We start from the raw sequence: 288,358 nt of genomic DNA, 5'->3' as shown, positions 1-288,358 counted from the left end.
TTGATAAATCTCTGCCTCTTCCACTCAAGTTTGCTCTGAACCTAGAAACTGCTCTAAAATACAAAGTTTATTTAAAAATATGATGGTCTGAAGATATGTGATATCATGACAAAATATTTAGAATGCATTGAGGCACTTGGGTGGCTCAGTCAGTTGAGTGTCTGACTTCAGCTCAGGTCATGATCTCATAGTTTGTGAGTTCAAGTCCCACGTCCGGCTCTGTGCTGACAGCTCAGAGCCTGGAGCCTGCTTTGGATTCTGTGTCTCTCTCTGTCTGCCCCTTCCCCACTTGTGTTCTCTCTCTCATTCTCAAAAATGAACATTAAAAAAATATTTAGAATGTATTGCCAAGTGAGGGGAAAGGTAGTTTATAAAACATTATACCCAATATAATCCCTTTGGAAACATATTTATTCATACTGATTCATATAGAAAGGCTAAAAGAAAACAATAAAAGTGTCAATGATGATTAAATTTGGATGGTGGGATCATACTTGATTTTTGTTATTTGTTTTGTTGCTTATCTGCAGTTTTCAATACTTTTTCACAATGGGCCTGATGGCTCCCGTAATTAGGAAAAAAACAGTGTTGTTTAAAAAGTAAACTAAAGCTAAAATGACTTAGCTAGGAAAAGGCAATCTTTCTTCTTGATTCATGCAACACTTGCCATGCTTGCTTGGATACAGTTCCCTGGGGAAAGAGCCAAAGAGTAAGCCAAGAAGGCTTGACAGAAGTTCAGCGAAAACATCTGTAGGGAAGGAGGCTGGGGGCGGAAGGAAGGAGAGGCCAAGAAATCAGTCAGCATCCACTCTCCTCTCATTCTTTCTACCTCCTTTTGTTCAGATAGTTTATTCTGGTGAGGCCACAGGCAGTTTTGAAATTCTGCAAGGTGGGGAGGTGCCAGGGGCACCCTTGCCATTCTTTTATGTTTGAGCATACGTGACTGTTTTTCAGGGAATACATGCAAGGGGATGTTTCATTCTCTAGCTGGGCTTTAGTCCAAGATATAGATTTACAGAGCTGTGTACATAGCCACTGAAATAACACTTATATTTCCCAGCATGGGATGGGGTGGCAGCTTTTATCTCAGCAGGCTCTGTTAGAAGTGACTTTTTGCAATGATAAACCTTCAAACAATAAATGGAAGACCCAAACCATGCTGAAGAATCTTGACCACATCTGAAAGCCTGTCATGGAACACTTTCCTGTCCAGCCAGCTCCTGGAAGAGATACCCTCAGGCCAGGGATCTCGTATTGTGTCATAGATGTGCTCAGCTCCAGTCTGGTTGAAAACTTGGGGCCAATATCCTTTAACATTGGGATGGAAGCTTAAAATATTCGTGGAGACTCCAGAAAGAATGGGCTGTAGACTCTCATGTTCTGAGATTGCTGACACCAGGCAGAAATCCAGACTCATAGACTTTATCGGACATGTTTTATAACCATGGGCCTAGGAAAGAAACTTCAGTTCCTAGAGTATGTGATTCCTTATATGATATGGTATCAGAAATGTGCCTTCCTTATCTTCATTTCCTCTAATATCTACTCGGCACTCTGCAACCCTTCTATTAAAGTTTCATTCTATATGATCAAGGAACAAATAGATTTTACAAAATGATTGTCATCTCTGGAACAGGTATTATATTAGCTATGACTGCCTAAATGTGACTGCATTTATTGCATCTAACTCGTGCTAGCTGACAAGTGTTCCCTGCAGAGAGTGACAGTTACCAGGTGACTCTCTGTAGAGAGGGAAAAGCTCCAGTTAAGGACTTTGCTTCAGGAAAGCAGGCCCAGTAGTGTTTCAGAAGAGAAGACCAAGAACGAAGATACTTAGGGGAGAGGTGGCCAGGGACCAAGAATATATAGTCTGTTTTCATTATTGACAATTTCTATATTTGTGAATTGACTTACTAAAATTTGTTTGTAAACCCCCAAATCAATACTCTTGGTGTTTTTGTGGTCATTAGTGGATTTTCACAGAACAGTGAAAACTTTGAGTCACCTGACATATTCAAAGCTGAGGATGGACAGGGTGGTACCCTGCCTTCTTGTTTTAACTCTCATGCTATAAACGAGTGTTCTTTTTGTGGACTTGAGTGGACTTTATTGTGTGTGTATTGAGTGGACTTTTTTTGCATTTTTGTGCTTTTTATTGGTGATCTTATGGTTTAAAATGGCCTCAAGTGTAGTGCTAAAGTGTGGTCTGGTGTTCCTTTGCACAAGGAGGCTGTGATGTGCTTTACAGAGAAAGCACATGGAAGTTTCATTCTAGCATGAGTTATAGTGCCTTTGGCTGGTGGTTCAATATTAATGAATGAACAAAATACATTAAATATGGTATCTTTAAATAGAAACACATAACACAAAACACATAACACATAAAACAAAGTTATGTATTGAGTGGTTGATGAAAATGTTGTGACCCGAGGCTCACAGGAACCTAACCCTATTATTCCCCTAGGAAAACCGTTCAGTAATTGCTAATTTGCAGTGTTCTCAAAGACTTTATAGAACATAACTACCACAAATAATGGGAATCAAATGTGATCTTAAATACTGGAAGAAGAAGAAAGAGCAGATGGTAAATAGCTATCTTTAGTAATAAATGACATGTATTTGTATCTTCCAATTATTCACATGAGAAGAGATTATTGAGAGCCTCAATTTGGCAATTCATAAAGCTTATAAAAATCTAGAATTCCTTGGAAAATACCAGTGTCTCACAACAGTTCTAAAATTTCTCTTTTAATTCCCCCAAGGAATCATTCAGGACAGCACTTCTTTCTCTGTGAAGATAACCTCCTTCACTGATACACCACTGGGGTACTCACTCTCTAAAGCCAGCATAACAAAAACACCAAGAAACCTCTACCTAGAAAGATTTAGCCCATTTAACCTTAATATTTGCTTATAATTTTCATTATTTTATTTTATAAAGCAGTCTAATTTGCCTGAAATGCCATTTTTAAACAACTACAGAAATCATCCTTCACCAATAAACATTATTTCTGATATCTCCTCAGGAACTAAGGAATTCTCTGTTCCAGTCTTAGATAAAGATTCGGTGCTGTTCTCTCTGTGACGGCTCTGGATAAGAGCCTGAGTATGCTAATTTATAAGCATGGATAAATATGGATTCCCAAGGGGTTGGGGGTGATGTGGGGAGTATAGATTAAGGTGAATTGACACACATATCCATCAGGCAATTTCTGTTGAAGTACCAGTGCTAGACTGTGTAGTGTTAGATTCTAACAAACTTATTTAGGTAAGAAGTATCAGCTAATTGACAACATCCATTTATGATGAGTATACAAGTACTTCAGTGAAAACTGGGCTTCGGAGGAAACAGAAGTCAGGTCCAGTGGTGCTAGTCAGACAAGCCAGCCCAGTCTGCAGGAGCAGGGATGTCGGGTGGAGTGCGTCAGCCCACACTGAAGATATAGACTACTTCTCATACTCGAGGAAGTGATAAGGCCTGAATCAGGACTAGAGAGAGGTTCATGAGCCTAAGTGACCCTTGGGACAGCACCTGCTGAGGCTGCCAGGGGGAATTGACCTCCACAGACTTCTCTGCTAAAAGGAACAGAACTGAACCTTGGATGAACACTATGTTCCTGCACGAGGTCCACAGAAATCATTCCTCACTGCCTTTGATAAGATTGCCTCAAGAGACTGTTTTAGTTGGTCTATAGGGGCTAGGAGCCAAAACTGACAGATAAAGGGAAAGACAGAGGTGAGAGAGAGAAGTGGGCAGCAAAGCATGAAGCCAGATGTGCTGGTCTGAAAAATCCTGTAGAAGTGGCTTACCTGGAGATGTGAGATCCAGGTAGTCAGACATGTAAGCCAACTGCATCATTCCTTTCTTTTAGTTTAGGGAAAATACTGATTTTTAAGAGCCTGTGGTTCTACTATAGGGTAATAGAGGTACTTAGCCAGAGAAATGGAGTTTACAATGTGCACAGAGGAGAGTGAGACAGATTTGTGTTACTAGTGGATTACTTGATGGATTTATATCAGGGATTTTAACACCCCTCCTTCCCCTGCCTTTGAGGTACAAGATGAGAACAAAGTCTGCATAAATCCTCTCTAGAGTTATGCTTAACTCAATCAAGGCACAATACATTTTAAATAAAATTTCTTCTATGCATAAAAAGTTTCCAGAAAGGCAGAGCAGGGAGAGGAGCCTCATTATTCCCTTCTGTCATTCTTTTAATCCAGTCTTGACAAGAAGTTTCCTGTTGTATAAGTCAGGGATCTTCAGAACAACAGAAGCCATAGGATATATATACCTTATCCTACGTAAACTGAATTACACCACTGGCTTCCTTGGGTCTCCAGCTTGTAGATTGCAGACATGGGTCTTCTCATCCTCCATAATCACATGAGCCAATTCCTCATAATAAATCTTCGGATGTGAAGATCCTAGATCTGCCATCTGCTGGAGACCCAGAAAAGCCTGTCTGAGTGCAAAAACCCGAGCACCAGAAGGAACTAATGGTGTAAATCCAAGTCCATGGGTAGAAGATGAGATGAAATGTCTAGCTCAAACAGTGATGCAGAAAAAAGGGGCAAGTTCCTCCTTCCTCCGTTTTTTGTTCTTTTCAGGTCTTCAATGGATTGGTTCATGCCCACATGCATTGGAGAAGGCAATCTATTGAGTACATGAATCCAAATCCTAATTTTGTCCAGAAATGCTTCATAGAGACACTCAGAAATGTTTAGCTAAGGGCACCCCATAGCTAGCCAAGATGACACCTAAAATTAACCATTACGCTGTATTATTTACAATTAATTTCAATAATTTACTTTTTGCAGAGAAGCTTTTCCAGTTAAGAAAGCTTGTCAAGTTGTTTCTACCCATTAATTTTTCAAAAGTATGCAGCGGATGATGGATTACTTTGTCCCTCACACACATAAAGATAACTAAAGCATAAAAAATGTTTGTGTATCCAAATGTTGTTTATGCAAAGACCAGAGCAAAATATTTGGTTCGTATGTAGTAGGTGAAAGAAACATCTTTCAGACATTTGTGGTACATGTAGTCACTCTAGCTTTTATATTCTGCTCTTGTGGAAGTGGAGGGTGATCTATAACAAAAACCATCCTCAGGTTAGCCAGTCTAGCATAACACTTCAGGAGAATGTGACTTCAGGTCAAGAAATAGTTTTCTGACCCAAATAAAACCTGTAGAATAGCCAAGATCTGGGGTGACTTTACGGCCAACATATTGTCAAATCTCCAGTCAACAGAAAGGTCCCCCTGCTTGCCTTCCCTTTCTCCTCTTTCAAACTCCCTCTGTTCTTTTAACCCTTTGATTCTGGTGTTGATAATTTCACTCCTCTGTCCTTGTTAGTTCAACTATTAGAAGAAGCTTGGGAGCCAGAAGCTGAGGGGATTGGAGTCATGTGGTTGGTTGGAGAATGAGGATGGAGGATGTGAGAGTGGCCTCAGGGTGAATCATCAAAAAGACTATAACACTTGGGGCACCTGGGTAGCTCAGTGGTTAAATGCTTGACTCTTAGTTTCAGCTCAGGTCATGATCTCACGGTTCATGGCTTCTAGCCCTACGTAGGGCTCCATGCTGATGGTGCAGAGCCTGCAGACAGAGCCTCTCTGTCTCTCCCCTGCTTGCTCTCTCTCTCTTAAAATAAATTTTAAAAAAGACTGTAAGACTTTTCTCAGTGCAAATTTTAGTTAGTATATCGAAAGCAGATCATTCTGCTAAAGGTCATTTGTTTGCTGCCCCACCTCTAATCACATTATAAAAAGTTTCTTTATTTACTTTTCTTTAGGATATTGGGGGATAGAGATGGGGAGACAGGGCTAAACAATTAATCCCAGGGTCCCATAGCCTGGCTGGGATCCCTTTTGTAGGTCCTTAATGACCAGCATGTCTGGTGGCCCAAATTTGAGTTTTGTCTTCCTGACACAAAGCAGAGAAAAACATTGATTCCAGGTCAATTCTCACTTTTATTGATTTGTTTCTGCTTTTTTGCAGTGGGGGGAAAAACAGGAAGAAAAATGGCATTACATTCAAGTACAGCCAGTTTTTCCATGCCAACAATTAGGATTCTACTAAACTCAGTAAAGTCTAGCCACTTGGGAGAACTAAGGGAGAAAAGCACTCCTACATCTTGTGCAATTCTGACGTGGCAGGCATTGTTTCTGGGTTTACATCCACTATATTGTTAATCCTGACAAAACTTTGTGGGACAGTCGGTGTTACTCTCATTTAACCAGGGGCTAACAAGTTCTGAGAGGTGAGTCACTTGTCCAAATTCTATACCTAGTGAGCAGCAAAGCAGGAATTTAAGTCCTAATCTCTTTAAACTCGAAAGCTGATTTACTCTCTACTTGTTTACAAAAGCATTTAATCAGCAACTATTTTTGAGCATCTGTTATGTGCCAGGTCTTGTGCTAGCGTAGAGAATACAAAGATAAATAAACATCCAGTCCTGCCCCCCCAGAGTTCAAGGGCCAGTGGAAGGTGGTGCACACAGGTGCAGTGTGTTAGGCGCTAGTGAAGGCTACTGTGCAAGCGCAGAGAGAGGCACCTGCCTGAGTCATTGGGGATCAGAAACATCAGTCCAGAGAAAATATGACTAGAGGAGCTTAAAAAACAGGGCTTCTCAAATTTTAAGGTAAATATGAATCACTCTGGGATCTTGTTAAAATGTAGGTTCTGATTCAGTAGGTCTGGAGTGAGGCCCGTGGTTCTGCGTTTCTAACAAGTGCCCAGGAGAGGCGGATGCTGCTGGTCCATGGATGACACTTCTTAATTGCAAAGCCCTAAAGAGAAAGTAAAGATTAATTAGCCAGGTGCAGAGGTGTGGTGGTGAGAACTTCCCCAGAACATGCAAAGACCCATGGAGAAAAAGAACAAGATCAACTTAGGGAACTGTTATCAGTCCAGTAAACCTGGATTGTAGAGCATGAAATGGTGAGCTAGCACGACATGGGACTAGAGGCAACAGCAAACAAGCTAGCTGGAAGCACATTATGCAGGCTCTGTGAGACTTGGTGAGGAGCTATGTCTAATCCTGAGGGCAAGTGAGATGCCATTCAAAGTTTTCAGCTGATGAGTTCCTTTTTCAGATTTGGGCTTTCCAAAAAGCATACTGGCTGTAGTCCGGAAAATGCATTAGAACAGTGTTCTCAATCAATCCTGTTGCTTGTTAGAATCACCTGAGAGCTTTGAAAAATACCAATGCTCAGTCCCCACATCAGGTAATTAAAGAGGATCTCTAAGGCAGAGCTTTTCAAAGTGTGGTCCTTGGTATCACCTGGGACCTTGTTAGAAATGCAAATTCCCCAGCTCTGTCCCACATTTACTGAATCAGGAACTATGAGGATGGGCACAGCAGTTTGGGTTTTAACAAGCCCTCCTAGGTGACTCTGATGGATCACCTTTGAGTGGTAATGTTTGAGATCAGTTAGATTAGAGGGAGAAAAGTAGGAAAAGGGATAGAGGCTACCATTAGGAAGCAGAAAGGTGATGGTGTGGTTTTAGCTCCACATCAGATTTTATTAACCTTGTTGAGCAAAGGAGTATACCATCTTAATGGAATCCAAGTAGTGTCTCAAAGCAGGCAGGTGAGCATGCTGGTTAGCCATAGGGTAGTTTCTGGATGAAAGTTGGTAAGTGACATTGGGTCAGGGATAGGCCAATTTATAAACTAGGTAAGCTCTGCCTTGTGAGCTGAATTGGGTCCCCCTAAATTCATACGTTGGAGCCCTAAGCCTCATTGCGATGGTATTTGGAGGGAGGGCCTTTAGGAGGTAATTAGGTTCAGATGAGGTCATGAAGGTGGGGCCTTGTGATGAAATTAGCGCCCTTATAAGAAGAGTCACCAGAGGGCTTGCAAGATTTCTTTTCTCACTACATGTGAGAACTTAGGGAGAAGGCAGACTTCTATAAGTCAGAAGAGAGCTCTCACCAGAAACCAAAAATGCCAGCACCTTCATCTCGGACTTTCCAACCTCTAGGATGGTGAGTAAATAAGTTCCTATTATTTAAGCTACCTGGTCTATGGTATTTTGTTATGGAAGCCTTTGCAAGACACTTTTGGAATAGCAGGCAGTCTTATTGTGACACATGGGTCCCTGCGGAGTTACTGTTAAAATACTTATCTTGGAACTTGTGTGTGTGAACTAGTTTTTTTTTTTTTTTAATATGTGAAATTTATTGTCACATTGGTTTCCATACAACACCCAGTGCTCATCCCAGTGCCCTCTTCAATGCCCATCACGTACCCTCTCCTCCCTCCCTCCCACCCCCATCAACCCTCAGTTTGTTCTCAGTTTTTAAGAGTCTCTTATGCTTTGGCTCTCTCCCACTCTAAACTCTTTTTTTTTTTTCCTTCCCCTCCCCCATGGGTTTCTGTTAAGTTTCTCAGGATGCTAAGTGAAATAAGCCATACAGAGAAAGACAGATACCATATGTTTTCACTCTTATGTGGATCCTGAGGAACTAGTTTTAATTATAATAAATTGAGCCTAGATAGCTTGTGTCGCAACTTATCAGTTTTGCAATTATGGCTTTTGATTTTTTTTTTTTTTTTGGTATCCTAAACCAATGCATAATTGGAATTGAAAACCTACAATAACATTGCCAGATAAAATGTAGGATGCCCAGTTACATTTGAATTTCATATTAACAGGAAATAATTTTTTAGTAACAGTGTGTCAAAAATAGTGTGTGGATTATAATTACTCTACAAAATTATTCATTGTTTGTCTGAAATTAAAATTTTATTAGATGTCCTGTATTTTTATTTACTAAATAGGAAATTCCAAACTCTAACAAATTAATACACATCAAGGAATATTTATCAAATGAATGATGTGGTTGATTGGATGTATAGAGTTAGGGGAGTGATGAATCAGTGATATCTTATAGGTTTCTGGCTTGGACACTGGGTAAATCTTGATACTCTGCAGGAAAGTAGGGACACTGGAGGGAGAGCTGGTTGGGGAGGAAGGGCAAAATGATGAATCACATTTTGGAAATGTAGAGACTAAGGTCTCTCTGGAATATATAGGTATATTTTGATTATTAGGCTGTTGAACATAAAGTTCTGGATATAAGGAGAAAGATCAGGATTGGGACGCCTGGGTGGCTCAGTCAGTTAAGCTGCGGACTTCATCTCAGGTCATGATCTTGCAGTTTGTGAGTTCAAGCCCCGCATCAGGCTCTGTGCTGACAGCTCAGAACCTGGAGCCTGCTACAGATTCTGTGTCTCCCTCTCTCTCTCCCTCTCTCTCTCTCTGTCCCTCCCCAGCTTGCTCTCTCTCTCTCTCTCTCTCTCTCTCTCAAAAATAAATAAACGTTAAAAAAAAATAAATATCAGGATGGAATCACGGGTTTAAGAATCATTCACAATTAAGTGGTAGGGAAGCTCTAGGAGTGGATGAGATCCCAGAAAATAGGTAGAAGAGAAGGAGATGTTGAAAATAGGATATAGGCAGAAGTACCTGAGGTGTTGGGAGAACAGATGCAGGACCCAGGAGAAGGACTATGTTCAAGGAGAGGAGTCCCCTTCCGTTCTGACAGGAAGGAGGGTGGAAGGGATGGCTATGCATGCAGGAGAGCTGGTAGGCTTGATGGAAGGAAGTGGTATTGTGGCAAGAGCCCCGCGTAGATTCTCTTGCCTATGGAATACTTTTCTCCCCCTTTTGTGACCTGTTCATTCTGGTTGTACTCATTGTATTGAGTAATGTAAAATGATGGAATAAGAGTTTAAAATAAAGTGCTTTTATGAAAACTAAGCTTTGGAAAAAATCTTAAAATGGTGAATTGCACTTTTTAAAAAAGTTTATTTAGTTTAGAGAGAGACTGAGACAACAGAAGGGGACAGGCAGAGAGAGCATCCCAAGCAGGCTCCGAGCCCATTAGCACAGAGCCCGATGCAAGACTCAAACTCATTAAGCCATAAAATCATGACCTGAGCTGAAACCAAGAGTTGGACATGCAACTGACTGAGCCACCCAGGCACCTTGCACTTTTCATTGTTAAAGTAGGTGTGGGTAATACAACTGTAAACATTTGGATTAAAAAAGCCTAGTAGGATTTTGCACTCCTATTGCTTCACCTGCAGAAATTCAAATTGGACAACACAAATGATAAATTGTTGGTGTGATTTCTGCAGAACTCCAATTAATGGACCCCCTCAAAAATGCTGTGGTCCTAACTCCAAGCACTAAGAAGTGGAGGCATACTTTTTAGGTTAAAATAAAATGTAAATTACACATGTTATCATTGCTCAACTGATTCAGTGTTTGGTTTGTTTTTGTTTTTAGTATATTCACATTTATTTTATTTCTAGTTTAGTTGATTGACAAAATTTCGTATATTTAAGGTGTATAGTGTTTTGATATATATGTATACATTGTGAAGTGATTATCATAACCAGGCTAAATAATAGATCAATCATCTGCATTGTTACCGGTGTGTGTGTGTGTGTGTGTGTGTGTGTGTGTGTGTGTGATGAGAACTTGAGATCTACTATCTCAGCAAATTTCAAGCATACAGTACATTATGAACTATAATTACCAAATTGTACATTGGTTCTCCAGAACTTATTCTTAACGGACAGTTTATACCTTTTGAAGAACATTTCCCTTTTACCCCCACCGCTCAGCCCCTAGTAATGACCATTCTACTCTGTTATTATGGGTTTCACTTTTTTAAAAAATTTAAATTCAAGTTAGTTAACATATAGCATAATAATGATTTCAGGAATAGAATTTAGTGATTCATCACTCACATGTAACACCCAGTGCTCATCCCAACGAGCGCCCTCCTTAATGTCTATTACCCATTTAGCCCATCTCCCCACCTAACACCCCTCCATCAACCCTCAGTGTGTTCTCTGTATTGAAAAATCTTTTCTGGTTTGCCTGCCTCTCTGTTTCTATCATATTATTGCTTCCCATCCCCTATGTTCATCTGGCTTGTTTCTTAAATTTCACATGAGTGAAATCATATGATATTTGTCTTTCTCTGGCTGACTTATTTCACCTAACATAATACACTCTAGTTCCATCCACGTTATTGCAAGTGGCAAGATTTCATTCTTTTTGATCGCTGAGTAAAATTCCATTGTATCTATATACCACATCTTCTTTATCCATTCACCAGTTGATGAACATTTGGGCTCTTTCCATAATTTGGCTATTGTTGAAAGCACTGCTATAAACATTGGGGTACATATGCCCCTTCAAATCAGCATTTTTGTATCCTTTGGGTAAATACCTAGTAGTGCAGTTGCTGGGTCATAGGGTAGTTCTATTTTTAATTTTTTGAGGAAACTCCATACTGTTTTCCAGAGTGACTGCACCAGTTTGCATTCCCACCAGCAGTGCAAAAGGGCTCCCCTTTCTCCGTGTCCTAGATATCATCTATTGTTTCCTGAGTTGTTCATGTTAGCCATTTGACAGGTGTGAGATGGTATCTCATTGTGGTTTTCTGTTTCCCTAATGATGAGTGATGTTGAGCATCTTTTCATGTGTCTTTTTGCCATCTGGAGGTCTCTTTTGGAAAAGCATCTATTTATGTCTTCTGCCCATTTCTTCACTGGATTACTTGTTTTTTGGGTGTTCAGTTTAATAAGTTCTTTATAGATTTTGGATACTAACCCTTTATCTGATAGGTCATTGCAAATATCTTTTCCCATTTTGTCAGTTGCCCGTCAGTTTTGTTGATTGTTTCCTTCACTGTGCAAAATCTATTAATCTTGATGAAGTCCCAATAGTTCATTTTTGCTTGTTTCCCTTGCCTCCAGAGACCTGTCTAGTAAGACATTGCTCCAGCCAAGGTCAAAGAGGTTGCTGCCTGTTTTCTCCTGTAGGACTTTGATGGTTTCCTGTCTCACATTGAGGTCTTTCATCCATTTTGAATTTATTTTTATGTATGGTATAAGAAAGTGGTCCAAGTTCGTTCTTCTGTATGTGACCATCCAGTTTTCCCAAAACCAATGTTGAAGAGACTTTCTTCCATTGGATATTTTTCCTGCTTTGTCAAACATTGGTTGGCCATACATTTGTGGGTCCATTTCTGGGTTCTCAATTCTGTTCCATTGATCTATGTGTCTGTTTTTGTGCAGACAATATGTCTTGATGATTACAGCTTTGTAATACAGCTTAAAGTCCAGAATTGTGATGCCTCCAGCTTTGGTTTTCTTTTTCAACATTACTTTGGCTGTTTGGGGTCTTTTATGATTCCAAACAAATTTTAGAATTGTCTGTTCCAGTGCTGTGAAGAACTGGTGGTTTTTGTTTGTTTGTTTTTTGTTTTTTGTTTTTTATAGGAATTGCATTGAATGTGTAGAGTGCTTTGGGTAGTATCAACATTTTAACAATACTTGTTTTTCCAATCCATGAGCATGAAATGTTTTTCTATTTCTTTGTGTCCTCTTCAATTTCTTGCATAAGCATTTCATAGTTTTCAGTGCACAGATCTTTTGCCTCTTGGGTTAGGTTTATTCCTATGTATCTTATGGGTTTTTGTGCAATTGCAGATGGGATAGATTCCTTGATTTCTCCTTCTGCTACTTCATTATTGGTGTATAGAAATGCAACCAATTTCTGTACATTGATTTTATGTCCTACAACTTCGATGAATTCATGTATCAGTTCTAGCAGTTTTTTTGTGGAGTTTTCTTTGGAGGGGTTTTCTACATAGAGTATCATGTGTCTGTGAAGAGTGAAAGTTTGACTTCTTCCTTGCCAATTTGGAGGGCTTTTATTTCTTTTGTTGTCTTTTGCTGAGGCAGGACTTCCAGTACTATGTTGAACAACAATGGTAACAGTGGACATCCTGATCCTGTTCCTGACCTTAGGGGGAAAGCTTAGTTTTTCCCCTGTTGCGATGATATTTGTGAGTCATTCATATATGACCTTTATGATGTTAAGGTATTTTCCTTCTAGCCATACTTTCTTGAGGATTTTTATCAAAAAAAGGATGCTGTATTATGTCAAATGCTTTTTCTGCATCTATTGACAGAATCATGTGGTTCTTATCCTTTTGTTAATGTGGTGTGTCATGTTGATTGATTTGTGGATATTGAACCAGCCCTGAAGTGCAGTGATAAATCCCACTTCACCATGGTGAATATTTCTTTTAATGTATTGTTGGATTTCACTTACTAGTATCTTCTTGAGAATTCTTGCATCCATATTCATTGGGGAAATTGGTCTATAATTCTCCTTTTTAGTGGGGTCTTTGTCTGGTTTTGAAATTAGGGTAATGCTGGCTTCATAGAATGAGCTTGGAAATTTTCCTTCAAATTCTATGTTTTGAAATGGTTAGAGAAGAATAGGTATTAACTCTTCCTTAAATGACTGGTAGAATTCCCCTGGCAAGCTATCTGGCACAGGACTCTTGTTTGTTGGGAGATTTTTTTACTTACTCAATCTCTTTACTGGTTATGGGTCTGCTCAAATTTTGTATTTCTTCCTGTTTCAGTTTTGGTAGTTTATATATTTCTAGGAATTTATCCATTTCTTCCAGACTGCCCAACTTGTTGGCATATAATTGCTCATAATATTCTCTTATAATTGTATTTCTGCGGTGTTGGTTGTGATCACTCCTCTTTCTTTTGTGATTTTATTTATTTGGGTCCTCTCCTTTGTCTTTTTGATAAGTCTGGCTAGAAGTTTATCAATTTTTATAATCCTTTCAAAGAACCAGCTCCATTTTGTCTATCTGTTCTACTTTTTTCAAATTTCAATATCATCGATTTCTGCTCTAATCTTTATTATTTCCTATTTCCCTTCTGTTTTTGCTCTTTATTTGCTGTTATTTTTCCAGATTTTTTAGGTATAAGGGTAGGTTGTGTATTTAAGATCTTTCTTCCTTCTTTTGGAGGGCCTGGATTGTTATATACTTCCCTCTTATGACTGTCTTTGCTGTCTTTTCTTTTTTTAATTTACTTCCAAGTTAGCTAGCATATAGTGCAAAAACGATTTCAGGAGTAGATTCCTTAATGCCCATTACCCATTTAGCCCATCTCCTCTTCCACAACCCCTCCAGTAACCCTCTGTTTGTTCTCCATATTGAAGAGTCTTATGTTTTTGTCCATCTCCTGTTTTTATATTATTTTTGCTTCCCTTCCCTGTGTTCATCTCTTCTGTGTCTTAAAGTCCTCATATGAGTGAAGTCATATGATATTTCTTTCTCTGACTAATTTCACTTAGCATAATACCCTCTAGTTCCATCCATGTAGTTGCAAATGGCAAGATTTCATTGTTTTTGACTGCCAAGTAATACTCCATTTTGTGTGTGTGTGTGTGTATGTGTGTGTGTGTGTGTGTGTGTGTGTGTGTGTATACACACATACCACATCTCCTTTATCCATTCACTCATCGATGGACATTTGGGCTCTTTCCATTCTTTGGCTGTTGTTGATAGTGCTGCTATAAACATAGGGGTGCATGTGTCCCTTTGAAGCAACATACCTGTATCCCTTGGATAAATACCTAGTAGTGCAATTGCTGGGTCATAGGGTAGTTCTATTTTTAACTTTTTGAGGAACCTCCATACTGTGGAGTGACTGCACCAGTTTCCATTCCCCCCAGCAATGCAAAAGAGATGCTCTTTCTCTGCATCCTTGCCTCCACATCTGTTGTTGCCTGAGTTGTTCATGTTAGCCATTCTGACAGGTGTGAGGTGGTATCTCATTGTGGGTTTGACTTGTATTTTCCTGATGATGAGTGATGTTGAGCATTTTTTCATGTATCAGTTGGCCATCTGGATGTCTTCTTTGGAGAAGTGTCTATTCATGTCTTTTGCCCATTTCTTCACTGGATTATTTGTTTTTTGGGTGTTGAGTTTGATAAGTTCTTTATAGATTTTGGATACTAACCCTTTATCTGATATATCGTTTGCAAATATCTTCTCCCATTCCATTGGTTGCCTTTTAGTTTTTCTGATTGTTTCCTTCACTGTGCAGAAGCTTTTTATTTTGATGAGGTCCCAATAGTTCATTTTTGCTTTTGTTTTCCTTGCCTCCAGAGACGTGTTGAGTAAGAAGTTGCTGTGGTCAAGGTCAAAGAGGTTTTTTCCTGCTTTCTCCTCTAGGATTTTGATGGTTTTCTGTCTTACATTGAGGTCTTTCATCCATTTTGAGTTTATTTTTGTGTATGGTGTAAGAAAGTGGTCCAGGTTCATTCTTCTGCATGTTGCTGTCCAGTTTTCCCAGCACCACTTGCTGAAGAGACCGTCCCTATTCCATTGGCTATTTTTTCCTGCTTTGTTGAACATTGGTTGGCCATACATTTGTGGGTCCATTTCTGGGTTCTCAATTCTGTTCCATTGATCCATGTGTCTGTTTTTGTGCAGACAATATGTCTTGATGATTACAGCTTTGTAATACAGTTTGAAGTCTGCCATGTATTTTTTAATTTCCTTTTTAATTTCTTGGTTAACCCATTTCATCTTTAATAGGATGTTCTTTAACCTCCATGTATTGCGGTCTTTCCAAACTTTTTCTTTTGGTTGATTTCAAGTTCCATAGCGTTGTGGTCTGAAAATATGCATGGTATCATCTCAATCTTTTTGTATTTGTTGAGAGCTGATTTGTGACCCAGTATGTGATCTACTCTGCAGAATGTTCCCTGTGCACTTGAGAAGAATGTGTATTCTGCTGCTTTATAATGAAATGTTCTGAATATATCTGTTAAGTCCATCTGGTCCAGTATGTCATTCAAAGCCATTGTTTTCTTGTTGATTTTCTGCTTAGAGTATCTGTCCATTGCTGTGAGTGGGGTGTTAAAGTCCCCTACTATTGTATCATTATCAATGAGTTTCTTTATGTTTGTTATTAATTGGTTTATATGTTTGGGTACTCCCAAGTTGGCATAAATATTTATAATTGTTAGATTTTCTTGGTGGACAGACCCGTTAATGAAGATATCTTCTTCATCTCTATTTACAGTCTTTGTTTTAAAATCTAGTTTGTTATAAGTATGGCTACTCTGGTTTTCTTTTGACATCCATTAGCATGATAGTTCTCCAAAGGGATTGTTTTCTTAATTTTTTTCTCTACTACTTTATTATTGGCATATAGAAATGCAACAGAATTATGTATATTGATTTTGTATCATGGAATTTTACTAAATTTGTTAATCATTTCTAGAATTGTTTTATTGGAGTCTTTCAGGTTTTCTATACATAGTATCATGTCATCTACAAACAATGAAAGTTTTACCTCTTCCTTACCAATTTGGGTGCCTCTCTTTCCTTCTCTTCTCTGATTTCTGTGGCCAGTACTATGTCAAATAAAATGGTGAGCGTGGACATCCTTGTCTTGTTTCTGACCTTAGAGAGAAAGTTGAGTTTTTCCACATTAAAGATGATATTAGCTGTGGACTAAAAAGCAACCGACAGAATGGGAGAAGATATTTGCAAATGACCTATCAGATAAAGGGTTAGTATCCAAAATCTATAAAGAACTTATCAAACTCAACACCCAAACAACAAATAATCCAGTGAAGAAATGGGCAGAAGACATAAATAGATGCTTTTCCAAAAGAGACCTCCAGATGGCAAAAAGACACATGAAAAGATGCTCAACATCACTCATCATTGGGGGAACACAAATCAAAACCACAATGAGATACCACCTCATACCTGTCAGAATGGCTAACATGAACAACTCAGGCAACAGCAGACGTGGAGGCAAGGATGCAGAGAAAGAGGATCTCTTTTGCATTGTTGGTAGCAATGCAAGCTGGTGCAGCCACTCTGGAAAACAGTATGGAGTTTCCTCAAAAAATTAAAAATAGAACTACCCTATGACCCAGCAATTGCACTACTAGGTATTTACCCAAAGGATACAAAAATGCTGATTTGAATGGGTACATGTACCCCAACATTTCAGCACTATCAACAAATTATGGAAAGAGCCCAAATGTTCATCAACTGAGGAATGGATAAAGAAGGTGTGCTGTGTGTGTGTGTGTGTGTGTGTGTGTGTGTGTGTGTGTAGAATATCTATATATTATAGATATATATAGATATAGATATTATAGACATATATGTGTGTATATATACATTCTATACACACAATGAAATATTACTCAGCAATCAAAAAGAATGAAATCTTGCAATTTGCAGCAATGTGTATGGAACTAAAGTGTATTATGGTAATGAAATAAGTCAGAGAAAGATAGATTTCTATTTTCTATATCTTTTGTGAGAGTCTCCTTAAGATGCTCCATTTCTTCTCCAGTCCAGTGAATATCTTTATGAACATTACTTTAAATCCTCTACGAGGCATATTACTTACCTACATTTTGTTTCATTCTCTTTTTTTTTTAATTTTTTTTTTAACATTTATTTATTTTTGAGACAGAGAGAGACAGAGCATGAACGGGGGAGGGTCAGAGAGAGGGAGACACAGAATCTGAAACAGGCTCCAGGCTCTGAGCTGTCTGCACAGAGCCCGACGAGGGGCTCGAACTCACGGACCGTGAGATCATGACCTGAGCCGAAGTTGGCCGCTTAACCGACTGAGCCACCCAGGCGCCCCTGTTTCATTCTCTTGCTGTGATTTTTGCCCTCTTCTTTCATTTGAGACACAATCCTCTGTCTCTTTATTTTGCCTAACTCTGTGTCTGTTTCTGTGTGTTAGGAAAGTCAGCTGTGTCTCCTGTTATTGAAAGTAGAGGCTTTATGAAGAAGAGGTCTGGTAGTGCCGTGCCATGCATCGTGCCCAGTTTACCAGAATCTGGCCCTTCAGGGGTGTCTGCTGTGTGTCTTATGTGTGTCCTACTATTGTGGCTGAACCATATTTGCCTTATGGTCAGTTGTCTACAATGGCTCTGTTTGCCTGTTGCAGGCAGGGTTTGATCCCTGTGTTGTTAGTGGGCCAGTCTGAGGCCCCTGTGAGCTTGAGTTGAGTCAGACCAGGTGTTTGCTAGAGACGCAGCAGCACCAAACTGCAGGGCATTTTCCCTGTGTTGTCCCTTGAGAATCTTTTATTGATGGGCAGGGCCTGCTAACACTTGATGTTTGCCCCCAGCTCACTGCTGGAGTCACATTGAGACTGGTGTGTGTGGTTATCTTTCCCTGTCCCTGGGTCAGGAGTCTCTTTGGAGTGGTACTGTCTCCTGATGGGGCTGCTTGAATGCTGTTAGGCTTGTGGTACTACTTTGGATGGATTCCTGCCAAGTGTGTATTGGAAGGGGCAGATCTGCAAGAGAACATAGGGGTGAGGCTCACAGTGCCAGCGAGGTCCCCGATGGTCTGATGCAAGAAGGGAATTATAGCCACCTGGGAGAACTCCTGCCCAGGCTAGGATGGATGAGATGAGTCCACAGAAAGGCGTGGAGGCAGGGCATGCTGTCAGCAAGTTAGGTGAAGAGTGTTTGTGATACACTGGTTCCTGCAGGTATCTGTGTATCTAATCTGGGGAGTGAGGAGGGAATGGTGCTGGCTGGCTTTTGGAGAAGTCTCCTAATATCCCTGGCCCTCCAGCATACTTCTGAGATTAGTAAACAAATCTTCTTCCCATATCCCTCAGGCATTTTTTTTTAATTGCTGTTTTTATGCTGTATCTCAGCAGGGCTCTTTATTGTGCTGGCCCTTTGAGGGTGGGACTCTGTTTCCTATGGCTCCCCCTGCTTCCCAGAGCTAGTCCCACTGATTTTTCAAGTTGTCAGTCTCTCTTGTCTTCAAAGCCAAATATTATGGAGATTGGTCTTCCCAGTGTGAGTCCCCATACCTAAGGGTCTGGGGTGGGGTGTCCTCTCTTCTCTTTTCCATGCTTTCTTGGTGCCCCTCCCTCCGGGGGACAGTCTCATGTGTTTATTTGGTTTCCTATTGTGTCCCTACAGTCTTAACCATTTTCAGTGTGGCCTCTTCTCTACTATTAGCTGTGGAGAGTCTGTTCTGCCAATCTTTGGATCATTTTCTGAATTCGTGACAGTGCTGGGGGTGTTTTCTAGGTGTATCCATGGGAGGAGGTGATCAGCCTACTCTGTTATCTTCTGTGTTTATTTCAAAGTGTACTTTGTCTGATATAACTATTGCTACTCCACCTTTCTGATGTTTTGTTTGTGTCTTTGCTTCCATTGGCATCATCCATTCCAAGGCATTTCCATCCTTTCACTTTGAATCTGTTTGTCTTTAAGTCTGAAGGGAGTCAGTCTCTTAGAGCAGTGTATAGATGGGTTTTGTTTTTTATACATTCAGTCAGCCTATGTCTTTTGATTGGAGCATTTTGTACACTTATTAAAGTGATTATTTAAAGATATTTTTAATGTTTATTATTTTGAGAGAGAGACAGAGAGAGAGACAGAGAGAGAGACAGAGAGAGAGACAGAAGATGAGTGGGGGAGGGGCAGAGAGAGAGGGAGAGAAAGAGAATCCCAAGCAGGTCTGCACTGTCAACATTGAGTCCAATGCAGGGCTCGAACCCATGAACTGTGAGATCATGACCTGAGCCAAAATCAAGAGTTGGACACAAACAACTGAGCCACCCAGGTGTCCCCCCCCCCCATGGGGGTTTGAACCCACAAACCGTGAGATCATGACCTGAGCAAAGATCAAGAGTTAGATGCTGAAACGATTGAGCCACCCAGATGCCCCATTTTCCATCTTTTTGTGTGAAAAAGTTTATTTTGAGAGACAGAGAATGCATGGGACAGAGAGAATCCCAAGCCGGCTCTGCACAGCCCTGATGCGGGGCTCACATTCACAAATCATGAGATCATGACCTGAACTGAAGAGTCAGACACTTAACCAACTGAGCCACCCAGATGCCCCATATTTTAATCTTACTATTTTGTGTATCCCTGGACTAATTTTTGTGGATATAGTTGGTTTTTACTACTCTTAAGTTTTAACCTCCATACTGGCTTCATAAGTGGTTAATCTTCCACTTTGACTATGTTTGCTTTTACTTCTAAAATGTTTTCCTTTAGTAATTTGTTCTAGTTATGACCTTTTTTCATTTAGAGAATTCTTTAATTTTTCTTTTAAGACTGATTTAGTGGTGATGAACTCCTTTAACTTTTGTCCAAGAAATTTCTTATCTCTCCTTCAATTCTGAATGATAACTTTCCCAGATAGTGTTCTTGGTTGTAGGCTTTTTTTCCCTTTAAACACTTTGAATACATCATGCCACTTCCTTCTATTCTGCAAACTTTCTTTTGAGAAATCAGCTGATAGATTTATGGGGTTTCTCTTGTATGTAACTGTTGCCTTTTACCTTGCCTCTTTAAAGAGTTTCTCTTAACCACTACTTTTTGCCATTTTAATTATGTGTCATGGGGTGGACCTCCTTGGGTTCATCTTGTTTGGGGCTCTCTGTGGTTTCTGGACCTGTATGTCTGTTTCCTTCCTCAGATAAAGAAAGTTTTCAGCTATTTCTTCAAATGAGTTTTATCCCCTCTTTTTTTTTTTTTTTTGCCACCTTTTGGGATGCCTATTATGCAATGCTATTAGGCTTGATGATGTTGCAGAGTTCCTTTAACCTTTTCTCACTTATAATAAAATCATTATTTATTATTATTATTATTATTATTATTATTACTGTTTTGCTTGGTTGCTTTCCATTACCCTGTCTCCCTGATCACTGATCTATTCTTCTGCATCCTCTAATCTGCTGTTGATTCCCTCTAGTGTATTATTCTTTACAGTTACTGAATTCATTAGTTCAGTGTTTTAAATATTTTATTTGTTTTAGCTCCGAATTCACTCTTAAGTCCAGTGAGTATATTTATAGCCATTACTTTGAACTCTTAATCGGCTCTATTTCCTATTTCCATTTAATTTAGCTCTTTTACTGTGATTTTTGTCTTGTTCCTTCATTTGGGATATATTTCTGTCTCATTTTGTCTAACTCTCTGTGTTCATTTGTATATATTAGGTGGGTCAGTTACATCACCTGGTCTTGAATGTAATGGTTTTGTGTTTAAGACGTCTTGTGGTACCCTGTAGAACAATATCCCCTGGTCAGCAGAATCAGGTGCACCAGGGGTCTCCCCTATGTGAGATTTATGTGCCCTCCTATTGTGGCTGAATTGTGAATGCCTTTAGCCCAGGTGGCCTCAGTGAGTGACCTGGCTTACCTGCTGTGAATACATGGGGTAGAGTTTGCTCCCTGTGCTATTGAGAGATCTGGCTGTGGCTGCCATTAGCTCATTGTTGGGTTGTGTAGGCAGTCAACTTATCTGTCTGCAGTTAGCCTCTCTGACACAGCTGCCGGCACACCAAAATGAGAGCAGGCAGACCTCTTAGTTACAGGAATTGGAGGCATGCTGCTGTGGGGGGTTATCTCCCACACCCACCCCCTCACCCAGGGCAGCAATCACTTTGGAGTGGCATTTGTCCAGGCCATGACTGCCTTCCAGATGTGGTGGGACAGGAGCCACTTTGAAGGGATGTTTGCAGAGGTGGGCAGTTCTGCACGGGAATATCAGGGTGTTGCATGTGGTGCTAGCACAGTAGATGGAGAGTGTTAGCACTGGTTCCCCAAAACATCCAGCCTCTAGTCTAGAGGAGGGGAAAGAAATGGTGCCCTCCATCACTTTTGTTCCTGGAGAAATCTGCAGATCCCTGTCCCTTCAGCACACATACTAAGATCAGCCAATAAATCTGCTTCACATATACCTCAGATGCTATTCAAATGCTGCTTTATGCTATCTCCTGGGCTGAGTTATTTAGTATGTTGGCTCTTTAAGGGCACGAACTGGGTTTCTTATTGTCCTCTGGCTCTCCTAGAGTTGAGCCCCTAATTTTCAAAGCCCTCCGAATTAAGCCTCATTGATTTTCAAGGCCAGGTATTATGGGGACTCATCTTCCCTGAGTGTATCCTCAGTGCCAAGGGTACCGATGTGGGTTCTGATCCTTTTTTCTCTGCTGGTGATGTCCATTCTGTTTGTGGTTGGTTGTGCTGAAGGATTGGTTCCCAACTGTGACTCTACCCGTCCTCTCCTTTTCCATCTGGCCTTCTCTCTACAAGTAGCTGTGAAAGATCTGTCTGCCAGGGTTCATATCCATCTTTTGATTAGTTGTATAGATGCAGTTATCAGTCTCATTGTGTCTGTGGAAGAAAGTGAGCTCAGGATCCTCTTACTTTACCACCTTCCTGACATCTATTATGTTTTAAATTTTTCAATAGAGAGTGAACTCACAAAACCCTAGGGAGCTTATCCTTGACATCATCACCATTTTTTTTTCTTATCTACCTCTCTCCTCTCCTGAAAAATCTATCCTCAATGTGCCCCTCATGGTCAGGGCTGGGGAAGGAGCTCATCACAGCAGGGTAAACATAGATCTGCTTGGTCACTCCTTACAGTTCTCCATAAAAACTCCCCCTCCACTCACACATTTTCCCATTCTTCAAAGTGCAGTATTAATAAAAGAAACCCTGAACCAAATCAAATAAAAACTTTTTGTTAACATTGAACCCCTTTCCAATTGTGTATTAAGAGTCCCTACTCAAAGTGGGGATGGAAAAGTTTGAAGTACGTGAAGAGAAACAAGAACCTTGTGTTGCCTCACTGAGGCTCATTGGTGGACGACTATGAATTTATACAGACCTACAGTTTTCTCAAGCAATATCTGGTCGCCCTGGTGTAGGACTAGTGTGGTAGAGTGCCTCCCTAAGAAATGTGGTGGAGACCTCCTCAGAACAAAGAAGGCAACGTGACCCAATCAACTCTGACACACGTATGTGTAACTGACACGACTCTATAACTTGAACTGTGTCCAGTCAGACTATGTGTCACCATATGTGGGAGACAAAGAAGTAGAAGTTGCATAAAAGGCTACACCCCACTGTGCTTGGGGCTCAGTTTTTTGGGAATGAGCCCACTGAGCCTGTGTTGGCATGATGAATAAAGTTGCTTCTTAGACAGAAAAGCCTTGGTGTCCCATCTCTCTGTGCGAGAATCTTCTTACCCTAGGGTTGTCAGAGAACTGAACTAATCCGGAACTGGGATTTTCTGAAATTAAGTGAGATCAAAAGGCAGTAGGGCCAGGGAGTTGAGAACATTGGCAAAGTGTAAGTGAAGGATAGCCTTAAAAGACCAGACTATGTATGGAAGGGAGTAAGGATTCTGTGTGTGGGAAGGAAAGGGTAAAGGAAGCATTAGGAGAGGGGATAAATAGGGAAAAACTGGGTAGGGGAGATCAGAGGAGTGGTCATTTTAATGAAGATTAAAAAATAGAATAAAGGTGCTTGGGTGGCTCAGTCAGTTAAGCATCCAACTTCGGCTCAGGTCATGATCTCCTGGTTTGTGGGTTTGAGCCTCACACTGGACTCTGCTGACAGCTCAGAGCCTGGAGCCTGCTCCAGATTCTGTCTCACTCTCTCTATCTGCTCCCACTCTCTCTCTCTCACACACACACAAACACACACATACTCTCTCTACTCTCTCAAAAATAAACATTAAATGTTTTTAAAATTTAATTTAAAAAGGGAGGGTTTTTTTTTTCCTACCCCCTTTAGCAAAAAGAATATAGCTTTCAGCAGAAGCGGTTCTCAACTTGGGATGTGGAAGAGATTATGCATCCTCCCCCTCAGGACATTTGGCAATGTCTGGAGACATTTTTGCCAAAATAGAATCGCTACTGACAGCTAGTGGGTATGGGCCAGGGATTCTGCTAAACATCCCACAGTGTATGTGATAGACTCCCACATAAAAAAATTACCCGGCACAAAATGTCAATACTGACAAGGTAGAGAAACCCTGCTCTAGAGAATGTCATTGTAATCTGGGAACTGTGAAATGTCCCTCAAAGTGGAAACATTTCCAAGGATTTTAAAGACCTGACTGGCTAGGGAACCCACTTTTTTTTTTTAATTTTTTTTTTCAACATTTATTTATTTTTGGGACAGAGAGAGACAGAGAATGAATGGGGGGGGGGCAGCGAGAGAGAGGGAGACACAGAATCAGAAACAGGCTCCAGGGGCGCCTGGGTGGTACAGTCGGTTAAGCGTCCAACTTCAGCCAGGTCACGATCTCATGGTCCATGAGTTCGAGCCCCGCGTCAGGCTCTGGGCTGGTGGCTCAGAGCCTGGAGCCTGTTTCTGATTCTGTGTCTCCCTCTCTCTCTGCCCCTCCTCCGTTCATGCTCTGTCTCTCTCTGTCCCCCAAAAAATAAATAAACGTAGAAACAGGGTCCAGGCTCTGAGCCAGCAGCCCAGAGCCTGACGCAGGGCTCGAACTCATGGACCGCGAGATCGTGACCTGGCTGAAGTCGGACGCTTAACCGACTGCGCCACCCAGGCGCCCCATGAACCCACTTTTTTCAGCACAATGATACTGCTATGAAGGTGAATGTGAAGGTCTATAAAAGGGTGGGTAGATTTCAGGAACCACTTGGAATGTGGCGGTTGTGACTACAGACTTCAAGCCACCAGATCCCCGGTACCAGGTGACACTACCACATAGCAAGACAGCCTCCTACAGAAGCTCAGCCACTGAGTCTTGCCCGTGGTGTGGGATGTCCCTCTAATCCCCAGAGCAAAGATGCCCTTTTATTTACCAGGGAGGCAGCCCCACTGCCTAAAATGTCCTCTTTCTATTTATATGAGTTGGGATTGTTTTCATAGCTTGGGAATGGCTCCATTATTTTCTCAAAGTGCCGCAGATATTAGTCAACTTCATAGATACACTGTTATCCTGTTATTTTTTAATTTGTTATTTATAGACCAATCGTCTAGATCTAGTGACAAAGAATAACGAATCTTTTGTAGTTGGTTTGTTTTCCTGAAAATGCTAGCAAATTCTTTTGGGGTTCTAAAAATACATAGACAACTTCTGTACTCTATTTTGCTACAGAGGGAGGGTCATTTCTGATTGCTCATTAGAGGTTATATTTGGAAAATGGTCTCTGTGTTCTCCTCAAATGTGGGGAAATTCCATTATTACCAAGATCACACAGAATGAGAAGCCTCAATGAGTCTAGGTAAGAGACCAAACTCCTAGCAGACAAAAATGAGAGCAACAGGGGCGCCTGGGTGGCTCAGTCGGTTAAGCGGCCGACTTCAGCTCAGGTCACGATCTCCCGGTCCGTGAGTTCGAGCCCCGCGTCGGGCTCTGTGCTGACGGCTCAGAGTCTGGAGCCTGCTTCAGATTCTGTGTCTCCCTCTCTCTCTGCCCCTCCCCCGTTCATGCTCTGTCTCTCTCTGTCTCAAAAATAAAATAAAAAATGTTTAAAAAAAAATGAGAGCAACAGTTCTCAAACCTGTGTGTATCAGAATCACCTGGAGGATTTGTTAAGACACAGCTTACAGGGATCCATTCCCAGAGTTTCTGTTTTTTGTTTTTTTTAATTTTTTAATTTTTTTTTTCCAACGTTTATTTATTTTTGGGACAGAGAGAGACAGAGCATGAACGGGGGAGGGGCAGAGAGAGAGGGAGACACAGAATTGGAAACAGGCTCCGAGCCATCAGCCCAGAACCTGACGTGGGGCTCGAACTCACGGACCGCGAGATCGTGACCTGGCTGAAGTCGAACGCTTAACCGACTGCGCCACCCAGGCGCCCCATTTCCAGAGTTTCTGAATCAGACCTAGGGTGAGGTCCAAAATGCAAATATTTAATGTTTGTTTACTTACTTATTTTGAGAGAGAGAGCAGAAGGGGGGTAGGGAGAGGGAGACAGAGAATCCCAAGCAGGCTCCACACTGTCAGTGCTGAGTTCGACAGCAGGGCTAGAACTCACAAACCATGAGATCATGAAGTGAGCAAAATCAAGAGTGGGACACTTAACCGACTGAACCAGCCAGCTGCCCCCAAGAATTTGCATTTCTGACAAGCTTCCAGGTGATGCTGCTGTTACTTATCTGGGACCACATTTGGAGAACCACCGTGGATGTATACATTAATTTGCATAAATTCTTCTGTCTCAAAGTTAGGTCATATTTAAGAAACAATCTCTTAGGTTTCAGTCCCATGTAGTATGTTACTGTTTGAAAAAAGCTACACTAAATTACTTTGTCAGGTAGTCCTGTGAACACATATATCTGAGAATGAAAAACATTAAGCCTTAAGATGTTTTTCAAACTCGCATGTTCACAGCAACCGTGGCTATGATTTTTAATGACTTATTTCCTATAATCTTTTGAAAAGGGCCAATTTAATAAAGGCTCACCAAAGCTGTATCTATGTAAACACCTAAGTATCTAAGCTAAACACCTAAGCATCTAAGCTAAAATGAGAGCTAGGTTCCAGGTAGTAGGCCTGAGTGGCCATGTTCCTGATTTGTATAAAATTCTAGGTAGATATCCTATTAATAATGACATTTGTTTAATTATTCCAGTTCTCTCATCTTTTGGTTTAAAATAATCACTCAAAATTGAATAGTGTCTTAGAATTTATTTTCTCATGCTATGGAAAATTTCACTCTGAGTTTGAAGATAAGGTAGTATTCTTGTATTTTTTTTAAAAAAATGTTTTTAACCTTTAAAAACTAAACCTTTCTCTGGGAACCAAATTCCACAAGATAAGAGGCAAGATAAGCTAAAGTTAACATTTTTCAGAGAACTGACAGCAATATTATAAATGGTCATTGTCTGGGAAATATCGGAGACCTGTTTCAATATTTCAAATAGCCATTTCATAAACATGTCATGGTATTATAGTAGGAATAATAGGAGGAAAAGGCCTGTGGTCATATCAGTTTAGGAAATGCTAGATTAATCAGATAAGTAACTTCTTTCTGGGGGGATTTCTCCATGAGTTTAAGATGCTTGTAATCATTATGAATCAGCAGCTATGACTTTCTCAGTGTGGCATATCTGAGGAATTTTGCTTTACCTGATGTGTTTTTGTAAATATTTTCAAGGACAGGATAACAAATAGATGTCATCTAATATGTTGTCAGTTGTAAGTGGTTGCTTGGAGCTCTGTGTTGAGAAGGGCTGTTAAGACCCAGTTGGGTTCAGCAAAAAAAAGGTGGGATATTTCTTTCTTTCTTTTTTTTTAAATTTTTTAATGTTTATTTATTTTTGAGACAGAGAGAGACAGAGCATGAACGGGGGAGGGTCAGAGAGAGGGAGACACAGAATCCGAAACAGGCTCCAGGCTCTGAGCTGTCAGCACAGAGCCTGATGTGGGGCTCGAACTCACAGACCGCGAGATCATGACCTGAGCTGAAGTCAGCCGCTTAACCGACTGAGCCACCCAGGGGCCCCATAAGGTAGGATATTTCTTAAGCCATGTCTGGCAGGCATGTAAAGAAAGTGGTGGCACAAATGCTATGTACTTGTTACATTTCCTCTAGATATTTAGAGGGATGGTTTTTCTTACAATTCTTATGTAATGGTATAAATTCAGTAAAGTAATGATTTGTAAATTAAATTTCCTTACTTGTTTCAAGAAATTCTCTAAGGTTTACAGAATTCATTTCAATAGGAGTCCTAGAAACAGCAATCAGATAAGAAAAAATAAATAAAAGCAGCCAAATTTGTAAGAAAGAGGTGAAACTGTCACAATTTAAAAAAAGAAAAGTCGCTATTTGCAGATGACATGATACTACACATAGAAATCCCTAAGTACTGCACCCCCCAAAAAAAACTATTGGAAGTAATAAATACAGTAAACTTGCAAGGTAAAAAATCAATACACATAAATCCATTGTGTTTCTACACACTACTATCAAAGTTACCAGAAAGAGAAATCAAGAAAGCAATCCCATTTATAACTGTACCAAGAAGAATGAAATACCTAGGAATAAATTTAACCAAGAAGGTAAAAGACCTTTACTCAAGAAGACTATAAAACAGTGGTAATAGAAATTAAAGTTGACCCAAACAATGGAATGGTATTCCATGCTTAAGGATTGGAATAATTACTATTATTAAAATATGCATACTACCAAAGTGGTCTATAGATTAAATGCAATCCCTATCAAAATACAAACAACATTTTTCACAGATTTTGAACAAATAATCCTAAAATGTGTATGGAACAACAAAAGACACTGAAGGGTCAAAGCAATCTTGAGAAAGAAGAACAAAACTGTGGAGGCATCACAAACCCCAGATTGAAAGATCTATTACAAAGCTGAAGTAATCAAAACAGTATGGTACTTGTACAAAAATAGACACTTAGATCAATAGAATAGAACTAGAGAGCCCAGAAATAAACCCATGATTATATGGTCATTAATCTACAATAAAGGAAGCAAGAATATGTGATGGGAAAAAATCTCTTCAACAAATGGTGTTGGGAAAATTAGGTATCTACGTGCAAAAGAATGAAATTGGACCACTTTCTTACAACATATACCCCCCAAAACCTCAGATTGGATTAAATACCTCAGTGTTAGACCTGAAACAATAAAAATCCTAGAAGAATGCATAGTCATTTCTATGACCTTGGCTGTAGCAACGTTTTTCTACATGTGTCTCCTGAGGCGAAGGAAACAAAAGCAAAAACAAACTATTGAGTCTACATCAAAATAAAAAGTTTGCTCAGTGAAGGAAGCAATCAACAAAACTGAAAGAGTGCCTACTGAGTGGGAGAAGATACTTGTAAATGATATATCCAATAAAGTTAATATCCAAAATATATAAAGAACATATGTAACTCAACACCAAAACAATCCAATCAAAAAATGGGCAGAAGACGTGCCCACTTTTCCAAAGAAGACATACAGATGGCCAACAGACACATGAAAAGATGTTCAACATCATTCATCAGAGAAATGCAAATTAAAAGCACAATGAGATATCACCTCACACTTGTCAGAGTGGCTAGAATCAAAAAAAAAGAAACAACTAGTATGGTGAGGATGTGAAGAAAAAAGGAATTCTTGTGCACTGTAGGGAAAGCAAATGAGGGCAGCGACTATGGAAAACAATATGGAGTTTCCTAAAAAAAAAAAAAATTAAAAATAGAATTATTATATGATCTAGTAATTTCACTACTGGGTATTTACCCAGAGAATGTGAAAACACTAATTTGAAAAAAAATATGTACACTCCTATGTTTATTGCAGCATTATTTACAATAGTCAAATTATTGAAGCAACCCGAGTGTCTATCCACAGACAAATAGATAAGTAAGATATGGTGTATATATACAGTGGAATATTACTCAGCCATAAAAAGAACGAAATCTTGCCATTTACAACACAGAAGGACCTGGAGAGTATAATGCTGAATGAAATCAGTCAGAAAAACAAACGCCCTATGATTTCACTCCTATGGAATTTAAGAAATAAAACAAATGAACAAAGAAAAAGACAAGCTAAAAACAGACAAATACAGAGAACAAACTGGTGGTTATCAAAGGGGAAGTGGCAGGGTGGGGGGATGGGTGAAATAGGTGATGAGGATTAAGAGTACACTTATCATGATGAGCACTGAGTAATGATAGAGTTGTTGAATCACTAAATTGTACACCTGAAACTAACACTGTATATTAATTATACTGGAATGCATAAATGGCAACAAACTTGAATAGACGTTTCTCCAAAAAAAGATACACAGGTGGCCAACAAGCATATGAAAATATGTTTAACATCACTAATCAGAAATACAAATCAAAACCACAAGATGCCACCTCACACCCATTAGGATGTCCACTATTAAAAACAACAACAACAACAAAACCCAGGAAATAACAAGTGTTGATAAGAAGGTGGAGAAATCAGAATCTTTCTGTATTGTTGATAGCAGCGTAAAACGGTGCAGCCACTATGGAAAATAGTATGATGTTTTTCTAAGATTTAAAAACAGAGGGGCACCTGAGTAGCCCAGTTGGTTGAGTGTTTGTCTCTTGATTCTGGCTCAGGTCATGATCCAAGGGTCGTGGAATTGAGCCCTGTGTTGGGCCTGCACAAGATTCTCTTTCTCTCTCTCCTTCTGCCCCTCCTCCTTGCTGTCTCTCTCTCTCTCTCTCTCTCTCAAAAAAAAAAAAATTAAAAATAGAATTACCATATGATGCAATAGTCCTACTTCTGCGTATATATCAAAAAGAATTGAAAGCAGGATCTTAAGTTAGAGATGGAGGGAAGCAAACCATAAGAAACTGTTAAAAACTGAGAATAAACTGAGGGTTGGTGGGGGTAGGAGGGAGGGGAAAGTGGGTGATGGGCATTGAGGAGGCCCCTGTTGGGATGAGCATTGGGTGTTGTATGGAAACCAACTTGACAATAAATTTCATATTTTAAAAAACGAAAGAAAGCAAGCAAGCAGGATCTTGATGACATATTTGCATACCCATGTTCATAGCAGCATTATTTTCAATAGCCAAGAATGAATAAAGATGAGATATACACATTAAACAGAATATTATTTAGCTTTAAATGGAAGGAAATCCTGTCGTATGGTACAACATGGATGAAACTTGAGGACATTTTGCTAAGTGAAATAAGCCACTCACAAAAAAAGTGTATGATTCCACTTAAATGAGATATCATCTAAAGCAGTCAAACTTAAAGAAATAAAGTAGACTTTTGGTTGCCAGGGGCTAGGAAGAAAGGAAACAGGGAATTGTGGTTCAGTGGGTACAGAGTTTCAATTTTGCAAAATCAAAAAGTTCTAGAGATCTGTTACGCAACAATGAGAATGCAGTTAACATGACAATTACATTAGTATAACATTATATAACATAGATACTATAACATGTAACCTATATACATGTATATAACAATACTAATGTATTACATGTGGTATAACATTACTACATACCTAACAAAAAAAATGGTTAAGACAGTGATTTTGTTTTAACAATTAAAAAATACTTAAACAGGGGTGCCTGGGTGGCTCAGTCAGTTGAGAGTCTGACTCTTGTTTTCAGCTCAGGTCATGATCTCTTGAGTTCATGAATTCAAACCCTCTATCCGGCTCTGTGCTAACAGTGTGGAGCCTGCTTGGGATTCGCTCTCTCTCTCTCTCTCTCTCTCTATCTCTCTCTCTCTCTGCCACTTGCCCACTTGTTATCTCTTTCTTTCTCTCTCTTAAAAACAAATTTTAGGGGCGCCTGGGTGGCGCAGTCGGTTAAGCGTCCGACTTCAGCCAGGTCACGATCTCGAGGTCCGTGAGTTCGAGCCCTGCGTCAGGCTCTGGGCTGATGGCTCGGAGCCTGGCGCCTGTTTCCGATTCTGTGTCTCCCTCTCTCTCTGCCCCTCCCCCGTTCATGCTCTGTCTCTCTCTGTCCCAAAAATAAATAAAAACGTGGAAAAAAAATTAAAAAAAAAAATTTTAAAAAGAGAGAAATACTTAGAGATTTTTGTACATTGAATTAAGGAGGGTGGGGGAAAAGCAGACCCTGAAAATGCCACAATAAATCAAAGGGTTTATCATAACACAGGATTAAGAGCACCAGGCTGGGCTGTAGTGGGTCTGGATTCTGACTCCACCATGCATAAACTGGGTAACGTTGTCAAATTACGTAACTCTCCGAGACTGTTTCCTCATGTGTAAAATGGGATAATACCAACATTATCTTCACAGTTGTTAGGCACCTTAAATTAATACACATCAATACAGGTTTAGGAACTTGCCTGCCATAGTAAGTATTTAATAAAGGTTAGATGTTATTCTTAGAACACCAACAGCTCAAGAGAATACAGACTGTAGTATTAGATAGGCCGTTCCAAGAATAAATGTATTCTATATATAATGAAAGTATAGAAGAATGCTAAATCCATCAACATCATTTCTGAAATGTAACCCATTGACTTTCAGTGATCCAAATGCAGCCTGATAAATTAAAAATTTAGAGGAAATGTTAAAGTGAGAAGAAACCACTATTTTCAGTATCTTATAAATATAAGTATATAGATATTTTCTATTTCAAAAGTTTTCAGGAAAAAAAAGTGTAGGGAAGGTAAAACTACCTTTTACCCTTATAAGTTCTGTGACTGGGCCTAAGAATTGAATGGACATAAGACAGATTAGCAGGAGAAAGGCATACAACTGTAATATTTTAATGTGTACATGGGAATCTTCAGAAGGAAAATGAAGACCCAAGGAAGGCTTTAGGCCCCACACTTACATACCTTTCTACACAAAGAACAATACATTGTGGGGGTGTGACAAGATACGATAAATTGAGCTAGGGGCAATAAATTTTGGGACGGGGTGCCTGGATGGCTCAGTTGCTTAAGCATCCGACTGGTTCACGTCATGATCTCAGGGTTCTGAGTTCGAGCCGGGCGTGGGGCTCTGTGCTGGCAGCTTCGAACCTGGAGCCTGCATCAGATTCTGTGTCTTCCTCTCTCTCTGCTCTGCCCCTCCCCCACTAGCACTCTGCCTCTCTCTGTCTGTCAAAAATAAATGAATGTTAAAAAAAAAAATGTTGGGACAGTGACTAGTAAATATATGGGGAAACTAATGGAAAATTAGGGTTATTTTAGTAGGGTGTTTTTTGTTGTTGTTTGTTTTGTTTTGTGCAAGTCCATTTCACCGGCAACTCCCAGTCTCTGCTAAGAATGTTGTTTTCTTTCTTACGCAGGGAGGGCACCTTTCTCATGGGAAAACCTTGTGTCCCACTTTCAGGCAGAAAGCGGGAGGGCAGAGACCTTTCCACATGTGCTGTTTCTCAAGTGCTTTCAGCTCAAAAGAATCTATGTGCCAAAGTGGCAAATTTTTGGAGTGGCATGGTCTGAAACCCTTCAGAAGAAACAGTGATACACTTGCAAATAACAGAAAGATCATTATCGAGCTCTGTTATTTAATTAATTTAAGCAGTTTGTTACAGATGAAAGGATAGCCAGATTAATAGAAGCTCCTCCTCACCCAAACAGCATCCCTACCACTTCCGTCTCCTTTCCAAACAGGAACTAGAATATGCAAGAACTTAACGGTCTGTAAAAGTAACAATTCCAATCAGTAGGGAAAGGAAGGACAAGTCACTGAACGTTTCTGGGGCAAGAGGCTCATATTTGAGAATGAAAAACTAGACTTCTGTATCTCCTTACAGACTAAAACTTCAGCTAGATCAAAGACTTTAGTGTAGAAGTATGAAACCACAGGACACTTAGAAGGAAATGTTGGTATGTTTTCATCTGATTTGGGGGTGAAGTTTTTCTTTCTGAGTATAAAAGCAGAATTATAGACTGACCTATTTAACCACATAAAAGTAACTCTGGAAAGAACACTAGATACAAAATTTCTGTATTGTAGTTGGACAATTTGGATCTGTAGTTACACTTCAAGAAATCCATCCTAATAAAATAGCAAACATTTGTGTCAGAGGATGTTAACTGACATGTTACCCATAATAGTAAAACTTTCCAAATACCCTAAATATTCTATCATTAGGGGAATATTTAAATTGTGGACTCCCTGTTCTACACCCATTCTGGGCAAATCAAGAAGTGGTAATCAAAGCATATTTAGAAATATAACTATCAGTATTAAAATAGGTTAAAAGAAAGTCATAAATGGTTGCTCTAGACAAGAATTACAAGTTAGATAACAAGAATTAATGTAAATTAGAGACGTTTTTATAATATGCTTTTAAATACTAGATGACTTTTGGGGCGCCTGGGTGGCGCAGTCGGTTAAGCGTCCGACTTCAGCCAGGTCACGATCTCGCGGTCCATGAGTTCGAGCCCCGCGTCGGGCTCTGGGCTGATGGCTCAGAGCCTGGAGCCTGTTTCTGATTCTGTGTTTCCCTCTCTCTCTGCCCCTCCCCCGTTCATGCTCGTCTCTCTCTGTCCCAAAAATAAATAAACGCTGAAAAAAAAAATTTATAAATACTAGATGACTTTTAACCAATATACATGTGTTAATTTCATACAAAAATATAGGAATAATAGAATCCTATTATTTATAAAATTTTAATTTAAAAAATAATCAATTTATAGATTACCAAAGTGTTCATTGTGGTTTTTCACTGGTGAAAATTATGGTGAAATTATAAGTGATTTTATTTTATTCTTAGCACTTTCCTGTATCCCTGAATTTTCAACAGAGAATATAAAATTCTTTTGTCATCTTAAAAAAATAATTAAAATAAGCTAATATTACTACAAAGAAATAGAACAGTGTTTTACTGTGAATAATATGAATTTGATTATTTTACATGTAACCTGGTATGTTTCCATTTCCCCTTATCCAAGAATGACTATTTCAGGCACTATAACTTTTTTCTTGACTTTTGTTTACTCAAATAGAATATGGTGGGCTTCCAAATAATGTTAACAATCAGCTAATTATGTGCTATTAGTCTAGATGTCCATTCTGGTAGATGGAAAACCTTTTGGGTTATTGCTCTCTCAACCAAGTATAAAATAACTTCTTTTCATTGAGACAATGGACTTAACATTACGTTAGTTTCAGGTGTAAAATATGATTTGCTATATTCATATATTGTGAAATGATCACATCAGTCTATTCAACATTCATTACAATGCACAGTTACAATTTTTTTTCTTATGAGAACTTTCAAAGTCTACCCTTAGCAACTTTCAAACATACAATACAGTAATATTAACTATAATCACCATGCTGCACATTACATCCCTCAGGACATTTTTATTCCATAGCTGGAAGTTTGTACCTTTTAACCACCTTTACCATTTTACCTACTCCCCAACCCTGCCTCTGGCAAACACCAATCTCTTCTCTGAGTTTGATTTTGTTGTGTTTTGTTTGATTTCACATATTGGTGAGATCATACGGTATTTGTCTTTCTCTGATTTGTTTCACTTAGCATAATGCCCTCAAGATACATCTAAGTTGTCACAAATGGCAAGATTTTCTTCTTTTGTGACTGAATAATCATTGGAATGTATGTATACAAATATAACACATTTTCTCTATCCGTTTATCCATTGATGAACCCTTGGGTTATTTCCATGTCTTGGTTATTGTAAATAATGCTGCAGTGAGCATGGGGGTGCGGATACCTTATCCAGTTAGTATTTTCATTTTCTTATGCTAATACTTGGAAGTGGAATTGTTGAATCATATATTCTGTATTTAATTTTAAATTTTATTGAAATATACTTGACATACAATATTAGTGTCAGGTGTACAAAATAGTGATTTGACAGTTGTACACATTATGCAATGCTCAGCATGATAAGTGTAGTTGTGACTTGTCATCATACAAAGTTACCACACTATTAATGATATTTCCCATGCTGTACTTTTTATCCTTGTGACGTATTTTTTCTTCCTTGTGACTTTTCTTTTATGTAGATTTTAGTTAGTTAATATATAGTGCAATATTTTTTCAGGAGTGAAATTCTGTGATTCATCCCTTACATACAACACCCAGTGCTCATCAGAACAAGTGCTCTCCTTGGGGCACCTGGGTGGCTCAGTCAGTTAAGCATCTAGTTCTTGATATCAGCTCAGGTTGTGATCTCTCAGTCGTGAGATCGAGCCCCACATTGGGTTCTGTGTTGAGCATGAAGCCTGCTTAGGATTTTCTCTCTCTCTCTCTCTCTCTCTCTGCCCCTCCCCCACTTGTGCTTTCTCTAAAAATAAATATTAAAGAAAAAAAGAACAAGTGCCCTCCTTAGTACCTATCACCCATCTAGCCCATCTCCCACCCACCTCCCTCCATCAACCCTCAGTTTGTTCACTATCCTTAAGAGTCTTTTGTGGTTTCTTTCCCTCTGTTCTTTTTCCTCCCCTATCCATATGCTTATCTGTTTTGTTTATTAAATTCCACATATGAGGGGCATCTGGGTAGCTCAGTTGGTTAAGTGTCCAACTTCATTTAGCTCAGCTCATGATCTCTCAGTTCATGAGTTCGAGCCCCTTGTGGAGTTCTGCATGGACAGTGTGGAGCCTGCTTGAGATTCTCTGCTCCTCCCCCACCTGCATGCTCTCTCAAAATAAATAAACTTAAAAAAATCCACATATGAGTAAAATCATATGGTATTTGTTTTTCTATGATTGACTTATTTTGCTTAGCAGAATACATTCTAGCTTCATCCATATCATGGTAAATGCAAGATTTCATGTTTTCAATGGATGAGTAATATTCCATTGTGTATGTATACCACATCTTCTTTATCCATTCATCATTTGATGAGCATCTGGGCTCTCCATATTTTGGCTATTGTTGATAATGCTGCTATAAACATTGGGATACGTGTACTCCTTTGAATCTGTATTTTTGCATCCTTTGGAAAAATACCTTATAGTGCAATTGCTGGATGGTAAGGTAATTCTATTTTTAGGTACTTGAGGAACCTCTATACTGTTCTCCAGAGTGGCTGCACCCAGTTTTCATTCCCACCAACAGTTCAAGAGGGTTTCTCTTTCTCCACATCCTTACCAACACCTGCTGTTTCTTGTGTTGTTAATTTTAGCTGTTTTGACAGGTGTGAGGTGGTGTCTCATTGTGGTTTTGATGATGAGTGATATTGAGCATCTTTTCATGTGTCTGTTAGCCAAGTGAATTTCTTCTTTGGACAATTTTCTATTTATGTCTTCTGCCCATTTCTTCACTGGGTTATTTGTTTTTTGGGTGTTGAGTTTGATAAATTCTTCCTAGATTTTGGATACTACCCCCTTATCGAATATGTTGTTTGCAAACATCTCCCATTCCATAGGCTGACTTTTAATTTGTTGATTGTTTCCTTCACTGTGCAGGAGCTTTTTATCTTGATGAAATGTCAATAGGTCATGTTTGCTTTTGTTTCCATTCCCTTCAACAACGTATCTGGTAAGAAGTTGCTCCGGCCAAGGTCAAAGAGGTTGCTGCCTATGTTCTCCTCTAGGATTTTGGTGGTTTCCTGTCTCACATTTAGGTGAGAAGTCTTTCATCCATTTTGAATTTATTTTTGTGTATGAAAGTGGTCCAGTTTCATTCTTCTGCCTGTTGCTGTCCAGTTCTCTCAACACCATTTGTTGAGGAGACTGTCTTTTTTTTCCATTGGATATTCTTTCTTGCATTGTTGAAGATTAGCTGGCCATATAGTTGTGGGTCCATTTCTGAGTTCTCTATTCTGTTCCATTGATCTATGTGTCTGTTTTTGTGCCAGTAGCATCCTGTCTTGATGATTATAGCTTTGTAATATAGCTTGAAGTCCAGAATTGTGATGCTTCCAGTTTTGTTTTTCTTTTTCAGGATTGTTTTGGCTATTTGGGGTCTTTTGTGCTTCCATAAAAATTTTAGGTTTGTTTGTTCTAGCTCTGTAAAAATTGCTGGCGGTATTTTGTTAGGGATTGCATTAAACGTGTAGATTGCTTTGAGTAGAATAGACACTTTAACACTGTTTGCTCTTCCAATCTGTGAACATGGAATGCTTTTCTATTTCTTTGTGTCCTCTTCAATTTCTTGCATAAGCATTTCATAGTTTTCAGAGTACAGATCTTTTACCTCTTTGGTTATGTTTATTCCTAGGTAACTTATTGTTTTTGATGCAATGGCAAATGGGATTGATTCCTTGATTTCTTTTTCTCCTGCTTTGTTATTGGTGTATAGAAATGCAACAGATTTCTGCATGTTGATTTTATATCTTACAACTTTACTGAATTCATGTATTAGTTCTAGCAGTTTGTGGAGACTTTTGGGTTTTCTATGGAGTATCATGTGTCTGTGAAGAGTGAAAGTTTGACTTCTTCCTTGCCAATTTGGAGGCCTTTTATTTCTTTTGTTGTCTATTGCTGAGCCTAGGACTTCCAGTATTATGTTGAACAACAGTGGTAAGAGTGGACATCCTGGTCCTGTTCCTGACCTTAGGGAGGAAGCTCTCAGTTTTTCCCCATTGAGGATGATATTAGTTGTGGGTCATTAATATATGGCCTTTATGCTGTTAAGGTATTTTCCTTCTACACATTTTTTCTTGAGGGGTCTTTTTTTTTTTATCAAAAAAGAATGTTGTATTTTGTCAAATGTTTTTTCTGCATCTATTGGCAGGATCATGTGGTTCTTACCCTTTTATTAATGTGGTGTGTCATGTTGATTGATTTGTGGATATTGAACCAGCCCTGCAGCCCAGGAATAAACTCCACTTGATCATGGTGAATAATTCTTTCAACATATTGTTGGATTTCATTTACTAGTATCTTGTTGAGAATTCCGCATGCACGTTCATCAGGGAATTTGGTCTGCAATTCTCCTTTTTAGTGTGGGGTCTTTTTCTGGTTTCAGAATCAAGGTAATCGAGGCCTCAGAATGAGCTTGGAAGTTTTCCTTCCATTTCTAGTTTTTGGAACAGTTTGTGAAGAATAGGTATTAACTCTTCCTTAAATGTCTGGTAGAATTCCCCTAGGAAGCCATCTGGCCCAGGTCTCTTGTTTGTTGGAAGATTTTTGATTACTGATTTAATTTCTCTGCTGGCTATACATCTGTTGAGATTTTCTATTTCTTCCTATTTCAGTTTTGTTAGTTTGTCCATTTCTTCCAAATTGCCCTGTTGGTTGGCATATAATTTTTCATAGTATTCTATTGTAATTGTTTGTATTTCTGCAGTGTTAGTTGTGATCTCTCCTCTTTAACTCATGATTTTATCAATTTTGGTCCTTTCTCTTTTCTTTTTGATAAGTCTGGCTAGGGGCCTATCAATTTTGTTAATTCATGCAAATAATCAGCTCTTCGTTTTATCGATTTATCCTACTGGATTTTTTGTTTTGTTTTTATGTCATCTATTTCTGCTTTAATCTTCTCTTTTTCTGCTGGCTTTGGGCTTTATTTTCTGTTCCTTTTCTAGCTCCATTTGGTGTAAGGTTAGGTTGTGTATTGGGAAACTTTCTTGCATCTTTAAATAGGCCTGAATTGCATTATACTTCCCTCTTAAGACTGCCTTTGCTGCAAATGGCTTGGATTGTCATGTTTTCATTTTCATTGACTTCCATGTATTTTTTAATTTCTTCTTTAATTTACTGGGTAACCTTTCATTCTTTAGTAGGATGATCTTTAATTTCCATGCATTTGAGGGCTTTCCAAATTTTTTCTTGTGGTTGATTTCAAGTTTCATAGCATTGTGATCTGAAAATATGCATGGTATGATCTTGATCTTTTTATACTTGTTGAGGGCTGACTTGTAACCCAGTATGTATGTGATCTATTCTGGAGAATATTCCACGTGTACTTGAGAAGAATGTGTATTCTGTTGCTTTAGGATTTAGGATGAAATTTTCTGAATATAGCTGTTAAGTTATAGATGGATCTTGTTTTGTGGGTTTTAAAAAATACATTCTGATATGCTATGTCTTTTGATTGGTGTATTTAGTCCATTTACATGCATATAGTGATTATCGAAACGATATGAATTTAGTGCCATTGTGTTACCTGTAGAGTTGGTGTTTCTGATGATGTTCTTTGGTCCTCTCAAGTCTTTTCTTGCTTTGTTGCTTTGGTCTTTTTTTCCCCCTCCACTCAGAATCCCCCTTAAAATTTCTTGTAGGGCTGGTTTAGTCGTCATGAACTCCTTTTTGTTTGTCTGGAAAACTTTTTATCTTTCATTCTATTAGAATGATAGCCTTGATGGCTAAGGAATTCCTGGCTGCATATTTTTCCCATTCAGCACGTTGAATATGTCCTGCCACTCCCTTCTGGCCTGCCAAGTTTCCATGGACAGGTCTGCTGCTAACCTTATATGTCTACCTTTGTAGGTTAAGCATATTTTGTCCCTAGCTGCTTTCAGAATTCTCTCTTTATCTTTGTATTTTGCAAGTTTCACTTTGATATGTCACGGTGCTGACCTGTTTTTGCTGATTTTGAGGGGAGTTTTCTGTGCCTCTTGGACTTGAGTGCCTGTTCCCTACCCATATTATAGTAGTTCTCAGCTATAATTAGTTCAAATAAACCTTCTGCCCCCTTTTCCTGCTCTTCTTCTGAGACTCCTATGATACCAATATTGCTTCACTTTATGGAATCACTAATTTCCCTTGCTCTACCCTGTAATCTAATAGTTTTCTTTCCCTCTTCTTTTCAACTTTATTACTTTCCATAATTGTATCCTCTATATCACCTCTTTTTTCCTCTGCTTCTTTAGTCCTTGTTTTGACTATATCCACTCAGTTTTGCATCTCAGTTATAGGCTAACTAGTTTTTATTTCAGCCTGACTAGTTTTGGGGACTTTTATCTCTGCAGCAAGTGTGTCTCTTATGTCTGCTATGCTTTTTTCAAGCCCAGCTAGTAGCCTTAGGACCATTATTCTAAATTCTTGTTTGGATATATTGCATATATCTGTTTTGAGCAAATCCTTAGCTGTTATTTCTTCTTGACCTTTCTTATGGGACGAATTCCTCCATCCTGTCATTTTGGCTAAGTTTCTGTCTTTTGCATGTTTTGAAATCTTGTTGTGTTTCCTGCAACTGAGAGTACTATTATATTAAAAAGGGATCATACACTGCCAAGGGCCCGGCACTTCAGGAAGTGTCTCTGGTGTGTGCTGCGTGCACTCTGCTGTTGTGTTTTGGCTGCTCTTTCTCACTGGTCAGTCCTCTGCAGAGCTCCTCCTCGCTTGCAGTGGGGAGTTTTTGGAACTTTAACTAGGTATGCTTTGATTTGTTTGTTGAAAGAAGCCTAGAAAAAAAAAGGGAAAAAAACCTGACCCCCCCCCCAAAAAAAAGAAAACAACAACAACGAAACAAGAAGGCAATCAAAAAACTCTAAGTCTGATTCCAAGGAAAAAGAAGAAAAAGGAAAGAAAAAGAAGCCTGATTCCCCCTTTCCACCCCCCAGTCTAAAAGAGAGAGAGAGAGAGAGAGAGAGAGAGAGAGAGAGAGAGAGAGAGAAGAAAATGAAAAAAACAAGCAAAAGCTATAGGCCTGGTTTCCAAAGGAAAAGGAAGAAGAAACTAAGTCTGTTCCTATTTCCACCAGAACTGCAGGCGACACTTTGAAGCACTCTATGATCAGTACATTTTGTCCATGTGGGGTGCTGTGCTCATCTTCTGGAGGAGGGGCCCACTGGGCTGGCTCAGAGTCAGTTCTGCCTCAGTAAATGAGCAGTTGCCAGGCACAGGGTGGAAGAGTTTGGTGTAAGTGCGTCCCAGCTCCTCTGGGGGCCACTGTGTTGCTCTCTCAAATCCCACCGTGTTGATGTTAAGGGAGAAATAGTGCCACCTCACTGTCTCATCCCTGGACAGGGGATCTCACAACCCTGCTGTTCAGTAAGCTCTCACAGAATGATGGGGACAGTCAGCATGCCCTGCAGCACAGCTCTCCTGCATTTTATCTTTAGTGCGTGGCTGGGTTTCAAAACTCGAAATCTTAAAGCACCCAGCACCACAGACCTACCCCCTCCTCCAAAGTAGAGGCTCTCCATGCTGTGTCTGGTGTCCTTTGTCCCAGAAAAAGAGTCCTACACCTGTGCGGCACATGGAATCTATAATGTGGTACCACAAAAAGTAGCAACCAGGTTATCTGCCCTCTGTGCACCATGATGAAAGGTATTTTGCTGGTACCTGCAGGGTCTTTTGTCCTTGGAGAGGACAAATGTACTGCAGGAAGGGGAATATTCTCTCTCAGTGTGACCCTGAGATTCCTACACCATGCTATGCACTCTGTGGCCAGTGCCCTCCTTCTCTCCAAGGGTGTGTACCATAGCTTCTCTCCAGAGAAAGTCACGCACTTCCAAAACCTCAGAGTTTGAGCTCCACACACTGCAAAAAACCTGTGGCACTCAATACCTCTTGCTTCCCAGTTCGTGGTCCAGAGAGGTTTTTCTCTCATGTGAACTTGGTGCCACACTCTCTCAACCCCACTCTCTTTCTCTCCCTTTTGTCTCTCTATTGAAAGGGTTCCTTCCTCCCTCCATGGCACCACCTTTTTTTTCTTTCCCCCAATTCACTTCCATGCAACTCACCACACTGTCTTCCTCCAACAGTGGAGATCCTTCTGTCAGTCTTCAGACCAATTTCCTGGGTGTTCCAAGTGATCCGACCTCAATACCAGCTGTGTTTGAGGGACAAGGGACGCCCAGGGTCCCCTTACTTCTGCACCATCTTAACTCCTGCCCCCAATTTGTGACTTCTTTAAAACTGGAAATTTGTGCCTCCTTATCCCTTTCACCTATTTCACCCATCCTTAATCCCTGTCCCCTTTGACAGCCACCAATTTGTTCTCTGTATATGTGAGTCTATTTCTGTTTGTTTGGTTCTGTTTTTTTTTTTTTTAATTCCACATATAAGTTAAATCATATGGTATATGTCTTTCTCTGACTTATTTCACTTAGCATCTTGCCTTCTAGGTCCATCCATGTTGCATGAATGGCAAGACTTCATTCTTTCTCATAGCTGAATAATATTCTATCATGTTTATATACCACACCATCTTTATCCATTCTTCTATGGATGGACACCATGGTTGCTTCCACATCTTGTCTATTGTAAATAATGCTGCAATAAACATAGAGGTGCCTATATATTTTTGAATTAGTGTTTTCATTTCTGTTGGGTTAATACCTAGCAGTGGAATTACTGTATCTTTTTTGTTAATAAATGGACTCATATCACATTTGTTATTCTTGCTTTTTATTTTTATTTTTAAAAAATGTTTTATTTATTTTTAAGAGAGCAGAAGCAGAGGAGGGGCGGAGAGATAAGGTTGAAGAGAGAGAAGGCAGAGAGAGACATCTGAAGCAGGCTCCGGACTCTGAGCTGTCAGCACAGAGCCCGACGTGGGGCTTAAACCCATGAACCTTGAGATCATGACCTGAGCCAAAGTCAGGTGCTTAACTGACTGAGCCACTCATGTGCCCCTACTGTATCTATTTTTAAGGAACCTCCATGCTGTTTTCCATAGAGGCTGTATCAATTTACATTCTGACCAACAGTTACACAAGGGTTCCCTTTTCTCCACACCCTTGCTATTTGTCATTCTGACTAGTGTGAGGTGGTATCTTATTGTGGTTTTGATTTATATTTCCTGATTATTAGTGACGTTGAGTACCTTTTCATGTAGGTGTTAGCCACCTGTATGTCTTTGGAAAAATGTCTATTCAGATACTCTGCCCATTTTTTTTTATTGGATTGTTTGTGATTTTGTTGTTTGCTATTGTCTGTGTTCTTCATATACTTTGGATATTAATCCCTTATCAGATATGTAATTTGCAAATATTTTCTCCCATTTAATAGTTTTTGTTGGTGGTTTCCTTGCTGTGCACAAGCTTTTCAGAGTGAGGTTGATTAGATTCAAATTTGTAATCTATTTTAAATTGAGTTTTGTGAGTAGTGTAAGATGGGCTCCAATATCACTCTTTTGCATGTGGCTGTCCAGTTTTTCTAATACCATATATTGAAGAGACTGCCCTTTCCTCATTGTATATTTTTGGCTCCTTTGTTGTGATTTAATTGACCATATATCCATGGATTTATGGCTGGGTTTTCTGTTCTGTTGATCTATGTGTCTCTTGTTATGCCAATACCTTAATATTTGATTATGTAGTTTTATAATACAATTTGAAATTGGGAAGCATGATGCCCCTAGCTTTGCTCTTCTTACTCAAGATTGCTCTGGCTATTAATTTCTTTTGTAGTTCCATATAAATTTTAGTATTGCTTCCTCTATTTCTGTGAAAAATGCCATTGGAATTCTGTTAAGGATTGCATTTTTTTTAAAGGTTTTTAAATGTTTATTTATTTATTTTCAGAAAGAGAGAGAAGGCATGAGAGGGGGTTGGGCAGAGAGAGAGAGGGAGAGAGAGAGAGAATCTCAAGCAGGCCCCATGTTGTCAGCGCAGAGCCTAATGTGGGTCTCAAATTCACAAACCATGAGATCCTGACCTGAGCTGAAATCAAGTCGGATGCTCAACTGACTGAGCCACCCAGGCACCCCCAAAGATTTCATTAAATATGCACATTACTTGTGGTAGTATAAACATTTTTAAAATATTTGTTCTCCCAACCTATGAGCATGGAATATCTTTCCGTTTGTTTGTGTCATCTTTAACTTCATTCATCAGTGTTTTATAGTTTTCAGAGTACAGGTGTTTCTCCTCCTTGGTTAGGTTTCTTCCTGGGTATTCTATTTTTGGTGCAATTGTAATTGAGATTGTTTCCTTAATTTCTCTTTCTGCTACTTTATTATTAGTGTACAGAAATGCAACAGATATCTGTATGTTGATTTTGTGTCCTGTGACTTGACTGAATTCATTTATCTGTTCTACTAGTTTCTTAATGGAATCTTTAGGATTCTTTCTATACAGTATCATATTATCTGCAAATAGTGACAGTTGTACTTTTTCCTTATCAATTTGGATGACTTTTATTCCTTTATATTGCGTGATTGCTGTGACTAGGACTTCCAGTACTATGTTGAATAAAAATGGTGAGAAGTGGACATCCTTGTCTTGTTCTCATTCTTAAGGGAAAAAGTTCTCAGTTTTTCACTATTATGATGTTAGCTATAGGTTTTTCACATATGGCTTTTATCATGTTGAGATATGTTCCCTCTAAACCTTTGTCTGAGGGTTTTATCCTAAATGGATGTTGCACTTTGTCAAATGCTTTTTTTGCATCTATTAAAATGATATGGTTTTTATTCTTTCTCTTATTGATGTGATGTATCACGTTGATTGATTTGCGAATATTGAATCACATTTTCATTCCAGGAATAAATCCTACCTTATCATGGTAAATGATTTTTTAAAATGTATTATTGGATTTGTTTTGCTAACATTTTGTTGAAGATTTTTTTTAAGTTTTTTATTTATTTTGAGAGAGAGTGAGAGAGAGCGAGAGAAAGCAGACGTGTGAGCATGACCGGGGGAAGAGAGAATTCCAAGCAGGTTCTATGTGCTGAAAACCTGATGTGCAACTCACACCCACGAACTGTGAGATCATGACCCTAGCCAAAATCAAGAATCAGTCACTTAACCAACTGAGCCACCCAGGCACCGCTTTGTTGAAGATTTTTACATTTGTTTATCAGAGACATTGGCCTGGAGTCCACGCTTGCTTGCTTGCTTGCTTGCTTTCTTCCTTTATTGTAGTGTCTTTATCTGGCTTTTAATGCTGGCCTCATAGAATGAATTTGGAGACTTTCCTTCCTCTTCTATGTTTTGGAATAGTTGGAGAAGAATAGGTATTAACTCTTCTTTAAATGTTTGGTAGAATTCACTTGTGAAGCCATCTGGTTCTGAACTTTTCTTTAATGGGAGTTTTTTGATTACTGGTTAAATTTCTTTGCTGGTAATTGGTCTGTTCAAATTTTCTGTTTCTTCCTGATTTGGTTTCTTGAGCTATGTTTCTAGGAATTTACCTATTTCTTAGGTTATCCATTTTTTTGGCATGCAATTTTTATAATATTCTCTTATAATCCTTTGTATTTCTGTGGTATATTTTTTTCATTTCTGATTTTGTTTATTAGAGTCTCTCTTTCTCTCTCTGTCTCTCTCTTTGTCTCTCTCTTTGAATCTGGCTAATTTTGTTGATCTTTTCAAATAACCAGCTCCTGGTATCATTGATCTGTTCTATTAGGTCTGAAATGAGTCTCTTGGAGGCATCAGATAGATGGGTTTTGCTCTTTTTTTTTTTTTAACCATTTTGTAATCCACCGTTTTTTGATTAGTGTATTCAGTCCATTTACATTCAAAGTAATTATTATAGGTATGTACTTCTTGCCATTTGGTACTTGTTTTATGGTTATTTTTGTAGTTCTTTATTCTTCTCTTGCTCTCTGTTGTGGTTTGTTGGCTTTCTTTAGTGATTTGCTTGGGTTCCCTTCTCATTATTTTTTGCATATCTATTACCTGCTTTAGATTTGTGGTTGCCATTGGGTTTATGTATAATATCTTATGCATATAACAGTCTATATTAAGTTGATGGCTGTTTAAGTTTGAACCCATTCTAAAAGCATTCTAAATTTTTACCACCTCCTGCCATGTTTTATGTACATGATGCCATACTTTACATCATTCTATTTTGGGAAACTTGTGACTAATTTTTATTTATTGTTTATTTAAAAAAATTTTCCTTTTATTTAAATTTTGGTTAGTTAACATACAGTGCAATATTGGTTTTGGGAGTAGAATTCAGTGATTCATCATTTACCTACAACACCCAGTGCTCATCATAACAAGTGCTCTCCTTAGTACCCATCACCCATCTAGCCCATCTTCCACCCACCTCCCTCCATCAACCCTCAGTTTGTGCTCTGTTGTTAAGAGTCTCTTGTGGTTTGTTTCCCTCTCTTCTCATCCTACTCCCTTCCCATATGCTCATCTGTTTTATTTCTTAAATTCCACATATGAGTGAAATCATATGGTATTTGTGTTTCTATTATTGACTTTTTTTGCTTAGCATTATACATTCTAGCTCCATCCATGCCATGACAATGCAAGATTTCATTCTTTTTGATGGCTGAGTAATATTCCATTCTATGTATATATCATATTTTCTTTATTCACCAGTCAATGGATATTTGGGCTCTCCATAGTTTGGCTATTGTTGATAATGCTGCTATAAACATTGGGGCACATGTACCCCTTTGAATCTGTATTTTTGTATCCTTTGGGTAAATACCTAATAGTGTGATTGCTGGATAATAGAGTAGTTCTATTTTTAGTTTCTTGAGGAACCTCTATACTGTTCTCCAGAGTGGCTGCACCAGTTTGCATTCCCACCAACAGTGCAAGAGTTTTCTCCACATCCTTGCCAACCTGTTGTTTCTTATGTTGTTAATTTTAGCTGTTTTGACAGGTGTGAGGTGGTATCTCATTGTGGTTTCAATTTGTATTTCCCTGATGATGAGTGATGTTCAGTATCTTTTCATCCTTGACTGACTTTATTAGCTGGATTTAATTTTACTGCTTTGGTCCTTCCTACAGTTCTTCCTTTTGCTGGTGGTCTTTCCTTTCCACTCAGAGTCCCCTTGAACATTTCTTCTAAGCCTGGTTTAGTGTGATGAATTCCTTCAACTTTTGTTTGGGACACTATTGATCTCTCCTCTATTCTGAATGGTACACTTCCTGGATAGAGTATTCTTGATTGGCAGAATTCTTTTTCTCTCAGCATTTTGAATACATTGTGCCGTTCCCTTCTGGCCTGCAAAGTTTCTGGTGAAAAATCTGGTGACAGTCTTATGTCTTATTGGGGTTTCCTCGTATGTAAAAAGTTGTTTTTCTTACTGCTTTTAAGATTCTCCCGTTTAACTTTTCACATTTGCATTATAATTCTGTTTGTTGTTGTTAAGTAGAACACAAATAATTTAAGGATCTGTATTCAGACCACAAAAAAGGGAAAGAGAAAAAAGAGCAGAAAACAGAAAATAGAGGTAATAACAATTACCATGTGATTTATGTGGTAAATAACAGATTATCATGTTCAACCATGCAATTTTCCTTTGCTAGTCCAGCAATGCAAGTCTTACCATGAAGCTCACCGATGCCCTTGCATTCCAGGATGTAGTTGCATGCTTGCAGGGAGTTAGAGTTCCTGCCAGATGTCTGACTCTGAGAGGAGTTACTATGGCTAGAATCACTTTTACTCTAAGATGACAGAACTTCATATCCCAGTGCTTAACTTTTTTTTTTTTTTTTTTGCCAAGATGATCTTTCCATTTCTCAGCAATATAACTTTTCACCAAGACTAATCTTGGAGCATCACTCACCATAATAAGCCATAATGATTTACTGCCTATTAATAGCAATGAGGACATAGGCAGCCAGAAATTGGTGTGAAGGTCAATGGTGTGCTTGTAATGATTACTAGAGAAGTCTTTAAAATCTTCTTCACCTCAACTACTGTAGTCACACCACGGCGTTTGGTCTTTATCTCTTAACTTTAGCTTCCATGACATAGTTATAATTGTTTTGAAACTAGATGTTCTGTGTAGCCTAATAGGTTTACATTTTCAGCATCCACTGCTTGCCCCTCTACAGTTTCCATTACTAGGATCCATAGGAAAATTCACTCCGTCCACAGCGATGATGGCCTTATGAAAGATGCACACACCCTGGTCATAAACGGCAGCTCCTTGTAGGCTTGGCTCTCAGACCACAGGTGGCAGTACTTGCTGAAGATGGGCTTGCAGCCCTCTGGACCTACCTGCAAGTAAACTTGCAGAACGTAATGTGCTCTTGTTGGAAGTAATGGTGCAGATAGATGCATACGTGGCATAGGAAGAGAAGATCAGGGCTCTTGGGAGTGCCTAGCAGATCTTCAAACTGCTCATTGGCCAGGATGGCATTAGTCTGGTACTGTGATGCAAGTAGTTGGACATCTTGGTCACGCTCTAGGGCAGGGGCTTGCACAGAGGGATGGAGACAGGCTCATAGGCTGCAGGCCGGCCTCAGGGATCCACAGCAGGAAGAGCACAGTTGGGGCCAGCAGCCCAGCTGAGCCCACAGTAGCATCCATCCTGGGCCAAGGCAGACTATGATTGTGGCAGGATGGGGCAGGATGCAACACTGTCAAGGACTCTGAGAGGCCTGCTTCACTGTCTCCTCTCCTGCACTGTAGGTTTGGTCTGTCCATGAGAGGAGGTGAATTCAGGATCTTCTTATATTTTGAGCTGGAGTAAATGAGATGTTTTAAGAGTTCTATTAAGTTATGTCTCCATAATCTAGGTTTCTCATTTTAGCATTGTCTTTTGAAAAAAACCAAAAACCAAAAGCAAAAAACACCATAATGTATTTACTCCCAAGGTAAATGGGACTGATTTCCTCCTGGACAGGAATAAATATGGAAAACACTACCTAAATGTGAGCTTAAGAACCAGGACTGCCTAAGAAAATACATCCTAAGCCAGAGACACACAGCTGGACAAGAACTTAAGACAACTCTTATGGATCCCTAACCACACACTTAAGCAACAGACAGGGTCTTCCAAAGCAACTAATGGCTGGGTATTAAACAAAAAAGGTGACCAATGTGGAAAACACATCACACAACTTGCTACTCCTCACTACCCTCTCATTCCCCCAAAAAACAATAAAAAATAAGACTCCACACTCAAGATAGCTAAACCTACAATTCTCAGAAATCATCAACTATTATAAATTACAAGTTTTCCATTGCCCTTTCTGCATATGTCTCTGTTCTTTCCATTGGCCCTAGACCATTAGGCAGCTGGCTGTTTTTGACATCATTTCCCTTTCAAGGGTGCCTTTAAATCCAAGTTTGGTCATGTAACTAAAACCTGGCCAATCTGTATACTCCAGCCTGGTGGCCACAGGAAAATCTATGTGAACCAAGTTGATCCAAAGGCCCAAGCAATGGACATTTTTGTGTGAATTACTAGGAAATAGAGAAGCTCTCTTTCCATTGAAATTGCAAGGTAGAAGAACAATATGTGCTGGGAACTTCTGAGTGTCTTATGGGGAAGAAGGTGGTTACAGCAGTTAGCATATCTTCATAAACATGCACAAATATATACAGAGAGTAATGTAGTTCAATCTATCTCTCTGCCCAGTGGTTTGAGAAGAGTGGATTTTCTTGTCTGTATTTCCATTTTATTTATTTTTTAATTTGAAAGAGAGAGAGAAAACACAAGCAGGGGAGAGGGGCAAAGGGAGAGCTAGAGGAGAATCCCAAGAAGGCTCCATGCTCAGCGCAGAGCCCGACATGGCGCTCGATCCCACAACTATGGAATCATGACCTAAGCCAAAATCAAGAGTCAGATGCTCAACTAACTGAGCCACCCAAGACACCCCTATGTTTCCACTTTAGAAAGTAGTTAAGGATATACCTTTTTTGGAAGAGGTCTAAATATTAAGTTAAAAAAACTTCAAACTAGTAATTATTACAAAATATATTTAATTTCACTCTTTTCATTACCACAAAATTTTAAAAATACTAATATACAGACAAGAGCAAGTGAACTGGAAAAGAGGTAAAAATTGTATAAAAGACGAAGCTAAGCATAGGAATGTAGGAGCAGTGACACATATACACACTCAAATGAATTCAGAAAGCATATTCCATCCATGTTAAAGTCTAAAGTCACCTTTTACTGGAGCCACATCTGGAAAGCTCCTTAAACCAAAGTTCTTACATGGGAAGCATCTTCCCAGACTTCTTTTTTTTTTTTTTTTAATTTTTTTTTCAACGTTTATTTTTGGGACAGAGAGAGACAGAGCATGAACGGGGGAGGGGCAGAGAGAGAGGGAGACACAGAATCGGAAACTGGCTCCAGGCTCCGAGCCATCAGCCCAGAGCCTGACGTGGGGCTCGAACTCCCGGACCGCGAGATCGTGATCTGGCTGAAGTCGGACGCTTAACCGACTGCGCCACCCAGGCGCCCCCCCAGACTTCTCTTAAAAAGCATTTCTCATAAAACAGCCCACACCAGAGACACAGTCCTAATCTAAACACAAGTCATAAATGCCTCCCCTAGGCCCCATAGAACTTGGAAAAATTAATGAAAACTATGCACTATAGAAACGGAAAAGTGACACCTAGTGGCCACATGGCAGTTTTCCATTATGGCTTCCCTGCCTTGCCGGTAACTTCTTGGCAAATCTGAATTTCCAATTCCTGAGCCAAACAATGACCTACCTGAGTGGTAGATATCTCTTTAGAGCAGGATCTGAAATGACACTACTAAACATGGTCCAATAACTAGGTAGTGGTTATTTCATTTACTGTGCCCAGACTCTACAGAAATTCCTCAAAAAATATGACTAATAAATATAGCCTTTCCCATTAAGAAACTGTAATGAAATACCTTAATCCCACTTACTTACCAAAAGCCTCTATGCTCTATTTTTCGTTCAATTTTTCAACAGATTTCCAAATTTAGTGGCTACAATAGAGTGTCAACATACACCCCAAGTTTGATTTCAGGCTATCATCATCTAATAAAATATCTGATAGCATCTTCAGGTTCACTAGTTTCAAAAAAGTTTTACATTTGACACATAGAGGTTCAGTTATTTGACTGTACTAAATCAAGGATCAATAAACAATTGTTCCTTAAGCCATAGCAGTTAGAGGTAAATATTATAGTTACGGTATAACCTTTGGTCTACTTCAATAATATCCATCTAATAAAATGTTTTAGAGCAGCACTGTCCAATAGAAATATAATGTATGCCATACGTGTAATTTAAAATTTTCTAGTAGCTACATTAAAAAAGTAAAAGTAAAAAGTAAAATGTTGCCGTTTTATATAATTCAGTATATCCAAAATACTTGTCTAAGTGATCAGTATAAAACTGGTTTTTAAAATGTATTTTTTATATTTTATTTTTTGGGGGGGGGGGAGCCCATGCAGGGGAGGGGTAGAGAGGGGAAAAAGAGGATCCCAAGCAGGCTCCATGCTGTCAGTGTAGAGCCCTACATGGGGCTCGAACTCATGAACTATAAGGTGATGACCTGAGCAAAAATTAAGAGTCAGATGCTTAACTGACTGAGTCACCCAGGTGCCCCTTTATATATTATTTTTAAATTTTATTTTTTAGGAAGCTCTACGCCCAACATGGGGCTTGAACCCAACCCCAAGATCAAGAGTCACATGCTCCACTGGCTGAGCCAGACAGGCATTACATTATAAAATTGTTAACGTGATATTTTGCATTCCCTTTTTTATACTAAGTGTATGAAATCTGGTATGCATTTTACATTTAAAGCCTATCTCAATTTGCATTAGTGACATTTCCAGTGCTCAACAGCCACACATGGCCTGTGTCTATCATACCGGACTGCACAGTTCTAGAGTCTGACCCTAATACTCAATTCCTGTAGATTAGAATCACAGAATCAGAACTGGAAGTAAACCTAGAGGTCAAGCCTCTGGTACAGACAAGGAGCCTGAGGTACAGAGTATTTAAATGGCTTATGTGAGGTCACACAGCTTAATTTAGGCTGAGTAGGCTCTTCAGCTTCTAGGCTCTTGTCCCACTCCACTCCATTATTGTAGGTAATTCTTAGAAAAAAAATTACTCTTTTTATGATTTCATTCAATGTACAGATGTTTGAAATTGCAGGAAATGCAGGAAATTAATGAATAGGAGAAAAATTAGTTATAGGGCAAACCATAAAAATATCACTCCTAACAACAATTCAACATAAATGCAACACACTTTGGAGAAAACACTAATCTCAGGAGAGCTACAGGTATCATACGCTGCATGTACTGGATTCTGGATCCAGGACAAGATCTACAGAAAAATACTAGAGTGGATTATTAAAGGATCAAAGCATTCAATTGGCTATCTGTCCACTGTTCTATGGAATAACCCTTCCTCTTGCAAAGAGGAAAAACTGTTACTATGCCAGGCAGCAATGGCCTGCTTCTAGAAATTCTGCCTCCCAGATCCTTGCATCATAAAGCCCCTCCACTTTCAAGGCCATCCAGCACAGTGACCCATCTTGCTACCACTGGCTGAGTTCAACTCCAGAGGCCACGCCCAACCTGCAATGGTTTAGCCCCACAAAAATGTTATGTTGGTAAGGCCTCTGACTTAAAGAACAGCAACTCATTCCTGCTTCTTCAGATGGAACAGTCATGCTTAGGCTGTTGCAAACCAAGGTCCTTCATCTCATAGGGTTTCTTTGGCTTATTCTAAACCTGAGTGTGTCTCAAGTTCCAGAACCAGGAGTGGGGCTGACCTTCTAACATTGCTGGAACACTGTAAGTGCTGCAGGACACGGTGATACACCGTTGCCCACATGGCCACTGCAGCTGTCCCGCTTGAAGGGAACATGTGCTTTTGGCCTATTGCCTGTTGGTATGTTTGCCATTAACATGTCTGACAAAAGTTCTAACTTATTACGTACAGCCTAAAGAAATATGCAGAGTCAAAATAATGCTTTGTTTTGGTGAGAGGCTCTGAGGGAGATCTGTTGGGAGGTAGAGCACCACCTAGAGGAAGAAAACGGCATTGGCTCCCCTACTGAGGCTCAGGCTTCTCCATTAGTTTCCTAGCCTATCTTACTTTCCATTCGTGGGGCACCAAAAAAAAAATATATACATGGAAACACACTGGGTAAACTAGAAAGAGCAATTAAAACATAAGGTATAATGAAATTATGATCTTCAAAAAGGTAGATATACATGTATTATCTTAAATATTCTTCTTGTACTCAGTTTAAGCTACCTCTCAGTTACTAGTTAAAAAATGATCTCCAAATTTGTAATTATAGCTAGAAAATTGGTTTTTATATTCTTTCTCATTGCCTCATAGTTTCAAAATTATACTTAGCCTTTACATAACTACCTTTGGCTACAGGCAACAGTAACCATAATTGCCTAATCTAGAAGGCCACAGCTATTTCCTGGGTCAGTCAATTCATCATTTAACCAGCGAAACCAGTGCTTCCCCAAATGTGTATAAAGAAACTGGTTTATACACATTAAACATTTCAAAAATACGAATTTAATTGTGACTTTACACAAGACATTTATCCTGCCTGGGCTTGTTTTTTTCCTCCATGGCTAATCCTTCACTAAGCACCTTTACTGCATCAAAAACTGGTTTTAGATATAATGAAAATCTTGATTGGTTATGTTAACAGTAATTCTTACATGCAAAGGTTAATTACCAAGAACTAGGACTAAGGTCTTCTGTAAGCAAAGTTGAAACTCTCCCAGCTTTTCTTTTCTTCTTTTTTTTCCTGAGTTTTAAATAAATCATCTCACTTAAAGTCTATCTCAAGTGCTTCTAAGCATAAATACCCTGTATCCAAGTCTACAACGACTGAATACTGTATTCATTACAATTATGAGCACCGATTATATCATTTCTTACATGTTCAAGTACTCGGTTTTCTTAAAATATTTAAGCCCTATTCTCAACTAAGGAAATACACAGGAAATGGTGATGTTCCAATTTACATAAATCTGCTATTATAAATCAATTATAAATGAATCTTAGACACAATATATTAAATTCCCCAAACTTAAAAATTGCATCAGAAAATAAAAACAAAACCAAAACAAGGTGTATGTGATATTCTTGGTTAGAAATATTTTAGCAAAAATACAGCAACTAGTGGGTTTTAAGCCATTTCACTGAGCCAAGGGGTCTGTAGGAAACGCTGAGCCATTCTTTGTGAAGGGAAACCTCACATTTCCCCCATACTGCTGTGAAAGGTGCAAATCTATAAAAATTGGTAGACCATTAATAGGAATAAAAGATAAGAACAGTATCAATACAGAGCAGAAGATTGTACAGTTTGTTTTTTTTTTTTTTTGTAAATGAAATGCTTTATCACATTCCTAATTTTTAGAGTTAGAAAATCAAATGCTAGAGTGTCCAGTGGATATCGCTGATGTCCCCAGGGTCTCCCAGGCCCCCTTCTGCTTCAAAGTAATTCATGAAGGCAGCCATGGCTGTGTCGTCATTGTCACACAGGGCATCAAAATCCAGCTGGGCACCTTGGCCTATCAAATTAAAATACAGACTCATGTGAGTACATTTGGAGGTTAAAAGATGAGTATCGTTAAAAATGGCAAAGCAAGCAAAAAAAGAGATATAAATCAAGAAACAGAGTCTTAATTATAGAGAACAAATTAATGGTTACCTGAGGGGAAGTAGGCAAGGGGACTGGTGAAATAGGTGATGGGGATTAAGGAGGGCACTTGCCATCATGAGCACAGGGTGATGTATGGAAGTGCTGAATCACTATATTGTACACCTGAAACTAATGTAACACTGTATGTTAACTAACTTGAATTAAAAACTTGAAGAAAACTAAAAAGAAAGGCAAGAACACTATACAATGTAATTTTGAAGGCAAAACCTCTGTCTTAAATTTCAGAAGGCTGATATATTTTTAAATGGGTCACCTCTTTTTTAAATTTTTTTTTTTCAATGTTTATTCATTTTTGGACAGAGAGAGACAGAGCATGAACGGGGGAGGGGCAGAGAGAGAGGGAGACACAGAATCGGAAACAGGCTCCAGGCTCTGAGCCATCAGCCCAGAGCCTGACGCGGGGCTCGAACTCACGGACCGCGAGATCGTGACCTGGCTGAAGTCGGACGCTAAACCGACTGCGCCACCCAGGCGCCCCTGGGTCACCTCTTTTTATAACAAGGTGCTGTCACGGAAATTGCACATAACTCACTTGATACACATAAGTGAGCTAGTCTATGAATTTTCTAATAGAAAATGACAGTGGTAAAAGACAGTTGGAAGCTAGGGGCCAGAATTCATGCATGTGTATGTATAGAGCCTGGAAGGATAGATTTAACTTTAATCTGATGCCTTGTGAAAATGCCAAGGAAAAAATGCCTTGTATTTGTTTAATCTGAATGAGAAGATGGATACAAAAGCATCCTCTTCCAAAAATCTGAAAATGTTATAAAAGGGGAAATGCCCAGATTTTTATTGAAAAAGGAAATAAGAAACCATAGAAATGAGTTATAAGTTAGATACAAGGAAAAGGTTCTAGAGATTATAGGTTAACACACAGCTACAGATTAGCCAAAGTTTTCTAGAAATTTTTCAAAGTACAATGCAATTTGAGATGATGAATATGTGGCTCTGCATGAAGCTGATCTTCGTTTTCTTTCAACCTCTTTGATTCTCTTTAACATACGTTTCTAGTAGATCAATGTTAGTTATGTATAAAACTGTATACTTGATTTGTCTGCATAAACATAGTTAAAATGAATAATTACATCTTAAACACTTTGTGATTGGTATCATTCAAAAGTTCTTATTCTTGGGAATGGACATTTTTTCCCTAGATATAAGTACCTTAGTTTTATCTAAATGGCATGTATTAACGATACCCATAACTGATTCAGTTAATAACTGAACTTACAATGACAGGTGCATTAGGTAGCATACACCTTAAAGTCGAGTGATTTATTGCATTTAGGATTTTGAAAAAAATCTTAGTTTTAACTATTTGCTTCTCTAGAAGTCTCCTAAGTCTGAAAATATAATGATTAAGAAAGTGTTAGGTAAACTAAGACGGTGGGTAGTTGCCAAAGAAAACCTACCAAGGAGTGGCTCGTGACTATGGGAAGGAACAGCACTGTGGTTTTGCCTTGGAGCCTCTGGCTCCCCTATTTCAGAAGGATTTCGTGGAATCGGCTCCTTATTTGACATCTGAAAAGACAGGATAATAAATAGTAAGGCTCCTACTTGAGTGAAATAATGACCTCTTAGCAATGGTCGGATGTGGGCCTGATGGCAGTGCCACCACTGCCATCATCAGTATGACAGCCTGCATCTGCCCAGTACTATGTGCCAGGGCCCCACAAGCAGCCTCTCCTTTCGTGTCTCAAAGGTTGTAAGGTCAGAAATCTGAGGGCTAAAGCTTGCCCAGAGTGTTGGGGCCATTATTCTAACCCATCCACCTGATGCCAGGGTCCACATTCTTTATAACAATAACTGAATGTACATGCTATAAGGACAAGTTTTGGATTAAGGAGGAAAAGCTATTTTTTTTTTTTTAAGAAAATGATCATAAAACTATCGCACATGAAACTACAATGGGAAATAGTGCTTTGGAGTGGGAAATGGATTAAACTAGAGGCTTTTACCAACAAGTTTTCATATTGTTGCAGAGTTACAAGCCAAACAAATTGAATGTATTTAAATTTTTTTTTAATGTTTGTTTATTTTTGAGAGAGCAAGCAGGGGAGGGGCAGAGAGAGAGGGAGACACAGAATCTGAAGCAGGCTCCAGGCTCTGAGCTATCAGCAAAGAGCCCAACACAGGGTTCGAACTCAGGAACCATGAGATCATGACCTGACCTGAGCCAAAGTCAGAGGCTTAAACTGACTAAGCCACCCAGGCGCCACACAATTCAATATTTAATGTAGCTTATCAATATACATCATTTACCAATATAATATTACTGACACTTTAATAGCCTGGCAATTGCCCTCTGATCACATCTCCTTTTCTCTTCTGCTGAAGTCACCACAGTCTTGAGTTTTATGTTGATTTTCTTGTTACTTTTATAATTTTAGCACCTATATAAATACCCTTAAGCAATGTATGGTTTCTTAAACCTTATTTTGAACACTCAATAAATGCAGTAATGCTCGGTGAAAAAAAATACTTCATTTACCTACACTTTCTTATTAAGTTGGTGAATTTGATCTATGAAATGTCTATAGAATGCACACTACTTGGAGATTATGTTGGAATGCCGTAACTCCCTGCTTCTAGCTTATTGTCTGGCAAAAAAGGGGTACTTAATAAACATTTGCTAAATGTAGGAGTAAAACTTAAATACTAGACCGAAAGACTTAGGACATGTGTATAAAAACATTTTTTCAATTTCCGGTCAGATTTCTCTTATATTTTTATACCACTTAGTTTATAGTCCCACTTTAGATCTTTTTGTTGTCTGGGATACATTAGAATTATATTGTAGATGGCTCCTCCAGATATTTAGGACTACATTTAATCAATTTTGTAAATGTAACCATGCATTTCAAATAGCTAGTATATGTTAAATTGAATTAAATAGTAGCTTATAGTAATTTTTCCCCACACCATAAGGAGTACATTTAATCCACTGAATTAGAACCCATTAAAATAACATTAATAGCTACCATTTATTGGTCACAGGTTGTGTACCAGTCACTGTTGTTGTTGTTTGTTTTTGCATAAAATCACTTCATTTGCACACCACTCCAAGAGTTCGGTGCTATTATTATCCCTACTTAACAGATGAGGAAATTGAGGCACAGAGTTTAAATAGCAAGCCTGTGGTTGCCCAGCAATAAATGTCTGAGTCACAACTCAGATCCAGATAGTATGCTGTCAGCCACAATTCTATGTTGCCTCTTAAAATCCATGGAAAGAGTTTATTTTTACAGGACGGCATCTTTTCTCAAAAGAAATAATATTTCATGAATATTAACACTTACCGTACTTACTTTCCTGCAGTTTATAGTGTGAGAATCTTTCATTAAATCTGCTGGCCTTGAGTCCTCAAGGGAGGAAGAAGCCTGTAACCTTTAAAAAGTGACACATAAAATTTTTCTCTATGTATAAGGTAATTTTCTCCTCCAAATGCATAATCTACTGATAAAAATACAGTGAAAAACAGGAGACTGAATGTCATGACAGTTTTCACAATTAGACTGATTTGTTCAGTGCCGTACTTACTTTTTACTATGGGCCGCTGAAAAGTAGCCTGTGGTAAATAGAAACCTAAAACTCTGAGGGTAAGAGCTCTTAGGTAAGTCATGTTGTCTTAGTATAGCATGTGGCAAAGTTTGAATAGTAATACAGTTCAAGATAGGCATTCACATAAAGAATCTGTTCCTTATCAGTTCCTTATAGACAACAGAGCTGAGAGTAAAGAAAGATTTCCTAACATCCCACAACCTTTATTTTAAGTGAAAAATGGTCACATTTTTACTACAATAGGTCATCCCCAGGTGCAAAATCAATGAAACATAAAACAACACAAACAAAATCATATGCTTTAGTCATAAATCTCTTCAAGACAATATGACAATATTAGTCTCTTCAAAACTTGGACAGTATCGTATAAAGTTAAGTGCTCGATTATGTGAAATTCATAATGGCATTAGCATAACTTTGTCTTTATTGTCAAAAAACTAGTTGACAAGAAATTATAGAGGAAGAAATTAAAATGCAGGAATGAAACGAATTAGGTATAAAACACAAGTGAAAAAAAATCAGTGACCTGTCTTGGGGATTTTTCATAGGACAGCCCATGTAAATAGCTTTGCTGGTTTCTCATTCTATAGTTCATTATTTAAAACTACCACCTGTTTGGGGCGCCTGGGTGGCGCAGTCGGTTGGGCGTCCGACTTCAGCCAGGTCACGATCTCGCGGTCCGTGAGTTCGAGACCCGCGTCGGGCTCTGGGCTGATGGCTCAGAGCCTGGAGCCTGTTTCCGATTCTGTGTCTCCTTCTCTCTCTGCCCCTCCCCCGTTCATGCTCTGTCTCTCTCTGTCCCAAAAATAAATAAAACGTTGAAAAAAAAAAAAGTTTAAAACTACCACCTGTTCAATTAGCCTTAGGTTAAAGATGCAACCCCGTCCCTGGACTTCATTTCCACATTAATCTAAAATACAGCTTCATATTAGTCACCTGGGCAGAAACCTGCTATTTAAGTCCCTTCACCATGTGACCTCTCCTTGGTTAAAACTCGGCACTGCTCAGCAACCCAACTTCTCTCACAAACTCCTTGTTATGCTGAAACCATCATGCTTTCTCCTACCTATCTCTATACATTGGCTGTGGTGCCTCCATGGATTAACACCCTCCCCACTGCTTCCTAGACATTCTAATGGTATTCAGTTGTCAATGTGTGGCTCAAGTTCCACTTTTCTTCACGTGCCCTTCCAGCATCTATGGTCAAATGATTTTCAGCAGGGCTCTAAAGACCATTCAATGGAGGAAAGGATAATCTTCAACTGATGACATGGGAAAACTGGATAGCTACATGAAGAAGAAAGTTGGACCCTACCCTGTACCGTACACAAAATTAACTCAAAATGGACCAACACCTAAACATAAGACCTAAAATTATAAAACTCTTAGCAGAAAACAGGGGAAAAGCCTTATGACATTGAATTTGGTGATCATTTTTTAGATGGTGTCAAAACACCAAAACAAAACTGGGTCACATCAAAATTTAAAAATTTTGTATATCAAAGGAAACTATGAACAGAGTGAAAAGGCAACCCACGGAGAGGGGAAAAAATATTTACCAACCCTATATCTGATAAGGGGTTAATATCCAGGATACGTAAAGAACTACAACTCAACAACCAACAGCCCGGTGAAAAACTGGGCAAAGGACCTGAGTAAATAATTCTCCAAAGAAGAACTACAAGTGGCCAATAAGCACATGAAAAGATGTTCAAAATCACTAATCATCAGGGAAATACAAATCAAAACCAAAACGAGCTACCACCTCGCACCCATCAAGAGAACTATCAATGTACAGAAAATAACAAGTGTTGGCAAGGATGTGGAGAAACTAGAAAACTTGTGCACTGCTGGTAAGAACGTACAATGGTACAACTGCTATGGAAAACAGAATGGTGGTTCCTCAGAAAATTTAAAATACAATCACCATATGATTCAGCAGTTCTACTTCTGGGTGCATATGCAAAAGAATTGAAAGCAGGAACTAGAACAGATACTTGTATACCCACATTCATAATAGCCACAAGGTGGAAGCAAGACAGGGATCCACAGATTAATGCATAAAGAAAATGTGGCATATATATATAGTGAAATATTATTCAGCCTTACAAGGAAGTTCTGACACATGCTGCAACCTGCTTAAACCTTGAAGGCATTATGCTAAGTGAAAGAAATCATTCAAAAAAGGACAAATAATTATGATTCATTCATAAGAGCTACTTAGAGCAGTCAAATTCATGGAGACAGAAAGTAGAATGGTGGTTGCCAGGGGCTCAGGGAAGAGGGAAATGGGAAGTTGTTGTTTAATGGGAGTTTCAGTTTTGCAAGGTGAAAGTTCTAGAGATGGATAGTGGTGGTGATTGCGTGACGATGTAAATGTACTTAATGCTACTCAACTATAAACTTAGGAATGTTAAGCTTTTTATGTTTTGCCACAATTAAAAAAGAAAATGCTTTTTGCTGATACAATTGTTTTCAGTACTTAAGCTATTTAGTTGTAAAATCTTACATCTAGAAGGAAACCTGGATCCTATAGTGAAACTCCGTATAGGATTAAATGCCAAGAATGTACAAATTACACACTCAAGCATTTAATTATATACTATATAGTACTTTCAGTTTTACATATTAAGTGTTAAGAGATTTATGATCAAAGTGTATGATGGGTCATATGCATATTCTTGTGCATATGTTTCATAATACTTTCAATTCTTAAAAGTATATAGCACATTGCAAGTATTCAATATTCAATAAAATTGGGCAGACAGTAGTCACATGACAAATGTTTGAGTTTTTTTCAATGTAAACTTTTTAATATGAAAATTTAAACTGTATAAACAGGTAGAAAATAAAAAGCAAAAATTTCTTCTCCCTTGTATGTCTCCTACCCCCGCCCCCCCAATGCCTAGTTGCAAATAGGAGAAGTAACTAGTCTGAACAAATTTCCGTATTGTTCTATATTGTGAGGTGTTAGGACCCTTCTCTACAATTCCAAAATCAAAAAGGCTTTGAACACTGAAAGATTTCCCATAATTTATTTGGCAGCAAAATTAGAACTGATCTGAACTTGGCCAAGTCTGACCTGATATGAAGCTAATATTTTATCCTACTCTGCCCTCCTAATATTTGTAACAATTCACTCCAGAAATAGATCTTTGAACTTTCATTATGGAAAACTTCCAAAAGATATAAAAGTAGATAATACAATGAAAGATCAATAATTCTTTTCCAAATCTTATTTAATGTATACACCCCAACCTCCTCTCCTCTCCTCCCAGACGTTTTACCATTTAATCTGTAAATACTTCTCAAAGCATAAATACTAATGTAATTGATTATGGGGTGCTGCCCATGATGTAACTAATTGTTCTAAACAAATTGAATTTCAAAACACTATATTGAAATGTTTGGTAGAATTCATCTGGGAACCCATCTGGTCCTGGGCTTTTGTTTGTTGGGATTTTGTTGATCACTGATTCCATTTTATTACCGGTAATGGCTCTGTTCAGGTTTTCTGTTTCTTCCTGATTCAGTTTGTAAGACTGTATATTTCTAGGCATTTCTCTATTCCAGATTATTCAATTTGTTGGCAATTTTTCATGGTAGTTTCTTATATTCCTTTGTAGTGTAGGTTGCAACTTCTCTTTCATTTCTGATTTTGAGTCCTCTCTTTTTTCTTGAGGAGTCTGGCTAAAGGTTTATCAATTTTGTTTATCTTTCTAAAGAACCAACTTTTAGCTTTGCTGATCTTTTTGTGTTTTTTGTTTTTGTTTTTTTTTTTTTAGTCTCTATTTCATTTATTTCCACTCTAGTCTTTATTATTTCCTTCCTTCTACCAACTTTGGATTTTGCCTTCTTTTTTCTAGTTCCTTTACAGATAAAGCCACATTGTTTGAGATTTTTCTTGGTTCTTGAGGTAGGCCTGTATCACTATAAACTTCCTTCTTAAAACTGCTTTTGTTGTATCCCAAAGATTTTGAACTATTGTGTTTCCATTTGCTATTGTTTCTAGTTATTTTTTAATTTCCTCTTTCATTTCTTCGTTGATCCACTTGTTGTTGAGCACGTTGTTTAGCCTCCATGAGTTTGTGTTTTCTCCAGGGTTTTGTTATTGTAATTGATTTCTACTTTCATATTGTAGTAGTTAGAAATGATGCTTGATATAATTTTAGTTTCTTTAAGTTTATTGAGAATTCTTTTGTGCACCAGCATGTAATCTATACTTGAGAAGGCTCCATGTGCATCTAATGTGTATTCTGGGGTACCTAGCTGGCTCAGTAGGTTAAACCTCCAACTTTGGCTCAGGTAATGATTTCATGGTTTGTGAGTTTGAGCCCAGTGTCGGGCTCTGTGCTGACAGCTCAGAGCCTGGAGCCTGCTTCAGATTCTGTGTCTCCCTCTCTCTCTCTCTTCCCCTCCCTTCTGTCTGCTCACATGTCTGTCTGTCTGTGTCTCTCTCCCAAAAATAAATAAACATTAAAAAATAAAGAAAGAAGGGGTGCCTGGGTTCCTCAGTCAGTTGAGCGTCGGACTTTGGCTCAGGTCATGATCTCACAGCTAGTGAGTTCAAGCCCTGCATCAGGCACTGTGCTGATAGCTCGGAGCCTGGAGCCTGCTTTAGCTTCTGTATCTCCCTTTCTCTTTGCCCCTAACCCACTTGCAGTCTGTCTTTTTCTCTCTCAAAAATAAATAAACATTAAAAAACTTTTTTTAAATAAATAAATGTGTATTCTGCTATTTGGGGATGAGACATTCTGTATATATATTTTTTATGTCCATCTGGTCTAATGTGTCATTTAGAGTCACTGTTTTCTCATTCACTGATGTCAGTGAAGTGTTAATGTTCCCTATTATTGTATTACTGTCAATTTCCCCCTTTATGCCTGCTAATATTTTCTTTATATATTTAGGTGCTTCCATGTGGGGTTTAATAGATATTTAAAATCGTTATATCCTCTTATTGGATTGGTTCCTTTATTATTATGTAACACACTTCTTTGTTATTGCTATGGTCTTTGTTTTAAAGTCTATTTTGTCTAGGGGCGCCTGGGTGGCGCAGTCGGTTAAGCGTCCGACTTCAGCCAGGTCACGATCTCGCGGTCCGTGAGTTCGAGCCCCGCGTCAGGCTCTGGGCTGATGGCTCAGAGCCTGGAGCCTGTTTCCGATTCTGTGTCTCCCTCTCTCTCTGCCCCACCCCCGTTCATGCTTTGTCTCTCTCTGTCCCAAAAATAAAATAAAACGTTGAAAAAAAAAAATTAAAAAAAAAAAAAAAATAAAGTCTATTTTGTCTAATAGAAGTATTACTACCCCAGCGCCTTTTTTTTTTCTACCTCCATTTGAATGGAATCTCTTTCTCCATCCCTTCACTTTCAGTTTGTATGTTTTTAGCTCTGAAGTGAGTTTCTTGTATGCAGCACATAGTTCTAATTTTTTATCTATTGAATCACCTTATGTCTTTTGATTGGAACATCTACATTTAAAGAAATTATTATTTTTTTAATGATCATTTTTGAGAGAAAAAGAGTGAGCAGGGGAGGGGTAGAGAGAGGGGTCAGTGGATCCAAAGCGGGCTCCATCCTGACAGCAGACAGTCCGATGCAGGGCTCAAACTCATGAACTATGAGATCATGCCCTGAGCCAAAGTCAGATGCTTAACCCACCCAGGTGCCCCTACATTTAAAGTAATTATTGATAAGCATGTACTTATTGCCATTTTGTATCTTCCTTTCTGGTTGTTGTAGTTCTTTGTTCCTTTCTTCTTGCTCTTTTCCTGGTGATTTGATGACTTTCTTTAGTGTTATGCTGGGATTCCTTTCTCTTAATTTTTTTGCATATCTTTTATACATTTTTGGCTGCGGTTACTATGAGTTTCACATATAACATCCAATGTATACTATATGAAGTTGATGGTCTCTTAAGTTTGACATTCTAATTTTTTTTAATATTTATTTTTGAGAGAGAGGGGGAGAGCAAGTAGGGGAGGGGTACAGAGAATGGGAGACAGAGAATCCGAAGTAGGCTCTGCACTGTTAGCACAGAGCCTAACATGGGGCTTGAACTCATAAACCACGAGATCATGACCTGAGTCCAAGTTGGACACCTAAATAACTGAGCCACCCAGGCACCCCTTAAGCTTGACATCCTAAAAGCACTACATTTTTACTCCCACCTTTCATATTTTATGTGTAGGATATCATATTTTATACCTTTTAATTTTTGTATCCCTTAACCAATTTGTTGATATTATTAATTTTATTAATTTTGTTCTTTACCCATCATAGTAGCTTTATATGTAATTGACCTACTACCTTTACGGTGTGTATTTTTTAACCAGTGAAATTTTTTCCTTTCACAATTTTCTTCTATTTATGGCCTTTTCAGATTAAAAATTTCTCTTCAACATTGCACATAAGGCCAGTTTAGTGGTGGTGAAATCCTTTAATTATGTTTGGGAAACTCTTTATGTCTCCTCAATTCTTATTTTTTTTAAAATTTTTTGTTTGTTTTATTTTTGAGAGAGATCATGAGTAGAGGAGGGGCAGAGAGAGAAGGAGACACAGAATCTGAAACAGACTTCAGGCTCTGAGTGTCAGCATAGAGCCCAACACGGGGCCTGAACTCGTGAATCATGATATCATGACCTGAGCCCAAAGTTGTACGTGCAACTGACTGAGCCACCCAGGTATCCCTCTCCTCAATTCTTAATGATAATCTTGCTGAAAGAATATCCCTCCCCCCCCCCCTCTTAAATGTTTCTTTATTTGTTTTGAGAGAGAAAGAGAGACTAGGGGTAGGGCAGAGAGAGAGAATCCCAAGCAGACTGTACGGTCAGTGCAGAGCCTGATGAGGAGCTTGAATCACGAATCATGAGATCATGACCTGAGCCAAAATCAAGAGTCAGACGGTTAACCAGCTGAGCCACTCAAGCATCCCTGGGTAGAATATTCTTAGTTGTAGTTTTTTCCTTTCAGCACTTTGAATATATCATACCACTCCCTCTTGACCTGCAAATTTTCTGCTGAAAAATCAGCTGATAACCTTATGGAGTTTTCTTTATATGTTTCTAGTTGCTTCTCTCTTGCTGCTTTTAAAATCCTCTCTTAACAATTTAAGATGTCAAAAACTAAAGATAAGTGTCATGGTGTGGATTTCTTGGGTTTATCTTATTTGGGGATTTCTTTGCCTTCTTAACCTAGATGTCTGTTTCCTTCCCCAGGTTAGGGAAGTTTTCAGTTACGATTTCTTCAAATAAGTTTTCTGCCTGTTTCTCTCTCTTGTTCTTCTTCTTGGATCCTTATGATGCAAATGTCTGTTCACTTGATATTGTCCAAGAGATCCCTTAACCTGTCCTCATTCTATTTTTATTTTTGTTGTTTAGCTTGGATGCTCTCCACTACCTTGTCCTCAAAATTAGTGATCCATTCTTCTGCATCTGCTAATTTACTGCTGATTACCTCTATTATACTTTTCATTTAAGTCATTGTATCCTTTAATTCTGATTATTTTAATATTTTCTGTCAACTTGTTGAAGTTCTCACTAAGTTCATCCACTCTTCTCTCTTGTCCAGTAAGCATCTTGGTGCCCATTACTTTGAACTCTTTATCAGGTAGACTGGTTATCTCCATTTAGTTTTTTGCCTAGGGTTTTGTCTTGTTGTTTTGTTTGGTACACATTTCTGTCTTCTCATTTTTAACTTTTTGTTTTTTTCCTCTATGAATTAGGTGTAACAGTTACTTTTCCCAAACTTGAAGGAATGGGCTTGTGTATGGTTGTCCTCTGTGTAGACTATGTGCCTGGTGACTTTCGCTGACTGGCTAGAGCTGTGGCTAGCATGGGTGCAGATTCCAGGGCACTCTGAGCTAGGGCGGCCCTGGTGGGATAGCTGGAGCTGATGTGGGCATGGGCCAGTGTAGTCTCAGGGCTCTCTGCACAGAGGGTGCCCTGGCAGGACAGCAGAGAAGAGGCAGTGTAAGCTGGGGGTGCCTGGGGCTCTCCACAGAGAGGGCAGCCTGGCAGCTAAACATAAGGCAGCTAAACATAAGGCAGGGCTAAGTCTGAGGGTCCTGGGGCACATTGTGAAGACAGCATTCTGATAGGGTGTCTGAAGCTAATGCAGGCACGATCCAAGTGGCCCCAGAGTGCTATGGACCAGAGGTGCCCTAGTAAGTCATATGGAACTGAAGTGGTTCAGGTCTAGAGTATTCTGGGCTGCTTTGTACCCATGTCAGCTTTGCAAGACAGCTGCAGCTGTAGTGAGCACTGACCAGGTGTGTTCTGGCATGTGTTACACTGGGACAACCTTGGTGGTACAGCAGGGCTGGTGTGGGCTCGGGGCATGGGGCTCACTGAAGCATTAGGCCACCTAGAATGCCGAACCCTGCTTCCATCCACACTCTCAAGGTGGAGGGGAAATATAAACTGTGGCCACCATCCCCTCTGACCTGGACAAAGTTCCAGCAGTTCCCCTGCTATTTGACAGAGTTCTCGGCTGGTTCCTGTATATTCTAGTTGACCTTTTAATTCATGACTTTTTTTATGTGCCCCACAGCAGATGATCTGCTCACAGTATCCCTTCTCACTGCTGTTTGCAGTGTCAAGGGTGAGGATTCCCTTTGTTACTGAGTCTCTATTTCTCTCGCTATTCTTTATGTGGTCTCTGTATCTTCAATTGTGCAGAAGCTGTTTAGTCAGCCCTCTGCTCTTCTTCAGGAGAAACTTCTCTATAAATAGGTGTAGATTTGGTGTGTCTGTGGAGGAGGTGAGTTCAGGGTCTTCTAACATCACTCCCTTGGAACAAAATCTCTTCTTTATGATTTTTCTGAATATTTTCTCTTCTCTAGCATATGTTATTGTAAGAATACAGTATACAATACATCTAACATACAAAATATGTGTTAATTGACCATTTATGTTATTGGTAAGGCTTCTAGTGAACAGTAGGCTATTAGCAGTTAGGCTTTGGAGGAGTCAGAAGTTATACGTGGATGTTTGACTGTGAGGGGTGATATCCCCAACTGCCATACTGTTCAAGGGCCAGCTGTATATATTTTTAACTGTGTGGGGAGGGGTGAGCAATTGTTGAAGGTTCTTGGCCATTTATAATTTTTCTAGTCTACTCTCCAACTTCTTTACTACTTATTTTATTCCCCAAGCTCTTTTTAAAAATTGGTTATGGCTAGTATCCAAAATCTATAAAGAGCTCACCAAACTCCACACCCGAAAAACAAATAATCCAGTGAAGAAATGGGCAGAAAACATGAATAGACACTTCTCTAAAGAAGACATCCAGATGGCCAATAGGCACATGAAAAGATGCTCAACGTCGCTCCTCATCAGGGAAATACAAATCAAAACCACATTCAGATATCACCTCACACCAGTCAGAGTGGCTAAAATGAACAAATCAGGAGACTATAGATGCTGGAGAGGATGTGGAGAAACGGGAACCCTCTTGCACTATTGGTGGGAATGCAAATTGGTGCAGCCGCTCTGGAAAACAGTGTGGAGGTTCCTCAGAAAATTAAAAATAGACCTACCCTATGGCCCAGCAGTAGCACTGCTAGGAATTTACCCAAGGGATACAGGAGTGCTGATGCATAGGGGCACTTGTACCCCAATGTTTATAGCAGCACTCTCAACAATAGCCAAATTATGGAAAAAGCCTAAATGTCCATCAACTGATGAATGGATACAGAAATTGTGGTTTATATACACAATGGAGTACTACGTGGCAATGAGAAAGAATGAAATATGGCCTTTTGTAGCAACGTGGATGGAACTGGAGAGTGTGATGCTAAGTGAAATAAGCCATACAGAGAAAGACAGATACCATATGTTTTCACTCTTATGTGGATCCTGAGAAACTTAACAGAAACCCATGGGGGAGGGGAAGGAAAAAAAAAAAAGGTTAGAGTGGGAGAGAGCCAAAGCATAAGAGATTCTTAAAAACTGAGAACAAACTGAGGGTTGATAGGGGGTGAGAGGGAGGGGAGGATGGGTGATGGGTACTGAGGAGGACACCTTTTGGGATGAGCACTGGGTGTTGTATTGAAGCCAATTTGACAATAAATTTCATATATTGAAAAAAAAATTATACTTCAGTTAAAAAAAATAAATAACATTTAAAAAATTCTTTAATAACTTTATTATTTATACCCTATATAAACTTTAATATAAATAAAGGTTAATAAAGTTATAAAGTTTATTTATAAGGTTTAAATGAAGTTAATAATGTTATACTATCAAACTTCTATAGTAAGATATATTCATTTTATCACCTGAAACACACATTTTCTGCAACTTATTATTTACCTTTTTCAGAATGGTTATTATGCTTAAGTTTTGAGTTTTTATATAATTAACTTTTTTCTTCATGAATTATAGATTTTTTGTGATGTTTAGAAAGGAGTTTCTAAACTAAGATTATAAAAATCCATACCTGTGTTCTTGATACACTTCTTATAGCTTTTATTTTTTTAAGTTTATTTCTTTATTTTGAGGGGGGGAAGGGGCAGAGAGAGAGGAGGGAGAGAGAGAATCCCAAGCAGGCTCCAACAGCAGAGCTCTGACATGGGGCTGGAACCCACGAACCACGAGATCATGACCTGAGCTGAAATTGGCCTGCTTAACCGACTGAGCCACCCAGGTGCCCCATATAATACTTAACCTTTTTTCGTTGCTACTATGAAAATGATCTTCTCTTCCATTATGTTATTGAACTGGTTATTGTTTGAATATAGGAAACTTACTGATTTTTGACTACTGGTTTTATAAGTATAATAATTTCACTTGTGAAGGTATTTGCAGCAATAAAATATTACCTTTGTAAGTCCAGGACTTCATTTACAAGATCTGTTCCAATACTACCAGGGCCAAGTACTATTCCAGTAGACATTCCAGGTACATTAATATAAGATGGTTTTGAGGATTCTAAATAATAACAAAAGGGAAAATCCAATTGAAGACTTCTAAAAAGTTATGTATAACTTTGGTTAATATTTTTATCTCAATTCAAATACATTTCCCATTTTCCTTTTTAAAAGAAACAGACTAGCTACATCCTAAAATATTAGAAATATTTATGCTTGCATTACAAACATAACTCATGATGGCTTAAGACGTGTATGAAGAATGACAGGAGTCAAATGTGTAGAACATCATTGAGGGTATAATTATGACCTGTAACCCTTGAGCACAGACAGTTCCTTCCCATTTTAATCTCCACACTGAAGCCAGAGTAATACTGCTTTATTTTTAATATTCCTTCATATTTCTGTTTTTATTTATACGAGTAATGGAGTAAAATATTCCTGTGGTGAAAAACCAAGATAAGCAAAAACTCCCCATTAATACTTTTCATTAATTTGCTCAACAGATATGTATTGAGTGCCACAAACTACAAGGAACTATGCTAGCCACTAGATAGATAATGGATAAAATACCATTCCTACTCTCGAAGAACTCGATCTAGGGGCAGACCAGATGAACAAACAACTAGTTGCAATACAGTGTAAGAGTATAATGGAAGGGTAATCAAAGAATTGTAGAAATTCTACAGAGGATAACTTTAGCCCTACAAGTCTTTGCAATATTACCTTGAAATCTTTCCCTCTCCAAGACAGAAAAAGATGGTAACAATAAAAACACTCCTAGTAATAAATTCCCATCATTTAAAACCAAGCTTACCTTCTGATAATTGAGAGCTGCAAGGAAGTAACGATGCTTCTCTAACCTCACTATGTCCCCTAGAATGAAGAAACACCATAGGTGATTTTTTTTTTTTAGGTGAAGGAAATTGTTAAATAAGCAGAGCTTTAATGTAGTGGCTTTATCAGTTCTTGACCTTTTTGCTTTATATATACTTATTGTTAATGTCACCACTAGAGATCAAAGTATTTATGTGCTAAGTACCAGGACATTTGCTAAATGTCTTATTACCCTATAAGGTACATTTTCTCAGTCACAAACTCTCGGTTTGTGTACTAATGATAAGAAGGCAAGGATTATTGGAATGATAAACAGGGGATAGTGCTGGAATGCCAAGCTTTGGGGGCCTTTTAAAAACCTAAATATAGTAGATCAGGAAACAGAATTGGGTTAATGTTACAGCAATTACAATGAAAAACTTACAGAAAAATAATCATACTTAAAATGGGCTATGCTATCCTATTAAGCAAAGCAGGGAAAGTTGTTCTTCCTTTAAGTTAGCTGACACAGACATAGCCAGGGTTTGGCAAGCAGTGCTTAGGCTGGATTTGTGCTTATCCCTCGGCTAAATATTCCTACACAATCACATGTAGTACCTCAGGCTTAGAAGATGTCTATAAAAATGATCCGTGGGACAAAACAATTTCTTACGATGATATATAGTTTAAAGCTACAACCACATCATTTATTGGAAGGTCATGACAAGCCATGAAAGGTAGGAAGAAAGTACTTAAATGCATTTATGATCACATTTTATACTAAGCAAAAAGAAATGTATTCCAAAAGGGAAAACTTTCAGCCTAATTCTGAGAAGTAATGCCAGTCAACAGTGAATGAATTACAAAATGTACTGAAGTTATAAAGCCAGATGATCATGCAACTTTAATGGTTTAGCAAGACAAGAAAAGACATGACACTTATTTGAAATCAACATAAAGGTCTTAACATAAAAGTTACTTACAAAACTAAATTGTTGACAGACACAATATATTCCAGTTCTTTGGTCCAAGGATTTGTGAAACTAAACCACTGGCTTTTTAAAGTTACAAAAGAGCCATCTTTCTTTCTGAACTTGTATGAATCTGTAAAGATTTTCTCTTTACTCTGTAGAACTTAACAAGAAAGGGTAATAATCAGTACAACGGTCTACTACATAAATCAATCCCTTGAGGGTTAATTCAAGTTTCAGATTTCACAGGAATGAAAAATGAGTTGAAGCTGTAATTAAAAAGTACCAAAAAATTACCCTACTCAATGCCTACCTGCTTTGTGCTTGTCAGTCAAATTACTATGGTCATCCTGATGAAAATATTCATAACAAGAAGTTCCCAAAAGTTCCTGAGGCAGGTATCCTAAAATTGCTGTTGCCCTGGTTTTAAAATAAAAAATAAACTTCAGATTGGTAAATTCATTCCCTTCCAGAGTACTGTAGGTCCACATACAGTCACAATAGTGGGAAAGTGACAGAGGATGAGTAAGCCATATGCATCACCGGGCTCCCCCTTTGGCTGCCCTAGACCCAGGCTAGAATGGACATCCCCCCCAGCCCAGGGTAGACTCTTTTTACCATTCACCAATAAAATTGTGGCCACAGACCATGCTCAGTTTCTGCACCACTGGCTCAGAAATATTCCAAGTTTATTTTTTGACTTGAACAAAATTATGCACATATCCACATTCTTTTTTCATTTAAACTTATTTCCTGTTCTGAAGCCTTAAGTATCCCATTGAATGCTAATCATTATGGCAATAAATAAATGTTCACCTTTGGTCCACATAGACAAACTTCCCATTCATTGCAAACCGGGTTATAAATTCAGTTGGTTTCACTTTAATCTCTCCACTGTTCTGTGGTACAATATATGGATGTAACCTTCCAATGGCAACAAGGCAGGTAAAATTACTACTGTCTTCCTTACTGTCCTTTTCTTCTTCCATTCCAACAATATTTGGAGGCCAGCTTCTCAAGTAACCAGTGCAATGGATAGTACAGAATTTTCTATGATCTAATTCAAAAGTTAAAAAAAAAAAAACATTTGTGTTATTATGAATAAACTCTTAAATTTCTTTGACATTTATAATAGTTATAATTGTGCTATAAAGTATTCTTGATGCTAAAATATGAAAGGGGAAAGGTATTACATTGAAAAGAAATCATCAATTACATTTAATAACCTTATTCTTAATGGGTTATTTTTCTCATCAACATAAATTACATACTACAATAAAAAGTTAAAAGACTAATTTAGGTCTAAATAGGCCTGTAGCTAAGTATATTTCCAAGTCAGTTTTTAAAAAAAATTTTTTTAATGTTTATTTCTGAGACAGAGAGAGAGCATGAGTGGGGGAGGGGCAGAGAGAGAGGGAGACACAGAATCCGAAACAGGCTCCAGGCTCTGAGCTGTCAGCACAGAGCCCAACGTCGGGCTTGAACTCACAAACCGTAAGATCATGACCTGAGCTGAAGTTGGTCACTCAACTGACTGAGCCACCCAGGCGCCCCTCCAAGTCAGTTTTTTAAATAACAGCAATTCACATCTGTTACAAAAACTTAAACTTCAAGCTCCCTTGCTCTTAACCACAAAGGTACTATTTTTAGCTTACTAACTTTTTGGTATAATTCATATTCAAAAATTTATACAAGACAGCATACATTCTTAAATTTCTTATGTTAGCACTTATACTGATTAATAGATATCTATGGTTATAATAGATTATAAAAAATAGAGAACATTTGGAGAAATTCATAAAAGGTATAAAAATAATATTTGATTTGATTTCACTTTTCAGAAAATTCTCAATTAACTCATAGGAAAAGACTTAACAGGCCCAATCAAAATAGCAAAGAATTGGAGCTGTCAGCACAGAGCCTGACATTGGGCTCGAACCCATGAACCACGAGATCATGACCTGAGCCCAAAGTTGGACGCCTAACCAACTGAGCCAGCCAGGTGACCCTTAAATATTTATTTTTGAGAGACAGAGAGTGAGCACATGCATTTGTGCAGGGGAGGGGCAGAGAAAGAGAGGATGACAGATATTCTGAAGCAGCCTCTAAGCTGTCAGCACAGAGCCTGACGCAGGGCTCAAACTCATGGAACCATGAGATGATGAACTAAGCTGAAGCCGGAGGCTTAACCAACTGAGCTACCCAGGTGCCCTTCAAATATCAGGAAATTCTTAAAACAATGAGATACAACACAGGCATAAAAGATAAGCAGTATACAGATTATGGCAACTCACACACAAAAAACCAACTTACAGGTTAAAAGGGATGGGAGGGGAAAGCCTGGTAAAAATTATTTAAAACAGTTGTTTGTGATAAGAGTTAGAAAAGACCAGAACACTCATTGTTTTAAATCAGCACTATTTGGTAAGACTGTTATTGCAACAAATCTTAAAAAAGAATTTTTTTTAACAGAAGATGATGTGGGCTCTCTTGTAAGACAGCACCTAACAGTAAGAGCAAAGACTTGGAGAACACTTCTTGTGCCATGCTGTTTTACGTGCTTTAGATGTATAATTAATTTTATTTATTTATTTTTTTATATCAGTGAATTTTTATTTATTTTTTTTTATTTTTTATTTTTTATTTTTTTCAATATATGAAATTTATTGTCAAATTGGTTTCCATACAACACCCAGTGCTCATCCCAAAAGGTGCCCTCCTCAATACCCATCCTCCACCCTCCCCTCCCTCCCACCCCCCATCAACCCTCAGTTTGTTCTCAGTTTTTTTTTTTTAACTTTTTTTTTTTTCAACGTTTTTTATTTATTTTTGGGACAGAGAGAGACAGAGCATGAACCAGGGAGGGGCAGAGAGAGAGGGAGACACAGAATCGGAAACAGGCTCCAGGCTCTGAGCCATCAGCCCAGAGCCTGACGCAGGGCTCGAACTCATGGACCGCGAGATCATGACCTGGCTGAAGTCGGACGCTTAACCGACTGCACCACCCAGGCGCCCCTGTTCTCAGTTTTTAACAGTCTCTTATGCTTTGGCTCTTTCCCACTCTAACCTCTTTTTTTTTTTTTCCTTCCCCTCCCCCATGGGTTTCTGTTAAGTTTCTCAGGATCCACATAAGAGTGAAACCATATGGTATCTGTCTTTCTCTGTATGGCTTATTTCACTTAGCATCACACTCTCCAGTTCCATCCACGTTGCTTCAAAAGGCCATATTTCATTCTTTCTCATTGCCACGTAGTATTCCATTTTGTATATAAACCACAATTTCTTGTATAATTAATTTTAATAGCCCAGTGAGGTGTTCCTATATTAGCACCACTGTCTCAGGAAACTGAGTTAATGCCAAAGTCACAGCAGAAAAGGGTGGAGCTGTGAGTGCTCTGTCTTAGAAGGTGTTCAAACATGAGTTGTCTGGGTGACGGAGGGGGAGGAATACAAAAAGGTGTTTCAGTCAGAGGGAACAGACAGTGTAAACCCAGAGCAGAGAGTGTCAGATGTGGGTGAAGGCATGGTCTGTGATGGGGGCATGGCTTGACAATAAAGCAGGGAACAGATAGATTTAGCTCTTGTAAACCATGTATAGGACATTGTACTCATCACCTATCAGACATCACCTCCTCCATGGTCCACAGATGCCTTAAATTATAAGTTGTCTCTTCTATTCTCAATCCAGATATTTCCTTTAATTTTTTTTTTGTTTCAGGTGTACAACACAGTGATTCCACAATTTTAAACATTATGCTATACTCACAAGTAGCTACCATCTGTCACCATACAATGCTCTTACAATATCATTGACTGTGTTCCTTATACTGTGCCTTTTATTCCCATGACTTATTTGTTCCATGACTGGAAGCCTGTATTTTCCACTCCCTTTCATTCCTTTTGTCTGATAACCTCAACCCAACTTAAAAATGGGCAAAGGACCTAAATAGACGTTTTTCCAAAGAAGACCTAAAGATGGCCAACAGACACGTGAAAAGATGCTCAGCATCACTAATCATCAGGGAAATGCAAATCCAAAGCACAATGAGATGCCACCTCACATCTGTCAGAATAGTTAGAATCAAAAACATAAGAAATAACAGTGTTGGTGAGGATGTGGAGAAAAAGGAACCTTCATACACTGTTGGTGGGAATGCAAATTGGTACAGCCACTGTAGAAAACAGTATGTTTTTCAAAACCTTAAAAACAGAAGCACCATATGATCTAGTTAATTTCACTGCTTACCCAATGGAAAAAAAAAAAAACTTATTTGAAAGGATATATGTGCCCCATGTTCACCGCAGCATTATTTACAATAGCCAAGATATGGAAGCAACCTAAGTGTCCATCAATAGATGAATGGATAAGGAAGATGTGAGATACACACACACACACACACACACACACACACACAATGGAATATTATGCAGTCAAACCACATCTTTATCACTTACTCCCTATTCTGCTTATTGGCACCATAATCAACCCAAGTAGTTAAATGACGAACCTGGGAATCCTACCAAGTTCTTTCTTTATAACATCCAAGATACCATAAAGGAATTATGGTAAGTGGGGAAAACAAGGTTTTTATTAATATTAAAACTAGATAGCAGTCAAAAGTAAAAAAGCTTATATACACTGAGTCTGGCATTTCTGATGACACTAGCTTGCAAATTTACAAATGATACCGACTAAAAATATTCTATTCAACTAAAAATGTAGGTTTAAAGTGTCACATTCATATGGAATTTCATTACACAGAACCTCGCATTTTGCTTTGATTCTTCTCTAACAACAGGGTTGCCAACCAAATTTCCAACTTAATCTGTCTCACAATCCTCACTGTGAATATTTATTCACTGACACATTTTTAGTTGGGATTATGTAATTCCATCCACTGTAATCCATTCAATCAATTATCTAAGGTATTGTTTTAATCCCATAAAAAACCTCTTATTTCAAGAATTCTTTAGATTTTTACCTAAATATTGGGGTCATCGGCCCCAATCCTCATCAAACTATTTACATCAATCAGCTCCAAAGGGTAGATTCAAGTATAGCCTACTCCATGATTTTTGAAGAGGGAGGAAATTTTATATTAACCCAAACACTGTCTTCGTTTACAGGACATCTTTTCAAAATCCTTTGTGAAAATTTTCTTCAGATTGAGGGCTAGGTCTCTCAGCTTGATATCTTGCTGTCTTGGGTTAAATTCTCACAGAAGCAGAGCCTGAGACAAGGATTCTGGTACAAGAAGCATATTTGAGAGGTGATCCCAGGAACACTGGTAGGGAAGTAGGATGAGACAGGGAAGAGGAGGAAGCTAATAAAGGACATGTTCTCTAGCAAGTTGCCACTTTGGAAAACCAACGTTATATCTGGGAGGGGGGTATTTGGGAAATAAAAATGTAGAACAAGAGCCTCAGAACTAAGTAATCTGAAGGAGAAGAGAGCTAGGAAGTTTATCCATCAGCTCCCTTTAGGCATTGGATGAGGGATGCTCACAGGCAGCATTCATTCCCTAGCACTTGAGGTCTGCCCCTAGCTAGTATAGGCAGAACTGTCTCTAAATAAGGGAGAAGGTCTAGTAGAGTCTAACAGAGGTTCGACATTGGAAACAAGGTGCCATGCCCTTGAAGTGGTAGGTGCTAAGAGGACAGGTCATGGTGTACTGACAGCATCTGCCACACTTGCACAAGGAGCCAATGGGATTCTGGGTGTACTCCTGCATGGTTATCTTATTAGGTTCAAGAAACACCCAAGATATTTGGTAGTAGCCATCCGTTCTGCATCAGCCCTTGACTTCACGAGCAGAGACACATGAATATTCCTATCTTACAAGCTTTTTCAAAGTATGAATCTGTAACATTTATGTTAGAATCAGGCAGAAATGTTTTTAATGTCAATCTGGCTTATTTTTTAAAAAGTTTTTATTATGGAAAATCTCAAACACACAAAATCAGAGAGAACATTACAATGAAACCTCACTAGAGTGTGTCATAGCCAATCATGAGAAATGGCTTTTCCATAAATCTTAAGTTCAGTTTCAAAAATTAGCATAAAAAGGCTACTTCCTAGTGACTCTTAAATTAAATTTAAGTATAACTAGGGGCACCTGTGTGGCTCAGTTGGTTAAGCTTCTGACTCTTGATTTTGGTTCAGGTCATGATCTCATGGTTCATGGGGCTGCATCGGGCTCTGCACTAATAGCAAGAAGCCTGCTTGGGATTCTCTCCCCCCCCCCCCCGCCCCTCCCCTACTTGTGCTCTCTCTCTCTCAAAATAAATAAACATTTTTTTTAAAATTTAAGTGTAACTAAAACATGGAGGCAAGAGATCAGTGGTTGCCAGGAGTGGTGGCAGGGGGTAAGAGGAGATGAATAGGGCAGAACACAGTGGATTTCAGTGCAGTGAGACTACTCTGTATATATTTTTTAAACCGTTTTTTAATGTTTATTTATTTTGAGGGAAAGAGAGAGTGAGCGGGGGAGAGGTAGAGAGAGAAGAAGAGAGAATCTTAAGCAGGCTCCACACTGTCAGTGCAGAGCCTGGCATGGGGCTCAAACTCACAAACCTGAGATCATGACCTGAGCCTAAATCAAAAGTCAGATGCTTAACCAACTGAGCCACCCAAACGTCCCTACTCTGTATGATATTATAATGATGGATACATGTCATTATATATTCGTCTAAACTCACAGAATATACAATACCAAGAGTGAACCCCAAGGTAACTGTGGACTTTGGGTGATTATGATGATGATGTGTCAGTGTAGGTTAATCCTTGGTAACAAATGTACTATTTTGGTGGGAAAGGTTGGTAATGGGGGAGGTGTGTGCATGTGTGGGGGTAGGACTACAAGGAAAATCTCTGTCCCTCCTTTTCTTTTTTTTTTAATATGAAATTTATTGTCAAATTGGTTTCCATACAACACCCAGTGCTCATCCCAACAGGTGCCCTCCTCAATGCCCATCACCCACTCTTCCCTCCCTCCCACCCCCCATGAACCCTCAGTTTATTCTCAGTTTTTAAGAGTTTCTTACGGTTTGGCTCTCTCCCTAACTTTTTTTTTCCTTCTCCTCCCCCAAGGTCTTCTGTTAAGTTTCTCAGGATCCACATAAGAGTGAAAACATATGGTATCTGTCTTTGTATGACTTATTTCACTGGAACCCTCCAGTTCCATTCACATTGCTACAAAAGGCCATATTTCATTCTTTCTCATTGCCACGTAGTATTCCATTGTGTATATAAACCACAATTTCTTTATCCATTCATCAGTTGATGGACATTTAGGCTCTTTCCATAATTTGGCTATTGTTGAAAGTGCTGCTATAAACATTAGGGTACAAGTGTCCCTATGCATCAGGACTCCTGTATCCCTTGGGTAAATTCCTAGCAGTGCTATTGCTGGGTCATAGGGTAGGTCTATTTTTAATTTTTGGGGGAACCTCCACACTGTTTTACAGAGCAGCTGCACCAGTTTGCATTCCCACCAATAGTGCAAGAGGGTTCCGTTTCTCCACATCCTCTCTAGCATCTATAGTCTCCTGATCTGTTCATTTTAGCCACTCTGACTGGCATGAGGTGATATCTGAATGTGGTTTTGATTTGTATTTCCCTGACAAGCGACGTTGAGCATCTTTTCATGTGCCTGTCGGCCATCCGGATGTCTTCTTTAGAGAAGTATCTATTCACGTTTTCTGCCCATTTCTTCACTGGATTATTTGTTTTTCGGGTGTGGAGTTTGGTGAGCTCTTTATAGGTTTTGGATACTAGCCCTTTGTCCAATATGTCATTTGCAAATATCTTTTCCCATTCGGTTGGTTGCCTTTTAGTTTTGTTGATTGTTTCCTTTGCTGTGCAGAAACTTTTTATCTTTGTGAGGTCCCAATAGTTCATTTTTGCTTTTAATTCCCTTGCCTTTGGGGATGTGTCAAGTAAGAAATTGCTGCGGCTGAGGTCGGAGAGGTTTTTCCCTGCTTTCTCCTCTAGGGTTTTGATGGTTTCCTGTCTCACATTCAGGTCCTTATCCATTTTGAGTTTGTTTTTGAGAATGGTGTAAGAAAGTGGTCTAGTTTCATCCTTCTGCATGTTGCTGTCTAGTTCTCCCAGCACCATTTGTTAAAGAGACTGTCTTTTTTCCATTGGATATTCTTTCCTGCTTTGTCAAAGATTAGTTGGCCATACTTGGTCTCTATTCTATTACATTAGTCTGTGTCTATTTTTGTGCCAATACTATGCTGTCTTGATGACAAAGCAAACCTCCTGCTTTGGTCTTCTTCTTCAATATTACTTTGGCTATTCAAGGTCTTTTGTGGTTCCATACAAATTTTAGGATTGCTTGTTCTAGCTTCGAAAAGAATGCTGGTGCAATTTTGATTTGGATTGCATTGACTGTGTAGATTGCTTTGGGTAGTATTGACATTTTAACAATATTTATTCTTCCAATCCATGAGCACAGAATTTTTTTCCATTTCTTTGTATCTTCTTCGATTTCCTTCATAAGCTTTGCATAGTTTTCAGCATACAGTTTTATATCTTTAGTTAGGTTTATTCCTAGGTATTTTATGATTCAGGTGAAATTGTGAATGGGATCAGTTTCTTTATTGTCTTTCTGTTGCTTCATTATTAGTGTGTAAGAATGCAACTGATTTCTGTACATTAATTTTGTATCCTGCGACTTGCTGAATTCATGTATCAGTTCTAGAGGACTTCTGTCCCTCCTTTTCAATTTCACTGTAAACCTAAAACTCTAAAAATAGTCTTAATAATTTAAAAGCTTAAATGTAAGTGATGTGTCATGGTAAACACGAAGAAAAACACCTTTAGTATGAGCTTTCCTCATTAATAGGAAGTGATCTTAAAACATAATCTCATGGGCTAATTATTACTGGAAAGAACATTTAGAAGCAACTATAAAATATAAAAATATATTTTTTAATATTTTTATAAAATAAAATTGTATTTTTATTCGATTTTGTGTGTTTGTAAAATATAATTATTTCATTTGATACTCTCCTTGGCTAAGGTAGAATACAGGTGTGGGAACCCACCCACACATGTGGCCAATCAAGGTTCAATTTTGCAGTTACCTTATCCTGACCCAGTTATCTGTCTACATGTCTGTCTACATTCAGCTGTCCTCAAACCAGGCACTGCAAGGAAAGGCCATACAATTGTTAACACATGGCCTTACTATTCCTTAGGCCAAATTAGCCGTATGCCTTTGGCACAGAGTTCTGGAATATTAAGTGAATATTTGGTTCAAGTGCTTGAGCAGATTAAAAAGTCTCTTTTGAAAAGGTATTTGATTCTGACTGCAGGCATCCGTGTGTGGGCAGGAATACATTCCCACAACAAAAGCCAACCCCTTGCTGTGTGTCTGCTGCACACATCTAGAATGCATCTCTTTCATTAGTAACCTTTTGGCATCTAGGAAGCTGCTTTTGTAGGTAGCATGGCATGGTGGGAAGAATACAGATTTTAAAGCCATGTCATGATTCTGCCACTTTCTATGTGACTTTAGACAAATTACATAGCCTTTGAAGGCTTCAGTTTCCTCGTGTGCAAGATGAAGACAGTTTGCACAGGATTATTATTCAGATTAAATTAGGCATTTACTCAAAGTGACAGAGTTTTTTTTTTTTAATTTTAAAAAAAAATTTTTTTAACGTTTTATTTATTTTTGAGACAGGGAGGGACAGAGCATGAACAGGGGAGGGTCAGAGAGAGGGAGACACAGAATCTGAAACAGGCTCCAGGCTCTGAGCTGTCAGCACAGAGCCCGACGCGGGGCTCGAACTCACGGACCGAGAGATCATGACCTGAGCCGAAGTTGGCCGCTTAACCGACTGAGCCACCCAGGCACCCCATCAAAGTGGCATAGAGATTTTAAATAATTACTGATTTTCTTGCTGAAGAAGAGAATTTTATTTTGTCCTTCTTTCGGAGCCACAAATAATGGCTTCCATTTATCAAGCATCTACTAGGAGCCAAGTGCATCATCAGCCACATGTAATCCTAACTCCTGTGAGGTGGTATTCTTACGCCCACTGGATCAGTCTGCGAGGGCTGCGATAACAGAATACATAGACTGGGTAGCTTAAACAACAGAAATTTATTTTCTCACAGTTCTGGAGGCTAGAAGTCCAATACAAAAGTATTGGCAGGTTTGATTTCCCTGAGGCCTCTCTCTCTGGCTTGTAGATGGCTCACTTCTCACTGTCTCCATAGGGCCCCTTCTCTGTGTGTGTGCATCCCTGGTGTCTCTGCCTCTTCTTATGTGGAAACTGGCCAAACTGGATTAGGGGTCCACTCCATAACCTCATTTGACCTTAATTACCTCTTTAAAATCTCTCTCTCTAAATATATTCTTCAAATATTGAGGAATTTGCTTCCAGTTGCACAGGTGTTAAACAGCCCCTACTGAATTCAGACTTCAGGCCCCTTCTGCTCTGTCTGAAAGCCTGTCTACCAATATGGTTGTTGCCAGGCAGAGCCACTTCCTTTGACTCATCACAAAATTCAAATGTGAATTAGTTCTAATTTAGCAATTGAAATAGATACAGTTTTCCAGGAAGATTACCCAAATTTATTTAAAAAGAAAAAAAAATCTTCCCTGTCTTTTCTATATGTTTCTAACTTATAATAAAATAATTCCATTTAGAAATCATGTAGGAAGATTAAAGTTTGATTATGACATTCTTTAAAAATGCTGCTTGGATTTTTTTTTTTAACCTATGGCTATATGTAGGTCTTTTTGCTTAAGATTTAGTATTTTCTTTTTTTTTCAATATATGAAATTTATTGTCAGATTGGTTTCCATACAACACCAAGTGCTCATCCCAAAAGGTGCCCTCCTCCGTACCCATCACCCACCCTTCCCTCCCTCCCACCCCCCATCAACCCTCAGTTTGTTCTCAGTTTTTAAGAATCTCTTATGCTTTGGCTCTCTCCCACTCTAACCTCTTTTTTTTTAATTTTCCTTCCCCTCCCCCATGGGTTTCTGTTAAGTTTCTCAGGATCCACATAAGAGTGAAAACATACGGTATCTGTCTTTCTCTGTATGGCTTATTTCACTTAGCATCACACTCTCCAGTTCCATCTACATTGCTACAAAGGGCCATATTTCATCCTTTCTCATTGCCACGTAGTACTTCATTGTGTATATAAACCACAATTTCTTTATCCATTCATCAGTTGATGGACATTTAGGCTCTTTCCATAATTTGGCTATTGTTGAGAGTGCTGCTATAAACATTAGGGTACAAGTGTCCCTATGCATCAGCACTCCTGTATCCCTTGGGTAAATTCCTAGCAGTGCTACTGCTGGGTCATAGGGTAGGTCTATTTTTAATTTTTTGAGGAACCTCCACACTGTTTTCCAGAGCGGCTGCACCAATTTGCATTCCCACCAATAGTGCAAGAGGGTTCCGTTTCTCCACATCCTCTCCAGCATCTATAGTCTCCTGATTTGTTCATTTTGGCCACTCTGACTGGCGTGAGGTGATATCTGAGTGTGGTTTTGATTTGTATTTCCCTGACGAGCGACGTTGAGCATCTTTTCATGTGCCTGTAGGCCATCTGGATGTCTTCTTTAGAGAAGTGTCTATTCATGTTTTCTGCCCATTTCTTCACTGGATTATTTGTTTTTCGGGTGTGGAGTTTGGTGAGCTCTTTATAGATTTTGGATACTAGCCCTTTGTCCGATATGCCATTTGCAAATATCTTTTCCCATTCCGTTGGTTGCCTTTTAGTTTTGTTTGTTGTTTCCTTTTCTGTGCAGAAGCTTTTTATCTTCATAAGGTCCCAGTAATTCACTTTTGCTTTTAATTCCCTTGACTTTGGGGATGTGTCAAGAAATTGCTACGGCTGAGGTCAGAGAGGTCTTTTCCTGCTTTTCCTCTAGGGTTTTGATGGTTTCCTGTTTCACATTCAGGTCCTTTATCCATTTTGAGTTTATTTTTGTGAATGGTGTGAGAAAGTGGTCTAGTTTCAACCTTCTGCATGTTGCTGTCCAGTTCTCCCAGCACCATTTGTTAAAGAGACTTTTTTCCATTGGATGTTCTTTCCTGCTTTGTCAAAGATGAGTTGGCCATACGTTTGTGGGTCTAGTTCTGGGGTTTCTATTCTATTCCATTGGTCTATGTGTCTGTTTTTGTGCCAATACCATGCTGTCTTGATGATGACACCTTTGTAGTAGAGGCTAAAGTCTGGGATTGTGATGCCTCCTGCTTTGGTCTTCTTCTTCAAAATTCCTTTGGCTATTCGGGGCCTTTTGTGGTTCCATATGAATTTTAGGATTGCTTGTTCTAGTTTTGAGAAGAATGCTGGTGCAATTTCGATTGGGATTGCACTGAATGTGTAGATAGCTTTGGGTAGTATTGACATTTTGACAATATTTATTCTTCTAATCCATGAGCAGGGAATGTCTTTCCATTTCTTTATATCTTCTTCAATTACCTTCATAAGCTTTCTATAGTTTTCAGCATACAGATCTTTTACATCTTTGGTTAGATTTATCCCTAGGTATTTTATGCTTCTTGGTGCAATTGTGAATGGGATCAGTTTCTTTGTCTTTCTGTTGCTTCATTGTTAGTGTATAAGAATGCAACCGATTTCTGTACCTTGATTTTGTATCCTGCAACTTTGCTGAATTCATGTTTCAGTTCTAGCAGACTTCTGGTGGAGTCTATCGGATTTTCCATGTACAGTATCATGTCATCTGCAAAAAGTGAAAGCTTGACTTCATCTTTGCCAATTTTGATGCCTTTGATTTTCTTTTGTTGTCTGATTGCTGATGCTAGAACTTCCAACACTATGTTAAACAACAGCGGTGAGAGTGGGCATCCCTGTCATGTTCCTGATCTCAGGGAAAAAGCTCTCAGTTTTTCCCCATTGAGGATGATATTAGCTGTGGGCTTTTCATAAATGGCTTTTATGATGTTTAAGTATGTTCCTTCTATCCCGACTTTCTCAAGGGTTTTTATTAAGAAAGGGTGCTGAATTTTGTCAAAGGCCTTTTCTGCATCGATTGACAGGATCATATAGTTCTTATCTTTTCTTTTATTAATATGATGTATCGCACGGATTGATTTGCAAATGTTGAACCAGCCCTACAGCCCAGGAATGAATCCCACTTGATCATGGTGAATAATTCTTTTTATATGCTGTTGAATTCGATTTGCTAGTATCTTATTGAGAATTTTTGCATCCATATTCATCAGGGAAGATTTAGTATTTTCAAATACTGTAATGGAACCATGCTTCACAATACTGTAACATACTATGCAGTCCATGGAGAGCATCTTATTTCCTTTTTGTGTGTTTGCAAAGGGTTAAGAGACTAGACACAGAAAGTGCCCTTTCTCTTGGCACTTACTTAGGTGCCCTTATCTAAGAAAAATCCTTCAAGAATGTATATATCCAGTTCTAGGAATACCACAAAGGCTAAAACAAAAAATCTAAGGTGGCATAGAATTTAGACAAGGTAGAGTCCTACCACCAACTTACGACTTGTAGTTCCATATTTCCAGCCAAATTTTAAAATGCCTATTCAATAAACACAGGTTTTTTCAACCAGACCCAGATTCCTTTGGTTCCCACTGCAGAGCCTTTCCAGAATGACTTCTCATGAGAATTATGTTCAAATTCAAGTTGTTTCCTATCTTACTTAGCCAGAGCTCCCATAACATAGCATCACAGACTGGGTGGCTTGAACAACAGACGTACTTCCTCACAACTCTGGAGGCTGGAATTTTGAGATCAGGATGACTGCATAGCTGAGTTCTGGTCGAGGGTTCTTGTTCTGGCTTGTAGACTCCTACTACCTCACTCTGTGAGACAGTAAACTCTCAGCTGTCTCTTCTTACATGGGCACTAATTACATCATGGTGGCCCCACTCTCATGACTGAAACTTCTTGGGGTCAAATCTTTTAAAATGTTTAGATTGCTTTTTGGATGAAACAAAAACATTATAATGTAGATTAATTCACTGGATTCTTCATTGTTGTGGATTTGACAGCAATTATGTGGTCAATCAGGGAAAACAAAACAAAACCCAAGAAGATGGTCATTTAAGCTTTCAGTAGATGAGTGTCTACAATGTGTCAGACGTCATAGAAACATATGAAACTCTCATTCTAGTGTGAGATGCAAATACAAAAAATTATTGTGATACAGTGCAGCAAAGAGCTTAGGATTAATGGGTTACCTATCAAAAGTAGATACCTGGGACTTAACCCAACCAGAAAGGGAAGATTTCCTGGAAAGAAGTGTTGCCTGTGTTTTAATGGTTCTGGATCTACCACTAGGCTTGCATTCTCCATTCCTTCCAGTAGGGTGGCCTCATGTTGCTGCTGGTATTCTGTTTCAGAGATCGAAGGCTGCTAAACCTTCAGGGCCATCTGGGTAGGTGCCTGAGTTATAGGCTTAACAGGCTCAATCTTCTCTTCCATACTGGCACCTTCTCAATTCAGGAATAAACTTTTGCTATGGTGAAGCATGTTATCAAACTGCCCTCTTAAATCTTTCATGTTGCCACTGATCATGCTGTGGGGTTTGCCTTGTTAGGGGACGGATCCTTTGAAATGCTTCTTAAGGCTCTCCCAGCTGGTCTACATGTCTTGGCTCTCGTGTGGTGTTCACAAGAGATCCTAAGGCGGAGAGTATACTCAGGGTGTCTAATTTGGTACTTCATAATCTATTGCATAATGGCCACTTAGCTCCCACTGGACCTAATACAATACAGAAATGTTCTTCCTTACTAGTAGGTTAGGGGCCTATTAAAAATGCAGAGATGTTCCTAGGGGCGCCCCCGAGGCTCGTCTGTTACTTATCTAATTGCTAAAGCAGTTGCCTTCAAACATTTTTTATTGTGCATGCTATGAAAAAAATTTTAAGCCCTTTCATGTGCATACACTTTATATATCTACTCTTATACCAATATATTATGTGTATTATAAAACACAAAAACTAAAATTAAAAATAGAGAAAAAAGATGAAAAACATTGTTTTAAGAAAATTTTATTCATGGTAAAACTTTTGTTCTTGAAAAATTAGAACACATCTTAGTTAATGAAGCTACATAATTATGGCTTATTTTTTAAGACAATGTTTTAACACATTGTGAAAGAGTGATGTGAAGGTCTGGTTCTAAATCTAACTTCTTATTCTATTTTCTTTTTCTTCATAACACTTATTACCATCAAAAAAGTTTTTGTTTTGTTCATTACTTTGGCCCCAGCAAATGGAATAGTGTTTGGCTCATACTGTGTACTTAGTAAGTATTTCTTGAAAAACAATTCTTTTTTTAACACAATACCATATAATGGCGTGTTACTTTGCATCCCTTCCCGGTCCCACATTCAGTGGCCTCATGTAGGTAAAAGAGTGACTACTTACACCACAGATATTGGCACAGCTACAGATCAGGGCTTTAGTTGTTTTCCCCTGATTGTCTAGACCTATGAAAATGGTGGAGAAATTAATAATGAAGATTAAACGTTAAAGCATGTTGTGCCTTTAGTTGTTATGTAGTAAATAGCACAAAAATTGAGTAAATAATCCTCTAATATTAAAAAACTATCATTTCAGCAAAGTCACTAATAATTTAAAAAATGAGTGATGTCCTGACAACATTTCTTTATGATTTCACTTTCACCTTATTACTGTAAAGGAAAGTATGTCAACCAACATTCATATCAGAACTGTGTGCAGAGAGCTGGTTGTTGAACAATGACCAGCACACCTGGTCCCTAGCCCATATGGGTCTCCAAAGTTGGCCTCAACTGCCTCCGTTCCTATCACTATCTCCTGCATCTAGGGCGTAGTCACACTGTTCTTTGCCAAGTGCCCCCAAATGCCAAGTGTCTCCTTTCTGTTAGGAATTTCTTCCCAGAGATTTTTGCATAGCTGGCTCCTTCTCATTATCCAGGTCTCAGATATCAAATGTCACCTAAGGAGACATTCTCTGAGTATTCTGAAGTAACTACCTCTTTCTAGTCCCTGTCCTCATTATTCCATATTATTGATCTCATTGTACTTTCCCCTACCTAAAATATTCGTTAATTTGCAGTTGACTGGCTGCCTCCTGTGTCTATAATACAACGTTCACTAGAGCAATGACTTGTCTGTTTTTAGTGTATCCTTTGCATTTGGTATGGTGCCTGGCACATAGTAGGTACTCAGTAATTATTGACTGACCAAAATCTATTTAATTAGATACTACTATGTTTGGCAATGGTATCATACTTCTACTTTTTTTTTTTTAGAGCGAGCATCAGTGGAGGTGAGGAATGTGGGGAGGGGAGAGAGACAGAGACAGAGACAGAGAGAGAGAGAGAGAGAGAGAAAATCTTAAGCAGGCTCCATGCTCAGCACAGAGCCTGATATGTGGCTCCATCCCACAACACTGGGATCATGGCCTGAGCTGAAATCAAGAGTTGGATGTTCAACTGAATGAGCTACCCAGAAGCCTCTCTACCACTTTTACTTAAGCATAGCACATTTGCAGGGTTTTTTTTTTTAAACTAAGATTATGACAGAAGCTATGAGAAAATGCAAGTGAGGAAGAATCTCCACCAACAAAATTTCAGCACCAATCTTGGACACTGCTGCCCAGGGCATCTGTTTTCCTCTACTTTCCTTGCTCTCTCCTCCTCTTCTGCTCCTAGATAATCTCTTACTTGAGACAGGAGTCTAAAACAGTGGTTATCAGAAAGAATAGAGAAGTTGAGAATCAAACCTGTGAGGCTGCAAAGTTTAGAAGCACTGAGGGTGAAATCAAGTTTTACAGAAGTAAAGTATGGTTACATTGGGCACTAGCCATGCACCAATGCAAAGACATGACTGAAATACAAGTACTAAATTAGACCATTTGGAAATTCTTCTATTCCCAGAAGACAAATTTTTCTGAAAATCTTTTTTAATTGAAATATAGTTGACACATAATGTTACATTAGTTTTAGGTGTACAACATAGGGATTTGACAAGTCTATACGTTATGCTCTCAAGTGCAATTAGCATACAGCACTATAACAATATTATTGACTGTATTCCCTATGCTGTACCTTGTATCCCCATGACTTACTCATTCCTTAGCTGGAAGCCTGTTTCTCCCACTTCACTTCTCTTTGTCCATCCCTCCCCAACATCCATCTCTCCTCTGGCAACTATCAGCTTGTTCTTTGTATTTATGGGTCTGTTCTGGTTTTTGATTCCACATATAAGTGAATTCCTATGGTATTTGCCTTTAATCTGACTTATTTTACTTAGCATAAAACCCTCTATATCCATGCATATTGTTGCAATCTCAAGATCTCATCCTTTATGGCTGAATTAATATTCCATATTGTGTGTATGTGTGTGTGTACACTATTTCTTCTTTATCCCTTCATCTATTGATGGACACTTAGGTTGCTTCCATATCTTGGCTATTGTAAATAATGCTGCAATAAACATAGGGGTCATATATTTTTTCAAATTGGCATTTTCATTTCCTGGGAGGGGGTGTTAAATATTCAGAAGTAGAATTACTGGATCACGGTATTTCTATTCTTAATTTTTTGAGAAACCTCCATAGTGTTTTCCATGTAATTTACATTCCCACCAAAAGTACACAAGTGTTCCTTTCTCTCACATCCTCACCAACAGTTGTCTTTTTGACTGCAGCCATTCTGACAGGTATAAGGTTATATCTCATTGTGTTTTTGATTTGCATGTCCCTGATGATTAGAAATGTTTATTTTGGGGGGAGACAGAGCATGAACGGGGGAGGGGCAGAGGGAGAGAGGGAGACACAGAGTCCAAAACAGGCTCCAGGCTCCAAGCTGTCAGCACAGAACCTGACGTGAGACTTGAATCCACCAACTGTAAGATCATGACCTGAGCTGAAGTTGGACGCTTAACCGACTGAGCTACCCAGGTGCCCCTGTTGAGCATCTTTGAATATACCTATTGGCCATCTGTATGGCTTTGGGAAAATGTCTATTCATTTGCCCATTTTAAATTGATTATTTCTTTGATGTTGAGTTGTATAAGTTATTTGTATGATTTAATATTAATTCCTTATTGGATATATCATTTGCAAGTACCTTCTCTCATTCAGTAGGCTGCCTTTTCATTCTGTTGATGATTTCTCTCAAACTTATTTTGCTGTAGTCCCAATAGTTCATTTTTGTCTTTGTTTCCCTTGCCTGAGGAAACATATCTGGCCAGACAAATGTTGCTAAGGCCAATGCCCAAAGCATTACTGCCTATGTTTTCCTCTAGGATTTTTATGGTTTCAGGTCTCACATTTAGGTCTTTAATCGATTTTATTTTTGTAAATGGTGTAAGAAAGTGGTCCAGGTTTGTTCTTTTACACGTAGCTGTCCAGATTTCTCAGCACCATAAATTCAATAGATTGTCTTTTCCCCATAGTGTATTATTGTTTTTGTTGTTGTAGATTAATTGACCATATAAGTGGTGGGTTTATTTCTGGGCTCTGTGTACTGTTCTAGTGATCTACATCTATTTTTGTGCCAGAACCATACTGTTTGTATAACTATAGCTTTGTAGTATATCTTGAAATTTGGGATTGTAATATCTCCAGCTTTTTTTTCCCCTCAAGATAGCTTTGGCTATTGTGGTCTTTTATGGTTCCATATAAATTTTAGAATTATTCTAGTTCTGTGAAAATGCTGTTGGTATTTTCATAGGGATTTCACTAAATCTGTAGATTGCTTTGTGTAGTATAGACATTTTAACAATATTAATTCTTCAAATCCATGAGCATGGTATGTTTTTCCACTTGTTTGTGTCATCTTCAATTTTTCACCAATATTTTGTAGTTTTCAAAGAATAGGTCTCTCTTCTTGGTTAAGTTTATTCCTAGGTATTTTAGTGTTTTGCATGCAATTATAAATGGAATTGTTTGCTTAATTCTTCTCTCTGCTACTTATTAGGGTATAGAAACACAACAAATTTCTATATACAAATTTCATATCCTGCAACTTTACTGAATTCATTTATCAGTTCTAGTAGTTTTTTTGAGTGTCTTTAGAGTTTTCTTAGTATCATGTCATCTGCAAAGGTGACCATTTTACTTCTTCCTGACCAATTCAGATACCTTTTATTTCTTATCTGATAGCTGTAGTTAAAACTCTCAGTACTATATTGAATAAACGTGGCAAAAGTAGAACATCCTTGTTCCTGATCTTAGAGGAAAAGCTCTGTTTTTCATGATTGAGTATGATATCAGCTCTGGGTTTGCCATATATGGCCTTTATTGAGATATGTACCCTTAAAACTCATTTTGATGAGAGTTTTTCCCATGAATGGGTGTTGAATTTTGTCAAATGCTTTTTCTGTATCGATTGAGATGATCATGATTTTTATCTTGATTAATGTGATGTATCAAGTTCATTGATTTGCAAATATTGAGTCAACCCTGCATCCCTGGAATAAATCCCACTTGATCATGCTGACTGATCCTTTTAATGTATTGTTGAATCTGGATGGCTAATATTTTCCTGAGGACTTTTGCATCTATGTTCATCAGAGATATTGGCCTGTAATTTTCCTTTTTTTTGTAGAGTCTTTGTCTTGTTTTGGTATGAGAGTAATACTGGCCTTATCAACTAAACTTGCAGGCATTCCTTTCTCTTCTATTTTTTTGGAATGGTTTGAGAGGAATAGGTAATCTTTTTTTTTTTTTTACATTTATTTATTTTTGAAAGACAGAGCACAAGTGGGGAAGGGACAGGGAGAGAGAGACACACACACAGAATCTGAAGCAGGTTCCAGGCTTTGAGCTGTCAGCACAGTGCCAGTAATCGTTCTTCTTTAAGTGTTACATAGAATTCACCTGTTAATCCATCCTGGACTTTTATTTGTTTGGAGTTTTTAAATTACCAATTCCATTTCATTACTAGTAACTGTTCTGTTCAGATTTTCTATTTCTTCCTGATTCAGTTTTCGAAGATTGTGTGTTTCTAGGAATTTATCCATTTCTTCTAGGTTATCCAATTTGTTGGCATATAATTCTTCATACATACAAATAAAATAATCCTTTGTATTTCTGTGCTGTTAGCAATTACCTCTCATTTTTTTTTTTATGGCTGGAATGCATACTCAGCATTTTATTCTTTTTATAAAAACTTGATGTCTTGCCCAGGAAATAAAATATGGCAGGTTTTTTTTTTAAATATGAAATTGTCAAACTGGTTTCCATATAACACCCAGTGCTCATCCCAACAGGTGCCCTCCTCAATACCCATCACCCAGCCACCCTCCCTTCCACCCCCATCAACCCTCAGTTTATTCTCAGTTTTCAAGAGTCTCCTATGCTTTGGCTCTCTCCCTCTCCAACCTCTTTTTTTTTTTTCTTCCCCTCCCCCATGGACTTCTGCCAAGTTTCTCAGGATCCACATAAGAGTGAAAACATATGGTATTTGTCTTTCTCTGTATGACTTATTTCACTTAGCATCACACTCTCCAGTTCCATCCACGTTGCTACAAAAGGCCATATTTCATTTTTTCTGATTGCCACGTAGTATTCCACTGTGTATATAAACCACAATTTCTTTATCCATTCATCAGTTGATGGACATTTAGGCTCTTTCCATAATTTGGCTATTGTTGAAAGTGCTGCTATAAACATTGGGGTACAAGTGCCCCTACGCATCAGCACTCCTGTATCCCTTGGGTAAATTCCTAGCAGGGCTATTGCTGGGCCATAGGGTAGATCTGTTTTTAATTTTTTGAGGAACCTCCACACTGTTTTCCAGAGCGGCTGCACCAATTTGCATTCCCACCAACAGTGCAGGAGGGTTCCCATTTCTCCACATCCTCTCCAGCATCTGTAGTCTCCTGATCTGTTCATTTTAGCCACTCTGACGGGCGTGAGGTGATATCTGAATGTGGTTTTGATTTGTATTTCCCTGATGAGGAGCGACATTGAGCATCTTTTCATGTGCCTGTTGGCCATCTGGATGTCTTCTTTAGAGAAGTGTCTATTCATGTTTTCTGCCCATTTCTTCACTGGATTATGTTTTATGGGTGTGGAGTTTGGTGAGCTCTTTATAGGTTTTGGATACTAGCCCTTTGTCCAATATGTCATTTGCAAATATCTTTTCCCATTCGGTTGGTTGCCTTTTAGTTTTGTTGATTGTTTCCTTTGCTGTACAGAAGCTTTTTATCTTTGTGAAGTCCCAATAATTCATTTTTGCTTTTAATTCCCTTGCCTTTGGGGATGTGTCAAGTAAGAAACTGCTGCGGCTGAGGTCAGAGAGGTTTTTCCCTGCTTTCTCCTCTAGGGTTTTGATGGTTTCCTGTCTCACATTCAGGTCCTTTATCCATTTTGAGTTTGTTTTTGTGAGTGGTGTAAGAAAGTGGTCTAGTTTCATCCTTCTGCATGTTGCTGTCTAGTTCTCCCAGCACCATTTGCAAAAGAGACTGTCTTTTTTCCATTGGATATTCTTTCCTGTTTTCTCAAAGATTAGTTGGCCATACTTTTGTGGGTCTACTTCTAGGGCTTCTATTCCATTGGTCTATGTGTCTTTTTGCGCCAATACCATGCTGTCTTGATGATTACAGCTTTGTAGTAGGGGCTAAACTCTGGGATTGTGATACCTCCTGCTTTGGCCTTCTTCTTCAAAATTACTTTGGCTATTCGGGGTCTTTTGTGGTTCCATACAAATTTTTGGGATTGCATTGAATGCTTAGATAGCTTTGGGTAGTATTGACATTTTAACAATATTTATTCTTCCAACCCATGAACATGGAATGTTTTTCCATTTCTTTATATCTTCTTCAATTTCCTTCATAAGCTTTCTATAGTTTTCAGCATACAGATCTTTTACATCTTTTGGTTAGGTGTATTTCTAGGTAATTTATGCTTCTTAGTGCAATTGTGAATGGGATCAGTTTCTTTATTTGTCTTTCTGTTGCTTCATTATTAGTGTATAAGAATGCAACTGATTTCTGTACATTGATTTTGTATCCTGCAACTTTGCTGAACTCATGTATCAGTTCTAGCAGACTTCTGGTGGAGTCTGTTGGCGTTTCCATGTATAATATCATGTCATCTGCAAAAAGTGAAAGCTTGACTTCATCTTTGCCAATTTTGATGCCTTTGATTTTCTTTTGTTGTCTGAATGCTGATGCTAGAACTTCCAACACTATGTTAAACAACAGCGGTGAGAGTGGGCATCCCTGTCGTGTTCCTGATCTCAGGGAAAAAGCTCTCAGTTTTTCCCCATTGAGGATGATATTAGCTGTGGGCTTTTCATAAATGGCTTTTATGATGTTTAAGTATGTTCCTTCTATCCCCACTTTCTCGAGGGCTTTTGTTAAGAAAGGATGCTGAATTTTGTCAAATGCTGTTTCTGCGATTGACAGGATCATGTGGTTCTTACCTTTTATTAATGTGATGTATCGCACGGATTGATTTGTGAATGTTGAACCAGCCCTGCAGCCCAGGAATGAATCCCACTTGATCATGGTGAATAATTCTTTTTATATGCTGTTGAATTCGATTTGCTAGTATCTTATTGAGAATTTTTGCATTCATATTCATCAGGGATATTGGCCTATAGTTCTTTTTTGCTGGGTCTCTGTCTGGTTTAGGAATCAAAGTAATCCTGGCTTCATAGAATGAGTCTGAAAGTTTTCCTTCCCTTTCTATGTTTTAGACTAGTTTGAGAAGGATGGGTATTATCTCTGCTTTAAATGTCTAGTAGAATTCCTCTGGGAAGCCATCTGGTCCTGGACTCTTATTTGTTGGGAGATTTTTGATAACTGATTCATTTTCTTCGCTCATTATGGATCTGTTCAAGCTTTCTATTTCTTCCTGTTTGAGTTTTGGAAATGCGTGGGTGTTTAGGAATTTGTCCATTGCTTCCAGGTTGTCCATTTTGTTGGCATATAATTTTTCATAGTATTCCCTGATAATTGCTTGTATTTCTGAGGGATTGGTTGTAATAATTCCATTTTCATTCATGATTTTATCAATTTGGGTCATCTCCCTTTTCTTTTTGAGAAGCCTGGCTAGAGGTTTATCAATTTTATTTTTTCAAAAAACCAACTCTTGGTTTCATTGATCTGCTCTACAGTTTTTTTTAGATTCTATATTGTTTATTTCTGCTCTGATCTTTATTATTTCTCTTCTTCTGCTGGGTTTGCGGTACCTTTACTGTTCTGCTTCTATTTCCTTTAGGTGTGCTGTTAGATTTTGTATTTGGGATTTTTCTTGTTTCTTGAGATAGGCCTGGATTGCAATGTATTTTCCTCTCAGGATTGCCTTCGCTGCATCCCAAAGCGTTTGGATTGTTATATTTTCATTTTCACTTGTTTCCATATATTTTTAAATTTCTTCTCTAATTGCCTGGTTGACACTTCTCATTTCTGTTTTGGGACCTCTTTTTGAGGAGTTTGACTAACAGCTTATCAATTTTATCTTTTAAAGAAGTAGCTCTTGGTTTCTTTGATCTTTTCTGGATTTTCTTTCACTTATTTCTGTACTGCTCTTCATTATTTCCTTCTACTCACCTTGGGCTTTATTCTTTTTCTCATTGTTTTAGGTGTAAGGTTAGACTACTTGAGATTTTTTTTTTTTTTTTTTTTGAGGAAGGCTTGTATTGCTATGAACTTACCTCAGAAGTACTTTCACTCCAAAATTTTGGACCATTGTGTTTACATTTTTATTTGTCTCCATGTATTTTTTTAAATTTCCTCTCTGATTTCTTTGTTGACCCATTGACTGTTAAGTGGCATATTGTTTAGTCTTCATGTGTTTGTTTTTAAGAGTTTTTTTGTTGTGATTGATTTCTAGTGTCATATTGTTGTGGTTGGAAAAGATGTGTGTATAATTTCTATTCTCTTAAATTTGTGGAGACTTGTTTTGTGGTCTACATGTGATTTATCTCGGAGAATGCCCCATGTGTACTTGAAAAGAATGTGTATTCTGTTTTTGGATGAAATGTTCTGTATGTATCTGTTAAGTTCATCTAGTCTAACGTGTCAAAGACACTGTTTCCTTATTGATTTCTACATGGATAATCTATCCATTGATGTAAGTGGGGTGTTAAAGTCCTCTACTATTTTTGTATTACTGTGTATATATTGTATACTATTATTGTCCATTTCTCCCTCTATATCTGTTAATATTTGCTTTATGTATTTAGGTATTCCTATGTTGGATGCATAAATACTTAAAATTGTTCTATCCTCTTGGATTAATCCCTTTATCATTATGTATTGCCCCTTTTGTCACTTGTTACGGTCTCCATCTTAAAGTCTATTTTGTTTGATACAAGTACTGCTAACCCAAGGTTTTTTTGTTTGTTTTTGTTTTGCTTCTATTTGCATAGAATATCTTTTTTCATCCCTTCACTTGAAGTCTGTATTGGTCTTTAGGTCTGAAGCGAGCCTTTTGTAGGCAGCATATAGAAGGGTGTTGTTTTTTTAATCCATGGAATCACTCTATGTCCTTGATTGGAACATTCAGACCATTAACATTTAAAGTAATTATTGATAGGTATGTACTTATTGCCATTTTGTTTATTGTTTTCTGGTAGTTTTTGTAGTTCTTCTCTGTTCTTCTCTTGCTCTCTTCCCTTATGATTGATGACTTTTAGTGTTTTGCTTGGCTTTCTTTCTATGTTATATGTACCTATTACAGTTGTTTGGTTTGTGGTTACCATGGGGTTCATATATAATATCGTAAGTATATAGCAGCCCATATTAAGTTGATGGTCACTTAAGTTTGAACATATTCTAAAATATTTATTTTTACTCCTTTCCCCATTTTATTTATATGTTGTCATATTTTATATCTTGATATTCATAATTTTCTTCTAAGTTAGGCCTTTTCTTTTCCACTTCAAGAAGTCCCTTTAACTTTTCTTGTAATGCTAGTTTAGTGGTGATGATGTCCTTTAACTTTTATTTGTCTGGGAACTCTATTTCTCTTTCAATTCCTAATGATAACCTTGCTAGGTAGAGTATTCCTGGTTGTAGATTTTTTTTCTTTTCAGCACTTTGAATATATCATGCCACTCCCTTCTGGCCTGCAAAATTTCAACTCCATAATCAGCCAATAGCCTTATGGGGTTTCCCTTGTGTGGCACATTACTTCTCTCTCACTACTTTTATTTTAATTTTTTTAATGTTTATTTATTTTTGACAGAGAGAGAGACAGAGCATGAGCAGGGGAGGGTAACAGAGTGAGGGAGACACAGAATCCGAAGCAGGCTCCAGGCTCTGAGCTGTCAGCACAGAGCCTGACGTGGGGCTGGAACTCACAGACTGCGAGATCACGACCTGAGCCAAAGTCGGATGCTCAACCGACTGAGCCACCCAGCACCCCTCTCTCTCACTACTTTTAAAATTCTCTATCTTTAATTGTTAACATTTTAGTTATGATGTGTCTGGTGCAGACCTCCTTGGGTTCATCTTCTTTGGGACTCTTGTGCCTCTTGAATCTGGACAGCTGTTTCCTTCCCTGAAATAGAGATTTCTTCAAATAAGTGTTCTGCTTCTTTCTTTCTTTTCTTTTCTCTGTCTCTCTCTCCCTCCCTTCCTCCCTCTTCTCCTCCTGGGACTCCTATAATGTGAATGTTTGTTTGCTTGATGTTGTTGAAGAGATCCCTTACCTATCCTCTCTTTTTAAAGTTCTTTTTTTCTTCTTGCTCTTCAGCTTGGGTGCATTCCATTACCCTATCTTCCAGACTACTGATCCTTTTCTGCATCTATTAATCTGTTGATTCCCTCTAGTGTATTTTTCATTTCAGAAATTGTATTCTTCAACTCAGATAGTTTTCTTTTATATTTTCTGTCTTTGTTGAAGTTCTCGCTGAGATCTTCCACTCTTTTCTCCAATCTGGTGAACATCTTTATGATTGTCACTCTAAACCCTTTATCAGGCATATTACTTAACTCCATTTCATTTAGTTCTTTTTCTGAGGTTCTTTCATTTGGAGCACATTCCTCTATCTCCCTATTTTGCCTTTCTGTGTTTGTTTCTATGAATTAGGTAGAACAGCTATTTTTCCTAAACTTGAAGGAATGGTCTTGTGTGTGGTCATTCCCTGTGTGGACTCTGTATCTGGCGACTTTGGCTGGTTGGAACTGTAGCTGGTGTCAATGGGGGTCCTAGGGCACTCCATGCTGGGACTGCCCTGGTGGGATGCCAGAGCTAAACTGGGCATAAATTGAGGTGGACTTAGGACCATCTGCACAGAAAGTGCCCCAGTGGGACAGCTCAAGTGGACATAGGCTAGGGAGGTCCCTGGATTCTCCACAAAGAAGGTATTCTGGTAAAACAACTGAAAGAGAAGTGTATACCAGCTAGTGGGTCCTGGAGCTCTCTGCACAGAGGGAATCCTGGCAGGATAGCTGAAACTGAAGTGTAGACATGGGCTGGGGTGATCTCAGGGCTCTCTGCACAGAGGATGCTCAGGCAGGATAGCTGAAGCTGAAGTGGGTGCAAGCCACAGTATGGGAGGGTTCAGCATACAAGTTGCTCTAGCAGAGCAAATGATGTGGAGATGGGTATGGACCAGGTGTTCCCAGAGTGCTAGGATGCCCTAGCAAACCGTTTGGAACTGAAGTGATGTGGGCCTGGAGTATTCCAGTGTGGTTTGTACTTGTGTCACCTTGGCAAAGCAGCCGGAGCTGTAGTGAGGTGACCATGGGTGTCCTGTTCTGCACTGTTGTGGAGCTGCCTTAGTGGGACAACCGGGCTGGTGTAGACTAGGGGTCTGGGGCTCAATGAGGCAGAAGGCCAGCTAGGTCACCCAGACCCTGCTCTCATCCATACTATCAAGTTGGAGGAGGAATGTGAACCATAGTGTTCATCAGCCTCTCTGACTTGGAGAGAGTTCCAGTAGCTCCCTGCCATTTGACAAGGTTGTAGGGCTGGTTCCTGTATATTCTAGTTGCACTTTTAAAGTGTGGCTTTTTTGTGTGTCCCAGGGCAGACAAATCTCCTCAGAGTCCCTCAGTACTATTCCTCCCCACTACAGTTCACAGTGTCGGCTAGGGTTTCCCTTTGTTACTGTGCCATTCTGTATGTGGTCTTGTATTGCGCACAAGCTGTTCAGTCAGCCCTCAGATCTTCTTTAGGAGGAAGTACTCTATAAATAAGCATAGATTTGGTGTGTCTGTGGAGGAGGTGAGTTCAGGGTCTCCCTATGTCGCCATCTTGGACCAGAACCATTAATCTTTAAAACACTTACAAAACCTGATAATTTTAGACTTTACTCAACTTACAACTTGTGTAAAACACCACCAAGATCTCGGTCATGTTAAAGTAGTTGCATTGGCTGCCATGTTTTTCTCTCACATGGATTGCTGTATAGATTAAGGGATTCACTTATGGTTGGATCTACCCAATATGATATTGGTTTACTTCCAGTTAAATCCTAAGGGTAAAATGTACTACAGTCCAGGGTCTACATGGAGCATGACTCCTTGGACCATCCATGCAGAAGGAATATTCTTGCCCTTGGAGACTAGTTCTACATTATATGGCAATGTCAAATATAAGATGAATTGGCTGACTTGGGAAGGAAGGCAGAGAAAACAGGCACCCTGAGGTAATGACAACATCATCTGCTTGCACGGTCCTAAGAGTTTACATGCATTACTTCTAGTAATACTCATAACAGCTCCTAACATTTATCTAGTGTTACTATGCTAGGAACCATGGTAAGCACATCACATGTATTAACTCATTTAATCCTAATAACTACCCTAGGAGGTTCTGTAATTTTCTTTTTATAGTTGAAAAGAGTAAGACCCAGAAGGATTTAGTAATTTATCTTAAGTCACAAAGTTAATCACAAGTTAGGATTTAAACCTCAACAGTTTGGTTCCAGAATCAATGCACTTACCTACTCCACAAAACATACAATCCTGTGAATAATCTTGTTTTATAGATAAGGAAACTTGGCTCAGAGGGATTAAGAAACTTGTTCACTACTACAGAGCTAGCAAGTGATAAAGCAAAATTTGATCACAGTCAGCTGGATTCCACAGCCTCTTCATTACCAGGTCAGTTGTGACTTCACCCCCAGGGGGCAACTCTTGCACTCAGAGCCAAGGGCAAGAGGGCAGCAATTGATGGATTAAAACAGTTCCTCTCTTATGACTGCTGATTCATTCCACTTATGTTTCTTTAGAGTGTAACAGACGAGCAGGGGATTTAGGTTTGAGTGTGAGTTTTGCCTAGTTCCCTTTCTGCAAGTTATTGAATCTCTTCAAGTCTCTCTTCTTTGATTCTAAATCAGGGGTAAGAATAGTGTTTTCATGGGAATTAAAACACTTAGCACAGTATCTGATCTGGCACAGAAATATACTTAATAAGTATTTAGTGATTATCATCTTGGGTGGTCACCAAAAAAGACTTGACCAAAACTTGTAAATAAATAGAATCTTCCAGCTCTATAGAAATATCCTGAGATTTTTATAAATATCTCTGAGATATTATATATTCTGAGAGGGAGAGAGCTAGAGAGCAGGAGCACAAGTTGGGGAAGGGCAGAGGGAGAGAAAGGGAATCCCAAGCAGGCTCCACAATGTCAGTGCGGGGCCCGATGTGGGGCTTGAACTTATGAATTGTGAGATCATGACCTGAGCCCAAATCAAGAGTCTGACACTTAACCAACTAAGCTACCTAGGCGCCCCTATATAAATATCCTTTTAAAGGATATGAAAGCAAATCTCACATTAAAATTTGCATAGGAAATCCTATACATAATAGGTTAATATATTCTTAGGCAAAAAAGTGTGAGACATTTTGTAGTCCCTGGAGTTTCTCGGTTAAGTAAAATAGAGGAGTGTTAACTCAGTTCAAAATGTAAATAGGACAAACCTATAAAAGAATCAGAAGAAAACAGAACTAGAAATATTTACCAAAGAACTAAAAGAATTGAAACTACCCCTGAAACATCTTAAGAAACTTTCACCAATTAATCAAATCGGGCTCTTGTACTATCACAGTTTTTCTTTAAGGACTTACCTTTTATATTTTAAAAGTAACGATGGTATTTCATAACAAAAGTTTTATTTCAATCTCTTCCCATTTGATTGCCATTTGATTCCAACAGCACCATTAAAAACTTGGGCAATAAATAAAATATGTAATTACCTGATAAATTTGAAAGACACGATGAGCCAGTCTTAGTAACTCTGGTTAAAAAACAATCTCATTTCCTTTGATGCTTTTGGCCTCAATTATTTGCCTTGACCATACACTTTATTATTTCTGTATAGAAAGTTTTTAGGACGCTAACTTTATACGCATGCCTTAAATCATTTGACATCTTAAGATGATGATACCTTTTTTCTTTGAGGTGGATAAGCATTCATGCTCTTCTTTGACAGAGATTTTACAACGCCTTATCCGACAAAAAAAGGATCGTCTCAAGCCAGAATACACGTGACTCCTTCCACTGTGGAAATTACTATGAACTTGCAAATCAGCTTTCATAGTAGGAGGGGGCAGGAGAAGAGGTGGAAAAGAAAATTTTCATATAGATAAGAAATGTCAAGGGACACATTTCAAATGTGTTGAAAATCGAAAAACAAAAATGGTTAAAGCAATGGCATCATTGTACAGTAAACCACAAAGTGAAATATACCAAAAAGAGCATTTGCCAAGGAATCATATTTTTATACCTTCTAAACACTTGTAATTTATCTTCCTTTTTTTGCCCTGGGTGTAGAAATAAAAGAAATCTAAAAGAAATGAAATTTTAAAAATTTTTAATGAAAAAAAAATTTTTAATGAAAAAAACCCCTTAACTATAGTAGTAATCAATGGCATAAAGCATCAGACAGTATAAATAATTGTTTGGCACTAAACATTTTCAGGGAGGTCTTTTCAGAGAAGATAAACAATAGTTACACTTCCAAAGTACAGTTACCAAGGTCTTTCAAACTGAGTAAACCTAACCCATATAAGAAAGAGAATTGTTTATCAGCATGTAGCTGAATAATAGAAACTCCAGCAATTTTTTTAATCCCAAATGATGCTTTCTTATAAAGATTGTATTAGCATCTTATAAAGATGAAAAATAGTGAATATGAAATAATCACATATTCTCCAAAGCATCTTCATACGAATATGAAGGAATTCTCTAGTTATACTGTTTTTTTGAGCTCTGAGGTTAATGATTGTAAAGTTTACTAAATTTCCTCTTTATAAAACCATAATTTCCTAATTTTCAAAATATTATATAGTTGTGCTTTTAGGTAAGTAGCATATTTACATAAAATCACAGGCATACTGAGATGAGCACTTACTTTTGGCATCGATCAGCTTCTCCCTTGGTGAAATATCAGAAGAAAGTTGCTCCTTTACTTTGGCAACATCTTTTGGATGTAAGAAGTCAAATAAGCTTTGTCCAGTCAAGCTAGCCTATTTATAAGGTAGATGTTTGTTTAAAATTAGTACCACAATTTTTCTACATTTCTTCATATAAATGTATGGTAAAAACTGTTAAAGTGGCTTTTTCTTAAGCTCAAAAATACATCTACTGCACTGTGTGACATTAACTTAGTGTTAAAAGCAGGGTGATACTTGTAGATAGAAACACATGCACACAAAACCGTATCTGGAAACACACAAATCACAGACACGTAATTGCTAATGTTCAGTGGACTCTTGTGAACGTCCCCCAATTCACTTGTTACTTCTAAATCTTATTATGATTTAAACTTTTTTTATGTGGTAAAAGTAAAGAGATTGTCATTATAATATAATATGGAAGTCACAGAGAATCTGTAATTTTATGGTGTGACTCAGATTTAAAAAAAAATCACTATACTATTAAAAAACAGAATTTGGGGTGCCTGGGTGGCTCAGTCAGTTAAGTGTCCGATGCTTTGTTTCAGTTCAGGTCATGATCCGGCAGTTCATGAGATCCAGCCCCTCCTTGGGCTCTGCACTGACAGTGTGCAGTCTACTTGGGATTCTTGCTCTCTCCCCCTCTCTCTGATAAATAAACGTTAAAAAAAAAAATCAAACCTGGAACACCTTCCATTTCCCATTCCCCTTCTCCCAATATGTAGAGCATTCCTACTCTGTTTTTACTTGTATGGTCTCATCATCTAGAATTCATTACTCCTTTCTCTACAAACTCAAAATTCCCTAGCCACTCTAGTCAATTGCCTTTTACTCCCCAGACTCCCTCCTCAACTTGAAATGTCTTCCTTCCCTTGTCTGCTCATCTTAAAGCCTAAGCAGACATTCTACTTTGTATGTGAAGCCTTCCCTGACCCACAGTGATTACCCTTCTTGTGAAATCCTTTATTAGCTAGGTAGATATTATAGAAGGCAGAACAAATGGACCAGCTGATACAATTAGCCTGGTGGCAGTTAGATATCTCATATTTTTAAAACTAGCATTTTATAAATCAATCTACCGTGTCATTGGTTAATAGAAGTTTATACCCATAACTCTTTGCCTCAAAGAAAACCTGGTTTATGAGTCTAAAAAGCTGAGGACCAGACCCCGTATGATGGTGGGGATTTCAAAGTCCTCCTGAGTAGTCAGTGCCCAGGGGGACTGGATTCCATGTCACTAATTTGGAACTTATGTGCTATCCTGAATTGTTATCTTCACATGTGTGTGTGCATGGTGTTCTCTATCTTCTGTTGGAAAATAACCACGTCTTGCCCTGCTTTTGTGTCCCTTAGGCAGCTAAAACCAGCTGTATGATTCATTGGGTTCTTACTCCTTCCATAAGTAAGTTCGCAGCACCTCTTCTTTTTATCTATGAATCTTGTATCTCTCCAAATTTTCATGTTTGGGGATAAAATAGGTGAAATTAATGGGAGTTATTTAAGATTAAACCCGTGGTCAATTTGATTTCTATTTTAAAGGAGACCACAGCATGATCTCACGGTGCATGAGATCGAGCCCCACGTCAGGCTCTGCACTGACAGCAAGGAGCCTTCTTGGGATTCTCTCTCTCTCTCTCTCTCTCTCTCTCTCTCTCTCAAAATAAATAAATAAACTTAAAATGAATAAAGGAGACCACAGGTGCTAGTTTATTCACTCTGGTGGATTATTGTTAGTGCTATAGCTTTTGAGTAACTTTTTTATTACTGGCAAGTATTAATTAATTTAAATTAAATGGTGTTCAGGAATGAGGAGGTAAAGAGATTACAAAGCTAGATAAATAAAAGATGTATTTTAGAGTTTGTTGCCAGAGATTAGAGCAAAAGCTAACATGCAATGCATATAACCTAATAATATATAATAATGCTGTCTTTTGGAGGAAACAGAAGGGCAACTAACATTTTTCAGACAGTCTCAAATATGACAGCTATGTCTTTACATCCTAAGAGACCCATGTAACCACCATTTCCCCTTTTTACTTAAGAGAAAGTTCAGGCTCAGGAAAATTAACTTGCTGGAGGTCAAGAAGTGAACACTCTTGTCAGTAATAAACACCCACACTCTTTCCATCTCTCTTGGAGTTCTAACCAAGCAAACCTCAGCCCCCAGCACAGTGGGAAGACAGGGTTCAGGAGGAGAACCCAGAAGTAAGTATTTGTTCAAAAAAAATTAAACATCAGGCGGAAAATATCCTCAGTTTTGGATACCTGATCATAATTAAGTGTTTTGGAGACTGATTTTGAAACGAAGAGAATTTTTCCTCTTTCACATCCAACCACAAATAGGAAGCCTTCTGCAGTCTAGGATTTAAAAATATAAAAGTAAATATTTTTAAATATCTTCTTTCTTACACACATTCAGAGACTGTGAAATTGCTGTAGCGATAAAACTAAGAGTGGTTGGGGCAGCTGGGTGGCTCAGTTGGTTGAGCATCAGACTCTTGAATTGGTTCAGGTCGTGATCTCACAGTTCACGAGTTTAAGCCCCACATCAGGCTCTGTGCTGACATAACAGAGCCTGCTTGAGATTCTCCCTCTCTCTTTGCCCCTACCCTGCTCACAATCTCTCTGTGTCTCTCAAACTTAACAAAACAAAACAAAAAAAACCTAAGAGTGTTCATAGAGCTAGTAAAATTAGGACATTTTCTTAAGATGTAAAAGGATTTGTGAAGAACATCAAATTGAATGAACTCCAATCTAAACTCGTTTTTGACATGGAAAGTTTAGCCATGGAATATATGGTTGAGAGATTTTCTAATACAAAAAACACCTATACCAAATTCTATACCGCATACAGAAACTATAAAGATATCAAAACACATCCATAGCACTTTCCCAAGGATGTTCTGAGATGAAGGGACTGTGTAGACTAGGGACAAGGAAAAGAGAAGACATCCTATGATAGATATACTTTTTGAATTATGATAAGGTGCCGCTCATTTAAAACTAAATTACAAAAATTCTAACATCAGCTACTCCCACTGAAATCTGCCCAGGACATCCTTTGGGAAGCAACCTATATGGAAATGGATATGTATGGACACAGGATGAGTCTGGCACTCCATTTCCATTGGACATTTCCTTGATTAATTTCTACTAACTGGAAACAAACATGAAGTGACTTAGGCAGACATATTCTATAAGGGCAGAACCAGTATATATTAAGTTATGAATGAAAGAATCACCTAAAGATTGGTGAGAAAGTTTCCAAAGCATATTATACATTTTTCTAACTTTAAAAATCTTCATCTTCGGGGCACCTGGGTGGCTCAGTGGGTTAAGCGCCTGACTTCAGCTCATGATCTTGCGGTTTGTGGGTTCAAGCTCCATGTCAGGCTCTGTGCTGACAGCTCCGAGCCTGGAGCCTACTTTGGATTCTGTGTCCCCCTCTCGCTCTGCCCCTCCCCTGCTCATGCTCTGTCTCTCTCAAAAATAAATAAACATTGGGGCGCCTGGGTGGCTCAGTTGGTTGACTGTCCGACTTCGGCTCAGGTCATGATCTCGCGGTCTGTGAGTTCGAGCCCCGCGTCGGGCTCTGTGCTGACAGCTCAGAGCCTGGAGCCTGTTTCAGATTCTGTGTCTCCTCCTCTCTCTGCCCCTCCCCTGCTCATACTCTGTCTCTCTCTGTCTCTCAATAATAAACATTAAAAAAAATTTTTTTTTAATTAGAAGAAAAAAGAAGGTTAGAGAGGGAGGGAGCCAAAATATAAGAGACTCTTAAAAACTGAGAACAAACTGAGGGTTGCTGGGGGGTGGGAGGGTGAGTAATGGGTATTGAGGAGGGCACCTGTTGGGATGAGCACTGGGTGTTGTATGGAAACCAATTTGACAATACATTTCATATTTAAAAAAAATTAGAAGAAAAGGGACAAGTGTGTGTGTGTGTATATATATATAATATATATATATATACTATATATATATTATATATATATATATATATAGAATCTTTCTGTTTAATCATTCTGCGGCTTAAAGGCCAGGAGTCATAGCACAAGATCAAGACACTTACCACCTCCTGGGGGCAGGATAAGCCAATGACATGGCCATATTTTCCATGTCAAATAAACCTCTAGACCAGTGAATCTGAAAACCCATGCATGTGTAATGAGAACAGAAATGTCAAAGCATCAACTGATAGCTCATAATAGTAACTGGCTAATGTTCAGAGAACAGAATCCTGAAGGAATAGGATATGAAGTAGATGACTTTGAAGGTGGTGGTGATGGGGGAACAGATCCCATGGCATAGGAGGTGAGTGCAGTAGGTGGTGTAAGTTTAGCATTAAAGACAAGCTTTGCTCTGTACATTGGAAAGTACCTACCCCGTCTCTACTTTCATCATCCCACGCTAAGGCACGGTTACTTGTGCAACTTATTTTTGTATTAAGGGAAATGTGGTGTAATAGAGAGTCCCGTGTGTTTACAACTGGAAGCAAACTGAAGAAAGTCTGCGTCCTACTCAAGCAAAGTAGAAAGGACAAATGCAGCTTAGACAAATAGATCTCTTTACTTACCTTAAGGATTAAGTGTCTGAGCTCATTATCCTGAATAAATGAAGGTCTATAATTATCTCCTCCATAAGAATTAGTCATACCTAAAAATAAATCCAAAAGTTATGGAAAATAGTGTAGAGTTGGAAACGTAGTAAGTGCTCAGTGAACATTAGCACTGTTGCTCCTGCCAATATTGAAAATGGTATTTTCTCTTTTAGCACTTTCTAAGACCTTATTGTGATCAGTCTTTCATTATTACTAGATTAAAATGTCCTGCTTTTATGCTGTAAATTCTTAGAACTACTTATTCCCTTATACTTAGATGTGTAGACAGTAGGAGCCGTATTTAAAAAGAGTGATATCTCTAACACTACAACATGCAACAATATTCAACGATCTACTTATGTCTGTAATTTCTTAGCTTATTAAAACTGATCATGTGAATTACCCCAAAGAGGAAAACTGTGGAATTTTAAACCATTTCTATGGGTTCATAAAATTTTCCATATAGCTCTTTAAAAATCATAGGGAGACTTCTGATAATATACAAATATGTATAAAACATAAACGAAATAATGCAAGCCCTAAGCACAGAGTATATTGTATTAAAGTAACTGAACAGCTGGCAAAATAAGCAATCAGCAGGTCAAAACCTAGGTCAAAGTTTGAATGAGAGAAGTAAGGGAAGCACCAAATCACATTTGCCCCGAAGGCATCTACCCACCTTGACAGGAGAAAGCCCTTTGTGGCCACAAGGGGGCGCAGGGGACAGTCCACCAAGCCTAGGTGCCCAGTCTCCAGATAACCTCCAGGCAAGGGTGATTCACAGGTAAATCAACTTTCCCTCCCTTTTACTTCTCAACATCCCTAACCCCAAGCCTTCTTCCTGAGGATCGCAAGAAAAGTTGGTTTTGCAAGAGAAAGATGGGTTAATGCCCTGAAAGGGTCCTCCCCTCTACCTTGAGATAGTTTAACTACATAGTGGTCCTTGGATGGATTTGCAGCTCAAACTCACAAAATACCTAAGTGATGGGGGGGGGGGGGGGAGGGAATCACACCTCATGGTATGATTTGATAACGTTTTCTCAGATTGGTAGCACCGCTATGAGCCTTGCATAAGTAAACGAAAACCTGTCAGGGGTACCTGGGTAGCTCAGTCAGTTGAATGACTGACTCTTAATTTTGGGTCAGGTCATGATCCCGGGGTGATGGGATCGAGCCCCATGTGGGGCTCTGTGCTGAGCATGGAGCCTGATTAAGATTTTCTCTCTCTCTGTCTCTCCCCAGATTTCATGCTCTCTCTCTCAAAAAAAAAAAATCTATCTTTCAGAATCTATCTTCTAGGTAGGCCACCAAGAATTCCCTCAAACGATTTCTTGTTATAATTGCTACACAGCAACCTGGTGGGAGGAAGTTGAGAAAGAGCTGAAAGATACAGACTGCGTTCCAGGCCAGGGTACAGCAATACATCAATTTGAGCAAAGCAGTGATAAATGCTTGTCTGGCTTGAAGCAAGGTTGGCAGAGGGATGCTGGGGAAACCCTGTCAGGGTAAATTGGCCAGAATAGGCAAGCCCTGACAGTGAGTGAGGACGTGCTCTTGAGAAAATGAGGGGAGCAAGGGCAGAGCTAAAGCTAGGGTGAAGTGTGTTAATAAAATGCATGCCGTGACATTCTGTACATGTGCCAATGAGGGATAATGAATTTGGATTCTCAGATTTCTGCTGGCAAAAACCAATGAGGAAACATGATTGCTCACCTTTATGACAGTGTTCATTAGGTTAAAATGATCGAAATCACAGTAACTATTCCTCCCCCTCCTCCTCTTACCAACTCCAACATGAGTAAACACTGTGCTTGTCCTTTATATATATTATTCTTTACTCTTGACAACGACCCTATCAGGTAAGTGCATTATCCCTGTTATAGATACAGAAGCTGAGGATTAGAATGTTAAATAATGGGAGTAAGTCACACAGTTCTTAAGTCAAAGAGCCAAGATTTGAACCCAGGAGGTTTGCTTCTGGGACTATATGCACGTACCATTGTACCCTACTGGGCCCCAGTGTTATGACTGCACACATATAATGCCCACAGTTTCTCTGAAGGCACATGATGAAAAGAAGGGCTACTCTAAGTGTGGTCTGCGGACCAATGTCAGCAGCAAACTGTGGCAGGTGAGTACAGAAACTAAGAACAAGCATTTAGACCCTTATGGAATTGACACTGTTGTGGATCCCAGCCCTGATCCTTTTTCCAGTAATTAAGTGTATTTCACAATGGATGGGAGTGGATAACACTTGTCTTCCACCCAGCTAATTTGAGAAGCACTGCTGAGAGTATAGTACAAAAAATTATTTGCCATTCTTCTGTCTTTAAAGTAATTACGTAGGGACCCAAATAACACGATCCACCTGCAGCCCTCTGATGATTCCGCGTCTAGGCTTTTGTGGCACGAGCTGGGGGTATATGCTGGTAAATGCCCTGGAATGCAGACAGACGCAGTGGCCTTAAGTCCTCTCACTTGTGGGCAGCACTGACTAAAGGGTATGCTCAGGATGTGCGAGGAGTACTTGATCACTGCACTTCAGCTTAGAAGGGCCCAGGGCAAAAACCTGTGCTCCATGCCACAGAATCTGCTCTGGATTTAGACAGTGTCTCATCCCTACGGAGCTTCTATTGCTGCTCCTGTCACTCATACTTCCACTGTAGCATTTATCACACTAGGTTTTAATGATCTCTGCCGGGGTCTGTTGCTCTTGCTTACCATGAACCCCTAGAGCATAGAGATCTTGCTTCCTTTTCAAGTTCCCAGCATAGACAGGAAGCTACTTGCTGCCCAGTGCATGACTGTTGAATTAATCGATAGATTTGTGGCTTTTCCCTTAGGTCCTCCTCCCTCAGGGCCTTACAAATGTGAAAATTGTTGGGTAATTTTAGGGTTGCAATCAAACGACCTCAGTTGAGCCTGCAAATGTTCACCGCCAAAAGACTTAAAGGAAATATTGCATACAACTTATGCAAGATCCAGTTGTGGGTAAAAGAGAATCTTATTTCACAACAGTTATGAAAATGAGACCTCCAGTCACACTCCCAAAAGGAAGCCTGCCAAGCAGTATCCCCACGCTTGTGCCATTCTGCATGGCATTGAAGGGATCAAGGCTATACGTTCTTTTCCCCACCGCCTGCTCTTCGGATCTGCACACAGTCAGCTGGTTAGAGTGGAGAAGACACTGTTCTACCACATGTGGAAATCTAAGGAAGGTGATTGAAAGTACTATTTTTTGTTAAAGGGACTTCTTAGGCAGAAAAGAAGGGGCTATAACTAGAACATTATGAAAGAAAAATATTTCACTGGTAAAAACAACTATGTAGTAAAGGTAGTGGATCCACCCCTTATAAAACTAGAATGACAGTTGTAAGACAAAGGTAGTAAAATTATATCTATAAAAATCAAAGGATACACGAAATAAAAAAGATGTAAACTGTGACATCATATATATAAAATGTGGAGAGGGGGAGTACAAATGTAGTGCTTTTAGAATGTGTTCAAAGTTAACTGACCATCACCTTAATATAGGCTGCTCTATACTAGGATGTTATATATAAAACTCATGGTCACTACAACCAAAAACCTATAATACATACACAGAAAATAAAGACAAATAAATCTAAGCATCACACTAAAGAAAGTCATCAAATCACAAGGGAAGGGACCAGAAGAAGAAAGGAATGGAGAAGAACTACAAAAACAACCTGAAACAATTTTTAAAATGCCAATATGTACCTATCAATAATTACTTTAAATGTAAATAGACCTAATGCTCCCATCGAAAAACATAGAGTGACTCAATGGGTAACAAAACAAGACCCAACTATATGCTGCCTAGAAGAGACTCACTTCAGAGCTCAAGACACAGACTGAAAATGAAGGAATGGAAAAAGATATTCCATGCAGATGAAAGCAAAAGAAAAGATGGGGTAGCAATACTTATATCAACAAAATAGACTTCAAAACAAATAACAAGAAACTAAGAAGGCCATTACATAATAATAAAGGGAATGCTCCAACAAGAGGATATAAAAATTGTAAATACCTATGCATCCAACATAGGAGCACCTAAATACACAAGGAAAACATGAACATACATAAAGGGAGAAGTTAACAGTAATACAATAATAGTAGAGGACTTTAACACCCTACTTGTATCAACAGATAAATCACCTAGACAGAAAATAACAAAACGGTGGCTTTGAATGACAGAGTACAACAGATGGGCTTAACAGATATACATACACAAAACATCCCATCCAAAATAACAATACAGATTCTTTTCAAGTGTGCGTGAAACATTCTCCAGGATAGATCACGTTAGGCCACAAAACAAGTCTCAATAAATTTAAGACTGAAAAAAAAAAAAAAAAAGAACCTGAAATCCTATCAAACATCTTTTTTGACTACAACAGTATGAAACTAGAAATCAATTAAAAAAAGAAACCTGGAAAAACACAAATGTGTAGAGGCTAAAAAAACACACTACTAAACAACCAATGGGCCAACAACTCATAGAGAAAGGAAAAAATACATGGAGATAAATGAAAATGTAAACAATGGTTCAAAATCCCTGAGATGTATCAAAAGTAATTCTAAGAGGTAAGTTTGTAGTGATACAGACCCACCTCAAGGAAGAAGAAAAATCTCAATCTAACTTTATACCTAAAGGAGCTAGAAAAAGAACAAACAAAACCCAAAGTTAGTAAAAGGAAGAAAATGATAAAGATCAGAGTGGAAATAAATGAAACACAGACCAAACAAACAAAAAATAAACAAACAAACAAAAAAAAAACAACCAGAAAAGATCAATGAAACTAGGAGTTCATTCTTTAAAAAGATAAAATTGTTAAAACTTTGGCCAGATTTATCAAGAAAAAGAATCAAACAAAATCAGAAATGCAAGAGGAGAAGTTACAACCAACACTGCAAAATTGCAAAGCATTAAAACAGACTAGAACAAAAAATTCTATGCAAACAAATTAGACAAACTAGAAGAAATGGATACATTTCTAGAAACGTACAATCTTCCAGAAATGAATCAGGAAAAAAGAATCTGAACAATTACCAGCAATGAAATTGAGTCAGTAGTCAAAAAATTCTCAATAAACAAAAGTCCAGGGCCAGATGGCTACATCACTGAATTCTACCAATCATTTAAAGAAGAATTAATATCTACCTTTCTCAAATCATTCCAAAATATAGAAGAGAAAGGGAAACTTCCAAATTCATTCTATGAGGTCAGCGTTACCCTGATTGCAAAACCAGATAAAGACACCACAAAACAAGAAAATTACAGACCAATAGCCCTGAAGAACACAAAAATCCTCAGCAACATACTACCAAACCAAATTTAACAATACATTAAAAGGATCATTCACCATGATCAAGTGGGATTTGTTCCAGAGATGCAAGGATGGTTTGGTATCTGCAAATCAATCAAAATATACCATGTTATAAAATGAAAGATAAAAATCATATGATCACCTCAACAGATGCAGGAAAAAGCATTTGGCAAACACAATATTTAGATAAACTCAGCAAAGTGGGTACAGAGGGAACATAACATAATGTTATGTTGTGTTGTATAAATGACAAACCCAGAGCTAACTTCATTCTTAGTGGTAAAAAGCTGAATGCTTTTCCTCTAAGATCAGGAAGAAGATGAGGATGCTCATTCTTACTGCTTTTATTCACCATAGTACTCGAAGTCTTAGCCACAGCAATCAGATAAGAAAAAGAAAGAAGAGGCATCCAAACTGGTGAGGAAGGAGTAGAACTGTCACTATAAGCAGATGACAAAATACTATACAGAGAAAATCCTACAGATTCCACCAAAAAACTATTAGAACTAATAAATGAATTCAGTGAAGTTGCAGGATACAAAATCAATATACAAAAATCCATTGCCCTTCTATACACTAATAACTAGCAGAAGGAGAAATTAATAGAACAATTACATTTAGCATTGCATCAAAAATAATAAAATACCTAGGAATAAATCTGACCAAGGAAGTGGAAGAACTATACTCCGAAAACTGTAAGACATTGATAAAAGACTTGGAAGATGACACAAATGGAAAAACGTACTGTGTGCACTTAAGATAAAGCTTTCAGTGAAACCAAGATTTTCGATATCTAGAGTCGTGTTCTTTCCACATACAGAATATCAGCAGGTATCAAGATTGATGCCTATAAAAAACTGATGCCTATAAAGCTGAAAGACACATCTGCACAGAATCTCAGTAGCCAATAACAACAGAACGAATGAATCAAGTACCTTGATTACAGGGAGGACTTCACAAATCCAAGTGTGGAAGCCACTTCCAAACTCACCTTTTAAAGATCTCACGTGTTGGACAGCCATTCTTAAAACCGTAAGTTTGTCCAGTCTACGTGCCACGGGATTGCACTGAGGGATCATTGCAGACAGTTCTTCAATCAGGTTATTCATTTTATCTCTCCTCCGCTTTTCAGTTTGACTATGAGCTTCTCTAAGAAGGAAAAGAACCTCCTTTATTTTAACAATGAGCAGACCCACGGTTCCCCCAGAGGCACCAGCTGGAGCCAGAGGAGGCCCCCAAGCACACGCGGTCCTAGCTCCCAACTCTGGCCCTGCACTGGCAGTTCAGGGAAGAGGAGGGCGCTGCTGAGCACAGGGACGGTGCTCATTCACGGAGCTTTCACCCCACCAACTACTCCTGCTCCTTCCTCCCTATCTTATTTCTGCAAGCCTTCAAGAATTAAGATGTGTCTGAGAACCACGCGGGTAGTTTTATAACTTCCTGTCTTCAGAGGAAGAGTTGAGTAGCCTTCCATTGCAGCTCACTCCTCCCGGGTATTATCATCAGCAGTTATCAGTTTTTTGTTTTTGTTTTTGTTTTTTTTTTAATGTTTAGTTTTGAGACAGACAGAGACAGAGAAGGGGAGGGGTGGAAAGAGGGAGATGCAGAATTCCAAGCAGGCTCCAGGCTCTGAACTGTCAGCACAGAACCCAACACGGGGCTCGAACTCATAAGCTGTGTGATCATGACCTGAGCCGAAGTCGGAAGTTTAACCGACTGAGCCACCCAGGAGCCCCGGCAGCTATCAGCATCTTAAGGTCACTCTCTTCCACAGCTCCTTCCCATGGGGCTACAAGTGTGTGCAAATCTCTCCATCCGGGGGGCGGGGGGGAAACAACCTTTTCCCAATTCTAGGGATTTTTTTCCTTGCCATCTTCCCTTCTCAGCCAGCTTGCTGGGAAGAACACCATCTCCACTATGTCTTTCACTTCACAGGCTTTCCATCTATTAAAATCAACCTCCCACAGACACTGACCCACTGAAACTATTTCTAGTGTCCTTATTTTATGCAGTTCCTTGCTGATCCCTGACTTGAATTTGACAGTACTGACATTTCTTATTCTTTTTCCGGCTTCTGGGACCGTTCCTGCTCCTGCATTCCTCCTGCTCAGCTCAGTCCCCTTAGTCTCTTTATCAGCTCTTCCATCCTTAAACAGTGGTGTCCCCAAGATTCCCTGTTTGGCTATACTCTTTCCTTACCTTACAGCTTCACCCTGAGATACCTCCTTTCTGCAAAGACTTTACAATTGTACATAAGCTGCTTACTATGAAATCCCTACCTCATTCATACCTCACTCAGGCCCCGACCTTCAGAACTTGAATTACACACCTATGTGATTCACAAGCGCCTTAAGCCTCAAGTAATCCCACACTGAATACATTCTTTGCAATTTGCCCCATTTTATTTCTCCTTCCTCCATTACCCCTGATTTACTCCTTCTATAGAGTTTATCTTGGTTGCTGACATCACTAGGGTCATTCTAAACCCTTCCTTCTTTACTCTGAGGAACCACATAATCACAAATTCCTATAGGTTCTAGTTTTTTTTTTTTTTAATTTTTTTTTTCAACGTTTATTTATTTTTGGGACAGAGAATGAACGGGGGAGGGGCAGAGAGAGAGGGAGACACAGAATCGGAAACAGGCTCCAGGCTCTGAGCCATCAGCCCAGAGCCTGACGCGGGGCTCGAACTCACGGACCGCGAGATCATGACCTGGATGAAGTCCGCCGCTTAACCGACTGCGCCACCCAGGCGCCCCTATAGGTTCTAGTTCTTAAATATGTCTTCTCTTCCTCTCCATTCATTGGTCGCCACCTTAATTCATTAGGTGATAGCTCACTGCACTATCCCCAAAAGCCTTTTAACCTGCTATGCTTTCTAGTGTCTTCCTCTTCCAGTCTATACAAACCGCCGCTTCCAAAATTATTCTAAAACAAATGAAGTCATCGAATTCCACTGCATAAAGCTGCTAAATACATTTCCACTGCCTAAGAGGAAGAGCCAAACTCCCTAATGACATCTCAAGGTTCACCATGCCCTGGCTTGTGCCCTCAGTTAGTTCCATCTCTCCATGCTTTCCCTACCTCTCCAAGTGTTATTTAGTAGCAACGCCAAATGACTTGCTAGTCCTCAAACATGCCAAGTCCTCTCACATCTCCACTAACTTGCTCTTTACTAGGCTTAGAATATCCTTCCCTTCTATATTCATAGAAAAATCCTACTTCTTCAAAACCCAGCTCGGTTATTCTCCCAAAAACTTTCTATGACTACTGCATGATTAATCACTTCCCTCTCTCCACTACCTCAGTACCTTTTATACTGTTACCATATGTCACCAAACCTAAGCCACCATCTGTTGGAAATTCAGTGTTAATACATCAGAAGGCAAGAAAAACGTTGCCAATTAGCAGGAAGATGCCATTGATAAGACATTTTTCACAGCTGGGAAAATGTAGGGGAAAAATGTGGATCTTACATTTCAAGAATTAGGCTATTTTACTCTTCACGCTTAACTGTAAGCATTTGTCTGTTTCTCTTAGAATACTCAGATCATGGCAACTCCAGAATTTCCACGTAAGAAGAGTTTTCAAAGGACAATCTGATGGGTAAGAAGTAGGAGACTTGCTTGGAGCTATTTCTATAACAACTTTATTTTCTAAAAATTTTTTCATGTTTATTTTTGGGAGCAAGAGGCAGACAAAGCGTGAGTGGGGGAGGGGCAGAAAGAGAGAGGGAGACAAAAGCTGAAGCAGGCTCCAGGCTCTGAACTGTCAGCACAGAGCCTGATGCAGGGCTCAAACCCATGACCCACGAGATTATGACCTGAGCTGAAGTCGGACATTTAACCGACTGAGCCACCCAGGCGCCCCTACGGCAACTTTAAATTAGATGAAAGAAAATGTAATTTTTCTACATAAAAGAGTGGGGGGGTGGGGAGAACACTAAAGGAGACTGATGGAGATAATACTTCCCTCTCCCCGCAACCATTCACACTTGGGTAATGCCATTCCTGGAACAAACTATGTCCTTTTGAGTGAACGGGATGGAATTAAAATTATATGTGTATTCACATAAAATTTAGTTATGCACTCATACTTTGGTCTATTCACGAGTAATTTTTAGATTAAAATTTAATGATTAGAAGAATGTTATAGTTATCCTTGTGTTAGAATGATCACCTCTTGTTTCTACCCGTATTACCCACCAGCACGGACAACAGCAATGGACAGAGATGCCCGATGCCACGGCTGTACAGCAGACAGGGTGCTCTCAGAGCTGTGGGTTAGAGACAGGTGAGGACAGGTGGGACCAAGGCCACTGTGGAGAACAATGAATGATGACGGTAGGAACCAGGGAACCCAGAGGAAGGCACAATAGCTAGCATTTGAATAAAGTTCTTTTCTTCAAGGAGATGCACTTGACAAGACATCTGGACGATCCTATGAAGGAAAGGCATGCTTCCCAGAGACTGGTGCTCACTTCATTAATGGAGCAGCAGGGCTCTGGCTCTGAATTCTGTGTACTGTTATTGCCACTCTGACCCATGCCAGAGTTTTGTAAATCACATCAAAAGCCAGAATAAATGACGAAAAAGCAACACTGAGATGCGGCCAGGTGGCCAGATCTAGAAAAATTTTTCTTGATGTTGAGACTACGTTGAAACAACTGACAGAGAACTTTACGACGATGAATTCCTAACCATCAGAAGCTCCTCATAAGTAATCGTTTGTTTATATTTTGTTTATATTTGGCTATATATTTATTTATATTTGTTTATATAAGGAACCCACTCTTCTCTAGTGCTTAAGGGAAATATTTTAATAAACAGCTCTTGTAAGAAAAATTTAGAGGCATCTTAAGACAAAATGTTATTCAAGTAGATAGAAAAGAAAGTAGATAGAAAAACCTCATATTCGTGAACCAATTCTGTCTTGATGTTGCCTTTCACTTTGGCTAAAGGTTTGCATGTGCAGCCTTTTCCACCCACCACGTGCCAATCTCACAATTTAATGTACCTGAAGGACTTCATTTGTACGTGTTGTTCACCATCTTCCTTTCTACAAAAAAGCAGGATAAAATGTCAAACTACATGAAACAGATTTTATTTAATTCTTGAAAGAGAAATAAATGTGAGATTAAGTACCATCATCCTAATTCCTGTTCAGTGTTTAGTTACGAATGCTACCCTGAGCTCCTAATGACCAGAAATGATTATCACTGTTGACACAAACGGTGGTTCTCCTCCTGAGGCTACAGGCACATGATCCCCAACAGGGCGACAGGAACCATGGTAGCTGACAATGAACAATAATTGGTGCTCTACTTAAAAATGATCTCATGCCAATCCTGAGAAATAGAATTTTAATATGAATAATGTTAAATAGAATAATTTTTAAACAATTGATGGCTTTACCAAAAATTTTACGGCAGCTGTATGAAAATAGCCTAAAAATGAATTAAGAATTTCAGACCTTTAAACAAAAGGAATTTATTTTGTTAGAATTCATCTGGATGATGAAAAATATCACTGAAGACTAGAAAGTCTGATCACTTGCCAATAACATTAATATTCACAGTAGCATATTCCCTAGCAGACTATGCCAAATGTATATATGTATGTGGGAATATATACATACATGTATGTTTGTGTATGTATGTGTATGTGTTATTCATTAAGAAATGGAGTCACCAGACCACTACTAAAATAAAATATACTGATGGCGACAGAATACTTTCCACATTAAAAAATCATGCAGGCTGAGTAGTTTTTAAAATATATATATTTCAAAGAGCCTAAATGTCCATCAACTGACAAATGGATAAAGAAGATGTGGTTTATATATACAATGGAATACTACTTGGCAATGAGAAAGAATGAAATCTGGCCATTTGTAGCAACATGGATGTAGCAACTGGAGAATGTTATGCTAAGTGAAATAAGTCAGGCAGAGAAAGATACCATATGTTTTCACTCATATGTGGATCCTGAGAAACTCAACAGAAGATCAGGGGAGAGGAGAAGGGGGAGGGAAAAAAAACTTACAGAGGGAATAAGGCAAACCATAAGAGAATCTTAAATACTGAGAATAAACTGAGGGTTGATGGGGGTTGGGGGGGGGAGGGGAAAGTGGGTGATGGGCATTGAGGAGGGTACCTGTTGGGATGAGCACTGGGTGTTGTATGGAAACCAATTTGACAATAAATTTCATATTAAAAAAAATAAAACAATAATAAAATGGAAAAAAATAAAAAATATATATTTTAAGAAATATATTTCCAAATGTATCAATACAAACAGACAAAAAAAAAAAAAAAAAACCTCTTAAATACAGAGAACAAACTGGTGGTTGCCAGAGGGGAAGTGGATGAGAAGATTGGCAAAATAGGTGAAGAGAATTAAGAGGTACAAAATTCCAGTTATAAAATATAAATAAGCCACAGAGATGAAAAGTACAGCATGGGGAACATCATCAATAATATTATAATAATGTTATGTGGTGACAGATAACTACATTTATCATAGTGAGCACTGAATGTGTGAATTGCCAAATCACTATGTTGTACACCCAAATCTAATATAACATTGTATGTCAACTGAACTTCAATAAGGAAAAAAAACTTAAATGAGATTTAAAATATATTCAATAGAAAGTGATACACACAGAAGTGTAAAAAACAAAAAACAAAAATAAGCCCAATATAAATATGACTGAGATTGCAAAGAATGCCAAACAATAGAACAAAATAAACATTAAAACTATAATTCCAGAACATTTTTCTAAAATTTGGAAAAAATCCCGGAATTATATATTAAAAGGATACCATAACCATGTTAGCATGGCCAACAAGGAATCATAATTAAAACTACTTTATTTTTCTTTAAAGTTTATTTATTTATTTTGAGAGAGAGAGCAAGCACGTGCAAGTGAGGGAGGGGCAGAGAGAGAAGAGAGAGAGAATCCCAAGCAGGCTTGGTGCTGAGAGTGCAGAGCCCAATGTGGGGCTCGAACTCACAAACTGTGAAATCAAGAGTGGGACACTTAACTGAGCCACCCAGGTGCCCCATAGTTAAAACTACTGTAAAGAAAAAAAAAATCACTGGACAACCAGGCAAAAAGGCTAAGTCACTAATAAGGAAAAGAAAACAAGATTGTTAGTAGATTTTTCAACAATTCTTAGTGCCCAAATTTAAGATACTCAAGGAAGGGAAATATGAGTCCAGGATTTTATATCTACCCAAATTGACCTCCAAGTACAAAGCTGCAAACAAACTATTATAAACTTGCCAACTTTCAGGCTACAATGATCTCATGAGCCCTTCCTAAAGAATCTATTAGAAATGGACATTCAGACAACCAAAAGAGTGAAAGACAGTAATATAAGGATCCATGCTGATCATTAGATATAAATACACCTGTAGAACAAAGCTAATCCATGGTTATAAAGGAGAGAGAGAAAAAGAGGCAAGTTGTTTTCTAAAAATACATATTTAAAAAATATATTTCCAAATGCATCATTTTTCAGGGGGGACTTGAAAAACTCAGAAGAAAGTACCCATAATATCACCTGGAAATTATCATAGTTAATATTTTACTGTCTCCTTCCAGTCTTTTTCTTAAACATGTATCTAGATACATACAGAAAACAGCTTTGACTATTTAATTTAGATATGGTGTGTATGTGTATATAGTCTATTTATGGAGATGTGTGTTCCATATATAAACAGAATATATACTATATATGGAATGTATAATATATAGAATATTACATACAATGAATAAAGTTCAGATAATAGTGTATAATTTTTTATAGCTTGTCTTATTCACTTAACATTGTAACACAAATATTTCCCACACCATCAGATATTCTTGGGGAAAAGGACTGAAAATGATTAAATAGCCCATTGGTTAGCTAAACCATAATCTAATCATTTTCTATTACTGGATATTTCAATATTATAAATAATATAGCTAATACTATTGTGGTGCGTGCATATTTGATTATTTTTCCCATGATAACCCTTCAGAAATACAATGTTATGGATAACTATTTTAAGGTTTCTGATTCATCTTGCCAAATTTCCCTCTTGACTCAACAATTATCATTTTCCAAGTTTAGCTTACCTTTGAACTATTATATTTATCTGACATATTTTGAGTTTTTAATATTTTCTTGCTTAAAAATTCATTCTATAGAAAAATTAATAAACTTTATAAAGAGATGCTTATAAATATGCCAGATAAAAAGAGCCACTAAGATAAAAACTTAAGGGATGCTTTTCCTTCTCACTGTCTAAATAAAAAATAGCTTTCATAGTTGTGGTACTGTGTCAACAATATTTTAAATACCTAGGAATAAACCTAACCAAAGATGTAAAAGATCTGTATGCTGAAAACTATACAAAGCTTATGAAGGAAATCAAAGAAGATACAAAGAAATGGAAAAACATTGCATGCTCATGGATTGGAAGAACAAATACTGTTAAAATGTCAATACTACCCAAAGCAACCTACACATTCAATGCAATCCAAATCAAAATTGCACTGGCATTCCTCCCAAAGCTGAAACAAACAATCCTGAAATTTATATGGAACCACAAAAGACCCTGAATAGTCAAAGTAATGTTGAAAAAGAAAACCAAAGTGGGAGGCATCACAATCCCAGACTTTAGCCTGTACTACAAAGCTGTAATTACCAAGACAGTATGGTATTGGCACAAAAACAGACACATTGACCAATGGAATAGAATAGAGAACCTGGAATCGGATCCCCAAATGTATGGCCAACTAATCTTTGACAAAGCAGAAAAGAGTATCCAATGGAAAAAAGACAGTCTCTTTTGCAAATGGTCCTGGGAGAACTGGACAGCAACATGCAGAAGAATGAAACTGGACCACTTTCTTACACCATACACAAAAACAAACTCAAAATGGTTGAAAGACCTAAATGTGAGACAAGAAACCATCAAAACCCTAGAGGAGAAAACAGGCAACAATCTCTTTCACCTCAGCCACAGCAACTTCTTATTTGACACATCTGCAAAGGCAAGGGAAATAAAAGCAAAAATAAACTATTGGGACCTCATCAAGATTAAAAGCTTCTGCACTGCAAAGGAAACAATCAATAAAACTAAAAGGCAACCTAAAGAATGGGAAAAGATATTTGCAAATGACATATTGGATAAAGGGTTAGTATCCAAAATCTATAAAGAACTTACCAAACTCAGCACCAAAAAAAAAACCAAATAATCCAGTGAAGAAATGGGCAGAAGAATAGACACTTTTCCAAAGAAGACATCCAGATGGCCAACAGACACATGAAAATATGCTCAACATTACTCATCATCAGGAAAATAACAAATCAAAGCCACACTGAGATACCCCTTCACACTGGTAAGAGTGGCTAAAATGAACAAACCAGGAAACTATAGATGCTGGCGAGGATGTGGAGAAACAGCAACCCTCTTGCACTGTTGGTGGGAATGCAAACTGGTGCAGCTGCTCTAGAAAGCATTGTGAGGTTCCTCAAAAAATTAAAAATAGAACTACCCTATGACCCAGCAATAGCACTACTAGGAATTTATCCAAAGGATACAGGAGTGCTGATTCATAGGGGCACATGTACCCCAAAGTTTATAGCAGCACTTTTTTTTTTTTATGAAATTTATTGACATATTGGTTTCCATACAACACCCAGTGCTCATCCCAAAAGGTGCCCTCCTCAATACCCATCACCCACCCTCTCCTCCCTCCCACCCCCATCAACCCTCAGCCTGCTCTCAGTTTTTAAGTCTCTTATGCTTTGGCTCTCTCCCACTCTAACCTCCTTTTTTTTTTTTTTTCCTTCTCCTCCCCCATGGGTTCCCGTTAAGTTTCTCAGGATCCACATAAGAGTGAAACCGTATGGTATCTGTCTTTCTCTGTATGGCTTATTTCACTTAGCATCACACCCTCCAGTTCCATCCACGTTGCTACAAAAGGCCATATTTCATTTTTTCTCATTGCCACGTAATATTCCATTGTATAGCAGCACTTTCAACAATAGCCAAATTATCCAAAGAGCCCAAATGTCCATCAATTGATGAATGAATAAAGAAGATGTGGTTTATATATACAATGGAATACTACTTGGCAATGAGAAAGAATGAAATCCTGTCATTTGCAGCAACATGGATGGAACTGGAGGGTATTATGCTAAGTGAAATAAGTCAGTCAGAGAAAGATAGATATCATATGTTTTCGAATGGGTGGAACTTGAGAAACTTAACAGAAGACCATGGGGGAAGGGAAAGGGAAAAAAATAGTTTCAAACAGAAAGGGAGGCAAACCCATAAAAGACTCTTAAATACAAAGAACAAACTGAGGGTTGATGGGGAGGTTGGGGGAGCGGGGAAAATGAGTGATGGGCATTGAGAAGGGCACTTGTTGAGATGAGCACTGGGTGTCATATGTAAGAAGTGAATCACGGGAATCTACCCCAAACCAAGAGCACACTGTATACACTATATGTTAGCTAACTTGACAGTAAATTACATTAAAAAAAAACAAACAAAAAAACAAGGAATTCGTAACCAAAGATTATATATATGTATATATTTTTTCACATATGTTATCTGATTCTCACATTTGAGAATCATGTAGTTGTCACCATCCCCATTTTACAGAGGATGGAATTGAGGCCACTAAGGTTAATGACTGCTCAAGGTCATATACCTAACAGGAGGCTGGTATGTCTTCCATTAAGCCTCTCCTGTTGCTGTCATCATTTCCAGTCTGCTCTGTGATTGGTCTCTGAAGCAAAAAACTAGGTTAGATTAAGTCAGCTTCTTTTCTCTTTTCCCCTTTTAGTCTAACATCATACTTAGGGAATAAAACAGAAAATAATTTTACAGGCGAATGATTTTCTTCCTATTAGTCTGGAACTGTATATACATACACATTACTTCAATTTCAAAAGACAAACTTTAGCTGTTATGAATCATGGGTTTTTTTGATTATAGATGTTTTGGCAAATGAACTCACTCACTGAATTCACCTCTTTGGTGAAATCCCAACCTACTGTACTTACAAAAGCCAAATATACCACTATTTCATGGTCCCTGGTAGAACAGGAAAAAGGCATGATTGTGTTAGCCAAACGATTCACTTCTTGTTTGCAGCACAAACCTAGGTAATTAGTAAATTTGCTATCTATATTTTTTTCTCCATACTGGCATTTGGTCTATAGTCATATTTTTACATATGGATTTAACAAGCTTTCTGATATCAATAATGTTCGCATTATTTAGATGCACTTTCTTAGTGTAGCATCTTATATGACAGAGACATAATTTTTTTCAAAATACAATGCAAGTTTTCCTTAAAAACCACTTTCACTGCATTTTGAATGAAATGTAGGCCTTCTCCCTACATCAAACAAAGACGAATGAAATTGGGAGCAAATACAATCCAAACATCTCCCCGATTTGCTTCGCTCCATGCCTTCCTCTTTTGAAATCCCTCTTCCTTTGGTTTCTGACATACTCCTACTTCAGAGCCATGTCTTCTCACATTTGTGGTAGGATTCCCTCCTTCCTTTACTGTGTCTAGGCCCAAGTACCCCCAGAGTATATCCTCAGCCCCCAAGTCTCCCCACTCCACACACCTCCCCCAGTGACTGCATCCATGCCAATCCCTGCACTTGTGTCTGTACATTAATGATGTGTGAATCTCTTTCTCCAGACTAGGACTCAACCCCGAGTTCCAGACCCTCACATCCAACTGCCTACTTGAAGATCCCAGAAATAATACATTCTCATTGTGTCCAAAACTGAATTCATCATCTATCCCTCAATCTCAACATATAATACCATCCTCCATGTAGGTAACCAAGTCAGAAAACTTGTTGGACACTTCTTGCATGCCTGCTCTCCCTAAACAACAGTCATTAATTCTCTTTTAAATGTGTCATAATAGGTCTCTCCCTTTTCATGTCCTGCTGTCCAGAGCTACTCTCTTAGACCAATGCTCAGAAAACAACCCCTAGCAAGAATTTCTCAGCTATTTTCTCTGCCTGCTGGATTTTCCCCTTTCAACCCATCCTTCATGCTGTTTTCCATAATGATTCTCTGAAGATGTAACTCTGCTCCACTTTGCACCTGGTAGTATAGCTATATTCTTTTTAAAAATGGAAAATAACAAGTGTCAGCAAGGATATGGAGAAACTGGATCCCTCGCACTTTGCTGGTGGGAATATATAATGGTACAGCCACTGTGGAAAACAGTTGTGGTTCCTCACAAACTAAGCAGAATTACCATATGACCCAGCAATTCCACTCCTAGGTATATACCTGAAGGAACTTAAAGCAAGGACTCAAACAGATATGTGTACATCAATGTTCATAACAGCATTATTCACAATAGGCAAAAGATAAGAACAACCTAAATGCACAACAGATGAATAAACAAAATGTGATATATGGCAACCCCTGGGCAGAGCACCCCAGGACCCCTCCCTGCCCAGGTACATCACCTCTCCAAGTCACTCTCTGTAAAGACAGTCCTGGAACATACTTGTTTGCACCCACTTCAGCTATCCTACCAGGACACTCACTGTGTATAGAGCTGCGGGGTCTCCTGGTCCACATACTGCCTTAACTCTAGTCATCCCACCAGGGCACCCCCTGCATGCAGTGCCCCCAGAAACCCCAGCCTGCACTCACTTCAGCTGTCCTGCCAGAGTGCCCTCAGTGTACACAATCTGAAACACTGGCCTGCATCTTCAGCTTTAGCTGTCAGGACAGGCTGCCCAGTGCATGGAGAGCCCTGGGATCCCATGACATATAACCACTTCAGCTTCAGCTGTCCTACTAGGGTGCCCTCTTTGTGGAGAGCCCCAGAACGACCTGAATAAAACCCACTTCAGATTCAACTATCCTGCCAAGATTCCTTCTGGGTGTAGAGCCTTAGGAAACTCCTGCATGAACCCACTATCCTGCCAGGGCACCTGCTGCATGAAGAGCGCAGGGACTGCACTGACCTGTACCCACTTCAGCTATCCTGCCAGGGTACCCACTGTGTGGAGAGTCCCGGGACACCCAGCTCATGCTAGACACATCTCCAGCCAGTGAAAGCCACCAAGTACACAAGGTCTACATAGGGAATAACACAAGACAATTACTTCAAGTTTAGAAGTAGTTATCTGCCTAATTCATAGAAACAAATATAAGAAGTCAAGTGAAATGGGGAGATAGAGAAATATACTCTGAAGAACAAGACAAAAACTCAGAGAAAGGACCTAAATGAAATGGAGGTAAGCAATATGCTTAATAAAGAATTTAAGGTAATTATCATACAGATGCTCACTGGACTGCAGAGAAGAGTAGATTAACTCATTGGGACCTCAATAAAGAGATAGAAAATGTAAAAAAGAACCAGAGTTGGAGAATATGATAACTAAAATAAAAAATATATATATTAGAGAGAATCAACAGTTTAGAGGATGCAGAAGAACATATCAGTGATCTGGAAGACAGAGTAATGAAATGCACATAAGCTAAAGGATAAAAAGAGAAAATAGTAATAAATAAATGAAGGTAGATTAAGGGATCTTTTGGACAGCATCAAGTGAAAAAACATTCTCATTATAGGGGACCTAGAAGAAGCAAGAGAGAGGGAAAAATCCTATTTGAAAAAATAGCTGAAAACTTCCCTGACATAGAGAAGGAAATAGGCATCCAGGTTCAAGAAGCACAGAGTTCTAAACAAGATGAACCCAAGGAGGTCCAAACCAAGACACATAATAATTAAAATGTCAAAGGTTAAAGATTAAGAGTGACTTGGGGTGCCTGGCTAGTTCAGTCAGTAGAGCACACTACTCTTGATCTCAGGGTCATGACATTCAAGTCCCACACTGGGCATAGAACCTACTTAAAAAAGAGAGATTTTTTTTTTTTTAAGTTTATTTATTTATTGTGTGTGTGTGTATGTGTGTGTGTGTGCATGTGTGTGTGTGTGAGAGAGAGAGAGAGACAGAGAGACAGAGAGAGACAGAGAGAGAATGTGGGTGGGGGAGGAACAGAGAGAGAGGAAGGGAGAGGGACTGAGAAAGAGAGAGAGAGAGAGAACGAACCCCAAGCAGGCTCTGTGCTGCCAGCCCAGAGCCTGACATAGGGCTTGATCTCACAAACCATGAGATCATGACCTGAGCCAAAAATCAAGAGTTGGATGCTTAACTGACTGAGCCACCCAGACAGCTCAGATTTTCAAAAGCAACAAGAGAGAAACAAAAATTTACCTACAACAAAAACCCTAAAAGGCTATCAGCTAAGTTTTCAGCAGAAACTTTGTAAGCCAAAAGGGAGTGACATGATATATTCAAAGTAAGATGGAAAAAACTTACAACCAAGAATACTCTACCTGGCAAGGTTATCATGCAGAGTTGGAGGAGAGATAAAGAATTCCCCCTCCCTCTACCACCACCAAAATGATTTTATTACCACAGAACTAACCTTATAAGAAATGCTAAAGGAAATTCTTTAAGTGGAAAAGAAATGGCCATTAGATGTTAGAAAATTATGAATAAAGATATAAAATATGACAGCATATACATAAAACATGGAGGAAAGAGCGAAACAAATCTTTTTTAAGAATGTGTTTGAACTCAAATGACCATCAACTTAAAAAGAGTGCTATTACTTAGGATGTTATATATGAACCCCATGGTACCACAAACCCCAAAATTACAATAGACATGAAAAAAGAAAAAGAAAGCCAAACATGATGCTACAGAAACTCATCAATCACAAAGAAAGACAGCAAGAGAAAGAACTACAGAGAAGAACTACAAAACCAACCAGAGAAAAAAATGGCAATAAGTATATACCTACCAATAATCAGTTAAAAAAAAATTTTTTTTTAACGTTTATTTACTTTTGAGACAGAGAGAGACAGAGGATGAACGGGGGAGGGTCAGAAAGAGAGAGGGAGACACAGAATCTGAAACAGGCTCCAGGCTCTGAGCTGTCAGCACAGAGCCCGACGCAGGGCTCGAACTCACGAGCCGTGAGATCATGACCTGAGCCGAAGTCAGACTCTTAACTGACTGAGCCACCCAGGCACCCCTACCAATAATCAGTTTAAATGTAAATAGCCTAAATACTGTAATCAAAAGACATAGGGTGGCAGAATGGATAAAAAAAAAACAAATGCTGTCTACAAGAGACCCACCTCAGACCCCAAAACACATATAGACTGAAAGTAAAAGGATAGACAAAATATTGCATGCAAATGGAAGTGGGGGGAAAAAGTCCAGGGTAGCAATACTTCTATCAGACAAAATAGACTTTAAAATGAAGACTGTAACAAGAGTCAAAGAAGGCCATTACATACCGATAAAGGGCTTAATCCAATAAGAGGATATGTTGTAAATATCCACACAACCAACATAGGAGCGCCTAAATAAAGCAAATATCAATGGGTAGATCATCCAGGCAGAAAACCAACAAGGAAACACTGGCTTTGAACAACACATTAGACCAGATGGACTTAACAGATATACACAGAACATTCCATCTAAAAATAACAATATACACATTCTTTTTAAGTGTGCATGAAACATTCTGCAGAGCAGATCACATGTTAGGCCACAAAACAAAAGTCTCAATAAATTTCAGAAGATTGAAATCCATACCATGCATGTTTTTCAACCACAACAGTATGCAACTAGAAATCAATCATTAAAAAACAAACACACAAACACATGGAGGCTAAAGAACACACTGCTAAACAACCAATGGGTCAACAAAGAAATCAAAGAGAAAATTTTTAAATACACAGAGAAAAATGAAAATACAATAGTCCAAAACCTTTGGGACATAGCAAAAACAGTTCTAGGAGGAAAATATAGAGCAATACAAGCCGATCTCAAAAAACAAAAACAAAACAAAAAGAGAAAAAAGGAGAAAGAAAGCAAGCTCAAAAAAAAAAATCTAACCTTATGCTTAAAAGAACTAGAAAAAGAGAAACAAAGCTCAAGGTGAGTAGAAGGAAGGAAGAATAAAGACCAGAGCAAAAACAAATGATACAGAGACTAAGAAAAAAATAGAAAAAAAAATCAATAAAACTAAGAGCTGGTTCTTTGAAAATTGATAAACCCTGAGGCAGACTCATCAAGAAAAAAAAAGAGAAAGGACCCAAATAAAATCAGAAGCAAAGAGGAAAAATAAGACCACAGAAATACAGAAGGATTATAAGAAAACACTACAAAAAATTATATAGCAAAAATTATTGGACAAGCTAAAAGAAATGGATAAATTCCTAGAAACGTACAATCTCCTAAAACCAAATCAGGAAGAAAGAACATGTCAACATACCAACTACTAGTAATGAAATTGAATTGGTAATCAAAAATGACCAAAAAATAAAAGTTCAAGACCTGATGGATTCACAGGTGAATTCTACCAAACATTTAAAGAAGAGTTAATACCTATTCTCAATCTATTCTAAACAGAGAAAGGGAAGCTTCCAAATATATTCTGCTAGGCCAGCATTATCCTGATAGCAAAACCAGACACACACACGCACACACACCCACACACAAACCCCTACAAGCCAATATCTCAATATCTCTGATGAATATAGATCCAAAAATTCTCAACAAAGTATTAGCAAACTACATTCCACAATACATTAAAAGGGACCACTCACCACGATCTAGTGGGATTTATTCCAAGAATGCAAGGATGATTCATTATTTATAAATCAATCAACATGATAAACCATATCAACAAAACTAAGGATAAAAATCATATGATCTCAATAGATGCAGTAAAAGCATCTGACAAAATTCAACATCCATTCATGATGAAAACTCTCAACGAAGCGGGTTTAGAGGGAACACACCTCAACATAATACAGGCCATATATGAAAACCCACAGCCATCATCATACTCAGTGGTAAAGAACTGAGAGATCTTCCTCTACAATCAAGAACAAAACAAAGATGTCCACTCACCATTGTTATTCAACTAGAAGTCCTAACCATAGCAATCAGACTAGAAAGAGAAATAAGAGGCAATCATATCGATAAGGAAGAAGTGAAACTGTCACTATTTACAGATGACTTGATATAACATATAGAAAACCGTAAAGGCTCCATCAAAAAACTATTAAAACTAATAAATTTAGGGGCGCCTGTGTGGCTCAGTTGGTTGGACAACCAACTTTGGCTCAGGTCATGATCTTGCACTTTGTGAGTTCGAGCCCTGTGTCAGGCTGTGTGCTGACAGCTCAGAGCCTGGAGCCTGCTTCAGATTCTGTGTCTCCCCCTCTCTCTACCTCCCCTGCTCACACTCTGTGTCTGTCTCTCAATAATAAATGTTAAAAAAAAAAAACTAATAAATTCAGTAAATTTGCAGTATACAAAATATACCAAAATCTGCTACAATTTTATACATTAATAACAAACTAGCAGAAAGAGATTTTAAGTGAACAATCCCATTTAAAATTGCACCAAAAAGACTAAAATATCTAGGAATACACTTAACCAAGGAGGTGAAAGACCTGTACTCTGAAAACTATAAGGCACTGATGAAAGAAATTACAGATGACAGAAATAAATGGAAAGATATTCCATGTTCATGGAATGGAAGAATTTATATTGTTAAAATGTCCATGCTACCCAAAGCAATCTAAAGATTCAGTACAATCCGTCTCAAAGTACCAAAAGCATTTTTCACAGAACTTGCACAATCCTAAAATTTGTATGAAACAACAAAAGACCCTGAGTAGCCAAAGCAACCTTGAAAAAGAACAAAAGTGGAGGTATCACAGTTCCAAATTTCAAGATATACTACAAAGCTATAATAATTAAAACAGCATGGTACTGGCACAAAAACAGACACATAGATCAATGGGACCAAATAGAGAGCCTGGAAATAAACCCACCATTATATGGTCAATTAATCTATGACAAATTAGGCAAGATTAGGCAATAGGGAAAAGAGAGTATCTTCAACAAATGGTTTGGAGAAAACTGGACCTCTCTAACACCATTCAGAAAAATAAACTCCAAATGGATTAAAGACCTATATGTGAAACTTGAAACCATAAAAATTCTATAAGAGAACATAGGCAGTGATTTCTCTGACATTGGCTGTAACAATATTGTTCTAGACATATCTCCTAAGACAAAGGAAACAAAACCAAGAATAAACCATTGGGCTACATCAAAATAAAAAGCTTTAGTGCAGCAAAGGAAACCAACAATATAACAAGGCAACTTACTACACGGGAGGAGATATTTGAAATGACTATCTAATAAGGGGTTAATATCCAAAATATATAAGGTATTTATACAACTCAACACCCAAAAAGCAAACAATCTGATTTAAAAATGGGCAGAATATCTGAATAGGCAGTTTTCCAAAGACATACAGATGGCCAACAGACACACAAAAAAAGCTAATCACTAATCATCAGGAAAATGCAAATCAAAACCACAATAAGATACCACTTTCCATCTGTCAGAATAACTAAAATTAAAAAGGTAAGAAATAACAAAAGTGTTGGCAAGGATGTAGAGAAAATGTCATGCACTATGGTGGGAATGTAAATTGGTATAGCCACTGTGGAAAGCAGTATGGAAGTTCCTCAAAAAATTTATAACAGAAATAACATATAATCCAATAACTCCACTACTAGGTATTTACCCAATAAAACCAAAACACTAATTCAAAAAGATACATGCATCCTTATGTTCACTGCAACATTATTTACAATAGCCAAGATATGGAAGCAACCTAAGTGTCCATCAATAGAGAAGTGGATAAAGAAGTGGTACACACACACACATTAGAATATTACACCGCCAAATAAAAGATGAGGTCATTTGCAACAACATGGATGAAGCTAGAGGGTATTTTGCTAAGTGAACTAAGTCAGACCAAGAGAAAGACAAATATCATATGATTTCACTCATGGGGCACCTAAAAAACAAAACAAATGAATAAACAAAAAGTAGAATCAGACTTATAAATACAGAGAATTAATGGTTGCCAGAGGGAAGGATGGGCAAAATGGGTGAAGGGGTGTAGGAGATATGGACTTACACTTATAAAATGAGTAAGTCATAGGAATAAATGGCACAGCATAGGGAATATTGTCAATGGTATTGTAATAGGGATGTATGGTGACAGACTGTAGCTATGTGATAAGCACACCATAATGCATAGAGAAGTTGACTATGTTGTGCATCTGATACTAATGTAACATTGTGTGTCAATTATACTTAAATTAAAAAAAATGGTACAAAGATGTGGTATATACATACAATGGGATATTATTCAGCCATAAAAAGAAATGAATGAAATTCTGATATATGCTGTAACACACATAAAATTTGAAAATTTAATGCCCATAAGAAACTCTTAAAAACTGAGAACAAACTGAGGGTTGATGGGGGGTGGGAGGGAGAGGGGTATGGGTGATGGGTATTGAGGAGGGCACCTTTTGGGATGAGCACTGGGTGTTGTATGGAAACCAATTTGACAATAAATTTCATATATTGAAAAAAAAAATAAAATGTAATTAATGCCCAGTGAAATAAGCCAGATACAAAAGGACAAACATTGCACGACTCTACTTATATAAGATATCTAGAATAGGCAATATCATAGAACTAGAAAATAGGCTAGAGGTTACCAGGGACTGAGGGAAACGAGGTATGGAGTATCATTATTTAATGAGCACAGAGTTTGGGGTAATAACAAAGTTTTGGAAATAGGCAGTAGTAATAATGTAACAATGTAAAACACTGTGAACATAATTAATGTCACTGAATTGTATAGTTAAAAATGTTTGAAATGGCAATTTTTATGTTATATATGTTTTACCAAATACAAAACGTACCAAGGCCAACAATTTTTTTAAATGTAATTTGATCAAGTCCTCTCATCCTTAAAATCCTTCTGTTTTCCTGACTGCATGCAAGATAATTTCTATACTCTTTGGTTCAACAGATCTCTTTACCCAGTCCACGTGCATCCCTCAAGTCTCATAGCTCACCCACCTCTGTGTACGCCCTCTGCTTTATTGTGCCAACCACATCTCCTGATTAAAAGAGTGTTATTTCATATTTTGTGCCCTGTGCTTCTGAACAGTTCTTCCTTCTACGTAAAATACCTCCTTTACTCCTGCATAGAATGGCTCACTTCCATTCTTCATTTACAACTTAGCTTAAGTCAACGTCTGCAGGAAGCTGTCCTTCCCTACTGATCCCAATCTCATTTAAATGCCCAATTGTCTTTGTTGCCAAAGAACCCATGGTGTATGTTGTGACAGTTATCATGTGTAATAGTTACCTGTGCCTTTCTAATTTGTACACGTTTCTTTTGTCTAATCTGTATTTCTTCCTCCCAGTCTACTGGGTGTCACATAGTAGGTACTCAAGAAATTGTAATGACTACATTCCAGGGAGTCTTCATCCATGACCATTTTAGAGAACCAGCTCTCCATTCAAAACCAAGAGTGCTGCAAAAATGGTCAACATTCTCATACATTCTTTGTTTAAAAATACCCAATATTCTGAGGCTCCACCAACGAAATCAACTTCGTATCTACCGAATGGCTTTCACACCCTGAGTCTCTGGGAAAAATGCTACACAATTAGTATTTTGTAAAACCTATAAAGTACTTTGACATCCATCATTTCATCAGAGGAATGGAATATGGTGGAATGAAAGAAGGATTGGGGCAGAATGGAGAAGCTCTAAGGTAGATAATGAGCAAATCAGTGGGGTGTATACTCTCTTTTGACTCTCTTCCTCTTCACCTTCTTCAAGTAGGAATTATGTCAGGTCAAATTCCAGGACTTACCTGCTGCCACTGGTTGCTGATATTTATTTCTTTGTTGAAAGAAGATAGGTAAAAGGGTACTGAGAAAGCTTTTCCACCTCTTTTTTTTGTCATGATTCCTGACATGGAAGAAAGGAGGTCTTGGGTCACCTACCCATACATGTTGGGAAATGGACGGCATAATTATCCTCATGTGCTAGAAGTAAGCTACCCTATCCAGTTGCAGAGAGACAGGAAACAGTGTAATGAAGAAACTACCACACTAACAATCAGGAATTCTAACTAGTTGTGTAATGTTAGGCAAGTCACTTGATATCTTTGACTCCTGACTTCTTCAGTTTCTAAAATGTGGGCAATTGGCTAATCTTTAGTGTTGTCTTCTGCCAAAAGATCACTATCTGTCAGTATTTTGCATGTTTCTGTTATTTCGCCTACCAATGACCCCATTTCCTCATTCGTTCCCCAAACCACTGTAAGGTCTCATCCATGCCCCATATGTGACATAAAACTGTGTTACCTCTAGTGCTCACTGCTCTACTTCAACAGCAACAATCTTATTTGGATCCTAAGAAAGAACAATGGTGCTTATGATTCTGAAGAAAAAGAAAGAACACAAAACTTATAATCAATCACTTCTAGCTTGAGCTGAGTGGGGACTACAAACTGATCAGCAAACAATGCCAGACAGTTACTTTGTCAATTGCAGTTATTTTTTATGACTATTCACATTACTGGAGAGTATAAGAGAATACAGACAACCTGTAGAATACTTTCAAGTCAATTAGAGGGGGGCTGGGAAGTGCACTGGTACTTACATTTGAATAACACTGATTCTGCTGTCTTGGGAATTTTAGCTAAATTATAAAGTATATTGGGAAGAACAGGCTTAAAAAGAAGTAGAATGTTGCATTATGTTCTCATCTTGTCACCCTACTCAAAATTTTTCCCTTCTTTCATGAAAAACTGTCATCAACTATCATATTTATGTAAAGTACCAGCCTAAAATGGAGTACTCTAGATTGCAATATTTACCTTGCCTTATCAATTTCACCATACAAACCCTAGCTTTGGGGAGTTCATTAAAGAATATTTGGGGGCTGTGAGCTGTATTAATGCAACAAAAGAAACAAGGAGATAGCAAGTATCCCCAACATTGGCTTTATTATCTATTTGGCTTAATAAACATGGAAAACAAGAGTTTTACATGATTTAACTGACCACAGATAACCAAGGGCTGCTTATTATATAAATGATGAGTAAGACAAGAAGCAATGTGGTAATTATTATTTTAAGTGCATGCAGGAAGATGTTCTCTTCACAGTTAAGCAATTCAAATAGGAAGGTAAGTATCTTGATATGACCATAAATGTTAAACAAATTAACCTTATGTTCCTATATCTTTCAAATTCCAGCTGACTCCCCCTAGATATCTACTACGTTTCAGAATTCGACGGAAACGTTCCAGATCAGACAGGGACAGAGGAAGCAATTGGGTGGAGAAATAATTGCCCCCACCCGTATGTCACCATGTAACTGAAAATCATCAGTGATTTGCAAAGCAATCTTTTTCTTTTTTCCTTACAATAAAAGATTTCATAAATTCACTTACTGGGATGGTTCTGAATCACTTCCTTTTCGTTTTCTTGGGAGCTCTGTCACATGTGGGCTGAGGGATCCGATAGCTGTTGGTTTTGTCCATGGGCTCACATAACTGGAAACCTTGGGAGCAATGCACTCGTTCTTTTCTATCAGCATTCTATCTATGACAGATAAAGCACAATAGGACATCTATCTTTAACATTAACTTTCACTTTATACATATCCCTATCACATTTTAAATGGCTTTACTATCTTCTTATTTTATTTATTTATTTATTTTTAAATATTTTTTTTCAACGTTTTTTATTTATTTTGGGACAGAGAGAGAGCATGAACGGGGGAGGGGCAGAGAGAGAGGGAGACACAGAATCGGAAACAGGCTCCAGGCTCTGAGCCATCAGCCCAGAGCCTGACGCGGGGCTCGAACTCACGGACCGCGAGATCGTGACCTGGCTGAAGTCGGACGCCCAACTGACTGCGCCACCCAGGCGCCCCTACTATCTTCTTATTTTAAAGATATCACCTAAATAACAACATAACATAGAATTAAAGACAAATTACATACACTCAAATATTAGAAATGTATTTGTTAGTCCATATTTTAAAGCTTATTTTCCCCATTTAATTGTAAAAGAATTGTAGAAAGTATAGAAAACATAGAAAAGTAGAAAGGAAGGGGGAAAATCAAATGTCACCATTCTGCTATTGTTAGAATCTATGTTTGTTTTCACTGTCACAAATATATATTACGGTACCAAAAACTTTTTATCTACTGGTTATTTTATTTGCATAGTATCCCAGAAATGAGTTAACAAGGTCAAGTTAACAAGTTAACATGAATATCTTTAACCCTAAGTTGCTAAATATGACAATAAAATCCTTTTTGTATAAAACGTGGCTTATCAGATATTTAATAAAATATAAAAATCAAAATCACAGAAATAAAAATAACCTATAGTCCAAAAGTGGGCCTCCCTGAATAACTATATTCCCTTACTAAAATATAACAAGTTTATATTTATATCTATAAGTTACAACATAGACTGAAAATGTGTAAGTAGTATTAACAAGGAGAATGCAATAACTCTACAATAGTGGCAGATTTTTAATACATCTCTCGCAGTAACCGATAGATCAAGCATTCAAAAACAATGATATTGAAAATTTAATCCACACAATAGGCAAGTTTGGTGTAATAGACATATATAGACCACTATCCCTAGGAGCTTCAAACCCAATGTTTATTTTGGGGTACACATGGAGCATTTATCAAAATTAACAATATACTGGACAAAAAGCAAGTAAGTCTCAACAATTTCAAAAGACTATCATGCATCAAACATTTAGTGACTTGGTGTAATTATGCTAGACACCAGTAACAAAAAGATAACTAGATAATCCCTGTATCTTTAAAAATTAAGAAATATACCAGTAACACCTTCAGATAAGGAAGAATTCAAATATAAAATTATAAAATGTAACTAAATAATAATAAAATATTATGCATCAAAACATGTGGAGATAGTGAAAGCATTACTTAGAAGGACATTTTAACCTTTAAGAAATTAGAAAAAGATATGTAAAATCCAAAGAACTAAAAGAAATACAATGCAAACAATTGCACATCAAAAAGCTACACATGGATTCTTCTAAAAGACTGTAACTCTAATAACTCTATGGCAAGATTTTTCAAGAAAGAAAGAGGACGTAAGTAAATATAAGTGAACATGGGTCATAATTTTAGATGGTCTGGAGATTTAAAAGACAGTAAAAATCTCATGAACATTCTTTTCTTTGAAGTTTATTTTGAGAAAGAGAAAGGGCATGCACACACACACACAGAGGAGGAGCACAGATACGGGGAGAGCAAGAGAATCCCAAACAGGCCCTGCACTGGCAGCGTGCAACCCAACACAGGACTCGATCCCACAAACTATGAGAACGTGACCTGCGCCGAAATCAAAAGTCAGTCACGTAACCAACTGAGCCACCCAGATGCCCCTCATGAACAACATTCTAAATATTTGGAATTTTAGACAGAATGAAAAAATTCCTAGAGAATTTTAACCAACAAAAACTGAAGCTAAAAAAAAACAAAGACCTGAATATCACTATAGCTTTCTTACACAACTATTCCAATATACAGAAAAAGAAGGGATATATTGGCCCCCAACTCTTTTTTAGTGAGGATTTCATAATTTTAAAATTAAAAACCTGACAATGTGAGTACAATAAGAGAAAATTACAGCATATCTCATTTATGAACAAATATAAAAAATCTTAATAAAATGTTAGCAAGATTCAGATATGTATAAAAAGAATCACCCAGGATGACCAAGATAGTTTTATTCCAGGAATACAAAACTGGCTTAATATTAATAAATCAATGAATATGATTAACCAGAACAACAGATTAATGGGAAAATGAAGAAATACTGAAAGCGTGTTCTTTAGAATCAGAAACAAGAACACCTTTTACTACTACTCCTTTTTTTTTTTTTTAATTTTTTTTTTCAACGTTTATTTATTTTTGGGACAGAGAGAGACAGAGCATGAACGGGGGAGGGGCAGAGAGAGAGGGAGACACAGAATCAGAAACAGGCTCCAGGCTCTGAGCCATCAGCCCAGAGCCCGATGCGGGGCTCGAACTCACGGACTGCAAGATCGTGACCTGGCTGAAGTCGGACGCTTAACCGACTGCGCCACCCAGGCACCCCTCCTTTTCAACACAATAGTAGAAGACTTGCCAGTGGAGTAGGGAAAGAAAAAGAAATATGAGGTTTAACAATTGGGAAGGAAGACAAATGTTTTTTGCTATTACTGATAAATCATATGACTGAGTATATAGAAAACAGAAAATAATCAACAGATAAATGATTAAAATTAGAAAGTGTAGGGGTGCCTGGGTGGCTCAGTCCGCTGAGCATCTGACTTTGGCTCAGGTCATGATCTCCCCATTCGTGAGTTCAAGCGCTGCATTGGGCTCTGTGCTGACAGCTCAGAGCCTGGAGCCTGCTTCTAATTCTGTCTCCTGGTCTCTCTGCCCCTCCCTTGCTCCTGCTCTCTCGCTCACTCTCTCTCTCTCTCTCTCTCTCTCAAATAAACATAAAACAAAATAAAAAAAAAGAAAGTGTAGCAAGTTGGCTATCTATAAGATCAATATATAAAAATCAGCTGCCTTTTTATTCACCAGTAATAAAAATATTATTTACAATAAGATACTTAAAAAGACACAATTTGCAATAACCTCAAAAAATATACAGCACCTAAAGAAGAAATTGTGTAAGATCTTTGGGATGACTGAGTGGCTCAGTCAGTTCAAAATAAACAAAAAAGTAAGATCTGTATAAGGAAAATATAAAAATTTATTTAAAACAGTAAAAAACATCCATGTAAATGGGAAGATATGCCGTTGGATTGGAGTCCTCCATATCACAAAGTTGTCAATTTTCCTAAAATAGATGTGTAATTGAATTCCTCTAAAAAGACTTTTTTCTGGTAGAATTTCACAAACAATATAAAATGTATATGGAAGTGCAGTGGGTCATGAATAGACAAGGGACGGTGGAAGGACTTGCTGTATCAAATATCAGGACATTAATAAAGCTATAGTAATTAAAGTATAGACAAACCAAAGGAAAAGTAGAGAGGCCCCAGACACGTATAAATGGACATCTGCTAAATGTCTGAGGTGGCATTTCAAGTCAATGTGGGGAAAACAGCTTTTTAGTAATTGGTCCTAGGCCAAGTGGTTTTCTCTATGGAAAAGAATAAAACTGGACCCCCTACCTTATACCAAATATAAAACCCAATTCCAGCTGGAGTAAAGACCTAAATATAAAAGGTAAAAATGTAACAGAAAAGACTCTAAAGGAGAGATAGTATTTTACTGGTGGGGAAAGAACTTTCCAAAACATAAAAAGAAACACCAATAAAGACTGATCAATTCAATCTTCTTAAAATTAAGTTAATGTTGATCAAAAGATAACTGTAAAGAAAATGAAACCACAAGCCACAAACTGAGAGAAGATATGTGTTACACATATAAACAACAAAGAGTTAATAACTAGACTGTATAAAGAATGCCTTTGCATCAACAAGAAAAAGCAACAACACAGTAGAAAACTGGATAAAAGACTAACGAGCACTTCATAAAAGAATTCCAATTGTCAATACACAAATGGAAAGATAACTCAATCTCATTAGCAATTAGGAAGAGCCAGAGTAAACAATGGCGATCTACCCATCCCATGGCTACAATGGAAAAGTTTGAGGACACCAGATGCAGGTGACGATGTGGAGCAATGAAAGGTTGATGCTTTGCTAAGTGGGGATGTAAATCGCTACAACCACTTTGGAAGCCACTTTTGTTATTACCTAATAAATTGAATATTGCATATAACATATGATTCAGCATTCCAGATCTAGGTACATAGTGAAACTCCACGCATATGAGGAGACACGTACAAGCACTGCTTGTAGCTGAATAACAAAAATAAAAACCTGAGAAAACTGGAAGCTAAATTTCCATTGACAGAAATATAAACTGTTTAGCTACTAAATGAAATATTAACAGCAGTAACAATGAATGAAGTACTGATATCAACATGGATGAATCTCAAACTAGTAATGCTGGGCCCAAAAAAGTGACAGATAAAAAACCTATAGCATGTTTAAAAAAAAAAAAAATTATATAAAGTTTAAAAATAGGTAAAACTAATTTTTTTTTTTTTTTTTTTAGCAATACCTACAGAGGTTGCCACACTATATAGAAAAGCAAAGGAACACTTAACACAAAAGTCAGAATTCTCTTTGGGAGAAGAGAAGGTGCATCTGGATTCAATTACTGAAGGACACACAGGGGCATCTAAGGAATTTGTGTTCTATTTCTTGGGTATGAGTTCACAGATTTTTTTTTTAATTTCTTAAACTACATATATAATTTTTACAAACCTCTATAGGTTATAGTATATCTCACAATAAAGAAGTGGGGAGAAGGGCAACCTGGGTGGCTCAGTTGGTTGAGTGTCTGACTTCAGCTCAGGTCATGATCTCACAGCCATGTGAATTCGAGCCCCACATCAGGCTTGCTGCTGTCGGCCTGTCAGCACAGAGCCCACTTTAAACCTTCTGTCCCCCTCTCTCTGCCCCTTCCCCCACTTGCACTCTCTCAAAAATAAATAAACATTAAAAACAAAAAACAAACAAAAAAAAGAAGTGGGGAGAATAATTTTATCAATGATTGTTGGCCACTTGGGAATTAAGTTTCTGATTTTTGGTCTTGCAAGACTTCTAGGCTTGGACTCTCTTAATGGGAACGATTCAGGATCACCAGATACACATGAGATTAATTATGATTTCAGCTCCCAGACTTCAATCTGATGGACTTTGAATGGCAGAACACCATCTGTCTCCACAGAAAATGTGGTGAGTTTCTCACAATAAGTGACAAATCAAGGGGAAAAATTCACCAACTATGAACCATGGTTTATACCAGACCCTTCCACCCACCTCCAGCCTCCAACACACTCAAGCAAGCACACAGTTTCCCTCACATAAGTTCAAAACAAAAATAAAGATATTTTTCCCTCTCATTCTAGGAAACATGATCTTCATATTTCAATCCTACTGCCTTACTAACTTTTAAAATAAGAAATGGACCATCTTTAAACTGGCAGAATAATATTCTTCTTTTCACAAAATCAAAATCTAAAGCACTGGTCTTTAGTTGTATGTTTCCTAACGAGTGGGGGAGTACTGCCCCCTAATTAGCTATGTCCCATCAAATTTGGCTATGTCAGTAGAAGTGAATTCAAAACAGAGGGCTTTCTGTAAACAAAAGGAAAATATGGGTTAGTGGGACTAATTAGTTCTGGATGAAAAGATCACATAGATTTTTGTTAAAAGGTGACTCACAATTTAAAGAGTAAAGATTTCATTTTTAACCTCCCAGTTTACTTTCAGCCTCTCATTTAGAAGATGAGACCATGCGTTGAGGAATTGAAAGTTAATTCTGCTTTTGTTGAACCCATTTTGAAGGCGCATCCTTCAATATTTTGATATTGTCTTTCCTCACCAAATTGTCACCTCTCAATGGCGAAGATAATATGTTATTTTTTTCAAGAAAAATAACATTTATACATTTCTATAATACTATTTTCCTATTAAAAATTTTTTTTGCATATAGTTGACAATGTGACATTAGTTATAGGTGCACAACATAATAATTTAAAATCTCTATATGTCATGCTATGCTCACCACAAGTGTCACTACCATCTGTCACCATACAATGCTATTACAATACCATTGACTATATCCCCTAGGTTGTACTTTTTATTTCTGTGATTTATTCATTCCATAACTGGAAGCCTGTACTCCCTACTCCTCTTCACCAATTTTGCCCATCCCCCCAACTGCCTCCTCTCTGGCACAGCCATCAGTTTGTTCACTGTATTTATAGGTTTATTTTTGTTTATTCATTTATTTTGTTTTTTAGGTCTGCATGAGTGAAATTGTATGGTATATATCTTTCTCAATCTATTTCACTTAGCATAATACCCTCTAGGTCCATCCATATTGTCACAAATGGGAAGATCTCATCCTTTTTTATGGCTGAGTAATATTTGTGTGTGTGTGTGTGTGTGTGTGTGTGTGTGTGTGTGTATTCACCACATCTTCCTTATCCATTCATCTATCAGTGGACACTTAGGTTGCTTCCATGTCTCAGCTATTGTAAATAATATTGCAGTAAACATAGGGGTGCATATATCTCTTTGATCAGTGTTTTCATTTTCTTTGGGTAAGGACCCAGTACTGGAATTATCGTATCAGATGATATTTGTTTTTAATTTTTTCAGGAACCTCCATACTGTTTTCCACAGTGATTGTACCAATGTTCCCACCAACACTGCATGAGGGTTCCTTTCTCTTCACATCCTCACTAACGCTTGTTATTTTTTGTCTTTTGATTTAGCCACTCCAACAGGTGTGAGGTGATATCTCACTGTGGTTTTGATTTGCATTTCCCTGATGATTAATGATGCTGAGCATCTTTCCACCTGTCTGTCGGCCACCTGTATATCTTTGGAAAAATGTCTACTCATGTACTGTAAGAGTGCTAACAATACTGACTCCGTCTTTGGCCCTCCATCTTGTTCATGTTTGCTCAAGGGCCTCTCTTGGGGCTATGTGTTCCGGGCCACTTGGATATTAATATACATACCTTAGACATGCCTGCCAAGACTAGGATGGTGGGAAGGCTTGTTTCAGCCTCTCATTAATCTGTTAGAGATAACATAGACTTCCTTCTTTCCTGATGTACAGGTGGTGCCACAAGATCTAACTAAAAGGTAGCTGTCAGTTAAGTGCATGAAAGCCTTCTGACGTGTGTGTGAGCCGTTTCATCTCACTACAGTGCCCTCCTGCATATCCCCACTCTATAAAATCTGTGGACTAAGGTCTGGACTTTGTGGAGAATAGCTATGCGGAATGCATGGATCATCCTCCTCCCAATTCCCCCTATGTCAGTTAAGTTACCCTGAATAAGACTGTGTAAACTGTATGGTGTCGCCTGCTTCATTTTCCAGTTTCAAAGTGCCTTCTCAGTTTGGGGGATACGTTACTGTCCCTCCCCTACTTTCTAATAGGTCCTCTGCCAATGTTTTAGCTGGATTGTTGGTGTTTTTGATGTTGAGTTGGGTAATATGTGTTATTTAACACTCAATAAAATAATTCAGAATTTAGGGGTACCTGGGTGGCTCGGTCGGTTAAGCGTCTGACTCTTGGTTTTGGCTCAGATCATGATCTCACGGGTCGTGAGATTGAGCTCCCTGCTCAGGCTCTGTGCAGACAGCATGGAGCCTGTTGGGATTCTCTCTCTCCCTCTCTCTTTCTCAAAATAAATAAGTAAACTTAAAAATGTGACATTAGCATTTTATCTCACTCCGTCCTACATGCATCTCCCTGGTGATGATCATCAATCTAACAATATTTTTAATGTTTATCATTTAGTATCAGTTCCTCAAAGATGAAATAAATTGGGGGAAATGGGCAGCTGTTTGGGAATCATAAGTAGGGGAGAGTAAGCAGCCATTTGGTTCAGGCTCATAGTTATAAAGGGATCAAATTTAGAATGTGATATTGTGCTTCAAAGAAAATATACATACACACAGGCACACACATTCACAGAATGCAATGGCAGGGTGGAAAAATTATATTTTTCATACAACTTAAAAACTTTTGTCCCACTACCTATTTTCAGTGCAGTAGTGTGCTATGTTAAAATTTACATAAAATTTAAATTATCCTATGAATAACTTTGTGTTAAAAACAATTTATGCAATATAAACATTTGCTTCTTAATTTCTGAGAATCCATGCCCCCAAAACTGTTTTAGTCTGGTCTATCCACTACACATTGTTTATTCAGGGCAGAAGAGGGGAGGGAGAAACAAGTCATTTAACACATCTGAGACTATTTCTTTAAAATGAAAGTAGGTAGGGGTGCCTGGGTGGCTCAGTCAGTTGAGCGTCCAATTTTGGCTCAGGTCAGGATCTTGCAGCCCGTGATTTTGAGCCCCACATCAGGCTCTGTGCTGACAGCCCGGAGCCTAGAGCCTACTTCGGATTCTGTGTCTCCCTCTCTCTCTGCCCCTCCCCTGCATGTGCACTGTCTCTCTCTCAAAAATGATAAATAAGCATTAAAAATTTTTTTTTAATAAAATAAAACAGAAGTAATTTCCTGCAAATTTCATTTGTTTGTTTGGGTGAATCAAAAACGTATTTGAAATCTGTTTGAAACAAATAGTGATGCTAAGTAACTAGTCCAGCAAAAAAGAGTCCATAGTAATGAGCCATAGTGATGCATAAGGTGTCCATCAAGAAAAGGCACTGAGTTCAATGCCTCTTAATTTTTAATTAAAAAACGTTTTAAAAAATTAAAAATAATTTAAAAAAAATTTTTTTTCAACGTTTATTTATTTTTGGGACAGAGAGAGACAGAGCATGAACGGGGGAGGGGCAGAGAGAGAGGGAGACACAGAATCCGAAACAGGCTCCAGGATCTGAGCCATCACCCCTGAGCCTGACGCGGGGCTCGAACTCACGGACCGCGAGATCGTGACCTGGCTGAAGTCGGACGCTTAACCGACTGCGCCACCCAGGCGCCCCAAAAAATTACAAATAATTTTAAAAAATGTTAAACTTTTAATTTTGAAATAATTTCATAACCATAAAAATAATGCAAACAACCCCCATACACCCTTTAATCAGATTCCCCAAATGACAACATCTTACTTAACCCCAAGACCAGGAATACTCAAATTTTGCTAATCGCTCTGCTAATATCCTTTTGCTGGTTCAGGTTGAATCCTGGGTCACATGGCACATTTGGTGTCTTCAGTTTCCTTTCATATTTTTTTTAGTTTATTTTGAGAGAGAGAGAAAGTGCGAGCATGAGCAGGGGAAGGGCAGAGAGAGACAGAGAATCCTAAGCAGGCTCCGCACTATCAGCACAGAGCCCAACATGGGGCTGGACTGCACAAACCTCAAGATCATGACCTAGGCTGAAACCAAGAGTTGGTTGCCTAACCAACTAAGCCACCCAGGAACCCCTTCAGTTTCCTTTACATTTTAACATTTCCTCAGTCTTCTTTTGTCCCTGAGGTTTTTGGAAGTTATTGACCAGTTGTGTAGAATGTCACCCAGTTTGTTTAATACTGCCTTATGACTAAATTCAGGTTATGCACTTTTGCCAAGGATGCCACAAAAGTGATGCTGTGTCCTTCTCAGTGCTAAACGCCTGCCCTTTTAATGTTATTGCTTATGGTACTTTTTATTGTTTCAATAAGATTCTGCTCTTCGGATTCCAAAAGGTGTTCAGCTCATAGAATCCACAAAAGAGGCAAAAGAAAGATTTATGGGATCCACAGTAAGCTCCAGGACTGGAAAGTTTCGAGGACCATATCATTTCATATCCCCAAATCCTAGGACAGTGCCTGACACATAATAATAGGGTTTGTTGAAAGAATGAACTGCGTTTCATTTCATTACCCCTAGACATTCAAAAAGAATCTGAAAGAGATGTGAAATCAGAACTAACAGATTCACCTTCCTGGACTGCCGGAAATGATAAAATTCCCACAGTAAGGAATATGCAGTTCCCCACGGTACTATTTCACAAATGAGCAGGCCTCCTTCCTACCACTACTTCATTCTGTTTTATTTCTGACAGAGGGAAAAATACACTTGTCTATTGGAATAAAGGTACTGTGTAATATGGGATTTGGCAGTCTAAAGTCTCTTTCTAGAACAAGAGGTAATTATTTTATAGGTTTGTGGTAACACATCATAATGAAAATCAAAAACTGTTTATCATGGACTTATACTGAAAGATGCTTAGTCACTACTGGATAAAGTACTACTTGGCACTATTAAGAATAATACCATCGGGGCACCTGGGTGGCTCAGTCGGTTGGGCGTCTGACTTCGGCTCAGGTCATGATCTCATGGCTCGTGAGTTCGAGCCCTGCATCGGGCTCTGTGCTGATAGCTCAGAGCCTGGAGCCTGCTTTGGATTCTGTGTCTCCCTCTCTCTCTGCCCCTCCCCTGCTCACACTCTGTCTCTCCCTTTCTCTCTCAAAAATAAACATTAAAGTTTTTTAAAGAATAATACCATCTGTAGACAGTACTATACACAAATCATGAAAAAGCTTTTGTTGAATGACATATCAGATAAAGGGTTAGTATCCAAAATCTATAACTTATTAAACTCAACACCCAAAAAACAAATAATCCAAGGAGAAATAGGCAAAAGACATGAATACTTTTCCAAAGAAGACATCCAGATGTGTCTAAATTAAAACCACAATGAGATACCACCTCACACCAGTCAGAATGGCTAAAATTAACAACTCAGGCAACAACAGATGTTGGCGAGGATGTGAAAAAAGAGCATCTCTTTTGCACTGCTGGTGGGAATGCAAGCTAGTGTAGCCACTCTGGAAAACAATATGGAGGTTCCTCAAAAAGTCAAAAATAGAACTACCCTATGACCCAGCAATTGTACTACTAGGTATTTATCCAAGGGATACAGGTATGCTGTTTCGAAGGGGCACACGCACCCCCATGTTTATAGCAGTGCTATCAACAATGGCCAAAGTATGGAAAGGGCCAAAGTAAAGTCCATCAACAGATGAATGGATAAAGAAGATGTGGTATATAGGGGCGCCTGGGAGGCCCAGTCGGTGTCGGACTTTAGCTCAGGTCATGATCCTGTGGTTCGTGAATTTAAGCCCCACATTGGGCTCTATGCTGACAGCTCAGAGCCTGGAGCCTGCTTCAGATTCTATGTCTCCCTCTCTCTCTCTGCCCCTCCCCCGCTCACACTCTATCTCTCAAGAATAAACATTAAAACAATTAAAAATTAAAAAATAAAATAAAGTATATGTGGTATACACACACACGCACACACACACAATGGAGTATTGCTCAGCAATCAAAAAGAATGAAATCTTGCCATTTGCAACAATGTGGATGGAACTACAGGGTATTATGCTAAGCTTTAAGATACAAAACATGAACATAAAGGAAGGGAAGCAAAAATAATATAAAAACAGGGAGGGGGACAAAACATAAGAGACTCTTAAATACAGAGAACAAACAGAGGGTTGCTGTAGGGCTTGTGGGGGGGGGGGATGGGCTAAATGGGTAAGGGGCATTAAAAAAGACACTTGTTGGGATGAGCACTGGATATTATACATAGGGGATGAATCACTGGACTCTATTCCTGAAATCATTGTTGCACTATATGCTAACTAACTTGGATGTAAATTAAAAATAAATTTAAAAAACAAAAAACAAAGCTTTTGCTCAACAGAGATTAAAAATATTCTATTAATGGGTCTCCCCTGGGGCTCATTTGGTTAAGTGTCCAACACTTGATTTTGGCTCAGGTCATGATCTCACTGTTAGTAGATGGAGCCCTATGTCAGGCTCTACACTGACAGAGTGGAGCCTGCTTGGGATTCTCTCTCTCCCTGTCTCTCTGCCCCTCCCCCACTCATGCTCACTCTCTCTCAAAATAGACAAACATTTAAAAAATATTCTATTATTTCATACTATTTATTAAGAGCTTAATGTAGGTGGGGGATATATTTTAAAAGGTTAAGATTTAGTACTTCCTGTCAAGAAGCTTATGATCCTAAATACGTTTGTGCAAATGGGGGTGTATAGACATAAACCAAACACAGAATGAAGTTAGATCTAGATGTAGGTACAAGTTTATGCTGCAAGAACACAGAGGGAAGAGTACCTAATTCTGTTTGGGGGAAGGGAATAATGCTTAAAAGCATGTTTTCAGGCTAAGAGAACATTATGAACAGGTGGCAATTCAGTAAAATCCTATGCCGTCATTAACGACGTTTCGTTATCCAATCAATGAATACCGATCAGAGTCAAGTTTTAGAAAATACATCTCCTGGCACAAGTCTGATGGATAAAATTGGGCTTTTTCAAAATAAATTTTACCTTCTCACATATGAAACAAAATGCACACTAAATTGCCCTATCTGACCAGAAACCAGATCCCTAGATCATCAGTCACCATGCAGAATGCAGATTGCCTAGAAAATTCAAAATAAGGGTGAGGCTTAGATTTACTGAGATTTCATGAAAGTCCCTCAAGATTTATTTATCTATTAATTCTGACCATGCCTAGAGGAGGCAGGAAAGAGTCTGTCAGTGACCTCCTTTCCTGTGTTGTCAATCCCGACAGCCAGCCAAACCCTGAGGAAGAGCGGGTATTTAGCCACATTAGTCTCTGAAGCCAGCCAACTATCTTGCTCAAAATAAAGGGTGGATATTAAGGTACAGGGGCTTAAATGTGTCATTTTCCAAATTTCCATCTGTTCTCTCAGACAGAATGTGTCGACAGACCCTTCACACCGTAACTGTTTTTGAACTCAATTTCAGACCCCAACACATACCCTACTATTACAGAAAAATTGCACCCATTATCGTTTTCCGGTGATTTCAGCCTCCGTGACCTTGGGAGAAGAGGAGAATTTGAATTTTGATTTAAAAGCAGGATTTTTACCTGGGTCTACCTACAAGGAGAAAAATGAAGGAAACCATATGGATGCCCAGACAAGGTCTTCTGATAGAGATATTTTGCATCCACTAATAAATTGGCATCCTGCTTTTCTATGCCAAAAAAACTGACGTTTAATGTCTCTTCCTATGATAATAGGGTTGTACTGGTGGCATCTCCACTATTCCTTTCTGTTTGTTGAAAAGTGCAACATCTTTGGCGAATGGGTGTGGCTTGGGTGAAGGAAGACCAAGAAGCAACTCTATTTTAGGAAAGTTTATTTTCTCGTGGCTCCGTCCAGTTACTGCATTTGAAACAAAGCTTTACTTGGCATTTGCCCCTGTGAAAAATAATAACGGGAAACCTCACTAAAATAGAGTCACTAACATGGATTAAAATCCACTAAAATTCACAAAACATGGATTAAAATCCACTAAAAGTCACAAAACATGGATTAACAGTCACTAAAATGGAGATTGAGCTGGGATGCTCTGACGCCCTGGCACTCCTCAACTGCAGACCCAATAGGAAGAGACGGGCCTTGCACCTGGATGCTACTTTTCTATCCTCCCCCAACAAGCCACTCAATGAGAGACAGTCACAGTCCGGCCAATGAGAAGTCACTCCACTGCCAGCTTCAGTTCACTCCAATGGACTTTTGTTTACAACAGCCTTCACGACTTCCCTCTTTCCTCTAGAAAAGTGCATTCCTCTCCTTTATTCTTGAGAGTTGCCTACGGTTTTCTGGCAGCCTGCTTGCCCCAGCTTGTAATTCTCCTTTATTCCCGAGTAAACCCATCTTTTGCTAATAAAATAACTGGCAGTTTTATTTTTAAGGTTAACACTCCAGGGTACCTGGGTGGCTCAGTGGTCAAGCTTCCAACTTCGACTCAGGTCATAATCTCACGGTTGGTGAGTTTGAGCTGAGCGTCTGCTGTCAGCACAGAGCCAGCTTTGGATCCTTGGTCCTTGTCTCTCTCTCTCGGCCCCTCCCCCTCCCCAAAATAAATAATTAAACTTAAAAAAAAAGTTAACATTCCATTATTCAATCTAAAGTGAGAGGGCTTCGAAATTTTAACGTGACCTAAGAAACAGAGAGGTTGAAAACGTTTAACTCTTATTCAGTCGCCACATTGCCCTGCTGCCTGGGTATCTGGCCCCTTTGCACAGCCATTTTTTTCAATCCTTGTAGCTTTTCCATAGAAATTTCTTACATCTATCATCATTTGTAAGGTTGGAGAGTCATAGCTTCAGCTATCTGACAGGTTTCCCAAAGTGAAGACTTTGATACGGTCACATAGATAATCTCAAAAGCTAGCTGCTCCCCCATCACTTCCCTTTCCCTCTGCCCAGCCCGCACTTCCTTACATAACACAGCAAGGAGCGCGCTCCTTCTTGAGTGGATGCACACAATATATTGGGGCAATTGAGGAAGAAATAAGTATATATAATTTTTCCTTTAAAATCTATTTGGACGAGGGGCGCCTGGGTGGCGCAGTCGGTTAAGCGTCCGACTTCAGCCAGGTCACGATCTCACGGTCCGTGAGTTCGAGCCCCGCGTCGGGCTCTGGGCTGATGGCTCGGAGCCTGGAGCCTGTTTCCGATTCTGTGTCTCCCTCTCTCTCTGCCCCTCCCCCGTTCATGCTCTGTCTCTCTCTGTCCCAAAAATAAATAAATGTTGGAAAAAAAAAATAAAACAAAAATAAAAATAAAAAAAAAAATAAAATAAAATCTATTTGGACGGGGGGAGGGGAGGTATACAGACTAATGTTTGTGTCTCCCCCCACATTCATATGTTAAAATCTAATCCCCAAAGTGATCCTGTTTAGAGGTGGGGCCTTTGGGAGGTATTTAAGTTATGAGGGTGGAGCCCTCTTGAATGGAATTACTGCCCTTATCTAGAGGCCAGAGAGCTAGCTCATTCTCTCTCTGAAGTTGGCAGGTTGCAAACAGAAAAGCATCCTCTCCAGAACCTAACCATGCTGAAACCCTCAGACTTCCAGTCTACAGAATTATAAGAAATAAGCTTCTGTTGGGGCGCCTGGGTGGCGCAGTCGGTTAAGCGTCCGACTTCAGCCAGGTCACGATCTCGCGGTCCGTGAGTTCGAGCCCCGCGTCGGGCTCAGGGCTGATGGCTCAGAGCCTGGAGCCTGTTTCTGATTTTGTGTCTCCCTCTCTCTCTGCCCCTCCCCCATTCATGCTCTGTCTCTCTCTGTCCCCCAAAAAATAAACGTTGAAAAAAAAATTAAAAAAAAAATAAAAATAAAATAAAAAAGCTTCTGTTGATAAAAAATAAAATAAAAATGATGTTTATGAGGTTTATGAACATGAAAAATGCTTGCGCAATGTTTATTTTAAAAAGCAGGATGAAAGGCACAGAGACTATGTAAAACAAGATACAAAGAAAATGTATATTCAGGGGAGAAAAAAGCCTGGAAAGAGACACAGTGAAATGTTTTCAGGTGTTTTGTCTAAATGGCCAATCAAAGGATTTTTTTTCCTCTCTACTTTTGTATATTGTTCCAAATACAGAAAATATACAATATACTTATTGTTATAAGACATACAACTGAGAAAGAAAAGGGCATATACATGGACAATTGGGGAATAACAAGTACATTAGTACGACCTGACATCGTGTGAAACATTAGGAAATCAAGCTGGAAAAGTAGATTGCACTAGTTCATGGAGGACCCTGGATGTCCCACTGACAGAATCAGAGCTTTATTTCCAGGTAGCAGGGAGCTAATGAAGTTACCTAGCACTGCATCTCAGCCCATTTCTTGGGCCAGTCCTGACAAGGCAGCGGGTACATCTGTATCGTTCACCTTACTAGGAATTAGTCTTCCTGTTAAAAAGCTACAACTTTCACTCTAATGCATTCTACCTTTGCCCAACCTGAATGGCTGGCTTCTTACCTGGGTTCCTATTTATTTCTGTAATGAGGCTTGTGCTCGGAGCCGTACTCTGAACCCTTTCCAGCTGGGCTGGGAAAATAAGGCTTTGATGCCAAACACAGACAGAGAAAGCCAAAACCCTTTCATATGGAGCATAGCAGGATTCCACCCATGGATCAACCACCACGTATCTCAGACATGCTGTTGTAAAATCACAGAAGGATCAATCTCTCCTATGCAATGAGGAAATTTTATTCTTTTGGCCATGACTTCAAAAGTAGCAAGAATATCTAAAAGCTAGGTCCTAAAGATGGTTCTTAAGATGACATTGTGTTAGGGGAGGATGGCTCAGATACGGTGAGAAAGAAACCCAGGTAGAAGACCCTGGGGCAAAGTCTAACTACCTCAGACTTCATAAATGAAAATGTAGTTAGCCTTATTTTCTCTGTTAAGTTTTACTTTAAGACTCTGTTAATTTCTTTGAGTTCCAACTAGTACAGGGGAAACCACATACTCCTAGATTCCACGGATGCAGAGCTTTTGCTGGCATGTGATTTTGTCCATGATTACACAATAGCTGCAGAACCAAAGCAGAGGAAATAGACAATTTTACTTGCCCAAGGCCAGTCCCTTGCCAGGGAAGTATGCAGAAAGTCAGAGGACAAATGAGTAAGTGATGTCCACATCACAGTAAAATGGTCCATCACGGAGTACAGCCTGGGTAGGAAAGCAAAAGACAACCCAGAAGAAGCTGAAAACAATAGGCAGGTGGTTGGAACGTTTGCATAAGTGGGAGAGGGTCAAAATAGGAGACTATAATCAGCAGGGAGAAGTTCAGACTTCGGGATTCAAGGCTCTACATAAAAGGTGCCCACAGGGGTGCCGTAGTGAAGACAGAGTATGTGGGAAGAGAGAAGAAAGACCAAAGTTACCCAGGATGACATTAGGGAATGGACAGGAGAGGAAAATGTCTAAGAATATACAGAGGTAACATCCTGAAGAGAAACAGATGATTAAAATGAGGACAGAAGTGGTGCCTGGGTGGTTCAGTCGGTTGGGCATCCGACTTCGGCTCAGGTCATGATCTCACTGCTCGTGGGTTCAAGCCCCACGTCGGGCTCTGTGCTGACAGCTCAGAGCTTGGAGCCTGCTTTGGATTCTGTGTCTCCCTCTCTCTCTGCCCCTCCCCTGCTCATGCTCTGTCTCTCTCTGTCTCAAAAATAAAAACATTTAAAAAATTAAAATGAGGACAGAAAAGGGTGAAATAAGCCGAAAACCTACATGAAAATAATTGACAGTGGGGAAAAATTTCTTAAGATGGTAACGAGGCTCAGATAATTCCAACCTCACTTCCTGGTTCCGAAATACACAAGAGAATGGGTAGCTTCCACAATTCCCTTATGATCAGTACCTTCAAATTTGGGCTGATCACATTACAAATAACCAGGGAATTACTGAAGTGAAAAAAGAGATACTTTTCCCCTATCAAAACTGATTAATCCTGATAAATTATTATAGTGGCAAAGGAGCCTTGGAGAAGAAGAGGTAAGAATAGAGACACTCTCGTAGTTTCATAGACTTCTGGTGGGAATGACAATGGATATAACCTTTCTAAAAGGCCATTTCCATCCTTTGATCCAGAAATCCTATGTCTTTGAGTTTATCCTAAAATTATTAAAGATGCACATAAGGGCTTTTGTGCATAGATATTTGTTAAAATATTACAACAGTGTAAACCTGAAAACAACCTAAAGGTATCAACAAAGCATCAACTAAAAAACTAAATGTAATCATGGGATGGACTTCTTTGCAGCCTTTAAATAGTGTTTTCAAATGATTTATGAAATGGTAAATACTATATACAATATTAAATTTCACATGTTTTGTGTTCTTTATTGCTTTAAAATATAGTATATGAATAGGAGATTTGGGGTCCAGTAAAGCCAACAGATCAGGAAGTGATGCCAACAAAATGGCAGAACTCTCACAGTTCCCAAGAGGAGGGGCAGGCACACCATTGGGGGCAGTGGCACATGGGGAAGCACCGGGGTCAGTCAGGTGGCAGAGGGAGAGAGAGGGTGTCTGTGGCAAGAGTCTTTATTGTGTTATTTTGTGGGGGAGAACAGGTGGACAGGCTAAACAGCCTTAGGATTGGCTAGTTGGAGAAATTTCAGCAGGCCATGGACAAAGGGAGTGTCTCTAGCTGTCTGTTAGCTGGCCCAGGAGCAGTCAGGACACCTGGATAGTAGTCCAGAGTGTGAGATCCGAAAGAAAGGAGGTCACTGGGATGGAGCCTCTGGATAGGTTGGTCTGAATTGGAAAAGTGCACACATAGGCAAATTGTTTACTATCTCCAGAAATGGATTAATCCTGGGAGAAGTAGGCTCCATATCTCAAAGCATCTGAATACAGAAGATTAAAAATATGGTTAAACATTTATATTTTCCTTAATTTAAAATTTGAAAGTAAAAGTTTTTTTAATTTTTTGTGACTAACACATTACTTTTTAATTCAGGAAAAAAAAAAAAACACCATACCACAAAAGTTCTGTGTTATTCACGAGCCTTGGGCATTTCCTTGAAAGGATAAATTTATACAAAATTAAAGAGTCATGTGTGCAACCCCCCCTTATATTGTTTTTTAAACCCAAAGAACAAATACGAACCGCTGATACTGTGAACTTAACGTTGCTTAAGATACGAGAACATACTGAGCCACTTTCACAGAACATTTAATGTTTTCCTAAAGAGAAGGGACAGAGAGTTTCTATCAACTGCACAGGATTCCAGACTGACTTTTGTCCTAAACCGTACGTGAAAGAGAGATCTGTTGGCAAAGTATTCAAGAGAGTTAAGAGAAAAGTTTCCACAGGAGTCACCTGCCTAGAGAGAATCTGTTTATGGATGACAGGGAGGGGTAAGTGTATGGATTTCAGAAAGTGGCAGCCACATGACTTCAATCACCTCTACATGCCACACTGGATAACTGATTGAAAGCATTAGTCAGGTGCCATGTTTAATGCTTTCTAACAACTGTGACATTACAGTCCACAAAGGGCTGTTTTTTGTGGTGAGGAACAGCCCCTACTCTGCCAAAGCCACCTGCTTTTTCACGGGGAGGAAGTGGATCCTGACAACCTTTACTGATTGCTGAGCACTCTTCTAAAGGCAGAACTTCCTGACTGTATGGACTTCATAAAATATCCACCAAGGATCCTAACTCAAGTTGAAGTCCCTGTTCCAGTAACATTGTTCCACATACAACATGAGTAGCCCACCACCTCCGCCGACTGTGGGACAGGGAACAGTGACACGGCACTGGGCACAGCAAGCACACGTTTGTCTGAGCCCCTCGACTCACCAGGTGGCTCCAGGTAAGGTGCTTCACCTCTCTGTGCTTTCCTCAGCTGTGAAATAAAGGCTGATACAGACTAGAATTACCTTACAGAGCTTCTGTAAAGAAAAAGAATGAGGTCAATGTTGAATCCTTTTAGAATCTGTGAAGTTCGTTGGATGAAGTGTGTTATCGGGTACTACATTACTTATTTATCCAAGTTGAGAATAATGGGCTCCTGGCAAGGAGGAAACCCAAACGGACACGGATGTGCATCTATCTCCATCCTCATGCAAATGATCAGATGAAACGATGGTGTAACTGTTAAAGATAAATAACTAAGGTCCCAGTCAAATTAAGGGTCAGGCTGTCTACGGAGCTAGAGTAAATAAGAAATATAGTGCCAGATAATTCAGATTTCCACATGAAAACCCTATCTAATAGTAAAAAAATAAATTTCTCCTACACCTTTGGAAGAAGGGAATGCGAGACATTAATGACTAATCATATACTTAATTCAAAACTGTGATCACTGCTTGGGTTAAAAGCCGTGTGCAATGAGACTATTCAATATGCAAACAACTAGCAGTGTGATTATTGCCCAACAGATTTAATTATTTCCTTCTACTGTGGCTCTCCACTGAATTTAAGATGACCTGTAATATAAAGTCTTGCATAGCATAGCACAGCCTGGCTACCGGCCTCATCCCATGCTGCTCTCTTATTCATGAGCCAGGCAACAGCCACAGGGCACTAGGGGACACTCCCCAGTCATATGGCATTCCCTCGTGGCTCTGCCTCCCTGGGCCTATTCCTCCCTTGCCTGGAATGCCCTATTCCCAAATCAGAGTAACATAAGCTCTCCTGTCAAAACATAGGTCAGATGTTAACTCCTACAAGAAGCCTTCTCCAACCACTCTCCCCAAACCCGCCACCTGACCGAGGCCCCTTTTAGGTAATATGGTGACACTTTGCAATTGATGCCATCATTGAGCTTATCCCACTTCACTGTAATTATCTTTTTACTAGCCAGTCTCCCTCATTAGACACAACTTCTTGAGGGCAGGGGCCATATTTGTATTTCCAGTTTAACCCAATCCCTGACACATCACCCACACTCAATAATTGGGGCAACGATGGATTGTTCCAGAACTAGTATTAGGTCAATTCCTAACTGTTCATAATATATTAAATCTATATTTCTACCTACTTATCAAAATAAATTTCTAATGAATGAGTTCAATGTAGAGAAATCATAAAAGTATAAGAAAAAATATGTGAGTATTTACATAATCTTGAAGTGAGGCCTTCTGAAGGGTGATCCCAAAGGTAAAAGCCATGAAAGAAATTACTACATTAAAAAGTTAAAATTTCTGTATTCAAAAACCACCATAAGATTAATACATATAAAAGAAACTGGAGAAAGGCTTCTCCAAAGCTGCTCTTTGCAGTCCACCCTTCCCTCTACTACCAACCCCAGGCAGAGTGACTTCATTGTTACCTAACCATTTGTTGGCATTTTCTAGACTTTATATAAATAGAACATGATATATGCCCTCCTGAGTTGGCTTCTTTTCCCCATAATGAGTTTGAGAGTCATCCATGTTGTTGAACATATTCGTAGTTTACTCCTTTTTATTCCTTACTCCTTTGGGACATTTGACATTTTATCAATTTAATTCATCTGCTCATGGCCATTTGGCTTGTTTCCAGTTCTTGGTTATTGTAAACGAACATTCAGGTACAAGTCTTTGGGTAGACAAATGTTCTCATTTGTGTTTAGTAAGTACTGAGATGTAGAATGACTAGCTTTTAAGACAGGTCTGTGTTTTACTTTTTGAAAAACTGCCAAACTGTGTCCCTAAGGGTTTTGTGTCATTTCCACCAGCTGTGTAGGAGGGTTTCAGTTTGCTTCATATTCTCAGCAACAAGGGACATTGTCAGCCTTCTTAATTTGATCCATTCAAATGAAAGCATTGTGCTATCTCACTGTAATTCATATGATTTCACGACATTTCAATTATTTGAAAATTTTACTCCTTGGATGACCAAAATATCTCTCTGTAATTTTTAACCATCAATCCTATGTCTAAAAAGTCTAACAAGTTTTCAATTCAGCTGGGGAATTGTACAGGGAATTGTGTTAGAAGCCAGAGAGGACGCAAAGATGAATACATCATGGTGTTTGCTCTCAAATATCTCAGTCTCACAAGTAAAGCAATAACCCAACTACAAGCTAGAACAGAATTGTCTTTGGAAAAGTTTGGGTCACAACATCCTATAAAGACTTCATGAAGGAGGTGTCATCTGAGATAGTCTGTGTATTGTAGAACTCCTCAAACTTTGGTTGAAAACCACAATATCGCACACTTTTGTCCTAAATCCTTCTCTTCCCTAAACCGGACCATGTGATTCCCTCAAACATCACCCATAGGATGCCTTGTCATGAGCTTGGTTGTTCTGGACATACTTGAAACTAAAAAAATCCTTTGATGTGTGGTGTGATCAGAACAGAACACCCAGGAGTTGTCTAGCCCACAGAGAAGACAGAACTCTTATTGATAATGTTTTGCCTAGACTTTCAATATTTATAGGACTACATTAGTTCTTATTTCATATATTGGACCTTTACTTTATATAAATGAATAAACAGTGTAATTTTAGAACTGTAACTGGTGTTACAGATGGTCTAATATAACTCCCTCTTTTTTCAAGAAAGAAAAAGATTTCCACAGTTGATTAAGTTCTTTGCCCTTTATCATACAGCCAGAAATTGATGGAGAAGGGACAGACGTTTGAGTCTTCTGACTCCCCAACAGGGCTTTCTTTGAGTAAATCCAAACCTGTCTTTTCTTCAGGTTGTTGTTAAACCACATCTTTACTTTTCATACATCTGCAGTTTTTCTTTTTTATACTTAGATACTGGCCCTTTTTTTGGCTGTTAAGTTTAATCTTCTTTGGCACCACCCTAACAGCATCTTTTTGGATTCAGATTATATCTAACAAATTGACTAAGCCTCCTCAAAATATGCCATTTGCAAAAGTGACCAGCATGACATTTACATTGTCAAACCAAATGTCTGGCTGGTGTGTTGAACAAAAAAGCCAAAGAGAGAACAGTGGGAAATTTACTCACTCTGATGAAATACAGCGTAGGCAAAGTGAGAGCCCAAGTAAGAGTTACAGTGGATAGCAAAATGTTGACACTAGGGAAGAGCTCTGAATGGCTGGAATGGACTCAGAGAATCACTCAACAGATGGGAAAACTGAACTATTTGGGTTGGGGACGGTGGTCTGGGAGTAAGACTGTGAACCATGCACGGTTGTCAGAGAGCCTCGGGGGTTAAGCTGTGCTAGCTGCTTGGATTGTTGGGCCTCATGTCTTAAAGTGAACTTGGGAACTGCTACAGTCCATAGGGATGATGTCGCTGGCATTGAATGCCACACAGGGAAGTGGGTGGGCCATGTTCCTCAATGCCTCAAGATTGTGCACTAGCTTTTATTCCCTGGTACGCCTGAACATTGCCCTTTCCTAATTTTGTCCCTCCCCGCCATTTCACCACAATGCCAACAGCACTCCAGCCTTGGGTTAATACCTGATAGAACTCCCAGGATACACAGAGGCTCTGTTAGATTTTCAGTTCCATGAAACAGACGTCTTTTGGGTCAATGCCATCTTCCCAGCCCCACAGTGCGGTGCCTGCTTCATAGCAGCTTGATGAATATGTACTGTTGGAACAATATGCAGGACACGATAGGATCACAGCTGACAAGTTCTGCTCACCAGGTGACTATCCCAACAGGGGAATACACCAGCTCTTTCCTACCACATCTTTTCTACCTGGTTGTGCTACAAACTGGAGCACAGGCTTTTTGGTTCTTTCTGGGGTTTGAAAGTCATAAACTTCCTATCTCTCTCACATTCAACTGGTCTGTGTTCCACTCTGAACACTGTGCCCTCATAACCAGATATGGAGAGCCTTAGTATATACTGTGCAAGAGGTCCAGGGCACCTGTGCATTTTAAGGCTATTTTTAGTACACACTCCAGTAGGAGGAATATAAGCAAATCCATATCCTAACTCATACATGCTCTGGAATATATAAGCCTTTGCACTGGTCAAGCCTGGGAATCACTGGCCCCTCCTTACTAGTAGAAGGGATTTGTCACATAGATAACCAGATCCTCCCCGGTTCATTTTAAGCCTTAAAGGACATGGCCCACTCACTTGCCTGTGTGACATTCAATGCCAAAGCTGTCATTCCTATAGACTATAAATGGTTCCTAAGTTCATTTATTTGTTCACATGTTGTTTCTTATTGATGGGTTGGGGAACTGAAAAATTTTCCTAGCTAAATTTTTATTTATTATTTGATTCTACTATATTTAAGTATTGCCTGTTATGTATCTGTTTTGATCTAGGAAAAAAAAAAACTACTTTTGATCTTAAGATAAAGATCACTATAAAATTTTTGAAGAAAATCCTAAAAAGATACCTGTTTTCTTAATTTACAATAGTACCTAAAGAGGAGGAAAAAGGAACAAAAGAAGTCATTTTGTCAAATAAATAAATACATAAATAAAAGAAAAAGAAGCAAAACTTAAATACAATAGCCTCTTCCGGAGAAACGGTTCTCAAGCATGTCCACTTTCAATCACTAGAGAAATTCAAAAAGAACAAAATACACTTAAAATGAATTTTCATGCCACAGATGGCAGTCCTCTCTCCGACTGGCTTTTAGCAAGCAAGGTGGGGCCTTTTTGGAGAAAATAGTTGGAATAGTGACTGATACATTGAGGAAGGCTGTAAACATAGTGTGTCCAGATTTCAGTAAGACACTTTTTCAGAGATGGAGAGTAGTGAGCTACTTGAAGACTCCATTACAACCTTGAGGTTTAAAAAAAAAAAAAAAAAAGATGGATGAGAAGTTTGAGGCAAAAGCACCAGTTAGGAAGCCAACCACTGCAGTGAAGCAGAATGATCGGGAAAGTGACAAAAAGTGGGATTGAGTCACTTTTGTAGGTGAGACCACAGCCACCAATGTCACCCACCCCCCACTACCACCACCACGACAAAGAGAATAATCTTTCATTGAATCTTTACATGCAAGGCACTATGCATGCCCTTTGCCTACCTACCTTCTTTGATGCAGTCCTCACAACAACCCTACAGTGGTGGTTTAGCAAATGAGGAAACAGGCTCAGAGAAGTGAAGTAACTTGCCGTGATGGTCTTTGTGCCAGGTCAGCTTGGCCAGGCTAGGATCCTCAGTTACCCAAACACTGATCTAAGTGTTGCCAGGGAGGTATTTTGTATATGTGATTAAAGTCCATAGTCAGTTGACCTTAATAAGGGAGATTATTCTAGATAATCCGGGTGGGTATGATTTAATCAGTTGAAAGGCCTTAACAGAACGGAGGCTTCCCTGAAGAGAAGGGAACTGCCTACCTACAGCTGCTTCAGCCTGCCTTTCCTAACAGCCTGCCCTGTGGATCCCAGTCAGCCCCCACAGTTGCATAAGCCAATTCCTTGCAACAAATCTCTTAATATACACATCTCCTACTGGTTCTGTTCCTCTGGTTGAACCCAAATTGATACACATGCCAAAGATCACACAATAATTAGGTGAAAGAGTTCAGATCTCTCAAAGCCAAAAGCAGGCCACTATTCCACATTCCCTCCCAACAGAAGTTCAGCTTTGGATATCAGCACTTAACAGATATGGCAGCACATCCAAAAATCTAGCAAGCATTGAAGGAAAGGTTAAAAGGTTAAAGCTCTAGAGGCCAGTCTATACTAAGCTTTTGAAATGGGGCCAAGGGGTAGTCGAAACACCCATTATGACTACAAGGAAATCAGTCATAGGAAACCACTCAGTTGTGATACAGAATATAATCAGGGGCGCCTGGGTGGCGCAGTCGGTTAAGCGTCCGACTTCAGCCAGGTCACGATCTCGCGGTCCGGGAGTTCGAGCCCCGCGTCAGGCTCTGGGCTGATGGCTCAGAGCCTGGAGCCTGTTTCCCGTTCTGTGTCTCCCTCTCTCTCTGCCCCTCCCCCGTTCATGCTCTGTCTCTCTCTGTCCCAAAAATAAATAAACTTTAAAAAAAAAAAAAAAAAACAGAATATAATCAGAGTGATATAAACATTGAAGACTTATTCCCTATGACTATTCTGGAAAAGGTCAACATTTCATAGGCATTATAACCTAATCCAGGTATAGGCAAAAGAAAGGGAGTATAGTTCATCAGAAACAGGAAAGTCCTCTAACTTGTTCCGGACTGGATTGATCCTCATGCATAAAAAGAATACAGGGTTCAGCATTTTGAATGTCAACATGTTTTTCCAAAAAGCAGAAAAACATATTTAGATTTGGATGGTCTATACCCACATCATCGTTACACTTGGGAAAATATAATTCTTGCAGCTGATGAGTAAACAGGACCATGATGCATGCTATTATCATGATTAATGTTAATCTGGCATGATTGGATACGCCAAATGCCACACAGAAAACCTATAAAAGATACACTGGTTGCAGTTTAAGGAAGATGGTGGAATAGGAGGATCCCGAGCTCACCTCGTGCCGCAGACATAACAAGGCAACAACTACATATAATGCAGCTCACTTTGAAAACAACCCGAAGCCTAGCAGAGCAGATCTCCCGCAGCCAAACAAGTAAAGAAAAGGCCACGTCAAGAAGGACAGGAGGGGAAAGGATGCAGCAGAGAATGAAACCACTGGTGTGGCAGAGACCCATAAGCAGGAGGGACATCACAGGCACAGAGGTGCTCCCAAGGTAGCAAGGGGATCAAGCCTTTCAGCTGGATCAGCACTTCCAGCCCTGAGACCTGCACCAGGACAAGCCCGCATAACATCTGGCTTTGAAAACCAGCAGGGCTTAACTCAGGAGAGATGGACAGCTATAGGAAACTGAGACTCCACTCGTTAGTATCACTCAGTCCAAGACCCCCTGTTTGAAAAGTACCTGGGTTATACACGAAGGAGACTCACTGACTAACTTCAGGCATGCGTGCCAGAGGGGCGGGGATCTGTGGGAGCTCTCTCTGGGAATGGAAGTACTGGTAGGCACCATTTTTCTTGCCCTACTTCAGCCCAGCTGGCCAGAAGCTTGTGGGAGCCAGTTCTTATAGTTTCCGTTACCATACTGGCACCACTTGCCCTGCTCTACCAACCCACCCACCTCAGCCGGCACTCCTGCAAAGGGGCTCCTGCCTTGCAACACCGGGTAGACAGCCTCTGTCAGGTCCAGCACCTCTCCAGGAGGAGACACTTGCCAGGGAGAAGGAAGCCAGCCCTGCCCACCAGCATGCCTGTAGAGGTCACAGCCCTCTACTGGGCCCCACAGATGCCTTTTACAGAAGGTCACTACTTTCAAGACCAGATGTAGCTGATCTACCTAATACATAGTAATAAACACAGAGAGCCAGAAAAAATAAGGAGACAGAGGAATATGGTCCTGATGAGAGAATAAGACAAATCTTCAAAAAAAAAAAAAAAAAAACTAAACAAAATGGAGACAAGCAATCTACCTAATAAAGAGTTCAAAGAAAGAGTAAAAAAGATGTTCACCAGATGAGAGGAGTGTGTGAATTCAGTGAGAACTTTAAGAAACTGATAGAAAATATAAAAAATGACCAGTCAGAGCTGATAAATACAATAATTGAAGTGAAAAACACACTAGAGGAAATCTGCATCAGACTACAGGATGTAGAAGAACAGACCTGCTATCCGGAAGACAAGCTAAGGGAAAGCATCCAAGCTGAACAACAAAATAGATAGATACATAGATAGATAATACACATGAATTTAAAATAGAAGATAGATGGGGCGCCTGGGTGGCGCAGTCGGTTAAGCATCCGACTTCAGCCAGGTCACGATCTCGCGGTCCGTGAGTTCGAGCCCCGCGTCGGGCTCTGGGCTGATGGCTCAGAGCCTGGAGCCTGTTTCCGATTCTGTCTCCCTCTCTCTCTGCCCCTTGCCCGTTCATGCTCTGTCTCTCTCTGTCCCAAAAATAAATAAACGTTGAAAAAAAAATAAAATAAAATAGCAGATAGGTTAGGGGCGCCTGGGTGGCGCAGTCGGTTAAGCGTCCGACTTCAGCCAGGTCACGATCTCACGCTCCGTGAGTTCGAGCCCCGCGTCAGGCTCTGGGCTGATGGCTCAGACCCTGGAGCCTGTTTCTGATTCTGTGACTCCCTCTCTCTCTGCCCCACCCCCGTTCATGCTCTGTCTCTCTCTGTCCCAAAAATAAATAAACGTTGAAAAAAAAATAAAATAAAATAGAAGATAGGTTAAAGGACCCCCAGGGAAACATTAAGTACACCAACATCTGCATTACAGGAGGCTAGAAGGAGAACAGATTGAGAAAGGGGCAGAAAATATACTTAAATAACTGCTGAAAACTCCCCTAAACTTTGGAGAAGCAAAAAGATATCCAAGTTCAAGAAGCACAGAAAGCCCTCAATACCAAGACACATGATAATTTTTTTTATTAACTTTTTTTTTTTAATCTACATCCAAATTAGTTAGCATATAGTGCAACAATGATTTCAGGAGTAGAGTCCTTCGTGCCCTTTACCCATTTAGCCCATCGCCCCTCCCACAACCCCTCCCGTAACCCTCAGTTTGTTCTCCATATTTATGAGTCTCTTCTGTTTTGTCCCCCTCCCTGTTTTTATATTATTTTTGTTTCCCTTCCCTTATGTTCATCTATTGTCTCTTAAAGTCCTCATATGAGTGAAGTCATATGATTTTTGTCTTTCTCTGACTGACTTATTTCACTTAGCATAATACCCTCCAGTTCCATCCACATAGTTGCAAATGGCAAGATTTCACTCTTTTTGATTGCCAAGTAATACTTCATTGTGTATATATACCACCTCTTCTTTATCCATTCATCCATTGATGGGCATTTGGGCTCTTTCCATACTTTGGCTATTGTCGATAGTGCTGCTATAAACATGGGGGTGCATGTGTCCCTTTGAAACAGCACACCTGTATCCCGTGGATAAATGCCTAGTAGTGCAATTGCTGGGTCGTAGGGTGGTTCTATTTTCAATTTTTTGAGGAACCTCCACACTGTTTCCCAGAGTGGCTGCACCAGTTTGCATTCCCACCAGCAGTGCAAAAGAGATCCTCTTTCTCCACATCCTCACCGACATCTGTTCCCTGAGTTGTTAATGTGAGCCATTTTGACAGGTATAAGGTGGCATCTCATTGTGCTTTTGATTTGTATTTCCCTGATGATGAGTGATGTTGAGCATTTTCTCATGTGTCGGTCGGCCATCTGGATGTCTTCTTTGGAGAAGCCAAGACACATAATTATTAAAATGTCAAAAATTAAAGAGAGAATCTTCAAAGAAGAGAAAAGGCAAATGGTTAAGAACAAGGGAAACTCCGTAAGGCTATCAGCTGGTTTTTTAGCAGAAACTTCACAGGCCAGAAGACAGTGGCATGATATATTCAAAGTACTGAAAGAGGGGAAAAAACAAACAAAAAAACCAAAAACCTTTCAGCCAAGGATACTGCACCTGCCAAGATTATTCAGAATTGAAGGAGAGATAAAGAGTTTCTCAGACAAATAAAAGTTAAAGGAGTTTATCATCACTAAACTAGACTTCCAAGAAATGTTTAAGGGACTTCTCAAAGGCAGGAAAAAAAAGAACATAACTAGAGGTAAGAAAATTACAAAAGGAAAAAAATTCACTGGTCACAGCAAACATATAGCGAAGGTAGTAGATCAATCACTTATAAAGCTAGTATAAAAGTTAAGAAAAAAGTAGTAAAATTAGACTTCTGGTTCAAGGTGACAACGTAGGAAGACTCTGAACTCACCTCCTCCAGGGAACACACCAAATTACACCTATTAATAGAACAATTCTTCCTGAAGAAGAACTGAGGGCTGACTGAACAGCTACTGAACAAAGATAGAGAGAATGGCAAGAGAACAGGAAGAGAGAGACACAGTAACAAAGAGAACCCCCACCCCAACACCGTGAACAGAAGTGGGGAGAGAGACAGCACTGAGGAACTGGGAACAGACCCCACTGTCCCTGGGGACACAGAAAAGCCACAGTTTAAAAGAGGAACCAGCATATAGGAGAGACCGCTCTAGAAATCTGCCAAGAGGGGGAGGAGCTCTGGAACACTCTCCAGGTCAGAGAGACTGAAGGACACAGTTGTATTCCCCCCTTAACAGCCTAGACTGGAGCAGGATCTGGATACCATAATGGGTGAGATTACCCATTATCTGAGTGAGCTTACAACTTGAGCGAGCCCAGACTGAGCCCAGAGTCCACAAGCCCACACCAGCCCTAATCGCACTGGGGCACAGAGAAAGAAGCCAGGTTTAAAAGGAGCTGTGAGAATACTCTCTCCCCCCTCCACCTTAAAAGCCAAAACCGGAGCAGGGTCTGGACATCATAACAGGTGGGTTCATATGCCATGATTAGCAGGTCGTGATGCCATAACTGGTGGGTCAGATCATCACAGAAAGCTTGCGACCTCAGGAAGCCCAGATCCACAAGCCCACACCAGCCCGCTGGTGCTGGGACACAGAAAAAAAGCCATGGTTTAAAAGGGCAGAAGAACTATGGGAACATTTTCTCCCCTCCACCCTAAAAGCGCAGACCAGGGCAGGTTCTGGACGCCAAAAGGGGCAGGTCCAGATGCCACAACTGGTGGATCCAGTCATCACAGGGAGCTTGTGACCTCAGGCAAGCCCAGGGTCCTCAAGCACACACCAGCACCAGTCACACTGCGGCACAAGAAAAAAAAAAGCGACAGTTCAAAGGTGCGAAGGGACCGAGGCACTCTCCACCTTAAAAGCACACACTGAGCAGTGTCTAGCTCAGGGAGCTTGAAACATCAGGAAGCCCAGGATCCGCAAGCCCACACCAGCTGCCCTGTGCTGTTGGGACACCAAAAACAGGCCATGTTTTGTGTTTCTCTGGTTTGTTTTTATTTTGTATTCTTGAATTTTTATTTTGTTTTTTTCTTTTTAAAATTTCTCTTCTTTTGTTTTACTTTTGGTCAGTTTTGTTTTTCTTGTTTTTTTCCCTTTCTTCCTCTTTTCTTTTCTTTTTTTTTAATGTTTTATTTATTTTTGAGAGAGAGAGAAAGAGCAAGCGAGCAAGCAGGCGAGGGGCAGAGAGAGAGGGAGACACAGAATCCGAAGCAAGCTCCAGGCTCTGAGCTGTCAGCACAGAGCCTGACGTGGGGCTCAAACTCCCAAACTGGGAGATCATGACCTGAGCCGAAGTTGGACACTCAACCGACTGAGCCAGGCACCTCTCTTCTCCTCTTTTATTTTCTTTCACTTTTTCTTTTTTCTCTCTTTTTTCATTTTTTGTTTTATATTTCTCTTTTACTATTAATCTTTCTTTATTCTTTCTGTAAAAAGTGATAAAAGTTTAAGAGATTAAGTAGCTCCAGACTTCAGGTTATACTGTAAAGCTGTAGTAATCAAAACTGTATGGTGCTGGCACAAAAATAGACACATAGATCAGTAGAACAGAACAGAGACCCAGAAATACACCCATGATTATATGGTCTGTTAATCTTTCACAAAGGAGGAAAGAATATGCACGGGGAAAAAGTCTCTTCAACAAATGGTGTTGGGAAAGCTGGACAGCTACCTGCAAAAAAATGAAACAAGAGACAAGAAAAACCTCAATCTAACCTTACACCTAAGGAGACTAGAAAAGAAGAACAAATAAAGCTCAAGGTGAGTAAAAGAAAGGAAATAAAAATCAGAGCAGAAATAAATTAGGTAGAGACAGACAGACAGACAGAAATCATTGAAACCAAGATCTGGTTCTTTGAAAAGATAAAAGAGAAAAAACCTTAGCTGGACTCATGAAGGAAAAAAGAGAAAGGACTCAAATAAATAAAATCAGAAATAAGAGAGGAGAAGTAACAATTGACACCATAGAAATAAAAGGATTATAAGAGAAGAAAATGTAAAAATATATGTCAATGAACTGGACAATCTATAAGAAATCAATTCCTAGAAACATAAATCTTCCAAAACTGAACCAGGAAGAAATAGGTAACTTAAACATACCTATTACAAGTAATTAAATTGAATCGGTAACCAAAAACTACCAAAAAATAAAAGTGCAGGACCAGAGGACTTCACAGGTCAATTTTACCAAATATTTAAAGAACAGTTAATACCTATTCTCCGTAAGCCATTCCAAAAAATAGAAGAAGGAAAGCTTCCAAATACATTTTACAAGGCCAGCATTACCCTGATACCAAAATCGAAGTCATCACAAAAAACAAAACTACAGGCCAATATCTCTGTTAAGCATACATGCAAAAATTCTCTACAAAATATTAGCAAATTGCATTCAACAAAAAAATTTCAAAAAAAAATCATTTACCATGATCAGGTAGGATTTATTCTCAGGATGCAAGAATGGTTTAATATTCACAAATCAATCAACATCATACACCACATCAACAAAACAAAGGATAAAAATCATATTGTCATCTAAATAGATGCAGAAAAAGTATTTGACGATATTCAATGCCACTTCATGATAAACACTCTCAACAAAATGGGTTTAGAGGGAACATACCTGAACATAAAAAAGGTCATATTTGGAAGACCCTCAGCTAAGATCATACTCAACAGTGAAACACTGAGAGATTTTCCTCTAAGATCAGGAACAAGACAAGGATGTCCACTCTCACCATTTTTATTCAACATAGTACTGAAGGTCCTAGACACAGCAATCGGACAAGAAAAAGAAATAAGAGGCATCTATACTGGCAAGGAAGAAGGCAAACTGTCACTATTTGCAGATGACATGATACTATACATAGAAAATCCTAAAGACTCCCCTAAAAAACTATAGGGAGTAATCAACAAGTTCAGTAAGGTTGCAAGATACAAAATACCCAGAAATTGGTAGCACTTCTATACAGTAACAACAATTGTAGAAAGAGAAACTTAAAAAACAACACCATTTACAATTGCACCAAAAAAGAATAAAATACATAGGAATTAACTTGACCAAAGAGGTGAAAGACCTGTACTCTGAAAACTATAAAATACTGATGAAAGAAACTGAAAATGACACAAACAAATGGAAAGATAGTTCATGCTTATGGATTGGAAGAATTAATACTGTCAAAATGTTCACATTACTCAAAGAAATCTATAGATTCAATAAATCTCAAAATACCAACAGCATTTTCCACAAAACTAGAACAAATAAAACTAAAATGTATATGGAACCACAGAAGACCTGAAATAGCCAAAGCAATTTTGATCAAAAATAATGAAGCTAGAGGTATCACAATTTCAAGATACACTACAAAACTGTAGTAATCAAAACAGTATGGTATTGGCACAAAAACAGATACATAGATCAATAGAACAGAACAGAAACCACAGAAATAAGCAGGCATTTATCTGGTCAATTAATCTATTAAAAAGGAGGCAAGAATACACAATGGGGAAAAAGAGAATCTTTTCAATAAATGGTGCCGGGAAAACTAGACAGCTACATGTAAAAGAATGAAAGTGGTCCACTTACTAACACTATACACAAAAATAAACTCAAAATGGATTAAAGGCCTAAATATAAGACCTGAAAGCATAAAAATCCTAGAAGAGAACATAGGCAGTAATTTCTCTGACATTAGCCATAGCAATATTTTTCTACACATGTCTCATAAGGAAAAGGAAACAAGCAAAAATAAGCTATTGGGAGTACATCAAAATAAGAAGCTTTTGCATAGAAAAGAAAACAACAAAACTAAAAGAAAATCTACTGAATGGGAGATCTTTGCAAATGATATATCCAATGATGAGTTAATATCTAAAATAGATAAGGAAATTATATAACTGAACACCAAAATAATAATAATAATAATAATAATCCAATTTAAAAATGGGCAAAGGACCTGAATAGACATTTTTCTAAAGAAGACATATGAATGGTCAACAGACATATGACAAGATGCTCAACATCACTAATTAACAAGGGAATGCAAGTCAAAACCACAAAGAGATATCACCTCATACCTGTCAGAATGGCTAAAATCAAAAACACAAGAAATAACAAGTGCTGGCAAGGAGGTGGACAGAAAAGAGCCCTCATGCACTGTTAGTGGGAAAGCAAACTGGTATAGCCATTGTGGAAAAAAGTATAGAGGTTTCTCCAAAAATTAAAAATAGAAATACCATATCATCCAATAATTCCAGTACTGGGTATTTATCCAGGGAAAGGAAAACACTCACTCGAAAAGATATAGGCACCTCTATGTTTATTGCAGCATTATTTACAATAGCCAAGGCATGCAAGCAACCTAAGTGTGCATCAAAAGCCAAATGGATAAGGAAAATGTGGTATATATTACAATGGGATACTACACCTCCATAAACAAGGATGAGATCTGGGCACCTGGGTAACTCAGTTGGTTAAGCATCCAACTTCGTCTCAGGTCATGATCTCAGTTCCTGTGAGTTCGAGCCCTGCGTTGGGTTCTGTGCTGACAGCTCAGAGCCTGGAGCCTGCTTTGGATTCTGTGTCTCCCTCTCTCTCTTCCCCTCACCTGCATACACATGCTCACTCTCTCTCTCAAAAATAAACATTAAAAAAAATTAAAAAATAAAAAACAAGGATGAGATCATGCCATTGGAGACAACATGGATGGCTTAGAGCATATAATGCTAAGTGAAATAAGTCATACTGAAAAAGACAAATACCATATGATTCCACTCATAAATAAAATCTAATAAAAAATGAATAAACAAACAAAAGTCAGAATATGAACTATAAATACAGAGAACATGGTTGCCAGAGGGAAGTGGGGGTTTGGGCAAAATGGGTGAAGGAGAGAGGGAGATACAGGCTTCCAGATATGGAATGAGTAAGTCACAGGAATAAAGCAGAGCATAAGTCAGTGATTTTGTAACAGCAATGCAATGGGATGGATGGTAACTATACTTATAGTAAACACAAGATAATGTATAAACTTGTCAAATCACTAATTGTACGTCTGACACTAATATAACATTGCATGTCAACTATACTCAAATTTTTTTAAAAGTAGTAAAATTACTCATATCTATGAAAATTAGGGGGTAAACAAAATAAGAAGATGTAAAATATGACATCATATATATAGGACATGGAGATGGGGTTAAAATTCAGTGTTTTGGAGTGCCTGGCTTGCTCAGTCAGGAGAGCATGCAATTCCTGATCTTGGGGTCATGAGTTCAAGCCCCACATGTGGTGTAGAGTTTACATTAAAAAAAAAAAAATTAAATAGGGGCTCCTGGGTGGATCAGTTGGTTAAGTATCTGACTTCAGCTCAGGTCATGGTCTCACGGTTCATGAGTTCAAACCTGCATCAGGCTCTCTGCTGACAGCACAGAACCCACTTTGGATCCTCCCTTCCCCTCCCCTGCTCACACTCACTCTCTGTGTTTCAAAAATAAACAAACATTAAACAGTTTTTTTTAATTAAAAAAATGTAGTGTTTTTAGAATGTGTTCAAACACAAGTGACCAATTTATTATAGACTGCTATATACACAGAATGTCACATAGAAACCTCATAGTAACCACAAACCATAATCCTATAACAAGCACACAAAAAATTAATGGAATAAAACCTCAAGCATAAACTGAAGTCATCAAATCACAAGTGAAGAGAGCAAGAAAAGAAGAAAGGAATAGAGAAGAACCACAAAAACAACCAGGAAACAATTAAACAAGTACAAACCTATCAATAATTACTTTCACTGTAAATGGAATAAATGCTCCAATCAAAAGACACATCGTGAATGAATAGCAAAAAAAAAAAAAAAAAAAAAAAGACTCATCTGTATGCTGCCTGTAAGCCTGTAAGAGACCCACTTCAGATTTAAGTTACATAAAAATTGAAAATGAAGTGTAATGACAAAGGAATCAATCCAACAAGAGGATAGAACAATTGTAAATATCTATGTACCTAGCATAGGAGCACCTAAATATATAAAGCAAATATTAACAGACATAAAAGGAAAAGCTGACAATAATACACAATAGGGGACATTACAAGTCCACTTACATCAATGGATAAATCATCCAGATAGAAAATCAATAAGGAAATAGTGGCTTGGAACAGCACATTAGATCAGATGGCCTTAACATATGTATACAGAACATCCTATTCAAAAACAGCAGAATATACTTTTTTTTTTCCCCCCCAAGTGCACAAGGAATATTCTCCAGGACAGATCACATGTTAGACCACAAAACAGATCTCAACAAATTAAAGAAAACTGAAATCATATCAGGCACCTTTTCTGACTACAATGGTATGAAACTAGAAATCAATTTCAAGAAAAAAAAACTATAAAAAATGCAAACATGTGGGCTACACATGTTACTGAACCACCAATGGGTCAATGAAGAAATTAAAGAGGAAATAAAAAAAATACATGGAGACAAATGAAAATGGAAACATAAAGATTCAAACTCTCTGGGACACAGCAAAAGCAGATCTAAGAGGGGAGTTCAGAGCAATATAGGCCCAACTCAAGAAACGAAAAACATCAAACAATCTAACCTTACACTTAAAGGAACTAGAAAAAAGAACAAAGCCCAAAGTAGTAGAAGGAAGGAAACAATAAAGAGCAGAGCAGAAAATATGAAATAGGGACTAAAAACAAAACAAAACAATAAAAATGATCAATGAAACCAAGAGCTAGTTCTTTGAAAATTGATAACCCTTTAGCCAGACTCATCAAGGAAAAAAAAAAAAAAAAGAGGACTCAAATAAAAATCAGAAAAGAAAAAGGAGAGTTAATGAAAATCACAGAAATACAAAGGATTATAAGACTACTATCAAAAATTATATGCCAACAAATTGGACAACCTAAAAGAAATGAATAAATTCCTGGAAACATACAATCCTGTAAAACTGAATCAGGAAGAAAGAGAAAATCTGAACAGATCAATTACTAGTAATGAAATAGAATCAGTAGTCAAAAACAAACAAACAATAACAAAACAAAAAACAAAATACAGAGAACAACTCCAAGAAACAAAAATCCAGTACCCAACTGCTTCACAGATGAATTCTACCAAACATTTAAAAAACAGTTAATATCTGTCTCAACCTATTGTATAAAATTAAAGAGGAAAAAATGCTTCCAAGTGCATTTTTCTCTTACTGTGTACTGTGATACCAAAACTAGAAAAAAACACTATAAAAAAAAAAGGAAATTGCAGACCAATATCTCTAATGAACATAGATGTAAAAATACTCAACAAAATACTAGCAAACCAAGTTTAAGTATACGTTAAAAAGATCATTCTCAAAAAAAAAAAAAAAGATCATTCTCCACTATCAAGTGAGATTTATTCCAGGGATGCAAGGATGGTTCAATGTCTACAAACCAAACAATGTGAAACACCACAATAACAAAATTAAGAACAAAACCATATGATCATCTCAATACATGCCGAAAAAAACAATTAACAAAATCCATCATAATTCATGAGAAAATACTCTCAAAAAAGTGGTTATACGGCTCAGTTGGTTACATGTCCAATTCTTGATTTTGGTTCAGGTCATGGTGTCGAGGTTCATGAGATCAGACTCATGTCCAGCTCTGTGCTGACAGTGCAGAGTCTGCTTGGGCTTCTCTCTCTCCCTCTCTCTCTGCCCCTCCCCTACAGCCCTCTAGCTCATTCGCTCTCTCTCAAAATAAACATTTTTTTTTAAAAAAGGGATAATGGAGGGAACATACCTCAACATAATAAAGGCCTCATATCGCAAGCCCACAGTTAACATCATTGTCAATGGTGGAAAACTAAAAGCTTTTCCTCTAAGATCAGGAACAACACAAGGCCATCCGTTCTCATCATTTTTATTCAATACAGCATTGGAAGTCCTAGCCACAGCAGTCAAAGAAAAGGAATAAAAAGCATCTAAATTGGTAAGGAAGAAATAAACTATCATTATTTGCAGATGACATAATTCTACATATAGAAAACCCTAAAAACCAAAAACTTACTAGAATAAATTTCAGGATACAAAACTAATACACAGAAATCCGGTGCATTTTTATACACTAATAACAAACTGGCAGAAAGAGAAATTAGGAGAATAATCACATTTATCATTGCATCAAAAAGAACAAAATACCTAGAAATAAATTTAACCAAGGATGTGTAAGACCTATACTTTGAAAACTTATAAGACATTCATGAAAGAAACTAAAGATGACACAAATAAATGGAAAGCTATACCATGCTCACGGACTGGATGAATCAAGGTTGTTAAAATGTTTATACGACCCAAGGCAATCTACAGATTCAATGCAATCACTATCAAAACATCAACAGCATTTTTCATAGAACTAGTTACTGATGACTTTTGCATATCTCCTATTCTCTGTCCTGAAAGACCCTCTTCTTGGCTACCTCCCCAAGAATTATCTATCCACTGATACTAAAGTTAGCACCTTCTCTTAAAGTCTGTGAGTCCCTCCCCGCTGAACTAGATGTGATTTCTCCTTTGGGTAGTGAGGCTCACTCTCAGCAGTTAAACTAGAGATTTTACTAGGTTCTATCTTGTTACATATACCTTGACTGCTTTTTACCTATTTATAAGCTCTTGAATCATTTTCCTTTCTTTATCCATTTCTTCATCTCTGTGTGCTTAGTACAGTAGTTTGTATTTAATGGATAGTTTATGAATGAACCAGCGCTGTCCACACATTAGACCAATCGTTATTTATTTAAAATCAACAAACCTTTATTAGGCATTTAACAGGTACAAGGAGTTGGAGATTTTAAAGATGAGTAAGAATCAACCCTGTTCTCCTAGGAATGGGCAACCAGGGCTGGAGCTAAGAAACCTACCTAAATAACTTGGGGCAAGCAGGCCCAAATGTTACAACAGACCCACAAAAAGACTACAGTGTGAAAATAGAAGGGGAGTAGCATTTCCATAACGGGGAGAGGAGACGCTCTGGGAATCATCTCATTTAATTCCCACATAAGCTTCCAAGTTAAGCATTTTTACCCCCCATTTTATAGACAAGGAAATTGGGGCTCAGAGCAGTTTAATAATTTGGCCAAGGTCACATAGCTAGTAAATAATGAAACTGGTGATCACATTCCCAATGGCCTGGTTCCCAAGCTCATGCTCATTTCCCTATATACCAGCTGTCCTCCTCCACAGGCAAGTAAAAACACAGTGACACCTGAGCTCAGCCTTCAAGACAAGGTAAGACTTCCATATGCCCATCTGGAGGGCAGGAGCATTCCAGTGGCAGACAACAGCCTGAGCAACACCTGCAGGGAGCAAAGTTTAAAACATATGGGGAAAGGCAGACGCCCTCATATAACAGACTACAGGACATAATAGGGAGACAAAATGGAGATATTTTGGAAGAAAAAGCCAGTGGATGACTCTCCACTTTGCCTGCAACATGTTTGGAACATATGGTAAAGTGTATCTCTTATCTACTTAAAAAAAATACATAAAATACTAGAACTAAAACATTTTGAATATATTGGCAATTACTGTTTTCTGGTAATAATCTTCACCTTCAATAAATATCCTGTAATGCAAACCATGTTGAGTGAAAAAATGATTCTCTCCATATTTCCTTTTCCTCCAGCTTCTGTTTTTATCTCTCTGTAAAGATATTATTTAGAGATTTAAATGGTAAGATTAAAGACTAGGGAAATGAGATGCCAATAACTTATTTGGATAAATGACAAATTTCCTATCGTACCAAACAATATTTAAGTATTTTCAAATGAGAATTTTAATATTATATAACTGGACTGATTTAAAATATTTTAAGAAATTTTAAAATATTTTAAGTTTAAAAATTGGAGGGGCGCCTCGGTGGCTCAGTGGGTTAAGCAACTGACTTCGGCTCAAGTCATGATTTCATGGTTTGTGCGTTCGAGCCCCGTGTCGGTCTCAATGCTGACAGCTCAGAGCCTGAAGCTTGCTTTGGATTCTGTGTCTCCCTCTCTCTCTGCCCCTCCCCCTCTCACATTCTGTCTCTCTCTCAAAAATAAATAGACATTGGAATTTTTTTTTTAATTGGGAGGTGAGATATTATAGCCTAAGGTGATATAATTTAAAGGGTATTTGTGAAGTACTGCTAAATGTGACTTCACACAAGAGAAGAAAATGGGGGCATAAGAAGAAATGGGCATAAGCACAGCTAACCGCTTCATAAATGATCAGTAAATATCCAGAAATACTACAAGCAGCTGCAGAGAAGATCTTCCAGCGGTAGTCCCAGCTCCAATAAGAGTTTAAATTGTAGGTTCTTTTAAGTTTTCACAGCCCCTGCCAGGAAGGAGGGAGGCACTGGGTGAGGCAGGGGGAGGGTACAGACAGGCTGGGATTTGGTGGGGGGAACAGACTGCAGGGAGCAGGCCTGCAGAAACCAGGAGAGGAAAGATGAGCAGGCAGATGTCTCAGGTACACTCGTCTCTTGCAGGGCACCTGCTCACAGAGTCCCTGATACTGCTTATGACCGTACTGATGCTGACTCGTGACCCAGACCCCAGGCAGCTGTGTAACTCAGCTGTCACAGTGGAAAGCTGGAGGTCTTCAACTAAATGGGACAACTGAAGTCAGAGCTACTAGAATGAGATGTTATTACCTAATTTATGATTTCCTGAACTTTATGTAAAGGGAGAGATTTTGAAAGGTTGCTGTAATCAGTGTTTACAGCACAGAAAGAGACCATGCTTTTTAGAACCAAGGGTCTTGCCACAAGGAAAAAAGTAAAGTGAAATTTCTGTTTACTAATATTTTGGATTTCCCTACATATTTTAAACATTAAATGTCTTTTTTTTCCCTGGAGTCAAACTTTGATGAGCTGGCAGTCCCTACCCCCCTCCATGCTCTCACCTCTACCCTGCCTCATTCCCCTCTTCTCCCCTCTCCCAGCTCCTTGCCTTGCCCCTTCTCATTTTCCTTCCCTCCCCTCCACCCTCTCCTCTCCTCATCTCTTTCCCTCACTTTCTGCCTTCCTTCCCTCTTGCGCCTTTACTCTCTCCCCTCTTCTCTCTTTATTCCACCCCTACCTCCCCCCATTCTCTCTTTTCCTCTCACTTCCCACCTGCTCCACAACCTTGCCCTAAACATGTGAAAAGCAGTTTTAGTCCATCCTGGTTTATCTTGAGTAACGCATCTCAGGCTCAAGCTTTGCCTAAGGGTCCAGGCCAGGAGTGGCAGCTTATGCAAAGTTGATTGGGACATGTTGTGTTTTTTTTTTAATTTCTGAGTCACAAAAATGAATTTAAGCCACTATAATTGCAGAACTATGCCTTAGAAAGAGTTGTCTGATAACATCACAGGTGAAAACATGCCCTAGTAAGAAAGGGAAGGCGAGAGAGCTGTCCCACAGACAACAAGACCCCAAACCATCTCAGGTGGTCAATCTTGAAAATGTGCCTCTCCTGCATGATTGCCTTGGCCCTGACTCCAAGAATTCTGGAATCATTGGCCAGGAGGACACCCAGTCACTTGGCAGCTTGCTTAACCTTGGTGTTTACCATAAGCCTGTCAAAAAATTGAGCAGGCAATTATGTTAGGCACCAGCTGATTTTTGGCAGCCATCTGCAAAAGCAGCCCTGAAGTTATTCTCAGCAGGGTAACCACCATGGAGGGTTTTTTCCCCACTACTTTTAAGTTTTTTTCAACATTTATTTATTTTTGGGACAGAGAGAGACAGAGCATGAACGGGGGAGGGGCAGAGAGAGAGGGAGACACAGAATCGGAAACAGGCTCCAGGCTCCGAGCCATCAGCCCAGAGCCTGATGCGGGGCTCGAACTCCCGGACCGCGAGATCGTGACCTGGCTGAAGTCGGACGCTTAACCGACTGTGCCACCCAGGCGCCCCTCCCCACTACTCTTAGATCGGTATTTTACTACCAGGACCTTAACGTCAAACTGCCTAGGGAAAAGAAATCTTTAGGGATTTTGTGTAAGGAAAACATGGTCCTGGATTCTGATACAGAGACCTGTTTTGTTGCGTTTTCCCACCAGGGATAGGGGAATGTGTAACAACATGTGTTTCACCCTTTTTTTCTAAAGGTGGCGGTGGGGGGTGCGGGTGGGGTCTGAAAGGGCGCACATCGCTCATTAGCGCCACCCAGTGAGACAGGAAAGAAAGGAAAGCAGCAGGGCCAGTAGCCACAGATCTTGAGTCCAGTTTTGTCATTTCTCTGGCTGTGCAACTGTGGGCCAGCCTGTTTTCTCATGTCATCTGCAAAATGGAGATAATGCCACCTTCGTCACAGGGCTGCTATGAACTAAGGAAGGCATCTCTTATGCAATGCTTGGTATGTAACAGGCCCTCAATAAATGCTGGCCCTCCCAGCCCCCAGTGAAACTTTGCTACTCTTACCTAAGAAGGATTAATTTTAATCATTCCCAGCTGCATGTTTGGTGTTCAGCTAAGGAGCAATAAGCTATTTGCCTGAAATCTTGTAAGTCCAGAAGGCTTTTGCGATGAAGGCCACTCTTTGAATGGGTGGGTGCATTTTTAGGTTTCTCTTTTTTCAGTAAAGTCCAAATATTCTCCAATTTGGCCAATTTTAACTTGGTGGGATAACATTTTAATTAACCAGACAAGGGGCGCCTGGGTGGCTTAGTCGGTTGAGCGTCCGACTTCGGCTCAGGTCACGATCTCACGGTCCGTGAGTTCAAGCCCAGCGGCGGGCTCTGGGCTGATGGCTCAGAGCCTGGAGCCTGCTTCCGATTCTGTGTCTCCCTCTCACTCTGACCCTCCCCCGTTTATGCTCTGTCTCTGTCTCAAAAATAAATAAACGTTAAAAAATTTTTTTAATTAACCAGACAAGATTCGTCAATTTCACAAAGCATATGGGAGCTGTAAATTAATAATTGTGTTAAGCTAAGGGGTTAAGCACTTTATATGTACTTAAATGCATTTATATCTCATTTAATCCTAACAACCCTATAAAACAGATACTATAATTACCCCCATTTTACAGATGAAGAAACTAAAGCTAAGGATAAATAACCCCAGTGACATGTCTGAACTTAACACCATATATACTGTCTTCTCTTTGCAAAACAGCGCTTACCCACATCTTTATGTCATCCAGAAAGACTTGACATATTCACATGACAGAATGTTGGAAATCTCCCCATGATCCAAATCCCCATTAGCTGTATAAAGTTTTCAAGAGCACCTCTTCTCATTGCTGTATCTCAGAGAAAAATCACAACTCATCGCCATATTCCAAAAGGACAGTGCGGATTTAATCAATGGCGTCCCTGAAATTCTCTCTGCCACTCAGTTTTCCTTTAGTTATTTCTATGTTTTGCCCTGCCTCCCTTTTGACCAAACAGATACTCTATAACCATCCCAGAATTGCGAGTGGTCTCGCAATGGACAAGACCACACAATGTTGCCAGTGTATGCATACTGGAGGGAGGAAAAAGAAACAGCAACGCTTCCAACTCAATTCACGAAAACTCCACTTAGATATGAAACAAAACAAACGAATTCAAACGTTGGCTTTCCTAAAGCAGCAACGGTAAAAGGGCCACCTCTCGCTGACTGAGGGTTATTGCGGGGCAATCTGTCATTTTCGAGTGAGAGGTGCGGTGGACCAGCCTCCACGCGCTCCCCTGACCCCCCTGCCCGCCCCACCGCGGGGCAGTTTTTGAAACGGGTTCCGGGAGATTGAGTGTTTCCAGCACAGAGGATACAGGCTCGCAGACCCGAGTTCCTTCAATGGCTTATGACAACTGCTTCCTACAAAAAACGAAATCTAAGAAGTCCCCGCAGCAGTCCCTGCAGACGACGAAGTGGGATCCCGGTGGTCGGCAGAGGGTCCCTCTCCAGGTCACCTTCGCCAAAAGGTCCAGCCGGGGCCAAGATGGGAGGCTGCGGGTAACCCCAAGGCCGGCGGCGACCCCGGCGGCGACCCCGGCGACTCCCCACCTCCCTCTCCCCGGGAGAACGCGCGGGACGCCGCGCAGCACCTGTGTCCCCAAGGGACGACCTTGGTCCTGGAGCCAATCGGAGGTGATGCCGGGGCGAGAGGAGCCCTCCGCAAACTGTGCCCAGCACCTGGCGTCGCGGCGCCGACCGCTCGCCCCCAGCGCGGCGAGGGATGTTCCCGCGCGTCCGGCGCCGTTCACCCACCTGGGGCCGCCCGCCCGAAGCCTCACCTCTCGCCGCAGCCTCCCCTTCCGCCGCCATCGCAGGAGCCACCCGGCCGGCTCCGCAGCCCCGGGGCTGGCGGCATAGAGAGCTCGGGGCCCGCCCTGCGCCGGCCCCGGAACGGGGACGAGGGCCCCGGGGGAGCTCTGCAGCCTGGGCGCGCAGCAGCGCGGACTCGGAGCGTGGCGGCCGCGGACTGCAGAGCACGCGGCCTGGGACTGGCCTGCCCGCGGATCTGGGCTGCGCGGGGCTCCAAGCCGGAGAACCGGGCCGGGCGCGGGGCGGAGTCACGGCGGCACCGCCCCCGACCCCTGCGGCGGCAGGCCAGGCTCACAAAGGCCGGCGAGGATGCACCTGGAGCCTTTCTGGAAACCGGCTTTTAAAAACAGGTTAAAACAGTCTGAGTGTTGGGAGGGTCGGAGTTGTTTCCCTTGGGGGCAAAGATAAAGGATAAACGGAGATCGCTGCAAGGTGGGGGTCCTGGGGGCCCGTGGGGGAGCTGGAAGAGAAACTTCCCTGGTACACAGTAGGGCTAGGCAAGGGCTTCGCTGCAGAGACAAGGGTGCGATGACAGAGAGGGGTCGCCGAGGAAGCTGTTTGGGCTCCTGCAACGGTTGGGTAACTCCAGAAGCAGGATCCTCTGGGGATCATTTGACAACCTTCCATCCTGTGCGGACGACGCTGCTTCTCTCCGCGCCCGCTGATTCCTAGACCCGTGCCTTGGGTTAGTTTGGCTAGTAGAGGTGGGGGGTGGAGGAAAGGAACAGCAGAGAAAACACAAACGCTTTGTGTCAACCAGCCTAAATCTACTACTTTTCCCACCAGCAGTCTTCATTATAGCGTCTTAACTAGCTGCATATGCGTCCTGAGGGCTACTTGGGACCAAACCAGGGCAAGGGGGTTGGAACAGCGATCTCGGACAGTAGGCAGGACCAGAGGAAACTGCTGCCCTCTTAAGGGCGGACTGGGATTTTACGCTGCTGGAGGTGCAAGTCGATGCTGGGAAGTCCGCTGCCCTCGGTAACACACTCCAAGGCACTTCCCTAATCAAAACCACTCTTGAAACATCTCAGTCCCAGCTTTGACTTGGAACTCTACCTGAATCCACCAGCTTCCGCTGGCCGCTCAAAAAGAAAAATTCCACAGAGGAGCCTGGCAGATAGTCTTAAATCTGGCCCAGGTGTCCGTGAATATGTTCAAACCCTGGCTTTCCAGATACATATACAGTCTGGAGATGGTCTACCAAGTGGGGAGGTATTCTAACACCCAGGCATGGGTTAAATGTCACCTTAAAGGTGAAGCAGAATTTTAGGGCCCTGGTGAAAATGTACAGTACAGACTATATATTGTCTTGAGGACAAAGTGTTTTTCCCTTTGTCATCTCATGTAAGCCTCACAACAACCTTTGTGAGGTGGCTGGACAGTTGTCAATGTTGCCTTATCAGTAGGCAAGCACAGGCTCACAGATGAGCATTTGGGCCAGGATCACTCAGTAGATGGGAGAAGCCAGACTGTAAAAGTCAGATCTTCCTAGGAGTTCATACTATGGTACCGAATACACTTGCTGGTGAATCACTGCAGTCCTCATTTCTTAGAAATGATGATTCACTTCCACCCAAAGCCTGAAAGCCAAAGAAAAGGAAGCCAGAACCTAAATATGATAGCAGGAAGTAATGCTCAAGGAGAACCACAGGATTCTGTGGCAGCAAATCACTCTTCAAGCTTAACGTGCATTCCCCTTAATGTTCAAGTTTAAGTCCTACTGGCTACTTTTTCTTTATGCTCCAGAGCTTTCCGTTCTAGGACTTTTTGTTAAAGAGTAGTTATATTACACCTCATAGGATAAGACAGAGGTAGAAAACCTGTATCTTGAGAAATGAATGGGAAGGTAATCTCTCATTTCCAAACAGTGGTTTTCTAATCCTTGGGCAAAATGTAGGAAAAATGATTTGAAACATAACTTGCAGAACACGTGATATATATATATATATATATATATATATATATATATATATATAGTTAGTTCCTTATGGCCAATGACGTTTTCTCACCCAAAGCCAAGGGACAGCATTGCTCTTCAGGAATCATTGCTAATCCTAGGGTGACCTTAGTTGGCTGGTTAATTTTGCTTCACTGCCAAGTACTCAGGCAAGAACCATACTGGGATTTGTAACCACTGCCTCTATAAATTCCTATACTTGGCAACCTCCTGATGGGATTGTAACAATGTAATTTATATTTTTTGTAACAATGTGATTTAGTTTGAGGGTTCCTTAAGACCATATAGATATTTTAGTTGGTTCAGGAGGGAGAAAGAAGGAAAAAGGAAGAAAGAAAAAAAAGAAAGAAAAATCCACCTGCTTGAGTGTAGTTACACTAAAGCTACTATTTCTAATGATGCATAAATATTAAAGTAACTACCCATTAATGAGCTAAGTGACTGGAGAAAATAATTACATTATTATCATTTGAAACTACTCTTGGAGGGCGCCTGGGTGGCTCAGTTGGTTAAGCGTTAGCTCAGGTCGTGATCTCCAGGTTCGTGAGTTTGAGCTCTGCATCAGGCTCTGCGCTGACAGTGTGGAGTCTGCTTAAGATTTTCTCTCTCTCCCTTCTCTGCCCCTCCCCTGCTTTCTATCTCTCTTTCAAAATTAAAAAACAAAAAAGCCCACTACCTTTTCTTCCCTGTCACCCTCCCTGCCCCCCCCCCCCAGCATTCTATGGAGGGTCAATACTGGGGAAGATTCTTGTTTTTGCTAAGCAGGTTGATGAGTGGGAGCGCAGCTGGGAGAAACAGGGAGGCCAAATGTGTTTAGAGGAGTAGATGGGCCCACTGTGGGCATCTGGTGTGGAGAAGATAGCTTGAGCTTGGCTTATGAAGGGGAAAGGAAGCCAAGAAGGTAAGTGCAGGAGGGTGTACTCATGAGAAAGGGGAAAGGAGGCAGCGGCAGGTGCCACGGAGAAATTTGAGAAAAATCTTTTAAAAGGGTATTAAGGGAACTTCACTGTGTAATGCAAAACCTCTTAATTATTGCCCTGGAAAGTAGCAACTTTAGTGAAGGCTACACTCCTTTTCAGTGCTTTTGGAGTTGATTTCTGTTATTAAAAATGGGAACGTGTAGAGATCAGCCTTAGATGGAAAGTAGGGCTGCCCACAACATGCAGTTATTTAATGCACTTGTTCACAAACAATTTTAGAGCGCTGCCGTGGATCAGGTCCTGCTGTAAAGCATCGACTTGTACTTCACCCACTGTGCATCCATCATGTCATTTAGATGTTCTCACAGCAATTGGTCAGGTGGGTATTATTTCATTTTGGAAAAGCCCAACCAGCGTCCTTAGCTCAGTGGTTCCCAAAGTTGGATGTTCATGATAATGTGCAGAATTTCAGACCTGCCCCTAGAGATGCTGAGTGAGTAGTTCTAAATCCTTGTTTCGGATAAGCTCCCTAGTTGAGATGTTTTGACTACTCTACTTCAGGAAATATGGCTTCAACTTGTCAAAAATCCATTTTCCTAAGCCTAGGTTGTGGTGGGGTAAGTTGTATACATATTCCTACTAGCCATAGACCAGAAGTAGCAATAAACTAAAATTCTAAGAAAAATACAAAAAGGGACAAGTGTGGTTGTGTGGACAGCTCTTTATACACTGGAGTTACTGCTTAATGTTATTTTTCCCTTAGAGATTATGTTTGTTTGTGTCTGATAAGTGTCAAAAGCTGAACTAAGTTTTACATTTGCAGGTTTTGAACACTCTGAAGACAAGTATGGTATCCCTGGTCCTCCTCAGTCCTTCTTATATTGTATGGAATTGGATAGGAGTGATCTTCAAGTTCTATTCATGATTATCTTACGCAAGAGGACAAGAAAGGAAAAGGACAGTTTTCCTTTCCTGTTATGGGTTCCTCTGTTTGGAGGAGAAGTCATCCTATGTTCAAGGGGTTCATAAGGAACATTTTAATATGAACAGTAAGGTAATTGAGAGAAACACTGTGGTAGTTAGCACAAGCTCACCTGAGGAATGTTTTGATTTCTATTAGTCAAAGCCCCTCTACCCAGGTTAGACAAGGCAGTTGAGCCAAAATTAATTAGGCCACCCCACTCCTGGATGGATCTTGGGGAAGTACACTGATGAGCATCTCTATTACTGATATAACAGCAGAGGGGGAGATGGACCAATGAAGAAGAGATAATTAGGAGCTGGGAGGGACGGCAAAAGCACTGAACAGACCAACCCCTGGTCACTGGGCCATGCATACATCTATTCTGTTTGTATGAGGTCCAGAGACCCACCCCTATACCTGGTTCTCCAATGGACAGGAAACCTGAGATTATAGTAGCTGAGTTGTGATCTATACAGTGGTACTTAGCACTGCTGTTTCTGATGGGCCAGGAAACATGTTAATGGATCAGCTTTCAGTTCATATGTAGCAATGGGAGAACCAGCAAGAACATCCAGGTACAGTGGCTTAAGGCGAGAACCATTGCTATAAACATGTATGGTACCCTTTTGATTAGCTTGGAGCTTGGTAAAAGAAGTCCAGTTGGTTCTGGTATCAGGTGGTCATGGGCTTTAGGTAAGCCTCACCCTAGTACCAGGGATGTGAATCCTGATCAGTTTTAAGTCAGTCACCAGGAACGGATGGATGACATAATCAGGACCGATAAAATGTGGGGGTTACATTGCTTAGAATGCTTCTAGAAAAGATTGTCCTTGATTTTAAAAAGAGGGTGCAAGAAGTAGTTTTTTTTTTTAAGTTTATTTATCTTGAGAGAGTGTGCATGCACGAGCTGGGGAGAGGCAGAGAGAGAATTCCAAGCAGGTTCTGCACTGCCAGCGTGAAGCCCGACGTGGGGCTCAATCCCACGAACCAGGAGATCATGATGTGAGCTGAAATCAAGAGTCAGGTGCTCAACCAACTGAGCCACCCAGGTGCCCCAAGTAGTTTCTAGGGACTTACGTGTTGTAGAATGATTTGATGCTTAGGGTCCTTGTATAGCCATTTAGCCTTTCTGAAAAACAAGACCAAGGACAAAGCTAACACTACTAACAAAGTAGAAAAATGGAAAGAACCTGTGCTCTTGATGTTTTCAGATGCCAGACTGACTACCCTGGAAGCTCCCTATCTTGTGTCTTCATGTTACATGAGATAATAATTCTCCTTATTTTTGAAGCCATCTTGACTTGCATCTTCTGGCACTTGCAGTCTAAAGTACCCAAAGTGACAAGTCTGTCACTAGCTTCCCATGTATTTTTCTGAGGTCTAGAAGCACATGAGGTAATTTGTCAATGAGGCATGCTGTATGATTTGGGGGAGTGAAGGAGCTCTGGACTTGGGTTCACGAGCAATTTATTACCTGGGTTTGGGTTAAGTCATGCTCAGCCTCATGTTCGTCATCTATAAAATCATAATGATGTGTATTTCAGGGTGGTCGTAAAAACCAAAATAATGTTAGTGACGGTGCTTTGTATACAAATGTGAGTTCCCTTTATCAGAGGATGCTCTTGAAAGAAGATGCACTTAGTCTCCAAGTTTGCTCCAACGTCCGAATTTTCACATTCAGTTATTTCACTGTTTTGTCTTCACAACGGCATTACTGAATGATGTAAGTCAGGAAGGAGCACAGTTAGGACCAGCAGGATTCTGACAGGCTCCCTCTGAGCTCAGTGAAGGAGTATCATCACCACCCACAGGACAGGAGGTCACGGTACCTGGGTACTTGGGCTACTTACATCACTAGTTTCCATGCTATTTTGAGACATTTTAAATTTAATTTTGAGGCATTTTCAATTTCAAGTCTGCTTGCAAACTGATTTTGGCTAGGTGGGGTAGTTGTATACAAACCTGTACAACTACTTTGATTGTTCAAACACAACACAGTTGAAACTTCAAATATTCATTTTGTTCTCGATGTGATATTTAAGTGGAAAAGTTACACATATTTACAAAATAGTTTCTTGAATTTTGAATAACACCTGTCTCAAAACTTGAAAATAAAACCAAAACACCTCATCAATAGAAATATTATAAACATAGTTTTTATTCTTTTCTTACCTTCAATGAAAAAGGCCTGATGCCACCAAAACATTTTTTGAAACTCAGTATCTAAACACAGAACTTGAGAGCCCAATGATTATTTTTCAAGACAAATGCTGAATAATTTATATTGCTTTTAAAAAATAACTAAGATCTATTTTTATTACTTCAATTTCTTCTTAAAGTAGCAATATGCCCTCACATTTTTTCCATACAAATCTAAAATATATCTAGTAGTCCCAAGTGTTTTGTGTTTACGTTTGTTCTAAGTGTTTGTTTCATTAAAACTTTTCAGAAATAAGTGCACTTCTAAAGAGAAAACAAATGTGAAATAAAGACAAGAGGAAATAGTCATGGTTATAGAAAAACAGTTGTTCTGAATGTTTTGGACCTTAACAACTCAGAGAGAATGTGTTTAGATGCTAGGGGGTCTCTCTGCTGATTCAAATCTCAATTCATTAATTTATAGATCATCCAAAGAAAAATCACCAGTTCTTCTAACCAGTAGATACTGCTTGATTGTTTCATGGTTGTCTACAATAAAACACCAAAAATAAATGAACTTAATTTAAATTCACAGATTTACACGAAGATATACAGATGTTTTAAAAACAGAAAGAGTATTCTATTATGGAAATAAATGATACCCTATCTTAAGCCTTAGCAACCAAAAAAGTTTTGAGTATTCCACATGTTATTTTCCATTCAACGAATAGCTTATTAAATCGGCTATATATTCCATTCAGAAAAGGTTGATTGATAAGAAATTCCTTGTTTTCAGATAGCACTATGCTCCAATGAATTGAAAGACTTAAAGCTATGTTCATAAGAAAAGCATAGAAGAAAAATAACATAACTTGCTTTAATACAAAGGTTTTTTTTAATAAAAAAGTCAAAGTCTACATTAAATCAGGAAATCAATAAATCTGAATTATACAAGCTTTCTATATACTTAGAAAAACCAAAAACACAGTTTATAATAAAACTCTTTAATTCAAAATAGAGTCTAATTTAAAGAAAATGTCATTATGCCCAGTTGATTAGATTGGGTTTGTCATTTAAATTAAATGGTTCACCTGAAATATGGTTAAGTGTATAATAGAGAAACTTCAATCTGAGGGGTACTTTGCAAATTATCTAGCTAATTTGCATCATGAATCAAATTCTTAGCTTCCAAAGGGCAGACACAGTCTTTAATTGCTTTTAGATAGGCACTTAAGAAATGCTTTTGACAAGGAGGAAACCCCAAAGATTGTGAATCACTCTGTCAACTCCAGGGAATGATGAGACTCTAAACAAAGTAAACTTTCTAGAACTGCCCTTCCACTGCCAAGAAATCATAACTATTTCCAAGTTCTTACTGCTAAGAAAAATGAGGGAGATAGAAACCAAAATGCTCTACTCTTACTCGATTAAATAGTAAACTTCAGCTCTCTCTCTCTGTCAACTTGAATTAATGACACTTTTCTATACTGAAATAGCTACTATATTACAACTAGAGAGTGATGTAATTTCCTCCTATCTTACTCATTCACTATCACACTAGCAAAACAGTCTGTAAAAAACAAAAAAGGCGGGGGGGATGAGGTGGGGTGAGAAAATCTTATAAAAGTGAGAAGTTACAGAGTTTTAAAAATCAGATGTGGTTATAATATAATTTGACCAGAGTTGGTCAAATTGAGATAACCCCAGAATTGTAATAGTTTTCTCCTACTCAGCCACATGATCCAAACAAGAAAAATGGAGATGAACTATTAGATGAACACATAGTAAGTACCAAACAAATACTAGGAAGGAAGGAAGGAAGGAAGGAAGGAAGGAAGGAAAGAAGGAAGGGAGGAAGGGAGGAAGGGAAGAAGGAAAGAAGGAAGAAGGAAAGAGAGAGACTAGGTGGAAGAAAAAAAAAACAAAACCCAAACCCCAGGATGGCCCTGCTGAAACACTGGGGAGCTACCTCGCAGCAACGTTTATAAAAGCTTCTGTAGATGTACGTAATGATGCTATACAGTGCTTCCCCATCAAGAAGAACACACCTACAAATAAGTCATCATTTTAGATTTTGATCACAGGTAATTTGTAATGGTTGTAATTGCTATAGCTTTAAAAAAAAAAAACAACTTATCAATTAACAGTTAAGACAAATGTTAGGCCATTCTTTGATAAAATGTTGCTCCTCAACTAGTACTTTTGAAACCAAAACCTCAGAGAGTCATTTTAGAATTAAAGCATTGAGCTAGAAAAGATTATTTCATTCTTAGGGAAATAGCTGAAGAATTTGATGCTGAAGGCATCCCCCCATCCTCTCCTCACAACCCGCCCTCCGCCCCACCTGTGTTTACTTCCTTAATTTCACTTACGTTAACCACGGTGATGTAGCTGAACATGAACAATATTGCCCTTGAATAAGCTTGACCTCTATCAAAGATCTGTCGTGTCCGAATATGGCATTCCCATAGGAAAGGAAAATCTCCTCGGTGGTGAACATCCACTCTGTTCAGGATCTTTGGTACATTTGGAGTGTAAGAAAATAATGGCACAATAATACAAGTACTATCAAAGGAAAAATTTTTCACCAAAAGAAATAAAAGTTAACCGGCCATGATATGTAACAACTTTCTAGAAAACCAAAGTAAATAGGTCTCTGTTCTTCGTAAGTCCATTTACATGATCAGAAGATTGACATTTAAAAAAATAGTTTAATAAAAATACACCAGTTCTACAAGCAGCCTTCATGGTCATTTCTTAAATTCAACTCACCATAATCAAATCAAAATAATGCCATGTCCTCTTGTTAAAAAAGAAGTCCTTTTGTCACAAGAAAAGCAACTTTACATTTCATATAATACAGTACATCTCCCTATGAATATACAGACTACGTATACAAAGGTCATCAGTATTTCTGAATGCAAAGTAAATATATTAGTGGAGTGCTTGAGTGAAGGTGTTAAACTTCCTCCTTCTTACAAACCTGTCACTCCCAACTGTGGAGTTTGTGAAATAACATGATGATAAAGTCTATTTTTTAAAGAACCAGTGTATTTCCTTTCTAAAATTTCTTAAGACCCTTACAGAAATTGTCTTCAGATATATTCATTCTACATATGTCCAAACCAATAGGGCAAGTATTCGAACACCAACTATGGAAGATGGCTTTTTTTTGTGATTATCTAGACCCATAAGATTTGCAGTAGAACAGTGATACTGCGGTGCTACCTACAGGTTAGCCTACGCTGCTTTGAATGATATGTTTCTCCTGAATCGATTAGAGGTGTTACAGTACAAAAGCCACAGCACACACAGGCAGAATGGACCTTAATACGCATGTAGGCAGTGCAGTTACAGAGGGATGTACGTTTCTTTTATTCCAGTACCTTCATATAATAAAGTTAACAAAAATAATAAAATATTAAAAAAAAAAAAAAGCCAGCTGGCACTGCCAACCAATTCCTGTAGTAGTCTCAGAAATCCTAATCCTGTAGAATTTCCTCTTGTGCTCAGAAGCACCACTGTCCGGGAGTATTTCAGTGTCTTGTTATCTACGCCAAGCAAGCCTGGTGATGCAGCTACCTGAGTTCTCTTGGTTGTGGGCGAATGTGATCTGCGTTCATAATTTCCCCGCTTTCATGTAGGTGGGGATAGAGCCACGCTGAGTCAACCCTTCAAACCTTTTATAGGTATAATTGAGAAAAACCCAGTCTTTGGATTTGTAGTCCGGTTCTGTGGTGTTTGGCACTAGAAAGATAGGAAAATTAACCAAGAGCAAAGGAATTTCATTAGTGAAAATGGCAGCATCTTCATCAACTGTTATCAGTGTTAGTTGTGTTACAGTATCTTACCTGGCTGTAAAATATCAGATTCAGGAAAGTCATCAAAATTTGAAGTATCATCAATGCTCTTGATTTCTATAGGGATTGCTGCTGGCCTTTCCCTATAAAAAAGTATCAAGTAGCATGGTAAATTTTCCTGAACTCTTGATTTTCCAAAAAATAACTCTACTTGCAAATTCTGCATGCTATTCTGTAGCTATCAGAAGAGCCAAGGAAATTTATCGTGGTCTTGAACACTGTTAAGTGGATTTCATAGTTGAGTATGGTATTTTATTAAAACATTACCATTTACTTGGAGTTTCATTTCTTTGTACCCAGACTTTCTCATGCTATTTTTTTTTTTTTATTTAAGTGGAAAAATAAGAGGTAAAGAAAGGGAAAGTTGGAACAGAAGAGATTTTGTCCAAATGATTTTATAATTGTATAAAGTATGCTGGACATTGTGGGTACTGGATTCTATCTAAGTAATTCAGAAATAGAATTCTTCTAGTAGAGGATCCATACATTAAAAGTCATGTGTAGAGGGGGGCACCTGGCTGGCTCAGTCAGTGGAGCATGTGACTCTTGATCTTGGGGTCATGAGTTCGAGCCCCACACTGGATGTAAAGATTACTTAAAAAAAAAGATATTTGGGGGAAAAAAAGCACTTTTGGGAAATTAAGAGGCTCATAAGGTCAAAGGACTAGACATGTGTGATGAAATCTAAATCCAAAACCATATAAATTTTAAGGGAATCAAGGACATCAGGTTAAAAAAAATTAGTCATGAAAATGCCTTATCATGATAAAAATGTTTAAGTACAGAAATAGTTAAATGAAGCTATCCATTTCTATTGCTTCTATTTTTTTCAACAAACACTTGACTGGATGTATTAGGTGCTAAGTTAACAAGGCCTGTTATGTAAAAATGTATTTTTCCCAGAATCATTCCAAGTTATTTATGGTTAATGTGGCAAATTAATAAATTTATATTAGTTTAGTGAAAAGAACCATAGACTTTGGTGTCCTAATCTCTTGTCATTAACCAGCTGCATGACCTTAGACAGACAAGTCCCTGCTCTACAACTATTTCCTTACTGTCAAGGTAAGAGATTGGACTAGTGGTCTCTAAGTGTCCTTCCAACTGTAAAAAGGGGGAATCCTACTTCTGTTCAGTGAGATGAGGTAGGTACAGAATAATGCGGCACAGCAGTGAAGAAGAACCAGGACTCCTAAGTCAAACTACCTTGGTCCAACTCTGGTTAGGAAATTCTTGCTAGATTATTTATTACCTGTGGCACTAAAGGCAAATTACCTCTCCATGCCTTAGTTTCCTCTTTTGTAAAATAGACACGATAATAATAGTACCTATTTTATAAGATTTACTATGAGGATAAGATTAAAAGTGCACAAAAATTAACAACTCAGAAAACAACAGATGCTGGCGAGGATGTGGAGAAACAGGAACCCTCCTGCACTGTTGGTGGGAATGCAAACTGGTGCAGCCACTCCGGAAAACAGAGTGGAGGTTCCTCAAAAAATTAAAAATAGAACTACCCTACGACCAAGCAACAGCACTACTAGGAATTTACCCAAGGGATACAGGAGTGCTGATGCATAGGGGCACTTGTACCCCAATGTTTATAGCAGCGCTTTCGACAATAGCCAAAGTATGGAAAGAACCTAAATGTCCATCAACTGATGAATGAATAAAGGAGATGTGGTTTATATATACAATGGAATACTACTTGCCAATGAGAAAGAATGAAATCCTGCCATTTGTAGCAATGTGGATGGAACCGGAGGGTATTATGCTAAGTAAAATAAGTCAGTTAGAGAAAGATAGATATCATATGTTTTCACTCATATGTGGAACTTGAGAAACTTAACAGAAGACCATGGGGGAAGGGAAGGGAGGCAAAATAGTTACAAACAGAGAGGGAGGGAGGCAAACCATAAGAGACTCTTAAATACAGAGACCCGAGGGTTATGGGGGGAGGGGGAGGCGGGGAAAATGGGTGATGGGCACTGAGGAGGGCACTTGTTGGGATGAGCACCGGGTGTTGTCTGTAAGTGATGAATCATGGGAATCTACCCCAGAACCAAGAACACACTTTACACACTGTATGTTATCCAACTTGACAATAAATTATATTTAAAAAAAAAAAAAGATTAAAAGAGCACAAAAGTACTTAGAATAGTGCTGGACATACAATAAGTGATCAAAAAACACTAGTTATTACTACAGTTATTATGCCTAGCACATTGTAGGAGTTCCAGCGAAGATCTGCCTGAAGTGACACAGAAGCTGTCTTGAGAGATGAAAAGGAGCTGGCCAGGCAGGGCAGGAGTAGGGACAGGAACAGGGCAGAGAGAAGAGCATTTCAGTAGAATGAAGTGCAACTGACAAAGCCCTGAGGTGGGAGGAGTGGGAAACACCACACTAGATGCCACTGCTACAGATGAGGAAAGAGCCACACCCCGCGGTCCTGAAAGCAGTTAAGGATCCTGAATTTTATTCTAAGTGCAAAGGGAAGGAAGAGAACAGCACGATCAGATTCATGTTCTTAAATTGTCACTGTGTGGAGAACAGTCCAGAACTACTGAAAGTGGTTTGGCCATTAATTGAATAAAGACCAATGCTCACAATGAACAACTTCAAGCAAATTCTTTTTTTTTTTTTTTTTTAACGTTTGTTTATTTTTTAGAGAGAGAGAGAGAGAGAGAGAGCGAGCACAAGTTGGGGAGGGGCAAAGAGAGGGAGACACAGAATCCGAAACAGGCTCCAGGCTCTGAGCTGTCAGCACAGAGCCCGACACGGGTCTCGAACCCACCAGTGGTGAGATCATGACCTGAGCTGAAGTCGGACACTTAACCGACTGAGCCACCCAGGCGCCCCTACTACAAGCAAATTCTTACAAGTTACTTGTTTCATTTCACTTTTGCCCACAATGTTTAAAAAAGGCACTGTATCTTCTTATAACTTCATGAAGAAAATGGTATATTAGAGAGAGGTACAGTATACAGTGTGATGTAATAGGACAAAAATGAGGGGTTAATAGTGTGAAATATAAATACGTCTCTGTTGTGCTAACATCAGCCTGTATCACGTAACTCTGAATACAAAAGTTGAAACAGATGCACAATATGTGGTTTTCCCCTTAAAGTGGACATTAGCTAAAATGAGTCATTTAGCTATCATCAGTATAGTCTCACCCCATATAATCCAGAAAACACTGATTTAACAACATTATAACCGTGTTACCTCTTGTATTTAATCTAGTAGAACCAAAGACAAATTGAGTGCTAAATCCAGTAAAAAAAAAAAAACAAAAAAACAAAAAAAAACAAAAAAAACAAAAAACCCGTTTTTACTTAGACCTCTCCCACTCACAGCCTATGAACATACCTGATGTGCCCCCAGTCTACACCTTCAAAAAAAGGATGACCTTTTATTTCTTCAACTCCACTATTTCCAATTCTGTTTTCAGAATCAATACAAAATCTAGAAAATGGAAACAGAGAAATGATGATATGCAAATTACATCTAAAGTACTCTATTTGCATTTTTTTCAAACACTTATTTTTCTTCTCGGTGTACTGAAGTTAGCTGTTTATTGTGGGAAATGTGGGAGAAAATAGAAATCCTCTGTAATTGCACCGAACAGAGATAACTTACTTACTGTAAACAGTGTGAAACCATTTCCTTTTAGTCTTTTATTACGATTTTTACAATATGTTAGTATAGTAGTCGCTGTTTTAGGGCTATATATTTTCATTTAATATACTGAGAAAACTTCCCAAAACTATTATTCTTTTTTAACTTCGTTTTCTAAAATTTGCATATAGAAATATTACACTCTATGTAGCCGGTCCACTATTATTGAATACTTCAATGGTTTTCAAGTTTTCATTACTAAAAACCTATCATGATAAACATATTCTACCTAAATCTTTACACACATCATCTGCACAAGCAACATTCTTAGAATTACTGGGTCAAAGCTCATATACAGTTTAAAGATTTTTTTTTATAATATGCTGTCAATTAGCTGTTGTCATAGGTTGTCCCAATTTATATTCCTTGCAGCCATTCACAACAGTACCAAATACTTCATCTTAGTTGAGAAACAGAATGAAATCCTTTGCTTAGAAACAATTTCCTACATAGACTCATGATATAAAGTAGCAATTTTCTTCCCCTTTTCTCTTTAATGAGATAGCTTCCTTGCATTCCAACAGGAGTGACCTTTGAAACAATACAAGCCTTCTTCCCTTCTTTTTTTTTTTTTTTTAAATTTATTTATTTATTTTGAGAGAGGGAATGAGCACGTACTGGGAGGGGCAGAGAGAGACGGGGAGAGAGAATCCCCAGCAGGATCCATGCTCTCAGCGTAGAGCTCAACTCAGGGCTCAACCATGACCTGAGCCAAAACCAAGTTAACCTACTGAGCCACCCAGGCACCCCACCCCCTTCCGTCTTCTTAACTCTTACTGTTTTTGCTGCATGCTTCCTTTTAATTGTTTGCAGTTTAAAAAAAAAACACCGTTTCTTTATTGATCTCTTTGACTGTACAGATCAACAGTGATCCTTTTCTTCCCACAAAAGTAAAATGGGATTTAATCTTTTAGGTACCTGTGACGATTTAAAATATGACAAACTCCTCTAGGGAATTAACCACTAACCTAAGAATTAAGTCCTTGGCTTTCTCAGATATAGGAACTTCTGGAGGAAATACCAAAGTTTCTTTCCAGTTCATCACTTTTCTATATGTTTCTTGAGGAGTTTCAGAGCAGAAAGGTGGATATCCTACATATCAGAGAAAACAAAAGTTTTATCAGCTTTCATTATCAAATATTCTATACCTACTACATATGTGCCACAAGAAACACAACAGTCCTAAGTGCTCTATTCAATAGTAAAAAATGTCCCCATTCATCAATTTGTAATCAAATTGCTAATAAAGGCAATAAAATAAAGGATTTAAAGCACTGCCCCCTTTACCTGAAAGGCCATGCAGATATAATTTTGATACAGGGGAATTCTGGTTACATACCCTCTTCCTGAATCCCTACAGAGCTCACTGGTATTTATCGTGTATTTAACATTGGGGGATGTCAAAAATTGGTTTAAAAGAGTTCAGATATTTTAGCCCATGATATCAGCAGTATGTTTAATCAGGGGCACTCACAGAAATTTATACAGTATGTACATAAGCAGATGATAAAACATACCTATTAGCATTTCATACATAATCACTCCCAAAGACCACCAGTCACACAATTTGTTGTAACCAGTCTGCATAAATACTTCTGGAGCAATGTAATCTGGTGTCCCAACTGTGGAATATGCCTGCAAAGGAAGAGCTTATCAAACCAGCATACTTAAATATTTTTTGAAAGATCTGAGAATGGCTCACTACTGGAAAAAGCAATATATACAGAAGTTAATTTTTCATTTAATACTTGTTTTGCATGTTTATCATGTAGAAAGCTTAGGAATAGGAACCAAGCCAGATAATATGTTATTTAAAATATGATTTCTGCCCTCCCAAGAAGCTCAATGAAGTTATTTATATATTTAGCCATAAATCCTGTGGAAATTAGTAAAGGGAGAGCTCACTAAAGCAGACTTGGGATACTAGAAGGGGGAGCTATACTATCCGCTGTCAATTACAGATCCCATCAGAAGAATCATCAACAGGGAAAGAATCCTCAATCACAGCCCTAACAGTGAAGATGCATACTACATCTCCTATGAGAATACTTGCCCTGCAACTCCGCCAAGGAGAAACCTTCACCACCTTGAACTCTTGCTCTTCTCCAATGGACTTTTGCTCAAAACAACCCCTTCCAAATCCTCGTCCTTCTCTTAAAATACCATTCCTTTTCTTTGCTGGACTGGCCAATGGTTTCGCCATAGCTTGTATGTCTCAAAATGCAATTCTCTGTTATTCTCAAATAATCCATTTTTGCTGGTAAAGTAATTATTTTTAAGGTTAAAATCCCTTCAAAAAGAATAGGAGGTTGAGCCCAGTGGTCCTGGGTTCCCCACTCACTGCTGATGTGTTCTCAAGCAAGTTATTCAACCTGTCTGAGCCTCAGCTTCTGCTTATAGAAAATGGGAGTAATAATACCTGTCCTAACTCCACTGATAGAACAAAACAAGAAACGGAGTGTGCTTTGTAAAGTGCAACCAGCTACATATATAAAACATCCAGTCTTTTCATTATAAACCTAATTCCAGGGCATTTCATTCTTAATTCATATAAAATGTTACAAAGACAATTTCTTTAAGGCAGTAGTTCTCAACTAAGGGCAGTATGCTAGGGACTATTTGAAAACGTGTGACAGCAGATTTCGTCATTCCAATGACCTGATGGGGGTGCTGACTGGCATTTAGTTGGAAGGGGGCAGTGGAGAGGGGTTGGGGAGGGGATGGGACGGTAGGATACAGGATTTCAAGAATTTCCTGCCCCAAATACTAAGAGTCCCCTCTACTTCTCCCTTGGTAAATAAACATTGATAGAAGTCATGATGATGGCCACGAGAATTATAAAACATGTACAGGAGTAATCACCTGTGAACGCTCTGTAAGTAGAATTCCCACCATATTTTTAAGCACTATTCATTTTTCCCCTTAAAAGTAGGAAATACTGCAATTCTTCTCTCAGTTGTAAAATCTGATCTGAAAGCGGCACATTTAAAAGTAGAAGGAAGTTTTTGTGATTAATTCACGGCTCCAAATATTTTAAAAAAAATTTTTTTAAAGCTTTTAAAAACACTGAAATGCTTTTACAAACACAGAAAACTAGCAATTAACTACGTGGGCCAATGATAGAATGAGCTCAATCATACACAGGTCATTTTATTGGTTTGAGAGGGTATCAGACCTTTCAGTCTATTTGCCTTACCCAATACTCAGAGAAAATACTGAATTAGTTTCCCTGTCATCATTTGGTTGAATTTAACAAATATTTACAGAGTGTCTATATGGGCAGGCATTGTATAAGAAATCAGGAAAACAAAGTCAAAAGGCACATTCCTAACCCTGAGAATGTTTATGGACCTAGTTAATAGCATAAAGGGAAAGAGGAAAAGGCACAAACAATTCTTATATTTGCTAAGTAATAAAGGAGAGAAATAGTTTGGGTAAACACAGTTTTATCCCACTTCCATTAAAAAAAGTAATGGAGTTTATCTGTAGTAAAGTCTGCTCTCTAATTTTATCTTATCTGCTTTACTGCAATACTGTTAACATGCCAAACTTCCTATTTACTTTATCTATAAAGAAGTTCTTAGAGACACACAATCACCTTACTTATGCTAATTGATATGTTATTTCAGAACAAGTATGAAAAATGGAAAACATAAGGCATTCACTACAATCATACTCATGTCAGTGAGTTTTATATAAAGTGCTAATTACTAGTAAACAGATGACTTAACAAGAGATATGAGCCATAAAATAAAGTTAAATCACAGAGTTAAAATTAGCAGTCACTTTACGGGCAAGGCAATGCTACAGAGAAACTAAGAGAACTGCGTGATTCCAGAAGAAGCTCTATCATTGCTACAAAGTAAGTACTAATCATTGTGAAGATAGAAAATGATCCAGCGAAACCCCAGTGAAATTTGAGGACTAGGGCAACCTTTCTTAAAGACATGTCTGACTTACCAGTTGTCTCCTGTTCTTCTTCCATGTTTCTGCTTTCCTCTTTGAGTTCATGTTCTGAAATGCTAATGTCAACAAGAGAGAATTGTAATCACGAGGGAAAAACTCTACCAAAAAAAAAAAAATTCAAACATATACAAGTAAAATACATTGGTTTAAGGAGTGAGGGGAGAGAGAGAAGTTTTAGTTCTTAACAACCAGCTACACTATGTTAACCTGAAAAAAAAAAAAAAATCAAACTTACAGAAGTCACTTGGCGGGTTGTGTGTAAGGTTTCTGTAGAATTCAGTCCTATGAGCTTTCTTTAATCCCGTGCATAAACCAAAATCAGATAATTTTACATGACCCTAAAAAAAAAATAACCAGTAAAATCAAGATTGTATTAACTTTGAAACAAAGCCTTATTATAAATTTTTCTTTTAAATGCAATCATTATAAACATTCTTAGCTTAAAATTCATATAGGTGATATGTAAAATTAAAAATATTTGACGATGATGATTTTTAAAAGTAGAAAATGTTAGAAGATAAAGATAGCCATACTCCCTTGATGTCATTTCACTCTGGAGTCCTGTCCTATTACATCATTCTATGACATCACACAGTTGAGTGATGACATAAATTGTAGTTGCCCATTTCCAATCACAAAATCAGCTCTATTACTCCACAAAATAATCAGCAACCCAATATTTCACCAGTTTATTCACATGCCTTGGCATCCAATAAAAGGTTGTCTGGTTTAATATCCCGATGGATGAAACCCAACTGGTGGATTGCATCTATTGCCAGAACAGTCTCTGAAATGTAGAACTGTGTTTCCTCTTCTGTCAAGGTATCTTTTTTCATTAGCAATGTCATCATGTCACCTAAATAAAGAAAAATAAGTATCACGTATTAGAAACACCTCAAGCTTTCTCCGCATCTCTACAACCTATGCCTGATTTTCACATTTTATGACCCACCCAGTATATCTCCAACCATTTCTAGGGCCAAGTAAAAAAAGTTACATTGCATTAGCAAAAGTTTCACGACATCTAATGATTTTAAGGTAGAAAGTATGTGAAGTCAAATCAGAGCAGAGATGATCATGAAGTGATATCCTCCACTCAACATCCAGAATAGGATAATATGCTGAACTATGAAAATGAATCAGAGTAAGCACGCCAGAAATGGGATGTATTCTTTCAAATTGAAGTTCCAAATATATTCAGCGCTCTTCAGTCCAGCAAAAATAGAACATCATCCCACTAAAAGACACTCTTTTATTTTCCAGGAATTTTTTCTTTAAAAGGGGACAAAGAACAAACAATAGTGAATCTACAATTCAGAAATGACAACTGTTAATATTTTTCATGATAGTTCAAGTCTTTTAAAAAACAACAACAGGGGCGCCTGGGTGGCGCAGTTGGTTAAGCGTCCGACTTCAGCCAGGTCACGATCTCACAGTCCGTGAGTTCGAGCCCCGCGTCGGGCTCTGGGCTGATGGCTCAGAGCCTGGAGCCTGTTTCCGATCCTGTGTCTCCCTCTCTCTCTGCCCCTCCCCCGTTCATGCTCTGTCTCTCTCTGTCCCAAAAATAAATAAACGTTGAAAAAAAAAAATTTAAAAAAAAAATAAAAAACAACAACAAACATGTGGAAGTGTTCTTCATCCTCCATATCCCGTTTTATTCCCCTTTCCCTTTTTGTTGAGTAACCATGATCATGGATTTGGTTTGGTGGGTAACCTTCTAGCTTATTTTTAAAATATGTTTTCATATATATATATATATATATATATATATATATATATATGAAATATATATATTGATGTATGAATTTACAGCCTTTTACATATTTTTTTAATTACATAAATGGTACATGTAATTCCACAGCTGGCTTTATTACTCCACTGTTTCCGACATTTTCTTATTGAAACGAATAGAGCTCCTGACTTTTAACAACTGTAAAATAATTCATCACCTAATCATGCCATATTTTATTTATTCAGTCTATTAATGGTCATTTATTTTGTGTGCAGCTTTTCACTGTCACAACAATGCTGCAACGAACATCTTTCACAAATCTGTTGTGCACATGTCAGGGAGAATCTCCAGGGAATACACTGGTTGTAGAATTGCCGGATTGTAGGACACATGCACTTTTCACTTCACTGGTATCTACAAACTGCTCTCCAGAAGAGTTAGAGATTAATTTACGTGGAAGAGAGGCCAGTTTCTCCCACAGTCTCATCAGACTTTTAATGTTTTTACAGATGAGTGTGAAATGGTATCTCATTCTTGTTTTAATTTGCATTTCCCTAATATGAGCAGAGTTGAATACTTTCCTATATATTTATAGACTAGCCTGAGTTTCCCTTCTGTATATTGTCTATCATTTGCCCAATGGGTTTGGGGTTGTTTGTCTTTTTCTTTCTTTCTTTTTTTTTTTGTTTTAGTTTATTTTCTTTAAGAGAGAGAGCACGAGCAAAGGAGGGTCAGAGAGAGGAGAGAGAGAATCCCAAGCAGGCTGACAGTGTGGAGCCTGACGCTGGGCTCAAGCTTCAAACCGTGAGATCACGACCTGAGCGGAAATCAAGAGTCAGACACCCAACCGACTCAGCCACCCAGGCGCCCTGGTCTTTTTCCTTAGTGACTTTATTGTTCTTAACTCTAGACTTGTAACAATCTAACTAATTATATACTGTAAACCCAGAATGGTAGTATATAAAATGGTAGTATGTAAAATTTAAAAAGGATTTATCATTCCTTCAAAATAATCTGATTTGTGGTAAAAATTAGATTATGGGAGGAACTAGAGGAAAACCATGACTGCCTTTGTAAAACCTCACAGCTAGGAATGTAACAGCAAACCTAATCAACAGGATAATAATTACATATAAAGATGTGCTTGCGTCAGTCTGTCATTGGTATCATGTTTGCTTTTACCTCCGGGGAGAAATTCCATGATCAGATAAAGGTTCCTCTTATCTTGAAAACTGTAAAACATCTTCACCACCCAGGCACCATCTGCTTCTACCAAAATATCTCTCTCTGCTCGGATATGGGCCACCTAGATGAATGTATTTTGGAAAAATAATTGCAACACATCATACATTTTTCCAGTTCACCTCTTACAATTATCCATCCAGTTCCTTAATGGTTGTGAAGGGAAGGGGGAGTTGTGGAAAAGATTTGAAATATATACGCATGTTCATAATCTCATTACATATGGAGAACCTCCAGAAACAGTTTATTTTAGCTTTTATCTTTAGGCCTGGAAAAGTGGAATCCACAAGTTCATTATAGGAAGCTGAGGCCTCTGAGGTAGAAAAATGATTAGTCCAAAAACTTTCCAACCAGAATCCCCATTTGCCAAGGATCTTGGCTTTGTCATACACATTTCAGGCCCTGGCCTGACTTTTACAAGTTAAAAGTAGTAAGCAATGCTTTACAGATTGGTAAGACAAAGTCATGGTCCTCAGCAAACTAGTTTTAACTGTTATTGGTCAAAGAAAGGGCCTTTTGTGGTGGTTAAACATTTGGCCATTTTTTTTTTTGTAACAAGTAGACACATTTATAATAATTTTGTATGATTTTGCTAACTATAATAACTTTATGTTATTTTGTTAATTAGAAAACCTCTAGAATATCTATAAACATGATATACAGCAAATCAGTGTAACCTTTGGGGGTTTTGCTACTGACTTGTCAGACACACAATTACTAGGGACACTTCTATGTGAACATTTTATAGTCTGAAAAATTTTATAAACGGTAATTTGTTGGGTTGGTATAATCAATTTTCAGATGCTTTTGCATTAATATATTTATACATTCTTTTCAAAGATCAACAATAATATTTGATTTTATCCTTTTGCTATTCCCATTGTGCATTATTATGAATTCTGGCCCAAAACACATGAGAACCCAGATTTCATAAATCTTTTCATGATAATGAAATATGATCTGCTTAAAATGTCATATTTGGGATTACTGTGTTTATTACCTGGTGCAATAAATGCTCTGAGGGCAAAGCATAGGAACAACAGTTGAAAACCAAGAACCTGTTTTCTGGCATCAAAAACCCTTACAACCTCTCTGGATTATGTTTCATAGAGTGAAAAATGGTATCAAAATTCTTACCCATTGCCTTTTACAAAGCATTTCTGGGTTAGTAAAGGAAAAACCTCAAACCTTTGATGCTGCATCTATGGTGCTGTCAGGAAAAACTACATCATAAACTTGGCTTGATTATTTTTAAATGCTTTAAAGTCAGATTACAGGATGTTTTCAAAATGGTCCTGTTTTCAAATAATAGGAAGTTATCACACATAGTAATCTGGTACCACAATATCAGGGAGATAATGTGCTACTAAATTTTGTGGGCTGGTTAGTATTAAAGTAAATGTAATAAAAACTTAAAGTAATGACCTTTTAGAATTGAGTGGGAAAAGGTTTTCTAAAATGAAATTCAGTGGTGGCAAAGGCAGATTAATTTATAGGGGGGGAAACAATAACACAATGCAAAATAGACTCGATGTTTGGGCTCCCGTGGGGTTTTCCCTGCATAGGAATGAAAAATGGTCAGAAGCTCTTCAATCTCTGGCAAAATATTCAAGATTGGTGCTATCCAATAGAAATACACTGCAAGCCACATATATAATTTAAAGATTTCTAGTGGCCACATAAAAAGTAAAAAAGAAACGGGAAATTATTTTTCTTTATTTAAAAAAATTTTTTTTTAATGTCTTTACTTTTTTAAGAGAGAGAGAGAGAAACAGAGCACAAGTGGGGAAGGGGAAGAGAGAGGGAGACACAGAATCCGAAGCAGGCTCCAGGCTCTGAGCTGTCAGCACAGAGCCTGACATGGGGCTTGAACTCACAGACAGTGAGATCATGACCTGAGCTGAAGTCGGAATCTTAACCGACTGAGCCACCCAAGCACCCCAGGGGAAATTAGTTTTAATAATATAGTTCATGTAACTCCATGTATCCAAAATGTTATCATTTCAGTACATAATCAATATAAAAAATTATTGAGTTTTTTTTGTGCAGAATCTTCAAATTTTGGTATGTATTTTCTATTTACAGCACATCTCAATTCAGACTAGCTATACTTAAGTGCTTGGTAGCCACATGTGGTTAGTACCTAAAGACTGAACTGCTCCTTTTGTCCTTCCTCCAAAACCTTACCCAGGACTAATCCCATATGGCTTAGTTATATCCTGTTAATCTCTTTGTCTCTGAGGCTCTACATCTTGACCCAGACCTTTATTCTTATCATTATCTGTAATTCTCTAATACAATTCAGTATTTCAACTTTCCTTGAGTTCCATACCTCTTCCCTCTAGAATCAGTCTATCTTCAAAAAAGTCCCCTATCATCTCACCTCTGGATGGTTCCTATCACCTTGTTATCCTGACTGAAACTAGGCTGTCTGCTGAGAGTTCTGTCTTCCTGCACAAGGAGTTCTCAGGAATGGCCTGCTTTTCTTTCACATCTTACTTGGTGAGGCGGTAGGTTTCCTGCTCATTTTCATGCTGCATCTGAACCACTGTGACACTTTCCTTCTCTGCAACTCTTTTGAAGTGCATGTTGTGAAATTCCATCAGCCATCATCTATCCTCACAGCTATCATTTATAGAACTCCCAGTCAATCCCTCTCATTCATGACTTCAGCTCATGGCTCACCAACTTCCTTTCCATCTTTTCCACTCATGGATAGATTTCAACATCCATAAGGATGAACCGTCAGCTACCCTATCTATTGACTTCTTCCTCATCCTCACTGATCTCTTCCACCACTGCATGTTGGTCAGCCACCCATAGTAACCTTCTCATTACAATAACTGTATCCCCTCTAAAATCTCAATTTCAAGGACCTTTTTTTTTAATGTTTATTTTCTATTTCTTTTTGAGAGAGAGAGGGCGCAGGGAGGAGGGGCAAGGAAGGGAGAGGGACAGAGGATCTGAAGAAGACTCTGTGCTGGCAGCAAAGAGCCCGATGTGGGGCTTGACCTCAGGAACCAAACCATGAGACCATGACCTGAGCCGGAGTTGGAGGCTTAACCAAATGAGCCACCCATGAGCCCCCTCCCTTTTTTCGATGTTTATTTATTTATTTTGAGAGAGTGTGAGAGACAGTGAGAGCGAGAGAGTGCATGTGAAAGTGAGGGGGAGGCAGAGAGAGAGGGAGAGAATCCCAAGCAGGCTCTGCACTGTCAGTGCAGAGCCCAACATGGGGCTCAATTCCAGGAACTGTGAGATCATCACCTGAGCCGAAGTCAAGAGTTGGACACTTAACCAGCTGAGCCACCCAGGTGCCCCAAGGAACTCTCTTTCTGATCTCCACCTTTTATCCTTCCAGATCTCTTATTCTTGTACTTCAATCTCCCTTCCATGGACTCTACCACTTTTTCTCTATTAGTCTCCTCACAATCTCATTTCTTTTTCTATCCAGCCTAGATTCCATCATTAGGATCACTCTTACAAATGCTTTAAACTCCCTCGTCCTCTTCCTCCATTGTATTTGCCTGGGAGAACATCAACCCTAATTAAACTCAAATTTCTGTCTATTCTGTACCTACCCCAGAGCAACTAAGTATTACTACAGAAAAGTTACCCAAATATGCTAACTGGTTTCACTTTACATTCCTGACTGCCGATCTCAATGGGTATTCAACTGTATTTCCCTAGCAAGCCTGCTTTCACACCATTCAAATCAATAGTTGTGACTATTTCACAAATTCTCTCTCCTTACACCTCCAGCTAGCTATCTACTAAGACATGATGGCCTCACTTATTTACACTCAGGCAGGAACTTGGCACTTGGCACTACTACTAAATCAACCACCTGCATTCGTTCCCACTTTCTCTGCCTCTCCTTCCTGTTTTAGTGGATAGGTACATGTCTACTCCTACCAAAGATCAACTCTTCTGTCTGCCAGTGTATTCCTATAATTATCTGCTCTCTCCTGCATCTTTAATTTTCTTTCTAATGGATTCTTCCAATCAGCATCAAACACTTCTGTCTTAAAAAGAAAAAAAAAAATCCTCTTTACCCTAAATCCCACTTTACAAATCTGTTCTTTGTTCTGCTTCACATGAAAGATTTATCTGTGCTCACATTCTCCACGTCTTGCTTCCTTTTTGCTTTCTGTTACACTATTTCAGTCGGGCTTCTGCCCCCCAATCCACTGGGAATGTCTTTGCTGAGCTGTTAATCTCCATATTGGGACATCCACTGGCTTGTCTTCCTCCTTGTACTCTCTCTGCAGCATTCAACATAGTTGACCACTCACCTCCTCCTTTAAACACTTTCTTCTCTTGGCTTCCATGACACCATGTTCTCCCAGTCTCCCCTGCCTGATAAGATGTTCCCTGTTGGTCCCCTTTGCTGGTCTCTCTTCTGCCTATTGTTCTCTAGGGCTTGGATCCAGTCCCCCTTTCTTTCTCTATCCAGATTTGTTTTCTAGGAAATTTTATCTTGTCCAATTACTTTAAATATGATCAATATATTGATGGCTTCCAAAGGATATTTCTAGTCAAACTTCTCTCTGTATTCTAGCCAACTGTCAACTCAATACCTCTTCTTGGAGATCTAACAGGCAGCTCAAACTTAATATGCCACAAAAGAGAACTCTTCATTCCCCTGATCTCCAAACCTGTTCTTTTTTCATTCTTTTCTAAATCAGAAATGACACCATCATGTACCCCGTTTCTAAGTGAAACTCTAGGTATGATCCTGCTTCTTCTATTTTTTCCTCACTACCCTTACCCCTCCTCTCATCCCCTAATATAGAGGACATCACAGAAAATCCTGCGGACTCTTCCACTAAAACATACACTTAATCTGTCAGACTTTTCTTCAGCTTCACTGCTGCAGCCCCAGGATAAGCCACAATCACATTCTGGCTGGAGGTGCCACACAGTCTCTTACTGGTTTCTCCGCTTCAACTCTTGTTTCTTCTGTCAGCAAGCAAAGGGATTGATTCATCTTTGTAAAACATCAATGCCACTCCTCTGTTCAAACAAAAGTGTCCTCCCCTCGCATTTAGAATAAAACCCAAACGCTCTGCCTTGGCCTTCAAATCCCTGCGTAATCTTGTCCCTGCCTACCTCTCCCACCACTCTCCCTGCACTGAATTGTAGCCACAGTGGCTTCTTTCTCTTCTTTGAGCAGGACAAGACTATTCTTGCTTCAGGGCCTCTGCATTTGCAGATATTTGTTCTACCAGATCTTTATCTGTCCTTCTTTCTCATTACTCAGTCTTTCATCAAATATTCCCTCTTTAGAGAAACAACCCCGATCTAATTCTTCCTCCTAAACCCAGGTCATCTGCATTGATTTACCCTTTTGTTAAAACTTTTGTCATAGTCTTTCTCAATCCTATTTGAAATAGCTGTCTGCCTATCTCCCCACTACTAGAAAAAAACAAGGATCAAAAAAGAAAAGAAAAACCAAGGATCAGGTTTGTCCTGTTAACCACTGTATTCCCAGATCCTAGAGCACATTATGGGCACATCTGGCACATCACAGGCACCCAATAAATACTTGTTGAGTGCATGGACTAGAAATAGTGAAAGAACGCAGTGAAAATTCAAGAGGGCCATGTTTAAATGAAAATCAATAGTATACTGCTGTAATAGCCAAGTAAGCTTCAGGTGGGGCTTTCCTCAGCTGCCACTAAGGTGCTCAGTCCTTCAGAGGAAGCTAAGGCCACATTGGGGTGAGGCCCTCAGTTCATCCAGAAACTAGCACTGGGGCAGACATAGCACTCATCTGCACCATGGCCTCGGTCTCGGGGCTCCCCTGCTCCTACTCAGCCCTCATCCTGCAGGACCATGAGTGACAGTCACGGAGGATAGGATCAATGCCCTCATTAAAGCAGCAGGTATAGATGTTGAACCTTTCTGGCCAGGCTTGTTGGCAAAGGCTGTGGCCAACGTCAACATCAGGAGCCTCATCTGCAAGGTAGGAGCTGGTGGGCCCGCCCCAGCAGCTGGTGGTGCACCACTGGGAGGTCCTGCTCCCTCCACCATGGCTGCCTGGCTGAGAAGAAAGTGGAAGCAAACAAAGAAGAATCGAAAGAGTCTATGATAAGATGTACTTTGGTCTTTTTGACTAAACCTCTTCTTCAACCTGTTCAATAAAAAGCTGAACTGGTAAGTAAGCTTTAGGCAGACACTAAAAGGCTGAAGTAAAGAATTAAGTAGAGAGAGGTGTTATCGTCCCTCTATATCTCCATTGTTGAGTCCTTCCCTAGTATATAGAATCAATTTAGGGTTCTACAGAGTGTACACCCAGACTAGACAGAGGTGAATACATAAATAAAGTAATATTATTGATGTTTTCAGATTTATGACCAACCCTTAAACCATGTTAAAGTCACAGGAAACATGGAGAGTCCAGGAGTATGAAATTAGAGGGGTTACAGATTTGGGAAATATGTAAAATCAGCAAACTCTCAGGAGACTGGTCTTGCTTCTAATGTGACAGGGATAAAGGAAGCTGAGAACTGTCGTTTATTTTCACTGAAGTCAGAAAAGAAGGTATTTTGTTATGGACTGACTGTTTGTGTCCCTCCCAAACCCCCCAAACTCCTGTGGTGAGGCCCTAACCCCCAGGGTGACTGAATTTGGAGATGGGGCCTCTAAGGAAGTAATTAAGGTTAAGTGAGGTCATGGAGGGAGAGGGGGGATAGTGTCCTTATACGAAAAGACCCCAGAGAGCTCACATTTTCTCTCTGTGCACACACCAAGGGCACTTAGTGGGAAGCTATCTGCAAGCCAGTAAGTGCGCCTCACCAGAAAGCAAACCCTGCCATGACATTGATCTTGGACTTTCGGCCTCCAGAACTGTGAGAAAATAAATTTCTGTTGTTTAAGCCACCCAGTCTGTGGCACTTTAGGCACTTATGACAGCCTAAACAGACTAAGGCATTTAAAAAAAATTTTTTTTTATGTTTATTCATTTTTGAAAGACAGAGAGAGACAGAGCACAAGCAGAGGTGGGGCGGAGAGAGAGGGGGACACAGAATCTGAAGCAGGCTCCGGGCTCCGAGTGGTCAGCACAAAGCCCGATGCGGGGCTCGAACTCACGAACCATGAGATCATGACCTGAGCCGAAGTCGGATGCTCAACCAACTGAGCTACCCAGGCGCCCCTAAGACGTTTTCAGATTTTAATTTGGAAGAAATTTTAACTTTCTTGAGAATTGAGAAACAATGAAACAAGCTATCAAAAAAATTAATAGGACTATATATAGTAAGACGTGTAGATTCCTTTTTATAAATTCCAATATTTACATTTACTCTAACACCTAGTCAGTGGTGCTCCTTTGGTTACATGTGTTAAAGAACTCATACCTGCTCTTTTTCAAGCATATCAGCTTTTCTCAATATCTTCATTGCATAGATATGGCCTGTATCTTTCTTCTGAACCAGCCGCACCTAGAATGTAAAAATTGATCATACTGTCAATGTTAAACGGTCATTACTATTGATTTAGGAGCAAAAGGTAAGTTTCTTTAAAGAGATCAGTGGCAATTTGCCACTGCTTATATTTTAGGAATTTCATTAAAATTAAACTATTTTGCTATATTAAACTATTTTAATATATATTTTAAACTATCTGAATGAAGATAGATACTTTCAATAGCAGTGCCTTTAGAAAAGAAGTAATCTCGGGGCACCTCGGTGGCTTAGTCAGTTAAGTATCCGACTTCAGCTCAGGTCATGATCTTGTGTTGGGCTCTGTGCTGACAGCTCAGAGCCTGGAGCCTGCTTTGGATTCTGTGTCTCCCTTTCTCTCTGCCCCTCCCCTGCTTGCACTCTGTCTCTCTCTCAAAAATAAACAAACATTAAAAAAAAAAAAAAAAAAAAAAAAAAAAAAAAAAGAAGTAACCTCTCCAAATGCTCCTCTTCCTATAACTTTCAGAGACTCAAAGTCATCCAAGCCAAGTCTGGTCCTCTTGAGCCGTAAGAACTCTGTTTCCTTTCGGGCATGCTGTGATCGGCGTAACTTTTTCTATTAAAAAAAGAATTTAAAAAGATGATTTTGTTTTCAATGAAGGCTATAGTGTTAAAAAATGAGATACATCAAAATGGAAGTATCTTAAATATTATTAAAAGATGAGATATATAAAAATGGGAGTAAAGTATCTTAAATATTATCTTAAATTTACCAAAGTCGAGTATTTGTTAAGCATGGAAAGAATAAAGCAATCTTAAACTTTTTCATTCTTAACAATTGATAAATCTTATTCTTCAGGTGGATTCCATTAACTATTTCACCTTAATGAGCTCATCACATATTTAATCTACATGCTAACTTAATTTATAAATAAAAATTAAACTTTAGGAAATGCTAACAGTATTCTGATAATGAATTTTACAGTCAGGCAATCTACTTTGCTTCACTTCCCTAATTTCCAAGGCTGTTCTGTGACAACTACGGCGACTTAGGACACCAAAATAATAAACAGCATGTTTCCATAGAGATTTGCTTTTGACAGAATTTTTTCTTAGATAAATTTTAATAAACTCCTTGAGATTTGGCACACAACTTCCTAAAAATATGAAACTGCCAAAAAACATAATGATTACATGAAGAATTCGTTAAAATATTCAAGTCAGTAATTTCATAATTCACTCTCTAAAAGTCACCAAAAAATAACTGCCATTAATAAGAAACATTATGAAATACCTGAAGGTGACATTTGGAATAGGCATTTATCTCATTGTTCTAAACCTCATTTTTCCCCTTACCAAACAAAACTCTGTTGACATTCTGTTAGTTCCTAGTTGAGGCAACATACAGTGGGAAATAAACAAAATCAAAAAAATTAAGCACCTGTTCATCTTCAAATGAACTCTACCAGGCTTTCAGGAATTCCATTCTGAAGAAAAGGCAAGTCAAATGACCATAACAGCTCAGAAACACTGCTTTTTTTTTTTTAAGAATTTTTTTTTTTCAACGTTTATTTTTGGGACAGAGAGAGACAGAGCATGAACGGGGGAGGGGCAGAGAGAGAGGGAGACACAGAATCGGAAACAGGCTCCAGGCTCTGAGCCATCAGCCCAGAGCCCGACTCGGGGCTCGAACTCACGGAGTGCGAGATCGTGACCTGGCTGAAGTCGGACACTTAACCGACTGCGCCACCCAGGCGCCCCAGAAACACTGCTTTTAAACACAGTACAAGGTATAACCATTGAGTAGTCTCTTACTACTCCTGTGTATATCTGCTTTCAAAAAGGTATGGCAAGCTATCAACTGGGAATCTGTAAATGTGTATCCCCAGTGCAATGGAATTCTGATACTTTGAACAAAGTTAATCTAAGAAGATGAAATCCGGAAATGATGTCTTCATATCAATGGTGGAAAGAGTGAAGATTTCTTTTTGTTCAAAAATGCTCCTTCAGTGATTTTTAAAAAATAATCGAAATACTAATAAGACAAAAAAGCCCAAAAATGTAGCTTGTTTTTTTTTTTTTTTAAATGTTTGTTTTTCAGAGAGACAGAGAGTGTGAGTGGGGAGGGGCAAAGAGAGAGGGAGACACAGAATCTGAAGCAGGCTCCAGGCTCTGAGCTATCAGCACAGAGCCTGATGCGGGGCTCAAAGTCACAAACTGTGAGATCATGACCTGAGCTGGAGTCAGATGCTTAACCAACTGAACCACCTAGGAACCCCCAAATGTAGCTTGTTGTAAGACTATAATTTACCACCCCCCCCCCCCCCGCCCCCGCCTCCTGTGTCCCTCCAGGAAAAAAAAAAAAAAAAAAAAGACTATAATTTAAAAAGGCCACATGGTGGCACTATAGTATCATGTCTTTCAAAGCAGCAAGGAGGGTTGGGGGGGTTAAGTATATAAATGAATAAATGTAAGAATTGCAGAAGACATTCTGGACTGTTGACTTTATGGACTATAAAATGTAGTAGAGTTGGGTGTAGTTTCAGAAACTTGTCTAATCTAAATGAAAAAGATGATCTCATTACATACTTTAATAAACTGTGCTCAAAATCAACAGAAGAGAGGCCACTAAAGAAAATAATTTTCACGGGGGCGCCTGGGTGGCGCAATCGGTTAAGCGTCCGACTTCAGCCAGGTCACGATCTCGCGGTCCGGGAGTTCGAGCCCCGCATCAGGCTCTGCGCTGATGGCTCAGAGCCTGGAGCCTGTTTCCGATTCTGTGTCTCCCTCTCTCTCTGCCCCTCCCCCGTTCATGCTCTGTCTCTCTGTCCCAAAAATAAATAAACGTTGAAAAAAAAAAAAAAAGAAAAGAATTTTCACTAATATTTGATAGGTCGTGTAATGCAGCAAGCAAACAATGTTTATATAGTTTGGGGCACAGCTGTTTAATGGCAAAAAGGGAAAATTACAAGTATATAGAGCATACAATTTTACAAAAATGGGACATACCATTGTGAGGTTACTTTTAAAAACAGAAAAATGAAAAACCTATTTCATGATCTATTAGTCTTAAAATCAGTGTTGCAGTCTGGAGGGAGCTGAAGCAGCTAGTGTTAAAAAAATATATTGGTGATATGATGAGCAGAGTAATGTATAGAATCGTTCAATCGCTATATTGTACACCTGAAACTAATACAACACTGTATGCTAACTATACTGGGAATTGAAATAAAAAACTTAATAAGCTAAAAAATATATATATTGATGAAAAAGCACATTGATATATCTGTTCATGACTTGTGTAGATTAAACAGCCTTGAAAAACAAGTAACATTTTTGTGGTAATCATATCCTTTCTCACCAAACAGGACAACAAAATCTGGAAACACATTTAACATTTCATGGCTCCCTTTAAAAGCAGCTTAAATTTGTCTGTTTTGGTTTTCCATGAGAGTGAATAATATTGCGTGTCTGATGGTAATTCTTAAGTAAGATGAAATTAGACATACATCGTTTTCTTCCTTTCTCCATTCCTTTTTAAATGAGTGTTCCCTGGGGTGCCTGGGTAGCTTAGCTGGTTAAGCATCTGACCCTTTATCTTGGCTCATGTCATGATCTCAGGTTCCTGAAATCAAGCCCCACATCCGGCTCTGTGCTAACACAGAGCCTGCTTGGTGTTCTCTCTCCCTTTCTTTCTGCCCCTCCCCAAGCTTGCACACTTTTTCTCAAAATAAATAAATAAACTTTAAAAAAAAGGGGGGGTGCTCCTCAATTCCTCAAACTCTTGATCTGTGGGATGTTCAGTTTTTATATAAGATAGGGTACACAGAAGTTCCGAGATAGGAAAGAGTTCAGTTGGCAACTTCAATTCTGCAGAGACATTCTACATGATCACATTATATGGTTTATTTTTTACAAATAACTTTCACAAATTACTTCACCAAGATTTTCTATTACAAATGAATTAGGGATAAATATTACTTTTCATTTTAAAACTAGTTTTTTTTAATGTTTTATTTTTGAGAAAGAGAGAGACAGAGACTGAGCAGGGGAGGGGCAGCGAGAGAGGGAGACACAGAACTTGAAGCAGGCTCTAGGCTCTAAGCTGTCAGCACAGAGCCCGATGTTGGTCTTAAACCCACAAACTGCGAGATCACGATCTGAGCTGAAGTCAGACACTCAACCGATTGAGCCACCCAGGTGCCCCTAAAACTAGATTTTTAGAAAACAATTTTATTTTTAAAAAATCCACCCCACATAATGATAGCTCCAACATATTTTATATTAAGGATAAGAGAGGATGTCTATTTTATACAATTTGACATAATCTAGGACCTAGCATGGGCCTAATGATAAGCATTTGTGGAATTAAAATATCTTCACAGAAAAATGTTAGAAATTTTATAGTTATTAAAGGGTACTATTTGTAGGTATAAATCATATCACACTTTCTACAAGTTCTTTAGAAGACTTTAGGAAAATAGTTTTTAGTTTTTTTTAATGTTTGTTTATTTTTGAGAGAGAGAGAGAGAGAGAGACAGAGTGGGAGTGGGGGAGGGATAGAGAAAGAGGAGACACAGAATCCAAACAGGCTCCAGGTTCTGAGCTGTCAGCACACAGCCCAACATGAGGCTTGAACCCACAAACCATGAGATCATGACCTGAGCTGAAGTCAGACACTTAGACACTTAACTAACTGAGCCACCCAGGCACCCCAAAAATATTTCTAAATGTATTCAGCACTTCCTGGTGCAGACCAGCAGTTGCAAACTGAGAGTTACAAACTGTATTCAACCTCGAAAATATTTGATTTGGCCTGCAAGTTGTTTTTAGGACACTTGAATTATTTGCCGATATTTTAAAAAGCAGGTGATTTCACATAAAAGTCCAGATTTCCAGTTTCTCCTGAAAAACAGGAACTTGGCCACACTCGGCCAAAGTGGCAGTCACTCCCCCTTTGATAGACATCAGGTCTCTAACTTGTCAGCATCCACCACTGATGCCAGTCATCAGGGGACATGCAGAATTGGACTGGTGCTCCTGTTCTCTTTTAGTAAAGTGAAAGGTGGTATGTCTCTATCAAAATATAAACGCGGAGGACCAAATATTTTAGAAAGAGAAAAACAAAGAATCTATTTCTTTGTGGAAGTGAAAGAATATTCTTAGGAGTTGAATATGCAGATAAAGTGTGTTGGGTCAAAAGAACATATAACCTAAGATGTCGCGAAACCAAGCCGGCCAGCTTCCTTCATTTGTGTTATCTGCTTGGCCCCTGGGCATCTGTTTTTATAATTTCTCCCTCTAAATTCTGAATTAGGACCTTATGCTTGAGATTTCTGTATCGATATAATGATGTACAATGTACATTAATACAATTATAATTATATGATTATTAAGGATAAGAAAGTTATTAATACTAATAAATGTGCGGACAGATGTGCTTGGCCTTATTTTTTCTCTATAGGTTATAATACAGATCGAAACCATTACCTTTCTCACTTAAAGTGTAAAGGATATAAATTAAATGAGTTTTTAAAATATTATAGTAATTTTACATAAATAATTTAGATTTTCTAGGTTGAGTCAACTGATTAACAAAGTAACCACCTGTAGTACAAATCATTAAATATATTTTATTTCACTTAAACATTTCCAACAGAAAAATACAGGTAAAGTCCTAGGAAAGGTACAGGGAAGATTAAATAACTGCTTTCAAGTCATCATTTGTTAGACTGCTCTTTGAACATAGAATTTCCTTTCTGATCATTGAAACTGTTGAGCAAATTAATCTAGGTTGTACCCCCCTACTGCCTAGAAAATAAGCGTACATCGCTCAGTAAGCTATCCCAAGGCTAGCCTTTCCACTACATGGTGTCAGTTTACCGTGCTCTTTCCTCTACTGCATCTTTCATAGTTCATTGTTCTGCATTATTTTATATGTATTTATTAATTCTTGCGTAAATCTACCTATTTTTTTTAACATTCAAATCAACTGTTACCTCTTCCCAAACCTTTTCTGATCCCCTGAATTAGGTGGGGGGAAATCCCTGTATTTTTTAAAGTTTGCCAGAATCTATCATGTATACGTATATTTATATACACACATACATGGTCTCTCCTTCCAGTCAGTAAACTCCTCGAGGGAAAGGTCATTGTTCATTTATTCACGAACTATTTCTTATAGCCCCTGCCAGCTCTGGAGGTATGTAGCTGAGTAAGACATTATGGAGTTTCCACTATGGGGAGATATTTTAGGCTGCCCCATGGACACAGACACATGGACACATTAACATTCTGTTAATGCAGAATGTGGGAAGAGTACCCCAAGATATTAGGGAAGATTTCCCAGTGGAACTGAGGCCCAAAGCGAGACCCAGAGCTTCTTAAAGAATAAGAGGAGTTGGGCAGGAGTAAGGAACTTCTAAGTGGCAGAAAAAACAGATGAAAGGTCCACAGGCAAGAGTGTGGAAGTCAAAGTAACTCAATATTGGTGGTCAGCATGGAGGTGGGTGACAAGAGACGAGGTGAAAGAGACAAAGCAGAGGCCAAACTGTGAGGGGTCTTGCACATTAATGTTCAAGGGTCTACCCTTATCTGAGAGTACTTGGGAGCCCATGAAGGGTGTTAAGCAAAAGAGTGATGTGATCAAACTTGTTTTTATTTTTCTTTTAAGTTTATTTATTTAAAGAGAGAGAGTGCATGTGTGCATGAGAAGGGGAGGAACAGAGAGGGAGGGAGAGGATCCCAAGCAGGCTCTGCACTGTCAGCCTGAAGCCTGACGCAGGGCTGGATCCCAGTAACCAGGAGATAATGACCTGAGCCAATATCAAGAGTCAGCCCCTTAACGACTGAGCTACCCAGGTGCCTGCCTCTCAAACCTGTTTTCAGACAGGAAACTCTGGATAGTGTATGCAGAAAACCTGGAAGTGGGAAGACACCAGCTGGGGGCAGTTGTTCTTTAAGTGAACTACACAGTAGTCTGAAGTAGAGTAGAGGCAGGTGCCTGGATGGCTCAGTTGGTTTAGTGTCCAACTTTGCCCCGGTCATGATCTCATGACTCATGAGTTCAAGCTCAAACTCGGTATCAGGCTCTCTGCTGTCAGCGCAGAGCCTGCTTTGGATCCCCTGTCCCCATCTCTCTCTCTGCCCTTCCCCCATTCACGTGCTCTCTCTGTCTCTGTCTCTCTCTCAAAATAAATAAATAAACTTAAAAAAAAATAAAGTAGGGTAGAGGCACTGGACTAGAGAACTAGAGGGTTTTAAGATATATTCAGGAAAAAATGTGAGAAGATTTGGCAATTCACGGATTCTTCTTAGAGCCCTCTCTTCTTGTTCCATGCTCTCAGGATACTATAGATACTGTTCACTAAATCTATATTCTTGGAATTAAAAAAAGCTGCCTCTTTAAAGATCTCCATTATAGCAACAAAGAAGACCATATTCAAATGATGAAATCCATGTTACCTAAGTTATAAAATCATCTGATATCAATAGAGGACAAAGACATGGGGTTGCCATTATACAGTAATTAGTCTTTCCCTCCCCAACTTTCTTGAGATATAATTGACATAACACAAGCTTAGAGCGCGATGGTTTGATGCACATATATATTGTAAAATGATTACCACAAAAAGGCTTGTTAACATATCCACTGCCTCACATAAGTAATTTTTTTTTTTAGTGTGAACATTTAAGATCCGCTCTTAGCAACTTTCAAGTATAGAGTACTGTTACCTACAGTCACAGTAATTACAGCTAACATTACCTCTTCATCTGCTAATCCTTCTTCTTCCATGGCCACTTCTAATTTCTTCTGCCTTTTCAAAGAAAAAATAATTTAAATTTTAAATACATTCCTAACTATTCCCATTTAAGAAATGTTCACTTATTTATTTGAGTTTACCCCTTCAGTTTGCTATGCTAAAAAAAAAAAAAAGTCTTTAAAGATGAATCAAAATAATCACTAAGAATAGTTTTCTTTCTCAAAATTAAACCCAACCCAGATTTCAAATCACTTTCTCATACTGGCCAAATGAAAAATTTCCTTCTTAATGCTGCTTAAATCAATGATTAGCAAAGATGACTAATGTTCTAATAAGGAAAATCTGTTATCTAATATTCAAACCACCAAAATCATTAACATTTATCAATATTTATATTGGAAGTATATAAAGGTAACTATAGTGACTAAAAGTATAAATATTTAAGGTGGATATCCCTGTTTGAATCCCAATTCTAATAGCTTGTGTTAAGTCCTTCATTGTGTTAAGTGAGCTTGTGTTAAGTGAGCTTGTGTTAAGTCCTTCATTTCAAGTCTAAGCTTGATTTCCTAATCAGGAAAAATGTTCAATGCAATTGAGTGTATTTTATTCTAATTCTTTGAAAACTGGAGTCATAAATGTACATAAAAAAACCCACTAACCACCAGAACATTTGCTTTTCTAGGTATAGTCAAGTTCAGGTACTCATTATTTTTAAATGACACCACTGAAGTAAGTTAAACTAAGCACTGTGGGGATGGGGAGGAAGGCGGGATGAATGGATGAATTAAGTCACTAGGAACTAGGGAGATGGCTCTGATACAAATTTTGCAGCTCATTTCCAACAGAATATTAAGCATTTTATTTCTATCATATTGGTTTTTCCTGAATATGAACCTGAGAGTACTCTTCCTAATTGGTGTTGGACTATGTTAGAATAGGACTGACTTTCCAAGATTTAACTACATGGGAGAGTATCTAAGGGTTGAGGATTGAAATCATCAAATACATTTTTTAGTATTTGTCCTTTACGATAATATGTCTGAAGGTAGGCGCTTTCCTAACCCACCATTCTATGGAAAATTCATAACAAAAATATCTAAAGCCTGTTCATAGATCAGCACCCCAATGGCAATGACACGTAATGACATGTTCTCTGCCTACTTCGTCAACATTTGTAATAGACATCTTGGTGCTTATCATACTGATTTTAATCTTTTATTTACACACTGTTCTTCTAAGCCCAACCCTTAGAATGGAATAAGCTCTGTGCCTGCTACCATGCCCCTCTGGGCGCTGCAAGGCTGCTTGCTGAATGATTTTGAGCTTTCTCCTCTGTAGAGAGAATCCACAGTGTAAGGGACCATTCATCTGGGACGGCCTATCAATATACAAGCAACTTCACTCTTCTGTCACATCTCTACTGTCCCCTTTCCTCAATCCTTGCCAAAACCAACTCTTCATGAAATTATCCCTGACTCTGGAGAGAGAGGCAGTAGCCTTTGTACGTTTCCACCATATCTAAACGAGAAGACCTGTGACTTCCCGTGCACCTTTCAAAGAAAATAGTTTTCATCCTAAATGCTCTGATGTTTTGTTCTGATTGGTATTCTATTTGGCTTATGTATTTATCCAGTTAGTTAAGACTTAAAAATTTATTACATGTAATCCTAAAGTCCAAGCTTTTAATAAATACAAGCTGACTGTTTAATATGATTTCCATGGCACCAAGCTGCAACTGCCTTTTTTTTTTTTTTTTTTTTAAGTTACAGCAGATACTTTTATTTTTACTTTCCTTTGTTTGGAAATAGAGGGCAAAACTGAATTACTCAAAGATTTCATCAAGAAAAGACAACAAGCCTTCAAAATTCTGATGCATAACTTAAGTGTCTGCTTCCTAAAAAAGTAGTCTTTCTTTCCCTGGTTCTCTTCCACTTCATTTACTCTCCTTGGCGACTGGATCATTTCCAGAGACTTTCATTGTATTTACAGTTAATGTAATTACTCATATGTTTGCATTCATTTCTAACTGATTGCGTGGTCTCTATTTGTGTCGACTTTTTGGCGTTTCAGCTTTGCTTTTTCCCTCGCCTTATTTTCAACTGGGGTTTTGTTTTCCTCATTTCATTATTTTCATTTCATTAGTTTGGAAGTTACAAACTCTGTTAGTCTGAAATGAATCAATCTTTACCCCTCTGTATGTCGTATCTCTATCATGGAGATACACAGATCTCTAGCAACACTTTAATTCCACTGACTTCCCTCCTGACTGAGAGCCTATCATTGGGAAATATTTTAATCTACTTTAAAAAATGTATAAGACTTTATCATCATTGTTTTTTTTTTCATACAATTTGTGTTGAGATTTATCCACACATTTATATTTAGCTCTGTTTGTGATCACTTTCCTTCAGCCTAAATTGAATCTTCTGGAAGTTCTGCCAATGGTGAACTCTTAGTTTAACCTGCCTCTGCTCCAACCCCTTTCTTCTCCTCCTTTAGGAACTTTGGTTAAAGATATGTTAGCTTTCCTCACTCTGCTCCATATTTAACTCTCCTTCATATGCTCCTACTCTGTGTCTCCACTTGACTTCTGAATAATTATTGAAGTTTTATTTTCTAGTTCAATTCTCTGTTCAGCTTGTCTGATATGTAGTTAGACCTATCTGACATTTCGTCTCTGGCTAGTCGCCACTTCTGTCAATCTTTCTCACTTCTAAATTCTATTCTACTGTTGTTGTCATGATCCTAATTCAAGCCTCCTTTCCACACGCTGGGACTACATCATTAGCCTTTCCTGTTCCTTCTCTCTCTACCCACAATCCATTCTGTACATCACAACTAAAGTACTCCTCTAGAGAAACACCCATGATCACGGATTCTGTTCAAAAATCTTCAAGGCTCTCTACTCCCATGAGGATATCTACATTAACAAAGCAGTCAAGGGTCCCAGGAAATGCTGAAATCCAGCATGAGCTAAACTGGCTCTTGCTTGACCCAGCACTGAAGGTGATTTCTTCTGTCTGTAATATCCTTCCTCCTGCTCTTTTATCTCTTCCTTCTCCCTTTTCTGCATGTATGATTAATACTGTTCCTTAAGAGCTCTGATAAATGCCACCACCGTTTATGAAGCCCTCCCAGTTGCTTTACTCTCTGCCTTCTTTGACCTTCTCTTAGTGATGCTTCTCACTGTCATGTAATATTTATGTGCATTACCTGCCTTAATAGAGTTTTCTGAAGGCAGAATAACACGTCATTAATGTTTTTATTCTGCCACCCTCATCCCCACTATACATGCTTTTGGATTAGAATTAATTATTCCTATAGTATAAGGATATATTATAATTTCACAGCTGGGAATGTTTTATTTAAAATATCATTGACATGTGATAGAAGGATATGGGTGCAGAGGACAAGAAACCATTCTGTTAAGATAATTAGAGGCACTGTCAGTAGAGGAAACCTAAAAACAGCATTTGGACCCACAATATTCATATTATTAATGGACAATGTGTTTACACTCCACTTGCAGCCTAAGAGCTTCTTAAACCAAACAGAAAATTCTGATTAGCCTTTACTATACCTGGTCTCTCTCTCTTCATGCTGTAAAATTAGATTGCTGTAAAAATTCTCCAATGTGAGCTTGGCCACAGTCACTCTTTCCCGGGTATGGTTGCTCATAGGAAAGGAGGCTGCAGTCCCTGCCGTCATTGCCATAGTAACAGACACTGAAACAACATATAAACACAAATCGTTCAGTAGAAAAACACTTTCTATCCCTCATAGTAAACTCTGGAGACGGTTTAATTCCTACGAAGCAAAACTTTACCGCGTTAAAACATCCAAGTTTTCCACATTATAAAGAAGACAGTGCTAGTAAAGAAAGAGGAAGATACACTATTCCAAAGCAATAGAAATTAATTTTGTGTTGGCAAAACCAGGGATGAATAAGAGTAAGGAAGCACCAATCCACACACAACATGGACACATTTTATACAAAAGGCTGTAGTCAACAAGCATTCAGAACAAGAAAGGTTCGATGTATTTTGTTGTTGTTTTATTGATCACTGCAAAAAAATCCACAAGATTTGGCTAATACATATGCCTGCACTCAATGTTAAGTCTCCTAAGAGTTAATGTAGTTCAGCTAAATAGCAAGAAGCAACTTCTAGAATATAAATTCTATGAAACATGAAGCGGTGGATCAAATATGCACACAAAATCAGTCTGAAGTAATTCTTATGTATATGTTTTATGGGAAAACAACTTTTCAAAACAAGCCCCCTTTGGATGGAGTTCAGGGTGCCCTATTTCATTCTGAATTCTGTCATTTCAAATAGCTCTATAACAAGGTCCAGTATACGTCTCCAGACTATAAGGTCCATTTCATTTTCAAATGATACTCATTTGAACCAGGCAGAAAACAGAAATGTATGAATCAAGCCAGGTGACAACAGGGATGTTCTGTGGCCTTAACTGGGCCTTGCGGTCTACTTAGTCACTCAAGTGCCATCTCTGAAAAACCACCAGGCAAGCCAAACATAGTACTGGTTTGAAGAAGATAATTGGACAATTAGACAAGATAAGGAATGTAACAAAATGACTGCTTCACAGGGGGCACAGACTGAACTGTGATGGCTGCTACCAGTGGGTGGCACCGACCATAAGAAACTTGCCTACTACAGTCTACATCTGGACCAAAAAAGACTAGGATGGTTCCATGCATTAAGGAGGTTTTTGCTGATCTGGATGGAGATCATAACAGACCTAGAGAAGATGCAGACTGCCAACAGTGAGCATCCAACGTTGCACTGTTAGCTGGAAAGTATTCCCCCAACCTACACCCCAACACCCACCTCTCCCTAATTACATGAAGATACAGACCTCTGTGTATGGATTTGAACGGCAGTAGACTCCAGGGATAATGGAATGGACCAAAAGACCTTTCTTGTTCTTCAACATCAATCAAGTCAAGTGCAGGTTAATAGTAAGTTTACCTATGACAAATTCCTAGTTCTACTGCCCTCTTATTGGTTTTACATCTCAAGGTACTACAAGAGTCTTAAAGTCATTATGTCCAAATACAACATTATTATTTTAGCCTCACAAACTTGTTCCTCTGTGGACTACTCTAAAGATTTTTAGAACAACAAGTTGATTGTGTCACTTGTTTAAAATCATTCATGTCTCTTCACAGCCTACAGCAAATCAAATTAGCTTTGCACGATAAACAAAGGCAACTCACATACACTGAATGGTCGTGCCTATCAGGAATTTTGTGATATTTTATTCACTGATTTCTCCCCTTTTCCTCCAGAGGATTCAAGAGAGTGGCACTTTCTATGCATGACTGCATTTCCTACTTACAACAGCCCTGCAAGGTAAAGAACTGAAGCTTAGAAAGGTCACATGGCACGGCACCTGGGTGGCTCAGTTGGTTAAGCGTCTGACTTTGGCTCAGGTCATGATCTCGCAGTTCATGGGTTTGAGCCCGCATTGGGTTCTGTGCTGACAGCTCTGCTGTCTGGAGCCTGCTTCAGATTCTGTGTCTCCCTCTCTCTCTCCGCCCCTCCCCCATTCGCACTTTGTCTTTCTCACTCAAAAATAAACATTAAAAAAATTAAAAAAAAAAAAAAAGATGTAATGAATTTAACTCCAAAACCCAAAGGTGGATACCAAGTAATGAAAAACAAGTTCCATATGTATGGAATGTATGTGTATGTGTATACACACACACACACACACAAAACTATATAATTTGATCATGATTAATAATACTTTCCATTCTAGTTATACATACATACCTGCAAATATGTATACTTTGTTTAAAAACCAAAGCAGAGCAAAACCTGTGTCTACTCAACAACTGGCAAAGTATTGAGCACACAGTAGGCATTCAGTAAATGATGATAACAACTCAACTCTAATGGATTTTAAATTATATTTTCACATATAATAGTTTCCTTTGGATTAAAAACTACAGAATCATTAGTGTTATGTTAACGTTCAGAAACAAATCCTACTTGAGGGATACAATTACAGAAAAAGCAAATATCCCACCCCTGATCTCAATTAAATAATATCTTTTAGAAAGTAGCCTTAAAAAGAAGAAAAAATTCTTTCCTTCCAGCCAGACAAAATAGGCCTTAAAAATTCCAAATTAAACAAAACCAAGAACAGAAGTGACCAAATTATTACAAAGAATGATCTAGATGAGTGGCACTTATTATATTGCAAATTTATTCCTCTAATGGATTTAACACTGTTCTTTGTCTATTACTAAAGCTCTTTCTTTCCTCAGAAAAAGAACAGGATACAATTTGCAAGTCTACAATTCCTGGACTGATAAAAACAACACTAGGTGCCCTTGAATTTCCTGTTCATGTGTTTTCTCCAGACTCCCCTATTCATTAATGGAGACACTACCAATAGTTAGGTCCAACATTCTTTCGTTTATCAAGCCTGGGGAAAGGAGATAACATATCTGGCACTCAGGCTACCTATAAATAGATGTGGTGTCTCCAACCATTTACCATCAAACTTCTAAAGTAGGAAAACAGAACTGCTTTACCCGACTGGCAAAACATACTATTTAACTGGGGGTTTCACCCTAGTTGCCACACACTACATATCAGAGGAAAGAGTATCCTTAATGCTACTGTATTGCCTTATAGTGTACAATTGTTTCTACACTCATTTAGTTGCGACCAAAAGGCCCCAGGCTACAACAGATTGGATACCGCATATACCATGTCCCTAAAGACACAGCAGCCACAGCTTCTTTTCTCTGGGCAGTTTAACCTGAAGAGCAAGAAATTCACTCAGGTGAGGGTTCCAGGCCCAGCACTAAATTTTACTAGTTGTAGTCTTTCCAGCTAAAATTTACTGCAAATTTACACTATATGCCAGCACTGCACGGATTACTGAGAATACGAAGAAGGATAAAATAGAGTCCCTGCCCTATTTGTGATCTTACAGGGATACAAAGAAGGGACAAGTTGGCTCTGCAAGGGTTTAAGAGTAGTCAGAGGTTTAACAGAGGAGGAGATACTTGAACTGCAACTTGGGGTGAGTGGGGAGGAGTAAGGGTTCACAAGTCAGATGGACAGGGCAGCGGAGGGAGAGGTGGAAGGGCACCAAAAAGACCGACACACGTGAGTACACAGATGGCGTGAGTATATTCAGTGAAATAGCAGGAGATGAAGGGGGAAGGACAGCTAGAAGTCATGATAAAATACCTTTTTGCCATGTTAAAAATTATCCTAAGCACAAATGGGAGTCATTCAGGGCTTTTAACTAAGTGAAAAGTGACAGCCAACAAACAACATTACTCAGTGCTTACCCAAGTAGCAAGAACTCTTCTAAGAATGTTCCTTGTTTTGATGCAGTTAATCCTCCTGTCAGCAACAAGACCCTAAGACCTGACCTTTACTGCCCACCTGCATGTGCCCACCCACCTTTGTCCCACATTTTCCTTAAGTTCTTTCCAGCTATCTCCTCACTCAGGCAAAGGAGCCAAAGGGCACAGCATCCATTGATGGAAACCAAAACTACCCCTCAAGCTATAACGACTGCCAGGGGGAAGAACTTCGGAGGCCCAGACCAGTTTGAGCTTAACCACTGGCTTACACCTGCGCAGTTGGACCATGCGGTGACCGACAGTGACCTCTACCTCACTCTAATGCTAAATTCTCCACCCGAGGAGGAGCATAAGCCTCACTAACATAACCTATAATGCATATCTAGGCATGTTTCCTTGAGGCACATGTGTGACCTTATGCCCGCTTCACATGCGATGACAAGGGTTCCCTTTCTAAATATTCATCCTAACCCTAAATAAAAGGAACTCATTCACTCTTGCCTGGGGAAATCACAGCTTTGGACGTTATTCCCCCACGATCTCTTTATTTGCTGCAAATATAGTTACTTTGTATGACAAGTCCATCCACTGTAGTTTCTATCTGTAAGTCACCAAGGAGCAAACTCATGTCAGTTGGGTTACATAACCACCTCTGAAGTCCGATCTGACTGGTACTTCACGTGATTGTGCTGGTACAGGGAGGTTGGCAAAAAGTCTGGGAGGAGATTACATGGAAGGAATATAAATCAGGTTAGGGGGACTCAGTAACAGTCATGGGTTACAAACTGTGGCTCTGGTCATATTTTGTTTGGTTTGCACTGTGACTTAGAAATTTGAAGATTTCACATAAGAACTCAGATTTCTGGTTCTTCTTGAAAAATCAGATTGGTCAAATATGAGCCCACATTACTGCCTGGAACAGAGAAGCAGCAGCCCCCTTGCAAGACAGGGCATAGTGCCAAAGCCCACCAACTGTCTACTCCCTTATGCCCAGCATCCTTCACGCATCTTATTACCTACTTGCTTCTGGTAAGTGTTTGAAATTACAATCTTTGGCTTAGTATAAAACAATGAGGGCCTAATTTAAGATAGTAGAGGCTCAGATATTTAGCTGGAAAGACTGAAATCTATAATTACTTCTGGGTTTCAGATTTGGATAAGTGGGTAAATGGTGATATCATCAATAAGAATAGGAATTATAAGAAGAGCTAACTTGGTAGGGAAAGAAAATAAGTTCGTCTGATTCTGAGTCGTTACCAGACTCAGTTTAAAATTTGTGCTTTTTTTTTTTTCTTTTTTAAGTAGGCTCCATGCCTAGCACAGAGCCCAACATGGCACTTGAACTCATGACCCTGAGATCAAGACCTGAGCTGAGATGAAGAGTTGGATACTTAACCAACTGAGCCAGCCAGGCATCCCAAAATTTATGCTTTAAAATGATAATTAAAAATTTTGTTAATGTTTATTTTTGAGAGAGAGACAGAGTGCAGCAGGGGAAGGGAAGAGAGAGCGGGAGACACAGAATCCGAAGCACGTTCCAGGCTCCAAGCCCTCAGCATAGAGCCCAACACAGGGCTCGAACCCACGAACTGTGAGATCATGACCCAAGCCCAAGTTAGACACTCAGCTGACTGAGCCAGGCACCCCTAAAATGATAATTCTAAAGATTTACATTTAGAAATGAAAAATAATCCTGTTCACAAAAGTAGCAAGGAGAAGGGGATAAAGAACAACATCCATAAAATACCTAAGAATCCCATGATTAAAAAAAAAAAAAAAAGCTTGGCCTTTCCATGAGGAAATCTAATCATAGACTGTGGAAGGAAGGGAAGAATTATTCAATTAATGGTGTTGAAATAACTGGTTATCTATTTAAGCAAGTCAGATGTTCATTTCATTCCAAAGGGCAAAATACATTTCAAATGGTTCAAAAGGGCGAACATAAAAACTAAAAAGGAAAAAACAACAACAGGAAATAAAGTATAAAGAATAAACTTCAAAAAAATTACCAGAAAATACAGATGAGTAACTGTCTGATCTTTGAACTGATAAGAAATGTATTCAAAAGAAATCACAATAAAAATCGCGCCAGGCATCGTTATACAAAAATTTAGAATATACATATATGGATATCAAACAAGATTTAAAGGACAGTATTGGGGGGAAAAACTGCAAAATAACAATGTGTATTAAAAGTATACTGAAGTATAAAGGTATATGCTAAAAATAAATTCATTTCTTAAAATGTATGAAAAGCATATAACATAGCTTTTTAAATATTAAAGTTGTAAAAAGAAAATAAGAACCCTAATAATGAATGAATAATACTGATTGACAATATATAAATAAAAATAGCTAACTTCCGGAAAATGTTCAATTTTCCCAAGTAAACCAGACATGGAAACTTTAAAATAATGTATATTTTCCCTCTATGAAAAAAGCCATAATTTAGAGGGGGCAAACCCTCCTGGTCCAGGCTACCATGAGATGACTTTCTCATATACCATCTATGCTTGTTTGTGTGGATTCTTCCAGCTTTACTGAGATGTAATTGACACTGCATAATGTTAAGATGTACCAAGTAATGATTTGACATATACATACATCATAAAATAATTACAATAAGGTTAGGTATCCATCAAATCATATAGTTATAATTTTTCTGTGTGTGGTGAGAATTTTTAAGATTTACTCTCTTAGCAACCTTCAAATATACAAGACAGTATTGTTAACTATAGTTACCTTGCTGTACAGAACATCACCGGAATTTATAATTTACATTTTGTACACTTTGACCACCTTTCCTCATTCCTCCTCCAACTGCCCCACCCCTGAACCCACAGCAACCACCAATCTATTTCTAGTTCAATATTTTTTTAGGTTCCACATAGAAGTGATATCATACAGTATCTGTCTTTTACTTTCTGACTTATTTCACTTAGCATAATGTCCTCCAGGTCCATCCATGTTGTCACAAATGTCAGGATGTCCTTTTTTTTATGGCTGATTGATATTCCATTATATCGAAATACCACATTTTCTTTATTCATTCATCTATCAGTAGACACTTAGGTTGCTTCCATGTCTTGGTTATTGTGACTAATGCTGCAATGAACAGAGGGGTGTGGCTATCTCTTTGAGACAATGATTTCACTTCATTTGCAGATACCTAAAAATGAAATTACTGGATCATATAATAGTTCTATTTTTAACTTTGGGGGGACCTCCATACGAATTTATATTTCCAACCAACAATGTATAAGAGTTTCTATTTTTCCACATCCTCACCAATACTTGCCACCTCTCGATAATACCCATTCTAACAGGTGTGAATACCTCACTTCCAAAGAATATCTTCAAGCCTTTTGTCCATTTTTAATCATATTATTTACTTTTCTTGATACTGAATTACATGAGTTCCTTGTATATTTTGGATATTAACCTCTGTCCTAGGCTTTTCTTCGTTGGGAGATTTTTGATTACTGATTCAATCTCTTTCCTTGTTATCAGTCTGGCCAGATTTTCTATTTCTTCAGGATTTGGACTTGGTAGATTGTATGTTTACAGGAATTCATCCATTTCTTCTAAGGTTGTCCATTTTTTTGGTGTTTAATTATTCACTATAGTCTCTTATGATCCTTTGTACTTCTTTTTTTTTTTTTTAACGTTTATTTATTTTTGAGAGAGAGAGAGAGAGACAGAGCATGAACGGGGGAGGGTCAGAGAGAGAGGGAGACACAGAATCTGAAACAGGCTCCAGGCTCTGAGCTGTCAGCACAGAGCCCGACGCGGGGCTCGAACCCACGGACCATGAGATCATGACCTGAGCCAAAGTCGGCCGCTCAACCGACTGAGCCACCCAGGCGCCCCCGATCCTTTGTACTTCTATAATACCAGCTGTAATATCTTCTCTTTCTTTTCTAATATTATTTGAATATCCACTCTTTTTTCTTGGTTAGTCTAGCTAAAGGTTTCACACTTTTGTGTACCTTTCCAAAGAACTAACCAACAGTTTTGTTAAACTTTTCTATTGTTTTCCTATTCTCTACTTCATTTATTTCTGCTCTGGTGTTTATTATTTCCTTCCTTCTGCTAACTTTGGGCTTAGTTTGTTCTTCTTTTTGTAGTTCCTTGAGTTGTAAAGCTATGATATTTGAGATCTTTCTTTTTTCTTAGTGGATGCATTTATCACTATAAACTTCTCTCTTAGAAATTCCTTTGCTGCATCCCATAAGTTTTAGCATGTTGGGTTTCCATTTTCAGTTGTTTCATATTTAAAAATTGTTTTCTTTTGATTTCTACTTTGACACATTTGTTGTCTATGAGTGTGTTGTTTAATTTTCATATATTTGTGAATTTTCCAGCTTTCCTCCTGTTCTAGTGATTGAAATGAAACTGATTTCTAGTTTCATATTACTGTGGTCAGAAAGATACTTGATATAATTCTAATCTTCTTCAATTTGTTAAGACATATGTTGTGAGTGTTTTTTTGTTTTTGTCCGTTAGGTCCATTTGCTCTAATGTTATTCATATCTACTATTTGCTTATTGATTCTCTGTCTGGATGATCTATCCATTACTAAGAGGAGGTATTAAAGTTCCCAACTATTATTGCATAGCTATTTATTTCCCTTTAGTTCTGTTAATATTTGCTTTATAGATCAGGTGCTCTGATGTTGGGTGCATAATTATTTACTATTGTTATATATTATCAATTAATCCTTTTATCATTACATAATGACTTTGTCTCTTCTGACCATTTTTAGTTTAAAGCCTATTTTGTCTGATTTAAGCATAGCTGCCCCTGTTTTCTTTTGATTACCATTTGCTTGAAATATCTTTTTCCAACCCTTCATTTACAGTCTGTGTGTGTCCTTAAAGTTTAAATGAGTCTCTTGTAGACAGTGCATCATTGGATCTTGTCTTTCTAATCCATTCAGTCATTCTGTGTCTTTTTATTGGAGAATTTATTCCATTTATGTTTAAGTTAATTAATGATAGGTAAGGAGTTAATATTGCCATATGTTAATTGTTTTGTTTTGTAGATCCCTTGTTCTTTGCCCCCCTCTCTGGCTATCTTGTTTTATCAATAATGACCCTTTTTTTGTGGTAATATACTCTGACTCCTTTATCATAACCTTTTGTGTTTCTACTATAGGTTTTTCTTTGTGGTTGTGGTTATCTGGAGGCTTATAACACCCGATTTGAAGCTAGTAACAAATTTAACAATAACACTAACAATTATTGTAGTTATGCTTATTTTTACAGTGTTTATTTTCTAACATTTAAGAATGTGGCCAGTTTTACACATTTGTATGTTTTTATGATGTTAATTAACATCCTTTCACTTCTGCTTGAAGAATGTAACTTTAACATTTCTTGTAAATTAGATCTAGGGGCATTGCTTTTGTTGATTTGGGGAAATCTTTATCTCTCCTTCATTTGTAAAGGACAGTTTTAGGGCATATAGGATTCTTGGTTGACAGGTTTTTTTCTTACAATATTTTGAATATATCATCCCATTGACTTCTGGACTGCAAAGTTTCTTTTGAGAAAGCCACATATAGTCTTATGAGAACATCCCTGTACTGACAAGTTGTTTTTCTCTTCCTGCTTTCAAAATTCTCTTTTTCTTTGACTTTTGAACCCTTTCAGGGTTCAACCTATTTGAGATTCATTGCACCTCCTGAATCTGATATCCATTTCTCTCCCCAAGTTTGGGGAGTTTTTTGCCACTCTTGCTTTAAATGCACTTCTCTCCCTTTCTCTTCTTCTGGGCATTCATAATAATATACAGATTCAAAATACATATTTGCATCTCTTTATTGTGTTCTATAAGCCTGTAAGACTTTCTTCACTCTTCATTTGTTTTCTTCTGTGAATAGATAATTTTAAATAACCTATCTTTCAATTCATTAATTCTTTTTTTTTTTCCTGCTTTGTCAAGTCTGTTGTTGAATCTCTCAATTGAATTCTTCAGTTCATTATATTCTTCAGCTCTAAGATTTCTGGTTTTTTTAAAAAATAGTTTCTATCAAAAAACTTCATTGAACTTTTCATTTTGTATGTGCATTATTTTCTGAATTTCATCTAAGCGTCTGTCTGTGTATTCTTGTAGCTCACTGAACTTAAGAGAATTATTCTGAATTCTTTGTCAGATAGTTCACAGATCTCCATTTCTTCAGGGTCAGTTTTTGGAGTTTTATTAGTGTCATTTGGTGGTGTCATGTTTACCTGATTCTTCACATTCCTTTTTTTTTTTTTTTATCTATGTTGAAAGAGAGAGAGAGAAAAAGAGTGTACATATGGGGAAGGGGTAGAGAGACAGGGTGAGAGAGAGAATCCCAAGCAGGCTCTGCACTGACAATGGAGCTGTCTCAATGTGGAACTCAAACTCACAAACCATGAGATCATGACCTGAGCCAAAGTTGGATGTTCAACCAACTGAGCCACCCAAGCATCTCTCTTCATGTTCCTTGATTCCTTGTGTTGGTATCTGCCATTTAGGTAATTGGTCTCTTTCCCCAGATTTTATAGGTTCAGCAGGAGAAGATCTTCACCAGTCAGCCCAGCTTGGGATACTGGACAGAGCAGCTGGTAGTATCCATGGGCAGGTAGGACTTGCTATCAGGATCTCTAGTTGGGTGAGGCTGCTGCCCACGCTCTGACATTAGGGTGGGTGCTACTAGCTGGGCTCTGTGGTTGCCTGAGTCTGTTGGCTGGGTTCCATATTCAAGTGTGGCCAATGAGAGGGCTCCCTGACCAGGTGGGGCCACTGGCTGAATTCTACAATTACCTTTGGCCAAGTGTGGTCACAGGTTGTGTTCCCTGGCATAGTGGTGCCACAGTTGGACTCCCAGATTAAGTAGGACTATAGTCTGGGCGCTGCAATCACTCCTGTTTGGGTGGGGTCTTAGGCTGTGTTTCCTGACTGGATGGGCTGCTGGCTGAACTCCATGTTGAGGTGGGCTGCAGACAGGCCTTTGTGGTTGGACAAGGCCTTTGGCTATGCTCTGTAATCAAAGAGACAGCAGGCTGTGCCCTGAGGTTGGGCAAGGTCTCAGGTTGTACTTCACATCAGGTAAGCTGTTGGCCATGCTCCACTGTTTGAGAAGGTTGCTGGCTGACTTCTCTGGTTGGGAGGTATCTCCATCTGTGTCCCGCAGTTAGATGGGCTAGAGACTGTGCTCCGCAGAAGGACAGGATTGCTGTCCAGGCTTCCGCATCAGGTGGGGCTGCAGGCTATGCCTCCCAGTTAGACAGGTGGCTCCCTGCCTGGGGAGGCTGTGTTCAACAATCAGGCAGAGCCATAGGCTGTGCTCTCTTGCAGGGTAGGGCTGTGGGGTGGGCTCAGCAGCTGGGTAATACCATAGACTGGGCTACAAGGCTATCCAGGCTCACTGTTCCCTGATTATGCAGTGACAGAGGCTACACTTAACAGTATACTTAACAGGGCTTCTGGCTTGGCTCCCTGCCCAAGCAGGGCTGTAGGATAGGCCCTGTGGCTGCACAGATTCTTTGGCCTAGTCTCTTGGTTAGGTGGGACTGGAGGTTATACTGAACAGTTGGGCAGGGTTGTGAATGTGCTTCCCTGCATGGCTGGGGCCATAATACAGGCCCCACACTTGGTATGGATGGTTGGCTAGGAACCCAAATAAGGCAGAGCTGTCCATTAAGATCCCTAATAAACAAGGCCACTGTCCTGGCACTGCAGATGGGCAGAGCAGCTGGCTGGGGTCTCTGCTCAGGCACCACTGTAAGCAGGAATGTGGGCCACCAAGATCTGAGCACTGGGTGGTGTAAATGCCATCCCCCTTCTCTATCTATCTGATCCCTAGCAGTAGAGTCCTGCAGACTTTCCCAAGGATCCCTGTGAGGTGAGCCCCGAGTGGACATCCCCAGATGTATCCCACAATGCTGGAGGAGCTGGATGTCAACCGTGGGCTCTCCTTTTACCCACTGGAAAAACCATAGGCCCAGGGGGACCTTCTCGGTACAGCACTGTGCCGCACTGTGCGGCCTGGGGGAGGGGCAACAAGGTCACAGCATGTGGCTCTTCTCAGTCTCTGTGAGACAGCCTCACCCCTGGGTTCTGGGATTTTTATAATGGTGCTGTCTACAGGTAGTTGCTAGTTGGTCTTCTTGGAGGGGGGCTGAAGTTGGGGACAATCTATGTCACTAACTTGATGATATCACTCCCTGTGCTTATGTTAATTGGTAGGAATATAATACTTTCTGGTAGGGACTACAGCAATTTGTATTAAGAAACTAAGTTTTGTAGTTTTTTGACATAATAATTTCACCTTTAGGAATCTATCATAACAAAGTAATAACAACTGCAGCAAAAATTTATAGAGTTGTCTTTAAATCAAAGCATTATTTAAAATAGCAAATAAAACAAATGTTTAAAATTAGGTGAAATGAGGGGCGCCTGGGTGGCCCCTGGTCGGTTAAGCATCTGACTTCTGCTCAGGTCATGATCTCACGGTTCGTGGATTCGAGCCCTGCATCGGGTTCTGTGCTGACAGCTCAGAGCCTGAAGCCTGCTTCAGATTCTGCGTCTCCCTCTCTCTCTGCCTCTCCCCCACTTACGCTCTCTCTCTCTCAAAAATAAATAAACTTAAAAAAATTTTTAAATTAGGTGAAAGGATTGATGGAATGATGATAGCAAGAAATACCACAGAAACACTGAAGAAAATTTCCCCCAAATACTTAACATGAGAAATAATATTAAGTAAACAGGATACAAAACTCTATCTAGAGGTTATGTATGAACTCAAGAAAAAGGAAAAAGGGAGTCAATTATGGCATGAAATTATGGATAATTTAAATTTTGTGCTTTATCATTTTTTAAATATTCCAATTTTTCCATAAAGGAAAACCAATGATTTTTATAATAAGAAAAAAAGTATGTAAGAGTAATTGTGTGAGGGTAGATGCAGAAGCAGCGAAAGGGCATCAACCCAAATTTTTCAGCCCATGAAGGTGGTTTTCCAGGTACCACTGTACTTGGCAGTTTCTTCCTATGAACCAAATTCTCACTTCTGGTTTAGTGGAGGACTACGAACAGCAAAAAGAGTCTGAGTCGTGGCATAAAATTAAACATACACCACAAGGCTAATGAGAATTCTGAAAAGTTTTCTAGTCGCGTCTTAACTTTTTAGGAAAACAGATTTTTAGTGGCTCCTACTTGTGCATGTTCACAAGGGCTCAAAGTGTTTGTCACTCTCTTCTGACACAGCTTTTGTACTGGGGACTCCAAAGGCCCATCACAGAATCAAAAAGCAGAGCAGCACAAATCTCCCCTAAATTAACTTCAAGTCTTATTTCAGGTAAGGGAGCTACTCCAAGATTCTAAGAAGAGACAAAATGAATGCTCTGGCTTTAAAGGGGCCCACTCCCCTTTACTCCTTTTTTAAAGGACGCACAGCCTGATTCAACACACCAAAACAACCAAAAATGCCTAGTTTGTGCTAAAAGGTGAAGGTCTGGTAGGACCAGAGAAAACTAAAGGGACGACGCAGGAAAACGGCGAGTGCTGACAGGCGGTGCGATACACTGTGAAGGAAATTTGGGGAGCAGCCCAAACGCTTGCGTCACTCAGTGGCCCGACTGTAAGAGCTGATCTCTGAACTCCCATCTTTCACTTTCTTAAAAGGAAGCTTCTAACAGGAATCAGAACGGGAATGAGAGACAGAGACAGGAACAGACTGACATTTACCCAAAATGAAACTTGAAAACAGGCTTAAGTGTAGGTGAGGATGTAAAATACAAACTTCCCAAACATGACTTTAATTAAAAATATAAACTCCTAGTTTAATTTTCCCATACACTCAAAAATATGCAAAGCAGCCGCATCACTCAATAGGCTCAGGAGGGATGTGGATTCCTCCACTGTGCCAGTTTCTTTTAGATGCCTTACTTTTAGTTTTAAAATTACTGTATTATTTTGTTTGCTGCTCCTTGTCAAACGACAACCATTCACTACCCACTGAAAAAGATCAGACTAATTTAACATAAGAGCAAGAAGCAGCACTGCTTTTTGAGGGCAAAAACTGGATTAGACTAAAAATAAAACATGGTATCATTGAGCTTACAGTTTTAAGATGTAAGTAGCTCTGAGGTACTTTTAGTTATTTTGAGTCATTTAAACTCTCCCAAGAGGCTTTTTGACCATCACAAGTGACCAACGAAAACTGCCCCCAGCTAAAAGCAGACTTACCACGTGACTCATAAGATTCAGATATTGTGTTAAGTATGACTTGCCTCCTGCAACCGTGAGAAAACCCAGAAGGCATCCACCCCATTTAAGACACCAGAGTACAAAAATCTTTAAAGCAGAAAAAAAACATTTTTAGTGCTACTGACCTGTATTTCATTAACTAATTTAGTAATTAATACCTGAACAGTTGATTATCTAACTATCAAACAGGGTCAGACCATTTTATTGACTTGGGATCTTTATTTTTTTTTTTTAATTTTTTAATGTTTATTTTTGAGAGAGAGACAGAGAGAGAGAGAGAGAGAGAGAGAGAGAGAGAGAGAGAGAGGGGGAGGGGCAGAGAGAGAGGGACACACAAAATCTGAAGCAGGCTCCAGGCTCTGAGCTGTCAGCACAGAGCCCAACACGGGGCTCGAACCCACAAACACAAGATCACAACCTGAGCCGAAGTCAGACACTTAACTGAATGAGCCACCCAAGTGCCTCCAACTTGAGATCTTTAAAACACAATCCTGATTTTATTTGGAAAACAAATATAGGAGAAGGAGGAAAATGCCTAAAATGGAATAAAAAGCAAATTGTATAGTTAGCTGTCATCAAGGATTTCCTGTAATTCAAGTGAGTGTACAGGCAAATCCTCCCATAAATCAGTTTAGGAGTTCAATTCTGTTCAGCATTTTCTAGACTTCATCACATAAGGTCTAAGGTGGCAAATTTAGTTCACCAACGTGCAAGACTGTTAGAATCCCAGAACTTGAAAACAGAAGCTATGTGATCCAGCCCGTCTCCCTCATTTTACACAAGCACAGCCCACGGTCACGTGGCTATCTGGTGGAAAAGCCTGGACTAGAACCAGCTACACGACCTTCAGGTGGAGCTCCCCATCTAGCCGAGAGTCCACAGAGTGTGGTGGTGGGTCTAGGACTCTGAATTACCCTGCAGAGAAGCTGGCTGGCTGAACACTGACAGCCGGGGCCAAGTCCCAGACTACACGGTATCTATTAGCTCTAACGCTGATGTCCATGTCCAACACTAAATCACTGCTCACTATCTTATGATTACAGATCTGTGGATCAAATCACTGGTTTCTGCCTGCTTTTTGGATGACTGAAGAATGACATTTTTTACTGCAAACTTTCTAAAAAACCAAAATATTATGACTAAAGCTTTCTTGAAAGCGATTAGGATTTCGATGACAGAAGTTAACCATTGTTAAGTGATCTAAATTTAGCCTGAACCCTACCTCTATCTATAATTATTTCCTTGTAAAACTACTCCCCAAAGTGAAGTTTTCAAAATCTATTATACCCTATGGAATCACCGGCACTCCTTGTCCCTGACACCTGAGCCTGAAGGCATACCTAAGTGGACATATATTCAGAAGTCTGGAATCTGCCGTAGGTATTCTATAACATGAAATAAGTTTTCTAAAATATAAAAATATACTTCTTTTCTTCTCAAACTGGAAATATCTTTTTTCTATTTATGAAAGTAAAACATTTCCTGTAAAAATGTGAAAATATCCAGAAGTATATAAATTGCAACATGAAAGTGACCTCACATTCCTACCTCCCATAATATCCAGTTTTAACTGCTGGGTAACAGATTGGCATTACACTGCCTGGATTTAAATTCTGGCTCTGTCACTTATGAACTCTGAGAGCTCTCAGGGTGTCAGTGTCCTTATCTACAAAACAGAGATGATAACAGCATGTGAGAATTGAAAACTAGTGTTTATTAAGTACTTTACAAAGTGTAGGTATTGTTCCAAGCACTTAAAACATACTAACGAATTTTAATAAAGTGGTTGACGGATATATGATATATGTTAAAGCACTGAATAGTGCCTGAGCCTCAGTCAGGTGCTCATTAAATGTCAACTGTTGTTATGATGTTCCCAAATTTTAATGCACACAAACACACACATATATATGGTTTTACTACAAAATGGCTCATATAAACTGTTTTGTAACTTGCTTTTTCCCTTACTGTCTTAATATAAACAGATACACTTTACCTTTTTTAAGAAGCACACGGTAATAACATTTTCCAACATACAATGAGTTGTTTTGCGCTAGACACTGTGCTTTTTGTGTATCATCTCATTTAACCCTCATATGAACCCTAAAAAGGATGTGCCATTAATACTCCTACATATTAGGAGGAAAGAAAAGACTGAACTGTATTAAATAACTTGCCCAAGATCATACAGCCAACTGTGGTGGAACTAGGATTTGAACTTAGCATAGCACACTCCATTTTCTGTAGTGCCATAGTTTTGAGCCAATGTCCACTAACAGACGTTTAGATGGCTCCCATTTTGGGGAGGTATTGTTAGCAATGCCGCAGTGAACGTAGTTCTATTATTTCTACTATTTCTATTATTTCAATTCTGTTAAAATTTCTGTTATTGGGATGTTACATTAAGACCCTATTGTTTAGGCCCTATTTATTTAGACCAGCACATATAATTTCTTTTTTTTTTTTTTAATGTTTATTTTTGAGAGAGAGAGAGAAAAAAATACAAGTGGGATACGGGTGGAGAGACAGGGAGACACAGAATCCGAAGCAGGCTCCAGGCTCTGAGCTGTCAGCATAGAGCCTGATGCGGGCTCGAACTCACAGACCGTGAGATCACGACCTGAGCCGAAGTTGGACACGTAACCGAGCCACCCAGGCACCCCTATAATTCTGTTTTAAAATCATGCCAATTTACTCTTCAGCAGAAAACTTCCCCTCATAGATAACGATTCTCTGGGAAGCAATTAACCAATGTCCTTATTGTCACTATCAATCCTGTCATCATCATGGCTACTATTCACTAAGCACCTTACCTTCTCTGTGCCAGACAATACTGTGTGCATTACCTCACTTAGTCTTCACAACAACTGTATGAGGTAGGTACTATTTCCCCATTTAACAATTGAGTAACTGAGGCTCCAAGAAGTTAAGTTAGTTGCCAGAAGCCCCTCGATTAAAAAGTGGTAGAGCTGGGATCTGAATCCTGTCTGACTCCCGGACTATGGTTCTCTTGTTCTAACATCACTCCTACCCTTTATGATCAGACTCAACTAGTTCAACAAAGCTAAAGCCAAAAATAAATCTTTTAACCTCCTAAAGACAACTCAAGAGAACTACTGGTCACTTCTCACATGATCAGCTTACTTATTCTTGATAAACCTGAAGTCACAGTATAGTTCCTGGTATTATAGAAACTTAAAAGACTCAACTAGCACATCCTACCAGAAACAAGGCTATGTTAACCTTCCTCCCACTCAACATGCCTTCTTGCCCAAAAAGCTGTACAAAGCGTTTAAAGAGTCTTATCATCTCTTTTGGGAACCTTTGCAATCATTTCACCGATTATTTAAAATATGTATTGTCTATCCTACGCTGTCCTCATCTCTTTGTCTAAATAGGGGGAAAAGTACCAGAATGGTTTACTGCGTGAGCAGGAAGACTAACCAACACTGCGCGGCAGTCAGAAACCCAGCAAAGTTGCCATATTAGGGGTGAAGTTCAGGTTTAAGCTGCATCTAGATGGGTTCCCAGGATCCCTAAAATAACCTCAGAAAGCCAGAAAAGTCTCCAGAGTGGTGACAAAGGAGACCCTCTTATCTGTTTGGCAGCCTTAAAATTAGAAAGTTCTTCTTACATCTAACGTAAATCTCTCCTGCTGAAATTCAAACCCAACTATTTTTCTCAAGTTCTCCATTAAAATTAAGAACTTCAACTGCAGCAATTAACTTGCCCAAATTCTCACAGCAAATAAGAAAAATGTAGCTAGAATCAGCACTGATTTCTTTTGATTCTTGTCACTGCATTAATCCAAACTTCTTAAATTTTCAGTCCATTTTGCTAAGGGAAAAACTGCTTGTCTCCCTCAAAACAACTGCAAAACTGGAGAATAAAGTTGCCCTTCTGAAATCTTCATGACTGGTATTTATTTAAGAATAAAAAAAAAATGGAATCCCTTCACAGTGCTTTTAAAGATGTTTAATTAGTAAAAATAAAACCGTGGGTAAATTTAATCCACTACTTCTATGTCGGGTACAGTGCTACATGTTTCCCACGCATGACAGTCTTTCATCTCCACAGCAATTCCGTGAGGTAGAAGTTTCCAGACTCACAAATGAGGAAACTGAGACTTAGTTAAGTTGCCACTCCAAAGACATACAACTAGTAAGTGGAACCCATTCTGCCTCATATCAGGGCCCAAGCTCACAACCCATTTAACTAGACTGTCTCTCATCTGACTTTTATTTTCAAACGGGTAAGCCCTGCTTTATGGAGTACTTTGTTACTGAATGCACCAGGCTCATTATTACAAATTTGACTTTCCTTGCCTCTTTCCATTATAAAATGTGTGGAAAAATAACATCCCACACTTTCACAAAACTAAAGAGAGTCGTACTTAAGTGTACAGTGCCATTTATTTATTTATTTGTTTTTAAATATCATGTTGTACATCTTTATTTTTTTTAAGATTTTAAGTAATCTCTACACCCAAAGTGGGGCTCGAACTCACAATCCTGAGATCAGCATCTCATGCTCTACCAACTGATCCAGCCAGGTGCCCCTGGTGGGCATTTTTCAAAAGCTAAGAAAAAAATATGTGCACAAAGGCTTAGGTATAAGTATGACCATCCACAGAACTTTTGCACTAGATAAACCATCTGATAACAGTCCATTTTGAGACTCTTCTCTATTCCATTAATCAATCTATTCATTCATTCGTTCTTACACCTAAACCAAACTATTTTTAGAGCTGCAAAATAAAACAAACAAAAAAAACCCAGGTTTTGACACCTGCTTAGGCAAGCCTCTCTCCTTTTTCCTGTTTCCCCTCCCCCAAATTTTTACATTCTTTCATATGAATTTTAGAATCTGCTCTAAAGTTCAACTAAAAATATTGTTGGGGGGGGGGGGGCGCCTGGGTGGCTCAGTCGGTTAAGCGTCCGACTTCAACTCAGGCCACGATCTCGCAGTCCGTGAGTTCAAGCCCCGCATCGGACTCTGGGCTGATGGCTCAGAGCTTGGAGCCTGCTTCCGATTCTGTGTCTCCCTCTCTCTATGCCCCTCCCCCGTTCATGCTGTCTCAAAAATAAATAAACGTTAAAAAAAATTAAAAAAATATATTGTTGGGATTTTAACCAGGTATCTTCTTTTTGGAAAGAGGAAAAAATATGGTTTAAACTAACCCAGCATCAGCCTATGGCTTCAAATTACCATTTTGATTTTGGTTTTCTGCCAAGGTATTTCTGCCACCTGGGGGACAAGTATCCAGATTGAAGGTTAAGGTTTTTTACTGACCCTTTTAAAAAGCAGCATCCAAACTTACAGTGTCTGTTATTGATTACAGAAAACAAAATAAGATATTCAACGAACCTAGGAAGTAGTGTTTGCAAGACAGGGCTTCAGGATGACCAAAGATAGAAAAATAGAAGAAACAAGCTAAGCTAATAGTTCCACTGGCAAATACTTGGCATCATTATCACCTGCTATACATGAGACCCTCTGCAGGTAGGAAGAGACCCAAATAGTGAGAGAGATGACATGAGCACTTTAAGATCCCATAATATATTTTATTAAGTTTTTAGTTATTTTGAGAGAGAGAGAGAGAGAGAGAGAGAGAGAGAACATGTGCATGAGCAAGCAGGGGAGGAGCAGAGAGCGGAAGAGAGAGAATCCCAAGCAGACTCCACACTGTCAGCACAGAGCCCAACGCAGGGCTCGATCACACAACCATGAGATCATGACCTGAGCCGGTATCAGGAGACAGATACTTAACCAACTGAGCCACCCAGGCACCCCAGATCCCATATTATTTTTGAAAAAAGCAACACTAACTCACAGAAACAATTAGTGCATGTGACAAATAAGCTTGAGTGGGCCTTTCTGACATAAACAGTGCTTCAGAACGGGGAAAGATCGCTGTAGGCTGCTGTGCCCAACGGAAACTAGTAAGTTGGGTAGCTCAGCTCTAGCTTACCTGAATGCTGCACAGTAATCAAAATGTAATGACATCGATTTTTTTAAAAGCCCACGTGAGGAAAAATAGTGATGATCTCAATTTGGTTCCAAACTTGCAGCACCCTAATAAAAGGGCAGATACCCTCCGGGCAAGCATCTCCCAATGCTCTTGCTGTAGCTACTCCACATGATATGCTCGAACCGTGGCCAGCATCAGATAAACCCAATGGAAAACCCCTCCATATACTTGGTGGCTCCAGGGGCTACTTGGTACCAGAACCCTATCCTATTCTCCCATATGCGACCTGAAAAGTCCCCACTCCATAAGACTTGCTCCACGAAAACCTCCACCCAGTCTCCTAACATCATGGAAATTTACTAGTTCACACAGAAGACCTAGTATGTGGGCTCATCTATTTGTGGAAAGAGGTAGCTCTTTCCAAAATTATCCAGTCAGAAAATTTTACCGGCACTAGACTTGTTTAAAAAAAAAAAAAAAAAAAAAAAAATTTTTTTTTTTTTTTTTTTAGTTGAATAAACAGGATGAACACTGTATCTCCTTCCAAGGAGAGGGGAAAAAAAAAAAAAAAAAAAAAAACACTGCTAAACATAAGCTGGGAATATTGGTTGGGAGGAATTAGGGTGGAAGGAACCTTTTTTTTTTTTTTAATTTAAATCATATGCAAACTCCAAAGTTAATTAATTTTAAAATCATTATTAGATAATGCAAAGCAAGGCATCTGAGTAGTTTCCTTACCACACTGACATGCCAGCAAGCACTATTTGGGTATTTAGGAAGGGCATTTTCTTTGAAAATGAGTAGAAAACTTACCTGTCATTTGGTATTAAGGCAGGTTTAACTATCACTAAAATCAGGTAGTTAAGACTATTTAACCCTCTGAAATTCTTTCCTTCCAGTCCTTCATGCTGTTTATACTCCTTAAAAGTAATTATTAGTACTTTAAATTAAGCAGAGAACACAGCAGGGTGTGAACGTTTTCACACACGAGCCTCAGAACTCCATTTCTAATCAGATACATTGCAAATCATAAAACATTACTTCACTTGATACCCTACAGCTTTTATTAAGTGAAACTGGGAAGGTTGGTGGGTTGTGAATTTTTAGAAGTGAAATAAATACTCTATATAGTTCCCCATATACTTTAAGAGTTGTGAAGGTGCCTGACTCTTGATTTCGGCTCAGGTCATGATCCCAGGGTCATGGGGTAGAGTCCTGCTTTGGGCTATGCACTGAACCTGGAGCCTGCTTGGGATTCTCTCTCTCTCTCTCTCTCTCTCTCTCTCTCTCTCTCTCTCACCTTCCCCTTCTCTTTCTCACTCCCTCTGCCCTCTCCTCTGCTCACACACTCTCTCTAAAATAAAAAATAAAAATAAATTTTAAAAAGGAGTGGTGAAGGTCAAATGGAAGGTACAAATGGAAGAGGTCAAAAGGCAGGACACTACTCGATGTACCACACTGGAACCCGTTGTACGTGCACTAGAACATGATAAAAATTCTGTATCCAGGATAATGGTTATTTCTGGGAAGGAGGATAAAAGGCATCTCAAACTCTATAGTATTTTGTTACTTAAATAAAATCCAAGGCAAATTTGGCAAAATAATAATATCTGTGCTGCAGACACGTGGACGTTCCTTATACTTCTCTGTATAACTGCATATGTTTACAATTCATAACACCATAGGGTATCTTATTTTCTACTATTTTCCTTATTAATATTGTCACCGTCTCCTGTCTTCTTTACACCTCCATCTAACAGTTTCAATAAAAAAGCACAACTCTCCAGGGACGAAGGATGTCAGAGAGAAGGGGGCAGTGAATGAGCGGCCCTGGGAATAGCTGGGTAGAGCACGGAGAGAGAAGCAGGGCAGAAGACCACCATTCACCGGGGAGGGGGGCACCAAGGTCCGCAGTGAGGCTTCATTATTTTGTTTGAAGTATCATGACTTCCCAGAATATATATATAAATATATAACAGATATATATTTAAAGGCCTAAAAAACATATCCCATACATACTAAAATATTTCCAGATGAAATAACATCACATCAAGGATTTGCTGCAAAATAAATATGAAGGGAGTAGGTGGGGGTACAGATGAAACAGAACTGGTTACGATTTGATAACTGTTTAAGCTGGTGATGCTACATGGGGAGACATTATACTCTCCTTGGGTATACATTTAAACTCTTCCATAATAAATTTTTTAGGAAAAAAAACCTAAAATAAATTATTTAATTTTTACCGTGTTAAAAGTCCTGCCCCATTGCAATGTGTTAGACCCGTGCATGGCAGGGGGATCAGACAGGCCAGGGTTGGTCCTGACGCTACCACTAGTCAGCTGTGTGCCCTGACCTTAGTCACTCAAGTGTCTTCAGTGTTGAGTTTACCCATCTGAAAAAAATGAAAGGGCTGGATGAGGTAATATTAAGTTCCCTTTTAACTATAACATGATTATTGGGTTTATAAAACTGACTTGCCGTTCCTGTATAATACAATTAAGAACTGCAAATGTTATAAACAGAGGGTTACTGGAGGGGTTGTGGGGGGGGGGGGTGGCCTAAACGGGTAGGGGCATTAAGGAACCTGCTGAAATCATTGTTGCACTATATGCTAACTTGCTAAGTTAAAAAAAATAAACTAAATGAAAAAAAAAAATAACTGCAAACGTTATTAATGATACACTATGGCCAATTGGGAGTATCTTTGATCCCTCATTTATTTACTTATTGACAAACATTTAGGGAATGTGTATGATGTGCCAGGCAGTGCTACATGTGGGCAGAATACAAAGTTAAATGACACAGAATCCCTGTTTTCCAGATCCATTTGAATCATGAGACAGATGTATAAACAAATGACAATACAATGGGTAAGAAGATAGCGATGATGGAGCTGAAAATGCCAAGGGCCTTCACAGTGTGAGAGAGCAGGGAATTGTAAATAATCTTATATGTAGAAGGAGAGAGAAAGTTATGTGGCAGGAGAGGACACTGGCTAAGAAAGTAGGGACCAGACCGAAAAGAAGCATCAATGTTATACCAAGGAATTTGGATGGTATCTTGAAAAGTGATAAGGAAGCCATTTTAAAGATTGTAAGCCTGGAAATGATGCAATCCAATCTACACTTCAGACAAACTGCTGGAGCAGGAGTATAGATTCGGTGGTGGTTCGTGGTGTTTGGGGAACAAAGGAGGGAGTCAAAGAAGGGAGGGACGCTCACCTAGCTGTTAGGAGGTAACTACAATGGTCCAGCAAAGCAAGACATGATGACGCTTGATCCAAGGCAGTATTAGTGGACATCACTGAGATATTGTTACAGCTTTAGAAATGCAGGTTTTAGATATTCTACTATATTCCCCAGCCCCTCCCCGCCCCCGCACCAGCTTTCAAGATAATATACAAGCTACAGCATGAAATAATATCTGTTTATCACTGGTGGGGTACCAGCTTCAAACACAGTGCGTAGCACATAGGAGGTGCTTAATAAATGTGGGTTATGTGTTGAATGTGACAAGTTTTAATGAACTAATGAAACACACAGGGTCACATGGTACCAGTGGTTAAGTCTCTGCTCACTGGATATTGGCAATGATTTGATAGAAAGCCTAAGTAAGGGAAGATGGAAATTCTTTTTCAGGTGATTTTTATGCCCCTCTCTAACCCTCCCATCATCCCCCCCAGATTTGTAGACAATATCAGCAATGATCCTCTCTGTTATTTCTTAAAATCATGGAGTGGATAGTTAATTTGTTGTTATTTAAAAGTTAGACTACTCTTATGTGTAGACTATAATAGAAGACTTTTTTCCCATATATATTACATAGTATCTTTTAAGAACCAAGAAGGGTACTTCTAAGAAAAATATTAGAAGTACTCATCAGTACGAGGTACTACAAACCATATAAATTTTGTTCCAAGTTTTACAAAACAAAAGTAATATTTTTCCTGAAACCATTATCTTTAGTTGAATAAAAATAAAAAGTAAAGCACAGAAAAGTAGATCATCTAGACAATGTCCTGCTGTTACTGACTGTTACTCAAATTAGAAAATTGTACCCTTTAATTACTACCTTCTTATAATTTCAGATTTTCTCAGCAGTCTGTGGTATTAAACATTAAAACTTATAAATTTTATTCTACTCCAAACCTGTAACTTTTAAAAATGTTAATATCATCCCAAATGTCATTGACAAAAATAAGAATATGTAATTCATAAGTAACTGAACATTAATTATGTGCCAGATAATATACTTAACATTTTATATATACTTTATACATATATACACACTCAATCTATACCATTTGATCTTGACCCTCACAGTAACCCTAAGAAGGGGTACATAAAGTTACTGCCATTTTGCAGTGGAAAAAAATAGGGCTCAGAAAAGATGTGTGTAACATTATCCAATGTTATATAACCAAAACAAGCCTGTTAAACTCAGTAGCCCAGAAGTTTTTGCCACCATGCAGGACTGACTGCCTCTCACAAACCGTGAGGTGGGTAGACAGGTATTATTATCCCTGTTTCAAAGGTGAAAAACCTGAGGTTCAGAAAGTTGACAAGACTTGCCTAAGGTAACACGTTTAGAAATGGAACCATCAAGTCAGGCTCCTAGTTCAGAGTCTCTATCGCTCTACCTCTTATGCTGGACCTGTTCCATGAAAAAAATCATAACCACTCCATGGGAATCAGCAAAGTATCAAATTGCCCCACCATTGTTTTTAAAAAAATCAAATCAAATCAAATCAAACACAAAATGGTTTTGTCAATATAGCCTAAAGGTCATGAGGTTCTATTAAAAAAAAAAAAAAAGCCAGTAAAGTTTCTTTTTGACACATCAAGGCTACCTCACCTCAAATCATAAAAGGAGCTAATTTAGAAGATAGCATTTTTAAAATTTCTAATGTGTGCATTTATTTTGTTTTCCCAATATTTATTTGTTTCTTCTACAGTCCACATTCAACTTCCAAAGTTTTCAGTACTTATCAGAGACTTGGGAAAAAGGTTAAAGAGCAAGTTTCTGTCCTCAGCCCACAGAGAAAACAATGTCTACAATTAATCCTCACAGAATCTACTCCCAAGTAGCAAGCAGGTGCAATAATTCTCTGATTCACTATGTGTATCTGGAGCAGAGGTAGTAAAAAAAAAAAAAAACGGGGGGGGGGGGGGAGAGGGTAGAGAGAAACATAAAAACTAAAAAAACTAAACTAAACTAAAAACTGGGGGATTCCTTTCTTCCAAGTGACTTACATCTTGTAAGGCATCTGGCTGTTGACAAGATGATCCTGCCCTTGAATACAAGGAAGTTGCACCCAGTCTCACAAAGCACAGATTCAATCACCCTAAACAGAAGTCTGGACTTCCCTCCAAGACAAATATGGAATTCAATCTGTGTGATGCCTTGAATGTGGCTAATTAATTTGCAATCCTTTATTATGACCATACAAGGGCGGGAAAAGAGCTACCTTCTTAGTCTGTCCTTGACAGGGAAGCAGTAGAGGAAAAAGCTTAACATTTAAATCCCATAGCAAAGTTTTAAAACTTTTCCATTAAGATACACACCCTAGCTGAGTCATCAGCATAATACCCTACAGCCGATCACCTCAGTACTAACTCTGCCTCCTATACATGGTTGTCCCAACTCTGTGCTAATTCTACTCAAAACAGAATGGGCAAGGAGCTATACCTTGTTTTAACCCTATGATTTTTAGAGGAAATGTACTGACCTTAACTTACCTAAGTACTTGATCTAGAGTTAAATGAATAAAGAAACCACAGCTGAATGAAAATCGTATCTGAAATAGCCAAAGCAATAACAGCAACCTAAAGAAAATTGTTTCATGAACCAATGAGAATGTTTTAAATCCAAAATAAAGATTATGAGGAGGAAAATTCTCTTAACCTACAAGTACTTGAACCCATCTACCACAAGGAAAATGTGTCCCATTCTTTCACTATCACATTAAAAAACAAAAGTTTTAGGGGGGCACCTGGGCGGCTCAGTCGGTTAAGCGTCCAACTCTTGATTTCGGCTCAGGTCAGGATTTCTCACAGGTCATGGGACTGAGTGGGGCTCTGTACTGACAGCGTGGAGCCTGCTTAGGATTCTCTCTCTGCACCACCCCCCAACCCTCACACTCACACACTCTCTTTCTCAAAATAAATAAACTTAAAAAAAAAAAAAGTTTAGGTGAATTCTTCTCTTAAACTAAAAATTAATTAATACTTCTTCAGATACCAATTGCTATATATCTTATGAATCTACTTCTAAGACTCTGCAACAAGACTGCCTGAGTGAATCCGTGATGCCACTCTTGTTAGCTGTGTGATCTTGGAGAAGTAAATTCATTGAGTCTTTGTTTTTTCATCAATCAAAGGGGTCCTTGTGACTTAACATAGTTAAGTGGTCAGTTTGAAGAAACTATTATTACCATTTCTATCACCACTGTTGTTAACTTGACAAATTATACTCTTAACATGTCCATTTGCCATCCTCCAGCATGCAGAAAATCTACCAAAAGATCATTAGATCTCTGAACTGCCACTAACCTAAAGAAAATAATACACTGACAGTTTGGTCAGCAAGCTACATATTTCAAAGAACTTAAGTCTGTGATTTAACATCATAAGGACTCAACTCTAATAACAGTTTAGGATTCATCTGAATTATCTTATGGGCAACTGTTACAGATTTCAAGCCATCTCTAAGTTACTAGTATTAAACTTTTGTAATTATGAAGCCAAAAATATTTTGTATTCAAAATAAACATGTTACACTTGGAGAGACAGATGCATCTATAACTAGGCCACAATAAAGAAAATAAAACTACAGTAATTCAAGTAGAGGATTAAATAGCTTAATTTTCCCTGGGGTTAATAAAAAAACAACAGCAACAACAAAAAAAAATAGTACTGAAGATTGAAAAATTAGTTTATGAAATACAACATGTGCCATGAATGTGCCATGGTTAATGAATACGTATTCAAGATTTTGTAAAAAACTTAACTCATACATATTAAAATTTATAAACATTAAAATACTAAGGTAGAAAAAACCACACTAGCATCATAGAATGAAAAATACGCCACCAACTAGTAGAAGGTATTTGCAACACTTAAAAACAAAGAGTTAAATATAGCAAGGGTAATATAGTATTAATAGTTATTCTTAAATAGTTCTTACTATGTATTAGGCACTATTCGAACCAATATGAGTGTATATTAAATACATGAAGAATTTCTATGAATCAATTAAAAAAAACACAAACAAGAAAATGAAAAGTGAGCAAAAACCTCAATAGGAATTTCACAGAACGCAAAACACAAATGGTCCATAAACATAAAGAAAGATGCTCATCTACAATTCTAATTAAGGAAATGAAAATTAAAACCCCAATGAGGTATCATTTCATGCCCCTAGATCAGCAAAAACTTAAAAGGCTGTCAATATCTATTGTTGCTGAGGAAGTAGAATAGGAACTCTCATCCTCTGCTGGAGAAGGAACAACTGATTTAGAGAACAGTTTGATACTACTCAGTAAAGTGGAACACACCCAATGACCAAGCAATTGCATTCCCGGACATATGCCAAAAAGATACACATGTGGTACAGGGGGCATTACTTAACAATGGCCACTGGAGCACTGTTTTTACAGATAAGAAACAAAACAAAACAAAACACAACACAATGACCATCAACAGAAGTGGAACAACAACAACAACAACAACAACAACAACAACAAATATTGTAGTATATTTATATAATTGAAAACTATACAACGGAGAAAATGGGCAAAGTACCACTACACGGATGAACCTCAGAAACATAAAGTTGGGGGGAAAAGCAGCAAGTCATAAAATACGCACCATGTGTTTCCATTTATATAAAGTTCAGAAACAAGCAAACCTAAAAAATAATATTCACTCAGTGGGATAGATTTCTAGGTGGTGAAACTATAAGTAAAGCAAGGGGGCACTTACCAAAAATTAAAGACAACTGTGGTTTACCACTGAGAGAAGGAAAGGCATAAGGGAAGCTTCTGGGATACTAGCAAAGTTATATTTATTTTTTTTTTTTAATTTTTTTTTTAACGTTTTTATTTATTTTTGGGACAGAGAGAGACAGAGCATGAACGGGGGAGGGGCAGAGAGAGAGGGAGACACAGAATCGGAAGCAGGCTCCAGGCTCTGAGCCATCAGCCCAGAGCCTGACGCGGGGCTCGAACTCCCGGACCGCGAGATCGTGACCTGGCTGAAGTCGGACGCTTAACCGACTGCGCCACCCAGGCGCCCCAAAGTTATATTTCTTAACCTCCCTAGAAATTACTTAGGGGGTTATTTCATTATTTTTCCTTACACTGCACAGATACATTGTATGTTCTCTTTTTCTTTTTAATTTTTTTAAACGTTATTTATTTTTTGAGAGACAGAGACAGAGCATGAGCTGGGGAGGGGACGGAGAGAGGGGGGGGAGTCACAGATTCCAAAGCAGGCTCCAGGCTCCGAGCTGTCAGCATAGAGCCAGACGTGGGGCTCCAACTCATGAACCACGAGATCATGACCTGAGACGAAGTTGGATGCTTAACCAACTGAGCCACCCAGGCACCCCACATTGTATGTTCTCTTATGTTCTCCTACTGACACACTTTAAATTTAAACAAAAACAATTTAATATATTCCTTTTAGAAGAGTTGTGGGTAAGTCTACATAATGCATCCATCACTGAAACAATGTAGACATTTCAGGCTAAGAAAGTAACTAGAATAAAGAATGTGAGAAATAACTTAAAATCTGCAACAGAAAAAATCCTGAAAATTTATAATGGAGTCAAACTCATTCACAAGCAGAAAAACAACAAAGCAATGATATAAAGCATCTTTTGTCCACGTGTGTTCTACAAAACACTTCTTCTTAAATGTCTGAAGGAAAATGGCTTCTAAGAGTGAAATAAATTGGGGGAATAATGGATTAAACAAGTAAATCTCCTAAAGAACCATCAGAATTTCCCAAACTCTTTGATCTGGAATCTTTTAACACAGTGAATCACACAGTAATTGATTCTTTTAGGACTTGTGTTTCATATAACACAAATAGGGAAACATTTTATAACATGGAGGTCACACTGGATACAATATTACCCCAAAGACTCAGGTCAGAGCAGGAGAAAAACAGTCTAGTAAAAGATTTTAGATGTCTAAGTCTCTGGTAACTGACCTGTCCAAGACAAGACCCTGGACAGTCTCAATCAAAACCCATAACCAAATAGAACGCTTAGGGACTAAGTGAATGCTCATTCTGTGTTGTAGGAACACGGATACCGCTTTACTGTGGTAAGGGCAAAACATGAAGTAGGCATAAAGCACAACAGAAAAGATCTAGATAGGATCTAAAGAAATATTTCTCCAGCTTTTAGGGTCATGGTAGACTAACAGGCAGAGGGTCTTATTTGATATAGGTAGAGTTCAAGAGAAGCCTCCAACACAAAAACCTAGGTTTCAAATCAGATCTCTCAGTTAAAAGGTTTTTCTATTAGTCTTGTGATAAAATAAGAAATTCTCTAATTTTCTACTCAAGTTTTCCCTAGGTACAATGAATCTATGAACTGAATCTGGAAAATTCTTCATAATATGCTTTTCTTACCATAGGCAGGGGAAACATGATAATGTTCTTTGAAAGAAAAAATAAACACTGCACATTTATTTTTTTAAACTCTTTATGATTAGATGACTATCATAAACTTTTGGATACACTATTCTTGGAAACTAACTTCTGGGGGACAGTGAAATATATTTTTAAGGAAAAAGTTGTTGAACACAACGTCTTTGTATCTCAAATATGTTAAAATATTATTTGAAAAGAGTCAAATGTCTATTTTTTCAGGGTATCACAGGGATTCAAATGGGGAAATGTGGTACTGTCATCGGTCTCTACAAGGTGAAGGCTATCAGACAGTCTCCTTCAGAGGGCTCTTGACAGGGTAGCATTCATTACCTTGGTAATTTACCACAACTCAGGCCCAATCCACAAGCCTTATAGGCTCAGAACTCTGACTTTTATCAACGTCAATAAGGTAGCTCCATCTTTTAGAAGCAAACAAATTAACATAAGACCCAACAGAAATCAGAATACAAATTAAAAAAAAAAAATTTAATGTTTATTTTTGAGAGAGAGAGAGAGAGAGAGAGAGCATGAGCAGGGAAGGGCAGAGAGAGAGGGAGACACAGAATCTGAAGCAGGCTCCAGGCTCTGAGCTGTCAGCACAGAGCCTGCAATGGGGCTCAAACTCACGAAGTGTGAGATCAATGACCTGAGCTGAAGTCAGATGCTTAACCAAATGAGCCACCCAGGTGCCCCAGAATACAAATTTATTAATGTAGAATGACAAATATAACTGTGACAGAAGTAAAAATTCCTGTTTATGACCATACATGGCCAATACTCTCATTACATCCAGACTTATATTGACAGTTCCTGAGTATACATGGAATTAGAATTAAGAGGAAATGAGTATTTAATAGTCTTCTTTCATTCTGTCAATAACAATTTTTAAAATTAAGCAACTACTGGGGCACCTGGGTGGCTCAGTCGGTTAAGCGGCCGACTTCGGCTCAGGTCACAATCTCGCGGTCCGTGAGTTCGAGTCCCGCGTTGGGCTCTGTGCTGACAGCTCAGAGCCTGGAGCCTGTTTTGGATTCTGTGTCTCCCTCTCTCTGACCCTCCCCTGTTCATGCTCTGTCTCTCCCTGTCTCAAAAATAAATAAAACGTTAAAAAAAAAAAATTAAGCAACTACTGTGTCCAGGCAGTCTCCTACGTGCCAGGGATACAGAGGTCTCAACTTTCAGAGAGCTCATGTCTAAGTAACAGCTCGAGTACGTATTTCACAGAAGTTTACTGTGTTATTATTAATAAAACCAAAAAATTTTGGAAACAATCTAAATGTTCAACAATAGAATTGTGATTAAATAATGGTAAATCCACATGATGAAAAAATGTAGTTCTTTAAGAAGAGTATTTTTTAAGTGTATTTATTATTTATTTTGAGAAGGAGAGAGAGAGAGAGAGAGAAAGAGAGAGAGGGCAGAGGAGTGGCAGAGAGAGAGGGAAAGAGATTTCTAAGCAGGCTCCACACTGACAGCACAGAGCCCCCCTTGGGGCTCAAGCTCACGAACTGCAAGATCATGACCTGAGCTGAAATCAAGACTCAGACGCCTAACCAATAGCCACCCAGGGGCCCCTAGAATAGGATTTTTAAGCAGCCATTCATGACACGGGGAAATTACCATAATGCAATGTTAAATGAAAAAAGCAAGCTACAAAAGCATATAATAGTACACAATCATATATATGTATATGTATCACACATATACATACATTTGTATATATTTCCTATTCCTTTATATACATAAGAAAAAGACCAGAAAGAAAACCAAAGTACTGTTAATGGTCATCTTTTTTCCCTCTAGACCTTTTTGAATTTTCTAATTTCCTAAAATAACTCGACATGCCTTTTATCACCAAAAGAAAAATTACTTTTTAAAGTAATTTCAATCAACACGAATACCAGAGTCTCTTCAGATTTATCTATCAGAAGCTATCTATGAAAGCCAGTCCTTGAACCTCAAATGTCTTTGAATTCTCAGAGACAGCTCATCTTTTCCCCTTCCTTTAAGCAATACTCTCCATGGATGATTAACACACCCTATCTTTTCATCCAACCCGCTGTCTCGTATTTCTGGCTGTCTGCTGAACATTTCAACCTAAACACCTTACACATAACTCATATATAATTACATCCAAAAGTAAATGCATGCTTTTCCCCCATAGCTAATCTTCTAGCAGCCCTATTTCTGTCCATGGCACCAACCCTTCTCCCAATCGGAAAGCTTGGAAAGCAGCCTTAATTCAACACTCCCTTTCCCGTTTCAGGTTCATTAACAAACTCTGTCCAAACCTCTCTTCCACTCCACCTTACTCTTCATTCTCATTTCCATCACCTTATCAGTCCAGGCCCCATCATACTGTCAGTGACAGAACTGCATCAGCTTTGGGCGGGGTCTTCCTGCTGCCATTCTCTGACATCTCTAAATCACATCATTCCTGGATGATGTCATTCCTTGGCTCAAAAACTTTTGAAGCCTTCTCCTTTCTACCACTCCAATCCAAACCTCTTTGCCTGGCTTTTATTAAACCCCATAATTTGGCTCGACCCTGACTACGTAAGTTTTTTTCCATTATTCGCAGTCTCCTCCTTCATCAACCAACAGACATACCATAATCAACCTTACCACCAAACTTGGAATATCTGGACTTAAAAATAGTCCTACCTTTTCCCTCTATTTGTATTTAAAGAGCCTCATGAATTTTTCCTCTTCTACGAAGCTGTTCTTGATTTCTCCAACTTCATTTACATTTCATTTTTCAGAACTTGTCTAGCATTTATTACAAATCTCACAATTAGGCACTTAATTCCACTCCTGTATAAGCAGATTTACTGTCATGTATGTTAGTCATCTATTAAATTCCATATTCCTTGAGGACAAGGACCATACCTTATTCTGTCCCCCACAGTATTTAGCACGATACACAGCACAACAAAAGTGCTAATATTTGTTGAGTGAAGTAACCACCTTGACCCCCAGTTTCTTTTTAACTACAGGTTACATACATTGCTACCTACACTGCATACATTGCTATATACATTGTAGCACTCTGGGCAGGTCAAGGACCATTCTAAGGGATACCACAGGAGACTATTTTAGCACATGGGGAGGCCCACATATGGAGGCCCATTAGGTATAACACTGTGCCATAACTGGGACAAAGAGAGTTCTAGGGAATGATCATTGGGGTTCTTGAAGTCTCTTTCAAGGGGACAGTAATGAGGATCTCAAACACCTTCCAATCTCCACGAGAACAGGTACAAGGTCTTTTGAAAGAGTGCCTTGACTAGAGGGAATATCGAAGAGAAATGCATAATAAAACAAAAAACCTAATCAGGGTCCTGCTTATTCATAAAATGATATTACATAAGTCACCAAATCTCAGGTGTTATGCTGCTATTGGTTAAGAGATGGTAACTGCCAGGTGACAAATATGTTCATGTGCATAGTTGTTCATGTGCCCATATCTATGAAGTTCTTTAGAGTCTTGAAAGGGCTTTCTACATCATCTTTTATTATCTGAACCTTCCTAAATGCAGGGTGAAATGGACTTTCAGATAGACTTCAGATACAACAAATATTTTGTCTTATTGAGTCTACTTTAAAATTGTTTTTTAATGTTTATTTATTGTTGAGAGACAGAGAATGAGTGGGGGAAGGGCAGAGAGAGAGGAAGACATAGAATCTGAAGCAGGCACCAGGCTCTGAGCGGTCAGCACAGAGCCTGATGTGGGGCTCGAACTCAGGAACAGCGAGATCATGACCTGAGCCGAAGTCAGACGCTTAACTGACTGAGCCACCCAGGCGCCCCTTATTGAGTCTACTTTAAATACACATACCTGTATCACCGTAAAATTTAAGAGCTACTTCAGAACCTAACTATTCAATGACTTCATAACATGAGCTTTCTTCTGCAGAAAAGGTAATGTTTCAGAATACTTAACCTGCCAACATCTAGCATAATCTCTAATGCTTTCTTCTTTGTAGAGAGGTATTTTAACTTACTCATTTTGTGCTGACTCAATTAAAATGTATATGGAATCCACCAAATGTAAGTGTTAAAAACCAGTTTTCAACAAAATTTCTATTCACAAAATTTGACACTTTACTTTAAGTTTAAAGAAATAACTTGTATCTATTTCTTTTTTTTTTTTTAATTTTTTTTTAACGTTTATTTATTTCTGAGACAGAGAGAGACAGAGCATGAACGGGGGAGGGTCAGAGAGAGAGGGAGGCACAGAATCTGAAACAGGCTCCAGGCTCTGAGCCATCAGCCCAGAGCCTGACGTGGGGCTCGAACTCACGGACCGCGAGATCGTGACCTGGCTGAAGTCGGACGCTTAACCGACTGAGCCACCCAGGCGCCCCACTTGTATCTATTTCAAAGTGTAATGACTGGGTTCTCAACAAAGGCATTATTTTTGTCTGGATCTTACCCCAAAATGTAAGTTTTTTTAAGGGATTACTTTGAGGCTTCTTGTGGTTTCTTTTAGCAACTGTACAGTGTTAAAGAATGGGACAATGGTACTTGGGATGTCTGCTTCATACCCTAGCATACAGGCATCTGTAACAGACTCTTGGCTGATGAGGAGGCAGACCTTGCAAAAACTGAAAAATGAATGTTTTACACAGAGAATTGCTGCTGCTGTCGCTAAGAAAAGCTAGCATTTACTGACTGCTTCTGAGCACACGCTAAACACACTGAAGGTCATATACACCATATGTTAATATATGCAGGCTCTTGGGGCGCCTTGGTGGCTCAGTCAGTTAACCGTCTGACATTGGCTCAGTTAACCGTCTGACATCATCTCCCAGCTGCAGCCCCACATCGGTCTCTGTGCTGACAGCTCGGAGCCTGGGGCCTGCTTCAGATTCTGTGTCTCCCTCTCTTGCTCTCTCTCTGCCCTTCCCCCACTCACACTCACTCTCTCTCTCTGAAAAATGAACATTTAAAAAATTAATAAAAAATACATGCAGGCTCTTAAAACCATGTCTGTCAAATAGCAAACCCGACATAAAAGCTTATCATCATCTTCATGTCACTTCATTCTGAGAAGAGGATAAATACATTATGAAGCAAATACTTTACCGTAGCTCCCATCCTCCCCATTTTACAGAGACGAAATGAAGTCTAGAAGACTGAAGTAATTTCATTCGTTCCAGACCACACAGCTAAGTGTTAGATAGATGCAAAGCTTTTTCTAATCACTAGGTGATTTTTCCCCCTATTTTATTGAGATATCATTGACATACATGACTGTAAGTTTGAGGTATACAGCGTGATGGAGTGACTTACATATGTTGTGAAATGATCACTGTTACCGGTTTTGTTAGCATTCATCATCTCCTACAGATACGATAAATAGAAAAAGCAAAAGAAGAAAACGTTTTTCTCCTTGTGATGAGAACTTTTAGGATTCACTCTTCAGCAAGGTTCCTACATAGCATACGGCAGTGTTAGCTGTGGTTGTCATGGTGGACGTTCATTCCATCCCTAGTACCTGCTTAGCTTGTGACTGGAAGTTTGTACCTTTGACCAGCTTTCCCCTGTCCTCCCTGCTCCCCTCGACTCTGGTAGGCACAAGTCTGAACGCTTTTTCTATTAGTCTGTTTTGTTTTGTTGTAGATTCCATATATAAGTGAGATCACATATATTTGTCTTTCTCTATCTAGCTTATTCCATTTAGCATAACAATATTCAGGTCCACCTATATTGTTGTAAATGGTAGGATTTCCTCATTTTTTAAAATGGCTGAATATTCCAGCGTGTGTGTGTATATACATATACACATACACAATTTCTCTATCCATTCATCCAACAGTGGGTGCTTTGGTTGTTTCCCTGTCTTGACTACTGTAAATAATGCTGCTATGAACATGGGGGTGCAGACAACTTTGAGTTCGTGTTCTTTCTCCTTTGGATATATTCCCAGAAGTCACTATGTAATTTTGATTCACTGAACAAGTGACTTAAGCTTAACATTGAAGAAAAGGTAGAAAAACTTCAGATATTCTTGTAACTAAGAAAGAAGCTGGTTATGCTCTGAAAAAAAAAAAATGACAATAATGAGAAAAGTCTAGCAAATTATTTGTTGCAAAAAAACAAACAGGAAGGGTGTTAACAACAATGTGGTGTCAGGTCCCTGCAAACACATACCCCAAATATGGGTATTAAAGAAAGAGAACTGACGTTTTAAAAATTCCTTTAATGTTTATTTATTTTTGAGATAGAGAGAGACAGAGCACCAGCCGGGGAAGGACAGGGAGAGAGAGAGGGAGACACAGAACCCAAAACAGGCTCCAGGCTCTAAGCTGTCAGCAAAGAGCCCAACGCGGGGCTCAAACTCATGAACTGCGAGATCATGACCTAAACCAAAGTCGAATGCTTAACCAACTGAGCTACGTAGGCGTCCCAAGAGAACTGAAATTTCACAAATAAGTATATACGATACGGTTAAGGATCACTGAATCTGATGTGACAGGACTCTGAACTGGACTAGAGCAATGGTGGAAAGGTAGAACATAAAGAATTGCTGATTTGGAATATTCTAGAGACTAAAGCTGACACAGAAGTAAACTGAGTTTTAATGGGGACTGCAACTTTTGAGACATCTGCTAGAATTCTTCGACAGCTAAAAATCACGGCATCTGATAAATGCCTGGCTAAGCCTCCCATCTCTCAAGTAAGGAAAGAAACCTTCTGGATATGAATGTGACCATGGCAAGTAATTAGCTGATTAAATGGAAGTACTGGGAAATCTGACAGCAATTTTGAAGTTTGTGATGATGACTGGGAATGGGAATGTGGGACATTAGAGGACTCAAGTTACAGACAGTTCCCAGAAAAGTAACTCTTGTCTGAGACTCTAAAGGGAAGATGCATAATATGTTTCAGGAAGCTCTCAAGAACGCAACTCTAATTAAACCAGCTTTGAGTAATATTTACTGAGTATCCACCATGGGCCAGGTGCTGTTCTTGGCAGGAGGGACACAGGTAACATAAAATCCCTGCCTTTATGGAGCTTACATTCTAGTTGGGGAGGGGATAGAAAGTGCAGGAGTTGAGAGAGGCATTAAAATTTTAAATAAGGTCATCAGGAAAGGTTCCGTGGAGAAAGAAGTTTGAATGAGGTGGGAAAAAAGTGATTTCAAAACGTGGGGGAAGAGGGTACCACACAGGGAACAGTCAATGCAAAGGCCCTGAGGCAGGAGTGTGTCTGTAAGAAACAGCAAGGAGATTAGCATGGCAAGAACAGAGCGAGTGAGCAGCAGTGGTAAGAAAAAATGTTCAGAGAGGTAAGAGGTGGTGCAACACACAGGACTTGCAGACGCCATAAGGACTTTGGATTACTCCTGAATTACACGTATAAGAACCCGCACTCATTGGGTCCTGTTACACTGAATGCCTATGTGAAATATCTGTGTTTTACTAGGTGTTGTGAGGAAAACACAAAGGAAGCAGAAATCATGATTATTCCCCCAGAGACAGTATCCATTTTAAGCTCTATTTAAATTATAAATTCAAAATGAGTTTAAAAGAATAAGGAAAATGTTCTAGATCTATTCAGGACGTGATAAAGTACCAGGTTGAAACTCCTAGATTTTAGAGTAAAAATTCCTAAAGTTACATCACTAAAAGTAGCCAAGAAAGAAGGGTGAGAGAGAGAGAATGAATTAAAGAAAGAGAATGAGTCAGGAAAACATGGGGGAGAAAGGTGTAACCAAACAGTATTGCGCCTATTCATCCTAGTTGTGTAGGAAAAAAGTAAAACTTGAAATGATTTGGTAGAAGAAAATAGAGCTCTGGTTTGTAGACTGGAAAGGGTATGAACGACAGAGAAAGAGGGCAGATTCTGGAAAGACTGGTTGCACAAAGAGCTCTCCAATGAACTTAGTTTTCGAAGACACGAAGAAGAGACATACACAACATGGATGCCTATGAAAGAAACGCAAGATGGTATCAGGAAGTCAAACGCCCGCAATGAGTGAACTTAAGAAAACCATTAAAGGGCTACAAAAGGGGCTTCTGAATTTCTGTCTGGAAGGGAAAATGTGCAATAGGGCTGGGTAAGTTTGTTAAGGTAAATGGTGTAGTTAACATATAACAGGAAAAAAAAAGAAAAGAAAAACCACTTCTGTTTTGCTCTTTTAAAATATTACACTTGCACAGCACTTTACAGTTTACATATTTCTATTTTATGACATCCTTGCTGGGGAAGCACAACCCCTGTGTTATAGAGAACTCCCAGTCAGACAGATGCACACCCATCAGCCACCACTCAGGCTCTGCCTCTCTTCACAGTGGGGTGGGGAACAAAGGCCAAAAGTAGATGCCCAAGGAGGGAGCTAAAGCCCAGGACACAGAAGGCCATCAGAGAGCCACCCGCATGCCCTGCAAATCTTCTGACTTGGCCAGCTGATCAGTTTGAGAATCATGGACCCATTGATGAACGCGGCCAAGTGCTCTAAGTACTCTGACAAACAAATGAAGACCAAAGAGCTGTGCTGAAACTGCCCAACCTTTCAAAATGAGGAAAGAACATGAACATTACAAAAGAACATAGATGTTACAAAACATTACAAAACACTAACTGTTGTGCTTATCATCCATCCTGAGGAAAATTCTAGAACAGATAATAAGGCAGATGGCTTTTGAACAAAGATGGGTGATCACTAAACTCAGCATGGAATCAGGAGGAACAAGTCTTGCCAAGCAACTTTATTTCTTTTGCAGGCAAATCCACAGGACAAATCATCTCTGTGACTTCAGAAAGGACTGAACAAGCCCCACTCTCCAATTCTTTTTAGGGGGAGGGAGGAAGGGAGAAAGATGAAGACAAATGGGCTGAATGTCTACAACCAATTAAGCAACAAAATTCGGAGTGCTCATAGATAAGTTCTGCAAGACTCGCTGAGCTTAGCCAATTATATTATCTGGATATATGAACTCGATAAAGTCCTATCCTTATCAAATGTATCCTTCTCAAAATCCTTATCCCAAACTGGAATCTGGAGACAATAGTCAAAAAGGGGACAGCAGATTCAGAACCCAAAACATTTTTAGTAGAAGGTTAACTTTAACAAAGGAAATTTAATGGAGAAAAGGTAAAGAATTATATTTGGATTTAAAAAAAAATCTAATGCTATGCATAAATTGTGACAAACTCTCATAGGCATAAAGAACTAAAAATATTTGTTGAACAAAGCTTGACATCAATTAAAAAATGTGAAATGGCCACCCCAAAATGTATGCAGTCTCAATCTCAGGCTGAGCTAATGGACATAAAAGATCAGGAACAAGGAAGGTGAAAATCATACTGTACCCTGTATTGGTCAGCTCATACCTGGAGAAGTTTTCAAGACTCGGCAATCAATGCCTTATAGTCAGCACACAGGGACAAAGCAAATGCCCACAGAATTTGAAAATTAAATCATCCCTCTGGGAGTAATATCAGCATGAATCAAATAGAGTGGTAGAATTTAGCTATCAACATAAGTAATTCCAAGAAAATGTGTGACTGAAAATATTTAGAAACACAAGTCCAATCAAAAGCAAACAGGGTATAGTTTCTAGGAGGCAGGATTAGAATGTGAATTAGGAAAGCTGAAACCTTGTCAATTTTGTTTACTTCTGGCGAAAGAAACCGTGTTAGCAGAACACTGTTACATTAATCTGGGGGAGAAGAAGCAGGAGTTTGACCTGCAATATTTTGCCTGCCTTTCCATCGCACTGTCGGAGGCTGAAATGCGCCGCCCACAACCAGATCAGCGCTGGGCAGGGGCATCCTTATAAAAAAAGAGGCTCCATTAGGCTCTCATGGCTTAGTGATGCTTCCCATGAAGACTGTCCTTGTGGGTGACAGTATGATGACCAAATGATGCAAGCTTCCATTCTACTCAGTTATCTTAATAGGTTAATTTAGTTGGCATTCTTGTGTTTATATCAGTCTCCTGGTCACTTGCTAAATGTAAGTAAATTTCCCTAATCCTCATTATTTCTGGACACACACAAACAATTGGGATTTATAGAGCTGGAAAAGTCTACACCTTAAATATTAAATATTCTAGAAAGAGATGGACAGTGGAGTCCCGAGCTCAGAAGAAGTCTGAACAAGATGTACAGATTTGGAAGCGATCATCACAGAGTGGTCACTGAAGATATCAGAGTATGTGAGATCATCCAGATCCCACAGCATGTGGAAGGAGAGAAAAGAACAGGGGACAGAAGGCTGGAGAACACCAGCCACTGAAGGGAATGAAATTTAGGTGTTCTGCCTTTAGCAAGGAACTAAAATATGTGGACAAAGACTAACCATCCACTTCCCAGAGATTAGAGGGAACACATACAGTTAAGAACCCAACTAGATGACCTATACAGCATCTTTCAGCTCTGAAAAATGAGTCAAAGACTTTCAACTCCATCCAGTATTCCTCACAATCCGAGAAATAACTTTTTGTCACATTACAGAAAAACTAAAATTATACCCAATTTTATTCTTTGACTTTGTTAGCCAATGGTAGGGAAATGTTTTGAAGAAATAAAGCCTCTTGTTTTCTGAAAGCAAAGCGTACTTGGTTTACCTGTAGAGGAGACTACAGGCTCTAGAAAATAGGTTCTTACCCTATTTTCCCTTCTGTGGGACCTGTTCTATGAGTAGTATTAAAATGCAGTTTTACCCAACCACATTCTTGCTTACTCTTCCCTTCCTGCCACCTCTGCCTGACTAGGGCTAGCCATAATCTGTGGATTTAAATCTTAAAAGCTATACTACATTTCAGAAAAGTACCTGTAACATTCACTAATATTTAAAATCTGCTGGTTTCTGTTACCCTTTCCATTCAATTCTAAAAACAGAGGCACAGGTATATACACACATTTTGAAAATCCAGAAATAGTTGATGAAAACAAACTGTCATTTTTGTCATAACAATACACCCGGTGTATTTGCAAACATGACTACTTGCAGTTCAACTTAATCTTACAATATGGCACCTGTCCCACTAAGTGGCACCTTAGTAACTGCTGTTACAGGTATCTGACCCTTTAACCATAGGCACCTTTTCTCCACCCCGTATCCTATGCCTCCCCCAACACTCTGTAACCCTTCTTTTTCTTTTCCTGTTCTTGTCCTTAATTTCCTCTTGGTAGTGCCCATAAACTTTTATTACCACCAATGGCACTAACGCTAACATAGCTGCTAAGCCCCGACCTAGAAATACAATGGATATAATTCTTTTTTTTTTTAAGTTTATTTATTTATTTTGTGTGTGTGTGAGAGAGAGAGAGAGAGAGAGAGAGCACACAAGCAGGGGAGGGGCAGAGAGAGGGAAGGACAGAGAATCCAAAGTGGGCTCCGTGCTGACAGCAGAGAGGCCAATGCGGGGCTCGAACTCATGAACCGTGAGATCATGACCTGAGCCAAAGTTAGACGCTTAAGCAACTGAGCCACCCAAATGGCCCACAATGGATATAATTCTAATGAACTTTTTGGTTGTCCTTCTAAAACAACTTCTATATTCTGTTTTAGTGACCAATCCACAGGACAGAAAGAATAAATGGCTGTAGGAAATAAACATGTAAAAAAGAAACCTGGAGTGCTTCCTAACTCCCGCTGTCTGATACAGACTATGTTTGCATAGTTTGGAATCGTGATTTGCAGGGGCAGGTTTCTGAATGACCAGAAAAGGTGGGAGAGGGGCACACTAGACTCCATGTTTCACACCAGTTGAAGTTTAGAGTCATGCTAAGTTACTAAAATATAGTAAGGGTCAGAGTAGAGAAGATGGAAAAAAAAAAAAAATCAAGTCTAAAACCAGAACAAAAGCACTAGGTATTACAGTTCTGGGAAAATTTCACGGGTTCCATAAAACTTTATGGGAAAGGTAAATAATTAGGTTCCTACCACAATCTGCTCCCTTGAGTCCAGTACTCTTGAAGCTACGCTTTGATGCTGCAGTTCTCTTTATATGACACCCCCAGGGGCTCTAGGCATTCATCAGAGAAAAGGTCTTCAGTGCACGGCTTCCTCCCTTTATCTCTCTGGCTATTGTTAGCAATTGTTTCTGTTTAATTTCACAAAATGGAAGGAGAGAGACAATTTATCACCAATTTAGCACCGCCAGTATACCTGCAGGCTAGGAATGGGAAGCAGAGCAGACAGATGCCTTCCACTAGGCTTAAGAGGCAACAGAAATACTTCCTTACAAAAGCTCAGTGTGCAGGGGCTGGGCAAAATAAATATTAAAAAAAAAAACATGGCAAATAAAAAGCTATTTTATTAAGACAAGTCCATTTATCCTATCCATCTTCACATCCCAACACTAAAATAACCCAGGTTTTTGTAGCTCTCTAAACAGTCTCTTAGATCTCTATGCGATCATGTCCTCCTGCTGCTTGCTGGCCTGAAAAACTCCTACTCAGCCTTCGAGTTTAAGCTCACACATTACCACCTCCCTGGAAGGTTGCTTTGATTCTCCCAAATAGGTGCTCCTTTCCCTTAGATGCTCCTCCTACTGCTCCCTCATCACAGCAGCATGTGCTATTGCAATTATTTCTATACCTGGGAGTGTGGCTCTCTAGCTGCCTGCCTGCTGTCTGAGGGAGCACCATGTCTTTCTATTACTGTATCTCCTGGTACATGACATGACATGTACCCCCACAGGTAATTCACAGCAAAAGAACTCCCTAGGTCTCAAGTTGGAGGGGCAACACCCATCCATCCAATTCTCCCTTTTCCAAACCCACCTTGTTTAGAACTTCATTACCTATCTCTGGGGCACCTGGGTGGATCAGTCAGTTAAGTGTCCAACTCTTGATTTAAGCTCAGGTCAGGATCTCACAGTTCATGGGATTGAGCCCTGTGTCAGGCTCTGTGCTGACAGCTCAGAGCCTGCTTGGAATTCTCTCTCTCCCTCTCTCTCTGCCCCTCCCCTGCTCATGCTGTCTCTCTCTCTCAAAATAAATAAATAAACTTAAAAAAGAAAAAAAGGACTTTACTATCTATCTCCTAGATTAGTCTCTTCAAAACAAAAACACAAATTAAAAAAATACATATGCATGCCTACATTCATTTCAGTACTATTTATGATAGCCAAGAAATGGAAGCAACCTAAAGTGTCCATCAACAGATGAATGGATAATGAAGATGTCATATATTTATACAATGGAATATTACTCAGCCATAAAAAAGGATGAGATCAGGCCATTTGTGACATGGATGTACCTAGAGGGCATTATGCTAAGTGAAATAGGTCAGATTTAAGAAGAGAAATACTATAAAATTTCATTCACACGTGGAATCTAAAAAACAAAACAAATGAATAAACAAAAAGCAGAATCGGGCTTACAAATACATAGAAGAAACTGATAGTTGCCAGAGAGGGGGAGGGAGTTGGGCAAAACGGGTAAAGAGGAGTAGAAGGTACAGGTTTCCAGTTATGGAATGAATAAGTCATGAGGATGAAACACACAGCATGGGGAATAGAGACACCGTAATAGCGTCGTATGGTGACAGATGGTAGCTACACTTGTGGCAAGCGTAACACATAGAGAACTTGAATCACTATGTCGTACACCTGAAACTAATGTGACACTCACTGTGCGTCAACTACACTCAAATCAAAAAAACATTAAATTAATAAAAATAGGTTAATCTCATCATTGGTCCCTCGTTTCTGGTCCCTCTTCCCTTGAATCCATTCCAAATACACTATTGCCACTATAATGTTACTAAAGTGTGGCTTTAATTAAATGTACCAGGTTGAGCAGTTGATGATGCAGAGAATAAAAAGCTGAAAAACACCTGTTCTCTAAGCTCCATGGGCTCAAATCCAACAAGGCAGAGAGAGAAGTAAATAATTAACATACAATTTATCAGCTGTTATAGAGATATATCCAACTCACGCTAATCCCTCTACTTGGCCTGTCCTTCACTCTTAAATAGCCAATTCGTATTTCACTTTACACAGGAAGACTTCCTAATCTCTGCAGCCAGAAGCCATCCCTCCTTCCTCTGCTCCCACAGTGCCCTGTCACTCACTTATCACTTTCTGTTTGAATTACAGTTATTTGTACCCACACATTATGTCTCTTACTGGATTGAACCTTTCTAAGTGGAAGTGCAACACATTTTACTCGTCTCTATTTCGCCATGGTACCTAACACAGGGCTCTGCAAATAGCTGACAAATGTTGAATTATGATGATTAACCTCACTAAAACATTATGAGTCTGCGATTCCTTTAGGATTTGCCAATATTAAGAACATCAGTGGGTCAAATATATGCAATGCAGGACTGACATTTTTCCACTCTAGCCACAAAAATAGAAAAAGTCTATTCTGTTTGGCTAGATAATAGTGGACATATGGAAAATATCCTCAACCAGATTTGAAAGATGTGTCCAAATGAAATGTATCTCTTGTAAAAACACAACAAAAGGCAATTCCCTAGTACTATAAACCAGGCCACCAGCCTATGCTGACAAATACAAAAAAAAAAAAAAAAAAACTATGAAGGGCAAACATGATGCGGTGTGTCCACACTGGGGCCAACTCAATGGGCAGATGCTTCACTAAGGAAAAAAATCCACACTTTAGTCCAAATCAAATTTAATAAAATGAGATACTGGCACAAGATAAAATTTCAAAGATGGATCATTGAATAAGCTCTCTGATCTTTCAAAGAAGTTGAGTATATGTAGCTTATCCATTCTTTAAAGTTTACATACAATTTCCTACAATAGTGACACTATAAGACACCTCCTCAAGCCCTGATTAGGATCTCCATTGAAATTTTGTCTGTACTCCCTCTACCCCATTCCTTCACCAAGATTATTTTAGTCAAATGCAACCATTGTATGCAGCATGAGGTAGGCAGAAACTTGACCATCCTTCACCTGAATCACAAGAATGGAGGACGTTTAACATTTCATGATTTAAAATGCAGAACTAAAATTCCAACTTCTCAGTTTTGACCAGAAAGGAAGCTCAAATCTCAAAACCTTAATACCCTTTAAGAAAATGCCGTGCTGTAATGATAGTTATTTGCTCTTAATTTGCTTGAATGAAGTCAGAACATTTGATTATGTCATTTATTTCAGCATTAAAATTGCTGAGGACAGGGGTGCCTGGGTGGCTCAGTCGGTTGAGCAGCCAACTTCAGCTCAGGTCGTGATCTCGCAGTCCGTGAGTTCAAGCCCCACATCAGGCTCTGTGCTGACAGCTCGGAGCCTGCAGCCTGTTTCAGATTCTGTGTCTCCCTCTCTCTGGCCCTCCCCCATTCATGCTCTGTCTCTCTCTGTCTCAAAAATAAATAAACATTAAAAAAAAATTTTTTTTAATAAAAAAAAAATTGCTGAGGACAAGAACTGCATCTCAACCAATTGTGCATGGTCCTTAGGAAACTGCCTGCAGCACCTTTTAATCTAAAGACCTGAGTTAAAGTTTGCCAGGAGGATTAAGAAAAAGTGGGGGGGGGGGGGATGCTTTAAGAAACTCTAAAGCACAATACAAATATAATGTGTGACAAGCATTATTCTTACAATAAGCTCCCACCAAGAGCAAGTCCCCTTCTACAGGAAATCTGAATACAGCTGATGTATTTCTGTATACTCTTCCCAAAAGAATTTGTGTGACATGCAAAACTGTAAATAACTACTTAAAAAGGGAGGAAGTGAAGGGAAGAAAGAAAACTCAGGTGGGACTAGAAGAAGGAAGTAAATTAAACGGCAGGGGAGAAGTTTATTAGATAAAATAAAGCAATACAGGAGAAAAGTAAACTGGAACTTAGGGATCAATTTCTAACTCCATCACTTACTATCTACCCACATGAATCTGGTCACTTCACCTCCATAGACTCCAGTTTCCTCACGTGTAAGCAGAAATAATAACTCATAGGGTTGCTGCAGGGATTAAATGAGATAATATTTACATAAGATACTTAGCATTATGTCTTGTACATAGTAAGTGATAAGTGACTAATTGTTGATAAAATTACTATTAGACCCGTATAGTGATTGGTGACATTCAGGAAGAGAAAAGAGCCAAGAATACATCAGAAGGGAAGATGATATACAGAGAGCTCAGTCTATAAATTCTTGCTGGGAGACAAAGTTTGAGAAACACACATTACACAAAGCATTTTTCATATTAAATGTACAAATTACATACTGTGTCTCCAGGATTGCTGAAGAGTCTAGAGAACTGTAGCCAAAATCTCGAAGTCATAAAAGTAGAATAGCAGTGACTGTATGGAGGGAGAGCAGGACAGACCCCACCCCGCCGCTAAAAAAAATAAATAAAAATAAATAAAAATAAAAAAGTGCTTACTGATGTGTACAGAAGCCTGCTTCCAAACTTTCAATTTTTTTAACTTTTCCTAGACAGAATGAAACTTAGGTTCCATAGCAAACGTACACCAACTCTACTGGCCAAAATTAGATGGTATTAACAACAGTGCACAGTCATTTAGGCTTCCATTATTTGCTCTTTAGTCTGGGGAAGTTGTATTTGTGATGGATTTTAGGTGTTAAGTATTTTTAACTCCATCATACTCAGTAATTGCAAAAACATGAAAATGTTTCAAAATTAGGAATCAGATTTAGAGACAGCAAATCATTGTAAAAAGTAAGAAAACAGTGGATGCTGCCTGTGTAATGGGATCAGACTTATTGGCTGTAATATGTGAAAAGTCTATACCCATGGAATCAATAAGAATCAGCAGAAGACAAGGAAAACAAGAAACCCTGCATGGGGTGGCCAGAGAATTAACATCACTTTGGGTTGTCAATTGGTCTAGTGTTAATTCAGGAGAAGGCAAGGAGTTTAACAATTTAAAAGCTAAGCATAGTACAAGTACTATCATAAAACTGCTAAAGTTTGAGGCCTTTTTCAATTTACACAGTGTGAATGGTCAGCTCACTGTATGACCTGTCACTGCTAACCTCTTCCCTAAGGCCTGTGCAGATCATCTAAGAGGGAGGCTGCCTGCCTCAGTAAATTTTCAATGTAGACAAAACTAGTCTATTAGGGGAAAAGACGGCCAAAAAATTCTGCCAGCAAGGAGGTGAGAGTATATCTGGTTTCCCTTTGAGGGACCAACTCACAGTCCTTTTTACTAAAAATAACCTTTCAAAACCAAATCTGTACTTAGAGAAACTTTTAACTTTTGGGGGGGGGGGGGGCAAAGAAGCATAGTTGTCTTATAAGTATCTGCATGAAATTATGGGCTGAAGATCCTAAAAATGTTGTCAATCAGGCAGTAATAAATGGAAATAATATTTCATCACTATTAATTTAAGCTATGTATATATATGTATATATGTACGTACATATGTGTGTGTATATATATATTTGTTTTGTCTAATTGTAATAATAAAAGTATATGAGCTTTAAATCTTGGCTTTAGGGGGCGCCTGGGTGGCTCAGTCGGTTAAGTGGCCGATTTCGGCTCAGGTCATGATCTCGCGGTCCGTGAGTTCGAGCCCCGCGTCGGGCTCTGTGCTGACAGCTCAGAGCCTGGAGCCCATTTCAGATTCTGTGTCTCCCTCTCTCTGACCCTCCCCCATTCATGCTCTGTCTCTCTCTGTCTCAAAAATAAAATAAAACATTAAAAAAAAAAATCTTGGCTTTAGTTCTGCTACTTCTGTTAGGTTTTAAGCTCACCAAACCATGAATTATCCTACTGTGGAGGTTTTCTACAATCTACCCAAATCAAACAAGGAGAGAACACTTACTATACTCAATCACAGAAAATGTGCCTCTGGAACTCTATTAGGAATTTGGTCAATCAGGACACAGACAAAGGAGCTGAAGTGTCTGCATTTCGGTAGACAGTACCCCTACCACTGCCAAGATATACTTTTTATCCTAACCTTTAAACCCAGTTGAGTTTACTGTGATCCCAATACTTAGATAAACAATAACAAATGTGAACCATTCTTGCAACTTCATTAATAAAATCATTCGGACTATTCATTCAACAAAGAAGCATTTCTTGAGTAGGCCTATACTAGGCACAATGCATTTGTATGGCACCTTTTATTTTACAATCCCAAAGAGCTTTCAAAGTTGCCCTAACATAAAGTATCAGTGATTGAACATCTCTCATTTTATTTTATTTTTTCAATTTCTTTTAATGTTTATTTATTTTTGAGAGAGACAGACACAGAAAGCGAGTGGGTTAGGGGCAGAGAGAGAGGGAGACACAGAGTCTAAAGCAGGTTCCAGGCTCTGAGCTGTCAGCACAGAGCCTGATGTGGGGCTCAAACCCACGAGCTGTGGGATCATGGCCTGAGCCAAAGTCGGACGCTCAACCAACTGAGCCACCCAGGCGCCCCGAACATCTCTCATTTTATACATGTACAACACTCTATTCAAAACCGTGATTCATGGGGCACCTGGCTTGCTCAGTCGGTAAAGCGTGTAATTCTTATCTTGGGGTTGAGTTGGAGCCCTGCATTTTGTATAAAGATCACCTAAAAGTAAAATCTTAAAAACAAAACAAACCAACCAAACAAACAAAAAACATGATTCAGGAATAATAAATTGAGCTGTTGGTGGAAATAAAAACTTAAGGGGCTGAGACAATCAATCATTAACTAAATTCCAACTTCCCAATTCAATCCAAAATGACCCAGTGCCAAGTGATTTTTTAAAATTACAAGCCAAAATATACAATGATTCAAACATTCCATTAGAGAAAGGAGTTAATATAGTTACAATTTCCCATTCCTAAATCCTTATGGGTATGCTACTAGGTAATAAGTCAAATTTATCAAAAGTCCCACTCAGTCGTTATATTTAATTTGCATACATTTGAGTAACTTCTTGAAATGGATTACCTAACTTTCCAAAAATAACTTATTTACCTGGGTTTTCTTTATTTTGAAGCTTTCTAGGTCTTTCTAGAAAATTGAGCCCTAAATTTATGTGTCAGTGAAATGCATTTGCCAAAATCAATTTTTGGAAACAGACCTGAGAAAGACCATCAAGAATGGAAGAGAAAATAAGGATAGTGAGTAAGCACAGGGACAGTTATAAACCAGAATTCTTGGCTTGGAACCCTTGTTCTATGATTTTCTAGTTAGCTGGTCTTGGTAACTCAGTTACTCTGTCTGCAAAATGGAAATAATAAAAAATACCTACTCCATATGGTTGTTACAGGGATTAAACCCAGGTAAATTAGTACATATAAGGGTTTAGCAGCAATCAGCATTATATAATGTGTTTACTTATTATGATTATCATGACTAAATCATCCAAATCATTTACACAAATGCTGTTCCCTCCTCAAAACCTTCCTTATCTGATCTAGTAGAATTTAATCCCTCCCTCCTAGGCTTCTCCACAAAATGCATCATGTATCAGTTATTTGGGTAAATTTCCCTCCCAATGTAGATTACTTACATCTCTTTGAAGATAGAGACTACAGCTCATCTGAGTGCACCAGACAGCAAATATTGTTCATTGCTGTCTTTCTTCTCCCTCTCTCTAAACGTTCTTAACAATCAAACCCTGTCAATTACCAAACTTTTACCTGGAGACAGGAGCTTTATGTAACCCAATGCACTTATGTACTGGTCTTACCTTGTTAAATATTCTGTTGAGACTTAAATAAAATTTTGCAGGGAGAGGGAAGAAAGAAGGACTCATTTAATACACTTAAATTGCTGACTAAGAATATCTTTGTAAACTAATGTATTTTTTTAAAAATTTCTTATGCCTTAAAAGCTTACTTGCATTATTTCATTCAAAAAAGCCCACGGTACTTTTAATATAAAAATACAGTAGCATAATTTCTGCATATGTCAAGTCTAACCTAATCATAACTTGCCCATCTGCTGATTTTAATGTAATCCTGGGGATGCTAGAAGACAATATGCTTGCTTGATTCACCCTACACTATTTATGTAAAATAAAATAATTTTAACATTACATTGAGATGCAAATCTTTCTGGCTTTGATATGTGCTCTCTTTTTCCTCCTAAAAAAAAATGCCACACACACACACACACACACACACACACACACACACAAAACAAGCCTCCAACTTATTCCGGATCACTGGAAAGCATTTTCTATAGTATTATCCAACTTCGTTTACACAATGACGTTGCCCTTCAGAACTTTTCTGAAAACAAATGGCTGATTTGAGTGCATTGCTTTGTTGCCATTTCCTACAAATTCTCCTTTGTTTTTATAGTGTCCTACCTTTTGAAATAAATTTTTCAGCATAAAAACTTCTGAGGATACCTATTCATTTGCACAAATATTCCTAGTCTCTATTCTTTGACTCATTTTAAAATAAACTAAAAAAAACAGAAGGCTAAAAAAGAATTGCACCCATTTAAGGTGGCTTTTCTAAGTTTAATTTTTTTTTCATTCCTCAATAGTAGGTCCTTTCAAAGGAGTACAAAAACTACATCCAATGTATTTCTCATCCTAAACACATCCCAGCCAAATGGGAAACGTTATCAGTCATCTTAACCAGGAGAAAAACACAAAGCTAAGCCAGATCAAACCAAATTTTCTTTTTTTTACTTTTGAGATCAAGACTTTTCACATAAAAGTGCTTTGATAAACCTATGCAATGAACAAATGTAATCACAATTTAACATCATATTTTGGACTAATTTCTCTTCCTCAAATAGTCATAGTAGTGGCTAATTCACATATAATACCTCTCAGCTACCAGGTAGAGTATAGTAAACTTAATTGTTTTCTATATCCTGAGGCATACAAAGAAAGGTCAATCAAATACAAAGGGGTTCCCAGTATGTTATATACACATGTGACTGAGACAAAAAAAAATCTACCCTAAGGAAAAACTGGACTTAATAATAGATCCTGCCTTAAAGTAGGGAGACCTGAGAAGTTGAAGCCCCCATCCCATTCCCACCCCCTAAAAGACAAGGTCTCCCTCCCACCTTACAACCAGGAGGCATAAATTAAAACACTTAAGAGTTGTTTCCTCAGACTTTAGCAGTAAGAAAGCTAATACTCAGGCCTTTTCCGAGCAGTTGACTTCTATCAGAACTTATCACAAGTTATGTGAAACAGACAAGAGCATTGGTTCTGCATTTTACCAAGTGAGAACGGCATCGCAGTTTTTGGACAAGCCACCACTTCCAGCACCCAGCTCTTCCCGCCCCTCCTCCCCCCATTTCTTTTTATATCTTTCCTCCAAACTTGCAACCCGAAAAGTGATGCCACAAAGCAAAAGCCGCATCAGTAAACGGGAGGCCACCGGTTTTGAAAATAAAGTTTGTTCTTTTGCTGTCAACCTGATAACTTTTTAAAGACGAAACGTCTCCTACTCAATCGGGTACAACCTATCCTATTCCCATACCAAGCAACCACTCGTTTGTGCCCGACAGTAAAGAGGAAAAAAGGGAGTGGGAGCAAATGATGTTTAAAAGAAGGGTCTACGGTGCCAGGGGTAGGGACAGATTTTGAGACCGGTGTTGAACACTCCGTGCTTCTGGGAGCTGGGCGGCTTTACTGTGTCGATCCGAGAAATGTTTAGCAATCTGACGCATCAGTTTTTAGGAATGGTACACAAGCAGCCCCCACAATTTGAGCCATGCCTAGAATACCTCTTCTCGGTGACACGGGCTGGAGGGCATGGGACGGGCGAGCCCGGGGTACCAGGAAAGGTTCCGCGACATTTGTTATTGTTTATGAAGCCCAGGCAGGGACCGGGATCGGGGAGCTCGGGGGCCGAGGAGTGGAAGAGCAGAGAAGCACAAAGATTCCTCCTCGGGCTCAGGGCTACCCTCTGGACACACGGGACTAGTATCACCTCGGGGAGCAAGAGGGCGGGCCAAGGCCGCCCCTGGGGCTTCACTGGAGACACTGCCAGCCCCGACATTAGCCGAGTCGTCCCTGGACACCCAAAGACACATAAGATCTCCTCCTGCCCCTACTCGCAGAGTTGGGGCCGGCGCTGCGAGGGGGGCCCCCAAGCGCGGCAGCCGCGCGCCGCATCCGCGTACTCACCTGCCTCCGGTCGCGCCCGCGGCCGGCTCAGCCTCCGCACGGACCGCAGCCGGCCCGGGGCCCGTCCGCTCCCTTTTGCCCGCTCCGCCCTCGCCCCGCCCCCGGGAGGTGGAACCCGCGGCCGCGCCGGAATCTCGGGGCGGCCTTTCTGAACTCTCGCGAGCCCTCTCTCTTCGGCTTCTCGGTGGCTAGGCCGGTCCGACTCGGCCCTGACGTCATACGCGCCATAGCCGGAAGTAGCCTTCTGTCGTCAACGCCCGCTCCTCTGCCCCACCCACTTACGCCTGGTGAATTCCTGATGGTCCTGGAGGAGTTAGCTGGACTGTCACTACTAACCTTACTAATCACCCTCACCTCACTTCCCTCTAATCTACTCAAAACTGGTTCAGGCCTCTTATGAGAGTGCCCAATGTGTTGCCACATTAGTCACGTGTCCTAAATGACAGTTTTTCTATTTCCCAGTGTAATGCAAAGAATGTTGGAAATGGAAAGGGGTTTAGAGATAATTTCCACGAATCCACGCAATTTGCAGATTACGAAAAGGTGATAATTAACAAAGATGGATTGGCTGACCAAGTTGCTTAGCCACTAGCTGTGGGATCTAGAAGTAACCCGGGTTCCTTGACCCTTTTCCATCTCACTGTGACTCCACTGCAAAGACTTGAAAGGGATTTAAATTTGGAAACGCCACAAAAAACTGGGAGGCATACACGAAAAACTTGCTTAGGTTATCTTGGAAAATCTAAAATATCTGACAGTACTGGGCTCCTTTATGTAGGATCGGTGAACCAGGAGGAAAACCCCTGCATCATGACTCAAAAGAGATGACTTTGTGAAGATGATGCATTTGTCTTTGGGGAGAAAAGTTGCTGGGCAAACCAAATAAGAGAATCGTTCCCAATTATTGTTAACAAATTTATCTTTGATCTGCATATTGGAGGTATTATCAAATACCCCTGGCTTTTAGAGACTACTAAGGCAATATATGAAGCTGGTACTGTGCTTGCAGAAAACATAATTATCTTTAACTTCACCAAGAGCAAGTGATAGATGCAAAAGACTTAGGGAAACCTCACGACATCACTTCTCTCTTTTTTTGCACTCGGTGCTTTTCTCATACATTGCTTGGTAACAGAAAAAGCACTATTGTGGTAATTAGTGTATTCTTGAGGAAATCATTTCCACCTTTATCATATGGTCCTTTTGAGGCTCAAATGACAATTGCCATGTACAAGTATAAGGAAGTTTTATTGTGATCAAACATGCTTGACAGAGGCCTATACACCTCTTTCCTTCCACCACACTCGTACATACATTAATTCAAATGAGTAGAATGGAGAACAGTTTGTGGAATGTTCTAGAGCAATTTTATACTTTCCAGTATGCCATTTTTTTCATACCACTAGAGTAATATGGACTAGTCTAGGGTATCAGAAGAGGATAATATGGAGACTAAAGCTTTAACCTCCAGTTTTTAAAGTGATGCTATTCTAAACAAACTCCTGCAAGAAGTTGTTGAAGGTGCCTGAACTAAAATAAATTAAAGCCATGTGCCCTTCTGGAAGCTTGGTGAAATCTATGGATCTTTTTCAGAATATTGTCCTAAATGCATAAAATAAACCATCTAGGGCTACAAAGGAAATTGATTTTATTAACATGCAGTTATTGAAACACTAAAAAGTGAATTTGTGATACAGTTATGTGGTAGGCAGCTTCTAAGATGACTCCCAATAATCTTCATTTCCAGTATTCTTGTCTTGTGCAACCCCTCCTCTTGAGTGTGGACCTGGTGACTCGGTTCTGAAAAAGAAAATACATCAAAACTGATGTAATGTCACTTCTCATGATAAAGTTATAAAAAGAATCTGGCTTTCATCTTGCTATCACCTCTTGCTCTCTCCCTTGCTCGCTCTGGTGGAAACCAGCTTGCCACACAGAGACCTACCTTATGGAGAGGCTCACTTGGCAGGGAACTAAGAGAGGTCTCCAGTCAGCAGCCACCAAAGGATTGAGGCACTCAGTCCAACAGCCTGCAAAGAACTGCCAACAACCTGAGATGACCGCAGCCCTAGCTGAAACCTTGACTGCAGCCTGGGAAAGGACCCTGAGCCACAGACCAAGCTAAATCAGGCCAGATTCCTGGCTCACAGAGGCAGTGAAATTATAAATATTTGTTATGTAAGCCACTAATTTAGGGGGTAACTTATTCCACAGCCATTGATAACAGTTACATATTTGTGTCTTTATTAATGCATTAAATAACAAGATCAAGACCTACAGTAATTTTGCAGTAATGACGCACATTATTTAAACAACATTTTAGATATCTGCAACAACTTCAACGTGGTAGAAAATATGTGTGATTTCTCTTGGGGTGAAGTCACAGGTTGCTAATGTTACTGTGGTTTGCTGACTACTTTCATAATGGGAGAAATGCTAATTTACAGACTTTAGTGAAAAAAAATATGCGAATGTACATATATGCTAAATATAAGTAGGTATATGTATATATATATATATAATGGATATATTTACTTTTTCATTAAGTTTCATTCACCCAGATGAAGAACTCATAAATAAGAGATTATTTGTAGGGCCTTCCAAAACTGCAATCATCAACATTCTCAGACATTAGAATTGAAGTTCAGGGAATAAACCCAGTTAACAGATACAGATCATAGCCATTGCTAACTTTATTAACCTACCGTTGCACATGGATTTTTATCCTCTTTCACTTATTCCCTCTTCTCCAAATCTAGGCTAAATGTCCATAGACAGGCTAACATCATAGGCCAGAACGTGAGAAAAATTGTGGTTGAAAACCTCTACAGCTCCCAGAATTCATCTGATTTTTGTTTTCAGCATGTAAGCTGAAAATGTAAGCTCTTTGACCAAAGTGACTCTTCAGTATTACTTTTACTCTCCTAGGACTACCTCACAGTAAGTAACCAATGAATGTCAAATGACTGCAGTAAATGATAATAGAAGGGAACTGTATTTTTTTTTTTTTTGAGAGAGAGAGAGAGAGAAGGGGGGGCAGGCAAAAGGAGAAGGAAAGAGAGAATCTAAGCAGGCTCTGTGGAGCTTGATGCAGGGCTCCATGTAGGGCCCCATGCGGGGTTTGATCTCATGACCGTGAGATCATGACCTGAACCGAAATCAAGAATCAGATGCTTAACCAATTGAGTCAGGTGCCTCTAGAAGGAAACTATTAATAAAGCCTTCCCACTGGCTGAATAGAGCTGCTTTTCTATATATGCAGCTTTGTAATTGTGGGATATGGTCAAAGCAGTATTTGGAGGATAGTTTATTGCTTTAAATGCATTTAACAGAATATACAAAAATGTAAAAACAAAAAACCAAGCTCTTAACTCAGGAAACTTGAAAAAGAAAAGAAACCTAAAGAAAGTAGAAGGCTGTAAAGATTAGTGTAGAATCCCTTCCAGGGGTCCATGGCCCTTATGTGCACCAAGTATTATAGGTCAAAACATAACTAATCCTACACATAATTCTATTTTTCAAATGGATGTAAATTCTATTATGATTAACAAAGTCAAATATATTTCTGGAGCACCTGGGTGGCTCAGTCGAGTAAGCGTCCGACTCTTGATTTCAGTTTAGGTCATGAGCTCAGGATTCATGAGATCAAGCCCTGCAGGGCCTGCTTGGGATTTGCTCTTTCTTTCTCTCTCTGCCCCTCTCTTGCTCACACTCTCTTTTAGAATAAATAAAATAGGGGGCTCCTGGGTGGCTCAGTTAAGTGTCCAACTTCAGTTCAGGTCATCATCTGGCGGTTTGTGGGTTTGGGTCCTACCTCGGACGCTGTGCTGACAACTCAGAGCCTGGAGCCTGCTTTGGATTCTGTGTCTCCCTCTCTCTCTATTCCTCCCCCACTCACACTCTGTCTCTCGCTCTCAAAAATAAACATAAATTTTTTTTTAATAAATAAAGTAAAACATTAAAAAAACAAATACAGTTCTAGAACGTAAATGTAAAATATTAATGCAATAGGGAATTTTTTTTAAAGACGGAACTTGACATAAAAACCAAAAGGTGATTCTTTGAAAAGTCAAGGAAGTAGGAAAAACTTTGGCAAGACTAATTCAGGAACAAAAATAAAAGACACGAATAGTAAGAATGAGAATGGAGATGTAGCTACAGGTATGGAGATTTTTTAAAGCATAAAAAATGTGATTAAAAAAGAGGGGAGGGGCAGCTGGGTGGCTCAGTCGGGTGAGCCTCCAACTCTGGCTCAGGTCATGATGTAGCAGTTTGTGAGTTTAAGGCCCACGTCGGAGCCTGAAGCCTGCTTCAGATTCTGTGTCTTCCACTCTCTCTGCACCTTCCCCTCTTGCACTCTGTCTCTCCCTCTCTCAAACATAAAAACATATTAAAAAGATTTTTTTAAGAGAGAGAGATTATTATTAAGACAAGCTGGTTGAGCACTCCTCTCTGTGTGAATAAAAGAGTAATATTAATTTCTGATTCGCTCCATGTTAAGATTAAAGAGTAACTAACATTTACTGAGCTCTTTCTGTACGCTAAGCATTGTGCTCTTTGCTTGTAATATCTCATTTAATCCTTACAATAAGCCTGTGAGTTAGGTATAATTATCCCCAGTTTACAGATGATAAAACTGAGGCTCAAGAGCTATAGTGACTTACCTCGGGTCACACTAGATAGCGAATGACAAAGCCAGCCTCTCAGATTCCCAGTGGTAGACAAAATACTCCTGAGCAAAAGCAAAAACAAGAAATCTGGAGACAGAGAAACTTGTTTTAAGTCACTGGCCTACTTACAATATGCTCAGTGAATGTTAGCTATTACTGTGATAATAATCCCCATACTTTAAATGGGTTTAAGACTACCACCTAAAACACACCAGAGTTAAGGGCAGAAATTCACTTTCAAGGCTGTTTATCCAGCATTATTTATTTGCACCTGTGACAAGCTGGAATTAACCTAGATGTCTAAAAGTAGGGATGGGTGCAATAAATTACTACGGACCCATACAGTATAATAGCATGTATGTGTTAGAAATCATATATAGATAAATGATTGACATGAGGAGATGTTCAGAATATTTTGTCAGGTTTGGAAATTCTTTTAAAGCATGTTGCCAAGACTGTAATATCTTTTGTATGAAAATTATTTGAAAAATAATATATGTATATGTAATCATAATATGTATATTTCAAGATTTAAATGAAAGACACAAAATAAAAGTTTTCTCTTAATGTGATTATGAAAAAAAAATTATGATGTATAATGTTATGCCAGTAGATTAAAAAAAATTTTTTTAAGGAGAGAGAGAGAGAATAGGTACTTCCAGTCCTCCTGGAAGGGTGTCCTGGTAGAAGTCTATTAATTTTTTTACTATGGAAAAAATAGAAAGTTTACGGAATAATGCCTTTCCAGTTTGCCCCTAAGAGTGTTTGACTACTGGCTCCTCTTGTCATTGTCCTGACTTTCAAAGGGGCTCTAGTTCAGCCAGGCTAAATGCAACTGAGTTTCTTTGAAAATAAAGGCTCTGTTCTGTAAGCTTCAGGGGTATTTGCCCGGACCGTTTAATCAAACACATGACAATCCATTTAAAACTCTCACCAGATTGCCTTCTGCAAAGCACTTTATAAACCTGGAAACAATGACTTCTAGTTGATGCCTGCTTTAATTTTTAACCTGCTTGACTAAATGGCAAACTATTTATCACAGAGGGTCTAAACCATTGCAAGATTTTGGCTATGTCTCCCCCAAAGTGAAAAGCACCTATGTAAATCAGATGCCTGAAGAAAAGCATTAAGGAAAAGTGAAAAATACATTGTGTTTAACCATCTCTTTGCATTATTTTTATTGTTCTGCAAAGTGTAATAAAGAACCAAAAGGACTGGATTCCAAGGACCTGGTTCTATTACTCATTGTATGACCCAGCACAGATCAAAAAAGTTACCCGAAGTCCTATTCCTGCATCTGCAAAATGAAGAATATCAACACAATAGTTGCTGAAGAGATGAAGTAGAATTATGTATGGTAAAGGCACTTTGAAAATTATAAGACCCCATGGCCATAAAGGAAAGAATACTAGTTTGAAGCTAGGAAGATCTCAATATCAATAGCTACTTCTTAGGATCACTGTGAGGATGAAGTGAAATTAAATGAGATAAATTAAGCACCAAGTATAGGGCCCAGAACATAATCGCATTCATTTCAACCGAACTATTATCATTTCCATTAATAATATTTAGTGAGGGGCGCCTGGGTGGTTCAGTCAGTTGAGCGTCCAACTTTGGCTCAGGCCACGATCTCACAGTTTGTGAGTTCAAGCCCCGCGTCGGGCTCTGTGCTGACAGCTCAGAGCCTGGAGCCTGCTTTGGATTCTGTGTCTCCCTCTCTCTCTGCCCCTCCCCCACTCCACACTGTCTCTCTTACTCTCAAAAGTAAATAAACATTAAAAAAAAATTTTTAAATAATAATATTCAGTGATATAACAAAAACATGTTTTAGAATGGAACCCGTTTTTCTCTTGTCACTACAAGCCAAATGGATTCTCTGAAATTAAGGAACATTTTTGGTGATGTTTACATCCATGAAGAGAGAGAAAGTCCCTATGGGACCTTTCCTGCTTTGACTCTTGTCTGCTTTCTATTGATTTTTACAAATTCCTGATCCTAACAAAGATAAAGATACAGTGGATTTTCCATCTTGTGATATAGGAAATATAGTGCATGAGTAAGATGAGGCTAAGCAATGCAGTAACAGATCATCACAGAATTTTAGTGGCTTCAAATGGTGAGGATTTATTTACCGCTTATGCTTTATGTCCTTTATAAGTCATCAGTAAGGCTTTGCTCCTTAGAGTCACTCGGGGTTCCAGGCCAGTGGACAAGCTGTCATCTTGAATATTGCTAGTCTTCATGCCAGAAGGAAAAGCAGTTTGGAGGGTCTCAAGCAGAGATTTCTGCTTACAACCCATTAGCCAGAAGTAGTTGCATGACCCTATACAAATAAGACGGAGCCAGGATACAATCTCTTGATAATCCAAGAAGGAGAGAAAACCAGAAATATTTGGCGATTGTATACATGTGAAATTGCATTGTATATGTGGAAACCACTCTCCAAATGCTATTATAGGGTGCCCTTTCTTCGCCTCTTAAAGAAAAACTGACAGTAACACTCCTTACAAAAGAAAAGTGCAAGGCACTGTGATATTTTGTGATGATATATACTACACTAGATATGGTTTAAAGATTTTAAAGCTCAAGTTAAAAAGAAAAAAAGAAATTTGTTTGGTGCCTTCAGTTTCCTAAAAATGATCTTCACTGATATTAGAAATTCACTAACATTATAATTCAATTTTAAAAAGTCGTTTTCTTTTTAAAACTGAAAAGCTGTGGTTTTTTTTTTTCCCTTAAATCTTGCTGTCTTCCCCATTCCTAATTTTAGGGTTGAGTACAAAAACTTCATTTTTTCAAGTAAGAAAAAGAACCCCCACCAGAGACTGTTTTTCATCATAATAGTCAAATTCAACTTATGAAAACCCATTGATGTTTAATATAGGCAGCCCAAGAAAAACTGAAATACTGTGAATACATTCTAGAAAATTATTATAGTCCCTTTGTTGTAGAGTATCTATTCATATCCTGTGATTCCAGTACTTAAAATTATTGTACTTTAAAAAGCGATTACTTTCCAGTTTTAAAAGGAATTTTAATGATACCACTCATATTTTTAACTGTAAGTCATGTGTGTATAGTATAGGAATAGAGTTCCTATACTTTATTTGGTTTTTCCTCTGTATTAGCTATTTAATATGGACTATATGAAACAAAATTGATTTCTTTAGAAGTAATTATGACTGCTTCAAAGTCTGTTTGAATTTTAGCATTAGCTCTTTCAAGATGGTGTGAGGTCTCAGAAAATCTATAAACCAAAAGGTTTTGGTGGGGCTTTCTTTTTTATACCTTCTATCTTTTAGGGTGGGGATTTCTTTCCCTTTTTTACAGCCTTTTCAGTGACTCTAAGTGCAAGCCCTACTCCTTCAATTATCTACTTTATTTTTTATTTTTATTTTTTAATGTTGAAATATCTAGGACTGGAGAAACAGTCCAGATAGAGAACGTCTCTAAAGCAAACCCCCACATGGCCTGGATGCTAGTAGATGTTCCTACTGTGGGCTGAACCTGGAGGGAAATTCAGACATGGTACAACTTGCAGACCTATTTTCCGTGTTCTGAAGTAAACTGTCCATGCTCGGAGGCAGAGAATAGGACAGACCAAATGGGCAAGCAGGGCAGAGGGTCTCTCCTGAGTCACACTGTGTGTTGGAAGGAGGACCACATTTAGGGTCCATATCTGGACTAAAGACTGATTCCTTAGCCTAGTGGTCTTGGGCACATTTCTTAAACTCTCTAAACCTCAATTTAACTCATCCATAACAGGAATAATTTAGATTTTGGAGGTCCTCATTATCAGGGGATAATTGTTTCCAAAAAAATTTAAGACATTGGAAGGAGAGCCAGTATTTTATAGTAAATATAAAAAAAAAAAATTGGTTGTGTGTACTTTACCACAGCAGAAAAATTTTTAATTAGGTTACAATTGCAGCTACGCAGTACTTAGACTGAGCAAAGGCTGAATCACATTAGGGATTTGGTTAGTGTAGTTTTTCTGACACACTTGTATGATATTATGGATTGACATCCCTCAGTCTACATTGGACATTACATCATAATCATATAGAGAGGGTCACTCTGGAAAAAAATATGTTTTCTGACCTCCTTTGACGTTCACATTTTTCTATTTTAAACCATTGTTTTCAACAGTTTCCACTATGTTAAAGCAGTTAAAACAACTGGACTTCCTTCTCAGCTCTTTCTTCCCACCAGAGAATGTCAACGTTAGGGCAAATTCCTAGAACTTGGTGAAATAGAATGCACATTTTACACTTGCACACTTATTGCCAAATGGCTACCCAGAGATTGTACTAATTTCCACTATAACCAGCAAGCAGCACAGGCAAATTCCCACTTCCCCACGTGCTTGGTCATGCTAGGCCTTATCCATATTTTTAATCATGCCCAAGAAAGACTAAGACCTTAGCATAATATTTGAGATAGACCCTACTGTTAAACAGAAGGGAAGTTTGTGTGGAGACTCATTTTGTAATAGGTCAATTGGCTAGTAATTATTTTAATGTTTTAGTGACTTTTGCTTCTTCAAATAGTCTCATACCACCGGGGATTCTGGGAATGAATATCTGGGTAAGAAAGACCCTCTCCTCCATCTGGTACAGTCGTGAAAGCTAAATTAGAAAAGGTATATAAAATGACAGCTACTTCACAGGCACGCCATCCAAGTTCCTCTTCTCCCTTTTGGCCCTGGGGCTATGGCTGAGGTCAAGACTCAGCCTCACTGTAGGGAAGTAAGTCACAAATCCTGTGGCTTATTTGAACATAGAAAATTCAAGTAGGGTCTGGGGCAGACAAGATCATTACTAGTGTCGGTTGTTGCTCTGTTGATGGTTGTCTTGTTGCTGAGTAGTTCTATAAATCTAAAGATAGGGATTGTTGAGGAGAAGTTACTGGATCTGCTTCTCATTCCATTCCATTCTCCAACCACCCTGTGAATCAGGTTGTTGTTTTCAGAGGCTTACCGCATACATTTTATGCTGATTTGGCTTCCTGGAGGAAGTAACCCAAATAGGCCTTGAAAAAATTGATTTTTTTTTTTTTTTCTGATTAGACCACACAGCATTTTGTGGACAAGGTTAAGGAGATTATCTTCATTTAATAGCAATAGGAAACTGTTGAAGGGTTTCAGGCAGAAGAGTGACAGGTCAATTCACACTTTAAAAATACCCTGACGATGGGGTGCCTGGGTGGCGCAGTCGGTTAAGCATCCGACTTCAGCCAGGTCACAATCTCGCGGTCCGTGAGTTTGAGCCCTGCGTCAGGCTCTGGGCTGATGGCTCGGAGCCTGGAGCCTGTTTCCGATCCTGTGTCTCCCTCTCTCTCTGCCCCTCCCCTGTTCATGCTCTGTCTCTCTCTGTCCCAAAAATAAATTAAAAAATGTTGAAAAAAAATTTTTTTTTAAATAAATAAATAAAAATAAAAAAACAAATACCCTGACGATAGTATGGAGAATCAGAGTGGATAGTAGTGGACCATTAGGAGGTTGAGTTTTATATTTATAAGCACTAAGTTGTATATTTTAAATGGTCTGGGGCCAGAATACCATGGTAAGCGGAAATGAATATCTGGTCTACTTGTAGGTATGTCCCACCAGGGCTGAAGGGTGCAAAGATGACCATATTTGATAAATCAGATAAATTGAAATCAGACAAATCATTTTACTCATCAAGAAAATGTCTGATTTCACTTCAATTGACATTTTCTTACGGATTAAGGGTATGCTACTTAGCCAACAGAAATGTTTTGGTTTGCTAGACAATTATATTTTTCATTATAAATTGCCACAGGTTCTTTTCTGAGTTCCATTTACTCTTAGTTTATATTAATTTCTCTGAGTTTGATTATCTCTGAAAAAGTTAAATTTCTAGAAATGCATAACTAAGGAGTAAGATCTGTCCTAAGCAATCCAGACAAAGTCTCTTACTAACATCTTTGCGTTGTTGGTCTCTGATTACAATAGTTCCTATGGTAGAATCATGCTGGAATAAAATTCTTTTAGGAGGAGTGATACACATAGAACCTTAAACATTCTAATGTTTAAAATAGACCAATTGTAATACTTGAAAATCAAATTATATATTATGTTATTATTATCACTCACATACATAATGGCCTGGTTGTAGGTTAGGTTTCCTGGGAAAAAGACTCTTGGATTCGTATGCAGGAGATTAATTGGGGAGTGATCTCTGGAACCACTCAGGTGAAGAGAGAGAGCACCACAGGATTAGGCAGAAGGAGAACTTGAACTCAGAGGCAGGTGCAGTAGAGGCGTCAGCCTACCCCACAGGGAGCTCTGGAGTTGGGATGACCCTTCAGAGTCACAATTGAGGCAAGGGGTCGGGGCTTTGTACCCCAACCTCGACCAGCTGTTGGATGGAGAGGCAGTTGAGTTGGCTGCGGGCATAGCTGGAGGGGGGTTCTGTGGAGGAGGCTCTCTGAAGCCAGTGCTCCCAGCAACCACGGACCTGAGTGACGTTCGGCAGCGTCCGAAACCCGCCCACTGAAGACTTCGTCCTTGGGCCTGCGCTCTTATATTGAACGCACCAATAAAATACTGCCTTCAAAACATCCCACTTTGCCTCCTGATATGATACACTGAGGTCACATCCCTTCTGTATCACCCTCTTATCCTCAATCTAATCATGAAGAACATCAAACAAAAAGCGAGAGATATTATGCAACAACTGGCCTATACTCTTCAAAATGTACAGGGCGCCTGGAAATGTCGTAAAAACGGTCAGACTCAGAAATGTTTCCAGACTTTAAAAGATTAGAGAAATAACACAGCTAAATGCAATACTTAATCCCCAATGTGTTCCTTGATCAGAATTTTATTATAATTTGCTATTAAAGACATTACTGGGGTGCTAGGCAAAAATAAATTAGATGTTAATGTAAATTTTTTTATTCTGAATTTTTCTGTGGTCACGAAGAAATACACACAGCAATATTTAAGCATAAGAGGGTAAAATGTTCCATTTGAACAGTACCATAGAGAAACCACAGTATCTGTCAATGGAGAACATGATGTTTTTAGTAACTAGGACTAATTACATTTCATAGAAATGTGCTTACCTAGAATGCATGTACAAGGAGAATAGATCCTATTTTCTAAAAGGGCCCTTTCTTATTGTTCTTTACAAAAGCCAGGTGCCTTCATTTATTTCTGCCTTGTGCAACTACCTCCTTCCTGCCTATGTATTTTGTTTTTTAGGTCCAAAGGCCCTGTATCATTTACCTTCCTTATTTGATATATTTTTTAAACAATCTGTATAAATACATACATACATACATACATACATACATAAAAACAATTTGTTGTGAACTAGTTCCATTTTACATAAATATTGTTAGTGAACTTCCATGGGAATTACAGTACCTTAAAAAAAGTAAAGTAATCCTCTTTGTTCAATCAGTAAGGTGCTTTGAATCCTGCTGAGTCGCACTGAATAAAAAAAGAATAACGTTTTTATAAACCTTTACAGTTACTTAATGCTTTCCTTAAAGGATCTCAAAGTAACTTATAGGTATTTAATTAAGCAATGAACACTCCTGTGAACACACTATATGTTATTCTTTTATTTTTTTTAATGTTTATTTATTTTTGAGGGAGAGAGTGGGGAGGGACAGAGAAAGGGAGAGACTCAGAATCCGAGGCAGGTTCCAGGCTCTGAGCTGTCAGCACAGAGCCAGACGTGGGGCTCAAACTCACGAACTGTGAGATCATGACCTGAGCCAAAGTTGGATGCTTAACCAATTGAGTCACCCAGGGGCCCCATTATTCTCATTGTAAGATAATTCAACTTGGTGCACCTGGGTGGCTCAGTTGGTTAAGTGTCCGACTTCGGCTCAGGTCATGATCTCACGGTTTGTGGGTTCAAGCCCCGCATCTGACAGCTCAGACCCTGGAGCTTGCTTGGGATTCTGTGTCTCCCTCTCTCTGCTCCTCCCTGGCGTGAGCTGTCTCTCTCTCTTTCTCTCTCTTCTCTCTCAAAAATAAATGAACATTAAAAAAATGTATGAAAAAAAAAAAATAAAGATGAGTCAGCTAAAGAAAAATTAAACAGAAATTGTTATGTTATATATATCTATATCTATATATATAGATATATATAGATATAGATATAGATATAGATAACATATATATATGAACTTCCATGTTCAAATTGTTATGTTATATATATCTATATTATATATATATAACATATATATAATATAGATATATATAACATAACAATTTCTGTTATATATATCTATATATATATATATATAGATCTAGATATATATAAACACATTTACATAACATATATATTTATTATGTGGAATATAAAATTAATAGAAAACAATGCTTACAAGATAGGCCCAATCCCCTTTATTTACTTATTTTTGTGCCTCTAGTGTAAATCTATGGGGTGATCAACCCATCCGAGCTTGCCCAGGACTTTCTTGGTTTTAGCACTGAAAACCCTGTGTCTCAGGAACTCTCTCGATATCAGACAAAGCAGAACAATAGGTCACTCTAACTATACCTTCTGTTTCTCTTTCAAGGTAAATGAATGAACATTGACTATAAAAGTCAGAGACCCAACTAGTTAATAAGTTATAGACTGGCCTTGGGGACTTGTGAACTTAAGTGCTCACTTTGTCCCACAATAAAAGTGAGCCTTGGGTCCACTTATGTGGGTTTTTGCATTCTCCATCAAACATTTTAACGTGTCATTTTTGTTTGAAGAAGTGACTATGTAAACAGAATTGTATGTTGTTCCTAGCCTCTTGCAAGCCCAATCTTAGAATTCACAGTGCTGAGAAAGAGAAGTTGTTAAAGGTCGAATGGGCTGGGAGGTTCATAATAGGAAGGGTCACTAGGAAAAATGTAAAATGTCAAAAAACACATCAACAGAACTCTTAGAGATGTTGTGAGGAATAACAGACGTTGGTAAAACTGTTAATGAATGGCTTCCCCCAGGAACACTGGATCTTGACCCCAGCAACGACAGAACCACAGCCCCATAATGCTCAGCAACCATCCCCATCGTCAACAGTCATACCACTAGTAGTACTGAACAGGTTTTCAAATTATTCACATTTTGTATATAAAGAAAGATGAAGGTAAAAGGTAACTAAAATGAAAGAAACAGCTTTTGTATATAGCCAAGTGTATAGCTATTGTGTAGAGTGATTAAACTACCTTTACTTAATTTATATAACAATTCCTTTAAGATGAAACTGAAACAATGATACTCTGTATCCTGTACACATTTTATCATAGCACTTGCAATGTCCCATGCATCTAGAGTGATTATTGATATATGGTAGGTATAAATACTTTTTGAAGGAAAAAGTGAGAGAATAAAAAGGATTCAGGCAAGTGTACTGAATAATATACTGAATAGTCTACTGAAAATAAGCTCTGGTAGGCACACAGGTGCTAACTAGAAAATATACAAGGGGTGCCTGGGTGGCTCAGTTGGTTAAGCGTCCGACGACTTTGGCTCAGGTCATGATCTCACAGTTCAAGAGTTCAAGCCCCACGTCGGGCTCTGCACTGACAGCTCAGAGCCTGGAGCTTGCTTGGAATTCTGTGTCTCCCTCTCTCTCTGTCCCTCCCCCACTCATGCTCTGTCTCTCTTTCTCTCTCTCAAAAATAAATAAACATTAAAAAAAAGAAGAAGAAAATATACAAGACATTCTTCTAAATCGGGAGGTGGAACAGAAGGACAAAGAAATGTAAGATTATGCCTCTGTCACTAAGAGCATTAAAATTATGTCAGGGAGCTATGGTTGAAAGTTTAAAAATGCCTTGTGTTCAGTACAACAGTACAAAGCTCCACATAAGTAAAAGTCAAATGAATGATAAGGACAGTAATCTCAGAGAAGACGGCGACATCAGTATGACCTGTGCTAGAAAAAGTGAGGTCCTAGCTTAGATTCATCTTCCCGATGACCTAAGACTGGATTAAATCCTCTTATGGCTTCCCTCTCATAGTATGGAGGCACTGAAATTCCTATTTTCTTCTCTGTTTCTGCCACTAGGCAAAAATCTCCTTGAGAGAAGGAACTGTATATCATTCACCACTGCTTCTCCAACAGCTGCCATCATGCCTGGCAAAGAGAAGACCAAAAAGAAATGGATTTGGAAAGATTGAATAAACAAGTGAATAAAAAAATATTTTGGGTGAATCTTTAAGGATCTGAGAAATTAGGGGCACCTGGGTGGCTCAGTTGGTGAAGCGTCTCTGACTCTTGGTTTTGGCTCAGGTCATGATCTCAGGATTCATGTGATTGAGCCCCATGGCTGGCTCTGTGCTGACAGCGGGGAGCCTGCTTGGGATTCTCTCTCTCCCTCTCTCTCTGTCCCTCCCCCACGCATCGTGCTCTCTCTGTCTCTAATCTCAAAACAAATAAATAAACGTTAACAAAAAGGGATCTGAGAAATTAAAGGATTGGACATTCAGGGACGGGGAGAACAACGTGGGCAAAGATGTAGAAGCAGGAACAATGTGTTCACTGAACACTGACTAGACTAGAAGTTCCAGGAAAGTAAATCTAGAATGTAAAGCTACACAAGTAGCGTGGGTTTGAACACTGGAGTCAGAATTTTTTTTTTTTTTTGGCATGTTCTAGGAATTCTGATATATTTTTTTTTAAGTTTTTAAATTCCAGTTAGTTAACATATAGTGTAATACTAGTTTCAAGTCTACAATTTAGTGATTCAACACTTCCATACTCACTCTGTGCTCATCACAACAAGTGCACCCCTTAATCCTCACCACCTATTTAACCCATCCCCCCATCTACTACCCCTCTGGTAACCATCAGTTTATTCTCTATAGTTAAGAGTCTGTTTCTTGGTTTGCCTCTCTTTTTTCCCCTATAGTCACGTGTTTTGTTTCTTAAATTCCACATATGAATGAAATCATATGTTATTTGTCTTTCTCTCACTGACTTATTTTGCTTAGCATAATACTCTCTAGCTCCATCCATGTTGTTGCAAATGGCAAGATTTCATTCTTTTTTGTGGCTGGATAATATCCTATTGTGTGTGTGTGTGTGTGCGTGTGTGTGTGTGTGTACCACATCTTTATCCATTTACCAGTCAATGGACATTTGGGCTCTTTCCATAATTTGGCTATTGTAAATAATGTTGCTATAAAATTCTGGGTACATGTATCCTGTCAAATTAGTATTTTTGCATTCTTTGAGTACATACCTAGGAGTAAGAATTTTTAACCTGATGTTCTAGGAGAAAGTAAGGTAATAAAAGTTTGAATTGGAAGATTACAAAACCAAAGAAATCCTTTAGGGAGACTAACCTGGTGGAAGGGAATGGATGGACTGTTGAATGAGGGAAAAGGAGACACAGAGCTCAGTTAAAAGGCCAGGGCAGAGGCCCAAGTCAAAAAGATAAGAACTTTGGGGGGTCACCTTGAAAAGAGAAAAGCAAAGACAAATGAGAGAGGTATTTTGTTTGTGATCCTATCATGAAACAGAAGGAGAAATTTTGAAGAAACAATCTCTTTAGTAGATTGGCTATGGGCAAGAGCAAGGAAAGAAGTGAAGAATTATGTTTTGGGGCCTGGATAAATTAGTGAATGACAATTGTAGCTACATACCAAACAAAACAAAAGTAGGGGATGAGTTTGGTTTTGGAATGTTGCTATGGTAACTAGGCTTGAAGATGGTTCCAAACAATTCCACCATTCCCTGTACATTCAAGCTGTTTCTTGCATGAAGAGATAGGGCTTGGGCACCTGGGTGGCTCGGTTTGTTAAGTCTCTGACTTTTGGTTGTGCCTCAGGTCATGATCTTGCAGTTCATGAGTTCGAACCCCACATCAGGCTCTGCACTGACACACAGAGCCAGCTTGGGATTCTCTCTATCTCCCTCTCTCTCTGCCTTTCCTCTGCCCATGTTCTCTCTCTCTCTCTCTCTCTCTCTCTCTCTCTCTCTCAAAATAAATAAATAAATAAACTTAAAAAAAAAAAGAGCTAGAGCTTATGATCTTTCTCCCCAAATCTGGCTAGGCCGAGACTGCTTTCACCAATAAAATACAAAGGAAGTAATTTTCTGGGACTTCTGAACTCAGAAGAGAAGGCCTGGCAGCCTCCACTTCCTCCATCTTGGAGCTTGAAGTCATCAGGGAAATAGTCTAGGATACCCCACTGAAGAGAGGCCATGGGGTGAGAAAATCAAGGCACCAGCCGTCCAGCCCCAACTGCTATCCGAATGCAACTGCATGAGAGACTCCAAGCGGGACACGTACAACTACCCAGGTGAGCCATCCAAGTCAACCCATGGAATCATGAGTGAGAGTAAAAATGGTTGGCATTTTAAGCCACTAATTTTTGGGATGATGTGTTAGGCAGCAATGGCTATTTAAAATGGTAGCTTCTGATGTCATTACAGTATATATTCAAGTGAAAAAGTGCAGCAGCAGAAAATAAAGCTAAGTTTGAAGGCTGGGACACATGCAGAGGGGCTATGGCCTGAGAGAGAGTAGACCAGCTGGCCAGAACTCTTCATCGTTCTCATGCTATGATCCTAGGAAGATGGAAATCCACAGTTATCTTGAAGGCCTGTAACTTGAACCATCACTCTCCCCTTACTCTCCTCTCCCAAGTGTTAGGCAGAGTGTCAGGTAGCCAGACATTAGCCTCTCATCCTCATCTCCCCTGTGGTAGGGTTTCCAGGTAATGTACAGGATGTCCAGTTAAATTTGAATTTCAGACACACAATGAATTATTTTTTTGGTATAATTGTGTACCAAGGATTGCATGGGAGATACTTATCCTAGAACACAATTCATCATTTGCCTGAAATTCAAATTTAACTGGGAGCCCTAGTTTTTGTTTTTGCTAAATCTGGCAATCTTATCATCAGCCACAGAACGGAGAGTTCTTTCCTAAAAGAAGAACAAGGGCAGCTAGTGTGGGTACTGGATTCCAGTGTTTCCCATTGCATTCAGGAGTCTGGAGGCCCACCAGAGTAATGGCTGGCCCCTGAAGTGAAGTCAGCCAGTCAGCAAATCCCACCCAGATACACAGTTAAACTTTCTATCATTTCATTCTTAAATATAAATAGATAGCCAGGTATTTGATGAAAGCCTACAACATTAAAGAGAAAGATCAAGATAAATAAACAGAAAAAGTGGCCCTGGACAAAACAGTTAATGCAGGGAACGGGATAGGACTTTTAAAAAACAGAAATAAAATCCTCAGAGAAAATGAGGTGACATCGTATTCCTAAAACATGAATACGATGCCATGGGAAAAGAGAAGTCAGATAACAAACCTAATTCTTGGAATTTGAAAATACAAGTGCCGAAACAAAACATTAAAAAGTTTGGAAGATGGCACAAGGACATTTGGCCAAACATATAATAAAAAGACCCTAAGGTAAAAGAGAAGAGGGAACATTAAGAAATGAGGGATCATTCCAGAAAGTCCAAACTGGCTAGAAAGCATTTCAGACAAAAAAGAACAACAACAGAATAGAAAAGCTAAATGAAGAAACAAGCTGTCTTCATATTGCACAAGCCCATTGATTGCAGAACAGGATGAGTGGGGAGGGGAAAGAAAACCGAAAGAAAAAACCCAGATATATCACTGGAAATGTATTAAAGATAAAATCCTAACAGCTTCTTGAGAAAGTTTACACATTCACACACGCACGCAAGCGTGCACATCATTAGCATCTAAGGAGTAAAAGTCAGGCATGCCTCAGACTTCTCATCAGTGGTAGTGTTGTCAAAATTCTGAAAGAAAATCAGTTTCAGCCTAGAATTCTATGTCGAGCCTATTGACTAGGTTGAAGGCAGAATATAGACATTTACAAATATGTAAGAACTTGGAAATTTTACTCCTAATGCGTCCTTTCTTAGCAAGTTACTTGAGTATGGTCTCCAGCAAAATGGAAATGAACTTCAAGAGTCTAATTGAGGACAGCAATGAAGAGAAGTACGAGCATGGCGTCTATTAAGCAGGGTTAAGAGAGAAACTCTTTCATTTAACCAGCAAATATTCATTGTGCCCCTACTTCATGCTAGACCTTCTCCTAGGGGATGGGGATTCAGCAGTGAACAAGGAAGTCACCAGAATACTTCCATTCTAATGAGGGAGACAGAAAAGTAGCAAACAAATATGTATGTCATCTAATTGTAGGAAGTGGCAAATGCTAGGAGGGCAAACAAAGCAGGGGAAGGACAGGCGTGTTAGCTCAGGTAGGCGGACAAGGAAATCCTCTCTGAGGAGTGACAATTGAGGTGAGGCTTGAATGAAATGAGGAACTGGCCATATGCAACTCTGGGGGAAGAGTATTTCAGGAAGAAGACACAGCAAGTGCAAGGGCCTAGAGATAGAAATTAGCTTTGCGTGTTTGAAGAGTGGGAAGGACGCCACTGAGGTTAGGATGCTGGGAGTAGTGGGAGGTGATGTTAGAGACATTAGCAGGCCCACATCATGAGAGCCATCCTGCAGTGTGAGCTGTGACTATAAAGTCATTGGAGGGTTTGGGGGCACCTGGGTGGCTCAGTCAGTTAAGCACCGGACTTCGGCTCAGGTCATGATCTTGTGGTCTGTGAGTTCAAGCCCCATGTCAGGCTCTGTGCTGACAGCTCTGAGCCTGGAACCTGTTTCAGATTCTGTGGCTTTCTCTCTCTCTGCCCCCCCCCCCCCATGCTCTGTGTCTCTTTCTCAAAAATGAATAAACATTAAACATTTTTTTAAAAAAGTCATTGGAGGATTTTGAGCAAGATAATGAAGTGTGCAGCACAACGAAGGAATACAGGAAAAAAAGATTTCATGGGCTAGAAGGTGTGATTAAAATGATGAAAACTATTAAGTATCAAGGCAAAGCATAGAAGAGAAAAATGGAAGGTAATCTGCAATGCTAGGGAAAATAGGTGGTATAATAACTAATGTAATTGTAGCATATTATGGAGCTCCCATTGACAAATATTTAACTCCACACAATAATACAAGTAATTTTTAAAGACTTTCAACTTTTAGGATGGGATTGGAGTAAGCATTAAACAGAGCAAGCAGAATAGCACGATGGTTATGAGCATGGCTTCTAGGAGTAGACTGCCTGAATTTGAATCCTGTCCTTAGCATTTGTTAACTGTGTGACCTTGGGAAGTTATTTAACCTCTCTGCTTTTCAGTTTCTTTACCTATAAAGTGGGGATACTAAAAAGTACCTACCTCATATGGCTGTGAGGCATAAATGAGTTGATGTTTGTAATGTAGATGGAACAGTGTTAGTACATGGTTGAGATTAAATTACTATTTCTTTGACTTATAAAGCATGGTACGATTAGAGTGCATTAGAAAGGCACTCCATTCAAGTTCCTCTGTCCTACAGGTGTGAAATTCCATTATTGGAGATTTTGTTGAAGGCTTCACAATCTTTTAGAGCCCCTATGAAGTAAAAGTTCTTTTGCGAGGGATGATGCTCCCAAGTTGTTTGAATTAATCAAATCCTTTCCAACCTTGATCCTTGTCTGAGCACACGGGCAGCATGGTGGGCAGCCTGAGATAGGGAGAGGGGCCCGTTTGCCAGGGCAGCCCACGGCTTCAAAAAGGGATATGAGAGGATAGTTCAAAAGGGAACTAACTAGAACCCCAAGACAAACAGCCTCCCAATTTGGCCAAGAACAGGACTTCAACCAACAGAGTCTTGGCTTCTATTTCCCCATGGCCAATCCTGTCAGTGTCACATTGACATATTTAAACCAGGACAGAGGAGAGAGTTCCAGGTCTGGCACAGGCTCAGGTTATTTACTGCCAGAATAACAAGCCATGGGGCTGTCATGGAGTCAACCCCCCAGGGACCTCTTTCTTCACATTTATTTTTGTCCAAGGCTCACTGGCCCCTACAGTGGACTTGATCCCAAAGGGTGGTCCCTGAACCAGGTCAGCCTTGAGGGCTTGGGAGGGGCTGTTTGTTCAGGCAGGAAACAGCTCACAGAAACCCTACCCGCCTTTGGGAGTGGTTGCCTTGGGAA

At 39.0% G+C, this 288,358-nt stretch overlaps 3 protein-coding genes and 2 pseudogenes across 7 annotated transcripts; 2 read left to right on the top strand and 3 right to left on the bottom strand.

Annotated features, from left to right (window-relative positions):
- Positions 1 to 4,312: 4,312 nt before the first annotated feature.
- On the bottom strand, positions 4,313 to 52,522 carry LOC125170586 (secreted frizzled-related protein 3-like; annotated as a pseudogene).
- Positions 52,523 to 53,925: 1,403 nt separating this feature from the next.
- On the bottom strand, positions 53,926 to 176,985 carry BMAL2 (basic helix-loop-helix ARNT like 2). 4 transcript variants are annotated; one of them, XM_047866572.1, is made up of 16 exons: positions 176,750 to 176,985; positions 133,253 to 133,403; positions 115,828 to 115,869; positions 111,803 to 111,960; positions 105,437 to 105,516; positions 103,129 to 103,221; positions 100,821 to 100,935; positions 99,855 to 99,998; positions 71,347 to 71,587; positions 70,844 to 70,950; positions 70,543 to 70,693; positions 69,561 to 69,619; positions 68,696 to 68,804; positions 57,613 to 57,700; positions 55,726 to 55,834; positions 53,926 to 54,158 (listed from the first exon to the last, which is right to left on the bottom strand). In XM_047866572.1, exons 2-16 carry the CDS (start codon positions 133,396 to 133,398, stop codon positions 54,022 to 54,024), a joined length of 1,779 nt encoding a protein of 592 aa, XP_047722528.1. In that variant the 5' UTR covers positions 133,399 to 133,403; positions 176,750 to 176,985; the 3' UTR covers positions 53,926 to 54,021. The 4 variants fall into 4 exon arrangements, with proteins under 4 accessions (XP_047722528.1, XP_047722527.1, XP_047722530.1 ...); XM_047866571.1 differs by having other exon boundaries at positions 176,776 to 176,985; XM_047866574.1 differs by lacking the exon at positions 99,855 to 99,998 and having other exon boundaries at positions 176,776 to 176,985.
- A 5,805-nt stretch (positions 176,986 to 182,790) lies between these two features.
- Positions 182,791 to 267,756, bottom strand: STK38L (serine/threonine kinase 38 like). 2 transcript variants are annotated; one of them, XM_047867823.1, is made up of 15 exons: positions 267,669 to 267,686; positions 261,840 to 261,953; positions 216,017 to 216,161; positions 212,439 to 212,490; positions 205,167 to 205,289; positions 204,629 to 204,712; positions 197,208 to 197,331; positions 194,995 to 195,149; positions 194,529 to 194,631; positions 194,288 to 194,349; positions 191,845 to 191,962; positions 191,296 to 191,419; positions 190,019 to 190,114; positions 186,641 to 186,732; positions 182,791 to 186,536 (listed from the first exon to the last, which is right to left on the bottom strand). In XM_047867823.1, coding segments are annotated over exons 2-15 (1,407 nt in total). In that variant the 5' UTR covers positions 261,841 to 261,953; positions 267,669 to 267,686; the 3' UTR covers positions 182,791 to 186,408. The 2 variants fall into 2 exon arrangements, with proteins under 2 accessions (XP_047723779.1, XP_047723780.1); XM_047867824.1 differs by lacking the exon at positions 261,840 to 261,953 and having other exon boundaries at positions 267,669 to 267,756.
- On the top strand, positions 203,051 to 203,389 carry LOC125170899 (60S acidic ribosomal protein P1-like; annotated as a pseudogene).
- LOC125170585 (putative uncharacterized protein FLJ45840) lies at positions 267,188 to 267,820 on the top strand. Its single transcript, XM_047867282.1, has one exon. It carries the CDS (start codon positions 267,188 to 267,190, stop codon positions 267,818 to 267,820), a length of 633 nt encoding a protein of 210 aa, XP_047723238.1.
- The last annotated feature ends 20,538 nt before the right edge of the window (positions 267,821 to 288,358 follow it).

This window comes from Prionailurus viverrinus, chromosome B4 (assembly GCF_022837055.1).
Source record: "Prionailurus viverrinus isolate Anna chromosome B4, UM_Priviv_1.0, whole genome shotgun sequence".
NCBI classification, from domain to species: Eukaryota; Metazoa; Chordata; class Mammalia; order Carnivora; family Felidae; genus Prionailurus; species Prionailurus viverrinus.
This window is presented reverse-complemented; position numbering and strand designations above follow the sequence as displayed.

What these genes read in the sequence shown, in the direction of transcription:
- STK38L (XM_047867823.1), bottom strand. An exon ending in AAGGATTAGCAGATGAAGAG is followed by an intron (nt 205,290 to 212,438) that starts GTAATGTTAGCT and finishes TTTTTTTAATAG; the next exon opens with AAAAAGTTACGCCGATCACA. An exon ending in GTAGACTGGGGGCACATCAG is followed by an intron (nt 186,733 to 190,018) that starts GTATGTTCATAG and finishes ACTTTTTTATAG; the next exon opens with GGAAAGGCCAGCAGCAATCC.
- LOC125170585 (XM_047867282.1), top strand. Translation starts at nt 267,188, where the DNA reads ATGTTTAGCAATCTGACGCATCAGTTTTTAGGAATGGTACACAAGCAG.
- BMAL2 (XM_047866571.1), bottom strand. Translation starts at nt 176,806, where the DNA reads ATGGCGGCGGAAGGGGAGGCTGCGGCGAGAG. An exon ending in AGTGATTCAGAACCATCCCA is followed by an intron (nt 115,870 to 133,252) that starts GTAAGTGAATTT and finishes GCTTTTTTGTAG; the next exon opens with AAAGGAAGATGGTGAACAAC. An exon ending in AAACACTTAATTATGATCAG is followed by an intron (nt 100,936 to 103,128) that starts GTATCCAAAACT and finishes CCTTATAAATAG; the next exon opens with GCTAGCTTGACTGGACAAAG.